General features: G+C 41.9%; 1 protein-coding gene across 6 annotated transcripts; it reads right to left on the minus strand.

Annotated features, from left to right (window-relative positions):
* Window positions 1-11,533: 11,533 nt before the first annotated feature.
* Window positions 11,534-137,957, minus strand: khdrbs3 (KH domain containing, RNA binding, signal transduction associated 3). Of its 6 annotated transcripts, none has more exons than XR_013547170.1 (12): window positions 137,834-137,957; window positions 137,468-137,559; window positions 107,261-107,379; window positions 94,168-94,284; window positions 85,854-86,000; window positions 77,195-77,331; window positions 75,862-76,045; window positions 52,781-52,863; window positions 34,370-34,428; window positions 15,577-15,731; window positions 14,073-14,136; window positions 11,534-11,812 (listed from the first exon to the last, which is right to left on the minus strand). XR_013547170.1 is itself a non-coding variant. In XM_078397575.1 (11 exons), exons 2-11 carry the CDS (start codon window positions 137,556-137,558, stop codon window positions 21,132-21,134), a joined length of 963 nt encoding a protein of 320 aa, XP_078253701.1. In that variant the 5' UTR covers window position 137,559; window positions 137,834-137,957; the 3' UTR covers window positions 21,098-21,131. The 6 variants fall into 6 exon arrangements, 4 of the variants coding, with proteins under 4 accessions (XP_078253697.1, XP_078253699.1, XP_078253701.1 ...); XR_013547169.1 differs by having other exon boundaries at window positions 15,563-15,731; XM_078397575.1 differs by lacking the exons at window positions 11,534-11,812; window positions 14,073-14,136; window positions 15,577-15,731 and adding exons at window positions 21,098-21,136; window positions 26,270-26,290.
* Between the last annotated feature and the right edge of the window lie 150,401 nt (window positions 137,958-288,358).

Here is a 288,358-nt window from a genome sequence, read left to right on the forward strand (position 1 = left end):
TTACTGTCAACTGCTAATGAATTTCAAGAAATGTCTGGATTTGCACATTATCAATTATACTCACCAGTGAGTTAAATGCAGTGTCAAGATTTGTTTCCATGCTGCTGTTCCATTTCAGAATTCCAGGAAAGGATTAATAGAAACTTTGAAGATTCATTCCTGCAGTGGATTTGTTCTTCAGATATTTTTAAAATGTATAAGAAAATAACTGCAGATGCTGGTACAAATCGATTTATTCACAAAATGCTGGAGTAACTCAGCAGGTCAGGCAGCATCTCGGGAGAGAAGGAATGGGTGACGTTTCGGGTCGAGACCCTTCTTCAGACTGATGTCGGGGGTGGGACAAAGGAAGGATATAGGTGGAGACAGGAAGATAGAGGGAGATCTGGGAAGGAGGAGGGGAAGGGAGGGACAGAGGAGCTATCTGAAGTTGGAGAAGTCGACGTTCATACCACCGGGCCGCAAACTGCCCAGGCGAAATATGAGGTGCTGCTCCTCCAATTTCCGGCGGGCCTCACTATGGCACTGGAGGAGGCCCATGACAGAGAGGTCAGACTGGGAATGGGAGGGGGAGTTGAAGTGCTGGGCCACCGGGAGATCAGTGGCGTTAATGCGGACCGAGCGCAGGTGTTCAGCGAAACGATCGCCGAGCCTGCGCTTGGTTTCGCCGATATAGATGAGTTGACATCTAGAGCAGCGGATGCAATAGATGAGGTTGGAGGAGGTGCAGGTGAACCTCTGTCTCACCTGGAAAGAATGTTTGGGTCCTTTGATGGAGTTGAGGGGGGAGGCAAAGGGACAGGTGTTGCATCTCGTGCGGTTGCAAGGGAAAGTGCCCGGGGTTAGGGTGGTTTGGGTAGGAAGGGACGAGTGGACCAGGGAGTTGCGGAGGGAACGGTCTCTGCGGAATGCAGAGAGGGGAGGGGATGGGAAGATATGGCCAGTGGTGGGGTCCTGTTGTAGGTGACGGAAATGTTGGTGGATGATATGTTGGATCCGCTGGCTGGTGGGGTGGAAGGTGAGAACGAGGGGGATCCTGTCCTTGTTGCGAGTGGGGGGATGGGGAGCAAGAGCGGAGCTGCGGGATGTAGAAGAGACCCTAGTGAGAGCCTCATCTATAATGGAGGAGGGGAAGCCCCGTTTTCTGAAAAACGAGGACATCTCGGAAGCCCTAGTCTACATTTTTAAAATGTAATTTGATTTCTTAAAATTTTACTCTTAGTTTAACATTTTATAAATTATAAATGCTTTGTGCCCTGTCTTTGGAATTCTCTGTCCCAGAGGGTTGGGATAGATACATCATAAGTGGCATTTTAAGTGAAGGTTTTTGAAAGACCAGGGATTTGAGAGCGTTGGAGAACCGGCACAAAAGAGGAGGCCTGAGGCAGATCAGTCATGATTGTAAAGAACTAGACCAAGTGGACCCGTTGGGCCCAAACCTCTCCTGCATTGGTGCAGCTCCCTCTCCTCTGCTCTCCTCCCCTCCCCCCTACACCATCCCCCTCAACGCCCCTTATCCTCAGTTTCAGGGTCTCAACCTGAACCCGTCACCTCTTCCTTTTCTCCAGAGACGCTGGTTGACCCACTGAGTTACTCTAGTAATTTGTGTCTATGTTCAGTGTACCAGCATCTGCATTTCCTTCCTACATACTCTATATCTATCTTCGGTATATACCAGCATCTGCAGTTCCTTTCTACACAAAGCGCACCAACACCTCTACTTCCTCAGAAGCTGAAGGAAATTTGGCATATCTCCAATGATTCTTATCAATTTTTACAAATGCACCGTAGAGAGCATTCTGTTGGGATGCAACTGCTCTGCCTAAGAATGCGAGAAATTATGTTCTGGATGCAGCCTAGTCCATCACGCAAACCAGCTTCCCTACTATCAACCATCTACACTTCACACTGCCTCGGGAAAGTAGCCAACGTATTCAAGGACCACTTACATCCCGGTCATTCCATCTTCTTCCCTCCTCTATCAGACAGAAGATACAAAAGCTTGAAAGCACATACCATATTCGGGAACAGCTTCTTCCATGTTCTCCAGGGATTCTGCCTGAACCATTGAGTTACTCTAGCACTTTGTGTCTTTTTATTTGCAAACCAACATCTGTGTAGTTCCTTGTTTCTCCAGCTTCTTCCCTGCTGCTTTCAGCTAAGGGTGTAATCCTGATTACCCAATCCTACCTCATTGTGGCCCTTGCACATTCTTTTTAATCAGCACATTCTCTGCAATATCGTGCATTCTAGTTATTTTTCTCTTCGCACTGCCTATTGTACTTGTATATGGTTTGATTGTGCTCATGTATGGTAGGATTTGATTGGATAGCGTGCAAACAGTTTTTCAATAAATGTGACAAAATAAACCAATACTAATTTCTATAAGGTTTGATCATCTAACCATTTTTCGAAAGTTCCAACCCATATCTTTAATGCGTTATCCCCACCCAGTTTGATTGATCTCATGAATTTTCAGCTTTTTCATCAATCAAAATAAGCAGAAGCACACTAGTCTGAAGGGTGCCGATCTGAAAACATCATCTGTCCATTTCCTCCACAGATGCTGCCTGACTAAGAGTTCCTCCAACATTTTGTTTTTGCTCAAGGTTCCAATATCTGCAACTTCTTGTGCCTTCATACCAATCTAATGACTAACTAAACAAAACAGGGATCTGACAGCATAATTGTGAATTTAGTGAATGATCATGAGGTTAGCTATAGATTTATTCCCATCACAACACCCCTAATGTGTGAAATGTGAGGTAGTCACATCAAGTTCCAGTTGAGATTAAATACATTTTCCAACAGTTTAAGATCTCTTGTAAAATCATGTTGATAGGAATCAATTAAGTATTGTTAATAGGAAATGAGATGTTAGGCTAGATAAGCAAAGACGAAATGGGTACATTTTAATAGATGAATCTGGATTAGGTATATCAAGGCCCAAGGACGGCTTGGGTCGAGAGGCCTGTTTCCTTACTGTCTGGTGCTATTTAAAGAGCACACACAAAATATATTCTTTGTCTCACTGAGATCTATGACAACCTCAAATACAACCAATCATCCATGTCCTGATTGCTTTGCCCATGGATCTCAGGGTTGTGGTAATTCTCCATCTCAGTTGCTTAGTCCAAGGATCATTCTAGGTTTCAACTGCTAACCTTTGCCGCATCTGAGTTTGTAGCTCAGTTTCATTTTGAGGTCACCCATACCCAAAGGGGAGATTTACTTGGTCCACAAGAACAGACAGTTCAGGCATGGGTACAAGCATTCAAAATCAGTCTCCTGATAAAGATCTAGAAACAAGGAATTGCAGATGCTGGTTTAAAAAAAACTTAAGAAGAGACCCGACCTGAAACATCACCTATCCATGTTCTCCAAGTATGCTGCCTGACCCATTGAGTTACTCCAGCACTTTGTGTCTTTTATTCCTGGTGACTTCCAGTTAGTTGCACCTGCTGTATCCCTGGAGTACTTCAATGGGTCTGTTGCACATGATGCCCACATGCATCATTCCTCACCAGTTCATCCAAGTCCACTCAACCCCTTCAATGTATGCTCTCATCCATCTTCCCTTTTTTTTTGCAGCTAGCATTTGTTAGCAACAATCTCTTGAAGCTGACAGGGTGGTGCTAAAGAACAAATAAGTGGATGGAGAGAGCACAGGAGGTTCAGAAACTCACTGACAGCTGTAACATGTATGGGCTCTTCAGTGCTATAAAAGCCTTCTCAGTCCTTCTGCACCATGCGAGCCATAAACACAAGTGAAGTCATCTGGGACAGAAAATAAATCAATACCTTTTGGAATACTTAGAAGTCCTCCTCAACTGCAGCTCTGTCCTTGCGTGCCCTGGAATTCATTCTACATCCAATCTGGCAGCCCTCCCTGACAGGAGTTCGACTGCCATATCCTAACTCAAAAAAAGAATAAGTCCTTGAGAACAGGTGGCATTCCCACAGAGGGTGCCGAAGAGCTTCAGTCACAAATTCACAATCTCTGTCCACATTTGTGAACAGGATTTAGCTTTCACTTTTCTCTGACCCTACTTCTCTCCCTAGTCACATCCTCTCACATGTTCACACCATCTCTTCTGATCTTCCACTCTCTGATCAGGCCTCAGCTTTATTCCATCCTCTTTTAATGGATTTCATGACGTTGAACACTTCTTTCTTGTCTCTGCCTTCCTGGAGTTTTCTTTACCTGGAGTTTTCCCCCTATTTGTGGATCCTTTCTACCATCTCCAGAATTCCTGATCCAACTGGATGTCTCCCTCTGGTCTTTTACTATCTCTTGATCGATTTGTTGTTAATAAATCAAATTTCCTCAAACTCAATTGCAACAAATCTGAAATCATCATCATTGGTCCAAAAACACTCACCAAATCCACCCAAAACTTCATCCTCAACATTGATGGTCTCCCAGTATCCACCTCCCCTCACATCCGGAATCTTGGAATCATCTTTGATCAAACCCTCTCCTTCGACAAACACATCACAAAGACAGCCTTCTTCCGCCTCAAAAACATTGCCCGTCTCCGTCCATCCCTCTCCTCCACAGCTGCAGAAACCCTCATCCACGCCTTCATCACCTCCCGTCTGGACTACTGCAACAGCCTCCTCTATGGCGCACCCTCAAAAATCATCAGTAAACTTCAATACATTCAAAACTCCGCTGCCCGTCTACTCACCCACACCCCGATCCGTGACCATATCACCCCCGTCCTTTACAAACTCCACTGGCTCCCCATCCCCCAGAGAATCCAGTACAAAATCCTCCTCATAACCTACAAAGCCCTCCATAACCTGGCCCCATCCTACCTGACCGACCTCCTCCACAGGCACACTCCCACCTGCACCCTCCGCTCTGCTGCTGCCAATCTCCTATCCCCCCACATCCGGACCAAACTCAGATCCTGGGGGGACAGGGCTTTCTCCATCGCTGCTCCCACCCTATGGAACTCACTACCCCAAACCGTTAGACTCCTCCACACTCACCACATTCAAAACATCGCTGAAGTCTCACCTGTTCAGTACTGCCTTCAACCACTGAAGGTCACCTCACCTTCTGTCTCCTTTCTCTGTTCGTTTACTTATTTATCTATTTATTCATTTCCCTATGTTCTCTAAATCTCTGTAAAGCGTCTTTGAGTATATGAAAAGCGCTATATAAATAAAATGCATTATTATTATTAATAACCATCATAGTGTGATCACCTTGCCTTTGCCTCTTCCCTCACTCACTCTGACCTACATTCTTCTCAATTTGCAGCACCCTGATCACCAAAAACCAAGTGAGGGAACAAGTGTGATACTATTAGTGACTACTGTACTGGTTCTACCCTGCAAAGTCTAGCATCAGTTCCCAGACACATCCTTGCACATCTGGATCATGACCCCGCCACTGAATGTCAGCCCAAGATCCCCCAGTCAATGAGGTAATTTCCTTGATAGATCTTCACTACACCGCTTCCAGTCTTGTGGTTTTCCAGTCCCAAACAGTCAGAGATCCCCAACAAAATCAGAACTGTTTTGAAAGATTCATTGTTCCAATCAATTTAACAGAATTTATTGCTTCCTACCTGGATCCCATTTTTTCCCTTTTGCTCCTTCAAGGGCTTATATCTATCACACCCCTGCTGTCTTTTCTTTCCAATTCCCTGCTCCAACTGGTTCATCTTTACCATGGACTATCAATCGTTTGCACCCCTGTTCCACATCAAGGTGGACTGAGAGCCATGTGCTTCTTCCTTGAACAATGGCCCAACCAGTTGCCTTCCATGAGCACACTTATTTGCCTGGCTGTAATAGTTTTCACATTGAACTTCTCCTTCAATTCCATTTTCTTCAGATCAAAGGTATACCTATGAAATCTCATGTGGGCCCTATCTACAGCTGGCTTTTTGTGAAATACACAAAACAATTTTTTCTTTCAGACCTATTCAGGCCCCTTTGCTCAACCCCTTTACATGTACATCAACAATGGCATTGTGGCAATCTGTATTTCTGCAGAACCCAAGAATGTCATCACTTTTGCCTCCAATTTTCACCTATTCTCACCTGGATATGACCAATCTGAATCTTCCCTTCCTTTTCTAGATCTCTCCATTTGCCTAGTTGCTGGTACTTAAATAACGAAAGCAGGAAATAAAAAATGATGTAAACAATAATGTTTATTCAAAGAATGGCAGGCAAACACTAATAAAATGATTGGTTACTGGCATTGGTCGACCAATAAAAATGTTTAAAAAGGATTTGTCAGATGTTGCAGTTACAGGCACCTCATACTCTGTCAGAACTCACTCTGCAGTAATATCTGCAAGGTTAAGTTAAACACCCTTTACTTAACTACATATAGCCCTTGGTATTGCTGGGAACAGAACTCTTATCATAACCTGGGGGAGGACCTGCATTCAATGCCCTTACTTACAAAGAACATTAGTATTCCATGCACCTACTTATACATGATATCTATCTTTAAGGAAGTATAGAACTATTAATGCCCATTTTATAGCATTATCAAAGTTAATATTTTAAAAATATTGAAGTATGATGATGAAGTTGCAAGGCTCCAAATTGCTGAAAGTCAGTATCTAGTCAAGGAAATAATTCACCAAAGTAAAATAGAACAGTACAGTTGCTAGAGGTCATTATTCGCACTTCTGGTTAACTGAAAGGCGGCTAAACACCGGATAGCTTCATTTCTGAAGGAAATTGCGATATATTTAAAGATATAAATAAATTAAAAATAGAAATATCCCCAGGTGGGCTGATTTTTCATTAAACCCACAGTGAAACATGAATCCAAGAAATCACTAAATAGTAGAAGTGGTTGGGTTAACTAAAACATACATTGAAGTAAAAAATGGAAAACTTTGGGATTATGTTCTGGCTAGGAAACTTGCGGGGTTAGTCATACAAGTGCTTGTTCAGAACAAGCTTGATATTTTGCCCTGTGGACAACCAACGAATCAGAAAATGTTGCCATCTCTTACTCTTCATGTCAGGATTCAGTCTAAATGTGGGTATTCTAGATTTGTATTAAGGGCCTGAACCTTGAAAAGTAAACCATCTGTATTTTCTATTTAGATATTAATCTCTTGAATTATAATTAAATTGTTTATCTTTAGATGAATAGTTATTTCTAAATGCAACTGCATTGTTTTCCACTGATCTCAAATATTATTCAGTAGTTCCGTGTTCAGGATAAGGTATGGAGGGAAACAGCAGTATTGTAACTTTGAATTATTTATACCAAGATGTCTCCTTCTCCAACCATTCTTTTGATTATATGCGTGGTTTATCTCTCAGAAAAAGTTACAAACCAATCTTATTTAAAGAGATCTCATCAACAGTTAATTACTTAATTCCAGTTTTCATAAATCTCATGTGTAAGAAAGAACTGCAGATGGGTGGTTTAAACCGAAGACAGACACAAAAAGATGGAGTAACTCAGGGGGACAGGCAGCATCTCTGGAGAGAAGGAATAGGTGACGTTTCGGGTTTGGGTGACGTTTCAGACTGATTAGGGGTAAGGGAAACGAGAGATATAGACGAAGATGTGGAGAGATAAAGAACAATGAATGAAAGATATGCAAAAAGTAACAATGATAAAGGAAACAGGCCATTGTTAACTGTTTGTAGGGTGAAAATGAGAAGCCAGTGCGACTTGGGTGGGGGAGGGATAGAGAGGGAATGCCGGGGCTACCTGAAGTGAGAGGAATCAATATTCATACCACTGGGCTGTAAGCTGCCCAAGCAAAATATGAGATGCTGTTCCTCCAATTTGCGTTTAGCCTCACTCTGACAATGGAGGAGACCGAGGACAGAAAGGTCTGTGTAGGTATTTATTCACAAAGTGCTGGAGTAACTCAGCAGGTCGGGCAGCATCTCAGGGTGACGTTTCGGGTCGAGACCCTTCTTCAGACTGATGTCAGGAGGGGGCGGGACGGGACCCCTTTGTCCCACCCCCCCTGACATCAGTCTGAAGGGTCTCGACCCGAAACGTCACCCATTCCTTCTCTCCCGAGATGCTGCCTTTGTCCCGCCCCCCCTGACATCAGTCTGAAGAAGGGTCTCGACCCGAAACGTCACCCATTCCTTCTCTCCCGAGATGCTGCCCAACCTGCTGAGTTACTCCAGCACTTTGTGAATAAATACCTTCGATTTGTACCAGCATCTGCAGTTATTTTCTTATATATAAGGGCTGTGTAGGAATGGGATGGCGAATTGAAATGTCCAGCAACCAGATTAGGTTGGTTCACGCAAGCTGAGTGAAGGTGTTCCACAAAATGACATCCAGTCTGCATTTGGTCTCGCCGATGTATAAGAGTCCACATCTTGAACAACGGATACAGTAGATGAGGTTGGAGATGCCAGAAGTGAATCTCTGCCTAACCTGAACGGACTGTTGTGGGCCCTGGACAGAGTCGAGGGAGGAGGTATAGCGACAGGTGTTGCATCTTCTGCGGTTGCAAGGGAGGGTCCCTGGGGAAGGGGTAGTTTGGGGTGAGTTAACCAGGCAGTTGCGGAGGGAATGATCTCTGTGGAAGGCGGAAAGGGGTGGAGATGGAAAAATATAGCTAGCGATGGGATTCCGTTGGAGGTGGCGGAAAGTTTGGATTATGAGTTGTATGCGACGGCTGATGGGGTGGAAGGTAAGGACTAGGGGGACTCTGTCTCTGTTGCAACTCGGGGGAGGTGGAGCAAAGGCGAAGATGCGGTGTACCAAGGCGATACGAGTGAGGGCCTCATCTATGATGGGAGAGGGGAAACCCCGTTCCCTAAAGAATGAGGACATCTTGGATGTCCTGGTATGGAACACCTCATTTTGGGCGCAGATGCGGCGTAGATGGAAGAATTGGGAGTAGGGAATAGAGTCTTTGCAGGAAGCCGGGGGGGAAGAAGTGTAATCAAAATAGTTGTGGGAGTCTATAGGTTTGTAATAGACGTCAGTCAAGTCTATTTCTTGTCTTGGAGATTGGGAGATCAAGAAAGGGGAGGGAGGTGTCGGAGATGCTCCAAGTAAATTTGAGTGCAGGATGAAAATTGGTGAAGTAGATGAAGTCCATGAGTTCTGCATGGGTGCACTAGGTAGCACCGATGCAGTCATCAATGTAACGGCGATAGTTAGAAAAACGAATGCAATTTTTAGTTAAAAGCATACCTATCATAGAAGAGTGAAGTAAGGTCACTATTATTTAACTTAGTATAACAATTTATTTGAAATATGTTGGCAGTTTATGTCTAAAAAATGAAAAACTGAAACCTGCGAGATTCTCAAGTTTGTTCACTTATTAGAGTCATAGACATTGATCACAAGCAATATCTGATGAAAACACAACAGAAATCGATTGAAATACTCAGCAGATCCAGAAGTATTTGAAATGAACTGCTACCTGCTTTTGGAATAGCTAATATAAAGTTATTTTAGCTTTTTGTGTCTGGGGTGTTGGGAGGTTAAATGGGCATTCGTAGAAGTGTAAAGTGGAAATAGATTTGGATTGTTATTATTCATTAATTAAGTTTGACATTGATTGTGAGGGATTAAACAAAATTGTCATAAGACGATGCTGCAAAAAGAAAAACAATTATCATCCATTGGGCTACAAACAATTAAAACAAGAGATATTAGAATATGTGGAAAAAATTACTTTTTTTCAATCTTGATTTTGTGATTATCTTTGAATTTCTCTTCCACTAAATCATAGAAGTAAATGGTATGGGGACTCAATTATTAAGCACTCAACATTTATATTTAGGCAAGGTATATAATGGCAATAGCTACATTAAAGAGACAACAGTCTGCTTCTGATGGCTTTATCATGGATTCAGAGAGAAACTTAAGAGCTTTTTAAATCCAGGACAATATTAAAACAGGCAATATTTAGAAAGAAAGTTTATCCCAATTTAAGCATAATTTGTCAGATGTTTACATCAATTCTAAAAATCCTATTAAAGCTTTTGTGATTTTGTAAAATGGACTGCACAAATCACTGGCTGAAAATGAAGAGGAGGTTCCTACCTACACAGGGTTGCATTGGGAAATGGTACAAGAGGTTAAGTTATCTTTTGGAGAAGGGAAGAATATCGGAAGTAACTTCAGTACGCCCACATACAAATGATTATCGTTATTATGGCCTGATTCTCTTCAACTGTAGTAAGCAAGTGGCTGGATTGTGAAACTGGGTTAAGGCAGAATATACAAAACCAAAATTATTCTACCCTTCATCCGTCATCGACTCACATGATTAATAGTCTTCAGCAAACTATTATTATGGTGTTGGTTAATGCCAGACAATCCAATTTTGAACTGTACATACATCATGAAAGAACATGCACCACCATTAGTCAGATGTTGAAACATGAGAGACTTAACAAATTGTGGGGAACGGGTCAGCTCCATTCAATTTCCAAAATTAGAAAGACTAAAAAATAAACCTGCAGCCTCTCAATCAAAGCCATTTTTTTTGCAGCATTAGGCAAGAGATAGTAAAGAACAACAAATATTCTAAGCTATGTTTAATCATCTTTGTTCTTGAAAGCAACATCATTACACTATCCCATACACTTCCTTATGTGCAGCTGAATTTATAATCTATTCAGTATGCATTCTCAATGGACTGTTTTAGTACATCAGAGAATCTCAAGATATTGACAGAATAGAAATGAGAAAAACATCATGAAGGGAACAAGAAGGTGTTAAGAAAAGGCCAGGAAGCAAAGTGGCAGAGTGAGAAGAACACATGCTGGAAGCTGAAACAAAAGATTGCAGGGTTAGGATGAAATGCCACCTAGGTATTTTCATAATGAGGGTGGAAAAGAAACCAGTCATATAAAAATGAAAAAAATAGCAAGTTTAATTCAGCAAATTGAGATTGTAAATGAGTAAACTTCACAAAATGTGCAGATAGAAAGTATTGTCACTGGACAAAAGTGAGAAAATATGGTTGGGCTTCAAATAACCTATAAAATTTATAATCTAATCTTGGTGTTATCTAACAAATATCCAATGAATAGTATATATTTTTCCCACTCTACAATCTGTATTAACACCCTGCATCATGACATAAGTTTTTCAATTGCGCTCTGGAATTCAAAGAAGGAAAAAAAAATCTGCATATATAACATTCTCAGATTATGATGAAAGGTTAATGACTTGAAATGTTAACCATTTCCTTCTCCACAGATGCCTTACCTATTGAATATATCTTGCATTTCTTGTTTTTATATCACATTTCCAGCATCTCCAGCTTTGTGCTTAGATTATAAAATTGGTTATAGGAGAAAATGTGCAAAATTTTGTTTTGTCATGAAGATTGGCTAAACAATGCCTATGAACTTAAGTAAATTGATGGTCACTTCTTAATGTTAGAATAGCACATTCACTATTTTGCTTTCAACAGCATATTAACGACACAGTATAATTTTGCTTTAGTTTTAATTATTAAAGATAAACACTGGTACATAATTAAAATACTAAACATGATTTTTTTGTTTTGTTTCAAAAAAGGCAAAAGAAACCAAGTTCTATTCCATCAAGTTATATTTTAAAGTTCATTATAACATCTAAAAATATTTTATAAATTTAAAAATAGAAGAGCTAGAATGTAGTGACAGGTGTTATTCGAGTAAATAAGTCAAAACACAACTACTTTAATAAAAAATAAATTTACAGATATTTACAATTTTACAATCAGTTTATAAATGGAAGCACCAGTTGTTGGACTTTAATTCTGCATGATTGCCATTCTGTTGATTGCTGTGTTGCTCAGCTTCATTTTAATCAGTGACAAGTCAAAAGTACTGTCTCCTATTAAAGGACAAATAAAGAATTTAATTACAAGTATGCTTTTAGTTGTACTTTTAGGTAAATGTATATCATATTTTTACCTAGGAAAAAAGACTGCAGATCTGAAGAAGGGTCTCGACCCGAAACGTCACCCATTCCTTCTCTCCAGAGATGCTGCCTGACCCGCTGAGTTACTCCAGCATTTTGTGTCTACATTCATATTTTTACCTGGTGCTATCAGACCTGATTCAATACCTGAATTTTATTTGCTTGTCATTATGAACCTCTTGACATTATGACAAAAAGTAAAATATTTATTCATGTAACACAATAATGTAACACATCAAATGTACTACAGGGTGAATTAATAAAAATATCTCAATAATCCAGTTGTTGGCATTGACCAGTGATAGAATTGCACAAGATGGCTTGCTATGCTATTTCAGCAGAAAGTTAAGAGTCAATTACATTACTGAAGCCACATATGGACATCAAGTAAAGATAGTCTATCCAAAAGACATTAGTGAAGGTTCAGTTAATCTGACAATTCCAATTCAAGCACAAACTAAAAATCTAACCAATTGGACTAAAAGTCCAACCAATTTCCAATGGTTTGCAGAGAAATTATTATCCAGTAGCACACCGATTATATGACATAATTACACATACCTTAGTTCACTGACAATTGGCTTAGAAATAAAACAGTAAAAAAATCTGTTTTGTGGAACAGAAAATATTTTACGTTTTCTAATTGGATGTTCAAATGTTACCAACACATTCAACAATTAATGAGTCATACATACCCTATTTTCTTAATACATTTTCATTTCTACCATTAAAACACTCAAAGTTTCAAGATGCAGATGCTGCTGGTGATGCCTTCTTTTTGTGCCTATTCTTAATTTCCCATGAGAAGGGAATGGTGAAGCATCTCATTTCTAATCTTAGTCCTGTTGATAAATTTCAGGATTTAGATCCATAAACATTTGCTTTAAATGACTGTGCCCAGGATTGCAAGTATTTATATGAAAAAGTAAATAAAACTGATACAAAGTCCTCCTCTATTAAATATAATTATATTTTCAGAACATGAGGATACAAGAAAATCACAATCAGTATTTGAAAATGTAAAAAATAAATAAAATTATATCATATTTCACACATCCAGCCTAAAGGGAGTGATCATCCCAAAACACCCATTGAACTCCCTACTTTCCTTCTTTTCATCTAAATAGGCAGACACATAAGATTTTAAATTGCAACTTTGAATGAAAGGGTCCTGGAAAAAAAATAATTATTTCAGTGCAGCAAAGAAATATCATTCCAGGTAAGTGCTCACATCCTGAAACCTTCTGGTATGGCACCATTGTATGTTATTACTTAACCTAGCTGCAAATTATTATGTTTCAGATGCATTATGCAAAACATTTCTTTGTAGTTTGTCTCTTTATGGAACTCTTCTAGTTGAAAAGGTTGGAATAATAATAATATTATAGAAGAGACATGAAGTCCGTGCTCATGAAGGAATGATGCACATAGATCTGAAAATACTGTTAATCCCCGCCACAACCCTTACAGGGATAAGCCCTTAATTATCATTAGCCTTATAACCACCAAACATTATCAAAAATGGCACTTCATATCTGTGAATCCAAGTTAGCTGAAAACTGACAAATGCAAGGGAGCAACTTTCTATATTTATCTATTTATTGGTACATTACCACAATTTTACAAGTGAAAACTGTTCAATAACTGAAATATGTGATCCAGGTATTTATATAATTCTAATATTCAGCAATCAGACATTTAAAGATAAATCATTCATTCACTTTATGAGCGACATACTAGAATGGTAATGAGATGCATGGAACAGAAAATTCTTAAATTCCACTTCTATTTTGTGTTGGGAAATTACATTACAATCATCCTTAATATTCAAATGACTTATGTTGGAGATATATTCACCTTTAAATTGTCACTATGTAGTGATATGATTGAAATCAACTAGGATGTCTCTTTCCTGAGAAAGTGATACTGTGGAATCGAGGATTCATTTAGGTAATTCTTTCAAGAATTCCAAAAGTGTCCTATTGATGCTACTCACCAACTCGATTTGAAAAAAAACTCTTTGCAAAGAGATACAGGTTATCTTGTTACATCTATGAAAATGTAAAATGTACAACCTAAGAGTAGAGATGCAGAATGCTGAAATATTTTGCACTTAAAATGGAACTGCTAATTATATAAGTCTCCGGAAAACTAAACTATTGTAAACACCTACCATAGTGTCCAATTCGAGGACCATGGTTTAATTCCCATTTGGCCAGACATGTGAGAAAAAGATCCTGTAAGTGGAGGGAAAAAATTGTGAACATAAAATATATCACAGGTTCAATTAAAACCAGAATGAAATCATTTCAAAAAAATTGGCAAGCCTTAATTTAAAAAAAAACATTATCATGCACTGCTACAAAAAAAATAAGATATTGTTTAGAGTGAATTTATTCTGATTCAAAACAAAATCAAACATTAAGCAGTTGAGGCTAACTATGACAATTATAGACAAAGGTTATGTGGTTTTTACACTATGTTTAACAGGATAGAATTTAAGAGATCAGCTACTGCTTAGTTTGCAGTTATAAAGTTTAGTCTCTACACAATTACAAGATCGATTTATAATTGTTAGGAGTTTAGAAGTACTTGAACCTTTTCTATAGTATTTTTTTACTCTAACAACTTTACAACCTTGCTTTCTTTTAGCGTTTACTCGTTTTAAATGTTAAAGGTAAATTAAGTGATATTAAAATCTACTTGATTCATTTACCTTTGGAACTGAAGACCTTTTAAGGGTTACACATCCACTGCCTCTGACGAATGGCACATTAGTCAAGTCTGTTTGCCTCTAAAAAGCTTTAATTGCTTCCAGCGGAGGATTCATTTAGGTAATTCTCATAAAAATTCCAAAGTGCACTAGTGAAAAAATGCTTAGACAAGATGAAATGCTGATCACATTCTTCATATAAATTCATTGTTCAGTAGTGTATTTTCAAAGGGCAACAATATGGACTTTTTATGTTTTAAGACATCATTCAGGTATATTTCTGTATACACCTCTCAAGACAAACTTTTTTTTTTAAAGAAGATTTTATAAAGACAAAAGTATGCTTTCCCTGTTTAAAAGATTTTTGTGGATTTATTATTTGGCGTTATAAGAAAATATATCAATGTTACTGATATGTCACACACAGCAAAGTTTGTTTTTTCTCTCAAAACTTTATTTGTATCCAGCAAGAATAGTCAATGTCTTTGATCTTAACACTACAGAATATCTGGAGACTTCAGTTACAAAAGAATACAACTTTACTTGGCATTTGGAGTTTACTGTTGTTTAAGTAAAAGTTTACAAGGGATAACGTTCTAACACAAGCTAAAACTTAAATTCAAACCAAACTTAAATCTAAGTTTTTACAATAACTAAATGCAAAATGGATAAACATTACTGTTAACTGAATCTGTCTACATTTTAAGTGATCTACATTATCAAACCTAGTTTGGTAATAGATTTTTAAAGTCTAGTTAAACTTAAAAACGTGTTAGTCCTGTTTACTCGTTTCCAACAGAGCACGTAACAAGATCAAAAGCTTTCCCACCCACCTCCTTCCCAAAATCAAAGAATTTCTCCATCCAAAGGACTTCATACAAGAATTCAGAACTGATTAAACAGATCTGTTATATTTAAGAAAAAAACTTTTATATAAAATAACCAATTACTTTTAACAGCGTACATCACTGCAGAAACAGCTAACTGATGATTGTATTTCACAGAGTAGATGGTGAGATCAGTATCGTGGTGCATAGGGGTGCTCCCTGTACGCTCCTTTCGGTGCTCTTGTTGGAAGAGCTTTCATCCGAGAGTTGGAATTCGTCCACTCTTCCTGACCTATTATAATTATCATACACACACAAAAAAAATCTGAATTAGAGCAATCAGATTACCTAGAATAACAATGGAAGTTCACATGGTAACATTTTAAATCATACTCTTTTTTGAGAGACTATTTTTGTATATCAAATGTTTAAAGATATTTAATTGTCCTTCGTTAACTGCATCAAACCAAATTCCATTATCGATTTTAAAGTTCTACAAAAGTATGTATATTTCTGTATTTCAAATTAACATGTTCATCGCAAAGGGTAAACCATTGGGAATTGTCCCCAATATTTATTATTAAAATTGTAAAGGTAAGCAGGTGCCAGGTTAAAGTGCATGCATTATTTATTAAATTTGTGTTCATAAAATCTCAGCTTGATGGAAGATTGTGAACTATCTTAGGTGATGTTAAGATGTTTTATCAAGATAGAAATTTTAAATCAAAGACAGCCCATTAAAAATAAACAACTGTATTCAATCTTGACCCGTTCTGCTGCTTGAAAAATGTCACCACAATCCGGTGGCATTTTATTTTGACGATGACAATTAAACACTCAACTCATTTGGCCCACCTTATCTGTGCCAGGTAAAATAACTATCTGGGTTTCAGCTCAGTCCTTTGGCTTGTAAAATATAGCTCTTCAAATGTCTACTCAGAAACATATTTAAATGTGATGAAGGCTTTCAGGCAGTCAGTTCCAGTTCGTCAGTACACTTCAGTTGGAAAAGAACCTCTCAATTCCACTCTAATCATTTCACCGATTAATTAGTCATCAAATCACACTTCTGTGAAGGGAAATAGGTTCTTCCTGCTTACCCTGTATAAACTTCATAATTTTATACAAGAGCAAACCATCACAGTTACTCATGTCCCTAAAATAGCTTAATCCTAGTCAACATCATTACCAGATAACACAAATTTTCACTGCATCCTCTCTTGGGCTAACACATATTTTCTTTAGTGTAACAATCTATATTTTATGTGGGGCCATTTTTTTGAACAGTTCCAGCTCTATCTTTCTACTCTTGCATTCTGTGCAGGTATGATTAAAGCAAACCTTCTTAATCTTCCTCTCTCCATTTTGAGATACCTTCAAGGATCTGTAGATATGTACCCCGGTTTCTTCCGCTTTGCTTCACTCCTGTCATTTATCATTCTTTTGTCTGTTTGCCCTCGCTAATCGTACATTATCTCACAGGTCTCTGGCTTGTAACCTATTCATCATTTTAGTGCCTAGTTAGCCAATTCAAAGCTACTTTGGTGCAGTCTAAAACTTTCTTCCTATCAGAAACATTCTATATTTTAACATAATTGACAAACATAATCACAGTTACATGTTTGTTTGCCCTGAAAAGCACAAATACCTGTTGAATGTTAGCTACGGTACCAAGGGCAGACTATTCTTGAGAAATTTATATCCTCAAAGAGTGAAAGTCAAGGTCAAAAAGACCTTCTGCCTAATGCATTATTTTATGACTTCAGGCAGACACTCATCTTTGATTTGTTGTGACATTAATTTGAAGATCATGAACCTACATAAAAGGGTTTCAGCATCTACCTTTCTTTAAATGTCTAATTTGTTTCCTATTTTATTGGTGTACTTTGTTGTAGTAGAATGTTGCTGATTCACTGTGTTTACAACTTCAATTGTAAATCCACTTGCTAAATCTCAAGATCAGAACAACCTCGTTCTACCTGTTTAAGCCATCAACAATGAACAGTATCGTCTTAGTACACCACCTAAGAGTGAAATGTTGGCCATGATTTCAAAAATCTATGGTGAACTTTAAGAATTAGATTGAGTTTACAATAAATTGCAAAGTGTATTACTGAGAATATCATGTCAATAATTTTTAAACAAAATCCCTCTAATATCATAAAATGTAAAAACACATGATCAAGATTCACCCCCCTCTTCAAATAATAAAATGCTTCATTGATTTAAAATTAAATATTAGATTAAAACTAGTATTTTCTTTGTCAAAAACCACAACTTGTGTTTCTTAAGAATATTTGAAAAACACTGAATGTAAGATTGATCTGATTGAAAAGTATTTTCTACATTCGGTAGAAACTCTGGAAAAGTTTTCAAGACACTTACACAGAAAATGGCAGACCATCATAATTAAAAACCTTATTTCTCCCCAAACTGTAAAAACTTGGCATTTACTATAAATGTTATTTTCTAAATGGAAATACATCATCACTAGGAAAAAATAAAATTGTCATTGCTAAATTCAATATCCTCCGATTTCAATCCAGATATTTGACCTGCTGGCAACTTGTTTACACTATCGCAAGTGACATTTAAGTACAGGTTTCAGTTAAGTAAACTGTATTTGGATCAAGGCTGGTAACCAAGTGATGAAATTTGGGAATTTTGAACACCTCCCTGTTCCTGCAGAATGAGACTTCAACATTTTAGAGATAAAAATTGCAAGAGCATATTTACAATGATGTCACTCTAAGTTAAAGTAGAATGCATAGTCCTTCCGCTTTTCAGTTTCCTGTAATAAACAGATTTAATCTGAAATATGTTCCATTTGCAGCTATTTACAGATTAAATTATGCCAAATTATTTCTCGAGGTACTTTGAGTCATCCTTGTGTCTCAAGAATGATTTCCATGTCAGCACCACACAGAATTACATCATTCCACATGCAAAGTATTTGAACTATTATAGTGAAATTGAGACTGTTGGATTGCAGTGGTTTGCATCACGTGCTGCAGGCTTTCCCCAGAATAACATTGTCTTACTCATACAATACTGACGTGGGAGAACAGTAGATGATCAAATAACTTGCCAAAATCCTTAGGCCACCATCAATTCCCCATGTCCCTCCCCTGAAATGCCCAAACTCCATCTTAATATTGGCATCCATGCCATCACTTCCCACTGCAAACATGATCCCGGCCCTAATCCAAATCTACCTCTCGCACACAGCGATGCTGTTGGTTGGCTTAAACCACCATCCATGACAGGTTTTCAGTGCATAATCACTGCTTCTGCTGCCACTCTTTCCAAATCCTCTCCTTGACAATCTCCAGCTACAGCTCAAACCAGGCCTATGGTCGATTTTCTGAGACCAATATTGGGAGAAGAATTTCACGCAGCACATTTGAGAATTGAAAAAGAAGCAATGTATTTTTTTTGCAACAGAGGCCCCAGTGGGAACTTAAATGTGGTGGGACAATAACCATGATCATCTTTGTTCTGCCACCCTCTTTAAGGTCTGCTGAGAATTTCAAGCCATATTTTAATGTGGACCTTCTTTTCTTTTAAACCCCAGAGATTTATATTGGTTAATTTGGATACAGCCCCTTCGACCCACCAAGTCATCAACAATTCACACTAGTTCTTTGTTATCCCGCTTCTGCAACATTTACTTAACATTTTCTCACAAGCCAATCCCTTCATTCGAGGAAGCCAGCATGCACCATATCTGAAATAAAATAAACTTTTAAAAAATGATCGCAAAAGTTTTTATTTTTTCCTGATCAATCTGCCGTGCGTTTTTGCCATTAGTCACGTTAAAAATCCATGCACATTAATTTGCTCACCAATCCTCTATTTTATCATCTCAAAATCGATTAAGACATATACTTAAGTTAGATATTTTTAACAAATCCATACCCCTTGTTTAAAGTGCTCTTCCCCAAATCATTAATTATGCTCTTAAAATTAGTGAATTAATTATGGTTTTTGAACAAGGTTCCGTTCCAGAGAATGTTTGTAACCCAAACAGCTTGTAAGTTGGAAATGCGGCACTGGGCAATATATTTAAACAAAAACAACGGGCAATGAGTAGTTAAGATTTTCTCTATTTTCTTAGAGGTTTAAAGAGATTTGGCATGTCACTCTAACAAATTTCTAGAGATTTACTGTAGAAAGTATCCTTAATTATTGTATCGTGGCCCGGTAGGTACGGCAATTCCAATGCACATGAATGCAAGAGGCTGCAGAACAGTCCAGTCAGTCATGGGCACAACCCTCCCCACCACTGAAAGTCTACTTGAGGCATCTCCTCAAGAAGGCAGTATTTATCATCAATGATCGACATCATCCAGGCCAAGCCTTATGCTTCTACCTTCTGGCAAGAGGTACAGAATCCTGATGACTCATACCACCGATATCAGGAACAATTACTTTCCTACAACTAACCACTTCTTGAAACAATCTGCACAGCCCTAATCCTACCTTGGCAATAGTCACTACGGATCACCTTTTGCACTATCATGGACTTGTTTTCTAATTGCCTAATATTTGCACTAATGTTTTGCTTTTTTAGTAGTCTTCTTTACTGTCCTAGTGCACCAGAACTAGTGTAATTTATTTATAATTTATATTTTTGTGTGTTATCTATGTGCCTATGATGCCGTCACAAACAAAAATGTAATTATAACTGCACCTCACTGCACTTGTACACAAGACAATAAACTTGACTTGATTTGACTTATAGGACTGCCAGGCTGATTTAACTTGTGCTTACTTGGTCAGCACTGCACAGGATCTTAAAATATTCATTTATTATAGAATAATCACATTTTAATTAGATGATTCTTCACTTTAAGTTGCTGTCCATGAGATAACCTCTCAATTGTACAACTCTTCTAAATGAATATACCAGAGAGAACTGAGAAACAGCAATGACCACTAGAAATTACTTTACATTTGGACTTTACATTTGGACTCGTAATTTCTTGTAATATCAGGAAAAGTTGCACAATCATGCTTCCACTTCATAGAGAAAGCTCCAGTAGACCTCAATTGTAAAAAGTTTAGGAATCTATATTAAATAGATGTGCAAACTCTCGAGACTGCAGATGCTGGAACCTTGAGCAAAAACAAACTGCCGGCAAATTCCTATTGAAGTGAAGGGCAAGGCAGGTACGAATAAGAAACCCTGGATGATGAAAGAAATTAAAATCCTCGTCAGGGAAAAGGAGTAATGCATGAGGTATAGCCAATTAAATTCAAGTGCATCTCTGGAGGAGGAAAGAAGAGCATGCTTAAGAAGGAAATCAGAAGGAGGGCAAATAGAGAGCATGAGATAGCCCGAGCAGAAAAGCTGAAGGAGAATCCAGAAAGGGTAACAGGTAGGTAAATAGAGCCCCAAAGAAACCAAAGATGGTGAGATTAGGTTTGCACACGATAATTTAATATTTGCACCACCAGCTGAAGCTCCCCGTCTAAAAGTGAGATTAAATTCCCCTATGGGTGGGTGCTGAAGTCTTCAGGTCCCAGGTAATTTTAATGAAAACATCTGACGAGTTAAACAAGAAATAGCACCCTCTTTACTTTTCACCAAAATGAATCCTGTTAGCTTCCAGCCAGGTGGATTAATTTAAAATTACGGTCCCAATTAAACAGATACTTACTAAATATATGTGGGATGCTGTACCTCTGTTCATTCTTTTCAATATGACAGGTCAATATTCAGAGTGATATCAAGAAGCAGAAGGAAAAAGAAAAACTTGCTGAATGGTAATCAAACACAAGCTTTAAGTTAATTCTGATTCACTTGTTCCTCTACCTCCAGATCCTTTTTATATCTTCCACCACTGCCCATGTTTTGCATTAGGAACATTCAAACCATCGAGAAAAAATCTGTACCAATAACAAACTGACAAATGCAAACTCTGCACTGGGGAATGTAGCAGAATAAAGTATCAAATTTGATGAAACAGACCAACCTACTGTGAAACAGCAATTTCCTTCCAATTGTTCTTAACTAAAGGTTAACAATCTCGAGTATTCTCTTTAAAGCAATTTTATGAACTCTATCTTTCCTATAGGGTGCCCCTTTTTAGATCTCTACAAAGTTGTTAGGATTCTGTTAATTAGGTCGAAGTGCCTAAGGGTTCAGTGCTCTTCACCCCGTTGGTCCTCAAATGTGAATGACTGTACCCTTTCTCCTGTTGATGCTGGCTGGCCCAACTGATCCGCTGCCATAATGGGGATGATCAATTCTGAAGACGGTAAGGGAGCATGTGGCTTATGCTCACATCTCAAGAGAAGGCAACAAATGGTTGTTTCTTGAGCTAAATATTGCTCAAAGTGAGCAAAAACCATAATCTGTTTCAACTGTTTATCCTAGGTAGACTCTGAGGCCTTTGCTACAACCTCTGGAAACTTTCACTAAAGCTGCACAGCTGCGGCACTGGCTCCCTCATGAGAGGATGACTACACCATTTACATTTAGCAAGATAGACTGCAGACTGATGCTAAATGAGGTGACATTAAAACGGCTCTTCAAATTTTCAGTCATTTATTATAGTCAGACTGATACAATGTGGAAACAGGCCCTTCGGCCCAACTTGCCCACACCGGCCAACATGTCCCAGTTACACTCGTCCCATCTGCCTGCGCTTGGTCCATATTCCTCCAAACCTGTTCTATCCATGTACCTGACTAACTGTTTCTTAAACGTTGGGATAGTCCCAGCCTCAACTACCTCCTCTGGCAGCTTGTTCCATACACCCAACACCCTTTGTGTGAAAAAGTTGCCCCTCAAATTCCTATTAAATCTTTTCCCCTTCACCTAGAACCTATGTACTCTGGGCAAGAGACTTTGTGCATCTACCCGATCTATTCCTCTCATGATTTTATACACCTCCATAAGATCACCCCTCATCCTCCTGCGCTCCAAGGAATAGAGACCCAGCCTACTCAACCTCTCCCGTTACCTCACACCCTCTACACCTGGCAACATCCTCGTAAATCTTTTCTGAAACCTTTCAAGCTTGACAATATCTTTCCTATAACATGGTGCCCAGAACGGAATACAATATTCTAAATGTGGTCTTACTAATATCTTATCCAACTGCAACATGACCTCCCAACTTCTATACTCAATACACAAGACTGATGAAGGCCAATGTGCCAAAAGCCTTTTTGACTACCTTATCTACCTGCAACTCGACCTGCTCTGCAACACTCCCCAGAGGCCTACCATTCACTGTGTAGGTCCTGCCCTTGTTAGACGTCCCAAAATGCAACACCTTACACTTCTCTGTATTAAATTCCATCAACCATTCTTCAGCCCACCTGGCCAATAGATCCAGATCCTCCTGCAATCTTTCACAACCATCTTCACTATCTGCAAAATCACCCACTTTTGTATCATCAGCAAACTAGCTAATCTAGCCCTGTTTGTTCTCATCCAAATCATTGATGTAGATAACAAACAGTAACGAGCCCAGCACTGAACTCTGAGGCACACCACTAGTCACAGGCCTCCAGTCCGAGAAGCAACCTTCCACCATCCATTGATGACTGCACCGGTGCTACCTCCTGCACCCATGCAGAACTCATGGACTTCAACTTTACCACCAATTTTCATCTTGCGCTCATATTTACTTGGACCATCTCCGACACCTCCCTCCCCTTTCTTAATCTTACAGTCTCCATCACAGGAAATAAACTATTGACTGATGTCAATTACAAACCCACTGCCTCCCACATCTATCTCGACTACACTTCTTTGTCAATAGACAATAGGTGCAGGAGTAGGCCATTCCTGCAAAGACTATCCCCAACTCCCAATTCCTCCGTCTTCGCCGCATCTGTGCCCAAGATGAGGTGCTCCATACTACAACATCCGAGATGTCCTCACTCGTGTCTCCTCGGTACCCTGCATCTCCGCCCTTGCTCCCCCTAGTCGCAACAGAGACAGAGTCCCACTAGTCAATAGACAATAGGTGCAGGAGTAGGCCATTCAGCCCTTTGAGCTAGCACCACCATTCAGTGTGATCATGGCCGATCATTCTCAATCAATACCCTGTTCCTGCCTTCTCCCCATACCCCCCTGACTCCGCTATTCTTAAGAGCCCTATCTAGCTCTCTCTTGAATGCATTCAGAGAATTGGCCCCCACTGCTTTCTGAGGCAGAGAATTCCACAGATTTACAACTCTGACTGAAAAAGTTTTTCCTCATCTCAGTTCTAAATGGCCTACCCCTTATTCTTAAACTGTGGTCCCTGGTTCTGGACTCCCCCAACATTGGGAACATGTTTCATGCCTCGAACGTGTCCAACCCCTTAATAATCTTATATGTTTCGATAAGATCCCCTCTCATCCTTCTAAATTCCAGTGTATACAAGCCTAGTCGTTCCAGTCTTTCAACGTATGACAGTCCCGCCATTCCGGGAATTAACCTAGTAAACCTATGCTGCATGCCCTCAATAGCAAGAATATCCTTCCTCAAAGTCCTTACCTTCCACCTCATCAGCCATCGCATATAACACATAACCCTCCAAAATTTCCACCACTTCCAATGGGATCCCACCACTAGCCATATTTTCCCATCTCCACCCCTTTCCGCCTTCCACAGAGACCATTTCCTCCGCAACTCCCTGGTTAACTCATCTCGTCCCACCCAAACCACCCCCTTCCCAGGTACCTTCCCCTGCAACTGCAGAAGATACACGTCGCTATACCTCCTCCCTCGATTTTGTCCAGGGACCATGACAGTCCTTTCAGATTCGGCAGAGGTTCACTTGCACCTCCTCCAACCTCATCTACTGTATCCGTTGTTCAAGATGTGGACTCTTATACATCGGCAAAACTAAACGCAGACTGGGCGATCGTTTCGTGGAACACTTTCGCTCAGCCCGCATGAACCAACCTGATCTCCCGGTTGCTGGACACTTTAGTTCTTCCCATTCCTATGCAGGCCTTTCTGTCCTCGGCCTCCTCCATTGTCAGAGTGAGGCTAAACGCAGATTGGAGGAACAGCATCTCATATTTCGCTTGGGGCAGCTTTCAGCCCACTGGTATGAATATTGATTTCTCTCACTTCAGGTAGCCCCGGCATTCCTTCTCTCTCTCTATCCTTCCCCCACTCAATTTGCACTAGCTTCTCATTTTCACCCTACAAACAGCTAACAATGGCCTGTTTCCTTTATCATTGTTACTTTTTTGCATATCTTTCATTCATTGTTCTTTATCTTTCCACTTCACCATCTATATCTCTTATTTCCCTTATCCCTAACCAGTCTGAAGAAGGTTCTCGACCCGAAACGTCACCCATTCCTTCTCTCCAGAGATGCTACATGTCCCGCTGAGTTACTCCAGCTTTTTGTGTCTATCTTCCACCATCACTCTCTGCTTCCTTCCATAGAGCCAATTTGCTAACTATTGAGCTATCTCCCCTTGGTTCCCATGCGATCCAACCTTCAGTGCAGCCTACTATGCGGAATCTTGTCGAATACCTTACTGAAATCCACATACACAACATCTACAGCTCCTCCCTCATCTTTTTAGTCACGTCTTCAAAAAAAATCAGAATTGTGAGACAAAATTCATTATTATGAAATTCATTATTCATCTTCCAATTTTAGCAATTTTTTTCCACTGGTTGTGTTTCAGTGTTATCTCTGCTGTACTCAGAAAAGCTTGAAGAGGATTACACCCTCTTGCGATCTCTCCTGGACTGTCCCACGGCACATTCCAATGGTGCTCACTCTCAATTCATGTGTAGTTCCTGGAATAGTTAATTAATTATCAAGAGTGACAATCAATGCAAGTTGGTGCCTGCAAAGTATATAATGCACAATAAAATGCATCTCCAGGACATAGTGCTCTTCCAATGTTGCTTCATCAAGAGTCTAGCTTTGACCTATCAAAAAAATATTCATTAGTTAGGATGCTTCAAAGAAACTATACTAAAGGTAACAAATTCAGAATGCATTTTGTAGCATTTTCTCTGAAGCAAATGTAATGAAAATACTCTGCTTGGGCAAGTTCCGCCCTTTGATTAGATTGCCCGTCTCACCTGCCAGACAGGGGACCCACCCGGAGAGACCTGGCAGGCCACGCAGCCAGATGCGGGAAGAAGCCGTGGAGCTCAACCCATGCTCGCCGTCGGAAGAGGAGGGAGTCGACGACAGCGTTTGAGCGGAGCAAGGCCGATCACCCCTTCACGGCAGAAGGTCGCTCCCACCGTGCCGCCGCCATACCCGACAGCAGGACTGGCTCGTCCGCCCAGAGAGGAGGAAGTCTGACAGAGAGCTGGTAAGCAGACCTGCTGCGGGAGGCATTGCACTGCCTCAACAGTGGAGTGGGCCGCTAGAGGCCCTGAAACAGCATGGGGCTTAACTGGACCGAGAGCCATTCCAAGAGTCTGTACGCATGTACTGGTGGTGGAGCAGCAGTGGAGGACACCAACAGCCACGCTTAGCCAGGCCAACCCTGCAATGCCGCCAGGACAACGGCCCAGGTTGGTTAATGACAACGGTTGGTCAGGCTAAGAACCCGGCATTTAAAATAACTAGGCCTTGAAAATGGTGCTAAAAACTGGTAACTCTGTATACTGATGCAGTGTCTGAGATGCTTATCTAAGTGCTTATGTATAGTGATACCTATACCTAGCTGTATACTAAAATGAATTTCATTGTACCTCAGTAAATGTGATAATAAAGTACCATTGAACTATTGTGGATGCTCACTGCTCCCATAGCATCCTGCTTTGTCTGGGTGAATGCTATAATGTTGAGTATTCATTTATCCTACCCCTGTACTTCTCCAATATTTTGGTGCTCTCACCGACGCATAGTTTGTGATCTCCTGCAGAAAGAGAGGGGAAGAGAAAGTTTTTGAAAAGGTTATTGGAAATATGTAGGCTTGCAATATAATTAATGTCTATTAACGAAGCACGATAGAATGAAAATAGGAAGGTGATGAATTTAAAGCCCATAGTCATGAGATGGAGATGTTTGCAAAGGAGTTAGGATACAAAGAGAACATGATGGCCATGTCATTTGTGAAGAGAGAAAAGGAAGAAACCAGGATACCTTAACTAACAAAAGGATCTGCTGCAATGTTTCCTTATCACTGCATTATAGAAAAATATGATACAGCATTTACACTAGCCAGAGAAGACGTGTGCAGCCTAATCCCACAGTCATCCTGCTACTCCTTCTAGCTTTTAATCACCTTAGGTTCACTTCCAAATACTTTGCAGATAGCAGAAGGAATCTTTTCTCAAACATCCTTTCAGGCAATAAGGGCCATGCTCTCTTCACTTTGTCCAAGAAACACAATTTTCTGCGACCAACTACATTGCGTTTATAAACCCTTGATCAGTGAACTCTCTGCTCGAGAAGTAAAATATCACATCCAGGCACTTATAATTTAATGTACACTGATTTTCCGACACCCTTGGTTCCAGAGTGGACAGAGGCCAACTGGAGAGAGTGACGGGAGAAGCAGGCGACGGCGGTCGAGTGGATAAAGCCAATGCTGACAGCAAGAAACAGCAGCAAGTGAGAGGGGCTCACTGGTGCACCTTGCGAGTCGGGAATGAGGTTGGAAGTCGGGGCTCTAAATGTCCGGGGAGACGAAGGGAGCAGGGAAGGGTCGGCAGGTCATTACATTCAAATCAATTTAGCAAATGAGGGAAATACATGAGGTCTCCTCTATATTGGAGAAACCAAACACAGATTGTAAGACTGAATTGCCATTCACCTCAGTTCAGTCTGCAAAGGCAATCCTGAGCTTTTAGTGCATGTCATTCACATTCTGACTTTTCGGTTTACATTGTCCCATGTAAACTCGTGGATCAGCAGCTAATTTTCTCAGCTAAACATGTTATTGTTAAATTCAACATTTTCTGGTAAACCCCATTTTTTCCACCCACAAAGATGTGGTTGAACCTTTGTTTCAATTTGTTATGTTACAATGTGTTTCTGGATCGTTTCGTAAAGCTGACAGTTTTTAAAGTAACAGTTATCTTGTCAGTTTTAGACATTTTCTCTGTTCTCTCCAACACTTTCTCTCCAAAGCTTAAAATATGCCTTCACACTTTTCCAGTTCTAATTAAGATCATTTTGTTTCTCTCCCCGCTTCCAGCAATCTCTATTTTAGTTGGCGTTGCACAGTTCTACTTTTATTCTGCTGTTCAAGTAATAATGTAAAATATCTTGGATAGCCACAAAATGCTGGAGTAACTCAACGGGTCAGACCCGGACCCTGAGGAAGGGCCTCGATGTCATCTATTCTTTTATCCAGAGATGCTGCCTGACCCACAGATTTACTCGAGCATTTTATGTCTATCTTCGGTGTACCGAAGATGCTATACCAGCATCTGTAGTTCCTTCCTACACATGTAAAATATCTTGTTGAACTTTGAATCATCTCTATCCACCAGTTCTAATATCTTCAAAGATCTTTTTTGTAATATCTAATATCTAATGATCTTCCATTATAAACGAGGCTCTCACTAGGGCATCTTCTACATCCCGCAGCTCCGCTCTTGTTCCCCCTCCCCCCATTCGTAACAAGGACAGAATCCCCCTCGTTCTCACCTTCCACCCCATCAGCCAGTGTATCCAACAAATCATCCTCCAACATTTCCGTCACCTACAACGGGACCCCACTACTGGCCACATCTTCCCATCCCCTCCCCTTTCTGCGTTCCGCAGAGACCGTTCCCTCCGTAACCCCCTGGTCCACTCGTCCCTTCCTACCCAAACCACCCCATCCCCGGGCACATTCCCCTGCAACCGCAGGAGATGCAACACCTGTCCCTGTACCTCCCCCCTCAACTCCATCCAAGGACCCAGTCTTTCCAGGTGAGACAGAGGTGCACCTGCACCTCCTCCAACCTCATCTATTGTATCCGCTGCTCTAGATGTCAACTTCTTTACATCGGTGATACCAAACGCAGGCTCGGCGATTGTTTCGCTCAACACCTTCGCTCACTCCGCCTTAACCAACCTGATCTCCCTGTGGCTGAGTACTTCAACTCCCCCTTCCACTCCCAGTCTGACCTTTCTGTCATGGGCCTCCTCCAGTACCATAGTGAGGCCCACCGGAAATTGGAGGAACAGCACCTCATATTTTGCTTGGGCAGCTTGCAGCCCAGGGGTATGAACATTGACCTCCATCTTTAGGTAGTTCCTCTGTCCCTCTCTTCCCCTCCCCCTTCCCAGTTCTCCCTCTATCTTCCTGCATCCACCTATATCCTTCCTTTGCCCCGCCCCCCTGACATCAGTCTGAAGAAGGGTCTCGGCCCAAAACGTCACCCATTCCTTCTCTCCTGAGATGCTGCCTGACCTGCTGAGTTACTCCAGCATTTTGTGAAATAAATACCTTCGATTTGTACCAGCATCTGCAGTTATTTTCTTACTCTTCAAAGATCTGTATACATGCACCTTAACATTTCATCTCTTGCCTTATTGGCCCTGACCACACACTCACCCACAAAACATTAACAATTTATTTCCTAAATTGAGTATTATTTACCATTTTTCCATTTGGCCTGACCAGCCCATAGATGTTTGCCAGCAGTACACATGAATAGATGTACAAGCAATTTTGGCATCATAGACTAATGTTTTGACATTTATGCCTAGATTACAGATAAATAATATAACAAAGTAAGCAAGCCCTCAAGAACTCCAAATGCAAAAATGATTTTTGGGTCCTTTTATAATCCCAATGTATCCTATGCTTGTTTTGGACAGTAAATCAGTGGAGTAATATCACACACCCCAACAGCTTTGGGTGCACATGTACCCAAGGTCACTGTCACAGATGTCAGAACGGCTTTCCTGAGAGGGAACCCACAGAATGCAAATGGCCCAGATGGGAGTCTATGGCCATATTCTCTTTGCCTGTGCAGATGAGCTGGCAGGAGTATTCGTGAACATCTTTAACTTCTCCCTATTCTATTCTGAGGTTCCCACCTGCTTTATTTTGGTGTCAAAGTAGACTAATATAGCTATCTATCTGGTGGGTCTAACATCCATCCATGAAGTGTGCCAAGAGGCTGCTCATAGTGCACATCCAATCCAGCTTCTCAGAATGCTTTGATCCACTGCAATTCGACTCTCACTGCAACAGGTCCACAGCACACACCATCATCCTGGCTCTACACTCATCGCTGGAAAACATCTAGAGAACAAGATGTAAGATGGTGACTAATGCAAGCAATGAAAGAATTTAGCAAGAGTTTTGAAATTTTCCACTGCCAGAATTTAGCAAGAGTTTTGAAATTTTCCACTTTACCAGTCCACTTTGCAGATTGATTATAAAAAAAGGCCAACGGGAAAGGGGCAATAGATCGTAAATTGGTATTGGTTTATTATTGTCATGTGTACTAAGATGCAGTGAAAAAATATTTTGTGTGCTGACCAGACAAATAAAATCATACACGAGTACAATCAAACCAAAAAAGTGCAAAGGTAATGCAAAAAGTGAAATGAAACAGTATTTACAATATTGTGTTACAAATACAGAGAAAGTGCAGATTAAAAAAAAGGTGCAAGGGTCACAACAAAGCAAATTGGGAGATCAGACCTAACCCGTAAGCCTATGAGAGGTCAATGATGAGGAAGGAACTGTTGGTATTTAGGCCAAGTAACTTGAAGTTCTTGTTCATCCCCACTTCAGCACCCTCGATACAGACTGGGGCGTGTCCTCCGTCTCAGATCTTGAAATCTATGGCCAGTTCATTTGTGTGGGTGACATTGAGGGAGCGATTGTTGTCAACACGCCATGTTACTGAGCTCCCTATCTGCATTCTGTATTCCATCTCGTCATTATTCGAGATCCGGCCCACAATGGTTGTGTCATCTGGGGAGTTAAAGCAGAATTTGGCCACACAGTTGTGAGTGTATAGGGAGTATAGTAAGGTGGCTGAGAAAGCATATTGTGGAGGATGCCGAGTGTGGTCTATAGGTTAGGAAGTTGAGGATCCAGTTTCAGTGGGGGGGGGGGGCGCCTACGTCTAGGAATTTGGGGATGAGTTCAGTGGAATTATGCTGCTAAAGACAGAGCTACAGAAAATAAATAGGAATCTGATGTAAATAGAAGAACATTACAGCTGTGATATATTAAAGCAAAGAGGTCTCAGTTTTGCACATTGTTTTGTTGCTCCTAGTTTGGAATACAGGTCAAATGTAGCACTGATTTAGTCCACTAGAAATAGATGAAATCTGAATTCTGAACACATACCATTTTCAGAATGACATAATATTCTTTTTGCTCAAAAATAATGAATATCCCATCATTTCATAATGCATCAGACTGCAATTATGGAAAGAGAAATAGTTAATAATTCAGTCAAAGAGCCTTTGTCACAATTTTCACAGGAAGATCTTAACATTCCAAGTTCACGATTCAGATGAAGACTTTGATAAAGAATATTTGACCTTCAATGTAAACTCTCTCTTTCCATTGATTTTGCCTGACTTGGTGAATGTTTCTAACACATTCAATTTTATTTTACCTATCCTGTCGCTAATTTTTAAAAATATTATTTTATCCCAAAGATCGTAAATTTAAAAATAAATGATGACAGCATTAAAGCAATGATAACAGGAAATATAAATATTGAAAAATTGTGAAAATATCACACAATGCATGTTTGTACCAAGTACAAAACTGAACTATAAATATGCACACTTTTTGACACACTTTTTCTCTTCTACCTCCTTCCTCACAGAGCTATAATGGACAATCCTTATTCTCAATTACCATATCTCAAGCCTTTATATTCAACAGATCATTCCTTGAAACTACAGCTACCTCCAGTTTAACTGACCAGTAAAAGTTTTTTTTAATTCTCTCTCAGTATTCCAATAATTTGACTTCTTTATCAACCCAACAACGATGCTCAGTGTTCTGGTAGCTTCTTTTTGACGCACACGAGATGTAACATCCATTCTTCCATCCCATCTTCAAGGACACCAAATGTAATCTCTGGCTGGATTTTACCAGCAGTTTTTCCCAAATAGCTACTTTATTCTCATGTTCAGAATATTATTACTTTATAGTCATAGAGCCATAGAGCATGGAAATAGGTCCTTTGGGCCAACTTGCCCACGCCGATCAACATGCTCCATCTACACTGGTCCCACCTGCCTACATTTGGCCCATATTCCTCTCAAGCTATCCTATCCATGTACCTGTTCAAATATTTTTTAAACATTGTGACAGTACATGCCTCAACTACCTCCTCTGGCAGCTCGTTCCAAATATATACCACCCTTTGTGGTAGGTATAAAAACATTGCCCCTTAGGTTCCTTTTAAATCTTTCTCTCCTCACCTTAAACCTATGTCCTCTGGTTCTTGATTCCTCTACTCTGGATAAAAGACTGTGCATTCACCCCATCTATTCCTCTCATGATGCTGTACACCTCTATAAGATCACCCCTCATCCCCTTCAACTCCATGGAATAAAGTCCTAGCCTGCTCAACCTACCCTATAGCCCTCCACATTATTTTGTCTGCAAGTATAACTTGTTCCCTAATCCATTTGTCATTTTAATTCTTCATCTTAGTCGCAAACTGATTTCTCCAAGTTCAGCCACCTGTATTATTATAATCTTTTTTTTAAGGGTTCTTAAGGGGAAGGATCTTATCTTTAAACTGCGTATCTCACTCTTCCAGGCTGAGCCCTTAATCTCCATTTCACATTAGTGTCCACAATGGAGATTGGCTTCACTAGAATGGCTGCACATAAGTAGAGGACTCAGAAGTGTGGCTGTTAATTTCCATTGACACAGCCCCAAACCCCTTCAAATTGCTATATTTCATGCTTTTCTCTTGCTCTCTTGGAACCACTTACATGTCTCCCGAACTCGCCTTTGATTTATCTCTTTGCCTATTAGATATTAGAATGTGTTTAAGAGACTGATCCATTTAAAGCTACAAATTGCAGGCATTCAAAATGTGAAGTTTTGATATTGCTGTGAGAAAATAGCCATTCTCTGTCAAGTGGGGCACAAGGCATTCATACATTAGCATTTTTTTAGAAAAGTAAAAAGAGGATGAAAAATTTGAATACAAAAGCAGGGCTGTGGAAATAACCATGACTACTTTCCAAGGGCCCAAAGACTCCTACTATTTATCCTGTCTATGGCCCTCATTATTTTTGTATGACTGTCAGGTTCCCCTCAGTCTCCACCTCTCCAAGGAAAACAATTCTAGTCTCTCCAGAATCTCCTTAGAAATGAAATGTCTATTCCAGGCTACATCCTGGTAAACCTCCTTTGTATCTTTACCAATGCAATCACATCCATTATCGGTGTGGTGACTTTGCAGTTGCACACACAACTGCGAAGTTTTATAAAACTGTACTTGTCCTTCACACTCTTACGATTTTATTGCCCAGCTAATGAAGTCAAGAATCCCATATGCTGTCTTTGCTACTTTATCTACCTGTGCTGCCTCTTTTAGGGATCGGTAGACTTGTGCACCAAGATCCCTTCGTTCTTCAATATTCCCAAGGGTTCTGCCATTTGCTATTTATGTCTTACCCTTATTAGAACAGCCAAAACAGAACAAGAATGAAGACAAGTAGAAAATACCAATTTGGATAGACAGAAAAAGAAAGCAAGTTAGATAAAGTTGGAGAATTCATCAAATCCAGAAAGCATCTGAGCAACATGGAAACAATCTCTTTGGCCCAACTCATCGATGCCGATCAGGTTGCCTAACTGAATAGTGGGTAAAAACATCCTTGAAATCAGCCTTCCTCTAATTCTGAACCTTAACTTCCTTGCCTTGCTCCATAATAATCATAATTCACAAAGCTATGCCCAATACTTCTAAAATGCTCTCACACTGACACTCATAGAAACAGAAAATAGGTGCAGGAGTAGGCCATTCGGCCCTTCAAGCCAGCACCGCCATTCAATATGATCATAGCTGATTATCCAAAATCAGTACCCCGTTCCTGCTATTTCCCATATCCCAAGATTCCATTAGCCCTAAGAGCTAAATCTAACTCTCTCTTGAAAACATCAGGGTGGTGGTGCCTAGATCGTACCTTTCCTATCCGCATCCCTGTCCGTGTGCCTTTCAGATGTCAAAAATATTGAGTCTGGAAAGCTGCCACCTACCCATATGGAAGATGAGGCATTGCTCCTGAAGCTTGAGTAGTAACAGTGCAGGAAACCATAGAAAGATGGGTCAGTGAGAAGAGAATGGGTAATAAAGCGGTAGGTAGCCATAACCTCTGAGTCACTCTTGTGCGTTGAACATTCAGCCTTTTACTAACAACGTTTCTCTCTTTCCTAGTTTTGACATAGGATCTCGAACCTTAAATGTTAAGCATTTGTCTTCCTGCAGACAATGCCTGATCTGTGTTTCCAGCATTTCCTCTTTTTATTTCAGATTTCTGCAGTTTCTTTGATTTTCAATTCTAATCAATGACCAGTTTCCAAGGCAGTTAACTGGTTTCAATTTCTCCTTTGCTAGGAACAACCAATTTTAGGATGGTATACTTTGTAAATTCGCAAATGCATAGCTTTGCACAAAGTGCTTGAGTGACCCAATGGGTCAAGCAGCATCTGTGAATAACATGGATAGGTGTTGTTTTTGGTCGGGACCCTTCCTCGGACTTTGTATATAAAAAGGGAATGGGTGGGATGAGGGGTTACAGGGAAAATTAGTCAGCGAATGGGACTGGAGCTGACATACACTCAATGGGCCAAATTAGCTGCCATCTACATCATAGGAAAATATGAAATATAAACCAGCTAGATCCAATGAACAGTTCCTGTTGTAAACTTCCATGTGATATCCTTCTAATGTTTTATTTAAATATTTCTCACTTCATCCAGCAGGAATCTAAATATTAACAGCCCACTATAAAACACATGCAAAATAATTTTGCATACAATATGATTACTTACCATATGATTCATATGATTCCTGACCAGTTCCATGACCATAATCATAATAATCCGATGCGCTGTAAACAGAGAAAGTTACAAAAAAGTTTGACTAAATTACTTAATCGGTTTAAATGCAAACTCAAGAAACAACATGGTAATTAGAGACTCAGCATCAATTATTTCAAATCAATCCTCAAGTGATAAACATATTTGGTAATCAAACAAATTGTCACCTCCCCCCACCACCACCTTCTTAGCAGTTCAGTGTTGTTTTGTTCAAAACAATTGCAGTGAAACACTCTAAAAATAGATTATACTTCTGGAGATTATGGGCAGGCATCAAGCATCAATTCCAGGTCTATTTTCGGGCACCCTTGGTTTCAGAGACTTGCCATATTATGTTTTGCCAGAGCAACGGTCACGGTCTTGGGGACCGAAATACCGGCCCGTAAAGTCGGCTGCAGAAGTCAGGTATGAGAATGGATCTGCCGGCTCTAGCGTTCCAGAGCCCCGGCCACAAGAGGCAAATTCAACTGCCTGATCGGCTGCAGACACAACAATTACGCACAAGAAATGCAGATTGTATCTTTACCCCCTGCCCCCCCCCCTTTGCTCAGCCACCTGTAGCCTGAAGAACCAGGGCTTCAGGTATACCCTCCACGCAGAACTTCACCTCCACACATCCTCTCCCTAGCACAGCTGATCCCAAAAGGCTGCTCCGCTACATCTTGCCTTCTTGTTACTGGCTGCTCAATGAGTCAATTTAGATCACAAAACCAATCTACCAGCTGCATTTTGAGATCTCCCGCTGCTGCTCTGAAATGGTACTGAAATACATTGACTCAACTTATACAACAGCTGCCTTTTGGAATCTCCCACTGCCACTCCGATACTGAAATGTACACCATTTTGTTTTTTACACCTGTGTTCCTTGGAAATAGTTACCACAAAGCCATCCACAAGCGACCCATCTACCGATCAGATCAGATCCAAGCACTTATTGCTGAACATCCCAACCCACCCACACTCCTCCCCAACTCCAAGCAATGCTTCACCCCCTCGATAACTGGCAACTGCACTCCCAAGGCCTTGATCTCACTGTCCCTTATCCCAGATCCTAAGTGGGCCACCAAATGCAGATCATTTTCCCAACTACCTCAACCTCCTGCCCTTTCCTTTGAGCACCAATATGCACAGATTAAATAAAAATCAAGAGGTCAGCACTGAATAACAGATGATATGATGTTGTGAAGTTAGGGATATTCAATGACCTAAAGGAGATCACTGGCAGAGCCCTTTATTTATTCTGCTATCTAATTTCCCGGTACCCTATAAGCAGACTGTATTAGTAAAATTTGATCACTCCTCCTGCAGTTGCATGAGTTGCTAACAAGTTTAGATTGTCCTCAGCAGCCTTCAAAACCACCAACCGTTGGTAATGTAGAATTCTTCACTGCTACAATCTTGAGATAGCAAGTGACGGCATTTAAACATTTTGATAGGTATCAATCAAGTTGAGATATCATTATTGAAACTTAGTTGGAATTTACTATCAGCATATTGATGTTTAAAATTACAGATTCAATTTAGAACATTTTAAATCAAAGTTGATATTTTTGAATTTCCACACAAAAGTTACAATGCCCCATTGAAATGGATATAAAAAATGGATCGCATACTCACTGTTTATCAACCGTTAAGATGATTGATTACAGGTTAGTTTCCCTTTATCTTTTTTGTCTCTTGTACCCATTAAGACTAAATTGCATTCCAAGAATCTTCGCTATGAACAAATAATACTCTATTCTACTCACTGCCAGTTGTACAGAGCAATGCATATTTATTCTTACAACCTCCATTCTTGTATCATGCTCAAAAGAATTACAAAAAAAAACATTATATTTGCCAAAATGTGCGTAAATGCCAGGAAGTAATGGTGCAGTAATCTGATAATCTATTATCTGACTATTTGGAAATCCTGATGGTCTGGCCATCTGGCTCACCAGGTAATGTCTGCCATGTCATTATCTTTCTTGTCCATGGCATTCATTAAGACAGACTTGCATTCTAAGAATCTTCACCATGAATAAATACACTATTCTATTCACTGCCAGTTGGAGAGGACAATAAATATTTACGGTTACAAACTCCATTCTTCTTGTATCATGCTCAAAAGATTTACTAAAAAAAAACCATCATATCTGCCAAAAAGTATTTTATATGCCTGGAAGTAATGGTGCATTAATCTGATAATCTATTATTTGACCGTTTGGAAATCCTGATGGTCTGGCCATCTGGCTCACCAAGTAATGTCTGCCAAGCTCCCTTTCAACCTATTGCGAGCCTCAATCCCGTGTTTCTTTCAGACTCATTGGGGCACTTCCCACAATCTCCCTTTAAACATGCTGGCTATGCTGGTAAATTTACTATAATATTGCTTCGATCCACACATACACCCCTTTGGACCTGAAAAGACACTCTTTTTCTGGCTACTCTCTCGTTCCTAATATTTATAGAATGTCTTGGGATTCTCCTTAATCTTACTTGCCAAAGGTACTTTGTGGTCCCCTTTTGCCCTCCTAATGTCTTTCATAAATTCTTTCCGACATACTCTCCATTCCTCAGTAGACTTCCTCAATCTAGTTGCCTATTCCTGTGGCGTGCTTCTTTTTTTGCTGGTCAAACCTTTAATTTCCTTTGTTATCTAAGGTTTCCTAATGTTGCCATGTTTGCTTTCACCCTTACCAGAATATGCAGATCATGAACTCTTACTTTTAAAAGATTTCCTCTTATCATTTTACTCCAAGCATCTGTTCCCATTCTAATTTTGCCAGGTTCTCTCCCACACTAATGAAGTCAGCCCTTTTCCAATTCATGACCATAACCTGAGGATCAATATTATCCCTTTCCATAACTACCTTGAAACTTACAGTTTTATGGCCCCCCGCTGACACTTTAACTGTCTGCACAGTTTTGTTTTCTAAGTTCGAGTACTGCCCAGTCCCTAATACAACCCTCTACACATTATCTTAAAACCCCCCTTTGATGCATTTAACAAATTTCCCCCATCTAAACCCCTGGCACGAAGGCAATCCAAGAAGGGTCTCGGCCTGAAACGTCACCCATTCCTTCTCTCCAGAGATGCTGCCTGTCAAGCTGGGTTACTCCAGCTTTTTGTCTATCAATATTGGGAAAGTTGTAGTTAAAACCCTCCACTACTATAATCTTATTGCTTTTGCAACTTTCTATGATTATATTCCTGTTCATCTAAATCTTAATGATTATTGGGACGCTTATAGCATATCCTCAGGAAAGTGATTGCCCCTCTCTTATTCTTGGCCTCATGGGATGAACCCTCCAGGCTTTCCTCTCCAAGTACTGCCGTTATGTTCACCTAATTAATTGAGCAACTCGTCTTCCTCTTACACTTCTTCTGAAACGTCCAAAACTTTTATACATAGCAACATTAAGCTGCCAGTCTTGCACTTCCCTCAACCACATTTTCGTGGGTGCGAAAACATTATAATTCCAAATTGAGTTCGGTGTATCAACTGATGTACTTGTGAGGTACCTTGCATTAAACTAGATGCAGTTGAACCTACCACCCCTCCCCATGTTTCCTAACCTGCCTGAGCATTGAACTTGCTCGATTTATCTTCCACAATTTTCTGTGCACCTGCTCCACTGCTTTTGCAGTGCTATACATGCTGCGTTAACACAAAAAAAACAATTAAAAACGTGTTAAATCGAATGGGAATAACTTTCAATCGTATTGAAAATCTGTTGGTCCAGCAAAGTTCCGTGTGTCCTGGAATTTCAGAGTTTTACTGACACAGCAACCTTAATTCCCAAAGCAAATGCTCTCAGATTATATCAAAACAAGGAGCTGCAGGTGCTGGTTTATAAAAGAAAGACACAACGTGCTGAAGTCATACAGCAAGTGAGGCAGCATCTCTAGGAAACATGGATAGGTAATGCTTTGGGCCAGGACCCTTTGGGAAGAGTTGATGAGTTACTCTAACACTTTAAGTCTTTCTTTGATCTAAGATTATATTAGAGTAAAAAAGCCAACACTGCGTTTCACTGCAGGTTTGTTGTGCCTTCTGGAATTCCTCTCTGGAAGGATCACGTAAGGCAAACTTTGATTAATTGAAATCACTGCAGAATCCTGGGTTCTTGTGTTTGTTCTGTTTCTACTTGGGATAAGTAGGTTTGATTCTCAAAGGATAAGGACTTAGGTCAGAAAAATTACATTGAAAAATGGGTGTGTGCCTTCCCCAATATCCCGAGGTTGTCTACAATATTAGATGGGCAACCCATTTAATTTGTTTATTCTTCTTTCATGTCTGCATTAACAGTTAAATATCAATCTGTGGAAGGAAACATAGCCATCTTTCACTAAACTGCTGGATGCAACTGCAAGGTTGCTCTGGTAGAGCTTTTTATATCATGGGTAGGGCTTATGCCTTGCCCTGCAGATTTTTCAAGTGATTTTCCGATGGCTCAATTGAAGGGGCTATTCAAAACAAAATCTATTTATTTTTGCAATAAGTGGGGATCTGCAGGTTCTCTCAGTTGGCTGTAAAATCCTGGCCAATGTCAGGTTATGAACTACATGGGTCAGGTGCCCAACTTGGTAAAATCGGAAGCCACATGGAGCATTCTGTATCAATATCATTCAGAACAGCTAGATTATATTTAAAGAAAATTGCAAGTTCAGTTGGAAATCAACTGAACCTGTCAACTTTATTTTAAGGAAAGTAAAACAGGCGAGAGATGCCAATTTGCTCCTGGACTGCATGTTATCCATTTAGAACTTATAATAATGTCGCTTTTATTTTAAGTCACCTTTACAAAAAATATATTGGCATTGTGGTGAAATAGCTATGGTGCTGCACTATTTCAGCAACTCAGATATGATTCTGACCTTTGGTGCTATCTGGGCAGATTTTGCATTTCCCTCTATGACTATGACAAAGATGTGCTACTGGAATGGCTGGCTATAGTAATTTACTCGGTGTAAAGTTGAAGTAAAGACAATCAGGGTGGAGTAGATGGGCATGTGCAAAGAAGAGCATGTAACCAAGGCACAGTAACAGGAATATTAGGAGGGGGTATTGAGGCTGATGGGATTACTCCCATGGGAGCTGGCACAGGCTCAATTAGTCAAATGTAGTTCATGGTATATTCTATCACTATCCAGATGACTGAGACTAAATTGATTGGATAGTATTTGACCAAATTAGATTGCTAATTTCTACGTGGATAAGACTTATGTGGGCGATTTTTTCATGCTGTTCAGAAGAGGAAAGTCTAAAATTTGTACTGAAGCAATCGGGTTAGGCATATCTTTGAAGCTGTGCAGACAAAATGTTGTCAGGCATAGAATAGTTGCTGCAGCTTGTGCTCAACTATTTCTAGATTTCACATGGAGAGAAATGAACCGGCTGAAGCTTGGCTTCAGTGATAGTGGGATCCTCAGGGGCAAGTTTCACCAGCCCTCAACAACGATTATAAAACATATGCTTTCCCATCAACCTTCACCAACTATTCCATTACTATCAAACTGCACATTAACCTCTGAAAGGCAACTATAATGACCCCATCATTCCTTTCCAATCATCGGAACATGCTCAACATGCTTTTTTCCCTCATACCATCCTATACGTCATTGATATGAACCTTCTATCACTCCTCCTTATCCCATGTTCAATCTCACTACCCCAACACACCAACCACCATTCATAAATGGCTTTCTCAAGGTGATTTCCTTTCTAAATTACTTCAGATTGTCAATCATGTCACAAGCAAGTAGGAAACCTGTTTGAAGAGCCTGACTGTTAAATTATTCCAGGTTTGTCAGAGCACACAGCAGAAACCCTTCATAAAGCATGCATAGAGTTATATTTGGGCTTGATATGAACACAGCAGTGTGGATAATTTTAGAACTTTGACTGGTAACAGCCATCATTCTGTACAGCATCTAATAATTTAGTGGAAGTGTATCATCAAACCTAAAGGCTTGGTGCAGCTGAGCCCACGCCAGCTTCTGTCAATCTTGTCAGTAATGTTTTTCAGTGTTTCATTTATGTCAGATTCCATTAAAAAAAGAAACAAAGGGAAAACTTCCTTCTTTCTCACCACCAACTGCCAAAGTGATAGATAATTGGACTTTTTTAAATAAATACCAGTGGGAGACAAAAATAAAGTTTTTCTGAATTTTTATTGTCACTGGATGTAACTGAATCCTTTTCAAACCTCTCCACCCCCATATATTTAACTAATCAGAAATTGTAGGAAAGCAATTTGAAGTTTAATTTTAGAACCAATGTTTCAGTTGCATAATTAAAAGTGTGCAAATTAATATATTGATTTGCAGTTTAGAATCCAAAAAAACTCTGGCATCAACACGCTTTCCCATAAATTATAGACATTTGAAATGTAGAAGGAGGGCTTTTAGCGCAGAGTCCTTACAGGCAGAAAAAGAGCTAGTCTGAGTAAACCATTAAGCAAGAGGCGACACACTGGCAAATGAGAAACGACTGGTCAAGGGAAGAAAGATGTTAGTGTTATCTCAGCTACTTGAAAAAATCAAATGCAAATTGGGTGGCCATTTTACAGAGATAAAGCCAATTTTGAGCTTCCAGCAGACTGTAACTTCTTCAACCCACTCTGACATTGGCCCTTAGTATTCCAACAAAGCTGAATGCAAGCATGAGAAACAACATTTCATCTTCTGACTATGTATGTTACAGGCATCAACAATTTAACTTAACCAGCTCATCTGAGAACTAGCCAGCTTTGATGAAAAATCATCACTAGTAACTCGAAAAGAATGAAGGAGGCTGCAGAAAGTGGGGGTCATTGCTCAGTCCATCATGTGATTGACCTCCCCACCAAGGGATCTCAGGAAGCCCTGCCTCAAGGTGGCAACTAATATCAAAAATCCACACCAACCTGGCCATGCTCACATTTTGCTGATACCATTGGGAAGGTGCTACATGCGCCTGAGAACCATTATCTCCAGGTTCAAGCACAGCTTCTTCCCATTAACTACGTGGCCCTTGAACCATTGAACCACCCTAACCACAACCCCACCTCCCGAACAATTATGTATGTTCTATAAGGTTACACCACATACTTCACCTTGCACTATTATGGTCTGGTTATCTTATATAACTGATAATTTATTGTATGAATGTGTTGTTGCATTAGTGTGCTGATAAATCTGTGACTAATAAGAATTTTGTTGTCCCAGTTCCAATGCAGATGACAATTAAACACTCTCAACTCTTGAACCTGTAATATTAACTCAATTTTTCTCTCACTACTTTGTATACAGTCCCCCTTGAAATAAAGGCCAACATTCAATTTCATTCATTTAGTAATTTAAGAATAATAGAGTTGCTTCTTGTAGCTGCATGTTATTTTCTGGATTTTGTATATCATTATCATCCTCACCAGCAATATTTAAATTAAAATACAGGTCAACCAAAGACAATAAATAGCTAAGCCAGGGTGTTTAACTCAACCATTCACATACTGCTGCAAACTAAGTTCCCCTGCAACAAAAAATGTCTACAGACTCACAACATCTGGAAAGTCCATCCCACTGGTTTCCAAACGAGATCTGCCCCAGCAGATAGATGCTTTAAGTTTTGTTTAGTTTAGTTTAGAGATACAGTGCAGAAACAGGCCCTTCGGCTCACTGGATCCACGTCGACCGCACTCTATCACTATTCTACACACACTAGGGACAATTTACAATTTTACCAAGCCAATTTACCTACAAACCTGTACGTCTTTGGAGTGTGGGAGGAAACCGGAGATACTTGACAAGGGCCATGCAGGTCACGGGATACAGGATGCCTATAGTTCAAGTCATGCACAATTCAATTTTTTTTTGGAATTAATCTATCTGTTTGCTATAAAAGTAAAATCCAATATGCTTATTACACTTAACATGCCACCACTTCTCTTATTCTTTTAACAGATTTTAAAAAAAGCTCTAACAGAATATTAAATGGAAGTGAACGGCTAAGGGAAATAATTCTGAACTGTTATATGTTGCTGGTCAATTCATAATGTTAGATAATGTTACATAATGTTAGGTACATCCATAACCCAGCATTGTCTCAAACATACTGTGGAGATAGCAGCTGGTAAGAGGCAAGAGAATGACTTGCATATCAACTTCCCAATTCACCATCTGAATATGCCATCCACAAGATGCAATGCAGGTGCTTTAAGACTTCTTTTACAGTCCCTCCGAAACTCATGGCTTTCACCAGACCTGAACAGCAGCAGCTGGTAGCACCATAACACACCATCAGTTCCTTCAATTACACCTATCTTAGCAAGGAAATATATTGACATTCCTTTCTTGCCAGCGATAAACTGCTGAAAAACAACCTGTCCGCATCAAGGTCAGAATCATTCTCATGGAAATAGGCCATTAGGCTCACGAGGTTTATGCCGACCAGTGGGTGCCCATTCATATTAATCCTATCTTCCAGCATTTGGCTCATAGCCTTCTCCATATTAATCCTATCTTCCAGCATTTGGCTCATAGCCTTCTCCACCAAGGCAATTTAGGTGCTTGTTTAAGACATTTTTAAATGCTCTCAGCAACACTGCTATCTATTCCCTGTGAATCTTTGGTCACATCTGTCAGTATACTTTTTATTCAAGTCATCATTTCAGTTCTTAAAAGTCACACGTTTTCATACTTGGTTAAAATGTCTCATTGGGCTGTTGATAAATCTTCATTACATTTGACTGAAGCTGTTGTACAATATTGTTTACACAATCTCCCTCAGTCATTTCATCTACAATCCTTAAAAGGTTGTTTAATAGAATAACAATCTAACTTGCTCAAATTATTCAATGAAACCATTAAAATAAGCAGCTTTTCCCAGTTGTACTCCCATGTATTTCTATTTGAGAGTCAAATATACAAATGAACCAAAAATGTTTTAAACCTTTTATTAATTTTACTTCACGTGATGAAAAAGATCGGAAAATACAAGTCAACTGCACGAATCTTCATTTACCGCCAAGAATTATCATCTACTTTCATTTGTAAATGAGCCATCAAATCTAATTCACAAAGTAGTCTTCCAATTTCAATAAAATAATAAATTGGGTGTGGGTTTGAACTAGCGTCTGCCCTCTAGTTATCTATTGCTTGTTTGTGGAATAGTTTGAATGGAATTGAAAAGCTATTAGGAATGCAACATTATTTTAAAGTTTTTGAGAAGAATTAATTGAATTACACTGTAAAATTGCTGGCCATGCACCAGTGAAAATAAGAGCTCAGATATCTCACTATTTTCTGTCACCATATTTAAAATACAAATTAAACCTCCCGTCCTTAGTCTGCTAAATCTTTACAGCATCTGTTAATTGCATGAATAGGTGATTATAAATAGAAACATAGAAACATAGGTGCAGGAAGGGGCCATTCGAGCCAGCACCACCATTCATTGTGATCATGGCTGATCGTCCCCAATCAATAACCCGTGCCTGCCTTCTCCCCATATCCCTTCTCAGAATTCAGCACAATGCTATTAAGCAGATGGCACTGGTAAATTCAATTTATGTTGTATATATCCCAAGTGCATTGTATTTTCATACAATATGTACAATCCTCAATTCCACCTTTGCCCTGCAGAACATTTAGGAAAGTTCCATGCTAGTTACTTCTTAGTGATATTATCAACAACATTATCAGCACATAAAAAGATGAAAACAAAGCAATAATCTATAACATTTTGTTAATGTATTCAGGTAACATTATTCAAAATTGAAATTGTGACTTGAACTTCTTTAATGCATCATGCATTCATAAATGAATACGTTTAATTGCCAATAGAACTTTGCCCCTGACTTAAATGGATCTTTTGTTATCCCAGCATGCAAATCCTAAATTTATACACAAATGTCTGCTTTTTTTCTGAACGCTGCAATTCATTCACACAGCACTGAAGATGATACTGAATGGGATCTCATAGTCTATTAACAGCAATTTGGAACAGAAATGCCAGCATTTATTTGCTTAAATAGCAATAAGTTCCACGCTTCGGCATGAGCTGTCAAATGAGGTGGTCCAAGAATTACTGACAATAAAGGTCATATTTGTCAGTTTGCTCCACCTGACACATGATCTGAGACTGCAATTTTAATGGAGATTGCAGGGGTTAAACAATCAGAATCCAAAAGAGGGTGATATATATATCTTTTATTATTTTAATTATCAATAAGCACCATTAGGTTTACCATAACAATTAAAATTGCATTTCAATTATTTATTATAATTTTAATAAATTTTAATTAGTCTCTAAATGGCAAAGACATTGACAATCTATTGAAAACACTTACGACTTTTATAGCCAAGAAAGCTTAGAGCAGTGTTTTGCTATATGTCAAATGCTGCGAGAAATTTTGTGTGGGGGCTCCTTTATTTTGTTTCTTGTAGTTGTGTTAGCTTTCAGACCTTGCTGTTGGACTTTGGGATGCAGAGAGTCATTGAGATTGGCTCTTTGCATCAGGCCCAGTTTAAGTGCCCGCATGGAGTTTTGGGGACATGAATTCTAGTCAGGAGAACAGGTCCGTGAAACCTAGCATTAAGAAATCAAAATGATAGAATATCACACCTTGTACTCAACAAGACACAAAGTGCTAGAGTAACTCAGCAGTTCAGGCAGCGTTTCTGGAGAAAATGGATAGGTGATGTTTTAGAATAAGGGACCCAACCCAAAACATCACCTATCCATGTTCTCCAGAGATGCTGCCTGACCCACTGAGATATTCCAACACTTTGTGTCTTTTTTAATAACCCATCATCTGAAGTTTCTTGTTTTTACATTTTACACGTTTACTTAAGAGTTACATACTAAACTTTGATTAGTGACGGAAATTCCTATCAACATTTATTATCGCAACGGACAGATTTAATTAAACAACTTCAAAAATGCTTTCTGATCCCAATATGAAAAGCTTTACAATTCAAATTATCAGCCACAAAAACAAAGTGCATGCCTTGAAGTACCTCTGAATTAACCACTCAACTTTCAGGAGCAGGCTTTTAAAAGAGGCCAATTTGAAGTAGGTTTGTTACCAACAATTAAAACAAAAGGGTGCAGCCCAAAAAATAATCATTTTGGCTCAATATTTTAACGTTCATTTTACAAATAGCATTTGATGTGAGGTGGAGAAGACAGATATTCAAAAACACAGTTGCTTCGAGAAAGAATTGCCCATGAGTCATGACTTTATCTTATTTCAAAAGATATAAATATTCAGCATCAACAATATTGTTTTTTAAAAAATAACTGGGTTTCTGTTGGTTGGATAAATAAACACCAGTCATTATTAGTTCTCCCAACTTCATTCCCTGTATACAGGCAATCCCCGGTTTGCTAAAGGTTGCCTTCCTGAGAACCGTCCCCAAGTCCATTTTGCTGTTAGTCAGAAATCCCCATATTGTATCACTTCCTACAAATCCATAACTTCGTTGAATTATCACCCAAATGCCCATAATTAAACTAAAGGAACATGTATTGTATCGAGTCATTCAAGAATACCATGAAATATTATTCGTACTAGCTTGAAAAATGCTTTAAAAATGCGTGGGAGGACTTGCCTAAAATCGGGTTTCCCAAGTCATTGATCTGCAATCCAGGAAGCCCCTGTATCGTTAATTCTCTGAGCCTCAACACTTTTCCCGACATCGTAGCTGCTTCTTCACTTCCAGCTATTTGGATTAAGTAATAGCATTTTACATCATTGAACAATCTTGATGTAATTAACCAATTCCATTCAATTTCTGAGCAGCAGAAATTCACAGCTACAAAAATACAAACTATGATTAAAGAAAACAAGAATGAAATTGCTAAATTCTTGGAAATTAACAAGTGATTTCTCTAAGGTATTGTACCTTTGTTGGTTTGCCAGAACCAGACAGGTCGGTTCTATATGGAGTCATAGAGTGATACAGTGTGGAAACAGGCTCTTTGGCCCAACTTGCCCACACTGGCCAAAATGTCCCAGGTACACGAGTCCCACCTGCCTGCACTTGGTCCATATCCCTCCAAACCAGTCCTATCCATGTACATGTCTAACTGTTTCCTAAACGTTGGGATAGTCCCAGCCTCAACTACCTCCTCTGGCAGCTTGTTCCATACATCCACCCACCCTTTGTGTGAAAATGTTATCCCTCAGATTCTTATTAAATGTTTTCCCCATCACCTTGAACCTATGTCCTCTGGTCCTCAATTCCCCTACTATGGGCAAGAGAATGTGCATCTACCTGATCTAGTCCTCTCATGATTTAATACACCTCTATATGATCACCTCTCATCTTCCTGCGCTCCAAGGAATAGAGACCCAGCCTACTCAACCTCTCCCGAGAGCTCACACCCTCTAGTCCTGGCAACATTCTCATAAATCTTTTCTGAACCCTTTCAAGCTTGACAATATCTTTCCTATAACATGGTGGCTAGAGCTGAACACAATATTCTAAATACGGTCTCGCCAACATCTTTTCCAACTGCAACATGACCTCCCAACTTCTAAATGCAATACTCTGACTGATGAAGGCCAATGTGCCAAAAGCCTTTTTGACCACCTTATCTCCTGCGCCTCGACCTTCAAGGAACCAGGCACCTGCACTCCTAGATCCCTCTACTCTACAACACTCCCCAGAGGCTTACCATTCACTGTGTAGGTCCTGCCCTTGATAGACATCTCAAAATACAACACCTCACAATTCTCTGTATTAAATTCCATCAACATTCGTCAGCCCACCTGGCCAATTGATCCAGATCATGCTGCAATCTTTCACAACCATCTTCACTACCTGCAAAACCACCCACTATTGTATCATCAGCAAACTTGCTAATCTTGCCCTGTATGTTCTCATCCAAATCATTGATGTAGATGACAAACAGTAACAGGCCCAGCACTGAACTCTGAGGCATACCACTAGTCACAGGCCTCCAGTCCGAGAAGCAATCTTCCACCATCATCCTCTGCTTCCTTCCATGGAGCCAATTTGCTATCCATTCAGCTATCTCTCCTTGGATCCCATGCGATCTAACCTTCCAGAGCAGCCAAGCATGCGGAACCTTGTCAAATACCGTACTGATATCCATGTATACATAGCTACTGCTCTGCCCTCATCGACCTTTTTGGTCACGTCTTCAAAAAAATCAATCAGATTTGCGAGACATGATCTCCCATGTACAAAACCATGCTGACTATCCCTAATCAGTCCTTGTCCGTCCAAGTGCTCCTCAACTTACGATGGGGTTACCTTCCGAGAAACCAATCGGAAACCGAAAATATCATAAGTCAAAATGCATTTAATACACCTGATCACGTGGCTGGAAGCGAGCTGCGGCTCTCTACGGGTCGCTGCCATTTGCTCCATCGCAAAGTCGAGATATCGTAAGTCGAAGCATCGTTAGTCGGGGAGCATCCCTCAGAATACTCTCTAGTAATTGTCCAACTACAGATTCCAACTATAGTTCCCAGCATTTTTCCTGCAGCCCTTCTTGAAAAGGGCACCACATTTGCCACCACATCTTTCGGCACCTCATGTATTTAAGGACGACTCCTAAATTTTAACCAGGGCTCCTGCAATTTCCTCTCTAGTTTCCCACAATGTGGTTCACAATGAGTCATATAAACTGAAAATGGTACATTCCTTTCTTTTGTCATTTCCTTGCCTTAACATCATTATTAAATATCTGTGATTTCCTTGATTTTACTGGGCCATATTTGTTTCCAAACATTCTCCTGTACATCGTCATTTTGTTTTAACTTTTATCCTTGCACTTTTTATATTTGTTCAACCTTTCAGTATTTGACAAACCTGTTTAGAATGTCGAACAGTACAATGCAGGAACAGGCACTTCGGCCCACAATGTGCCAAACATGATGCCAAGACTTACTCTTATCTGTCTGCGTATTATCCATATCCCTCCATTCCCTGCATATCCTTATGCCTGCCCAAAAGTCTCTTAAATGCCACAATTGTACCTGCCTCCACCACCACCCCTGGCAGCACGTTCTGAGCGCACACCACCCTGTGTAAAATCCTACCAGTTTCTTCCTTGTCCTGTAAAGCCCTAGATTTTTGGAGTCCAAACCCTCATACACATGGGGATATACTTGCTCTGAATTCCTACTAACTCTCTCTTGCTTCAACCCCATTTCTCTGACAGTAAATTTCCATCAGGTTGATATGTGTATTAGATTTTGAGGAACAAGATTATTATTCAGGTTTTTACACCAATACACTGTTCTTAACAAAAATCTACCCATCATGTGAAACCTTATAAATAACAGATATAAATTAGATAACTTCAAGACCGAAAGTCAAAAACTTTTTTCACGACAGTCAAATTTTCATCGTTTTACCACCATTTTGGACACCAAAAATGTGACATAAAAACTCTGCTACATTAAGTCATGAATATTTAATTCATAAATAAACTTTAAATGACCCCTCATGCATATACGTTTTGATAATGACCTAGGGAAATATCTTCATCAATACCAGGAGAAAAATCCAGAACATGTCTGGTATTCCGCCTAGTAAAGATCCGGTAACGGTCGTTGTGCTTGGTGTCCATTGTCACAACAACCGTTATCGGGGCCCGCTGACGCACTCCAGCACTCTGTGAAACATCACCTACCCACACTCTCCAGAGATGCTGCCCGACCCGCCGAACCACTCCAGCACTCTGCGAAACGCCACCCATCTATGCTCTCCAGAGACGTTGCCCGACCTGCTGAGCCACACCAGCACTCCGCGAAACGCCACCCATCCATGCTCTCCAGAGATGCTGCCCGACCCGCCGAGCCACCCCTGTACTCTATGAAACGCCACCCATCCACGACCCCTAGAGACGCTGCCCAGCCCGCCGAGCCACTCCAGCACTGTGACACATCACCTACCCACACTTTCCAGAGACGCTGCCCGGCCCGCCGAGCCACTCCAGCACCCCGCGAAACGTCACCTATCCATGTCCTCCAGAGATGCTGCCCGAGCTGCCGAGCTACTCCAGCACTCTGTGAAACATCACCTATCCATGTTCTCTATAGATGCTGCCTGACCCACTGAGTTACTCCAGCACTCTGTGAAACATCACATATTCATGTCATCCAGAGATGCTGCCTGACCCACTGGGTTACTCCAGCACTCTGTGAAACGTCACATATCCATGTTCTCTAGAAATGATGCCTGACCCACTGAGTTACTCCAGCACTGTGAAAAATCACCTATCCATGTTTATACATGGTCCGCCCATTTCAGGGCACCATAATGTTTGGAACAAATGGCTTCACAGGCGTTTGTAATTGCTCAGGTGTGTTTAATTGCCTCCTTAATGCAGGTATAAGAGAGCGCTCAGCACCTAGTCTTTCCTCCAGTCTTCCATCACCTTTGGAAACTTTTATTGCTGTTTATCAACATGAGGACCAAAGTTGTGCCAATGAAATTTGCCTTTACTTACAAATGAAGCCAAAGATACAATGTATTGTAACGTATGATTTTCTTACGTAATGTGCGTCGCGGTGTCCAATCAGATGGATGCAGTATTCAGGTGAATGAAGTGGAAACGGTGTTTGCAATTTTATTGTTCTATGTGGTATTCATAAATATAGAAAGGAATAACTTACTGTGCCAACCAGGTCACTGGTGGACACCACGCGACAATCGTTACGCAAAATGTATTTGTGTATTCTGATGCCATTTTCGGAAACTTGCCATCAATATGCTATCTTTTCTTATATTTTTTTGTTGATACTATGTTAGTCATGAACCCAATAAAAGGCTTGTCAACTTTTTCGAAGGAATTTGAAATTTGACCCCCTATGTCACATTATTGTGTGCCAGTATTGTAAAAATACATATACTCACTCTACTCATCTACCTACCTATCTCAGTCTGGTAAAATGTGTTTTTGCCATAATTTGTCATTTTTTACTTCTGTTTCATCTCTGCACCTTTCCATAACTTTGCCAAGAGTAACCGAATTAAGATTATGCAAACTAATACAGGTCAAATCCAAACTAGCTAATTACCATTTAATTACTACCAAAGTGAGAAATGGGATAACTGACATTGTTATTAATTTGTATTTACAATAAGTAACTCTACAAATCTGAGTTTGACTTTTACCAGGATGCATCTTCAAACCTCTTTACATGCCTGGTTCAAAAATGGACAAAAATTCCAGAATTGGAATTGAGGTGATTGGTTTTGATATAAAAGCAGCAATGTGTGCTCTGGTAAAAACAGAAGTCAAAGGGAATCCTCTCCTTTACCTAAAGTCAAACCTTGCAGAAAGGTGTAGTCATTGGAGGTCAATCATCCCAACCCCAAGATCACAATGCAAGAGATCCTCATTTCATGTGCTGGAACCATCCACCTTCAGTTGTTTCAGCAACTTGACATCAAGAGATAAGGAAATAGGGCAGGAAAATTATTGGCAAATTTGAAGACCTTGCAGAATGGTAGTGCAGGGTTGAGAGACTGAGCACTCTACTTCTTCGATTTTGTATATTCTTTTGTATATTCTTATATTGCAATCAATGACGATTACTCCATCTTAAGATCAGGAGTGGGCATGCTCAATGATGATGACCCTATATTCCACTCCTTTTATAATCTTTTAAAACATAAAATAAAATAGCCAATGTTTGCAAGCAGCAAGACCATAACATCATTCAGGCATAGTCAGTTAAATGGAAGTTAACAGGTGCCCACGCAAATGCCAAGGAATAATCATGTCCAACATTACAGAAGGCGGCACTGTGGCACAGTGGTAGAGTTGCTGCCTTACAGCGCTTGCAGTGCCAGAGACATGGGTTTGATCCCGACTACGGATGCTGTCTGTACGGAGTTTGTACATTCTCCCCGTTACCGTGTGGGTTTTTCCTGAGATCTTATTTCCTCCCACACTCCAAAAACATACAGGTAGCATAACACTAAGTAGGATAATGGTAGTGTGTGGGGATCGCTCGTCGGCACAGACCCGGTGGGCCGAAGGGCCTGTTTCCACACTGTATCTCTAAACTAAAGAATCTAACCAATGGGACCATAGAAACATAGAAAATAGGTGCAGGAGTAGGCCATTCAGCCCTTCGGGGCAGCACCACCATTCAATATGATCATGGCTGATCATCCAAAATCGGTACCCCGTCATGGCTTTTTCCCCTTATCATTTGATTGCCTTAGCCCTAAGAGCTAAATCTAACTGTCTCTTGAAAACATACAGTGAATTGGCCTCCACTGTGGTAGAGAATTCCACAGATTCACAACTCTCTGGGTAAAAACACATTAATTTCTCTAAGCCCAATCTGCCCAGAAACTCAACTTTTGTACGAACAGCATTGCTACCACAGCAATCAGAAGCTAGATCGTCTGTATTATCTTTCATCTCTCCAAAACCCAACTCAGGGAACAAGTTACAAATTTGGTGGAATAATTTCCACCTAGCTAAAAGTGCAACTTTTGGAAATTTGAATTAAAAATCACCCAGGATAAAAGATGGCCGACTGGCCAATACCTTATCCACCAGCATAAATGACCAGTCTCTGCATCACCAACACAGTATTGGTGTTGTATGCACACTCTTCCAATTGCACTGCCAAAGTCAATGCCAACATGAATGCCACCAGGAAGTTAGTCAAAGATAGTGAGTACCTACGAATATCACCTCAGAGTTGTCCCCACTCCCCCCCCCCCCCCCCCCCTCCCCCTATGCCACAAAATAATCTAACTTGTAAATGGTTTAACAGTTCTTCATCATCACTGGATCTTAGAATTCCCCTCCTGGGAATATCATCACCAGATACACTGCAGATTTTAAAGCAGATCATTTCCACCTATCAAGAACAATTCATGATGGGCATAAGTGCAATGGCTATGAATACATGATTTTTTTTTTAAATCTTAAAATTTTTCACTTCACACTGCAAATCAATTCCAATTTTTAACCTTTCATTCATCAGTTCCTCAAACTGACATCACGATGCAGCACCACACAAAAACAAAACCTGCATCTTTTATGATCCCATGGTATCCTACAACTCTTCGGAGCCAATTCAGTACTTCATGAAGCAATTATTACTGGAAATGTAATGGTGAATTTGCATAACACAACTTCCTACAAACATGCAGATATTGTTTTATTGACAGCAAGGTAAATATTGACCCAGACATCTTGATAAATTCCCCCAACTTTTCTTCAAAAGAATGCCATGGGATCTTTTGCATCCACTGAAAGGCAGATGGGGCTTCAAACTCAAGTACTGCATCACTATCATAAATGACACCTCATACAATTTGACTTAAACGTTTACTTCATAAAGAAACACGAAGAATCAATGAATGAGGTTAAGAAGAATCAAATTTACCTTTGGCCTTGACTGCTGTAGTTGTTATCATACGAGTCGTAACCTTGGTCTTCATATGTTGCTCCATAGCCATCACCATATGCCTAAAGTTTCAAGAAGGAACAGTGACTACAGGTATTCTCAAACACATAGTCAAATATAGAACTGGCTTTGTGTTGAAAGTTCAAACATCCCAGTGGAATTCAGACCAAAAAGGATTTTTTAAACAATGATAGTAACACAGGAAAATGTTGCCCAACTTTGCCTTTGTATCAAGATAGTTGGTCCCACGGACAATGGCAGTCCTTCAGTAAATATTCTTTGTAAATGAAGGACAAACATATCCTTTGTATCAGCACGCATGCACAGTGATCAGAGTACTAAGTCTCCGCCTCCTACCCAGCTCCAACGTCTGGAGAATTCCGATGCAAATTGTGGAGTTCCTATTGTCGCCCCAGCTCAGATCAGCTAACTGAACATAGGCAGAAAATTCAAACGTGTATATCCTGATTTACATATCTCAGTGATACCATAAGCCAAAAAATGCTGCCAGCAGCAAGATATCCGTAATTCCTACGGAAAAAAAGTAGAGACTTTTTTGCTGATCTCCATTGTTGTCCTCGATATTCAGAATGCAGCTAACATCGAAGGTACTTCCAGAGACACAACTCTTCATTGAGTTATTGTGGTATAATGTAAATAGGCAGGCTTTCTTTTGTCCATTCTTAATGGAAAAACTCTGTACTGCAGTTTGATCCAGCAAAATTTATTGCTGTCCAGTGGGCAGGACAGCACAAATTCTGCCCAGGAACAAATGAAGAAACGTGATAACTGGCAAGGCTATTACCTTAGCATTGCTAGTTGTCAAGGACTTCAATAATGAACTTAACAAATGGTCAACAACTATAAATTAGTTACTACTTAACTAATCAATTTAAATCACATCTAAACTTCAATTAAATTTATGCAGTACTCTCAATTTATCACAACAATGTTTACTGGCATCAGCAATCTCAAAATAGCTTCTTGTTCAATTAGAACTGTTCAGTTAGCTCATGTAATACAAACAGAACCGAAAGCAGTTAAACAAAGGTACATGGACCAATTAATTTTTGTGTTTGGATAAAGGGAAAGTTAGTGCTAACAAAAATGGAAAGCAGAAACACAATATTTTAAAAAAATCATCAGGCCTCATGTCCTCAAACTTTTCTACTTTCTAATGTAAAATTAATAGATATTCAAAATAGATCCTCATAATATTTGCATAAATATCTATATATGGGTCAGACTGGTCTTGGCTTTCAGAAGTTTCTAAGATTTTTGGTAATTGATATATTTACCATTTTGCTGTTCCCTTCCATATATCACTTCTATTAAACTGGCAGGATTTTCATCATGTTGTGAAAGTTGGTTGACCAGACAGAAGACAGGCGGTTATCCAGACAGACGACAACTCATGGCCCACACAGTTTCGCAAAAACACATTTTATGTCATGTACTCTTTTGCATGTAAGGAGCAGGCAAGAGGAATAATGCATCAATAGATCACAAGACTATAACTATCCCATCATTGATCAAACACATTGCTGGAAATACCTCAGACAAATAGATCCATCCTGAATGCCAAGTAAAAATCATATGGTATACTTTATATTGGTTAAACACATCAGGTCCCTGCTGATACTGTGCCTGATCACCAATAGCTTTGATTTAGTTCTTTACTCCCATTTTTTCACGTTGCATCATTTTCCATTTTCCCAGATTGTTCATGCATTTGATTTACCTTTACTTATTATTTGCAGCCAACATATATTTATATTGATCTCAGAAACTATGCAAATGAAGCAGGCAACCGACCACTACATTTTTTTCATTATTTACTCAGTTACCTGGTCAGCCTCGAAAATCAGCCTCGCTCTCATAGCATTTGAACTGAAAACCTTCATTCAGTTTCACTTGATAAGACTTGATAGAAATGAAGAACTGCAGATGCTGGTTAATACACAAAGGGACACAAAGTGCTGGAGTAACTCAGCAGGTTACACAGCATCTCAGGAGAACATGAATAGGTGACATTTCGGATCGATATTACCATAATCAAAAGTTTTTGGGGGGGGAACATGGTGCTTGGGCATAGTAGTCTTTCATACTATGAAGCGAGAGATTAGGATAAAGAAAATGCAGACAACGAAAGAGAATAAAAGATGTAAACCAGCAGCCGGTTACTTTGTTTTGCATGGTTATTTATTTCCTGAAAATGGAAAAGGAGCATTCATGAAGGAATTTGTAATCCAGCATGCTGGTTGCTCCATAAAAATCTGCAGGACCAATGGCTATCTATGCAAAATATTACTTGCTACATTGAAGGTGACCAACATGTGTGGCCTAATTTCCTCAGCTATTCAAAACAGTCTTTCCAACCATAAAAAACTTTCTGTTTCATCTTAAGCCACAGTAAAAAAGTGGTTGTTGTGCACGGTGCAGCATCTGCTGGTTTCAATGCTAACTATTCAATGCCAATAGAGATTTTTAGATTCCAATGACTTTAAACATAGAACAAAAAACAGTACAGCACAAGCCCTTCGGCCCACAATGTTTGTGCCAAACATGATACCAAAATTATCTCTTATCTACCTGCACATGACCTATACCCCTCTATTCTCTGCATGCATATCCATACGCCTATCTAAAACTCTTAAATGCCACTATCATATCTGCTTCAACCACCACCTCCGGCAGCATTTTCCAGGCACTCACCATCCTCTGTGTAAAAAAACTTGCCCCGCTCATCTTTAAAACTTTGCCCCTCTCACCTTTAACCTATGCCCTCTCGTATTTGATGTTTCCATCCTGGGTTAAAGATTCTGACTGTCTGCCCTATTAAAGTCTCTCATAATTTTAGAAACTTTCAGGTCTCCGCACAACCTCCGGGCATCCCATAAAACACAATCCAAGTCTGTCAAATCTCCCCCTGTACCTAATACGCTCTAATCTAAGCATCATTCTGGTACATCTCCTCTGCACTCTTTCCAAAACCTCCACATCATTCCTCCAATTGCAACCTAACCAAAGTCCAATGAAGCTCCATAACCTCCTGGCGCTTATACATAATGCCTTGAACTATGAAAGCAAGCATACTTCCTCGATGAAATATGAAGAATGTGACATTTCATTATTACCAGTCTACATAACAGAAAACAAAGGTTATGTGCCATATGGGTGACAACAATACAAATATCCAAACAGGAAATGGCTGTGAATTCCTGCAAACTTGTGCATAAATAAGTGGCTTTTCCACTCAGCAAGTAAATGTCAGGAGCGATCTGTATCATCTTACAAACCACGAGTATTTAGCGTGTTGTGCATCTACTCAAGGTACTTATTAGGTACCTTATAAAGAATCACTACAATTTTTAAATCATTATGGCACTGTACTTCTCTCACCATTCTTTAGTTTCATACTGTGTGCATTTTGCTTGAGATTTATTTATAGTAGGATGGCAAATGATGAAGCTGTTAAATTGCTAGGCAAGTTTAGATGCAAATTAACTTATTCTTTTCTTCTGCAAACATAGTTAAGTCAATGTGAGCAAATAAGCTATATTTTTATATATTCATTGCATTACCACTGCATACTATTTTGCCACCACTCAACATCTGCTGCTACTTTTCAGTACTATACAAATCTTGCTCTTGCCAATTTTTATTCTGGTTATTATTCATTTATTGACCAGTCTTAGGTTGTAATGGAATGGAAGTCATGTCATGGAAGGTTTTCTTAGAGATAAATTTTTTATTGGAGATAGGTACATCTTTACAGTCATACATTTTTAAATTGATAATATTGTCAATTATTATTATATTGTCTCCAATACCTTTTGCCCCCTTTTTTTAAAAAAACTAGATAGAACTAAAGAAATAGATGAAGTAAAGAAAGAAAAGAGAGAGAAGCAAAATAAAAACAAAAACAAAAACAAATTATAAAGATAAGGAAAAAGTTAGTTAAAGAAGAATGGAAAAATTTATTAAAATAACAAAAACTTCATTCGAGATATATACGTACATTTCAAAGTATAGCATTTCATCCATTCTTTAGTCCGAGTGCTAGTCAGGTTCCTGTGCTGAACCATTCTGACCCTTTAAGTAATCAATAAAAGGAGACCATATTCCAATGAATAATTCCTGTTTGTCCAACAGGGAAAATCTGATTCTTTCCACGTTTAAGGTCTCCGTCATTTCTATAATCCACATTTTGATTGTGGGGACCGTAGGGCCTTTCCAAAATTTTAGAATTAATTTTTTTCCCGTTATTAAACTATAATCCATAAAGTTTCTTTGTATTGTTCTAAATTTTTGATTTAATTCTAATATTCCGAGTATAATTAATTTTGGATCTGGGTCCAATTGTGTGCTGGTTACTTTAGATATTATGCTAAAAATATTTACCCAGAATTTTTTAATTTTTATACAGTTTGCGAACATATGAAATAATGTAGCTTCTAAATGTTGACATTTATCACATTTAGGTGAGATATGTTGGAAAATTTTATGTAGTTTTGTTTTTGAATAGTGTAACCTATGTATTACTTTAAATTGTATTAGAGAATGTCTGGCGTTTAGTGAACACTGATGTATTTGTTGCAAACTTTCTTCCCAAGTATCTTTCGTAATTACTTGGTTTAATTCTTTTTCCCATTTTTGTCTGTATAAGTCCGTGGAGGGAATGTCACTGTCTAATAAGATATTATATATATATATATATATATATAAGGTTTTTAAGCAATGTGGCAACTGAACTTGCCCAGACATGTGATCAGACCTGTGAGGATGTTTGTGTAAATTTTATTTGCAAATTACTCTGGTTATCACTGCATCCATTACTGTTTGCTTATTTCCATGTGTGCCTATTCCTCTCTTTGGGACTGAAACTCACAATAAAAACATCTTTGCCATAGAAACAGATCTTGTAATAATCGATAATGTGCAATTTTCTGTTAATCTAAACCTTTATTCAATTCTATAATACTCAACACAGCACAATTACCAATTATTCAATTTATTCTGCTTTGAAAGCTGGAGATATAGAACATAAAACAGTACAACGTAGGAATGGGCCCTTCGATCAACGTTTGTGCAGAACATGCCAAATTAAAATGATCTAATTTGCCTGTACATGATCCATATCCCTCTTTTCCCCGCACTTCCATGTGCCTATCTAAACGCCTCCTATATGCCACTTTTGTATCTGTCTCCAGCACCACCCCTGGCAGTGTGTTTCAGGGCCCCACTATTCTCTGTGTAAAAAACCTTGCCCCGCACATCTCCATCAAACTTTCCCCCTCTCATCTTATAGCTATGCCCTCTAGTGTTGGATATTTCCAATATGTTAACTTAAAAGAAACGAGAAATAAATGCAGTTATTCTTTAAAACAGGAGTTTATAGACAATTTTTTACACATGCTTGACGCTCTGAAATCTGAAAATTAAAAGTACACCTTATAGTAGTTAGATCTGGAATTCCAGGGTTGTGAATCAGTGAACAAGGAGGAATTGTGAAATATAATCAAAATTGGCATCCTGCTGATCATACATGTTCCTTACTTGGGCGGAATGGGATTGTATGACTAAGATAGTGTACACAGTGCTGAGCAAACAAATTAGTGTCCTGGGATTCTTCAGCTGATAGCACTCTGGCTGCTGGAGTCAGGTTCTGGGTTAAGTCTCACTCCAGCTGCTGAAACATAACAGTTTAAGTTGATTGGGCAGTATTGAAGGAGCTCTGCACTTCAGAAAAGCTATCTTTCAGGTCAGACATTAAAACAAGGCTTTACCTCTCCTCTCAAGTGTGGTACAAACCATAACATTGAGGCAGAATGGGAGTGATATCCCTGCTTACCTGTGTATCCCTCAGTCAACATCAGTAAACTGTACATCATTAATACAATGCAGTTTGATGGAGTATGCTATTTACAATATGGCTGCATCTATTTTATCATACTGGCAATCATACTTCAATAATATCACAGTGGTTCTAAAGATTAGGATTTCCTGAAACTTTCTATATGCAATGTACGTCTGTAATTTTCTAGCGTAGTTGAAACTAAAAATGTTTAAGTACATGGAGATTATTGTATCACAACACTGATGCATCTATGAGGATTTGAAGCGCTGAAGCCAAGCCACATATTATCGCAGTCAATTTTCTTTGGCTAAGAGACCAAATAAATAGGGAAGTGCTGAAAATGCTTTTACCCAAAAGGTTCTGGGGTGTGCAATGCAATCTTGAAAGGGTGGTTAAGGTAGAAGCCTTCTGGAGGACAACCTAAAGAACCATAACCTATAACCAAGATCTGAAAATGGGAATAACTCAAGTAGTTTCTTTTTCGGATAGCAGGACATAATTAATTGAATAGCCTCCTTTTATGCTGCAATTTCTAACGTACAAGCTTGGCATGTGCATGACAGATCAAACTGAGTCTTGCTCAAAGATGACAGTATGTGAAAATTGAGGAATTTCAGTCATGGGATTGCCAATGACTATTAAAAAGGAAGTTTCTCTTTAATATTAACGGAGTTTCACTCAGAGATAGAGATCTGTCCAAACCCCATAGATATAAATATTACCTTCACTATCAGTCCAGGTATGGATATTGTTCAGGTTTTAATGCTGGATTATCCTCACATAATGAAACAATGAAAGGAAATAATTCTGCTTTTACCAGTGTTTATTTTACTTACTAACTTACTTTAGGATGGAGGAAGCTTATTGTTAATACAGTTGAAACAGTTGAACACAAAATGCTGTCTGGAACTGATAAGACCATCAGAAATAAAGCAGGAATAGGCCACGTTTTTTGAGGATGCTTTTCCACCCATCAAGCATTCATTGATCTTCCACCTCAGTGACAATTTCCTGCACTATTCTCCCAATTCCTTTAACATCAAGAAATATATAAATCTGCTTTGAATTAATCCAATAACAGGGTCACACAGCTATTCAGGCCAGACAATTACAAGGACTCACTCACCATTTTGGTGGAATATATTTCTCCTTATTTTAGTCTTAAATAGCCTTTCCTTTATTCGGAAACTATTGATCTCTGGTTCTAGACTTGTCAGCAGGGGAAACATTCCCCCTGAATCCAACTTGCTGCACCCTGCAAAATTCCTGAAAAATAACCTGAGGCTGTTATAATGGATATTCAGCAACCACATGTTGTACATGTGTAGGAAAATAACCGCAGATGCTGGTTCAAATTGAAGGTAGAAACAAAATGCTGGAATAACTCAGCGGGTCAGGCAGCATCTCTGGAGAGAAGGAATGGGTGACGTTTCGGGTCTCGACCCTTCTCCAGTCTGAAGAAGGGTCTCGACCTGAAACGTCACCCATTCCTTCTCTCCTGAGATGCTGCCTGACCCGCTGAGTTAGTCCAGCATTTTGTGTCTACATGTTGTACATGTGCACATCCACTGTGAAAAATTTCACCCGCTCCTCTTCAACGTCAGTTATATTTGTCAAAGGCATTTTAGCTTCAAGATTCAGCAGGCACTGTTTTAATTGAGGCTGGAATGTGGACTTTCACCAGAGGGATCCTGCATTAGTAAGTTGATTATTGGTGTATAAAATTTGGATGGCATAAAAAACTCCCAATCATGAATGGTGTTAAATTGTGAGGTTAAATTACTTTGCGTGGATATGTAGGACAAATTTCTACTTTGTTGGTTAGTGTTACAACAATTTGCATGGAGGCAATGTTAATCCTGGAGCATAGGTTTGCAGTTTTAAGTTTTTTAATTAGACCAAACATCTTAAAAGCTTTACCAAATATCTGTGGCAGCAGCAATTTTTAAAAGATAAATATACAAAAAAACACCTCACCACAATCTGCAATTTTATCTTAGACTTTGGAATGAATATTAATTGCTTGGAAACCGGCTATCTGTCAGACATTATGCAAAATATTGTTACTTTGAAGAAATCTGCCAAGTTGAAAATCACCATTGAACATGTGAATGCACATTTCCAGCAACAAAATCAAACAATTAATCTAAAACCTTTGAATTGTGACTGAACTGGATAAATGTCAATCAAACCTGTTCAAATTCTGTTTGCAATGGACATAAAACCACAATTGCAATACAAAATGTTAGTGGATTATTCTCATGTACCAGAATACATAATGACCATGTATTTACTGCCATGCAATTTCACTGAACCGTCCAAAATTATATGCAAAAGTGAGTTTAAAAACATTTTAGTACTGAAAAAAACGACTCAAATCAACCACCCCCAATTTCCTAAATACCAATCAATTGCTCATTAAGCTTACATGATACAATGTCTGTAGTAACAAATTTAATGCCCATTCCAAAAGGGAGATGGCAGAGAGGTTCGCTGTTCAAAGACAACAAAGAAATAAAGACAAATGGACAGAACTCAAAAGTATACTGCAACACAATTGTATGCCCTGAAGAGAGAGCTTTGTGATCCTTTGGGATTAGACTCAAACAATCCTGCCACATCTCTTCATGAATGGTGGCAGACAATTAAACAGTTGATGAAAGAAGGATTCAAAAAAGACACCATCTTCAGTTATGTTAGGGTTTAATATGTGAGTGCTAAATATAGGGCTGAAGCAACCATGTTCAGCCATGGACGCTCCATCAAGATTGCCTCGTGAGATTCCCCGCATCATAGAAGTTTTCAGTTAATTTCACATAATATCAAGTACTCCTCAGAGTGCTGAATAAGACAAAGCTAAGGGACTAGACAACCACATAGCTCTATGACTGAAGACATGCTCCAAAACTAGTTGCATCTCTCACCAAGCTGTTCCAATACCATTACTACAAAGGCATCTAACTCAATGCTGAAAATTACCCGGGTACATCCAGTTCACTATAAGGACAATATGAATCCAGCTAACGCCTGCTCCACAAATATACTCCTTAAAAAAAACAAAGTGCCAAAGCGATGCAAAATGTAGAAAGTGCTGTGAAATGTAGACAGTGCTATCAAGGGTCACACGAGGAACCCTGCTAAAACTGAAATCAAAAGGCATCAAGGAAAAACTTTCTAATGGTTGGAATCATACATTGCACAATGGAAGATGGTTCCGATTTTGATGCTGGCTCCACGACATTGTTAGAAGAGTTCGTTAGTGCAAAAGTCCAAGCCCAAATATCTTCAAATGCTTTAGCAATTATCCTTTTATCATCATAGAGTCTAAAGAAGGGACGCTTGGTGATGCTTACAGAATGCCAGGCACAACTCTTCTGAAAACAATGCAGTACCTGATGTATGTGCCAAAACCTAATAGCATTTAGGCATGGGTTGATAAATGGCAAGTCAAGATTAATGTCACAAAAGTGCAGGGAAATGATTACCTCCAAACTATCTATGCATAATATTCAATAGCAGTCCAATCACCAAGAACTCCATATCAACATCCTGGGGAGTCACTATTAATAGAATCTCAACTTGGCTTGCCTCATAAATAATATGGCTACACAATCAAGTCAGTGGTTATACACCCAACTTACACATCTTCCTGTTTTGGAAGTGTATCCCTATTCCTGCATTATCATTGGTGGTAAATTAAGAACCTCCTACCTAATGGCACTATTCACCAAAACATCTTCAGTTGTAAAGGAAGAGAGCGCATTATCTTTTCTAGGGGAGTTAGAAAAGGGTAATAAATGGTGACATTACCAACAACACCACTTCCTGACAAATGAAAAAATAACTGGGGAAAAAGAAACACCTAGGTAGACACTGCTATTGAGTTTGGGACAAATTGAGTGAACAGTCTGTCTGTCCTTTCTTCGTTTTAATTATTTTTAGTATGCGTTAAAGAGTATGGTTTAGTGTTGCTTGGTTTGTTTATGTAGGGGGTGTGGGGGAAACTTTTTTTTCCAATCTCTTACCTCGACAGAGATGCGATTTTGTTCGGTATCGTATCCCCGTTCCCACTGCGGCCCAACATCGTGGAGTGGCACGGGCTTTCCTGGAGACCGACCCCGTGTTTCAACCGCGGGCGTGACGCGGACTTACCATCGCGGAGCTTGCGATCCCTTTGCCGGGGATCGAGGCTCCAACCGCGGGGCCTGTGGACTTTAACATTGTGAAGCCCGTGGTCTCTGGTTAGAAGAGGCCGACTCGGGAGCTCCAAGCCGCGGAGAGAGTTTTAACTGCCCCAACGCGAGGGATTCGGATCGCCGGTTGCGGGGGGTTTGATCGCCCCAATTGCGGATAGTTCGACTGCCCCGACTGTGGGAGAACAAAGAGGAAGAAGATGTAACTTTATTACCTTCCATCACAGTGAGGAATGTGGGGACCCGCTGTGGTGGATGGTTATGTTAAGTTTTATTTTATGTGGCTGTGCTTTGTTGCTTTTCACTTAGTATGGCTGTATGTAACTCAAATTACACTGTACCTTAATTGGTACATGTGACAATAAACTGACCTTGAAACCTTGAACAGGTTGTTACACTTTTGAAGTTCTCTTTTGCCTTCCAGGCCTTCGCTTACATGGGCCAATATACTAGGGTCAACCTCATTTAACAAATTAGTGTCGTACAGCATCGAAACAGGCTCTTCAGCCCAACTCATCCATGCCAAACAAGATGCCCCATCTAAGCTAGACCCATTTGCCTGCATTTGGCCCATATCCTTCTAAACTTTTCCTATCCATGGACTTGTCTCAACTATCTCCTCTGACAGCTCATTCCATATACCTACCATCCTCTGAGTGAAAACATCCTTCAGGTTCCTATTAAATGTTTTCCCCTCTCACCTTAAACCTATGCCCTCCAGTTCTTAATTTCCCTACCTTGGCTAAAAGTCTCTTCACATTCACCCTATCAATTCCCCTCATGATCTTATACACCTCTATAAGATCATCCCTTAACATCCTGCACATCAAGGAATAAAGTCCCAACTTGTCAAATCACTCAGGCGCTCGAGTTCTGTCAATATCTTTGTAAACCTACTATGTGCTCTTTCCAGCTAATTGACATCCTTCCTATATCAGGGTGACCAGAACTGGACACAATAGTCCTAATCTGGCCTCACCAATGTCTTGCCTAATTGAACGGCCTAACTTCTATATTCTAGATAGACACAAAATGCTGGAGTAACTCAACGGGACAGGCAGCATCTCTGGAGAGAAGGAATGGGTGATGTTTCGGGCCAAGACCCTTCTTCATACTGATATATTCGATATTCTATATTCTAGACCTTGACCGATGAAGGCTAATGTACCAAAATCCTTCTTTACCACCCTATCTATTTCTGACACTATCTTCAGCGAACTGTGTGCATATGCCCTATCCCTCTTCTCTACAACAGGGCCCTATCTTTCACTGCAAAGCTCCTGCCATGGTCTGATTTGCTATAGTGTAACACCTCATACTTATCTTCATTAAACTCCGTTCTTCGGCCGACTTGCCCTACTGATCAAGAACCTGCTGTAATTTTTGACAATCAACTTTCCTGTTTACAACACCACCTGCTTGAGTGCCATCTGCAAACTTACTAATCGTGCCTTGTACATGCTAACCTCAATTGCTGATAACGGATATATTGTTACTCCTTTACACCCAAGGGATTCGGACTTGAACAATCATGGCTTTTAAACTGGTTTAAATCTAGATCAACCACAATACTTCAAAATCTAGATCAACCACAAATCCCTATGGGGCCCTGCTCTTATCTGCAAGGATTGATTACTATTCAGGATCATTATACAATGCAAATTTAACCCACAGAGTATTTATCTCATTGCAAACAAACATTTTTTTTTGTAAACACGTTACCCTCACCAACCATATGGGCAAAGAAAGCAAGAGAACGTTCTGAAAACACTCAGTACATGAGATACATCTGTGAAGGAAGAACGTGTTAGTTTCAGGTTGATGAACTTTCATCTGAAGCCTGCTGGTTACTCACAAACAACCATGTTTCTTTACTCCAACATTACTGGAACATGATATGTTGGAAGGAACTGCAGATGCTGGTTTAAATCGAAGATAGACACAAAAAGCTGGAGTAACTCAGCGGGTCAGATAGCATCTCTGGAGAAAAGGAATATGTGATGTTTTGGGTCCAGACCCATCTTCAGTCTGATGTCATGGGAGTGGGCGGTATAGAGATGAAATGTAGTCAGAGACAGAAAGACTGGTTGGAGAACTGGGAAGGGAAGGGGGAGGGGATGGAGAGAGGGGGAAAGCAAGGGCTACCTGAAGTTAGAGAAGTCAATGTTCATACCACTGGTGTAAGCTACCCAAGCGAAATATGAGGTGCTGTTCCTCCAGTTTGCACTGGGCCTTACTCCGACAATGGAGGAGGCCCAGGACAAAAAGGTCAGTGTGGGAATGGGAGGGAGAGTTACAAGTGCTGAGCAACCGGTAGATCAGGTAGGTTTTGGCGGACTGAGCGGAGGTGTTCAGCAAAACAATCGCTGAGCCTGCCATTGGTCTCACCGATATACAGGAGTCCACAACTGGAATAGCGGATACAGTAGATGAGGTTTGACGAGGTGCAAGTGAACCTCTGCCTCACCTGAAAAGACTGTTGGGGTCCTTGGACGGAATCGAGAGGGGAGGTATAGGGACAGGTGTTGCATCTCCTGGGGTTGCAGGGGAAAGTACCTGGGGAGGGGTGGTTTGGGTGAGAAGGGACTGGATAGCACCAAACATTGTTCCCTGAAAGCAGTATCATAGGTAGATAGGGTGTTCAAGAAAGCTTTTGATATATTGGCCTTCGTCAGTCACAGTATTAAGTTGGGACGTTATGTTACAGCTGTAGAAGATGTTGCTGAAGCCACATTTAGAGTACCTTGTTCAGTTTTGGTGACCCTGCTTCAGGAAGGATGTCGTTAAGCTGGAAAGAGTGCAGAGAAGGTTTACAAGGATGTTGCCAGGACCTGAGGGGCTGGGCAGTAGGGAGAGGTTGGGCAGGTTAGGACTTTAATCCTTGGAGCGCAGAAGGCTGAGCGGTGATCTTATAGAGGTATATAAAATCACCAGGGGAATACATATGGAGAATGCACAGAGTTTTTTCACCCAGGGTAGGGAAATCAAGAACCAGAGGACATATGTTTAAGGAGAGAGAAGCAAGAATAAATAGGATCCCATGGAACAACGTTTTTCATCAGAAGGTGGTGGGTATATGGAATGAGCTGCCAGAGATAGTTAGTTGAGACAGGTACTATAACAGCATTTAAAAGACACCAAGACAAGTATATGGATAGGAAGGTTCAGAGGGATATGGGGCAAACGGGGGAAAATGTGACTAGTTTAGATAGGACATCTTGGGCAGTACAGACAAGTTGAAACGAAGGGCCTGTTTCCGTGCTGTATGACTCCAAATAAACATCATCCACTTATTGCATCATGTCACCACAGGAGTCCTTTTGGAGCACATTTTGTTATGTCATTAAACATTATATCATTAAACATCTCTGCACATTGAAGATGCCAAATTTTGGAGGTGAAGATTAATCTGAGGAGTGCTCCCCAATAACATCCAATGTTTTTCAGCCAACATCAAAAATGATATGGTATTATTAGTTTCATTTGCCAACTAGATTAGATTGTGTAAAATGGTGTGCCTTTACCTACACTTTACATATTGCACTTTAAAAGTAATCCAATGGTTGTAAAGTGCATTTGGATAGCCTGAGGGCACATTAGCGCATAACATGAATCTTTCTTTCTAAGCTTAACACTATTATTAGAATATTCATCTCTTAAAATATGTACTAGAGTCCAGCTTGAAATTCTTGCTGCTTCAGGCTACTGGTGATGCCCAATTCCAAATATGTTGAAATTTATTAAATTTTAAATGAGAAGTAGAATTCTCATATGCTGGGTATGAAGGATACATAATGCAATTTCAATAAAAAGCTTAATATTAATGAAACATGCAATTTGAAAAAGGAAAATGCACTATTTTCTGAATTAGCTCAATTCATGTCCCTTTCTGATATCAGCAAATGTTCTAACTATCAACGCAGTTGCTTGAGGCATCTATGATCCAGATTTACATGTATGTTTAAAAAGCAATTTTAAAAAGGTTCAAAATTCTACTGGGTCTATAAATTTTAAACTGTAAAATGCTTGCCATACTTTGAAAATAGCAGAAAACTTTTTTTAAAAATCTGTTAATATATATAAAATTCTTTGGAAAAATTAACAAGACCAATATCTTAAGTGCTCTTGTCATGTGTACCGAGATTCAGTGAAAAGCTTTTGTTTCGTGCTATCCAGTCAGCGGAAAGACAATACATGATTAGCATGAAATTATACATGAAATGTAAACCCCAAAGACTGGAATTTCAGAACTAAAGCACTGCCAAATGTCCACAGAAAAATTAAAAATCCGAAAGAGATTTAAAGGAATCTGAGGGAATTTTTCTGCAACTGATGGTGGTGGTTATCTGGAACAAGTTTCCAGAGAAGATGATATAAGGAATAGAATTACGATGTTTAAAAGACATTTGGACAGGTGCTTAAGAAAGATATGGAGGGATACAGCTCTACTGCAGGCCAATGGGATTAACATAGATAGGCATCATCGTTGGCATGGACATGGTGGACTTAATAGGCCTATTCCCGTGCTATGCAGGTTCTGCAGATCAGGATCAGTGTCCATGTGGATAATTTTTCTGGTGCATTCAGGGAAGGTTTAAAGCAAATTAGTAGTAATAGCAAGTAGACCGTGGAACCAGAAGGAAGTCTGAAGAAGGGTCCCAACCCTATCCATTTTCTCCAGGGATGTTATCTGACCTGCTGAGCTACTCCAGTGTTTTGTGTCTTTTTTGGTAAACCTACATCCGCAGTTCCTTGTTTCCAGAAAGGAGCAATGATGTTTTCAAATCATATTCTGTACACTCAGCTACATCCTGATATCATATGAAGCAAATAAAATTGGTTGAAGTCTGGTTTATATGACAGGCTGGTCATGCATTTCAGGTTAGGAGGGTTACAAACATATTAACCTTGTCTTTTGACAGATTTAGAAAGGCAGGACAGGAAAAAGACTAAATCATTCGTTGCATTCATTGTTTTTGTCAAATGTTTACTCTTTAAGAGTGACTTATCAAAAATAGACTTGCAGTTTCGAACTGTGCCCATTGATGCTCCTTGATTATGTAGTTAGCATCGATTGTCAGATATGGTAAAACATACAAGAGCAGCAGAATGAAAGAGAACTTCATTGAAGGGATTAAATACGATTACACGGTCATTATGATAGACAACCCCAAACAATGATGGGAGATGCAAGAGATTTCAATGCTGGAATCTGGATTCTTTGTGCCAAAGACCTGCTCACAAGGGTAAACTAAACTAGACACAGAAGATGAAGTACCAATGTTCAAATAATCTTTAAAGTGGACATTATTTAGTCACAGATTTTTTAATTATACTGACTTCATTATGAAGGCATACTGCATTTTTGCCACATTTTAGAGAAACCATAAACACCTGTAATTAGAGGGGTACTACAGAGTTCCACGCTGAAACCTCAACTATTTACAATTTATGTTGATGGCTTAGATGAAGCAGTCATGTACACTGTAGCCAAATTTGCTGATAGACAAATAGACGACTGCAAATTCTGAGAAGTACACAGAGAGCCTGTAGAGGACCAGTTGTTAAATAAGAGAATGTTGGGTATGTGGGCAAGAAGTTGTCAAATGGAATATAATGTGGGGAAATATGAGGTTATCCACTTAAAAAATGGAAAAGCAAATTTAAATTAAATGAGACTACATAATGTAGCGATACAAAGGTATCTTGGGGTCCAAATGCATGAAATACTAAGTTAGCATGTAGTACACCAAGTTATTAGGAACTCAACAAACTGAATTTAAAACGGGAAACCTTTGAAACAATTTTATGGGGTGTTGGGAAGAATGTACCTGGATAACTGCAAACAGATTTGGTCTCCATATTTAAGGAAATATGTGCTTGCATTGAAGGTCCTTCAAAGGAAATTCATTTGGTTGATTCCTGGGATGAAGTAGTTAAATGTATGCAGAGAAACTAAGCCAAAGCTCCTCGGAGCGTAGTACAATAAGAGATTAACTTATTTGAACAGGTAAGATTGATGCGGATTGACAGAATGGATACCATGACAATTTTCCCCTTGTTGGGGTTCAACAAACCAGGATGCATAGCTTAAGAATAAGCCATCCTCCATTTCAGATGGAAAGGAGAAATTTCTTTTCAGAGGGTCTGATGAATCTTTAAATTTCGCTGGCCCCAGGAGGTATGGAGTTAGAGTATTTGAATATATTCAAGGTGGAGGTTGACAGACGTTTGAACTACAAGCAGGTCGAAAGGGAATTAGGGAGAGTGAGAAAGTGATGTTGAAGCCCAAAACTGAAACTGTACAGTCCTATTGAGCATTGCAGCCTCCGACTGCTTCTTATGTTCTTATTATAATGAAATACATGACAAACTTTATTGTCACTGCCACTAAGTTACCCATTAACAAATAAAGAATAGTATTTTGCAAAATGGTATAGTTTAAAAAAAAATGTGTAGTGTCCCCCCCCTCCCCCCCTCCAATCACGGGAGACCAGCCATCCTCAGTCCTGTTGCTTCAATAGCCCAATCAAACCAACAGTTTATGCACTGTGCCAACATCTAGCAACTGCAGGTATTGATGTCGATGCCTACCTCATACTTGGTTGTGCTCTGCTGCGCCCTTGGGAAAGTGTAGGGAAAAGAGGTTTTCTAATATTTCAGAGCACCCATTGCCAGGAATCATTATATATGGGCTTCTGGTAATCTTAATATGCAGCAATGGAGTCGACCAAATTCAAATTCTCTCCTTGGTCATAGCACTCTTACCACAGAATGAAAAAGTAGAAAGTTCACATTCCACTCCAGAGAAATTAGACATGCAGATGCTGAAACTCCAAATCAAAAACAGAAAATGCCGAAAGAACTCAACAGGTCTGGCAGCACCCATGGAGAGAAAGAAAAAAAAGAGTTAAAGTTGCAGGTCAATGATTGTTCATCAGCAATATTACTGATGTGGTATTGCTCCCTATGAATGCTGCTAGACCCACTGAAATCTTCCATCATTTTGTTTTCGTTCCACTCCAGAGAAATTTAGGCCTGTATACATCCCGGTTTTGAGGGAGCATTGGACTATCATAGGTGCTCTCTTTAACCAAAGTTCCAATCTCCACATACAAGGCACATGTAAAATATTCAAAGATCTTATTTGAGGAGTACCACTGAATTCTCCTCAGTATCTTGACTAATATTTATGCATTAACCACTCACTGTCTGGTACATAATTATCAATATTACATTGTTATTCATGCATGTTTTATTATTATGATTATCTGATTTTAGTTCACCTTGGGTTCTTTTGCAAATTTCAAGCACTGAAATGAGGTAGTATAGGAACACAGTTTGCAAAGCTGTGCTATTAGTCATTTCTCTGTCCTTTTTAAATGAGTACATAACCTAAATCTCAATAGTGTTTAATCTATAATTATATGAGCTACAAGCCGGATCTCCAACAACGATGAGAAGGCCTACCGGGAGGAGGTGGCTGATCTGGCACTCTGGTGTCAGGACAATAGCCTCCTCTTGAATGTCACTAAAACAAAGGAGCTGATTGTGGACTTCAGAAGGGCTAAACATCCAAGGACGTACATGCCACTGGAGATAAATGGGTCTATTGTGGATAGGGTGAGCAGTTTTAAATACTTGGGAGTCCGCATCGCAGAGGATCTGACGTGGGCAACGCACATTGCCGCACTGGTGGGTAAGGCTAAGCAGCGCCTTTACCACCTTAGACAACTGAGGAAATTCAGAGTGTCTCTGAGGATCCTTCATTGCTTCTACTCTGGGGCTGTAGAGAGCATCCTGTCCGGCAACATTACAGTCTGGTTTGGGAACAGCTCTGCCCAGGACAGGATGGCCCTGCAGAGAGTAGTGCGTTCGGCAGAACGCACCATGGGAACTACACTCGTCCCCCTGCAGGACCTATACATCAGGAGGTGCAGATCCAGAGCAAGCAAGATCATGAGGGACCCCTGCCACCCCAGTAACGGACTGTTCCAGATGCTACGATCAGGCAAACGCCTCCGCTGTCACGCTGTGAAAACGGAGAGGATGAGACGGAGCTTCTTCCCACAGACCGTCAGGACTGTCAACTTTTATAACCCCAGAGACTAAATTTTAGTCGACGCTAATAGTAACTTATTAACTTTATTTATATGCTGTAACTGTAATTCTTTTTGTGCACAACCCGCAGGCATTGCCACTTTCATTTCACTGCACATCGTGTATGTGTATGTGACAAATAAATTTGACTCGAATTTGACTTGACTTGAAGAGGAAACCCCCCCCGCTCCTTGGATAATTGTCAGCTGACCAACGACCTGAACGAGTTCTACTGCAGGTTCGATAGACAGAAACTCACAGGCTGACTGCAGTCTGCAAAGACTGGACCCTTCTTCACCCACACCTTCCCAATCACCACTTCACACCTACTTACAGCCTGACTCCAGTCTGCAAAGACTGGGCCCTCGTCAACTACCCACCCCTTCCTTGCTGCCCAACATCAGTCTGGCCACATATCACTAACAATAGAAATTGAGGAGGTAGAGAAGCTGTTCAGGAGACAGAAAAGCCAGAAATCTCCAGGACCGAAAAATATTTCCCCCTCGACTCTCGAGCTCTGTGCCGAACAACTGGCACTAGTCTACACAGACATTTTCAACCAGTTCCTGCAAACCTGCACTGTCCCTGCCTGTTTGAAAGTCTCCACTATTATTCCTGTACCCAAAAACCCAAGGATTACTGGTCTTAATGACTATAGGCCTGTTGCACTTGTAAGGGCTAACATTACGAATGCAGCTATGTGGGTTTTATTGCAGGGGTGTAAAAGCTCCAGCTCGAATTATTCCTGGGGCATCCTGTTGTTAGCATGGAAGCGTGGTTTATGGCTGATCGTATCCTCTGATATCAGCAACTGGCCTCAAAGCTTTGAAGTGTTGAGAAGAACATCTTGCCATATGGACTGCCCTTTGTTTTCAAGAAAGAAGAGGTCACGATGGACACGACGGACATGGCGGTCCCGAAAGACACATAAAGATTTATAGGGCATTGTAAACTTGCCATATAAGGCAGCGATGGAAAAATACTGCCACATGTATTTAGGGTATAAAAGGTGTGTAAATTTAAGCTTTCGGAGAGGCTACATTAGCTTCCTGAGCATTTCTAAACGCTCCGGTATCTAAGCTCTCTCCCACCTGGGTGAGTAGAATAAAGAGGTAAAATGATTTTGGTTGTCTGACTATTCTGTTAATAGGTCACGAACTACAACACACTGACCTCTGTAATTATGAAGACCCTTGAAAGACGTGCTGGGCCAGCTGAAAAATATCACAAACCCCCTGCTGGACCCCCTGCAGTTTGCATACCAGGCCAATAGATCAGTGGATGACGTAGTCAACCTAGGCCTGCACTTCATCCTCCAGCACCTAGACCGCCAGGGGACTTATGCAAGGATTTTGTTTGTGGGTTTTAGTTCTGCATTCAACACCATTGTGCCAGAGCTACTACACTCCAAACTCTCCCAGTTGGCTGTGCCTGAACCCCTCTGTCAGTGGATCACCTACTTCCTGACAGACAGGAAGCAGCATGTGAGGCTGGGAAAGCACATCTCAGACCTGCTGACATGCAACATAGGTGCATCGCAAGGCTGCGTACTCTCCCCTCTCCTATACTCTCTCTACACCAATGACTGCACCTCCATAGACTCCTCTGTCAAGCTTCTCACGTTTGCAGATGACACAACCCTGATTGGACTGATCCAGGATGGTGCGGAATCTGCCTACAGACAGGAAGTGACAGAGCTGGCGTCCTGGTACCATCACAACAACCTGGAGCTCAATGCCCTTAAGATAGTGGAATTGATTGTAGACTTTAGGAGAGCTCCCCCTCCCCTCCCCACACTCACACCTGTGGAGTCATTTAAGTTCCTTGGAACCATCTCCAAGAACCTTAAATGGGAGGCCACCATCGACTCCACAGTCAAAAAGGCCCAACAGAGGATGTACTTCCTGCAGCACCCGAGAAAACACAATCTGCCACAGGCAATGATGGTTTCGTTTTATACTGCCATCATAGAGTCTGTCCTCAGCTTCTCCACCATGTTTTGGTTTGGCCCAGCCATCAAGCATGACATTCGGAGGCTGCAGCACATCGTTCGATCAACCTTCCCCCCCCATTGATAGTATAAGAAGGTAACTGCAGATGCTGGTACAAATCGAAGGTATTTTTTCACAAAACGCTGGAGTAACTCAGCAGGTCAGGCAGCATCTCAGGAGAGAAGGAATGGGTGACATTTCGGGTCTCGACCCGAAACGTCTGAAGATGGGTCTCGACCCGAAACGTCACTCATTCCTTCTCTACTGAGATGCTACCTGACCTGCTGAGTTACTCTAGCATTTTGTGAATAAATTCCCCCCATTGATGAACTGTACACTGCAAGGACCAGGAAGTGAGCGGGTAAGATCATCTCTGTCCCCTCTCACCCTGGCCACAAACTCTTTGAAGCATTTCCCTCTGGAAGTCGACTCCGGACTCTCAAAGCCGCCACAGCCAGACATAAAAACAGCTTTTTTTCCATGAGCAGGAGCTCTACTCAACAACCAAAAGTCTGTAGCCTCCTTTTGCTTTGGTATTTTATTTCATTCTTCATATGTTTAAATTATAATGTTTTATTCTTTATTGTTTACTGTATGTCGTGTTGTTACTTGCGAGCAAAGCACCAAGGCAAATTCCTTGTATGTATACATTAATTCAATTCAATTTATTCAATGAAGTATTAATTCAATTCAATTTATTCAATGAAGTATTCCTTATTATAAACCACAAACAACTCCCTGTGGCAGTGGTTATAGTTTCCATTTTTACCAAAATCTTACTTCAGGATGCTCAACTATCACTGAATCATCCAAAGGAACAGATTTGTATTTAAAAAGATGTCAAATACTTTCTCAATTAAATTTATTATAACCTGATTTTTATTCATCCAAACGAGTAGCCCCCTCATCAATTACTTTTTTAAAAGGTGAGGTCAATTTACAGCATGAGCTTCCAAAAATAGAAAATGAATAAACAAATTTTTTAAAAGTTAATTTCTGTCAGCAGATGAAATTGGTCACAATGGAGATGTTCCACATTTATAATCAGATCAAGCATTCGAGATTAGAGTAATCTGAAGCACACTCAGCAATAATACAATGCTGCTTGATATTCTCCTTACTCCTGCTCATATTAAGTTAAAGTTTAAGGAGTGAGAACTAAAAATGTGGTCAATAGTGCTGATTCACTGTAAAAATAAACTTATTACAGATGACAAAAAATTCCAAAAGAGAATTGTATGATTTTGAGAGAAGTTATTTCAATAAAAACAACACACTGGGTAAAACAGTAAAATATCTCAGGTTGAGGCTGTGTTGAGTTTCATAGGTCGATCATTCACAAGTGGAGCATTAGGAAGTGTGAAATCATGAGGAAATTTGAATTATTGAACCAAATCAAAATTATTAAGTTTTATAAATGGGCAAAACACAACCATCTCAGTGCAATCAACCAGACCAAAAGGTATTCTCTGTGTGGTGTTTATGTGTGGTGTAGCGCCCTCAACCCCCTACTCAATCCCCCTTATCTCCCCCTCCCTACCTCCCACTCTCCCATCTTCCCTGACCCCCACTGTCCCCCTTGCCCCCCACCCCCACTCTCTCATCCCCCCACCACCATACCCCCTCCCCCCATCCCTGCTGTCCCCTTCCCCCCACCCCTCCTCCTCCTCCTCCTCCCCACCCCCACTCTTCCCTCCTCCCCACCCCACCCCCACTCTCTGCTCCTCCCAACCTCCCCCTCACTCTACCCTCTTCCCTGACACCCACTGTCCCCCTTCCCCCCACCCCCACTCTCTCTTCCTCCCACCACCACCCCCCCTCGAATACTCGAGGCGGCGGATCTGGGAGAGTGGGGAGGGGAGAGAAGCGAGGGGAGAGAGGCGCGGCGGGAGGAGCGCACAACATGGCGGAGCGTGAGGAGGAGGAGAGCGTCCGCCATCTTTCTGAAGTCTAGACGGGGCCGTCGGTGGCAGCGGCCCATGTCGACGCCGCCATCGGTAGAAGCCGCCGCTGAAGGAGAAGCTGCCCGCTGCGCTGCGGCCTGTGTGCGGTGACGGTGCGGGGCGCTGGGCCCGGGCGAGAGGGGGGACTCGACAACGCCGTGGCATGGATGGAAGGGATGATGAGTGGACCATCAGTCCGACCATCTCCCTCCTGCTCGGGAGTGTCCCCCGGGTGTGGGAGAGTGGGGAAAGTGAGGGGAGAGGGGAGAGAAGAGCCCCTGATTGCGGGCGGGCGGCTCCGCTAACGGCGTCCATCTTGTTTGTGCGAGTGAGGAGAGGCCGTGCGTGCCTCTGTGGTGACGTCAGACGCACAGCACTTTGAAAAAATGTGTTTAGAAATGAAAGTTTTAAAGTGTAAAATCTCTCTAACTTAAATATATACGACCAATTTAAATAAAACTTGTTATAAACAGTCGCCAGGACAGTGGAGATTAAGGTGGCGCTAAAATTATGGCGCTATAGTTTACCGTTTTGGCTGCAGGTCTACATGTTATATATATATCTGCATGAATTGTACCGGGGGGGGGGGGGGGGAGCGAGCTCATTTCACAGGCGCACGGGTCCGATTGTGACGTCACACGCTGAAGACCTTCAATAAATCGGTTAGAAATGAAATGTTTTAACTTTAAAACCTCTCTAACTTAAAAAATATATGACCAATTTAAATAAAAATATTATAGGCACTGGCGGGGAGAGTGGTGATTAAGGTGGTGCAAAAATTGCAGCTCAACGGTTCACCGTTTTGGCAAAATCATAGATAGATAGCAGACAGACAGACAGACACGGATATATATATATATTTTATACGATTTCGGATTCCCGATTACATTTTCACAATTTATTTCAAAATTTAAAATTGACCCCACTTTTTTTACACCCATCATCCCATCAGTAAAGGAAGTGGTTTACTTACATATTCACCATATGTAGAATCTTGTACTGGTGGCGGTGGAGGTCTATAACCCAGAGCTCCTCTTGCTCTTGGCGCTGGAGCTCCTCGTCCTCTAGTTCCAGGACCTCGACCAGGAGGTGCTCCTCTGGGAACTGGCCCTGCTCGTGGGACTGCTGATGCGGGTGGAGGAACTCCACCACGGCCTCTGATGGGCAAAAGGGAAATGTCTTCAACCCATTCCATTTATGCCAACTATCATGCACATCTACACTAATCCCACTTGCCTATATTAATTCTATATCCCTCCATGCCTTGCTCAGTTAAATACCTATCCAGATGCTTCTCAAATGGTGTTACTACTCCCACCTCTACCTCTTCCTCTGGCAGTTCATTCCATACAACTACCACCTTGTCATGAAATATTTCCCCTTCAGCTCCACCTTAAACCTTCTCCTTCTCACCTTAAAGCTGTGCCTTCATTTTAGAAACCCGTGCCTCATAATTTTATATACCTCTGTTACTTGAAAGCTCAGCCTACTTCACACCAGGGAAAACAGACCCAGCTATCCAATTTCTCCTGTTAACTCGAGCATTTCAATCCAGGAAACATCCTTGTGAATCTTTTCTGCATTCTCCTAAATTTAACCATATCCTTCCTTTTGTGTTGTGACCAGAATTGGACACAATATCCCTGCACGGTAGCGCAGCGGTAGAGTTGCTGCTTTACAGCGAATGCAGCGCCGGAGACTCAGGTTCGATCCTGACTACGGGTGCTGCACTGTAAGGAGTTTGTACGTTCTCCCCGTGACCTGCGTGGGTTTTCTCCGAGATCTTCGGTTTCCTCCCACACTCCAAAGACGTACAGGTATGTAGGTTAATTGGCTGGGTAAATGTAAAAATTGTCCCTAGTGGGTGTAGGATAGTGTTAATGTAAGGGGATCACTGGGCGGCACGGACTTGGAGGGCCGAAAAGGCCTGTTTCCGGCTGTATATATATGATGATATGATGATGAAGTGATATATAACTTCTAAATTAATTAAAAATGCTAAGATTTTGATCTTTTGGTTCTTCCATTCTGAACCCTTAATCTGGGTTTGCTAAATATACACTAATTCTTCATTTTTCTTGCTTTCGGTTCTAGGTAGTTAACTAATGCACATTTTGGTTTTCATCTTTCAGGTTGTTTACTCTTTAAATATATGCAAACAATGTAAAATCACAAATATTTTACCAGAGATAATATATTTCAAAATTTAATATTGGCAAAGAGTGTCATCAAAACTGATTCTGAAATCAAGTAGTAATTTAGCCTGCAACAAACTGTAGTACTCGACTTCACACAGATACTCTCACCTGGTTAGAGTTGGTGCAATTGCTCCTCGGCTCCTTACTGGTTTTCCCCGGACTGCTGGAGTTTCTGGACTTTCTGGTGTGCCATTCAGGTATGATAATTCCTGAAGCTGTTGTTGTCTAATTTCATCATTATAATCCTAAAAATATATATGCAAACATTATGAACATTATTATTTTGGAGGGGGTAAATAATCCGAGTTGGTAATAAGCTCTTTTACCAGTTCCAGTCCCAACATCAATCAGCAAGACCTCTTATTTCCACCTTCATGATGCCACAAGCTCACCTCTTCTGCTGCATGTGCTTGTTAGGACCTTTGTTACCTTTAGGCAAGACTATTCCACACTAGGTCTGCGCCCCTTGTTCTATTGCCCATCCACTCAAGAATATCCAAACCTCTAAACATTTCCTAATTTGCACCAAGGCCTGTTCATCCTCATGAATATTAAGGATATCACGAGTAAAAGTAACTCATTGATAAGAGCACACCGACTGGTTGCATCACAGCTTGATTAAGTAGCCGAGATGCTCAAGGAGAGGAGGCTGCAGACAGTGGTGCACACTGCCCGATCCATCGTGGGTATTGATCTCTCCACCACTGAAGGAATCTACTGGAAGCTCTGCTTCAAGAAGGCAGTTAACATCAAAGACCCACGCCATCCTCCCAATGGTGTTATCTCATTGCTTCCATCACGAAAAAGGTGCAGGAACCTAATAACCGTTACCTCCAGATTGAAGATCAGCTTCCAATCAACCATCAGGCTCTTGAACCACACTGCACAACCATAACCACATCGCTAATTCAGTAACAAGCTACTATGGACTTTGTATAGGTTGTATTACAAACTTCGGCTTGCACTATTACAATATAGTACCTGGCAATAACTGATAATTTATTGTATTAACATTTATTGTATATTTATATGTTGTGTTACTATGGCATAAAGCTGCAGCGAGAATTTTATTGTTCTGCACCTGTTGCATATGACAATTAAACATTCTTGACTATTGCAAGCAAATGTAGCTCAGTTTAAAAAACAATCGTAATTTTATCAATTGGCAGTTCAGATACACCTATCCAAAGAGTCAAGTCAAGGGTCAAGAGTGTTTTATTGTCAGATATATAGGTCCCAGATAGAACAATGAAATTCTTACTTGCTGCAGCAACAGAATATGTAAACATAGTACACTGCAAATAACACAACAGAATATGTAAACAGTACACTGTAAATAATAATAATAATAATAATAATAGTCTATTGTAGTTCAGAGCTTATTTGAGGTTGTAGTGTTTAATAGCCTGATGGCTGTGGGGAAGAAGCTGTTCCGGAACCTGGACGTTACAGTTTTCAGGCTCCTGTACCTTCTTCCTGATGGCAGGGGTCTGATGATGCTGGCTGCCTTTTTGAGGCAGCGACTCCGGTAAATCCCTTCGATGGTGGGGAGCCTACTCTTTTTACCATTTATTTTGCTTGTCCTGTTGAACTTGGTAATCTGGATTGTCTTCGAGTTAAGCAGTGCTGGAACTTCAAAAATTCTCACCAATATTTTCAAATCCATGATCTCACTCCTTCATATCTTTAATTTCCTCCAGTCCCATAACCTTTTAATGTGTGTGCATTAGCTGCCAAGGCCTCTCATGATGGTGTGTGTATATGAAGGGTAACCTGCATGTGCCTACTTCCCTCTGTCTTTTTTTGGTATTGGTTGAGGGTTTGGAAAGTTCTGTTGCAGTTACCAAAGTAACTGCAGGGAACATAGAACAGGTATGTACAGGTATGTAGGTTAATTGGCTGGGTAAATGTAAAAATAAAATAAAAAAATTGTCCCTAGTGGGTGTAGGATAGTGTTAATGTACGGGGATCGCTGGGCGGCACGGACTTGGAGGGCCGAAAAGGCCTGTTTCCGGCTGTATATATATGATATGATATGATATGATAACACTTAAGAGTACAGCACAAGATCAGGTACATCAGCCCACAATGTCTGTGTCGAACATGATGGCATATTAAACTAATCCCTTCTGCCTGCATATGATGCAAACCATGTGACTATCAAAGATCTTCTTTAATGCCTCTATCGTATCTGCCTCTACCACCACTCCTGACAACATGTTCCAAGCACCCACTGCTCTTGTGTAAAAGAAAACTTGCCCTGCACAACCTTGAACTTTGCCCCTCCCACCTTAATGCTATATCCTCTCTTTGACAATTCCACCCTGAGAAAAAAATGGTTCTATCTGCCCTATCTATGTCTCTCAGAATTTTATACATTTCTATCAGGTTTCTCCTCAACCTCTGACATTCCACAGAAATCAAACCAAGGATGTCCAGCCCCTCTTTATAATGAATACCCTCTAATCCAGGCAGCATCCCAATAAACCTCTTTTGCACCCTCTTCTAAGGCTCCACATCCTTCCTGTAATGGGGTCACCAGTACTGCACACAATACTCCAAATGCAGCCTCATCTGAGTTTTCCAAAGCTGCAAGTTTGTAAGACATGGCCTGTCGCAAAACTATGAGCTATAATTAGCCCATTCTTTCCTACATGCAAGTAAACCCTATCCCGACAAATCCTCTCCATAGCTCCCCTACCACTGATGTGAAGCTCACATCCTACAAATTCCTGAATTATCTCCAGTTCTCTTAAATAAAAGAACAACATTCTGGGACCTCAACTGTGGCTGGAGAAAATGCAGGCCCCTGCAAATTCATCTCTTTTCTCTCTCAATAACCGGGGATAGCTCCCATCAGTCTCTGTAGATTCATCTACATTAATGGTCTTCAAGAGCTCCACCACCACCTTCTTCTCGATCACAAACTCTCAGCATATTAGTCTTCCCCACACTGATCTCAACTGTCTTCCTGTCCTTGGTGAGTACAGATGCAAAGTACTAATTTAGTATCTCGCCCACATCATCTGACTTTGAGCATGAATTCCCTCCTTTATCCTTGAGGGGTCTACTTTCTCCCTGGTTATCATCTACTTAATGTATGTTTTTGTAGGTGGCAAACAATGCAACTGTAACGTGCCAGTGATGGAGGTAGCACATGTTTAAGGTGGTGGATGGGATGCCAATCAAATGATTAAGCTGCTCTGTCCTGGCTCAGAGCAACTCTTCAGTTCTACAAACAGGATGATGTCTGATCCAATAAAATTTGCTTGTTCAATGCTCTCCAGTTTTTTGATAACATGCAGGAAACCAAATTGAATCATCCATGTGGCACTTCTAGGTGAAGATGTGTGCAAGTACTTATGTCTCATTATTCACATCTACATTAGACAGCAGCATGATCAGATCCTGCACGCAATGTCAAACAATAGACCTTGTTCGCTCATTGTAAAATAAAAGTATCCCCCAGTACAAAACCACCTCCATCAATCAGCGTTATTTTTAAAACTGTACCAGTCTTTCATTATAACTTCAGAACTGCAATAATTAAACATACTTGAGCAAATTGCTCCAGATTTACTTTTATCCATATATCCCAGTGAGATATATAAATTATAGAATACACTAAAGTCTACCGCCTACAGAAAGCTGCAAAAGATACTGAAGTAGATATTATGAACCAAGAAGAATTTAACCTTATTCCCAAGCATTTTAGATCAAATAGTTGGCAATTTTTGTATCCAGTTCAACTCAGAACTTAAGTTCCTCAATGCCACTAAGACAGGTGATGTACACCTTACATATGTCACAAGTGGAATATTTATTTAAACATTGTAATAAGGTTGAATATATCGGAGTTGACTTTTAATAAAGTTTTCATTATAGAGTCTCCAGGACAGCATGAAGAACTATCAGGAAGAAATAGATGTGCTGGTTCTGCCAAAAGCAGTAGGAATGCTTTATTTAGTCGTTTTTCCCTGCAGGAACCTAAACCAATCAATTAAACAAGAATTAAGGCAAGAGCCTGTTAAAAACAAACTTAAAAACTGATTGTGTAATTAGTTAAAAACTAATTGCCTTTGTTTCATCTACTACCCTCCCCCACCTTCTCTGCTAGTTAGACTAAATCATTTCCTCTCTTTCTGAAGGGTCTCTGGGACACTATTGCTAACAACAACCCTTCCCTCAATGAGCTGAATGGATTCCATGCTTGCTTTAAACAGTAGGTCAATGGAATGATGTTATCTACCCCAAGAACTTTGGCTGAACCTGTGCCCATGGTCACCATCTCAGATGTCAGATCAATATTCCTGAGAGCAAACCCACAGAAAGCAATTGGCCCAGATGGAGTCACTGGACACTTTCTCAGAGCCACACGGATCAGCTGGCAAGAATATTAAAAGGACATCTTTAACCTCTCCCCTTCTCCATCTTGAGGTTTGACCTGCTTTAAAAAAGCAACTATCATCCTTGTGACAAAAGAAAGCAAGTTAGCTTGCCTTAATGACTACTGTCCAACATCTGACACCCACCATCATGAAATGCTTCGAGAGGCATTCACAATACACATTAACTTCAGCCTCCCAGACAGCTGCAGCAATTCACCCACCATCACAACAGGTCCATGACAGAACCCATCTCTAGTCCTACTCTCACCTCTGGAACATCTAGATAACAAGGACATATATTAAGAATAAGGGGTAGGGCATTTAGAACTGAGACGAGGAAATACTTTTTCACCCAAAGAGTTGTGAATTTGTGGAATTCTCTGCCTCAGACAGCAGCGGAGGACAATTCACTGGATGCATTCAAAAGAGTTAGATAGAGCTCTTAGGGCTAGCAGAATCAAGGGATATGGGGAGAAGGCAGGAACGGGGTTGTGGATGATCAGCCATGATCACATTGAATGGCGGTGCTGGCTCGAAGGCCCGAATGGCCCACTCCTGCACCTATTGTCTATGTCAGAATCCTATTAATTGACCATAGCTCCACATTCAACACGTAAAATCCAGCTACATTATCTCCATACACCTGGACTTAGGAGTCAGCATCCCTCTCTGCCACTGGGCTCTCAACTTTGTGACTCATAGAGCACAATTAATGAGGATAGGCAACAAAATATCCTGTTCGAGAATTCTCAACAAAAGTGCCCGCAAAGATGCGTTCTCGGTACGCTCTCTGTACACTCACGACTGTGCGACCAAATTCTGTTATAACTGTGTCTACAAGTTTCCAGATGACACAACAGTGGTGTGCCAGATCTCAAACAATAATGAGAGATAGTAACATAGTGTCAAGACAACAATCTCTCCCTCAATGTTAGCAAGATGAAGGAGCCAGTTAGTGACATCAGGAAACAAGGTGGGGGTGTACAGAGCCCAGTTAGCATCAATGGAGCCAAGGCGGTCAAGTCCGAAAGGGTCCCTGGACCAACCACATTGAAACCACAGACAAGAAACCACACCATTCAGAAGACTAAGGAAGTTCAGCATTTCTCCAAGGATACTTACCAACTTCTACTGGTGCACCGTAGAAAACATTCTATCACAACTCTGTTTGGCCACAGATCTGCCTAAGACTGCCAGAAATTGTAGAAAGTTGTGGATGTATTCCAGACTATCTCACAAATCATCTCCCCCCAACAAATCAACTCCATCTACACTTCATACCGCCTCTGGACAGTATTTGTGTTCTGTAACTGTAATGCTACAATGCTGTAACACTACATTTGGCACTCTGATACTGAAAGATTGAAAAGACTAGACCTGGAGTTTAGAAGGAGAGGGGATCTTATAGAAACATATAAAATTATAAAAGGACTGGACAAGCTAGATGCAGGAAAAAATGTTCCCAATGTTGGGCGAGTCCAGAACCAGGGGCCACAGTCTTAGAATAAAGGGAAGGCCATTTAAAACTGAGGTGAGAAAAAACTTTTTCACCCAGAGAGTTGTGAATTTGTGGAATTCTCTGCCACAGAGGGCAGTGGAAGCCAAATCACTGGATGGATTTAAGAGAGAATTAGATAGAGCTCTAGGGGCTAGTGGAATCAAGGGATATGTGGAGAAGGCAGGCATGGGTTATTGATTGGGGACGATCAGCCATGATCACAATGAATGGCGGTGCTGGCTCGAAGGGCCGAATGGCCTCCTACTGCACCTATTTTCTATGTTTCTATGTTTCTACCTGTTATACTTATGTATGACTTGATGTTACTCATGCATTGTATGATTTGACTGGATAGCACCAAACAATGTTTTTCACTACATCTCAGTCAGTACACATGAAAATAATAAATCAATACCTGAAAATTATATTTTCTTTCCATAGATGTTAGCTTGAATATTCACCCACCCATTGAACATAGGCCAGTGCAGCCCCAAGAACAGGCCCTTCACTTCAATGTCTGTGCTGAACATGCAAAGTTAAACTAATCGCCTCTGCCCACTTGTGATCCATATTGCTCCAATCCCTGCATATCCAAGTGAAATCTAAAGGTACTTAAATGCCACTATCATATCTGCTTCCTCCACCATAACACCTGGCAGCTTGTTCCAGGCACGATTCTGTGCAAAAAAAATTGCTTCACATATCTTCTTTAAACTTTCTCCCTCTGACCATAAAATTACCACCTTGGGAAAAAGGTTCTGACCATCTACTCTATCTATGCCTCTCATAATTTTTTATACTTCTTTCAAGTAACTACTGATGAGCTAACCAGGTCAGCACCTTGTTTTAAGCCACACATAAATATTACATGCTCTGGGTTTCCTCTCCAAACCCATGTCTGTCTATGTTCCTTTTCTCTCGGACTGGAATTTTTGTCCTAATATCCGCAGTGTTCACTTCTTATGTGAAGGTCCTTGGGGTTTTTCCCCCTACATCTAAGGGGGAGGGAGTGTCTGTCTGTGCGTGTGTGTGCGTGTGTCTGTCTGTGCGTGTGTGTGCGTGTGTCTGTCTGTGCGTGTGCGTGTGTCTGTCTGTGCCTGCGCGTGTCTGGCTGTGCGTGCGTGCGTGTGTGCGCGCAGACAGACTGACGCGCGCGCAGACAGACGGACAAGCGCGCGCAGACAGACGAACACGGCGCGCAGACGGACACGCACGCGCAGACGGACGCGCACGCAGACGTCTCTGTGTCTGTGCGCATGCGTGTCCATCTGTGTGTTTGACGCGGGAGCAAACACGCACACGTGTCCGCCTGTCTACACGCGCGCACGTCCGCCTGTGCGCGCATGTCTGTCTGTCTGCGCGCGTGCCTGTCTGCGCGCATCCAGGTCCATCCGTGTCTGTGTCCATATCCCCCTGTCCGTCTGTGTGTGTCCATCCTTGTGTGTGTGTGTGTGTGTGTGTCCGTCTGTGTGTGTGTGTGTCCGTCCGTGTGTGTGTGTCCGTGTCTCTTTGTGTGTACCATGCCCACTACGCAGCCAAAACGGTACCCGACAGCACTACAATTTTAGGCCCACCCTACTCACCATTCCCCCGTGGTCTGAATAAACCCACTTTTGTTACTTTAAATTTTTTTTTTACCTAATAACCTTTAATAAATGTGCTCCTCTCTCCTCCCCCCCCTCCTCCCCCCCCCTCCTCCCCGGGAGGACCGACGCCCGCCCCGACCTTCCTCCCGTGGTGCAGATTGCGACAGAGGATCCACAAGATGGCTGTCACGCCGCTCGCAGCAGGAGAGGCTTCAGCTCCACGCCCGGCCCGCAGGAGAAATGGGGCCGAGGTCAGTGCCTACTCCCTTTCTACTCTCGTCCACGTACGGCCCTGGGACACTCCCTGCCGGCAACGGGTCCATGACGTCGACGCCGCTCACCGTAGATTGCAGCCTAGCTGCAGGAGACGCTTCGGCTCCACGCCCGGCCCGCAAGGGGGCACTCCCCGCCCAGCAACGGGTCCACAGTTGGGCCGAGGGGGAAGAGGGGAGGGATGGGATAGGGGTGAAGAGGATGGGGGCGGAGGGTGTTGCACCAATGCAGGAGAGGTTTGGACCCAACGGGTCCACTTGGTCTAGTCCCTTATAAAGATGAAACACGCTTTTGCTGAGATAAATGCAAATGACCGTAGCCCAATTTGAGAAACTGAAATAAATGATTCTATTTTCTTAACCAACAAATTGCTCCTCAACCCATTATCACCATCACAATTTTTCTTATACAGTCCGAAGCAAGCCCTTTTGTAAAGTCCTTTCAAGCGCAACAAGAACCTTTTCATAAGGTAACAATAATTTTATTTCATACTTATAAATATAAAAATAAGGTATGAAACAATAAGTAATATGAAATGTTTGACCAGAAAAAACAATCGTCTTCCTGCTTTATATCATATTGTTCATACACCCTTACTGATAATCAATTCATACATTTTGTTTTCTCAATATATTAGACTTGGTAGAAGTAATATTTTCTCAAAAGAAACAATCAGTATTATTAATCACTGGCATTGTACATTTTTATGAATCTTTAATGCAGGGAACATTACTAAAGTTAATGAAAAGTCTGACCAGGGTTTAGGTATGTGGAAAGAAATTACCAATGGCAATCAATGAGTTAATCTTTGAGAAGGTTTTTAAAAGAGCAAGATGCAGTAAGCTGAAGAAAATGTTTCAGAGCAAGTCCACACAATAAAGCACAATTTAACAATAAATAAACAGAAGAAAAATAATAACCAGGACTAGATGTCTGCTTTCTCTCCTTGAGAGAGAGCATACTGCAGGACCATCTTTGAACCAAATGAACCAAGAGATGAGAATATGAATTTGAATACCAACCGGTATGAGGAATTTCTTCACTTCGTCTAAAGCATGACCCATTCTAGCATAGGCCTCCGATGGTGGCGCAAACACTTCGATCAGTACATGCAAATCCTCGTTAAGATGTGCATATTTAGATTCACCACTCTTCCGTAATTCCTCTTCCTGTTGAGTGGGAGGATATGAAAAAAAAATCAACTTTCAAATGTCAGATGAGGGTTGGCCCGCAAAGATGTGTTCACAGCTCCTTACTAGTTCCTGTAAACTTACGGCTGTGCGCCTAAATTCTGCCCTGACTCCATGTATAAGTTTGCAGATGACCGCCCTAGTGGGCCGAATATCAATGACAAGATGGAGTACAGGAAGAAGATAGAGAGCTTAGTAATATGTTATCAAGAGTATCACCTCACCCTCAATGTCAACAAGACGAAGGATCCAGTCATTGACTTCAGGAATTGGGGTAGTGCACAATTGGAGATGGCTGGGAGATTCAGGTTGCAAGGTATAAATATCACCAATAATTTGTCATGGTCAAAACACATTGATGCTGCAGCCAATAAAGCACACCAATACTCTGCTTCCTTAGAACACTCATGAAATTTGCCATGTTCCCAACAGCTCTTACTAATTTCTATAGACGCGTCATTGAAGGCATCTTATCGGGATGAATCACAACTTGGTTTGGCAAAAGATCGGCACAAGACCGCAAGAAATTAGTGTTGCGGATGCAGCCCAATCCATCACATAAACCAGCCCCCTCAACCTCACCATACCCCAAACCAATTCCCATCTACACTTCACGCTGCCGCGGGAAAGTAACTGACAGAATCAAGGACTACGTACAGCCCAGTCAATCCCTCTCCCCATTAGGCAGAAGATATAAAAGCTTGAAAGCAAATATCACCAGATTGAAAAACACCAAAACAGTATCTTCCTTGCTATTATCAGACTATTGAAAGGACCACTGATATATTAAGGGAATAATCCTGATCTCCTATCCTACCTCACTGCAACCATCACACTTTTTAAAAAATTTGCTGCAACACTTTAGCACCATATTCTGTACTCTGGTATGTTTCCCTTTGCATTACCTGTTGCACTTGTGCATGACTTGATTGTATTCATGTATGGTATTAATTTATGTGACTGCTCAGCACTCAAAACAAACCCTTTCACTGTGTCTTGGTACACGTGATAATAAACCAAACCCATGTCACATAAATCTTCAGAATAACTAGTCATGGATTCCATATCACTTCTCATATACACACCAATTAGCCAAAACATTATGACCACTGACAGGTGAAGTGAATAACAATGGTTATCTTGTTAAAATGGCACCTGTCAAGGGGTAGAATATATTAGGCAGCAAGTGAACAGTCAATTCTTGAAGTTGATGTGTGCATGGAGGAGAAATGGGCAGGAGTAAAGACCTGAGCGACTTTGACAAGGGCCAAATTGTTATGGCCAGACGACTGGGTCAGAGCATCTCTGAAACAGCAAGGCTTGTGGGGTGCTCCCAGTCAGCAGTGGTGAGTACCTACTGACAGTGGTTAGAGGAGGGACAAACCACAAACCACGATAGGGTGTTGGGCGCCCAAGGCTCATTGATGCGTGAGGGCAACGAAGGCTATCTTGTTTGGTCCGAACCGACTGTGGGAGGACGATAAGCCGGTGCAAGGAATGTGATGCTCTGGGCAATGCTCTGCTGGGAAACCCTGGGTCCAGCCATTCATGTGGACATCAATTTGACACATGTCACCTACCTAAACATTGTTGCAGACCAGGTACACCCCTTCATGGCAATGGTACTCCCAATGGCAGTGGCCTCTTTCAGCAGGATACTGCGCCCTGCCATACTGCACACATTGTTCGGGAATGGTTTGAGGAACATGAAGTGTTCACGGTGTTGCCCTGGCCTCCAAATTCTCCAGATCTCAATCCGATTGAGCATCTGCGGGATGTGCTGGATTAACAAGTCCGATCCACGGTGACTCCACCTCGCAACTTACAGGACTTGAAGGATCTGCTGCTAACATTTTGGTGCCAGATACCACAGGATACCTTCAGGGGTCTTGTAGAGTGCATGCCTCAGCGGGTCGGCGCTGTTTTGGCGGCACACGGAGGACCAACAGCATGTTAGGCAGGTGATCATAACATTTTGGCTGATTAGTTGTCTTTTAGTTACTGAATTTGGCATACGTATATTGTACCTGTCACTCTACACTCTCCATACTGCAAAAGCTTTTCAACAAAAACAGGAACCTGACCAAACCTCGAGGATGCTTGTATCATTGAATGTAACCCTTCTACAATCCAAATAAACAATGGAAAAACAAATAAATGTACAAAACAGTTTAGAAATAATGAGACAATATCATGCACAAAGTGGCCATGTGGCTACAGTGTCTAAATTTGAAATGCACGTGATAGATAATTCGAGGAGAAAAGATAGATTTCCGTGTCTCAAAGCAATCTCTATATTTTCTAATAGAATTGCGATTGGATCGTAAAGCGCAACACTGACTCATGTGAGTGGTGTCCTGGAAAATAATGAATATTTCTTCACAGTATGTTTAATGGCAGAAAATATAGACTCAGCCAGGCAGTCGCTGTTCCACTCATATCATGGCACCATTTTTGTCACTGAAACATACAGCACAGAAATACGCCCTTCAGACAACCATGTCCATGCCAACCATCAAGTTATTCATATATCCAATTATCAATTTGGTGCTTAAAGTTAAAACAAAATTCTTTTAGGTCCAAGATTTTGACAATTAGATTATCAAAAATAAGCAGTGTACACCCCAGCAAAAAAAGTGCGAGAGGCTCAGTTTAGATGGAATCTGCAGAAACACATTTGTTTAAGTAATATATTTATTAAACTCCTGAAGCAGATGTCAACTTATTCTTTCATCAAAACAAACCACAATGTTCAAATCCACAGCCTATTATCTTGCATGTCACATTAAGTCAAATTGATTGTCAAATTCACAAGTACAGTGAGGTACAGGTACAAAGAAAATCTTGTAACTATCTTTAATATGGAATCTGGATAACACATACCCACTGGATATTTACCTTGGAGGGTTTATCAATAAATCTCAGTTATTTCTTTACTTGACTGATATAGACTTGTGATGATTGAATGTTTTTCTGAAGAGAATTAGGCTAACCTAGTGTATTGGAGCTTTTAGCACAATTTTTTAAAACGCCAAAAATCATGCAAATACACTCTTCAGAAGTCGTTGTAACAATTACAAATAAGGCAGTGGCATAATTTGCCACTCCAGTGATATTCGGGTGCAAAGAACATGTTGGTGGCCTGGCATTTACAGATAGAAACTGTTTTAACAGTGCAAATTATTGATAAAAGATTGGAGAAACAAGGATGTGAAGATGCCGATTTACAAAAATAAATCACCATGTGCTAATAGTTGTTTACACGAGGTCCTTTTGCTGCTCAGCAACATTGTATTATATCGTGCATGAGAAGTTTTGCAGAATCCATCACAAAATGCAAAATACGGGTAAATGGATAAGGTCAGAGCACCCATTATCAACATCTAAAGTGGACAGACCTTGAGATGGAACAATGAGTAATTATACTTTTGAGGACAAATTTATATTTTTCAGATATTCCACGGCCTAACCACACACTGCCAAGAAATTAATTAGCTGGAAATTCCTCTAGATCAATGATATCCTTCATTTTGGCAGCTAAAAAATGTGAAGATCTCTCACACTCTCTACCTTTTCTCCAAATGAACTCTGCACCTAATCTCCATAGCAACCCCGATTTCACCCTAACAAGAGATATTCATTTTGTCCTATCCATCTCTGCCCCATATCTCTGCAACTTAAAACTAGCCATTCTCCTATCCTATCAGGTTCTTATTAAGGATCCTTAATCTGAAATGTTTGCTGTCATTCCACAAATGAATCTTAACATGCAAAGTCTTTCCAGCATTTGTTATTATAGCTTATTGTCTTTATCCAACAGTTAAATAAACAAAAAGACCCAAAGTGTTGGAGTAACTCAGCAAATCAGTCAGAAGAAGGGCCCAAATATCACCTATCCATGTTCTCCAGAGATGCAGCTTGAATCGCTGAGTTACTCCAGCACCTTGTTTTTTTTTTGTAAACATCATCTACAGTTCCTTGTGTCTCCAGTTAAATAAATCTGACCAGAGTTGTGATCAATTGATCAATGGGTTCGATGTACAAAATAGTGGAAAAAGGTCATGAAGTGCCAATAAGCGAGTTCGATATCTCGACCGCGCATGCACAGGTCACAAGAGCTAAACATTCTAAACACAACTCTGGTCAGATTTCTTTAACTGGAGACACAAGGAACTGCATTTCTGGAGAACATGAATAGGTGATATTTGGGCCCTTCTTCCGTCTGACTTGCTGAGTTACTCCAGCACTTTGTGTCTTTTTGTTTATTTAACGGTTGGATAACAGCGGTGAAGAAACGGCTCTTGAATCTGGTGATAAGTGATTGCAAGCTTTTATATCTTGCGCCCAAATAGGAAAAAAGATGATGAGGAACGAGTTTGACTATTGCACTTGTTTCCCAGGCATCGCGGCAGGGAAGTGGGAGTCCGCTGGAGTTTTAGTCCGGCCTGTCCCAGGCAATAGGGAAAAAGCCACACGGTTGTGGGCTGTGCGATTGGACTTTCGTCCAGCTACCGGGCCACCTGCGCATGCATACGGTCGAGTTGTTGTTCAGATGCGAGGTGTGCAGAAAGGGCTTCGGGTACTCCCCGAATTTGGCGAGGCACCGACACAGGCACACTGGTGAGTTCTTTGCCGTGCGGCCGCAGTTTGCGCAACACAGTTGCATCCACCGGCGGCTCGGGGCTGTCGCGGCATAGGTGCGCGGCCCGGAGCGGGTGGCTCCCATTCAGCTCCAACGTGGGAAGGATTTCCGCAGCGCCGGCTACCTGGCTCTTGCACAGCGGCGAAACCCCGTTCGCCTGCAAGGTCGCTAGGCAGAGCTTTCGGCAGCCAGTTGCAGCTGAGAGCCCAGCCACGGGCAGGTGCGGCCTTTCGGCTGCGAGGTTTGCGGCAAAGTCTTCTGCAACCCGTCTTACCTGCGGACGCACCGGCCCTTCAGGTCCGAAGAGTGCAGCAGGGATTATTGTAGCACCTCGTAACTGCTGATCCATCAGCGCTTCCACAGCGGCAAGTGGCCCTTCGGCTACAAGACCTGCAACAAGAGCTTCCTCAGCTTTTCCTCCTTGAACTTCCTCCTTCCTCCGATCTGCCGTAGCACTAGCGGCTTTCGGTGTGAGTGGCGCGCACCTTGAGTGTGGTGTGCATACAATACTCCACGTGCGGTCTCACCAAGGCCCTGTACAGCTCCAGTAGGACCTCCTTGCCTTCTCCCTCATGCGAGTCCCATTGTGGATCTCCAGAGAGGAGTAGATGAAACGGCAGTGGCAGAAGTCACACCGAAAGCGCCTGTCAGTCGGCTAGTGATGCGGCAGATCGGAGGAAGATCAAGGAGGAAGAGCTGAGGAAGCTCTTGTTGCAGGCCTCGCACCCGATGGGCCATTCGCCGCTGTGGAAGCGCTGATGGATCAACAGTTACGAGGCGCTGCAGTAATCCCCGTTGCACGCTTCGCACCTGAAGGGCCGCTTGGCCGGTGCATCCGCAGGTAAGACAGGTTGCAGAACGCTTTGCCGCAAACCTCACAGCCAAATGGCCGCTCCCGCCCGTGGCTGCGCCAGCGGTGGGCTCTCAGCTGCAACTGGCTGCCAAAAGCTTGGCCGCGAGACCATGCAGGCGAACAGGGTCTCGCCGCTGTGCAAGAGCCAGGTAGCCAGCGCTGCGGAAATCCATTGGAGCAGAACGGGCCCGCTCCAGGCCGCGAACCTGTGCCACGACAGCCCCGAGTGGGTTGCGAATACCCGGCCGCAGGTGGATGCGACGGTGGTACGCCAACTGCGGCCGCACGGGGTAGAACTCGCCGTAGAGCCTGTAGCAGAATTCTTGCTCGCCGGTGTACAAACGCCAGTGTTGCAGCAGCGCCGAGGCTGCATGCCTTGCATTGGAAGGGCTGGTCGCCAATGTGCCTGTGTCGGTGCCTCGCCAAATTGGAGGAGTGCCCGAAGCCCTTTCCGCACACCTCGCAAATGAACAACAGCTCGACCATATGCATGCGCAGGTGGCCTGGTAGCTGGGCAAAAGTCCAACCACACAGCCCGCAACCATGTGGCTTTTTCCCCATTGCCCGGGACGGCGGACAGGCCAGGCTAAATTTCCAGCAGACTCCCTCTTCCCCGCCGCGACGCCTGGAAAACAGAGGCAACAATCACACTCCTTCCTCATCATCTCTTTTCCTATTTGGGCACAAGATGTAAAAACTTGCAATCACTTATCACCAGATTCAAGAGCCGTTTCATCCCCACTGTTATCAGCCGGTGAGAATGTTTAGCTCGTGACCTATGACCTGCGCAGTCGAGATACCAAACTCGCTTATTGCCTTTACACACAGAGAAGTGCAAAGAGGATTGAGCACTTCAGCATCATTTCCATGCCAGGTACAGTTTAAACTCTTAGGTTATGAAAAAATCAAATAGCCTTTGAACTACTTTGTCAGCATTCCAACCAATCAGAAGCCAACAAATCATTAAGTTGTCATCGTGGGTTGCAAGTCTTTGGTGATTGCCCAAAGTATCATCACTGCTGTAATAAAAAAAGCACCATCTCTAATCTGATTAGTATATATGGTATGTGCCCATTACAATCTGAAAACCTGCATCGAGGTTGAGTTCCCTTCATCCTTGCATTTCACCCAACCAGCCCTTACATCCTTCAACTATCACCATTTCCACCAACTACAAGGGATCTCACCACCCCATTCCTTCAGCTTTCTGCAGGGACCATTCTCGTCATGATTCCCTGGTTTGTTCATCCCTCCCCATCCTCTGGTACTTTCCCCTGCAGCCATAGGAATTGCCGCAATTGTCCTCACACCTCTTTCCTCACAGCCATTCAAGGATGTATACAGCTCTTCCAGCTGAGATAAGGATTCACTTACACCTCTGCCAACTTTGTTACTGCATTTGGTGCTCTCCTCTGTATCGACAAAACCAAACATCCACTGAACAAATGTTTTGTGGAACACCTGCACTCTGTCTGCACCAATAATCCTGAGCTCATGATTTCATACCAGTTCAATTCCCTATCTTATTACCTTACCGACATGTTTGTTCTTGGTCTTCTTCATTGCCAGAGGCATGCAAAACACACACTCGAACAACACTTCATATTCCTCAGTTACTCCAACTTTTTGTGTCTGTCTTCAGTTTAAACTAGCATCTGCAGTTCCTTCCTAAAAACATCATATTCCACCTAGGTGGTCTACCACCCAATGGTATGAATATTGAACTTTCCGATTTCTGGTAACTTGCAATCTTGTGCTTCTTTCTCTCTTCCACTGTTCCACCCAGGTTATTCTCTCCTCCTCTTAGTTCCATCTGCCTATCAACCATACACTGCACCTGCTGAGTGTCCTATCCCATCCGCAATTAACTCTATCTGCCCATCCTCCCATCCTTATCTGGTTTCCCATCACTTCCTTATTTCGCAGATCCCAGCATTTCCTTCATTTTTGTCTCCATTTACTCCTTTGGCACTACCTATCCCTCTTTCTCCTGTATATATATCTGCCTCTGTGTATCACTCACTTGCTGACTCACAACTCTACCCAAACCCTCCCCCCCATCTGGGTTTTCTCTCTTCAGTAAAGAAGCTTACTGTTTTTAAGATGACCTCTTGAGTCATCTTTTCCAATGGCAAACCACTGCCAAATTTGCTTCCAAGTAGCTACGTGCATAAATAGCATGACTTTTAACCAGTGCTGGTCCTGAATAATCAAATTTAATTGAGGCAAACGTATCAGAAACAGAAAACTTAAAAAAATATTACTCATGATATTAAGTCGCCAAACAAGCGATGATCCTTTCACACAGTACTTTATTATCATTTGGGCAAGTATACAGATAATTGATCATGTTTTGCTCAAGGATTTGCTAATGTTATTATGCCTAATTCCTGGCAACAGATTGATTTTTAAATTAGATTCTTATGGTGATCCTCAATTTTCAAATTTTGTGGCTGCCATTTTCAAATCAAAGACAGGGGGTTCTAATCTCCAGACAGCTGTAAGAAATTACTGCATTGTACAAATGAATCTTTCACGCTATAAACATACACATATCCATAATAAACCAAGAGCATCTACTGGGAGGGGAACAAGAGCAAAGCAGAAAAGGTTGCACCAATGTTGTCTTTCTGTGCTATATTGAATCTTACCTTTGCTTTGTCCCGCATGGATCCTTTACCCAAAATGGACATCTTTGTCAGTGTTTCTTCCTGTAATCTCTTCAAAGAGTTACCACGTGGTCCCAGTAGTTTACCGACAAAGTTGAACTACAAGAAATGAGGCAAAGAAAAGTTATTTCTAAGACTGAAGAATTTCTCGGGTTTCATTGATGAACTATAGTTAACACAAGTTATATCAAGCTATAGAAAGTATCAAAGTACCAAACTTCCCATATTCAAGTTACCATTGTCTATCATCTTTGATTCTCTGCTTCAATGCAGCTCCTCCAAACATCAGTTTTGTCAAAGAATTGCATGGGCAAGGAAAGTTCTAAACATCATTTATTTTTAATTGACTGACATTTTTATCAGTTCTCTATTTATTCCAATATACTGTACTTAATTGCAACCTTTTGTTCTCAATATGCAACTCTAAAGCTTTAACCCTGGTTTAAACATAATTGCATATGAGCTTTAAAGACTGAATAACCATTTCTCACTCTTAAATCTTTTATCTTATACATAACTTTAAATTGCATACCTCATCAGGACTAGTGTCAGTACTATATGAAATTACTATTTCACACAAATTGTCATAACATTTAAAGGCTGTTGTTATATACATTCCAAGAACAAAAATGTTTAAAATTCATTGCTAGTTCCTCTTCCACCAGTACCCTGTCCATGTAGATGGCTTACTATTGTACCAATGCCCAGCTCACTTCTATACATTACTCAGCATACAATCAACATCTACACTTAACGCAGCCTTGGGAAAGTAGCTGATAAAATCAAGGACCACTGACAGACAAAGGAGGAAAGAAGGTATTAGTTATTTGCCTTCAATCACAGTGGGAATGTGAGATCGCCAAAAATCAAGATGGATGTGCTGTCTGCACTGGTGAGGACTCAGAGAGAATGCCGTGAGTGCAGTGATCCCAGTGTTTGTAGGGACTTTGCTCCATGAGGACATCCTGGAGTCTACTGTGAGTGTGGACGGCTTTCTGACTGTTCGAGCGGACAGGGACTGCAGAGAGAGTGCCAGCAGTCGGTTCAACTCTAGTCACATCACGATGAAGGAGCATGTGTGTGGCCCGGACATTGAACTGATGGCTGTGGGTCTCCGCTTATGCTGTGTGCCCTGGGGATTCTCACACGCCGCTGTGGTAGCCGTTTAAGTCTATGTTTAATCTTGATGTAGTTATGTATCTTGTTGCTTTTTATGTATGACTGTATGTCAAGTCAAATTTCACTGTACCTCGGTAGACATGACAATAAAGTACCATTGAACCAATGAACACTGGTCATGCTCTCTTCTCCCCTCACTCTTTGGGCAGAAGACATAAAACCATGCCAGCACATACCATCAGATTCATGGTTCAGACTAACTTCCGCCCACTCTTAGACTATTGAATAGGCCTCTCATAAGTTAAGGGTATAGTCCTGAAAACCTAACCTACCTCATGACAGCACTTGGTCTTTTTAAAATCTCTACTTTGTCTCTCTGCGCTACCTGCTGTACTTGTGCATGGCTTGATTGTACAACAATATTGTACGATTTGATTGGATAGCATGCAAAACAATGTTTTTTACTGAACAACTATGCGATGCTACTTAAGAGAATTTCACTATTATAATACCATAAGTGATATCACATAGAACATAGGTGCAGGAGTAGGCCATTCGGCCCTTCGATCCAGCAATGCCATTCAATATGATCATGGCTGATCATCCTAAATCGGAACCCCATTTTTGCTTTCTCCCCATATCCCTTGATTCCGTTAGCCCTAAGAGCTATATATAACTCTCTCTTGGAAACATCCAGTGAATTGGCCTCCACTGCCTTCTGTGGCAGAAATTCCAGATTCACAACTCCCTGGGGTGAAAACGTTTTTCCTCATTTCAATCCTAAATGGCCTACCTCTTATTCTTAAACTGTGACCCCTGGTTCTGGACTCCCCCAACATCGGGAACATTTTTTCCTGCATCCAGCCTGCCCAAACCCTTAAGAATTTTATATATTTCAAAAAGATCCCCTCTCATCCTTCTAAATTCCAGTGAATATAAGCCCAGTCAATCCATTCTTTACTGTAAAGAATATTATTGTAAAGTGTAAGTGTAATGCAGAAGTGAATTTGAAGCAATGGTGTCTCTACTTAAATTTCTTAATTATCCTGCATTTATGTATCAAGAAATTTCATGCAACTTGCAAAAATTTAAGAATATTAAGCAACTGTAAGAGCTTGTATTTCATTTGAAGTGCAAAAATATGTTGAGTTTATTTATCGTTATAGCTAAAAACACTACATTTGCCAGCTCATTGGATGATTCCTTTGAAGAGTTAGCATGTAATAGTGAATGCAGTAATTTTTGCAGTATTTTACAGGTGGAGACCTAATTAAGATATAAAATTGCAGTGTTGTTTTTTAAAAAAATTGTTATTTAAAAAGGACAAGGAGATGGTATGATTCTGCGTTTATTTTAAAAACTGGGTTGTTCGTTAATAATTCGGATTAGAATGTAGGTGGTATAATCAGCAGGTTTGCAGATAACCCCCAAATTGGAGGGAAAGCAAACAGCAACGTTTTTTTGCATTGAATACTAGCCTGTGATGTTTCCAATGAGCATTTCTTATGCAACCAGTACATTTGCACAACCAGGAACGCCAACCCCACACTACCACCCCCCCCCCCCCCCCCCCACCCTCCTCTCCCCTTTATGTGTATGCCTAAGAGCAGACTGTATTACAGTCCTTTGTATTTGGAAAGGCAAAGATTAATTAGGTCCAGTCAGCATTATATTGTGTGTCAGAAACCAAATCTCACAAATTTGAGTGAGTTCTTTCAAAATGTGACCAAGGGGATTGATGAAGAGCAGCAGATACTGTCTACACGAACTTGAGCAGGACCTTCAACAACATCTCTCATGGTGGGCTGGTCCGGAAGATTAAAACACATGATCCAGGGTGAGCAAGCCAATTGAATACAAAATTATCTTAGCAGCAGAAGGTGGCGTGCAGGGCTTTTTTTTAAAACAGTTTGGAGGCTTATGGTGTGCCACGGGGATCAGTGCTGGTGCCCCTACCGTGTGTCATATATAACGATTCGATGAGAATGCAGCTGCTTCCTTACAACGCCAGAGACCCAGGTTCGATCCTGACTGGGGTACCATCTGTATGGAGTTTGGATGTTCTCCCTGTGACCGTGTGAGTTTTCTCCAGGTGCTCCGGTTTCCTCCCACCCTCAAAAGACATACAGGCTTTTAGGTTAATTGTCTTCTGTAAGATTGTAAATCGTCCTTTGTGTGTAGGGTAGTAGTGGTATACCAGGTGATCGCTGGTCAGCGTTGACATGGTGGGCCAAAAGGCATGTTTCCACACTCTAAAATCTAATACACGTGGCATGATTAGCAAGTTTGCAGATGAAAGCAAAAGTGGTGGCAAACTGGACAGTAAAGGAGATTGTGAAAGGTTGCAGCCAGATACAGATCTACTGGGCAAATGAATGACAGAGGTAATTTAATCCAGAGAAATGAAAAGTAATGCATTTTGACGAGTTACACACTGTATACACAGTGAAAGGCAGGGCTGCAGGCAATGTTGTTGAATAGAGTCAAGTCAAGTCAAGTCAATTTTATTTGTATAGCACATTTAAAAACAACCCACGTTGACCAAAGTGCTGTACATCTGATTAGGTACTAAGGAAAAAAATGAAACATACAGTAGCACGCAAACAGTTCACAGCACCTCCTCAATGAGCCTCAAACGCTAGGGAGTAGAAATAGGTTTTGAGCCTGGACTTAAAGGAGTCGATGGAGGGGGCAGTTCTGATGGGGAGAGGGATGCTGTTCCACAGTCTAGGAGCTGCAACCGCAAAAGCGCGGTCACCCCTGAGCTTAAGCCTAGACCGCGGGATAGTGAGTAGCCCCAAGTCGGCCGACCTGAGGGACCTGGAGTTAGAGAGGGGGGTTAGAAGATTTTTGATGTAGGGGGCGAATGTCCATTTAGGGCTTTATACGTGAATAGGAGGAGCTTGAAGTTGATTCTGTACCGTACAGGGAGCCAGTGGAGAGAGGCCAGAATCAGGGTGATGTGGCCCCTTTTACGGGTACCCGTCAGGAGTCTCGCTGCGGCGTTTTGGACCAGTTGCAGGCGGGACAGGGAAGATTGGCTGATCCCAGTGTATAGGGAGTTGCAGTAGTCTAGGCGGGAGGAAATGAAAGCGTGAATAATTTTTTCTGTGTCGTCGAATTGGAGGAAAGGTTTGATTTTAGCTATGGTTCGAAGTTGGAAGAAGCTGGCTTTTACCACAGCGTTGACTTGCTTATCAAATTTTAATGCAGAGTCAAATATCATGCCGAGGTTTTTGACATGCGATTTGACTAGGCAGGATAGACTTCCAAGACTGCCTGTTATCGATTTGATGGAGTCGGGGGGGGGGGGCCCGAATAGGATGACCTCAGACTTGCTCTCATTTAATCGGAGGAAGTTCTGTGCCATCCAACATTTTATGTCCTCAAGGCAGTGTAAGAGGCTGTTTAAATTTGACTGGTTGTTGGGTTTCAGGGGGAGGTAAAGCTGAGTGTCATCGGCATAGCAGTGGAAAGAAATGCCGTGCCTTTGAATGATTTGGCCAAGGGGGAGCATGTATAGAGAGAAGAGAATGGGGCCTAGGATGGAGCCTTGTGGAACTCCGCAGGAGAGGCTAGCTGGAGCAGAGGAATAACTGCCTATGTTGATGGCGAAACTCCTATCTTTGAGGTACGAAGCGAACCAGCTCAGGGCAGTGCCATCAATGCCAACCGCGTACCGGAGACGGTCAATAAGGATGGTGTGGTCCACTGTATCGAACGCTGCGCTGAGGTCGAGAAGGAGCAGGATTGCACAGTCGCCGGAGTCGATGGCGAGAAGCAGGTCGTTGTGTACCTTCAACAAGGCAGACTCTGTGCTGTGGTGGGCTCTGAAACCTGACTGGAAACTTTCCAGGATGGTGTATTGGTGCAGGTAGGGCACTAATTGGTTTAGAATTGCCTTTTCAAGGACTTTTGACAGGAATGGCAGTTTGGAAATGGGTCTGTAGTTGCTAGGCAAGGTGGGGTCTAGGTTAGGTTTTTTCAGTAGGGGCTGGACCACCGCGTGCTTGAAACTGGTTGGAACAGTGCCAGTTGCCAGAGAACTGTTGATAATAGAGAGGATGCTGGGACCGGCTATTGCAATGACATCCTTCAGAAGGGCAGTGGGGGCAGGATCAAGGGGGCAGGTTGCAGGTTTCATAGCGGAGACAAGCTTTGCAAGGGAGGATAGAGTGACGGGTTGGAAGCAGTCCAATTTAGATGAACAGAATAGTGAGACAGCTAGGTCACGGGTGGGAGGGGAAATGTTCATTCTAATGTTCTCAACTTTGTTGGTGAAAAATTTAGCGAATTCTTCGCACTTAGCAGGGGACCCAACTAAGCTGGTACTGGGGGCGGGACATATGACAGAGGTAATTGTTCTAAATAGGACCTTGGAGTTATGAGAGTTTTTGGAAATAAGGTCGGAGAAGTATTGTGCTCTAGCAGACTTTACTGCTTCCTGGTATTTGAGAAGATTGCTTCTCAGAATTTCGAAGGAAATTTGAAGCTTGTCACATTTCCACCTCCTTTCTGATTTTCTGCACTCCCTTCTTAGGGCTTTGGTGGTGTCATTGAGCCACAGCCGACCTTTGGGCTTAGGCTTTTTCATTTTAAGGGGAGCGATAGAATCCAGGATGGAAGAGCAAGTGATATTAAATAAAGAGGCGAGATCTTCAGTGCTGAGATGGGGGGGGAGAGGCCTCAATAGTGCAGATGTTGGGGGCAGCTGTGAGAGCCTCGGAGAATTTACTGGCCGTCAATGAATTTATGTCGCGGGAGTAGCGAACAGGGAGATGAGATTTTGCGGGAGATAAAGGCAGAGATGCGTCAAAAATGATAGCGCTGTGGTCCGATAGACAGGCTTCAGTAGTTTCAGTGTTGTTGATTGGGAATCCGGACGATAACACTAGGTCGAGAGTATGGCCTAACTTGTGAGTGGGTCCCGTGGTGTGAAGAGTCAGATTGAAGGACTCAACCAGGTGCATAAATTCACTCACAAGAGGCTTAGTGGGACAGCAAACATGAATATTAAAGTCACCAAGAATCATGATCCGGTCAAATTTGGGCAAAATGCTAGAAATCAGATCAGCAAATTGGGTGATGAAGTCCTTATGCATTTTTGGTGGGCGATACACAAGAACAATTAAGAGGGGATAGGCTAGGCCTACTTTAATTAGTTGCACCTCGAAACTGGAGAAATGATCAGCGTTCAGGAGGCGGCAGTTGAAATGTTTCTTAAACACAGTGGCTAAGCCCCCACCGCGTCCGGAGAGCCTAGGCGAGGTGAAGAAGTTAGTCATCAGGACAGAGTTCCACGAGTGGAGCAAGCTCACCAGGGTTAAGCCAGGATTCTGTGAGCAGTAAGAAGTCCAATCCACGGGTGGTGAAGAAGTCGTTGAGGATGAAGGTCTTGTTCTGTAGGGATCTTGCGTTGATCAGGGCCACTTTAGCAGGGACAGCAGGTGAGCTTCGGTCTGGTAGCGGCTCCCACGCCAGCGGGCGGAGGTTCAGGGAGACCACGCCGCTGCGCTTCACAGATGGCCTTGCTGGGAGCCCACGGGCCGGCAGTCCAGGGACCGGGATGATCGGTCGAAGAGCGGCATACCTGAGCTCGAGGGAGCGCCGGTGGATGGAGCAGTAAGGTCGACCAGGTCCGACTTCGCAGCGCTGGGCGAGGTAGGCCGCTGTTGGATGAGCGCGGGCGAGGTTTTTTTAATTTTCGAATGTTCCCGCGCGTTTACCCCGCCTCCTAGCGCGGTGCGTGCGGCGGTGGATGTAAGGCTGGGCCCGCACATCTACCGGGAGTTGATCGAGGAGCGATCGCTGGAAGAAACTTTGTCCGGGACCTGGACTGAAGAAGTCGACGGAGGGTCGGATCAACAGGAGGGTTCGGCGGTCGTAAACCAAAGTGGCTCGAAGAACACTACGATCTCCAGGTGAGCGACGACAGGCAGCCAAACACAACGGCGCGGCCATCTTGAAGTTGGTTCTTGAAGAGAGATCTGAAGCACTGAAGAGAGATCTGAAGATCTGAAGAGAGATCTGAAGCACAAGTACATAGATCCCTGCAGGTGACAGAATATTGAGGAAGCCAGATGACAAGCGTGCTTTAAGCAGCTGAGGCTTTGGAGGCTATATTGGAGACAAGAAACTACAGATGCTGGAATCTGGAGTAAAACAAAGTGTCAGGCAGCATCTCTGGAGATGATGGCTATGCAACATTTTGGATCAAGAAGGCTCTCTAAACCCAAAACCTTTCAGAATGGCAGTGACTAGTGGGGCACTGCAAGGCTCGGTCTTGGGACCGCAGCTATTTACAATATACATTAATGACTTGGATGAAGGGATTAAAAGTACCATTAGCAAATTTGCAGATGATACAAAGCTGGGTGGCAGTGTGAACTGTGAGGAAGATGCTATGAGGTTGCAGGGTGCCTTGGACAGGTTGTGTGAGTGGGCGGATGCTTGGCAGATGCAGTTTATTGTGGATAAGTGTGAGTTTATCCACTTTGGTGGTAAGAATAGGAAGGCAGATTATTATCTGAATGGTGTCAAGTTAGGAAAAGGGGACGTACAACGTGATCTGGGTGTCCTAGTGCATCAGTCACTGAAAGGAAGCATGCAGGTACAGCAGGCAGTGAAGAAAGCCAATGGAATGTTGGCCTTCATAACAAGAGGAGTTGAGTATAGGAGCAAAGAGGTCGTTCTGCAGTTGTACAGGGCCCTAGTGAGACCGCACCTGGAGTACTGTGTGCAGTTTTGGTCTCCAAATTTGAGGAAGGATATTCTTGCTATTGAGGGCGTGCAGCGTAGGTTTACTAGGTTAATTCCCGGAATGGCGGGACTGTCATATGTTGAAAGACTGGAGCGACTAGGCTTGTATACACTGGAATTTAGAAGGATGAGGGGATCTTATCGAAACGTATAAGATTATTAAGGGGTTGGACACATTAGAGGCAGGAAACATGTTCCCAATATTGGGGGAGTCCAGAACCAGGGGCCACAGTTTAAGAATAAGGGGTAGGCCATTTAGAACAGAGATAAGGAAAAACTTTTTCAGTCAGAGAGTTGTGAATCTGTGGAATTCTCTGCCTCAGAGGGCAGTGGAGGCCAATTCTCTGAATACATTCAAGAGAGAGCTAGATAGAGCTCTTAAGGATAGCGGAGTCAGGGGGTATGGGGAGAAAGCAGGAACGGGGTACTGATTGAGAATGATCAGCCATGATCGCATTGAATGGCGGTGCTGGCTCGAAGGGCCGAATGGCCTACTCCTGCACCTATTGTCTATTATCACCTATCCATGTCCTCCATAGATAAATGTTGCCAAGCCTGATGACTCACTCCAGAACTTTGTGGTTTACATGAAGATTTGGGACATCATATTACTGTCATACAAACTGTTTGTCAGGCTGCAGATGAAGTAATGTGTACATTTGTGGTTGCAAAACTATAGGTTGGATGTGTTTAGGGTGCAGAAACAATTCACAAGGATGACACAATTTTTCAAAAGCAAGATGGAGTTTTATTGTGAATGGACCCAAAACATTGCCTGTAAGACCTCCAGGCAATTAACCTGCAGCCACATTTATCCATTGCAAAGTGCAATTCTAACCATTAATCTTTTCTTCTTGATGCCACCAACTTCGATGCAACTAGAAATCCTGATGCCCTAACTAGGTCTGGGACAGTCACTGGTAAGTTCATCTCTGGATTCCAGCTTTGATACATGCTTGGATCAAGGTTGACCAAGTCTAAACTAGCAATCAGTAAGCAGGGTATTGTGAAATGGTACTCAATAGTTAAGATTTATCATCACTTTGTTGATAACAGAGTAGACCGATGGGGTTGTAGATAGCCAGATTAATTTTTCCACATCAAGTAGATACCTAGGCTACTGTCATGGAACAACATTACTAACCTACACATTTAACACTACAGCTGGTATGTTCTGTTCAAGGCTTTGCTGTATCTGGTGCTCTCAACCATTCTTAATTTCACTTGCAGTGAATCAATATGCTGAAGACTGGATTCCGTGATGGTGGCATACTCAGGAGGAAGCAGAGATGGATCATCTATTATTTTCTCCTCACTGTGAATTCACTGTCTTTACCAATTAAGCAGGGCTCGTCCATGGCTAAGGATGAGTATGTTCTTAGACCCTCCTCCTTCCATCAACTAATTGCCTAGCAAGGCGAGATAGGAGTTGGAGCTTTGATGAGATCCATTAGCAGCACATTCACTTGGCACTATTTATTGAATGTGGTTTTTGATGATTTTAAATATACAGCTTTACTAATCATTTTTAATGGAAATCTGTTGTTCCCTGCTTATCTTCTTCAATCCTCAATGAACCATGGTGAATCCAAATCTTTAAAGTAATTATATAGTGGGGGGCATATTGTTACAAATGATCACTTGCCAAGGTTGCAAATAATGGAAGATAGACACAAAAAGCTGGAGTAACTCAGCAGGACAGCCAGCATTTCTGAAGAGAAGGAATGGGTGACGTTGAGTCAAGACCCTTCTTCAAATACAAATAATGGAGGTTTGCAATTCTGCTCTGTGCCTCAAAAATACTAAGATCTGTTTAGAGTTCTTCCTGTATTGCATAATTGAAGTACCACAAAACACACTAAAAGATAGATTAATGCAAGGGTAATTTCTCTTCTGTGGTAATTATATGTTAAGGACAGACTCAAGATTGGTTTAAGTGAATGATTGGGGAAGAGATGGGAGGGTAGGTTGGGTAGCTTGGTTGCATCTTCCTTTGAGCAATCAGCAGCTTGTCCAGATAATTCAGATTAGGAAGTAGAACGAGAAAAAACAGGGGTTGAAGAGGTTTGGTATGGGGATGAAATTGGACACAGGCCGGAAACAGGCCTTTTCGGCCCTCCAAATCCGTGCCGCCCAGCGATCCCCGTACATTAACACTATCCTACACCCACTAGAGACAATTTTTACATTTACCCAGCCAATTAACCTACATACCTGTACGTCTTTGGAGTGTGGGAGGAAACCGAAGATCTCGGAGAAAACCCACGCAGGTCACGGGGAGAACGTACAAACTCCTTACAGTGTAGCACCCGTAGTCAGGATCGAACCCGAGTCTCCAGCGCTGCATTCGCTGTAAAGCAGCAACTCTACCGCTGCGCTACCGTGCCGCCCAGAGTATGGGAGGAGTAAACTGAGGTTCAGGAGGAGAGCTCTACATGAGAAAGATTTGCCAATGGAGGCAAGGAATAGGCATTGCTGCACTGAAAATAAATGGGCCTTAGATGCTGCATGACTCAGAATACCATTAGGAAGCTTCAGGACAACTAATCCTAATTCGCCCACAACAAGGAGCACTGCACAGGAAGCGACATCCTGTAAACCTAACATGGAGAACAACAAGGTTGTAACAGTGACGAGATGACTCATGAAACAGAAACGCAGGAAATTTTGTAAGAACATTTCTGGAATCCATGATGAACAAATGTGATAACAGAATACCTTGAAAAGAATAACTGGATTGAGCAGACTCAGCATCAAATTATAAAAGGAAAATAATGTTTGATTAAACTACTGGAGTTTGAGAATATGAAGAGTAGAACAGACAAAAGGGGGCAAATGGGCTCAATGCAAGTAGATTTTTGGAAAGATTTTGATAAGGTCACACAATAGTGATCCATCAAAAGTCAGAGTACCAGGAATTGAGGATATTATGGTTACTTGGATTTAGGATAGTTCATGGAGAGAAAACAAAGAGGAATAAACAAATCCTGCATACATACTGTGATTAGTGGGGTTTAGTGCCAGTGTAAGAAGGAACTGCAGATGCTGCTTTAAACCGAAGATACACAAAAAGCTGGAGTAATTCAGCAGGACAGGCAGCATCTCTGGAGAGAATAAATGGGTGACGTTTCGGGTCAAGACCCTACTTCAGACTAATAGTAATCTATAGCCATGATCTGGCCGAGGAGTAAATGCTACATTTCCTACTTTATACATTATACAAAGCTAGGAAGGATTGCCAGTGCGGAACTGGGTGTAAACAGGCTTCAGAGAAATCTGGACATGGTGAACATGAGGAAGAGAACATGACAGATAGAAAATAACATGCAAAAATTACAAGGGTATCCACTTTATTTACAAAACAGAATTTTTTTAAACAGCAAGTAACTGTTGATGGTTATCTAGACCTAGATGAGCTGATAAACAAGTCATTGAAAGTCAACCTACAGGTGCAAACTCAATTAGGAACAAAAATTGTATGTTTGCTGTCATTACAATACAAATTGAATGCCAGTGCAAATAATACCACAACTGTAAAGGATCTTAATGAAACTTGGCTGGGATAAGATCAAGGATGCAGTTGTCATAGATGGAACACAGTGAAGTAATCAGCAAAGTAGACTTGATGGGCTGAATGCCCCAATTCTGCTCATATGACTTATGTATCACTGTATGGTGTATAGTACTCTGGTATAGGAGTGCAGTGAACTCCTCCATCGACTCCTTTAAGTCCAGGCTCAAAACCTATTTTTACTCCCTAGCGTTTGAGGCCCTCTGAGGGGGTGCTGTGAACTGTTTATGTATGTGCTGTTATGTTTGTGTGCCATTGTATGTTCGTTCTTAGTACCTGAACTGATGTACAGCACTTTGGTCACATTTATTTTTTAAATGTGCTATACAAATAAAATTGACTTGACTCGACTAAAAGTTTACCATGGGAACAGATTAGATTTAATCTGTTATATTTAAGCAATTTGGGAGAATAGGAATCTCTGAAACTCAACATTTTACTGGGCTTGCAGGCTAAGAAATCTATAACTAGAATTCACCTTCTCAGAACAAAGGATAGGCATTTTAGAACAGAAATGGAGAAATTTCCTCATTCAAACAGTGGTAAATCTTTAGAATTCATTACCTTAGAACAGTAGAAACGTAATATTAATAGGAACTAAAGACTATGGGATAGTGCAGGAAAGTGACAGTGAGATGGCAGACAAGCCATGATCTCAAATAATGGAGCAGGATTCAATCACAGCTGGGCAACTCCTGCTCATGTGTTCATAGGCAACTGGTTAAAATTTAACTTTATCATGATCTGTCAGAGAAATGGTCACAACTGCATATCTTCAATTGTACACAACTAAAAAATACTGGCAATTCAACTGAGGCTAATGGTTTTAAATGTACGCAAAGGCTTCAGTGCACTTAAAATTATGAGGACGTGTTTAACATTTTGCCAATCAGGATTGGTAATGTTTAACCTCAACATCAAAAGCAACAATTACTGGCTTTTATTATTTAAATGATAAATACAATAAAATAAAACAATAATTGTTTTTTTCCAAGATAAAGTGCAACACTGTTCTAACATAGTATATCCTATCCAACTAATTGTTTTCACTGAGTATAATTACAACAATTTCTGCTTGAGGTATTACAACTAGGCCCGATGTTTGCAAATTTACCAAACAGATTGGAATTTGCATGTTGCGTTGACTTGCTGTGAAAATATTGGATTTAAATAATCAATGCAAATCAAAAGTTAGTAGAATAAACTGATGTTTTTAAGATCCTTAAGATATTTGCCAAACAATACTGATGTACAAGGAAAGGTTTTAACTGTTGACAAGTAGCATTACTCCTTTGACACCATTTAGCTTGTGAGATTTATTTTAAACGATAAAATTTTGCTGAAACAATTAGTGCTAAATAATGTGCAATTATTCACCCCTACCCAAATACTGGGAAAGAGCTATGCGAAAAAAAAATTAAAGCCCCAAAGAATCTCTATTAGTTAGAACTTTCTGACAAGTAATTTAAGAAAGATAAGTGTGCAGAATCAAAAATGAAAAACAATTTGCTTGGTCCCATGTTATAGGCACCGATGAAATTATTATTTTAGGTTATTTATGGTCCTTAGATATTTAGGCTAATTCAAATTTAAACTTTTCTTTGAAAAAACAATCTAGTTCCTTACCTTTGGAAATTGTTTAACAGGAATTAACACTTTTTGAGCCAGCTTCATGTTTTTGTTACTGACCACATCCACAAACTTGTCTTCATCACTTCCCTCTCCTGCCTCTATTTTGGTTATCTCTGTAATGTAAATATATCAATGATTATGGACATATTCAAACTTTTGATAAACAAAATCTGTTCAATATCCATGCATTCAAGTAAACAAATTAAATACCCCAAATTAGCCTGAACATCTGAACCTGAATAAAAATTAATTCAAATATTTACATAAATCCTCTTGATTGACTGCAACATTTATAAAATAAGTGTAACTGTAAAACAACTTCTAAAGTAATTTGCTCTGTGGCAACTGTTACAAATGTATCAGCATATTGGCATTCCAAATCCATGGTGTGAATTTACACACCAATGTACTGACCATTTGCGTTGTATCTATGAAGAATATGGTTTATAAATCATTTTCCAATTATCTCCAAGTATAGTTATAACTTCAGATGATTAAAACATCTACTAACATTAACTGACAAAGAGAAGAAAAAAAGTGATCAGGTTAAACAGTTTAAAAAAAGAACCTTCCTGAAGCACATGAGGCTGAGGTGACTTTGAAGTATATAATACGAGGGGAGTAGATAAGGTGGGTGGTCATAGCCTTCTCTCTCCCACACCCCGCCCCCTCCCCAAAGAATTAGAAACTAGAGCATAGATTTAAGGAGGGGAAAAATTGGTGAAAGGGGACCCAAAGGTGGCGAGTATATGGAAAAAACTTCTAGGAGCCATACAGTTATAGCAGTTAAAAGGACATTCAGACAAGTACACAGATGGAAGGGATTTGGAGGGAGGTGGACTAAACCCAGGCAATGGGACATTTCAGATGGACAGATAGACATTTGTCAGCATGGATAAGTTGAGTCAACGGTCTGTTCTGTATGACTCTATAGAAGCATTAAAAAAAATGTCTGCTTTAACAGAGAAAAAAAGGTCTATTGCCTGCAAAGACTGTGTGGCTTCATTAGCAGAAACTACTATAGCCTATCTGTGACCAAATTATAACTTGCAAAGTCCTGGACCACAATCAAAACTTAACAAATCAGACCCAAGAGGCTTTCAACTAGCAACTCCTTCCCAGAAAGGATTCAAGTGTGCACAGGACAGCTGGTCATTTGAATTACAAGTGCAGGTGGCGAATCACGCTCAAAATTCAAGCCATAAAGATCTATCAAAATCTGTGCCATTGCACAACAGCATTATCAAATTTACTAACAATTCTGCTGAAGGAAGCATTACCCTTTGTAATAAGATTTAGTAACCGATGGCTAACCAATAACAAAAGTTTAGAATGTTATAATCTTGTTTATTCAAATGCATTAATGTTTCATCATGTAGTTGAAATCAGTATTTCCCATGAATTACCTTGCAAAATTCATATAATTAAAACACCACATATAAACTGAACCTTTGGTTAGCAGTTTATTAATTTCTCAAACCATTACACTACAACTGTTGGGTATTACCTCAGCCTAAGTTTAAAATACCATCTATAATTCTGTGCTTTCACAGTGAATGTACCTTATTTTGCATTGACTCATTTGATGCTCTTCATTTATTATGAGAAACCCTGCTTTTCTTTACACTGCAGTTGTGCTATGTTTTTTCCTCTTTTGCAATACCTGATGTATATTTTTATGTATAGTATCATCTGACTGAATGAAACACAAAACAAAACTTTTCACTGTATCCCAGTACATGGGATAATAATTATTCCATTAGAAAAGTATTAAATGTTATTAACCTGAAATAAGGTGTCAAATGCAACTACTTGTGAAAACATCTAGCCATGTTTTTACCCTTGCAAATCAATATACAATATAACATCTACAATCACTATGTGAACTGATGAGATTATGCTGAATATTTGCGTTACACAAAATACATAATTAAGTCATGACTTTCATTCAGAGTTGTGAATCCTTGGAATTCTCTGCCACAGAAGGCAGTGGAGGCCAATTCATTGGATGTTTCAAGATAGTTAGATTTATCTTAGGGCTAACGGAATCAAGGGATATGGGGAAAAACAGGAACGGGTTACTGATTTTAGATGATCAGCCAAGATTGATTGGCGGTGCTGCCTCAAAGGGCCGAATGGCCTATTCCTGCACCTATGACTCCTTGAATGTTGATTGAAATGCTCTACATCATACTAGCTTAAATCTATTTGAAACGTCCAATGTTCAAAAGATATGAATCTTTTGAAATTACAATGTCAAATACCCATCAGATAACAGGTGCAATGCAACAAATAATTGAAATAGCTTTCACCTGGGACACCAGCTTGATTAACATGGCCTGGAAAGTAATCTTTCTCAAGCACACATTAACAGTAGTAGAAAAATATCCAGTATATCTGAATAACATAACTGACAGCAACTATCAAAACAGTACTTAATTCTCAAAATAAATAATCTCATGCGGCACGGTGGCGCAGCGGTAGAGTTGCTGCCTTACAGCGAATGCAGCGCCTGAGACTCAGGTTCGATCCTGACTACGGGCGCCGTCTGTACGGAGTTTGTACGTTCTCCCCGTGACCTGCGTGGGTTTTCTCCGAGATCTTCGGTTTCCTCCCACACTCCAAAGACGTACAGGTATGTAGGTTAATTGACTGGGTAAAATGTAAAAATTGTCGCTAGTGTGTGTAGGATAGTGTTAATGTGCGGGGATCGCTGGGCGGCGCGGACTCGGTGGGCCAAAGGGCCTGTTTCCGCGCTGTATCTCGAAATCTATAAAAAAAATCTAAAAATCTTCAATCCAGTTTCAATACGACAAACTGTATATTTATCTCATTAATAATCAAAAGCTATAATTCCACAAAGCGGAGCTCTGTTAACATGACTGCAAGAATTTAAATTTAAACTAATACCCTCATTCATTGGGCATTACCTCACGAATCCAAGCATTTGTGAAGCAAGTAAGCTAGACGTGCATAAGATCGAGGGAAATAGATAGGGTGAATGCAGAGTGTTTTGCTCAGAATAGGCGAATCAAGAATCAGAGGTCATAAGGTTACAGTGAAAGTGGAAAGATTTAATTGGAACCAGAGGGACAACTTTTTCCAGACAGAGGGCGGTGTTTTATGGAATGAGCTGCCAGAGGTAGTCGAGGCCGGTACCATAACATTTAAAAGACATTTGGATATGTACATGGATGGGAACGGATAAGAGGGATTTGGCGCAAAGACAGATAGATGGGACTAGTGTAAATGGGGCATCTTGTTCAGCATGGGCAAGTTGGGTCGAAGCGTTTGTATCTGAACTGCAAGACTCTACAACTCGTAGCTCAAGCTGTACAGTTCGAAAAGTGTAAAAAGTGAATACGTCGTGAGAAGCCATTATGTCATGTCATATGAATAAAAATGCCTTCAACATAAAACAATGTCTAACATTCTGTCATACTGAAGATAGACACAAAATGCTGGAGTAACTCAGCAAGACAGGCAGCATCTCTGGAGAGAAGGAATTAGTGACATTTCGGGTACTGCTCAGCTAATTGCATACTCTTTCATCTACAGGTAATTCTGCTACAATGTGTGAAATCATAACATGAACTGGATATCACACGGGTGATGAATCGGGGAACACCATCTGCATTGCAAGACAAAGTGCTGAAGCAACTCAGGTTAGGCAGCATCTGCATTACGCACGACAAATTGGTTGTGATGAAATTTCGATCAGGAACTAGACAAACACTCAAGTTACTTTAGAAATTGACACGGATACAGGGAATGATTCACTGAGAAGTAGTATGGGTAGTTCTGCTACAATCCAATTGTTATGTTCCTCAGAAACCAAGTGCTATAGAAAGCTGCATTTTGATAGTATCATGTGGATTAGAGTTTCAGACAAGCAATTTTAAACAAATTGACAAACAGAAAAAGTCTTGATTTAAACAGTACAGGGAAAACTGTCTTCCCCACCTACACTCAGTAATCAGGCACCATGGCGTCTTAACACATCTGCTACTTTCACCACGAGGTCATTGAAACTGTCATCTATAGATGTAACATGCAGCATTTAGTATGTTAGCTTGCAGTAATAAAACCTTTATTTTTAAAATCCTGGGGAAAACATTGAATTTGAAACTCTGGCCCCTAACTTAGGTACAATTGTCTTTAAAATGCAATTTTCCATAGCACAATCTTTAAAGTGCAGTTATTTTCTAGCACGAGGATTCTTGGACAAAAATGATCACATTATAGCAGAACTATATTTCTTCTTGCTGAATCATTCCCTTTATCCTCACTCAATTTTGTAAAGGCTGATTTTTTACTTGGTCATGAAAGCCCTTTCTTTTTACCACTCTTATCGTTTTGCACTAACATTTCTGATCTTTCATTTTGGCGGCACGGTAGCGCAGCGGTAGAGTTGCTGCCTTACAGCGAATGTAGCGCCAGAGACTCAGGTTCGATCCCGACTACGGGCGCCGTCTGTACGGAGTTTGTACATTCTCCCCGTGACCTGCGTAGGTTTTCTCCGAGATCTTCGGTTTCCTCCCACACTCCAAAGACGTACAGGTATGTAGGTTAATTGGCTGGGCAAATGTAAAAATTGTTCCTAGTGGGTGTAGGATAGTGTTAGTGTGCGGGGATCGTTGGGCGGCGCAGACCCAGTGGGCCGAAGGGCCTATTTCTGCACGGTATCTCTAAATCTAAAAATCTATGGCATTCAAAGTAATCAGGTATGAACAACACTAAACATTCAGCTCCTTTGTCTTAAATAGAGTAAAATTGCTATGCAGGAGCTTAAACCTGTCTTGCTCCTGACATTTAATGATGTGAGAAATCTCTGAAAACAAAATTTTAATAACCTGACTGATACTGCTAGCACCATAAGAAAATAAGCTTAGACTAACAAACTGAAAGAAATGGAGCCTCCAATAGTATATATAATAAACATATTCCAAAGCATTAACTACAAATCTTGATGGATAATCAGCTAAGTAGCACATATTTCCAATTTAAACACAGGAAAACACTGCTTGAAGACGTTAATGATAAACTTTAAATGTTTTGGCAACATGGTTCTCATTTTGTCTCCACAATGGGTAATTTAAAATTCTAATCTGACAGTAAGTAAATTATCAGCTTTTGAAATCATAGGGTTTGTTCCATTAGAGTTATGGAATTCAGACATCCAGTTGACTGAGCGCACGCAGTATGTGTAACATCTGAGCGGTTTAGGAAGATTCTTCATGTGACTGGACAGGAAACATGAATACAATGTCCACATCATTTTGTATAAGAAAATAACTGCAGATGCTGGTACAAATCGATTTATTCACAAAATGCTGGAGTAACTCAGCAGGTCAGGCAGCATCTCGGGAGAGAAGGAATGGGTGACGTTTCGGGTCGAGACCCATCATTTTGATACTTAATTGGGATTATTCTTATTTTATTGCACAGCAATCAATCGAGAGGTTTATGCAGAGATGTCAGAAATAACAAGGTGATTTTTCCTTCAAGAAATGAAAAATGCACAATGTTAAAAATTAGAATGATTTTAACTTACAGAAAATAATTCAGTAAAACTACTGAGACTAGAGAATTGCAAATTTATGCAAAGCGAGTGAAACCATGTCAAACATTTGCAAATGTAAGGCATGCAGCACATGGATACCAAAAATATTTTACCTACATTTCTTCATTTCAAAATCTTATACTGAATTTGACCCTCAAAGAACAGAATATCTGCAAAATTTGACAAATCCAGTTCCACAAATTTAGCAACCTTATCAATATAAATTAAAGCTTCAGCTTATTCTCATCATACACATGCCTCAAGATTCTGTCTGCCCAAAAGGTTATGGTGAGCCAGTTTATTGAAGTTTATTGAAGTGGCAGACATTATGTAGTAAAATATTTTTTGGCAGCAAAATATGATTTACTGAGCATTTGGGATGCACAGAGTATTGGTAAATAGAATTTAAAAACTGGCTTGCTCATAGAAGACAGGATAGTAGTGGAGGGGCGTTATGCTGACTGGTGATGCTCTGCAGAGACTTTTGCTGGGACCAGATAGTTGTGGATAGTGAAGGGACTTGTCAAAGGATACAGCAGGATATCGATCAGTTAGAAATACGGGCAGAGAAATGGCAAGTGGATTTTAATCTGAAATGGTACGAGGAGTTGCATTTTGAGAGGCAAATACAAGAGAAAAGCATAAAGTAATTCTCATAATTCCCCAAACGTGGCAACACAGGCTGGTAAACGCATATAGCATGCTTGCCTTCATTGGTCAGGGATGGCGGAAAAGACCATGTGTAGACAGATGGGATAAGATTAAACTGGCATCATGGCTGGCACAAATAATGTGGGGAGAAGGAGCTGCTCCTATGCTATACTGTTCTATGTTCTATTGCACTGGATATTTGCAAATTTGCTGCTGCAGGACTGGGTTGATAAACTGGATACAAGTGGCAAGGAGAAAACATACTTTTATAATCAGGAGCAGTTCTTGGCTCTTAATTATTTTGTTTGTATTAATTGCCTGGAGGTGGGACCAGAGAGCAAACCATTCAAATTTGCTGAATGACATGAAAATTGTGAACGATGAATACTGTACACTATTGGAAAAGAGAAACATAGAAAATAGGTGCAGGAGTAGACCATTCAGCCATTCGAGCCATCACCGCCATTCAATATGATCACTTCAAGGGGCCACAGTTTAAGAATAAGGGGTAGGCCATTAGAACTGAGATGAGGAAAAACTTTTTCAGTCAGAGAGTTGAGAATCTGTGGAATTCTCGGCCTCAGAAGGCAGTGGAGGCCAATTCTCTGAATGCATTCAAGAGAGAGCTGGATAGAGCTCTTAAGGATAGCAGAGTCAGGGGGTATGGGGAGAAGGCAGGAACGGGGTACTGATTGAGAATGATCAGCCATGATCACATTGAATGGCGGTGCTGGCTCAAAGGGCCGAGTGGCGGCCTCCTGCGCCTATTGTCTATTTTCTATCATGGCTGATCATCCAAAATCAGTACCCGTTCCAACTTTTTCCCCATATCCCTTGATTCCCTTACCCCCAAGATCTAAATCTAGCTCTCTTGAATACATAAAGTGAATTGGCCTGCACTGCCTTCTGTGGCAGAGAATTCCAGATTCACAACTCAGAGTGAAGAAGTTTTTTCTCATCTCAGTCCCTTATTCTTAAACTGTGACTCCTGGTTCTGGCCTTCCCCAACATCAGGAACATTTTTCCTGCATCTAGACTGCCCAATCCTTTAAGAATTTTATATGTTTCCATAAGATCCCATCTCATCCTTCTAAATTCCAGTGAATACAACCCCAGTTGACCCATTCTTTCATCATAGGTCAGTACCACCATCCAGGGAATTAGCCTGGTGAACCGACCCTGCACTCCCTCAATAGCAATAATGTCCTTCCTCAAATTAGGAGACAAAAATTGCACACAATACTCCAGGTGCGTTCTCACCGGGTCCCTGCACAATTGCAGTAGGAACTCCAGGCTCCCAAACTCAAATCCTCTCGCAATGAAGGCCAACATGCAAATTTGCTTTCTTCACTGCCTGCTGTACCTTCATGCTTACTTTCAGTGATTGATGTACAAGCACACCCAGGTCTCGTCGCATCTCCCCTTCTTATCTGACATCATTCAGATAATAATCTGTCTTCCTGTACTTGCCACCAATGTGGATAACCTCACATTTATCCACATTGTACTGCATCTGCCATGCTCATGCCCACTCGCCCAGCCTATCCAAGTCGTCCTGTATCCTCATAGTATCCTCCTTACAGCTCAGCCACCCAGCTTTGTGTCATCCGCAAACTTAGAGATGTTACATTTAATTCCCTCGTCCAAATCGTTAATATATATTGTAAACAACTGGGATCCCAGCACAGAGCCTTGCGGCACCCATCTAGTCACTGCCGACATTCAGATAAGCAACGGTTGCAGGTGAATTCCTGTGTTAGTTAGGACTATTTAGACAGTGGAAAGAGAAGACACAAAAGAACAGATATGATATTTTTTGCTATCAAAGCGCAGAGGTTGGTTGGGGCAGAAAAGCCGACCAGAGAGTTGAAGAGAACAGCATATTCAAATGGGTAGGGAAAGAGAAATTGTTAAATTGCTTGGTAAATTTCTCATCTAAGCCTTTTATCATTTTAAAAAGGTCATTCCTCAGTCTTTTCTAAGGAAGGTAACCTACTTTTTCCTATCCTTTCCTAATATAAATGCAATCACATCTGTTATCATACTAGTAAATTGTCTTTGCATTATCTTCTACTCGTCACACCTCATGAAAGATATTAATACTCTGGAGTGATGCAGAGGAGATTCACCAGGATGTTGGCCGAGCTAGAACATTAGTTACTAGCAGAGACTGTATAGGCGGAGGTAGTTCAAGCAGTGGAAGCTGAGGGAGAATTAATGAGATATAGAACAGTTAGATCATGCAAGATTAATGAAGGATATAGAAAGGGTAGATCATGCAAGTTTTCCTCATGGCAAAGATGTCTCAAAATGGAGGTTGAAAGTAAAAGATTTTTTCTCATTTAGAGGACAGGCAAGGTTTACTTGTAAAAGTGGTGGAGCTAGGCATGTTCACTATAGTTAACAGCGTTTGGGACAGCACGTGAATGGCCTATACAAAGACCAAGTGTTGGTTAATGGGTACTTGATTGTCAGCATGACCTGGTGGGTCAAAAGGCCCATTTTCTGTGCTCTAGGTTCTATGACCATCTTGTTAATTATTCCAGTCTTCCTAATTATTAACCAATTCTACCATCTCACCCAGCCCCTCAATTTGATATTATTTCTAAATTTATAGCCAAAAATGTTTCTACAATCCAAATCTAGAATGCAAAATTATGAAACGCAGCAAAGGCCCGAAAACACACTCTTTATGATATCTGAAATGTAACTCTTGAATGAAGGCACACATTGAGGAATGGAATTTAGAATTTAACTAACAAATGTGTGAGGAGTTATGGTCAGGGCAGGGCTCACACAGTAAATGGTAAAGCCCTGGATAGTGAAGATCTGAAAGTACAAGTGCATGGCTCACAATGTTTGTGTCAAACCTTATGCCAGCTGCTTTACATGATCCAAATCCCCTATTCCCTGCATTTTTATCTGCCTATCTAAAAGTCTCTTAACACCACTATGCCTCTACCACCATCCCTGGCAAAGCTTTCCAGCCTCCAACATTCCATGTAAAAAAACAAACAAAGCACATTCAAAACGGAATGAGATACCTAATGCCATCCATTAATCAGGAACACCCTGTGATTGAACATAAGCAGAAGGAAGGCAGACCTCAAACTACCCACCAGCCTGTCATGTTAGCCACCCCACCTATTCCATTGGTGATGGTGTGCGCAGGTCCACCATTGGCCGCAGTGGTCATAAAACTAGAGCGCAAATTTATCATTGTTTATCCCCAAAGACTTCATGCATCTATGTGTGCGCATGTTGAATAACCATCTAAATCTGGCAGCCAGTTGAATATTGTAACTCTGTAAAGAAACTACTCTCAAAATCTAATAGTTAGCCATCTTAATTATTTTATATTCTTTTGTAGGGACATGGACATTTTAACCAATATTAATTTAGAGAATAATCCAAGGTAATTAGCAATAAACTCATTCAATCTGCTTTGCTGATTCAGTCATGCTATGCTGCTCAACTGCAGAAATAACAAATGTCATGAATAAAATAATCTATAAAAATTTAACTCTAACACTATTTTAAAAAATTGACTGAATTTATTTAATTAAGTGCAAGACATTTGGGACCAGTGACCACAGTTCGATTAGGTTTAAGAAAGTTATAGATAGGGATGGAGAAGGTCCACACGTTAAAATGCTCAACGAGGGTAAGGCCAACTTTAAGGGTACGAGAGAAGGTCTCACTCAAGTTGACTGGAGCAGGTTTGAGGGGAAAGGAACATCAGCCATGGGATGTTTAAGAAGTGTGCTGACAAAAGCTCAGGATATGTACGTCCCCGTTAGAGTGAAGGGCAAAGCAGGCAAATACAAGGAAGCTTGGCTAATGAGGGAAATTGAGGCGTTGTTCAAAAACAAGGATGCATGGGACAGGTATAGGTAGCTGGGATCAAGTGCATCCCTGGAGGAGTTTCGAGAACCAAGGAGTAAACTGAAAAAGATCAGAAGGGCAAAAAGGGGCCAGGAGATAGCTCTGATGAGTAGCATTAAAGACAATCCCAAAAGATTTTATAAATAGACAAGGGGGAAAAGGGTAACTAGAGAATGGGACCTCTCAGGAATCAAAGCGGTCACCACAGAAGATGGGCAAGGTCCTCAATGAGTATTTCGCCTCTGTATTTGACGTCGGCCTCATCACGGGCGACGAGGACAGGGAGTACAGAGAACTGATCAAGGAGTTCGTGGACTGGTGCCAGCAGAACTGCCTCCGGATCAACGCGGGGAAAACCAGGGAGATGGTGGTAGATTTCCGCAGGCGCAGCCAGGTTCCCCCGACACCGGTGAACATCCAGGGAATGGACATCGAGAGGGTGGATTCTTATAAGTACCTGGGTGTCTACCTCAACAATAAACCAGACTGAAAATACCGATGCGCTATACAGAAAAGGCCAGAGCAGACTTCATCTGCTAAGGAGACTCAGGTCCTTTGGAGTGCAGGGGGCACTCCTAAGGACCTTCTACAACACAGTGGTTGCATCGGCCATTTTCTATGGAGTGGTCTGCTGGAGCAGCAGCATCTCAGCGGCGTAAGGGAATACAGAATACAGAGCTTTATTTGTCATTCGGCACCGAGGTACCGAACGAAATTACGTTACCAGCAGTCACCAAAAAAAAAAAAAGAACACAAGACACATAACCCCAACACAAACATCCATCACAGTGACTCCATCAAGAGACTCGACAAGCTGGTCAGGAAGGCCAGCTCTGTCCTGGGTTGCCCCCTCGACTCAGTGCAAGTGGTGGGAGAGAGGAGGATGATGGCAAAGCTAACATTGCTGCTGGTCAACGACTCCCACCCCATGCAGGACACTGTCACTGCACTGAGTAGCTCCTTCAGTGACAGACTCCTTCACCGCAAGTGCGTGGAGGGATAGGAGGTCCTTCCTTCCCACTGCTGTGAGACTGCACAACCAGCACTGCTCCCAGCAGACAAGTCAACAATAACAGCAAAGAACACACAGGAAACTGATGACAATTTATGTATCTTTTATTTATAATGAATGATCTCTTGCTATCCACTTTGCTGCTGTAACAATGTAAATTTCCCCGGTGTGGGACGAATAAAGGAATATTATTATTATATTTACAGAGGAAAAATACAGTAGGACAGAACTTGGGGCAATCAATGGAAATGTCTTGAGAACAGTCAGTGCTACCGAAGGAATATTGAAGGTACTGTCATGTACGAAGGTAGACAAATCTCTAAGGCCTGATCAGATATATCAGAGGACATTGCGTGAGCCCTGGTTGAAATTTACAAGTCGTCCTTAAATACAGGGGAGGTGCCGGAAGACTGGCAAATGTTGTGCCTCTTTAAGGGCTGCAGGGAAAATGCTTGGAACTATAGGCCGGTGAGCTTAACATCCGTAGTTGCAAAGTTACTAGAGAGTATTTGGAGGGATAGGTTATAGAGGCATTTGGATGGGCAAGGGATAGATGATTGGGGATAATTAGCATGGTTTTGTACATGGGAGGTGTTGTCTTACAAATCTGATTGACCTTTTTGGTCACTTCTTCAAAAAAATCAATGAGGGCCGAGCTGTAGATGTTGTGTACATGGATTTCAGTCAAGCGTTCGACAAGGTTCCGCATGGTAGGCTGCTCTGGAAGGTTAGATCGCATGGGACCCAAGGAGATTAGCTGAATGGATAGCAAATTGGCTCCATGGAAGGAAACACAGGGCGATGCGGGAAGGTTGCTTCTCAGACTGGAGGCTTGTTACTAGCGGTGTGCCTCAGGGTTCGGTGCTGGGCCTGTTACTGTTTGTCATCTACATTAATGATTTGGATGAGAACATACAGGGTAACATTAGCAAGTTTGCTGATGATACAAAAGTTAGTGGTTTTGCAGATAGTGAAGATGGTTGTGAAAGATTGTAGGAGGATCTTGATCGATTGGCCAGGTGGGCAGAGGAATGGTTGATGGAATTTAATACAGAGAAGCGCGAGTGTTGCATTTTGAGACATCGAACAAGGGTAGGACCTACACAGTAAATGTTAGGCCTCTGGGTAGTGTTGTAGAGCAGAGGGATCTAGGAGTACAGGTACATGGTTCCTTGAAGGTCGAGTCACAGTTAGAGAAGGTGGTCAAAAAGGCTTTTAGCACTTTGGCCTTCATCAGTCAGAGTATTGAGTATAGAAGTTGAGAGGTCATGTTGCATTTGTACAAGACATCGGTGAGACTGCATCTAGAATATTGTGTTCAATTCTAGGCACCATGTTATAGGAAAGATATTGTCAAGCTCGCAAGGGCTCAAAAGATTTATGAGGATGATGCCAGGCCTAGAGAGGGTGTGAGCTGTAGGATTGCACGGCAGGCGAGGTCACGACCCCTGACCTGCAGTGTTGCCACGTAGAGCCTACTGGGGGGAACGCAGTGTACTGCAGGCAAGCACTTAGTGCAGCAGGCCCTCTTTGCTTAGTCTTTCTTCTAGTTTATGTTTGGAACGACGTCTGTTTTGGAACAAATCGCCAGTCCTAATGGGGGGGTGTTGCAGTTGAATGCTGCAGCTGCTCTTTGCTGCAGCTCAGCTTCCCCGTCTTCACCCATCAGCGCATCTCCGGCTCCCTCCCGGTGCTCCAAATGTCCCGACACCTCTCCCCGTTCCTGCTCTCCTTGCTCCTCCAGGCTCGGTGCCCCTGCTCCGCGCCTCGCATCCTGCAGCTCTTCGGTCCCTCGCCGCTCCTGCAGGCCTTACACCCGTGCTCCGCTTCAACTTGACCGGCGCTCAACACCTTGTAGCTGGGGCCGCCGAACAGAGCCGTGACCTGGTCCTTTGCCTATTGCCTCGATTCCCAGTGCCCAGCCCAGCTCTCGCTGCTGCTTGGCCTCCGCTGACGATCGGCCTCTCTGGGCTAGACTCTCATTAAAAAGATTAAAGTACTAATTAAAACTCCTACACTTTTTACGCTAGTGGCTAAACTATTAAAACTACAACATTTGGAACGATTACAACTGATTTATGACAAAGCTGGATAATTGGCCTGGAAAGACCAAGATTGCACTACAAGCTATTTTGGAAATAGCATCTAGCTGTATGCAGCAGCCCACCCGTATTCAAATTATCAATTAACAAATAAAAATCTGTGCACAAATGTATACAAAACACACACATGGGGATACAAATACATGAGGAACAGAAGTTTAAAGAACAATGAAAACTGCTAAATATTAAATCCCAAGTGAATGAGAACTAGAAATGGGAAGCCATTGGACAAACAATTGTTTGTACAATTGTTCTAGATGAGCATCAGGTATCAGATTGGAAATGTGTATTTTTTTTAATTATCCCAAGGGATAAATTGTACGTGTTTAGAAAAACAGAGATTCATTAGGGGTAGTCAGCACTGCATGTGTGAAATCCTGTCTCACACAAATTTGATTGCATGTTTTGAAGAAATTACCAGGGACATTGATGATGCAGGTTCATAGACAGTCTTTATGGACTCAGCAAGGCCTTTGACAAGTTTCCTCATGGTAGGCTGGTCTCAATTTAGATTGCATGGGAACCAGGAATGGCCAAATGGATACAGAATTGGCTTCATGGTAGGAAGGTGATTTCTCAGACTGGAGGACTCGGGGATCCGTGCCGGGTTTTTTTGCTGTTTGTTATCTATTATCAATGATTAGGATAAGAAAGTGCAAAGCATCAAGAAGTTTGCGGATGACATTAAAGGAGCTGGCATCGTAGACAGTGAAGAGGATTATCAAAAATTACAACAGGATCTTGCTCAGCTCTGCAATTGGGTTGAAGAATGGCTAATGAAGTTCAATAGACATGTTGGGAAGTGAAATCAGGGCAGGACATTTACAATGAATGGTAGGGCCCTCGAACGTGTTGTCGAGTAGAGGGATCCACGAGTACAAGTGCACAGTTCCTTAAGTGGGGTCACAGGTAGATAGGGTGGTAAAAGCGGCTTTTGGTACATTGGCTTTCATCAGTCGGGATATCAGGTATAAAAGTTGGGACATTCTAGTACAAGACATTGGTGAAGCAGCATTTGGAGTATTGTGCTCAGTTTCAACCGCTATAGGAAGGATGTCATTAAGCTAGAAAGAGTTCAGTGGAAATTTAAGGATGGTACCAGGCTTCGAGGGTCTGAGCTTTTGGGAGAGATTGGACTTTATTCCTTGGAGTGTACGAGTCTAAGAGGTGATCTTAGATGTGTGTATATATCATGAAGGGAATTGATAGGGTGAATGGTCATAGTCTTTTACCCAGAGTAGGGGAATCAAGAACCAGAGGACATTGGTTCCTATTAAATCTTGCCTTAAACTAAGGGGCAACTTTTTCCACTCAGAGGGTGTTAGAATGAGCTGCCAGAGCCCAGGCAAATACAATAACTTTTGAAACACATTGGTACAGGTGTCTAAGAAAGATATTGACCAAATGGCACTAGCATAGATGGGGAATCTTCATTGGCATGGAAGAGTTGGGCTAAAAGGCCCTTTTTCAAGCTGTATAACTCAACAAGCGATGTTAGCTAAACATAAACTGTCTAAATCACAGAGCCCAGATAGAATGCATCCTGGATTTGAGAAAACTGCGGAAACTCATACCATAACCATTCAAACATTCATAAATTCAAAGATGGTGTTTGACAACTGGAAAATTGCAAATGTTTACATCTTTGTTCGGAGGGTTGTAGGGATAAACCTAGAGACCAGTTAATTTTAGAAATTAAAAATTCTAGAACAGTAAATCAGGGACAAAAATCTAGTCACTTGGAAAGTGTGGATTGATTAGCAAACTGTGACAAGGGTAATTACATCAAGCTGACTTGCTTAAAAAAAGTAAAAAGGTCAATAAGTGGAAAGTGTTGATAGACTTCAAAAAGGCACGTGATTAGATCTCCTTAATACCTACATTACTAGCGACTTGAATAGTGTACATAGCGATTAGCAAATTTACAGGTAACAGAAGAGTTGTATCAGTGCCCAACACGATGCGAGGTTAAACTTCTGTCTGCATGTGATCCTTCCATTCCTTGCATATTCATATACCTAAATGCCTTTTAAAAGCAATACATCTGTTTCCACGACCACCCCGACAGGACACTCCAGGCACCCATCACTGCATAAAACCAAAACTTGCCCAGCTCAGAAGGTAAAACTATGCCTTCTTGTCTTTAACATTTCCACGGAAAAAGGAATTTACTGTCCACTCTCTTTATGCTTCCCACATTTTCATATACTTCTATTAAATCACCCCTCAGTCGCAAACACTCCAGAGAAAACAATCCAAGTTTGGCCAACTCTCCTTATGGCGTATACCCTATAACCAAGGAAGCATTTCGGTAAATCTCTTTGGCATTCTCTAAAGTCTTCACAATGGGGCATTCAAAATACAATAACAATATTACTAAATATATATATATCTATATATCTATATATATTATATATATATCTATCTATATCATCTATCTTATTAAAAGTCAGATCTTGTGTATATGTATATATATATTTTTTGGGAATGACCTGAATATATCGTGTGTATATAGGTAACAGCGATTGCGGCAAAACGGTGAACCTTAGCGCCACGGTTTTTGCACCGCCTTAATCGCCAACCTCCCGGACGACCGGCCGTGATATTTTCATTTGATTTGGTCGCGTGTTTTTTAAGTTACAGAGGTTTAAAAGCGCTGCCCCCCCTGATTTATTGAAGGTTTTCAGGGTGGCGCTGTGGTGCGGCTGTGCTCAGCACGCATGCGCGGCATCTCCTCACTCTGCTCAGCACGCATATATATCTGTGATTTCGGCTGATTACGGCAAAACGGTAAACCGTAGCGCCACAATTTTTGCACCACCTTAATCACACCGCTGGACGCTTGCCGAAAATGATGTTTTTATTTAATTCGGTCGTTTATTTTTTAAGTTAGAGGTTTAAAACTCAAAACTTTTTTTCTCAGTTATTTCGGCTGATTTCGGCAAAAACGGTGAACCATAGCGCCACGGTTTTTGCACCGCCTTAATCACCACGCTGACGGAAAATTATTTTTTTATTTGATTCGGTCGTGTATTTTTTAAGTTAGAGGTTTTAGTAAAATAAAAAAAATCTGCTGATGTCAAAATAATAAGAGCTCGCGCAACCCCCCTCCTACTGATTTATTGAAGGCTTTCAGCATGGCGCTGCTGTGCGTATGGGCTCCCCTCTCCCCTTGCTTCTCTCCTCTCTCCCACGCCCGGGAGACCCGGGTGGGGAAAGGGGGGGTGGGGGAGTGTAAGAGTGTGTCTGGGGGAGAGAGAATGGTGGCGGGGTCTGAGAATGGGGACGGGGACAACAGGGATCGTCCGGAGGGGGCTTGGTGGTGGGGGAAATAGGGGTACTGGGAAAAGGGGAGGTCGTGGGGAAAGGGGGGGTGTGGCGAGAGTAAGATTGGGGTTGGGGGAGGAGAGAATGGGGGTGTGGGAATGGGCCCAACGGGCCCTCTTCGCTAGTATACTACTAAAACAGATCTTGTATATATAAATATCCGTATCTATGCATCTGTGATTTCGGCAAAACGGTCAACCGTATCGCCACAATTTTTTGCACCACCTTAATCACCACTCTCCACGCCAGTGCATATAACAATTTCATTTCAACCGCTCTTATATATTTTTTAATTACAAATGTTTTAAACTTCAACAATCTCATTTCTAAAGACCTTTTTCCAAGCGCTGCGGTGCGTATGACGTCACAACGCACGCACAGCGGGGGTGGTGGTGTGGGAATGGCCCCACTTTGACCACTCTCCCGCCAACTATTTATAACATGTTTTATTGGAATTGGTCTTATATTTTTTAAGTTAGAGATTTTAATGTTTCAAAATTTAATTTCTAATTTCATTTCAAACCCAATCCTTCGGTGCTCTGCATATGACGTCAGCATAGGGCTCGCACGACCTCTCTCCTCACTCGCCCGAACAAGATGGACGCCGTTAACGAGGGGGCCACCCGCCTCTGTCCCCACTCTCCCACACCCGGGGGACACTCCGAGGAGGAGGGAGATGGTTGGACTGATGGTCCACTCATCCTTCCCTACAACCCATGGCATCGAGTCAACGCTGCCACCCGGGCCCAGCACCATTACCGCACACAAGCACCAGCGAGCAGCTTCTCCTCAGGAGCTCCCTCCTCCTCCTCCCTCCACGCACGGATAGCTGCAAGTGTCTTTCGTCGCCAACGGGTCCGCGGAGTGGAGTGTGCGTGATTGTCAGTTGAGGGAGGGTTACCGGGCCCGCAGGAGAGTTTTGGACCCAACAGTTCCACGCCCAGCTAGTACAATACTACAAATGCAACCTAATCAAATTTTATGTCCAACACACATCTCAATCTATTTCATCAGGAAATCCATGTCACATCTCCTCCCTCCACAAAATTAAAAAAATCAAAACCTTGAGCACAAGTGCCTCTGCACAGCTTTAAAAAACATCTTCTCCTTATCCAATGACTTATGTTTATCCATATTGTATTTTAGTACACTTCATCTGCATCTGGACCCCTCCAAGACTACCCTAATTGTAAAAGTCCACCAAATTGATCACCTCAGACATTCCCTCGTTGTGCATCTGTCTCTGAATAAATGAAATTTTACCTCGAGGATTGAATAAACCACGCTGACATTACAGCAAGAAAGCACACACTTCTACTTCTTGAGGTCAGTTTAAAAATAAGGGGTATGCCATTTACGCTGAGATGAGGAAAAACTTCTTCATCCAGATTGTTGTGAATCTGTGGAATTCCCTGCCACAGAAGGCAGTGGAGGCCAATTCACTGGATGTGCAAGAGAGAGTTAGATGTAGCTCTTGGGGCTAAAGGAATCAAGGGATATGGAGGGGGAAAAAACAGGAACAGGGTACTGATTTTAGATGATCAGCCATGATCATACTGAATGCCAGTGCTGGCTCGAAAGGCTGAATGGCCTACTCCTTCACCTATTTTTCTATGTTTCTATGACTCCAATTGGCAGACAGTTTTTTTGCCCATTGTTGAAATTACTTTGCAAACAGATAAAAGTCATCAACTGTTTATAATGGAAAAGAGCATTTGGGACTGCACCAAAAACTTCAAGCTCTTGAGCAAGGAAGACACAGAACATAAACACAAATAATATGGCTCACACTTCACCTCTCAAACCCACAAGCAACCTGTGGCAACCAGTGGTCTGGTGCCACCTTTAATCCGGATAAAACCACAAGAGCGTATTTGAAATCCACCCCATAAGTCCCCCTGAAAATGTGGTGCCTATGCCGTGTAAGGTCCCATGAACCACCTCAAGACCATTGATTGTGAGTGAAAGCAACTCAACTTTAATTTGAAGCAACTGTTTGAACAGAAAAACATTTTGGTTTCATTTCAATCTCATTAATGCATTCACTTTGCATTGTTTATAAATAGCTCCCCACCTCCAAATGTATATACAAGTCTACCACAGACTTTTCCAGCACCCTTAGTTCCAGAGCCTTTCTAGATTATCCGTGTTGCCAGACCAAGGTCATGGCCTCAAAGAAGAATCCAACGGTACCCAAACAGAATTCTAGTCACCCTTTAAATTATACTATAGGACAAACAGCACTTTAAAAATCGTTGCCCAGTGACAAAGTTGCTTCGGAGCAAATATGATTATCTTCCTCCTAATCATACAACAAATGGACTTTGCATGGCCAATGACAACATGGAAAACACACTGCCAACATAGAAAAATGCAAGCACAATTCATGCCAATGGTGTCCAGATGAATTTTATTAATGGCACAATTTGACATGAAAACCAACCCAACACATTTCACTCTGGAGAAACTTTGATTTTAACAGTGTTTGGCCAAGTCCCAACACCAGTTATGTTACTTCTGTTCTGCCATTTTAAAACATACTAACTTTGAATACTGGTTACAAAAATAGAGATTGAAACATCACTATTGATGATATTACGCAAAATAAATGCCTCATTGTGAAAAAGAATCATGCTTTGAAATTTTGACAGATCTTTATATGCGATATGCAAATGCCAAAAAAACATCAGTACACATCAACATACACAAAACCTTAAACCACTGGAATTCAAGTCTTGTATTGAATTTGAATGATTTAAAAGTAGATTCCATGATGCATTTGCTATAAACCTGCAAATCCCTTCCCTTCACCCTCAAATTTATACTTCTCCACTCATAAGCACATTACTTCCTTTCATGTTGGAAGCATCTAACTCTCAAGTTAGAAATTTCAATGCAGACACCTTTCCCAAACAATAAATGTTTTTGATTTACTTCATTTGTCACATCTGGCAGCAGTGAATCAGTACTAATAAAAGGTTAGTCACATGGCAGCCTCTTGCTCCTGAAGCAGCCAAATGCTTGTATGAAAAAAAGATAATCTAATTAGCCTTCCTCCATTGTTATCAGATCAGATTAAGGTCAGCACTGAACAAATTACTGCCCAGGAAATATGAATAGATTCAATAAGAATGGTGCAATTGAGGGCAACGATAAATATAAGAGTTCAAGATTATCAGATAATGATAAGAGTGATCAGAGAGTGGTGAAGGTGTGGAATTCTCTGCCTCAGAAGGCAGTGGAGGCCAGTTCGTTGGATGCTTTCAAGAGAGAGCTGGATAGAGCTCTTAAGGATAGCGGAGTGAGGGGGTATGGGGAGAAGGCAGGAACGGGGTACTGATTGAGAGGGATCAGCCATGATCGCATTGAATGGCGGTGCTGGCTCGAAGGGCTGAATGGCCTACTCCTGCACCTATTGTCTATTGTCTAAAAGTTAGTCAAACTTTTTTTTTTTTTTTAAGTGGTAATGTATTATTAATCAAATAAAAATGGGATAAGCACAATGGGATAAGCAAATGGGATCAAAATCTCCCAGATTCCAAAATGTTTAAAAACACTCAGATGTTAATACTGAAGGGTCTCAACTTGAAAAGTCACCCATTCCTCCTCTCCAGAGATGCTGCCTGACCCGATGTGTTACTCCAGTATCGTGTCCACAGTGCATTCAGAAAGTATTCAGACGCCTTCACTTGTTCCATATTTTGCTACGTTACAGCCCTATTTTAAAAAGGATTCAATTCTTTTTTTTTTAAATTATCAATCAACACACAATACCCATAATTAAAAAGCAAAAATAGGTGTTTAGAATTTTTTTGCAAAGTAATTAAAAAGAAATAACTGACATATCACATTTACATAAGTATTCAGACCCTTTACTCAGAACTTTGTTGAGGCCGCTTTGGCAGCGATTACAGCCTCAAGTCTTCTTGGGTACGACGCTACAAGCTTGGCACACCTGTATTTGGGTAATTTCTCCCATTCCTCTGCAGATCCTCTCAAGCTGTGTCAGGTTGGATGTGGAGTCAATGCACAGCTATTTTCAGGTCCCTCCAGAGATGTTTGATCGGGTTCAAGTCCAGGCGCTGGCTGGGCCACTCAAGGACATTCACAGACATGTCACAAAGCCACTCTTGCATTGTCTTGGATGTGTGCTAAGGGTCGTTGCATGTTGGAAGGTGAACCTCCGAGGTCCAGAACACTCTGGAGCAGGTTTTCACCAAGGATCTCTCTGTACTTTGCTCATCTTTCCCTCGATCCTGACTAGTCTCCCAGTTCCTACCGCTGAAAAACATCCCAACAGCATGATGCTGCCACCACCATGCTTCACCGCATGTATGGTATTGGCCAGGTGATGAGCGATGTTGCTTGGCATTCAGGCCAGAGTTCAATCGTGGTTTCATCGGACCAGAGAATCTTGCTTCTCATGGTTTGAGTCCTTTAGGTGCCTTTTGGCAAACTCCAAGCGGGCTGTCATGTGCCTTTTACTGAGGAGTGGCTTCCGTCTGGCCACTACCATAAAGGCCTGATTGGTGGAGTGCTGCAGATATAGTTGTCCTTCTGGGAGGTTCTCCCATCTTCACAGAGGAACTCTGGAGCTCTGTCAAAGTGACCATCAGGTTCTTGGTCACCTCCCTGACCAGGGCCCTTCTCCCCCGATTGCTCAGTTTGGCCGGGTGGCCAGCTCCATGAAGAGTTCTGGTGGTTCCAAAGTTCTTCCATTTAAGATGACTGAGGCCACTGTGCTTTTCGGGACCTGCAATGCTGCAGAAATTGTTTTATACCCTTCCCCAGATCTGTGTCTCGACACAATCCTGTCTCAGAAGACGACGGACAATTCCTTCGTCTTCATGGCATGGTTTTTGCTCTGACATGCACTGTCAACTGTGGGACCATCATAGACAGGTATGCACCTTTCCAAATCATGTCCAATCAATTTAGTTTACCACTGGAGGACTCCAATCAAGTTGTAGAAACATCAAAGATAATCAATGGAAACAGTGGATAATCAATTGAGCGTCATAGCAAAGGGTCTGAATACTTATGTAAATATGTTATGTTATTTCTTTTTAATTACTTTGCAAAAGTTTCTAAACACCTGTTTTCACTTTTTTTATTGTGGGGTATTGTGTGTAGATTGATAAATAAATGAATTTAATTAATTTTAAAATAAGGCTGTAACATAGCAAAATGTTGACAGTGAAGGGGTCCGAATACTCTGAATGCACTGTACCAGCATCTATAGTTTTCTTTCCTATAGATGTTACTGTTTTATGCAAGTCAAGGTCTCCATATGTACAAGCAGTTCTCCAGAATAAAATGTGTACAAGAATGGGTGCAGAACTGAACTTGCCACTTAGAAAATTCAAATTAAAAAGCATCATCATTAAACAGCCAAGTCTAGGAAAGTACCCATGCTATCTATAGTAAAACTTTGATAACACCAGACTCAATTTTCTATACTATAGCTTGTTACTTGTATAACTATCCCAAAAATACATTTTAGTTAGCAAAATGGTTTTTGTTAAAGTAGAGATCGAGGAACAGTTTCAGCTTATAAACATAGCACAAAAAGTAAGGAAATTTGTGCTTGGTAGATTATTTCTTTGTTGTAACAATGCTTCTTGGCAATAAATCTTATACCGTTGGAAAGCCTGTTTATTGCCCTTTAAAATGGTGCCACATTTGTAAAGAACATGCATTTGTGGGATGAGCAGCAGAGCTGAGTATATGGGTTGCGCACATGAAAAATTTGCCAAATCTTCTCTGCCAATGCCAAACAGCTTATTCTGCTGTTGCTATTGACTCTTGTTTTGAGCTTCTGGTACCCTCAGGTGCTGACAATCAGGTGCCTGATTGGCACCTGATTGGCAGCATCTGTGAGCATGGGCCCTGCTAGTGGTCAGTGGGTGTCTGCTCCAAGAATCGGCATGCCACGTTTGACTGATCTGGATAGGGCCCGTGCGATAGGGCAACTTCAAGCTGGTGTTCCGCAAAACCAAGTTGCGGCATTATTTGGAGTGGGCCCTAGTACCATCTCCAAAGTGAAGGCCAAGTTCCATATAACGGGGGATGTCGGAGACAGGCCGCGAAGTGGGCGTCCCAAGATGACACCCGAAGAAGACCGTTTCCTCACCCTGTCAGCACATAGGAACCGCAGGCTGTCTTCTACAGATTTGCAGTCAAGGTTTGCAGGACAATATGGCCGACGGCTCTCTGCCCAGACAATTCGGAACAGACTGCACGCAGCCGATCTCCGGTCTCATAGGGCAGCCAGGAGGCCTGCCATGACTGCCCTTCACCGTCAGGCCCGTTTGCGCTGGTGTCGGCAACACGTGCACTGGAACCTGAACATGTGGAGGAACATTATGTTCAGCGATGAGTCCAGATTCTGCCTACGGCAGTTGGATCATAGGGTCAAAGTGTGGAGAAGACGCGGAGAACGCTATGCTGATTGCTGCACCGATAGAGTAACATCTTTTGGTGGAGGCAGTGTGATGGTGTGGGGCGGCATCTCCCTCACTGGAAAAACGAGGCTCGTCATCATTGGAGGCAATCTCAATGCAGAGATATCGAGATGAGATTCTGCAACCAGTGGCAATCCCATATCTCCACAGTCTGGGACCGAACTCTATCCTCCAAGATGACAATGCTCGCCCCCACAGAGCAGGGTTTCTCAGACTACCTCCAGAATTTGGGAGTGGAGAGGATGGAATGGCCAGCCAGCAGTCCTGACCTCAACCCCATTGAACACTTGTGGGATCAGCTTGGGCGTGCTGTTCGTGCCAGAGTGACCAACACAACCACGTTGGCTGACTTGCGACAAATGCTGGTTGAAAAATGGGATGCCATCCCACAACAGTGTGACCAGGCTGGTGACCAGCATGAGGAGGAGGTGCCAGGCTGTTGTGGCTGTGTATGGTTCGTCCACACGCTACTGAGGCTCCTGTTTATTAAATGAATAAATTGTTAAATTGCCAATATGTCTTGTTTCTTCAGACTTCAATTATCCAATCCACCAAACACCGAACAAGAGTCAATGGCAGAATAAGCTGTTTGGCATTGGCAGAGAAGATTTGACAGATTTTTCATGGGCGCAACCCACATACTCAGCTCTGCTGCTCATCCCACAAATGCATGTTCCTTACAAATGTGGCACCATTTAAAAGGGAAATAAACAGGCTTTCCAATGGTACAAGATTCATTGCCAAGAAGCATTGTTACAACAAAGAAATAATCTACGAAACACAACTTTCCTTACTTTTTGTGCTATGTTTATATTTCAGCTCATTTTGACATTTTCCCCCACTTCGAACTACAAACTTACATTCCCGACCCCCAGTATTTGCAAGAACAGCTGCACATCCAACCTTTGCCACATGCCCTGATCACTCTCCAAACCCCTGGATGAATGTAGAGGAATAGGAGTCAGATTTTGAACCCTTAGATTAAAGGACTATCAAGACAAGGTTGCTGTTGTTTTAAAGTTGAGGTTAAGCTATAAATATTTCATCCAAGTACTGAGATTGTTGGAGAAAAGTGCATCTTTTTCAGTTATTTCAAACGGTCAAAATAAAAAACACGAATCCCAAATTAAAATTTCAACATAAGACAGCTTTATATAAATACAAACAAATTTACAAGTGCAACATAATCAAATAGTCAAGATACTGCTTTAGTTCATCATAATCTCACAGGGCTGCCAATCAGGTGATAGAATCCCAACTTCTTTTGGAAACTAACGAGTGTGGAAATGTATTGTACTTTTATTTAACATAATGTATTTGTGTGTGTGGGGGAAACGAAGAAAGCTTAAGATGCTGGAAATACGAAACAAAAATAAAAATGCTTGAAACACTCAACAGGTCAGAAAACACCCATGTAAAGAGAAACAATTAATATTTTGAGCCGTCGCCCAGCTTTGACGAGTGGTCTGCAGTCCAGAACGTTTCTCTATCCATGCATGTTGCCCGACCTGATGAATTTTTGCAGCATTTTGTCTGCATGCAGGTTATGTACTTGCCTTAATTTATCTTCTAAAAGCATCCATGTAGTGATTTTTTTGTATTGCCAAGAGAGATATAATCAGAAAAACATAGTGCACCCTTGGTATAAAGCAATAAAAACTGCAAATAGTCAGGATAAAGTAAAACACTATTCCACCCCTTCAAAGCCTCCAGAATAGTCATGCAGAAAAATAGCAATTAAGCACAGCCAGTTACATAAAACCAAAATTGAAAGAATGAATGTATGAACAACAGATGCATGGTCTGGTATAAAATTAAGACCTAGCCTTTCACAATTAGATACAACCCAGCAAACAAAAAATTGGCATGCTACATTCAACCCATACTTGAATGATTTATGAGCATATACATCCCATCTTAATCGAGTATACTTAACATAGCCTGATGTCGATCGAGAATGCTATGGTTGAGTAGTCCAATTCTACCTTATTGATCACCACATGATCAATGCAACACAGAAATGTTATTTTTCTTAAAGTGTACTTTAGCACAAGTACCCATCAAATTGCAATGGCTAATTTATGTGCTCTTGAGAATATAAATCCTATTCTCCCCTTTAGAAAAATATTTGAATCATCTTTATAACCATTTTAAAGCACAAAGACAAAACATGCATTTAAACCAGATGCAATTCTAAACTACACCAAAGTAGAAAAGCAAAGATAAGCTCGAATTCTTTCTTCCAAATACATATATACAAAACTTAAAAAAGCAGTGCAAAGTTACAACTGAAATTGAATGAACATTTGTGAAAAGTGAAGAGAAAAAGCAATCACCATTCTGATATGCCTACTGATACCAAAATACAATTTTATGCTTAAATGAACTTACAGCAAAAAAAAACACAAGGCAATTTCAAGGATCTCATCCTAATGAATTTCACAGCTGCAACATCTCTCCTCATTGGCCCTAAAAACCAAACTTCAAAAGTACACACCAAACAATTTCAGCGTTCAATTTTGGTGAAAGTATATTGTTAACCCAATACTGGATTGTTGCTTTTCTGTAGCAAATGATATTCATCATTTTCCAAACAGCAAACAAGTTCAAAAGTCAGCTTTTAAAACCCCAAATGTATCAATTTTTTAAAAATCAATTAAAACTTGCATGCCTTCACCAATAAATCTGTAATTTACTGTACCTATTCTAATCAGTTTTTCTTAATCTTGTAGTGTGATTCTAATAATGACATTTTAACAGAATGGAAATAGTTGCAATATAATTTTTTGGGGAAGCAAGGCCACATTTTCTGTAGCATTATTAAATTAATTGAATTGCACACCACATTTGGCACACAGTTGGCTGCAACATGCATTTATTTACCAGCAGAGCAGGAATTAAACCATCTCAAATTTGACACATAAAAGTAATCAAATGGCCTTTAAAACCAACAATACCAAAAAGGCAAGCAAAAATATTAAAATCCTATTTTACATTGAGGGCCTCAAAGAAAATATACATCAACACAAACTAAAAGGTCCAATTGACAAGGACAATGGCATGTCTCCGAATGCAAAAAGCAATTACTTCCATAATTAGTTGCAAAGTTGTAGCATTCCAGCTACTTCTATTCTTTACAGCAAAGCTGTTATGACTGTCAGAACCATTAAGTATACCTTTTTCATTGGGTATTGTGACAAATGACAAAATTAGTTTGCACACTTGCACAACTGTATGGAATATTCCATTACCTTAATGTTGGAATAGGAAACAAGGAATATGTCGCTCATGTCACAGTTCAATATGAAATATTATTAGGCAACTGGTAATGATTCAAATCTATTATGAAATTTCTGTCAAAAATTATCATTTCTTTGTGAAGGATTAGTTGCATTCCCATTCCATAATCCCCTAAACAAGGGAATAAATATCCCTTGTTTCAGAGATAATGGAATGCATTTTAATTGGGAATAAAGCTCATGAAAAGAATTGTAGGTTTGCAGGGACTGGGTGAAAATGTCTGTGTAGACTGGTGCCAGTTGTTCGGCACAGAGCTTGAGGGTAGAGGGAGAAACATTGTCCGGTCCTGGAGATTTGTCTCCTAAATAGGTTCTCCACCACCTCAATTTTTATTGTTAGTGATGGGGGAGGTGACCAGACTGATGTTGGGCAGCAAGGAGGGGGTGGGTAGTGGACGAGGGCCCAGTCTTTGCAGAATTGTGTCAGGCTGTAAATAGGTGTGAAGTGGTGATTGGGGAAGAGTGGCTGGGGAAGGGTCCAGTCTTTGCAGACTGGAATCAGGCTGTAAGTAGGTGTGAAGTGGTGATTAGGGAGGAGTGGGTGGGGGAGGGAGGGGTTTCAGTCTATTGAACATGCAGTAGAACCCTTCAGATCGTTGGTCAGCTGACAATTGTCCAAGGGGGGGGGGGGGGGGGGTTCCTCTTGCAGCTGGTGATTTCCTGCAAGCCCTGCAATGCTTGCTGCAATGTTCTTTTTTCACGACAGATCTCCATAAACCGAATCATTTATCAAGGTTGAAAGAGCTCTTTGCAACATTCCACTGGATTTTTAAATTTAAGTCTTTTTGCTGAGTCACATGTCATGCTGTTAGCAATGTGTTTCTTGTATGAAATATGCTGGTTCTAACACACCTAAATTTAAACCATCTACTGTTCTTTAAAACATGCACAAGTAAACTTGAACAGATTTGTTGAAAAGCAAAACAAAAAATGGTATGTATTTTAAGAAATAATTTCAAGATAACATGTTTGCCACATTAATGTAGAAACGACATCCATATGATTGATAACCTATGTAAATTAGGATAAATGGCTTTTAGATAGGTATATAAATATGTTGATTATGGAGGGATATGGATCACGTGAAGGCAGACTAGATTTTTTCATTTGGCATATTGTTTGGCACAGACTTCATGGGCCAAAGGGTACATTCCTGTGCTGTATTGTTCCATGTTGAATGAAGTCACATTTCACAAAAATTGAGAATAGTGAAAAATTAATCCACCTCAATTGTTAAACATTTCACACGACAGAGATAAAACTGTTTGGATCTTTAAGATAAACTAAAAATCGTCATTAAAAGCGCACAATATTCCCTCATAACACTGAAGCCAGTTCTTTGAAAAAGCATTATAACCCACTCAATTGGAGGATTATTTTATATTTGCATAATCTGGGTTAAGCACGATCTACCTCAAATTGTTATCACTTAAACAGTGCTAAATCAATGCAGACCATATTCAAAGCGAAATTCCCATTATAAATATAATTGTAGACTGAAAAATCTAGTTGTCAACATCCATCTACGCCATGTCATTCAATATCAGATTCCCATTCTAAACAATTTTGTATCTCCATAATTACACAATACAATTGCCAGAAGCATGTATCTTAGTGTAAATTTTGATTTAACAACCACCTGCATAACAAGTCCACAAAACAAACTTTGTGGATCCATTGTAGCATAAAACATACCATTGTAACACATGCTTAGAAAATATCATCTATTGCTAGTGAACGCATACATGTCTTGAAAATACCAGTTATCAATTTCAAGTCAGCTCTATAAATAATAGATTAAGTAATTTTCATGCTGAAAAAGTCAGGATTGTATCCAATTTCCTTTCCACAAAATTTGGATTAAGGCAAGTACATTTGACATGGTTGAGTCAGCAGGTAGAGAAGTTAAAATATAATCATAACTATGAAAAGTTAATTTTATTACCTCTGCCAAACCTGCAAAAAATGAGGCTGATGGCAGGTGCAGCTTCATCGCCTCATTTCCCTACAATTTCCAAGTCTATTTCCCAACTATCTTATATTTACATTCAACTATTTACATTCACTGCAAAAAAATCAATTCAAGGCACAAGAGGCAAAAGAGTGGAATGCAAAGTCATCACTCAAAATGCATCACCACTTCACACAAGTAATGAACTTTCAAACCAACTACATCAAATTTAATATTAGTTCAAGCATAAAAGCTTCACAGTACATGTTAATGGACATGCTGCCAAACAGCAGTTTTTATCCTGATACATGCCCCAAATGTATTGAAAAAGATGCAGCAAATACCATAAGATTTAATAGAAAATTCCAGTCGTTTTTTCTAAAAATAAACTATTGTTTATTCTTTACACACCATATAAAAATGCATCCAAGAATAAGTGTCATTTATACGTTTCTTGTCTGGTTTAGAGACAGATGAAAATTTAAAAGTTCAGAACTTTTAAATAATTCAGTTGATCAGTTAGTTCACTGATGCTACTTCTTCTGAAAATTGCCTCACAATATAGATGGCATAAAGCTTGGCATGACAATGTGAAACAATGGACAAATAAATATACTTCAATTAAAAAGATTGAGAAACGTCAACTTTCTTTCCTGAAAAAAACCCCCAAACTGTGTAACCCAAAACAAACCATGCCTGCAAATTTAAAATAGACCCTTTGCATGCTATCATGCAAGAATTTAAATTAGTTTTTCACAGCACTAAGTATAATACTGTATATTTTTAATAAGTACTCTTGAAGCTGATAGAACAGCCTGCACCGAAGAACCTAAACAGTGCTTGATTTATATGTATTGATCAGGAACTTTCCATCACTAGACTTCACATATCCATTCAAGTTTTATGAAACAGCAAAACATTAAGAATTTGGTGACATACACAAATTAAAAATGATCAGAGGTACTGCACAAGAAAGAAGTGTTTAACTGTGGCCACCAAATAATTAAAGTCTAATTTCATTATTATCCACATTACAAATATTTTCATTATTTCCATCAATTGATAATCAAATTTGCTTCAGGTTAACAGCCAACACATGCCATTTGCTTTACCCATCTTTCAGGATGCCTTAATCGGCAAGTGCCAAAGAATTAATCAATTTGTTCTTAAACTCGCTTCCCTGACCAGTGGCTGAAGCAATGTTTCAAAATATATTTTTTTTACAAATGAAGAAATTATACATTTCTTCAGATTACATGCGAAATTTAACCAGGAATGCATGTTTTAAGCATAAGCAGAACTCCTCACAATAACAGCAGTCATTTTCTTTAAACCGAATTTATGTTTAGTTAAGTACCATGAAACTTTAGGGCAAATTATAGAAAAGCCGTATACGGGATGTAAACGAGCAGCAAAATTGTGTGTGGCTGTAGAATGATTCAATAGCTCATTTAATCCTCCAACATGTCCAAAAACATAACAGTGATGTCAAAAAAACTTCCCAATACAAGCGCCCTTCGCATCATCTTAAACCTACATTCAACGAATCTCAAATCATGCGAGCTGTTGGAATAAAACGGTCTCCAAAGAAATAAAAACCCGAACATTGTAAGTACTTATAATCCATGTACAGGTTATGAGGAATGACCACAAGTCAATGGGAACAATCGAACTGATAGGAAATGCAAACAAGGAAAAAGGACTCGGGGTTTGCAACAAAAAAAAAAGAATTAAAAATCCTCCTAGCTTGCCAACTTTAAAAAAAAAACAAATGTGCAATTGAATTGACTATAAAAATCTGTTATAGAGAAAACAAGTACCTGGATTTGAGTCAAGCAATGCTTTTTTTTGCATGATGAGACACCAGTGGAGAGTTCAGTTGCTGCTGAGAGAAGAATAATTACAAAGTTTTACCCGGGTCTATAAATACACGGAGCATCTATCTACCTGCTGTAACCAGCCTGCTGGCGTGGACGAATGAAGGGTCCAGGCTGTCCTTTTCGGCCATCAGCTCGGGTAAATACTTCTCATCCTCCATCCTGCAGCAAAGGGCGACCCGGGTCAGTTTTGTATTAAGTACAGCAACGAATAATGATTTAATTACTCCCCCTCCCCTCAAAGGAAAGCCCTCACGCACGCAAAAATGATCAGCCGAAAGGTCTGACTCCAGCGTTGAAAAGACGCGGCTGTGGTATTTAATTTACAACAAATTTGAGAAAGCACAAAACAGAAGAACAATTGTGAAGGCGCGCCTGCGAGGTGGCGGCTGTCCCGTGCCCCTCTCGGGCTGTATATTCTCTCTCTCACTCGCACCTTTGCTTTCTCTCCGCTTTCCCCCCTTCTCCTTGTTTGCCCCCTTTTCTCCGCTTCGGGCGACAACGCAGATTATAAAGAGGAGAGGAAATCAAAAATAACCGTCCGCTGCCTCCCGCAGAGCCCGCCCCCCTGCCCCGCGCCCATTGGCCGCTCCCGCCCCCCGCTCGCCATCGCCTCTGCTGCTGTTGGTCGCTGCAGCCGTCAATCGATGGCCACCCGGCCAATGGCCGCGCCGGCTTCAGTGGCGGCAGCCGCCGGAGCCGCGGCACCTGTCAGTCACCCGGAAAGCCCCGCCCTCCCTTCACCCTGCCTTCCTCCGTGAGTGGGCACCCGGCCCCTCAATCAAGGCTGCAGCACCGTTGACTGAATGCAGTCACACCATCTATCTCCGCGGGGGCGAAATAATTCTCAGACGGCAAAGGAATTGTGCTTCTTTTGTTTTGGATATAGTTTCAAAATATTTATCACATCTTAGACCCTTTGTATTTTCATCCAGTTAAACAAATTCCTATTGCATATTTGCTTATCGTCGGAACGCACAGGAATCTATTTCAATAAATTTCATTGAATAATTTTAATTGCCATTTTATTATTTTTGCCAAAAGGACAGGGGTGTGAGGTGATAATGAATCCGACCAAAAATGAACTCGAGCTGATAAAATATCATGATTTGGGGTTGGATGGATATTATTTGCTGCAGTTTGACTGGGAGAAGTAATACAGCACTTGAATAAAGTTTTTTACTAAGAAGAAGCAATACTGCCTCCCTGTGGTTTGATTGTTCTCTACATATTTCATAATCAACTATTACATTTATTGATGTGTAAGTAATATTTTAATGATTATCGACAATGTCTCCTAATTTTACGTCAAGATTATCTGATCTTTGTACAAGTATAATTATAGTGGTATGAATTAAACGAAGCTTTAAGGTATTCCTTTATTCGATTATTTTAATATTGTGAAACACCAATTTCTAGAGATTTTCTCCCTTTCTCTCCTGAGAATGCTAAAATGTTGCATCAGCCGCACCATTGCAATGCTTATGTTGCCTTTTCCACAATGTTAACTAGATAATGAACTACAGGAGCATCACAGAAATAGGAAAATCAAACAGAGCTTATTGCATAATTCAATGAGATAATGGCTGCTCTCCATCCATAAGGTGCCTTCATCTCATGTCCCATTAACAAACTATCAGTCGCAGATTTGATCTTCATAATTGACCTAACTACTATTGGAGTTTACACACGGGAGTGTATGTAGCAGAACTTTATCATTTCATTTATGATAGACCTGGCACCTGTTTTCAGGCAATGAACCCATGGCCCTGGAATAGATAAGTTACAGATTTTTTATCTCAATTATACTTTAATGTCTTGATGTCTATATAACAAACCATTACATAATGTTAAATTCCAGCAAATACTAACTTAGTTTACCTAATATGTTTTTGTAATTTAACTACATAACTTATAAAAAATTATGCTACTCTACACAAGGAACTACAGATGCTGGAATCTTGCATAAAACTCAAAATGTTGGAGTAACTCATGGGGTCGGGCAGCATCTCTGAATGACATGAATAGATGACATTTCGGTTTGGGACTCTTCTTCAGACTGATTGTAGAGAAAAGATGTGGGGGTGGGACAAAGCCAGGCTAGAGATAGTTGGATACAGATGAGGCGAGGTGGGGGTTTGATAGGGCTGGAAAGGCAGGGATAGTGGAAGAATGGATGCACGCCAAAGTCAGGAATGGGGGGGGGGGTTGGGGTGTTAACTAAAATGGGAGATTTCAATTTTCATATTGTGGTTTGTAAGCTATCCAATCAGAATATAAAATGCTGTTCCTCCAGCCTCACTCTGGTAATGGAGGTGGCCCAGCACAGAAAGATCAGTCTGGGTATGGGAGGATAAGTCAAAAAGTTTAGCAACTGGGAGATTCAGCAGGCCTAGGTGGACCAAACACAAGTTGATGGTATGCTTGCCTTCATTGGTTGGGGCACTGAGTATAAGAGTACCTGTATTGCAGTTCTGGTCTGTCCCTCACAGGAATGATGTAGAGACTTTGAAAGGATGCAGAGGAAGTTTACTAAAATGATTATGGGGTATTAGCTACAGTGAGAGGTTGGACTGACATGGATTGTTATCTGTGGAATGCTAGAGATTGCAGGGACACCTGATAGAAGTATATAAAATTATGAGAAGCACAGATAGGGTAGACAATCAGAACTTTTTTTCCAGGATTGAAATATCAAATACTAGGGCATAGCTTTAAGATGAGAGCAGCAAATTTTAAAAGAGGTGTGCGGAGCAATCTTTTTTACACAGAGGGTGGTGAGTGCCTGGAATGTGCTGCCGGGGGTGGTGGTGGAGGCAGATATAATAGTGGCATTTTAGAGATTTTCGGATAAGCACATGGATATGCAGGGAATGGAGGAATATAGATTATGTACAGACAGATAAGAGTTGGTCTTGGCATCATGTTCGCCACAGACATTGTGGACTGAAGGACTTGTGCCTGTGCTGCAGTGTGCTATATTCTATGTTAACTCTTCAGGTTCCAAGCACCATTCTGGTAAGCATATGCATTCCATGGCGAATGGTGGTCTACAAAATTGCTTACACTGTGCAGTGTAACTTGATTTTGATTTGCCATATGATAACACGTGCTCCAGAATTTATAGCACAACATTATGTTAGCCCCTTTGATTATTTTCAGTACTTTTTCTATGTTATTTGCATAATCTTAGCAAACAAAACCCCATTAATCTTCTGCAGCTTCTGGCTTTTCAGCAGGTAGAAAATGGCCTATCTTTCAAATGGGTGATTTCACATTTGCCTATGTTAAAATCTGTTTGATATATTTGGTGCCCATTAGCTGAAACTATTAATGTGTCTTTCTAATTTCCTGCTACCATCTACATTGTTGACTTATGCTTGCCTGCAGTCCGTCTGTCTTTTGTGTTTTTTGTTGTTTTTGTCTCAATTGTAGTGTTAATATGATGTAGTGTTGTATGTTATGTTTTGGGGGGGGGGGGGGGTGGGAGGGAACGGGAACTGTAACTGTAACATTCTCTCTCCAGAACGGAGACGCGACCTTTGTTCTGTATCGTGTCTCCGTTCCCGTTGCGGCCTACCACCGGCCATGCACTTGGGACCACCTGGGTCTCTGGTTCGCAGAGCCCGCGGTCCGGACTCACCACCTGCGGCGCTGGCTGCCTGCGAATGCTGCGGGAACGGCTGTGACTCGTCTCCAGAGGCTCCGGCGCGGGCCGCGTGGACGTCGGAAGCCCGCAGGCCCCTGGATGGGGGCCGACATCGGGAGCTCCGGCAGCGGCAGAGGCAACGTGTCCGCCCGCCCCGAATCGCGGGGCTTGGGTCGGCCCGCCACGGACCTTTCACCATCCGGCGCGGCCTGAATTAGGCCGCGGGATTTTTTTTTTCACCGCCCAGCGGGGGCTTCAATATCGGGAGCCCCGACCGCCCCGACGTGGCAACTCCAACAGCCTGTCCGCGGGACAAGACGGCAGGGAAGAGAAAAAGACATTCTGGCCTTCCATCACAGTGAGGAGGGACTGGAGGAGACTCACTGTGATGGATGTTTCTTTTTGTTTGGTGTTAGTTGTGATTGTATGTGTTATTGCATTTTTATTGATTAATCTTATTGGTCTTATTGTTCAACTGCGGGTAATGTTTCATTTTACTACACATTTATGTGTATGTAACAAATAAACGACTATTGACTATTGACTATTGACTAATGACATTGGGAAACGTAAATAAGGGACTTTCTATCATATGGGTCTAAGTAGTTCATAAAAATAGTCAACAGTTGCAATTCCATTTTCAGAACATTGTACTGTAGGTCATCACAAGCTACATACTGCTAATTTGAATACATGCCCACCATTTCTCATGTTGCAAAACCAATGAACGCATGGAATTTTGATGAAGCAAGAAAACAATGATAATGGTATGAGGAAGAAATAAAAGTCCACTTGCCATAAGCAAAAAGGAGTATATGTTTGGATGCACTTCTGCATTTCACTCATGAAAGCCTTTGCCCTCGTTTTTAATAATGAGCAATTATTAAACGATTCAATACGATACGATAGAACTTTATTTATCCCAGGAGGGCAATTAATTTACCAACAGTCATAAAAAGCACAAAATACATGAAACATAAAAATAAAATGCCGAGTGGTAAGGCTTTGGGGATGTGCAAAGATTGGGGAGGTGGGGGGGGGGGGGTCAGTCTCAGTCTACCCCATGACAGAAGGGGGAGGAGTTGTAAAGTTTGTTAGCCACAGGGAAGAAGGATCTCCTGTGGCGTTCAGTCCTGCATCTCGGTGGAACCAGTCTGTTATAGACAATAGACAATAGGTGCAGGAGGAGGCCATTCGGCCCTTCGAGCCAGCACCGCCATTCAATGTGATCATGGCTGATAATTCTCAATCAGTACCCCATTCCTGCCTTGTCCCCATACCCCCTGACTCCGCTATCCTTAAGAGCTCTATCTTGCTCTCTCTTGAATGCATTCAGAGAATTGGCCTCCACTGCCTTCTGAGGCAGAGAATTCCACAGATTCACAACTCTGACTGAAAAGGTTTTTCCTCATCTCTGTTCTAAATGGCCTACCCCTTATTCTTAAACTGTGACCCCTTGTTCTGGACTCCCCCAACATTGGGAACATGTTTCCTGCCTCTAACATGTCCAACCCCTTAATAATCTTATACGTTTCGATAAGATCCCCTCTCATCCTTCTAAATTCCAGTGTATACAAGCCTAGTCACTCCAGTCTTTCAACATATGACAGTCCCGCCATTCCGGGAATTAACGTAGTAAATCTACGCTGCACGCCCTCAATAGCAAGAATATCCTTCCTCAAATTTGGAGACCAAAACTGCACACAGTACTCCAGGTGCGGTCACACTAGGGCCCTGTACAACTGCAGAAGGACCTCTTTGCTCCTATACTCAACTCCTCTTGTTATGAAGGCCAACATTCCATTTACTTTCTTCACTGCCTGCTGTACCTGCATGCTTCCTTTCAGTGACTGATGCACTAGGACACCCAGATCTCGTTGTACGTCCCCTTTTCCTAACTTGATACCACATCAAAACAATAAGGATACAAGATTATGGTCTAAACATGTGGGTGAAAATAACCCAGAGCAAAAAGGAGATTACAGACTTTGGTTATTGAGTAGAACTATCACTCGTGGAAAAAAGCTGTTTTTATGTCTGGCTGTGGCTGCATTGACAGTCTGGAGTCGCCTTCCAGAGGGAAGTGCTTCAAAGATTTTGTGGCCAGGGTGAGAGGGGTCAGAGATGATCTTGCCCGCTCGCTTCCTGGCCCTTGCAGTGTACAGTTCGTCAATGGGGGGGAAGGTTCCAGCCAACAACCTTCTCAGCTGATCGAACAATCCGTTGCAGCCTCCGGATGTCGTGCTTGGTGGCTGAACCAAACCAGACTATGATGGAGAAGGTGAGGATGGACTCAATGATAGAATTGGACCATCATTGCCTGTGGCAGATTGTGTTTCTTCAGTTGCCGCAGGAAGTATATCCTCTGTTGGGCCTTTTTGACTGTGGAGTCGATGGTGGCCCCCCATTTAAGGTCCCTGGAGATGATGGTTCCAAGGAACTTAAATGACTCCACAGATGTGACTGTGGTGTTGTTGATGGTGAGTTGGGGAAGGAGAGAGGAGTTCTTCGAAAGTCTACAATTAATTCCATATTTTCCATCTGTTTTCGATCTCTTCACTGCACAGTGACACTTATTCCTTGTTTATCTGCATTAATATAGTGACAATGTAGAGGTTTGCCTTCTTTCACCTGCCCCGAATTTGGATTGAATTGTCATATTTTTAATTGAATGCTCATTGAAAAGCAGAGTCATGGTTCGATTATTGCATCAGTGGTTCAGTGCAGCACCAAGGAAGTGCAATATTGCCAGGGCTGCTATCATTCAACTACAATAATAAATGTTCAAATGTAGTTTGGATATTTGATATTTCTTTTGTAAACATGATCATAGTTTGTGAATCACAGTGTAGCATTGAATCATTTGGGGTGAGATGTTTCTGGCTGTTAATGTTGATCTTTTATTATCAGACCTTTACTAAAGTTGAAATGGAGGTACCACATAAGATTTGGCAGAAAACATTCACTGAATCCTCCTTCCAACACCCCAATATCCCATCTTGCAAAATCTATATAAATAATCAAGTGTTAGATCTAACTTAGGTGTGGTCTCTGCATGAAGAATGATCCGCTCTAACAAGCTGTCTTAAATTGGTTACTATACATGGTTTTATACGCCAGCAAGACCCCATCTCTTCAGGTAAAAAAATGATATTATTTGAATTTGATGAAGTTATTAAAAAATGCAGAACAAAATCGTTGTCTTAAAGTATGTTTGTTAAAATTATTATCACGTATAATAATAAATAATGTTATTATTTGCAGTTATGTATACTGTAATTGATTATTATATGGCTGGTGCACTTTCTAAAATGGAATGAAAACCAGTGAATATTAAATCAAAACATATCCCTTTCAGAACATTTCCCATTTTAAGGATTTAGTAGGAAGTACATTCAGACTGTTCTCCGATAGACTAAACTATCCAGACTCTTTGCAACACTGACAAAGATTTAACAGTAATGACTGGGTAAGCCAAAGTTCTCAGACAGTGCTCAGCATTCAATAAAAAAGTATGGGTCAGGGACCAAGGGAAAGAAAGAAAAAAGTTAAAATAGTGAGAAGTTTATTGAAAACTACATTACCTGATCAATGGCAGACACACTGGCCCCACCAAATGAGGTAATTTGTTTATTCTACAAACTACTCAGAAACATGATGTATTTTAAGTTTTATTGCATTGAATAATTCTCCATTTATTTAAGTTATATATTTAAAGATTAAGGCAAGCTCATTCATCAGGGAGCCAAATCATACATAACACGAAGGGCCTGGGGCTACATCTTCCATTAGCATTCAGTTAAATAGTCTCATACCTAGGATAGGTCAGATGATTGAGAGTAGGTTGACTGGTGACAGTCACATGCAGACTGTAATTAGCTTTGTCAGTTTGACTTAAAGAGAGGAAAATCTATAAGGGTTATTATTTATTTTCATAACAGAGAGACCTAGGGGTACAAGTACATAGTTGCATGTACAGGCAGCATTGGTGGATGGGTGGTAAAGAAAGCATTTGGCACACTTGCCTTCATCGGTCATGGTATTAAGTACAGGTTCTAGGACGCTCTGATACAGTGTACAAGACATTGGTAAGGCCATATTTCGAGTATTGTGTACAGTCATGGTGGCTCTGCTATTGGAAGAATGCCATTAAACTGGAACTGTCACAATAAAAACAAGGATATTCCTCGGTCTGGAGGGTTTCAGTTATTCAGATAGGCTGGATAGGCTGTTTTACTTTTCCCGAGAACATAGGAGGCTAAGGGATGACTTATAAAGGTATAAAAAATCACTTTCCTAGGCCAGCGGACGCTAAAACTAGAGGACATAGGTTTAGGGTGAGAGGTGAAATATTTAAAAGGGACCCAAGGAGCAACATTTTCACACATGGTGTGTTACATATATGGAACAAGCTGCCGGAGGAAGTGGTAGTGATATGGGCCAGGCACCGGCAAGTGGGACTCGTTTGCTTAGGTAATTTGGACAGCATGGAAAGTTGGGCTGAAAGGCCTGTTTTCATGCTGTATAATTCCATGCCTCTATGTTTGTGAACGATAGGTGCACATGAGGTCAGCCAGAGCTGTGAACAATTGCACTGTTATCTAACAACCTTCATTCAAGTTCCTAATTAAGTTGTGTAGGAAGGAACTGCAGATGCTGGTTTAAACTGAAGATAGACACAAAAAGCTGGAGTAACTCAGCGGGTCAGTCAGGGGCAGATCAGAGGCTACATATCTTTCGATGAATAGCTCATCCGGTGACAACTCAAGGTTGTTTCACCATCTTTACAGTACTTAAGGAGCATCATGGAATACCTCCCACTTACCTGATGAGTGCAGTGCCGACAACTCCTTAAAACCCCAATGCTATCCAGGACAAAGCAGCCCGCCTGCCAACACTCCGACAACAGCTACCAAACCTGCAACAAACATCAAGGACATGAGCAAAAGACCCATGCGAATACCACAGCCATTTCCCATCAAGTTGCACACATCCTCATTTAGAAATGTGTCACCGATGCTCCATCGTCAATGCTTCTGAATCCTGGAACTCCCACTCAATGGCACTGCTGGTGCCCCTTGAACAGAATGACTGCAATGGCTCAAGAAGGTAGCTTACCATCACTTTTCCAAGGGCCATTAGGGATAAGCAATGCATTTTGGCTTGCAAAAGATGCCATCTATTCCATCTCTGAGATGTTGACTCTCTCTATTCCATTTCCATTACCAATGAAACGAACGTTTTGATTTTGAAGCTTCCGTATTTGGCTTTTTCATTGTTCTGCTCATTAATATCTCTCTCTAAACCAACTCAACCAGAGCTCTGCTGTTGATGAGTTCAATTTATCTTTCACCTCTCTTTGTTGAGCTTCATTGACTTATTATCAAGGCATGAGTTTCATTTTGATAAAAAGCAAATTTACACTGGTTTCTGCATTACAGATGGAATTGGGCTGCTTTTGTGTGAGCAAATTGGTTTGGAATACAGGATTGCAGGATATTATAGTTATGTCTCAGATTGCTATGGTTGTTAACAAATAGTTTACAAAATTCTAGGTTCATTTACAAGAAATATATATTAATGTAAAAGTCAAGTGGTAATGATTGCCTTGAAATCCTTTGCGCGTTTTTGGTCACATAAATCCCTTCCGAGCGTTGCCCTAGAATGTGAATACGTTTAAAGGAGTTTAAGATCAACATCATTAGAATGCCATCAAAAGGCAATGGCAGATCATGGACGAACATAAGCAATGGATGGTTTTGATAGGCAGATGGTTGGACAATGGCTAGAGATTAACACACACAAGGTATGAGCTAAAAAGGATTAGGGAGTTGTGAATTTGGAGCTAGAGGATTGATGGGGTGCAGATTGTTGAGGGATGTAGGCGGAGGGGGAGGGGAGGGAAGAGATAGATGCAAGGTCAGCCAGGGCACAGGGGAAAGGAGGGTGGAGGGAAAAGAAAGGTGGAGGTTATGGAGGAGAAAGGGGACTGGGATGGTTGGATTGCAGAGGTTACCTAAAATTGGAGAATTCAATCTTCATACCTTTTGGTTGCGGAATATGAGGTGCTATTCCTCTCATTTATGTATGGCCTCACTCTGGCAATGGAGGCCCAGGACAGAAAGGTCAATGTGGGAATAGGAAAGGGAGTTAAAATGGTTAGCAACCAAAAGTTCCCACAGGACCTGGTGGACCAAGCGCGTTTTCGGCAAAACGGTCATATGCTTGATCTCACAACATATGCTTGATCGCGTTGATGTATAGGAGGCAATATCAGGGAACACCAGATGCATTAAATGAGGTTGGAGGAGGGCACAAGAATCTCTGTTTTGCCTGGAAGGACTGCCATGGTCACTGGATGGAGACGAGGGAGGAGGTATAGGGACAAGGGGTTTATCTCTTGCAGTTGCAGGGGAAAGTACCCGGGGAAGGGATGGTTTGGGTTGGAAAGGATGAGTGAACCAAGGATTTGGGGAGGGAGCTATCTTAGCAGAAGGTAGAAAGGGTGGGGATGGGAAGATGTGACAGATGGTGGGATCACGTTGGAGGCGTAGGAAATATCGGAGGATATTTCCTCTGATCTTCCTGGTTTGGTTGATCTGGCTGGTTGGGTGAAAGCTAAGAACCATGGGAACTCTGCTTTGTTGTGCCTGGTGGAAGGGGTGCAAGAGCAGACCTATGGTACACAGAGGAGACACAGGTAAGGATTCCATCTATGACAGAAGGGGGAAAACCATGTTTACCAAAGAACGAGGACATCCTAGATGTCCCTGTATGGAAAGCCTCATCTTGGGAGCAGATGCAGAGGAGCAGGAGGAATTGAGAATAGTGGGTAGCATATTTGCAAGAGGCAGCGTGGGAGGAAATGTACTCCAGATAACTGTGGGTTGGTAAGTTTGTAGTAGATGCCAGTCGATAGTCTGTCCCCTGTGATGGTGATGGAGAGATCAAGTAAAGGGAGAGAGGTATCCAGATAGTCCAGGTGAATTGGAGGGCAGGGTGAAAGTTAGTAGTGAGGTTAATGAATTTAACAAGTTCTGCACGGGTGCTAGTGGCAGCTCCAATGCAGTTGTCAATGCAGCAGAGAAAGAGTTGGGGGACTGTGCCCGTGCATGTTTGAGACATGGACTGTTCGACGTGACCAACAAAAAGACAGGTGTAGCTGGGGCCCATGCGAATGCCCATGGTTACCCCTTAACTCGGAGAAAGAGGGAGGAATCGTAAGAGAAGTTTTTGAGGGTGAGGACAAGTTCTGCCAGGCAGAGGAGAGTATTAGTAGAATTGAATTGAATTGAATACGTTTTATTAGCCAAGTATGTATACATACATGAATTTTGCCTTGGTGCTTTACTCACGTAACAAAATGACATACAGTAAACAATTAAGAATAAAGTATTACAATTTACACATGTGAAGAGTGAAATAAAAATACCAGAGCAAAAGGAGGCTACAGACTTTTAGTTATTGAGTAGAGCTACTGCTCGTGGAAAAAAAGCTGTTTTTATGTCTGGATCTGGCGGCTTTGACAGTCCGGAGTCGCCTTCCAAAGGGAAATGCTTCAGAGTTTGTGGCCAGGGTGAGAGGGGTCAGAGATGATCTTACCCACTTGCTTCCTGGCCCTTGCAGTGTACGGTTCGTCAATGGGGGGAAGGTTGCAGCCAACAACCTTCTCGGCTGATCGAACGATACGCTGCAGCCTTCGGATGTCATGCTTGGTGGCTGAGCCAAACCAGACCATGATGGAGAAGGTGAGGACAAACTTTATGATGGCAGTATAAAACTGGACCATCATTGCCTATGGCAGATTGTGTTTTCTCAGCAGCCACCAGAAGTACATCCTCTGTTGGGATATTTTGACTGTGGAGTCGATGGAGCCTCCCATTTAAGGTCCCTGGAGATGATGGTTCCAAGGAACTTAAATGACTCCACAGATGTGACTGTGGTGTTGTTGATGGTGAGTGGGGGGAGGGAAGGGGGAGCTCTCCTAAAGTCCACAATCAATTCCACTGCCTTAAGAGCATTGAGCTCCAGGTTGTTGCGATGGCATCAGGATGCCAGCTGTGTCACTTCCCATCTGTAGGCAGATTCCTCCCCATCCTGGATCAGTCCAATCAGGGTTGTGTCATCTGTAAACTTGAGAAGCTTAACAGAAGAGTCTGTGGAAGTGCAGTCGTTGGTGTAGAGAAAGTAAAGGAGAGGGGAGAGTACGCAGCCTTGCGGAGCTCCTATGCTGAGGGTCAGTGGGCCTCGGTTGACTGCGTCATCCACTGATCTATTGGCCTGGTATGCAAACTGCAAGGGGTCAAGCAGGGGGTTTGTGTTATTTTTCATCTGGGCCAGCACGTCTTTCAAGGGTCTTCATGATTACAGAGGTCAGTGCGACAGGCCTGTGGTCATTAAGACCTGTAATCCTTGGCTTTTTGGGGACAGGAACAATAGTAGAGACTTTGAAGAAGGCAGGGACAGTGCAGGTTTGCAGGGACTGGTTGAAAATGTCTGTGTAGACTGGTGCCAGTTGTTCGGCACAGAGCTTGAGGGTAGAGGGGGAAACATTGCCCGGTCCTGGAGATTTACGGCTTTTCTTTTCCCTTGAATAACTTCTCCACCTCCTCAATTTCTATTTTTAGTGATGGGGAGCTGGCTAGACTGATGTTGAGCAGCAAGGAGGGGGTTGGTAGTGGATGAGGGCCCAGTCTTTGCAGACTGGAGTCAGGCTGTAAGTGGGTGTGAAGTAATGATTGGGGTGGGGAGGGTGGGGAAGGGCCCAGTCTTTGCAGACTGGAGTCGGGCTGTAAGTAGGTGTGAACTGGTGATTGGGGAGGAGTGGGTTGGGGAAGGTGAACGGGGGTACCGGGGTTATGTTTTTGTCTATCGAACCTGCAGTAGAACTCGTTCAGGTCGTTGGTCAGCTGACGATTGTGCAAGGAGCTTGTAGCTGCTTGTCGCAATCATCCTCTTGTAGCTTGCTCCTCAACTTTTCAGAGTACCTTTCCTTGGCAGCTCAGGTTCCTCTTCTCAGCTTGTACTTGGCCCACCTGTAGAGGTCTGCATCCCTGCTCCTGTAGGCCTCATCTTTAAACTGGTGGAGCTGTATGAGTTCTGCTGTAAACCAGGACATCGTTGTTGAACCAGATCCGGGTCCTAGTGCGAATGCAACTGGCCTCACAAAAGCTGACATCTGATGTCACAGTGTCTGTATACTCATCAAGGCTTGTGGTTGTTTCCCTGAACACATTCCAATCAGTGCAGTCAATGCAGGTTTTCAGTGCCCTCCCTTGTCCACTTTTTCATTGCTCTGACCACAGGCTTTGCAGATTTTATATGCGTTCTTGATTGTAGTGTAGCAATGATCGAGTGTTCTCTCCCCTCCGGTGGGGCAGGAAACATGATGTCTGTATCTTGGAAGATCTCGGCTGAGGTTAGCCTTGAGGTCAGCCAAGGTAATTGATTGGGTCTCTCTCTGTTCAAGTGTGTTTATCTGTATCTGTCATCATCAGTAGATGGTGACCAGAAACTAGATTCAAATACTTGGGGTCAGTTTTCTGCTTAACCTCGATCCACCCAAAACATGGTTCCTGATTGATACCAGACAGTGAAATACAAGGCAATTCAACATTGAGATTTTCACTGTCTTTAGTTAATGCTGTAACAAACTCTGTACTGAGTTATTGAAATAGCAGACGTGGGGGCCATCCAAAACTCCAAGATCTTTCAATACATATCTTGTTTTTTGATATTCTCAATGTAAAATGTTTCCTGGGAATGAGGAATCACTTGCAGTGTGTAGCATGAGGTAGTGAACTGTAGCCCAAAACAAAGCTGATCCATTAGGCACAAACTTCCACGCACCAATAACTCATCAATGACCCCCTGTCCAAGCCAGCAGGCACATATATTTTCATGGGACATTGAGTTTTCACTGCCATTCCCCTTGATAATAGCTTATTTTAGGATTATTTAAGAAATTTGTTTTCTAAGCACACAATATCTAAAGTAATGTTGAATAATATCACATTGTCATTCTCCTTGGTGTCTCCCATGGAGATAGGTTTCAGAAAATCTCATTGCTAAAAATCAGTTGTCTCGAAATTTGATTCTGCAGTAATGTTGTTTCAATACCATGTTATTCTCAAGTGAAAACGATAATGACTATTTCTGGATCATTTCTTGTCACTCTGGAAATTTGCCCAGACATTTCCCAATGTGAGTCTCACTTATGAGTCTGACGTAATTTCTGCATCAGACTTCTAAAGTGACCATTGTTGGGTATTCTAGGATATTCAGACTTGGAATACCCCAAAGATAACTTACTCTAGGATTTCTGCACAAAGTCTAGGCCGACATCCTGTTGTAGAAATAATCGAGTCATCGTGGTAATGTGAATTTTTTTGTTCTATTTGGGGGGAAAAATGGTATTAAAAATGTTGCCAAAGGAACAGCCAAGCTGTTGAGTTGGTGGAGGATTCAGGCTCTGCAAGATTAAACACCTGCCATCCTCACGTGGTCTGACCAGTCTTTGTTAATTTGGCACATTCTAGTTAAGTTTAGAGATACAGTGTGAGCCCGTGCCGACCAACGATCACTCATACATTAGTTCTATGCTATCCCAGTTTTGCATCCACCACACTGAGGGCAATTTTGCAGAAGCCAATTAATCTACAAACCTGCACATCTTTGGAATGTGGGAGGAAACCTGAGCACCCAGAGAAAACCCACGTAGTCCCAGGGAGAAAGTACAAACACCGTGTGGACAGCACCCGTGATCAGGATCAAACCCGGGAATCTGGCGCTGTAAGGCAGCATCTCTACTGCTGTGCTACTGTGCTGCCCTTGAATTTATAATAGATTTCTGATGATCTTGCCAGGACTTGGAAGGCCTAAACTATAGGAAGAAATTGGGCATACTACCAGAGTATTGAAATCAAGAACCAGAGGGGAAAAATTTAATAGGAATCTGAGGAAGCTCTGGGGGAGCATTCTGACGGGTACTCTGAAGAAGGGTCTCGACCCGAAACATCACCCATTCCTTCTCTCCAGAGATGCTGCCTGTCCTACTGAGTTACTCCAGCTTTTTGTGTCCATCTCGGGTAGCATTCTCACACAGGTGATGGGTATATGGAATGATTGCTGCATTTACTTACAGAACAGCAGTAATGAGATTTACCCGCAAATCATTATGTGCTGTAATATATTCCTTTATTCGTCCCACACCGGGGAAATTTACATTTGCTGTTTTCAATGGTTCATAGAAGCATGACTACTTTTTTCATTCAGTTTGTTTATGATCAAATAAATCTAAAATAGTTTTTGTGGTTTCTCGTTTGAGAGTAGTTGTAGACATTCAAGTCATTTTATGTAACTCAAGAAGCAACTTTTTACCAATTGTGGCCGCAGAATGCATTAGACGTTTACTTTGCTATGCTTGTGATCAGAATTTGTTGTAATTCGAAGAAACAAAAAAATATTTTTAACCATCTTTAAAACACCGCAAGTCTCCTCTCTGCAAAGTCAACTGATATTAACTTGACTTCAGTGATGAAAGAAATGAATTATGCATATTTAACCAGGTCATTTAAGGTTGACAGCATGGGACTAACATTAAATCTCAAATAGAAATTAGATTATTATCTTTTGTCCTTCAAGGAGAACAGTCACAGTAAAAGTCAACTGATATTTGAAGTTCAAGAGAGTCAAAGGGCATGTAAAAAGGTGATTGTAGGATCAGTCATGATCCCATTCACTGATAAAGCAGATGGAATGGGCTGATTTGGTTTCTTATATTTTTATGTAAGCAGTATACATTTACTAAGTTAACAATTTGCAATAAAATCTGGAAATTGATTTGATAAGAAATGAGAATAAACAGGGAGATTCAAGGGCTCAATGTAAACACAATACGTTTATGTCAATAATGGACACAAAGTGCTGGAGTAATTCAGTAGGTCAGGAAGCTTCTCTGAGTAACATAGATAGGTGATGTTTCGGGTTGGGACCCTTCTTCAAACTGTGGTGAGAGTCAATCTTCAGTTGTAACTCTTGACATTAGCAATATTGCCATAGCTTCAGAGCAGCATCAATTACATTGCTATCCTGATAATTGCAGGTTAGCAGGGACAGTTAAAACCTAAAGGGGGTGGAGGTTAAGAAACCTAGTCAAAGTAAGTATTTACTGTAGTGAGACCACACATTTAAAAAACACTGTCTTAGCTTTAGGTTCACATACACCTCTTTCAACCTCGTCTATTGCATTCAGTGCTCTTTACATGGTCTCCTTTACCTTGGCAAAACCAAGCATTGATGAGGCAACCATTTTGCTGACCACTTGCACTCTGTCCACCAAGGCCTGCTGGAGCTCCTGGTTGCTAACCATTTAAACTCCCCTTTCCACACTGACCTTTCTGTCCTTGGCCTCCTCCATTTCCAGAGTGAGACCGCACGGAAAAAGGAAGAATAGCACCTCATATTTCGCTTGGGTAGTTTACTCAACCCAATAGATGGAAATATTGAATATTCTACTTTCAAAAAATACCCACCTGCTCCCTCTCTTTTCCCTGCCCTCCCTCCCACCTCAGTGCACATATATTTCTCCCACCATCTCCTGTCAACCTGATACTTTCTCCTCCTCCGTACACTCATCTCCCATCTCTGGATCCTATTTCCATTTTTTCCCTCCCTGTTTGACCTGCCCTTGTCCCCTTCCACCCATATCCCTTCACCCAGCTTTAAATTTCATGCCTCCACGTCTTTCCTTATCAGGCGCCCTTTTGTCCCTTTTTCAGTTCTAAGCTTTGTTACTTATTCCATCCATCCGCCAATCACCCATCCACTCCCCATCTGTATCTACCTATCACTCACCAGATTTTGCTCCATCCCTACCTCTCTTTTGGAACAGATTCCCCCCACCGTTACTTCTGTCAAATGATGATCCCTGACAAGACACGTGGTCTGTCCATTTCCCTCCATAGATGTTGCCTGACCTACTGGGTTCTTCCACCATTTTGTTTTTTGCTCAGGACCTCTATCTTCTGTACTTGCAACCCCCTTTAATGATTACCTTGCCATTCATTGGGGCACCTAGATGTTGTGACTCATCAACCTGAAATGCTACAAAAAATGCTGACACTCTAGACCACAACTTCATTTGCAGGGGATGTTCATAGCTATCTTGTGCATCATGGAAAGCCTACTGTTCAATAGTTAGGACTAAACAATGCAACATATAGAGCAAAACACAAAGTTCTAGAGGATCTCAGCAGTTTAGACAATGTCTGTGGAAGAAATGGATAGACAACACTTTGGGTTGTGACTCTTCTTCCTCAGTTTGAAGTAGGGACCTAACCCAAACGTTCCTTAAGCACTTTGCTAAACAATCCAACATCTGCAGTTCATTGTGGCTCAACGCAAGATGTAGAATTCACTTCATTTTGATTTTAAATGTACAAGTTCATCTCATTCAGGAAATTTAGTATTTAGGAGGAGTTTCTTTGCCCAATGGCACCTGAACTATAGAGCAAGTCTAATAGAGTGAATGCGCATTTTCTTCTCAATAGTTTATCCATTTCCTTTTGTTTTAACATTTTTTCCTCTCCCTGAGAAGAATTGTTTACCTTTTTATTTTCTTACATGCTTTCAGCAAATGGCCCTCTCCCAGCCAAGGTATACAAAATGATATAATATGAATATGAAAAGTTACCCAACAATAGAAGCATCACACTTAAGTGGGAGGTCATCCACACTATTCCGTGTATACATGAAGGCTCATTTCTTGCAACCAACTCCCACCTTTGTTCCTTTTCCACTCCAATCAGCCCTTGTAATTTTTCTCTCATTTTATTCATCTTTTCTAACCCCACCCATCCCCCACTCCATTACCTAGATGTGTTACCCTTTTCCACTTAATTCCATCAGTCCATCATCCCTTCCCATCTGGTGCCACTTATCAACTTCTAGACTCTGTCCGCAATTGTGCCCTTCCCTCTCTCTGCCTGGTTCCATTTCCCCATTGTTTTCTTCCACCTATCACTCACCTCCACAGACTCTGCATGATCCACTTAGTATCTCCACCAGTTTTTTAGTGTTTCAGATTCCAGCATCTGCAGTCTTTTGTGTATCCAAAGTCAATGTTTTTTGGGATCTGAATGGGATTGCCAAAATTAGCTAAATTAAGGGCATTTACAAAAAAAGTTAGCATTTATCTAGATATGTAATGCTTCTCTACTCTTGATATGTGCTATGTTTCAATGAGTAATTCCACATATTACATTCTCCAAGTTGAACTTTCTCGTCTGAACTTGACGCCTTCCAGAGGTGTCGCTGAGAAGCCGAGGCCGGAGACTCACAGGCCCGAGCCTCGCGGGTCAACAAAGCACACGGCAAATGGACCCTGGGACTGCAGAATCTGCGGCTGGGGCCTGGGTCAGTGCACAGAGGTGTCTGAGTGGACCCAGTGCCGGTAGTGGTCGGTGTGGCGGTCAATGATGGCGGCGACTGACGGACAAAGCCAGACCACGTGGAAGTGAGGACACTGCTGCTGGGGAAGGAACAAAGGAGGACCCAGCGTGGGGAGACCTCCGTGAGGGAGGGGGAAGAACAATGGAGGACCCGGAGTGAAAGACCGCAGTGAGGAGGGGGAGGGAGGACCCGGCATGCAGGTACTTTATACTTCGTAAGCGCTCTTTATGGATGACTATTTGCATACCTTGGATAGGCAAGCAAAGAATTTCATTGTGACTTGTCATGTGTGACAATAAAGTATATATATAAATATATATTTATATACATATATAAAGTATTCAATTCAATTAGGATCTTTTCATTGAAATGCACTGAGAAAATCCTGAATCAGTTGAAGGCCTTTGTTACACGCGATGCAAAAGAACACAGTATAAAAATCAAGGATTATGCAGATATGGCAGCTTGTAGCATTTTCTCCACCTATAATGAAGTAAACCTTCATTGCATTCCCTTTACACTTTCTCGATCTTTCACTTTTTTATTTTTCCGAGAAAAAAGAGATCATATTTGCCATAATTCATATTGAATTCCACCTACTCTGTCCTTATCTATCTTATTAGACCATCTGCATCACCTTCACTGATCCTTCTCATAATCCATAGAATCATTTGCAAACTCAGGTATATTACATTTGATCTTTCCATCCAAATCATTAATATAGATTTTGAACAGTAGATTCCCCACATCCAATATCTGCAGCACGCCACTAGTCACAGCTTACCAATGTGAAAATGACCTATTCCCCTCCTCCATTTGCGATCCATTAACTAATCCTAAACTTTAAATCAGGCTAGTGGTTTGCATCTCCAATGCTAATGCTCTAATTTTATATAATAAACTTTTGTCTAGAATCTTATCAAAGTCCAAACCACACCATATCCACTGGTCTTTCTTTATCCATTCTGCTAGTTACAATCTCAAAGACTTGAAACAGTTTTGTAAAACATGACCTTACATTTATACCTGTTGAGAACTGGATCACAAGCCATGAGAGATAGATACTGAGATAAATTTTAAAGTTTTCTTTTAGTTGCATAGGTATAAGATTTTGCTGTTAAATCTGGAAGCAGTTCAATATCCCCAATTTACTAGGTGTGTCATCTGCAAAAATTGAAGCTTGGGACACACTTTGGGAAGGTAGGAAGCGGGAGTTTGAAGAAGGCTCCCCACCTGAAATGTCTCACCTATCCATATTCTCCTGAGATGCTGCCTGACCCACTGAGCTACTCCAGCACCATGTCTTCTCTCGAGTGGAAAGGCATGTCAGGTTATCAAAGGTGAATGGAATTGGATTCAATGAGCAAGGCATTTGTAGATTCAAGCTGCAATTGGCTTGTTTCTGGGCAAGTAAGATTAGCAATACAATAAAAAGGTGTGGTTGAGGTTTTGTAAGAGGGATGTACTTGTTTAGTTTTTAACCTTTTCCTACCTATCCCTCATGGAGATGGCTTTACTTTGATCCACACAGAGAACTAAATTTGCCTCTCTCTACCATAAAGCAATAATTTCAAGGCAGCCTGAGTTTCCAGACTAGAAAGCCATATTGAATCTTTTCCTAATAAAATATGAGATTCTTTAACATTATCAAATTCTTCAACTTTTTTATGGAGAAGATTCAGCATTAGGAAGCAACGATGTGTCCTGTTTTCTCACAGAAACACTGTTTTGATGCAATGTTATACCAGTTACCTTGTCAACCAAATACTAAAAGATTGTGATCTTGAAACAGCTGCATGTTTTGCATGACACTCTGTCAATTACATTTTTATAAGCATTGATTTTTGTTCCCTTGCATCTTCAAAGCTGGTTTGTTGTCAGGAAACATTTGTGACAGTGTAGCGCATCTCGTGTGAGGAAGTAGGAAGATTTCCTGATAAATTAAATTGGCCAGATGAAGCAGTGTGCTGGGGAAGCAACACTGAAGATGTTATCAGTGACAGTCGGACAAGTATGCTTAACTGTAAAATGCTTTCATAAAACTGATATATTTGTAAACTGATTTTGACTTGTACCTGGTGAAGTATACCCAGTTTCAAAGGCAATATTTCAAATGACACAATGAAAATTCCTCCCCAGTTGTGTATAGATACAAGCAATATAGCTGGGTGTCAATCAATAACATGACATAAAAGATGGCATTTTGTATGTAAGCAACTTACACAGGTATCTGCAGTTTTCCCAGGTACTTTAACTTGTTGTGAACTTCCATCAAACTACTCTCCACCTATAAATTGGCTGAGCTGCTGATTTTCAAGTAGAGGTTCCTCCAAATGTATTTTAATGTGGAGTTGATAACAGCCATTTTATTGTATTTTTCCATTAGCTTTCTTTGAGTTCCTTTTAATTTATAATCTCCATTCCTTGCCCAGTGCTAACCACATCTTAGAATTGATTTAAATGCCAAAAATGAGTCACATTAAAAATTGAAAGCCTTCTCGGATTACACGATTTGCACGATAAGCATAAATGGTGATTAAATTAGTTGAAAATGTGATTTTTAAGATTCAGAGAAGCATGTTGGTATGGATCTGTTGTTCCATTGGGACTTTGATCATTAACATAGTTGTATGCTTATCTATGTCCATTTTTACATTGATATGCTAAAAAAAATTTGGACAATGTTCCCCCTCTACCCTCAAGCTCTGTGCCGAACAACTGGCACCGATCTACATAGACATTTTCAACCAGTCCCTGCAAACCTGCACTGTCCCTGCCTGCTTCAATGTCTCCACTATTGTCCCTGTACCCAAAAAGACAAGGATCACTGGTCTTAATGACTACAGGCCTGTCGCACTGACCTCTGTAGTCATGAAGACCTTTGAAAGACTTGTGCTGGCCCAGCTGAAAAACATCACAACCCCCTGCTGGACCCCCTGCAGTTTGCATACAGGGTCAATTGATCGGTGGATGATGCAGTCAACCTAGGCTTGCACTTCATCCTCCAGCACCTAGACCACAAGGGGATCTATGCCAGGATTCTGTTTGTGGACTTTAGCTCTGCTTTTAATACCATTGTGCCAGAGCTACTACACTACAAACTCTCCCAGCTGACTGTGCCTGAACCCCTCTGTCAGTGAATCATCAACTTCCTGACGGACAGGAGGCAGCATGTGAGGCTGGGAAATCACATCTCGGATCCGCAGACCCTCAGCATAGGAGCACCGGAAGGCTGCATACTCTCCCCTCCCCTTTACACTCTCTACACCAATGACTGCACCTCCACAGACACCTCTGTCAAGCTCCTCAAGTTTGCGGATGACACTACCTTGATTGGACTGATCCAGGGTGGGGAGGAATCTGCCTACAAAGGGGAAGTGACACAGCTGGCATCCTGATGCCATCGCAACAACCTGGTGCTCAATGCTCTCAAGGCAGTGGAACTAATTGTAGACTTTCGAAGAGATCCCCCTCCCCTCCCCCCACTCACCATCAACAACACCATAGTCACATCTGTGGAGTCATTTAAGTTCCTTAGAACCATCATCTCCAGGGACCTTAAATGGGGAGGCCAACATCGACTCCACAGTCAAAAAGGCCCAACAGAGGATGTACTTCCTGCGGCAACTGAGGAAACACAATCTGCCACAGGCAATGATGGTCCAATTCTATACTGCTATCATTGAGTCGGTCCTCACCTTCTCCATCATGGTGTGGTTTGGCTCAGCCACCAAGAACGACATCCGGAGGCTGCAACGGATCGTTCGCACAGCTGAGAAGGTTGTTGGCTGCAACCTTTGCCCCATTGACAAACTGTACACTGCAAGGGCCAGGAAGCGAGCGGGCAAGATCATCTTTGACCCCTCTCACCCTGGCCACAAACCCTTTGAAGCACTTCCCTATGGGAGGTGACTCCGGACTGTCAAAGCAGCCACAGCCAGACATAAAAACAGCTTCTTTCCACGAGTGATAGTTCTACTCAATAACCAAATTCTGTAGTCTCTTTTTTTGCTCTGGTTTATTTTCACCCACGTTTAGACCGTAATGGTGTATCCTTATTGTTTTGATGTGTTTATGCTTTATTCTTAATTGTTAACTGTATGTTTGTGTTGTCATTTGTGAGCAGAGCACCAAGGTACATTCCTTGTATATGCATACTTGGCCAATAAACTTATTCATTCATTCATTAATGGAGATATTTTTTGTATGTAAGGTAAACTAATCCAATAAGGCTTTCAATTTTGAATGTGGCTCAATGTTGTCACTAGAATGAAGTTTATTTGATAAACCTCATCCATGTGAAATTGCTGGACATAAAACATTTTGGATGACCTGTCCTCAGCCCAATGCATCAATATAATCATGAAGGTGGCACACCAGCACCTCTACTTTCTTAGAAGTTTAAAGAGATTGAACATGTCACCAAATACTCTAACAAACGTCGACAGATGTACTGTGGAAAGTATCCTGACAGGTTGATTCATGGGCTGGCATGCCTATTCCAATGCACATGAGGCTAGAGAGTGGTGGCCTCTTGGGCATCACGGGCACAGACATCCCATCTATCAAAAGCATCTACATGACGCGCTACGTCAAGAAGACGGGCTACATAGCATCTGGGCCAAGCTCTCTTCTCACTACGACCATTGGGCATGAGGCTGAAAGTGCACACCACCAGATTCAGAAACAGCTATTTTCCTACACCTGTCAGGTCTTGAGCTAACCCTCACAACCTACCTCGACAATGGAGCACAATGAACCTCTTGCACTACAATGGACTTGTTCTTTTATTATTAACTGTGTATTGCAGTAATGGTTTTTTTTTTGCACCACCTTCTTTCTTTTAGAAATTTCATGTATAATTTATGAGGCTTTTTGTGTTTGTCTAAGATCAAGCAATATACTTTTTAAATTACTTTTGCTTATCCAAGATTGTTTTTTTAAATTTTCCAGTTAATGGTAGGTTTTGAGAGAGCAAGTAACTAGAATTTGAATTAAAATGAAAATTAGTAATAAAAAGACAGATTTAAAGATATTGTCTTTAAAATTAAGGGGAACATTAGATCTTTACACAGCATATTATTATGAACTGGAATTTGTTGCTTGAAAGATGGGTGACACATGATTCAATAGTAACTTTCAAAGGTATATATATTTCTGCAGATTATATATAATGAAGAAGTAAATATTTGGAGAGGAATCAGGAAATGCTAAGTAAGTGGGATGAATGTGATAGCTTTCAAAGAGCTGCTGTTGTTTCAATGTGCTGTAAGTTGCATTAAGGAGTGACAGAGATGAATAGAAACAGAAAAGGAAATAGTACAATTAAAGATAGGAACAGTTGAGGATAGATTACAAGAATTACAAATAGTAAATGCATTGAGATTGAAAATTAGAACACAGGAAAAATTAAAAGTTTCTTGATGATACTGAACTTGCGTTCTGACAAATAGTGAAGATAACAGTCAACTGCAACAGTTCATACAAGTGTAAGATGAATCATAATCTACACCGAAGAATTAGGTAATGCACTGTGATAGTTAGGTTGGTAAGTGGCATTAAGGCATATTGCAATTGATCTAAAAACTGTGCTGAAACAAAGAAAGCTAGGGCTCCAAATGCATCCATCTTTGAAGAAGGCAGGACTAGAATATTAGGATAGTCTATTGGATTTTAGGCCGCATTAAAGCAGAGTTTTGTAAACAACAGTAATGCCATGCTTAACGGTTTCAAAGCTCTCGTTTGACCATGACTTGTGTTTTGCATTCATTTCAGAAAGATGTGAACATCCTCGAGAGGTACAGGGAAGATTTGCCAGAGATGAAAGATTGTAACTACCAGGTTAGGTTAGGTTGTTATTCTCCTTAGAGCAAAGAAAGTTAAGGGTAGATTTGATAGAGGGGCACGTGTTTGTGACATACTTATGTGAGGAGATCAATAAAAAGCTTGCTACGTTGTCTATTGGTGTAAGGAGTCGAGGATGCTGGTTTACGTTTTGAGCAAGAGATTCGGAGGTAAAGCACATATTCGGCTCCTTTTGTTGGTTGCCTGACTTGTTAATGGTGTTACCCATTTTACAGACAATTCCTGACTACAATATTTGACATTTTGCAACTTCACTTTAAACACAAGGTCAAAGCATCACCAAATGTATTTAAAAGTTGACTGTCATGTCATGTATATCCTTTCTGGTTTTTCTATCCCTGATTTTCCAAATAGAAGGCTAACAATCCCAAGAGCATATTTCTAGCAGACACCTGAATATACTCAGTTCACTTAAATCAAATCATCCTCACCATAATGCATGACGATGTGGCGGTGCCCGGGGCTAAGCCACTCCCTTGGTCATTCCCCTCAGCACTGAGTGGACAGGGGGGATTAGGTCACTCCCTGGGTCATTCCCCCGGGGACTGGTGCTACGGGGTTTGCTGGAAGGGGTTATTGGTTTTGACTCGTGGGGATAACTGAGTGAGTGTATGTTCGTTACGGCATTAAAGTTATTGTTACTTCTTACCTGTGTCTGGCCTGATTCCTGTCGCGTCCAGACCCACTGCAACGACATATTTTTCTCTTGATTAATGTTCTTGGTCATTTTGGGGACCTTTCTGATTAAACCTTAAGCCCAATCTGACCCAGAAATCTCTTTCTCTTTTCCCATCATCTCAAAGGGTTTTTAAATTTGCACAATGGTAATTTATTTTAAATAGTTTGTTCTGAAACACTTTTCATGTAAAAGAAATGTCAGATCATGATTGGGCCCCATCATTTGAGCCTAATATCTAAAATGACCTTGAAAAATGGTAAACAGTAACCAAAACTCTAGTTTTATTTCATCCAGCCTTGGGTAATTGCTGTAATTTAATTGCTGTAATTTAATTGCTGAGATTGGTTACAATATTTGATAGGAACATCGGCAGTCCTGACTTGGACTTCACTTTGTCCGAGGGTAATAAAAGGAAACACAATAAACAATTTCAAAAACTCACTTGAGAGAAATAAACATTCAGCTACGAGGGCAGAGTGAGAGACTAGAACTAAAAAAAACTATTTCATATAGATGACATAGACTCACTTAGCCACTTGGTGTATTTTACATTAATCACTCCATGACTTGATATGTGCGTTTGATTATATAATTTAACAATTCTAAGGTAAAGTAGTGTAGGACTGCAAAGAAGTCTCAAGGTTAAAAAAAAGAGGAGATAAGTTAGGAGTACAAGTAAGTGAAGAAAACCATGAATTTCCTGTTCTTTGATTTTGGGGTGATTGTAGTGTCAGTTGTGTCTCTGTATTCTTTAAAGTTTCAGTGATAATAACAACTCTGGCCAAGGATCAGATTTCAACTTCAGGAGCGTGCTCTTACTCTCCAATATCTAATTACACCTCGTGGGTGTAACAGTAGAATCCCTTTATGATTTAAAATTGTTGTTTTATGGCTGCAAATACAATTCCACAATCTTGCAAAAGGCAAATAGAAATCTCTTCCAAGTTGAATCATTAAACTGCCTTATTTCACAGACAAGAGCCATAGCTGAAAGTGACTTGCCTCCATCAGTTACATTTACTTAGTTAGCAATACTGAAGGAATAAAATTAATAAAGGACATATTCGGCTCCTTTTGTTGGTTGCCTGACTTGTTAATGGTGTTACCCATTTTATAGACAATTCCTGACTACAATATTTGACATTTTGCAACTTCACTTTAAACACAAGGTCAAAGCATCACCAAATGTATTTAAAAGTTGACTGTCATGTCATGTATATCCTTTCTGGGTTTTTTCTATCCCTGATTTTCCAAATAGAAGGCTAACAATCCCAAGAGCATATTTCTAGCAGACACCTGAATATACACAGTTCACTTAAATCAAATCATCCTCACCATAATGCATGATGACATATTTTTCTCTTGATTAATTTTCTTGGTCATTTTGGGGACCTTTCCAATTAAACCTTAAGCCCAATCTGACCCAGAAATCTCTTTCTCTTTTCCCATCATCTCAAAGGGTTTTTAAATTTGCACAATGGTAATTTATTTAAAATAGTTTGTTCTGAAACACTTTTCATGTAAAAGAAATGTCAGATCATGATTGGGCCCCATCATTTGAGCCTAATATCTAAAAGTGACAATGACCTTGAAAAATGGTAAACAGTAACCAAAACTCTAGTTTTATTTCATCCAACCTTGGGTAATTGCTGTAATTTAATTGCTGAGATTGGTTACAATATTTGATAGGAATTATTTGGGATATCATCAGGAGGTACAAAATTATAGGGGGCACTTGATAATTCAAACAGGAACTTGTCTTAAAAAAAATGTAACCTCCCTGCAGTAATCAAATAGGCAATGTCCCTTTAAAATTGCAGGCTGCTAGATTACCATGGGAAGCCACTTAAGAGATTTGGTTTGGATAATGACAAGACAATTGCTTCCATTAACACTATTAGTGATATTGTATAATATAACTTCCATTAATACTTTAAGGGCATTGATGGCTATCGAGTGAAGTATGTTCTGATTCTGTATCATTGTAACTACACAGGGGAAGACAATAAGTAATTATTCGTTGACACAAGGAACTGCGGATGCTGAGACACACAAAGTGCTGGAGTAACTCACTAGGTCCGGCAGCAAGTCTGGAGGACATGGTGATAGGACCAATTTCAGATTGGGACCCTTCAGATTGAAAAAGAGTCCCAAACCAAATCGTTGCTTATCCATGTCATCAAGAAATGCTGCCTGACCTACTGAGTTACTCCAGCGTTTTGCAATCCAAGTAAATATTTGTGTTAATCAGCCCTCACTGAAACCCCCATGGTGAGATCAGAGAAGGCATTAAGTGGCCATCTTTGTATTAACACATTGTTAAAGACATTCATGCTATTGAGAGAGTGCAACGTAGGTTCACCAGGTTAATTCCCGGACTGACATATAATGAAAGAATGGATCAACTGGGCTTATATTCACTGGAATTTAGAAGGATGAGAGGGGATCTTATAGAAACATATAACATTCTTAAGGGATTGGATGGGCTAGATGCAGGATTTTTTTTTCTGATGTTGGGGGAGTCCAGAACCAGTGGTCACAGTTTAAGAATAAGGGGTTGGCCATTTAGGACTGAGATGAGGAAAACCTTTTTCACCCAGAGAGTTGTGAATCTGTAGAATTCTGTGCCACAGAAGGCAGTGGAGACCAAGTCGCTGGATGTATTCAAGAGAAAGTTAGATATGGCTCTTAGGGCTAACTGAATCAAGGGATATGGGGAGAAAGCAGGAATGGGGTACTGATTCTGGATGATCAGCCATGATCATATTGAATGGCAGTGCTGGCTCAAAGTGCCTACTCCTGCACCTATTTTCGATGTTTCTATATCCCTGCTACTTAGTACACAGTAGAAGGGATGTGTCTTTAACATTGTTTTTAATAATGTGCTATTTTGTCAATTAATATTCTGGCTGTTTGCATATTCTGATAGCCTTCTCACACACAGTAGCAAGAGAAGTTCTAATGTTTTGTGCTTCGATCCGCTTGAAGCGAACACTGGTATTTGAATATTCAAAGGGATTCAGTTGAAGGGGTTCCTACCTCAGCAATGGAACACTATGGCCCACCTCTTGCACTATCATAGATTTGTTTTCTAATTGTGTATTTTTGTACAAACGTCTTAGTTTCTGCACAGTCCTTTTCTTTTCACTGCTGTGTAAAATTTACATATAATTTATGTTTAATTTATATTTTTGTAGATTTATGTTATGTGCCTGTGATTGCAGATCTTACTGCAAGCAAGATTTTCACTGTACCTATACCTCACCAGACTTGTGCATTTGGCAATCAAAACTGTAGTTAATCGCTTATTATTATCATTGTCGTTAATAGTATAAAAAATCACTATACTGTTGAGTGTCAGGAGACGAGAAATAAATTCTCCAGAAGACTTGGTTGTGATAACTAAAGGTCTTTTACATCTTACCAGCTTCAGTCTAGTGTGACCTATTCACAGTCTCAACAGTATCACTAATGTTTACATTCATGGTTATTCTTCTTTACCTATAGGTCTGCACTCTTGAGTGCAAACGAGAGTGCACTTAATTTCATCTATAGTTCCCTGAATCAGCAAACTGTAGAGAAGGCCAGAACCAGGGGTCACAGTTTAAGAATAAGGGGTAGGCTATTTAGACTGAGATGAGGAAAAACGTTTTCATCTAGAGAGTTGTGAATCTGTAGAGTTTTCTGCCACAGAAGGCAGTGGAGGCCAATTCACTGGATGTTTCCAAGAGAGAGTTAGATTTAGCACATAAGGCTAACGGAATCAAGGGATCTGGGGAAAAAGCAGGATCGGGGTACTGATTTTGGATGATCAGCCATGATCATATTGAATGCCGGTGTTGGCTTGAAGGGCCGAATGACCCACTCCTGTTTTTTATGTTTCGATGTTTCTAAGGCAAACTTGAACATTTCTGGGAACCTCTCCTGCAGTTGGAAAGGAGCCATCAACTTGTAATAATGGTGGTTGTAAGGCTTAGCTCCATGTTGAGAGATACATTGCACCCCTGCTTTACAGCAGTTCAGGCAATGGAAATTCATTCTTAGAAATTCAGAGATGGTTAGGTCAGTGTCAAATTTGTATGAAGAATTAAAGTGGCAAATAACATAATGCTCAGAGTCATTCTTGTGGATTAAATGCAAGGTACTCCACTCTGCAAAATAGTCACCCAAGCTGCATGTGGTTTCTCTAATGTAAAGGAGACTACCTGTGAACATTGGTTCAGGTGGATGCAGGTTAGTTTGGGCCTGTCATCCTTTTGCATTGATGTGAATGTTCAAGAGTAACTCTGTACTGAGAATTTACACACCAGGATTCAGAGGCGACAAATTATCCCCTGGGAAGGTACTGAAAAAACAACTTGCCCATTCAAACTAAATCTTAGAGGTTGCCACCAGCCCTGCAAACTGTAGTATATTTAAAGATTCTGCCTGCAACTTCAATACCACCCAAACAAATAACTGTTATTATTGTATTCTAAAAGGACACTCAATGGAACTAAGTTTTTGACTTTTTCTTTGAAAATAAAGCCAGATTATGTCAAAGCCATCGAATACAAGTCATCTGCAGCTTACAAATGCTCGACATGTGCAGCTCCTAAATATGTTGGAACATTTGGGAGAGCAGCAGGATAGGTTTACCAGCTGCTGTAGTCATCTTCAGTTGAGCAGGAACCCAGTTCATGGCCATACTTCCATCTTGCGAACTATTCAGGTTACAAACAGTTCTCAGGAACGGAATTCTGCTGTAGCCTGGGAGGAATGTATTAAATATCTAACTGCATGATTAAAATGTTATACTTGCACTTATGAACTGCACTATGTGAACATTTTGTGATACTTCTTAAATTTCACCTTCAACTTCAACTTGCTTACTTATTCTGGAGTTTTGCCTCGGAAGTTCACAGATCCATCCATTCTGGCCATTAGATCTTTACAGTTATACTTTGTAACATTTTTCAGCTACTTTTTTTGGTATTTAACATGTGCATTATTCAAATTAAGGACTTAAATGAAATAAAGATTGTTTTGTAATATGATGATTAAAATTGTCCAGTGAATTGATGATTTTACATGAAGAAGTTAAACGTTCACAAAAGCCTTGGGTTCATTACATTGTTTTTCTAACAGCTGTCTTTATGAATTAAACTTATATGAACAGTCAGGGCAAATGAATGGCCTAATTTCTAAAGCTCCATCGGTATCATTCAGTTGTCTGTTTGATGGAGCATTTTTCTTAATCTCCAAGCATTATCTGCTTGGCAGCTTTTGCTCAAATAACTGTGATAACCAAAAGGACATATTTATTTCTAATCCTTTATTAATGTAAAATGTATTTTGAGAAACACCAAAAGGTCCAAATCACTGAAAAATAAAACTAGATAGGGTATAATATAGTCTCATTAATTTTCCACAGCATGGATCAGCTTAAATTCAACCTTGCAGGTTGCCTTAACATTTAAGATAAGTGGAAAGATATGGAGGTTGGTGAGTAAATTAGACTGTAATTGAGATGGAATAAGCTAGCGGACAGGAGTGATTCCAATATTTCAGTAGCTCAGTGAGAGATAAATCCAAAGAGTTCAGTCTGGCCACAAGAATGTTGGAGATAGAAGGGTATGGGGAATGGAATTTTAGATTTAGGAGACATATTCTAATTTTATGCCTATTAAATGTCGAAACAAAGAACTGCAGTTGCTGGTTCAGACCAAAGATAGACACAAAGTGCTGGAGTAATTCAACAGATCAGGCAGCATCTCTGGAGGAAAAATACAGGTAACGTTTTGGGCCGGGACCCTTCTTCAGATTGAAAGTGCAATTAAAACCTATTAAAGTACTGCCTTAAAGTCCACAGGAAATGCATTAGTTTTTTAGATGCAGGTATCCTAACTAACGCACAGCTCCACAGCATGGTTAAGGCCAAGATGATGTAATTTATCTGAAATTTAAATACTTCTGCTCATCTTATTGTCAACAGCCAGCAGCAGAATTAATTCTTGCAGTCTTAAAGGCCAAATGTCTGATTTACTATGCCATTATCAGATCTATTATAACCTTGCTGCCTGCATTGAGTGTCTGTGTCAGGACTCGAGGGTCTGAGTTACAAGGAGAGGTTGGATAAGCTAGGACTTTATACCTTGGAGCACAGGAGAATGATGGGTGATCGTATTGTATAAAATCTTGAGGGGAATAGATAGTGTGAATGCAGAGTCTTTTTCTCAGGGTTGCGGAATAAAAGAACTAGATGGCATAAGCTTAAGTTGAGAGGGGAAAGATTTATTAGAAATTTGAGGGGCAACTTTTTCAGACAATAGGGTGGTACATATCTGGAATGAACTGTCATAACAACTTTTAAAAGACATTAGGACAGATACATGAATAGGAAAGTTTAGAGGGATATGGGTCAAATGCAGGTCAATGGGACTACCTTAGATGGGCATCTTGGTCAGCATGGACAAACTGGGCCAAAGGGTCTGTTTCCAAGCTGTATGACTCCATGGCTGGTATCATTTTGTCAGGTTTTGTGATTCCTAGCAAGAGATGATTCGTTTCTCCTGACATAATTTAACCACTTTATTATTCCATGTGTGGAAATGCTTTATTTTAGCAGTTCTAAACTTTATTTGAAATTCTCCGTAAGAACCAATTATTTGTGCGAGAATACTTCCTAAAGTTTATGGTTAGTTTATGTTTACCATGCATTTCCCAATAGCGATTACTTTTGTTTTGATACATTTTGAGGAGGACACAACAGAAGAGGCTGGACTGACAAGGTTCTATTGCAAGAGTCCCTGACCTTTCTAGCAATATACAGCTAAGAGGGCCTGAATATTATACATCGGCATCTGTCTGGATTTACGGTGTACATTAAAAGACGCTCAGGAGCATTATTGTGTGTTGATTTTACGGACTTTAAGCTTGTCTCAAGGTCTCCATCAAGACTCCTTTTTTTGTGTGGGCTTTTTTCCTAAAGTGACTCCAAAATAGGCTGCAAAATATCAGTGTTTCACTAAATTCCCCTAGATTGGTTTATGTATGGTAGTTACAGACAGCTCTAGCAAAATCGGTCAGTTTGATGTCCAGTCTTGCATAATACAAGTGTTTAGAGTCGCATTTGCTAAGGCAATCTTGCTCATTACAACTGACACAGAAACAAAATAATTCAGTGAGCGAGCCAATAACTTCCATTAGAGTACCAGCTTTCTACGATCGCCTGGGCTCGGCATTGAATTCATCGGGCTGTACACAAATTAGCAACTATGTTTCCTACATCACTGCAGTGACAACATAGAGCAGGTACTTCATTGGTGGTAATCATTTTGGGATTGTGAAAAGCAGCAAGTCATTATTAGCTCATTATCATGTTTCTTTGCATCACTGGTTGTCCTTCATTTCAATATTTACTACCACTCTACTATTAATTACTCATTGTTTGCCAGAAGCCTGCCAGTGCATATTGTTCAGGGCATTAAGCTATGAAAGGATAAATGAATCATTATATCTCTCTATGCATTGAATTATAGAAATGTTATACAGTCCCACAGACAGCAATGTGATAATGACCACATAATTTATTTTTAGTGATAGCGGTTCGGGATAAATATTAGCTGAGATATCTTCCCTAACAAGTATCATGTCTACCTGCTAAAACAGATGAGACCTCAAGTTAATATTTCATCTGAAATGCATCTGTATTTGTCGCAGTGGAATATCAGCCTAGATTTTTAAACTCAAATCTCTGAAGTTGGGTTTGATTCCACAACAGCTGATTCAGAGGTGCGTGTGCTACCTACTGAGCCTTGACTGACAAATTAAAACTGTGCATGCCAGTGGTACGTTAAGGAGGACAGTTTCAGTTTTGAATAATTCCAGGAGGCCCCCTCCAGCAGAGCCCAATGTTGTATTCCAAAGAGTGGTGACTTCTGCACAATTTGTTCCTCCAAAACGCCTGGAAATTGAAGGTCCGGGCATGGAGAAACAATCAGCACCCTGGTCCCTTGATGCTAAGCCAGACAGGCAAGAGGCTACAACAGGAAACTGATCAGAGAGCCATGAACAAACTCTCAGTTATGTATGATTATAAGAACAAAACTTTTTCAATAACCACACTGTGCACATAATTTACAAGTGCAGTCCCTTAGAACACTTCATCATCATTAAAACCTAACATTTCTGAAGGGCACGCAAGTCCCCAAACATCTTTTTTTTAGGTTAGAGCAACTCTACGTCTTGAACTGAAAAATCCTGAATGCCAGAATACTATTTTTAACAGCATTCATGGAAAAGTTCAGGAGCTTTAGAAAACGTAAAAGTCCATTACAATTACACTTGTACTGCACACATTGCTTCCTGCTGTTCGCTAGACAAAGTAGTAACATTGCTGGAAGCGGTGACAATTTACATTGTGATTCCATTGGAAAGAATTTATAATAGATAATAAAAATATGGGCACACTGTGACTTTAAAATGGAGACTGAATTATGTCTGTGCACTCTGATCCAATTATTCACCATCTGGAAGACAACCATTTGCCTTATTTTGACATTAAAATGGATGAACTTGAGTTATTTATTAAATGGTGTTTTGAAATTAGTAGAATATAAGGGGCAGTTTTACAACTTGCACTGCTAATAGGTAACCTTGTCCAAACACAAGAATATGTATCATATATGTACCTTCAACGCAGTGTAGTTCAGCAATTTTATCACAATATGAGCAAATACATTTAAATGCACAGATTTCTGTAATGGAGTGTATGGTATGAAGAATGTTGCAATAATTCATTCAGCTTTTGGTAGCGTTGTGTCCCTGCACAGAGTGAAAGATGAGGTGTCGACTGGTTTCTTCGAAATATTTCCTTTTGAAAATTACAATTGAATCTGTTTGTCCATTTCCAGACAGTGCATGCCGCAGCACAACAACTAACAATCTAAAAATGGTTTCTCCTTCTGCGCTCACTGAGATGTATATTTTAAGCTTCTTGGATGGTTAAGTGGGGAAATGTTCCATGTTTATTGATTAGATTTGCAGACTCTCAAGTATAAAAGATGAAGTTGTGATATTCTCGAAGGGCTTAAGATGACCTATTCCTTTTCTCCAGAGATGCTGCCTGACCCACTGAGTTACTTCAGCTATTTGTGTCTATCTTCGGTGTAAACCAGCATCTGCAGTTCCTTCCCACATGCTTTAATGTTATAGTCAGGCTGCTTTGCATTTGGATGCAGGAGAAGTTTCCTTTATGTAGACAGTGGTGGAAATCTGGAACCCCTTACTCAAAAGAGATTGAAAAAATAATTACTGGGATTGCTAGATTTTTCTCAGGAATTATTTATTAGGGGCTACTGAGCCAAAGGGAGTTAAATAGAGAGTTAAATTCAGAGAAGGCATGATCTCATTGAATGGAAGAACATACTCTGATGACACAGTTGCTTGCTCCTGCTCCTCTGTTCCAATATTTATGTACTGCTTGGCATTTTACCCATGATTATTCTCTTGTGGATAATTAAATAAGTTAGTGGAAGTGCAAGCTGCTGACTATTTCATAAGTGATAATGGTTTCAGACATGTTGAGATAGAAATATCATTGACGCAACACAGAGTACCAACATAAACAGAAATGTAGATTATTATCTAAGAGATATACTCCATTATGAATAGAAACCAAAAAGAAATGTCTATTTCTAGAAATAAAGGTCTATATCCATCTGAAGAAAGGTCCCAAACCAAAAGGTCGTTAGTCCATTTCCTTCCCAGATGCTGCCTGACCTGATGAGTTTTTCCAGCACTTTGTGTTTTGCTCAAAATTCCAGCATCTGCAGTTTTTTGTGCCTATCTCTTTCCCTGTTTCATATTGTTTTGTGTAAATTTACCTCTTGGTGGAAATTAAGTTAAATAAATTCCACGCGTTGGGGAAGATATGAATGGAACCGATCATTGCCAGTTATTGTGGGGCCCAGAACTAGGGACACAGGCAAAAGATATAAGTGTATTAATAGACAAGAATATAAACCCATAATAAAAGGTGGGAAGAGACCACTTCAGAGTTTAAAATTCGGTTAGATCGGTGGCTAAAGATGCCGAAAGCAAATGGTTTGTTTCCTTTCTTTGCGAGGAAACTGATGAACAAAGGAAACATAGAAACATAGAAAATAGGTGCAGGAGTAGGCCATTCGGCCCTTCGAGCCTGCACCGCCATTCAATATGATCATGGCTGATCATCCAGCTCAGTAGCCTGTTCCTGCCTTCTCTCCATACCCCCTGATCCCTTCAGCAAAAAGGGCCACATCTAGCTCCCTCTTAAATATAGCCAATGAACTGGCCTCAACTACCTTCTGTGGCAGAGAATTCCACAGACTCACCACTCTCTGTGTGAAGAAATGTTTTCTCATCTCGGTCCTAAAAGACTTCCCCCTTATCCTTAAGCTGTGACCCCTGTGACCCATGAAGAATGTCATGCTCAGATTGGAAGACCTCATCTGGACTACTTGAAGACAGACACTCTTGCCCTGGATTCAGTACAATATGGATGCACTAAATTGATTTTGGGGATACAGGGTTACCCTAACAAAGGAACTTAAGTATGATTATAAGGTAGACACCATACTCTTTGGTGTATAGAGGAGTATGATGCACTTGTATTGTAGCATAGCAGGATTGATAGGCTGAGTTGAAGAATCCAAGACTGCAGGGCAAGGTTTTAGCTAGAGGGTTGGTCATTTAAGACTGAGATGAGGAGAAATTCTTTAGGCAACATTTCCCTACTTAAGGAAGCTGTGGATGTTCAGGTATTCAATCCATCCCACACTGAGATCAAAGGTGTTTTTGACATAAAGAAAATTTAGGTATACAGAATTGGATGGGAAAATAGATACAGCAAAAGATGAGATGCAATTTTATTGGATTTTAGAACAGGGGCCTGAGGGGCCTTGTGACTCAATCCTGTTTCTATTTCTTATGTTCTTACAGAAGGTTATATAAAGGGATAGAAACAGCAATTCAGTTAAATGGCTTTAGGTCTTGTATTCTGGGCAATTACAATTACTCTTTCCTGTTTCTTACCCTCCTTCTTTGAACAGGCCTACAACGGTGCTGACTTAGTGACAGATCTTCCACAAGTTGAGAATTAGTTAAATACCCTGGTCATGGACTAGTATTAAACTTTGATATAATGTAATTTTCTGGGTGAAAGACGCCTTTTTATTAGATACATTACAAACCACGGATGACATTGTATAGGTAGACATGAATTGCTGGAGTAACTCAGCGGGACAGGCAGCATCTCTGGAGAGAAGGGATGGGTGACGTTTCAGGTCGAGACCATGACATTGTATAGGTCCAGTCAAAGTTAAGATGGACTGCAGCACCGATTAATCATCTGCTTTGACTTTCTCAATGTCATTTATGTTTCTGAGGCAGAATCATCACTCAAAGAGTTAATCAAGAAGTGCACCAAACAGTTTTGAGGAGATTCACAAAAATTGTATCTCCAGTGAATCAAAGTAGCAATTACCTTGCATCATGACACTTAGGTATTGTTACCTCGAGGAATATTTTAATTCAAACCTTCCCAGTCAGGTCTTGGAGCAATGATGATGCAGGATCTTGGTCATAAAATTAACATCCGCAGATCTCAGATGCACGCAGATGAAGAAAGAATCTCCATTTTATTCACCTATGACAAATTTGAATCTCCATCCATGGCCAGCATGTGATGAATACTGAAACATATTATCATTTTCAGGAGCTAATCATGCTTGATTCATGCCTGGGAGGCTTTAAAGAATACTGAGAAAGCTCCCAAAATATTGCCTGAAAATAAATAATTTGAAAGGAAAAAATTGTTTCCAGTGGATATTCTGTGTAAAACACTTACCCTGCACATCTCCTTTAAACTTTGCCCCTCTTACTTTGAAGTTATGCCCGCTAGTCTTTGACATTTCCACTCTGGGAAAAAGGTTCTGACTGTCTTCCCTATCTATGTCTCTCATAATTTTATGAACTTCTATCAGGTCCTCTTTATTTCCATTTTATTGTACCTGCCATTGTTACAATTGGGAATATTATGATTGTACTTGAGATTACATTTCTCATCTTCCACCCTTTATAAACATATGACTATTGGACAAAAGACAGAATTTTGATGGTGAGGTCCTGTGCATGGATTAAATCAATCAAAGCCACTACTAACTAAATGTGTCAGAGGGAACTGCAGATGCTGGTTTACACCAAAAATAGACACAAAATGCTGGAGTAACAGCGGGACAGGCAGTATCTCTGGAGAGAAGGAATGGGTGACATTTCGGATCGAGACCCTTCTTCAGACTGAGAGTCAGGGGAGAGGGAAACTAGAGATATGGAAGAGTACAAAGAACATGAAAGGTGTGAAAAGGACAGATCAAAGCAGACGTTAAACAAGGAAATGTACAATGGTTCATTGTTGGCTGAGGGAAAGGTGACAATGACGCATACAAACAGTAAAATTAATCAGAAGGACAGTGAAACTAGTTAGAGAACTAGGGTGGGCGAGGGACAGAGAGAGAGGGAAAGCAAGAGTTACTTGAAGTTAGAGAAATCAATAGACAATAGGTGCAGGAGGAGGCCATTCGGCCCTTCGAGCCAGCACTGCCATTCAATGTGATCATGGCTGATCATTCTCAATCAGTATCCCGTTCCTGCCTTCTCCCCATACCCCCTGACTCCGCTATCCTTAAGAGGTCTATCTAGCCTCTTGAATGCATTTATGAATCAATATTCATAACCCGGAAAAACCATGCGGCCATGGGGAGAACATACAAACTCTGTACAGACAGCACCCATAGTCAGGATCGAATCTGGGTCGCTTGCAACTCTACTGCTGTGCAACCGTGCTGCCTGTTATCGCATTTCTCGAAAACATTGCGATTTAATCCAACATCTGGCAACGATGAATCTCAGCCATCAACATCTGGTATCTCCAGATCTCAGCCCACCGCTGCCTTAACCACTGGCTCACCCATACCCTCACCTCTACCTCGGCCTCCAATTTAATTAGCTGATGAAAGCTGAGGAGGGCCCCCACTCCCACACAAGATCCACACAAAGTGCTGGAGTAAGTCACCAGGTCAGGCAGCATCTCTGGACAAATAGGATAGGCAACGTTTCAGGTCGGGACCTTACTTCAGTCACTGAAGAAGGGTTCCGACCCAAAACATCACATGACCTTTTCCTCCAGACAGGTCGCGCGATCAACTGAGTTACTCCAGCACCATGTCTATCTTTGGTATAAACCAGCAACTGCAGTTCTTTGTTTCTTCATATTTATCTTGATCCCTTCATGAGATCTATGCCTTTTGGGTAAACCTTACTTTTTGCAAAATTCCTCCCTCTGCTTCTTAACTTCCCTGGCATAAAAATATATCAATCACATCTTTTACCTGTGAATGAAAAACTGGTGGATTCACTTCTCACAGCAACATCTCGACATGTAATCAGCAATGGTACTTCCATTGAAAACTGAGGGAGTATCAAATTGATAGGGATGCATTTAATTCCAATATGATTGCACAAGCAATAAATTGATATTGCCTTCCTGCTAGTTGTACTAAAAATAATGTTCTTTTGTCTACATTGGAGAATTAATTGATTTATTGAAACTTTTAACACATATTGCAGCTCTTGCTCTTTCTGGACACTGGTGGAAAATATACAAAATAGCCTGGTCTAGTATTCACGATTCAGTGCAACTCGGAGATGATGTGTATAGTACAAGCAGTCTGATTTTTGGTGTACACTCTGGTCCTTAAGAGGCGACTTTACTAACTCTTCATTTAAAGCATTTAAATCAATTAACTGGACTTTCCATTCAGAACTATCTAATTGATTTTCTTTGGCTATTTTCAACATTGTGACTTTGATTACACTTTTATCTGAAAGGAAGTGATTGATTAAGGTTAGAATTCAAAATGGGGCAATGACCGCTTGTAAAACTTCTGTCATATAGCTGGGAAGATGTGTTTAAAAATGTCAACCTTGGCTCAATACTAACAATCTTCCTTAACAAAAAGATTAGTGTGGCATTCTCAAAAGTTAGTGCTGCTGAGTCCCAGCTCCAGTGACCTGGTTTGATGCCGACTTTTGGCAACTTTAGGGTTCACCCAAGGTACTCCAGTTTACTTTGAAATATATGCTCGTAGGTGAATTAGTTACAGTATGTCATCCCTGGTGTAGGTAAGTGGTAAAAGAATCAAATTATGTGCTGTTGACTATGTGAGAGAGAATAAATTACTGGATTACATGAACATTAGAGGGGGAATGGGACTGAATGGGCTATTTCACTGAGAGCCAATATAACCCGATGACCAAAAGGCCTCCTTCTGCATCACAAGAAGTAGGTAAAGATGGTCAATCTCTGTTCCAGAGAGGGCAGCACAGTGATGTAGCAGTAGAACTGGTGCCTTGCAGAGACCTGGGTCCGATCCTGACTATAGATGCTGTCTGTACGGATTTTGCACATTCTCCCTGTGAACGCGTGAATTTTCTCCAGGTGATCTGGTTTTCCCCCACACACCAAAGACGTACAGGTTTGTAGGTTAATTGGTTTTGGTATAATTGTAAATTATCCCTAATGTGCAGGAAAGCGTTAATGTAAGGGGTGATCACTGTTTGGCGCAGATTCAGTGGGCTGAAGTATCTCTTAGTATCTCTGAAGTATACAGCGACATATCTCTAAACTAAACTATAGACAATAGACAATAGACAATAGACAATAGACAATAGACAATAGGTGCAGGAGTAGGCCATTCAGCCCTTTGAGCCAGCACCGCCATTCAATGCGATCATGGCTGATCACTCTCAATCAGTACCCCGTTCCTGCCTTCTCCCCATACCCCCTCACTCCACTATCCTTAAGAGCTCTATCCAGCTCTCTCTTGAAAGCATCCAACGAACTGGCCTCCACTGCCTTCTGAGGCAGCGAATTCCACACCTTCACCACTCTCTGACTGAAAAAGTTCTTCCTCATCTCCGTTCTAAATGGCCTACCCCTTATTCTTAAACTGTGGCCCCTTGTTCTGGACTCCCCCAACATTGGGAACATGTTTCCTGCCTCTAATGTGTCCAATCCCCTAATTATCTTATATGTTTCAATAAGATCCCCCCTCATCCTTCTAAATTCCAGTGTATACAAGCCCAATCGCTCCAGCCTTTCAACATACGACAGTCCCGCCATTCCGGGAATTAACCTAGTGAACCTACGCTGCACGCCCTCCATAGCAAGAATATCCTTCCTCAAATTTGGAGACCAAAACTGCACACAGTACTCCAGGTGCGGTCTCACCAGGGCCCGGTACAACTGTAGAAGGACCTCTTTGCTCCTATACTCAACTCCTCTTGTTATGAAGGCCAACATTCCATTGGCTTTCTTCACTGCCTGCTGTACCTGCATGCTTCCTTTCATTGACTGATGCACTAGGACACCCAGATCTCGTTGAACTCCCCCTCCTCGTAACTTGACACCATTCAGATAATAATCTGCCTTTCTATTCTTACTTCCAAAGTGAATAACCTCACACTTATCTACATTAAACTGCATCTGCCATGTATCCGCCCACTCACACAACCTGTCCAAGTCACCCTGCAGCCTTATTGCATCTTCCTCACAATTCACACTACCCCCCAGCTTACTATCATCTGCAAATTTGCTAATGGTACTCTTAATCCCTTCGTCTAAGTCATTAATGTATATCGTAAATAGCTGGGGTCCCAGCACCGAACCTTGCGGTACCCCACTGGTCACTGCCTGCCATTCCGAAAGGGACCCATTTATCCCCACTCTTTGCTTTCTGTCTGTCAACCAATTTTCTATCCATGTCAGTACCCTACCCCCAATACCATGTGCCCTAATTTTGCCCACTAATCTCCTATGTGGGACCTTGTCGAAGGCTTTCTGAAAGTCGAGGTACACCACATCCACTGACTCTCCCCTGTCAATTTTCCTAGTTACATCCTCAAAAAATTCCAGTAGATTTGTCAAGCATGATTTCCCCTTCGTAAATCCATGCTGACTCGGAATGATCCTGTTACTGCTATCCAAATGCTCAGCAATTTCGTCTTTTATAATTGACTCCAGCATCTTCCCCACCACTGATGTCAGACTAACTGGTCTATAATTACCCGTTTTCTCTCTCCCTCCTTTCTTAAAAAGTGGGATAACATTTGCTATCCTCCAATCCACAGGAACTGATCCTGAATCTATAGAACATTGAAAAATGATCTCCAATGCTTCCACTATTTCTAGAGCCACCTCCTTAAGTACCCTGGGATGCAGACCATCAGGCCCTGGGGATTTATCAGCCTTCAGTCCCATCAGTCTACCCAAAACCATTTCCTGCCTAATGTGGAATTCCTTCAGTTCCTCCATCACCCTAAGATCAGAACAGTCATCTTGAGATAATTTTTGAATGTCATTCTAAAATATTTCTGCGTTATCAGAGGTTATGCCTTTCAGATGAGATATTAGACTGAGGTTGGTAACTGTGAATAGTATTGATCAGATAGAAACATAGAAACATAGAAAATAGGTGCAGGAGGAGGCCATTTGGCCGTTCGAGCCAGCACCGCCATTCATTGTGATCATGGCTGATCATCTACAATCAGTAACCCGTGACTGCCTTCTCCCCATATCCCTTGATTCCACTAGCCCCAAGAGCTCTATCTAACTCCCTTTTAAATTCAAGATACTCTTTTTTGAGGAAGTAAAATTTGCCCGAGTCAACTTGTGTCTTTTAAGCAATCCTCCAAATCCCCCCCACCACCACCTGCCAGTATCCACCTATCACTTCCCAGACTTTGTCCTGCCCCCCACCCCTTCATCCAGCTTACGTAGCCTTTTAGATGATACAAATGCTCATCTGGCCACTTTAAAGCTGTGGCAATCTCTACCTCCACCATTATCTCCAGTAGTTTTTCACAGACTCCAACCATTCTTTGCATGAAAGGATTCTTCGCATCCCCTCAAAGCCTTCCAATCCATAACTTAGAACAATGATTCTGTTTTTGATACCTCTACAATAGGTAAAATGTCCTCACTATCCACAATATGCCTTTCATAAATATTTTTAAACCTCAACTAGGTCCCTCCTCAGCCCTCTCCACTCCTAAAAAAACAAATGTAGCCTATCCATTCACTCCCCACAATGCTTCATTCCAGACATTGTCCCGGTGAATCTCCTCTGCACCCTTTCTAATTCAATCACATCCCTCCAATAATGTGGTAAGCAGGAACGCATGCAGTACAACAACAGTGGTCTTACTGGTGTTTTATGTAATTACAGCATGACCTCTCTGCTCTTACATTCCTTCTCCTTCTAGTTTAGACAAAACAAAATCCTCTCTGCATCTTACCTACCTGTGCTTCTGCCCTCAAGCATCCTTGCATTTGTACCCTATTCCTCTATTCTCCCTAGGGTCCTATCATTCTTTTCTATACGTTCCCTGTCATTGATAAAAGACTTACTTCTGCTGCCCTTTTTGAATAAAAGTACCAGTCTGCTACTTTCGCTTGCATTGTAATAGAAGTTGTTCATTAGTTGGAAAGCAAGTTGGAATGTCTGGAGATCATGTAAGTGACACTCATACTATTCTTTATGTTCATGAAGTTTTATCTTTGGCTTTTTGCTCCTGGAGAGGGTGGTGCACCAATGCAGGAGAGGTTTGGGCCTAATGGGTCCACTTGGTCTAGTAAATGCTAAACCTTCATCTGTTTAAAAATCAATGGAATAAAGCAAGTCAGTTTTGGTGCTCTTTTGATTTTGAGTGGAACATTTCTCTCAGCTTCTTCCCTACAACAATCAGGCTATTGAATGCCACAAACACCAACTAACTACAAACTACAAGCAGCCTTGGTTGCACTAGGGTCAGCGGGCTTTTGTTTTGTTCTGCATTAGTATTGGTTTTTTTATTTATTGAACAATTTTTTGTTTTGTTTTATTATGTTATCTATTGAGTACAGTGTTTACAGATCTGTTATGCCGCTGCAAGTAAGAATTTCATTGTTCCTTTTTGGTACATATGACAATGGATCACTCTCGGCTCTTGAGGTTGAAGAAAAGCTGGGAAGTAGAGTTCAACCACGATCCATCTGAATGGTGCAGAACGGCCTCAAGAGGCAGGTTCTGCTGCTCCCATTTCTAATATCAAAATGTAAGTGTGTAGTCTATGACCTTCAGAGAGTCTTAAAAATCAAATGTGTTCTTTTTTTTATCATCTTGGCTCACTCTTGCCCCTGAGTCAATAGAATGAATTGCAACCTTATTTCCAAACCCACACTGGTATGAAGTATTGCAAGCGTGTTGCATTGATGGCAATCCCCTTTTGCTTTGAGACACAAAACTGAATATTATCTGTGTGTTCTGATACATAGTAGATTCCATGATGGTAGCCATGTGTACTGGACACCAAATATATGTATGTATGTATGTCATGCAGATTTAAATGCAGAATTACATCAACTGTTGTTGAAACTGACATTTATCCTTCACTCAATACCACCAAAACTACGCAAACATTAAGGGTTTGTGAGACTTTCCATTATGGTCCTTATGAACCTCTGTATTTCCTTGTAAAGCAGGGATGACTAACAAAATGTGACCACACCAAAATTGAAATATTGTTAAGGAAAGAGCCTGCATCTGAATCTTGAATGTCAAACAGATCACACCACAAATAGCACAAGTCCAAATTCATATTTTTTCTTTCAAAGGACTTTCTGATTATAATTTACCTTCAAGTGGTTTTCTCTGCTTCACTAAACATGGTGTAGGGTTAGGGAAAAGATGAAATTAATCTCCACTATTTTAAAATATGCAATAAGAACGAGACAACACAATTAATTTATAAAATGCTTCTGACGCTTGTTCAGTAAAGATAAACACAGATGAGGAACTTGAGATTTTCATCTTTTAAATGGAGGCACAGACATTGACACTGTTTTACTGAATCATTGCTTTAATTATTTAGACTTTGGTTCACCTTAGAGATACAGCGTGGACACAGGCCCTTCGGCCCACTGAATCTACATCGACCATCAATCACCCATTCACACTAGTTTTATGTTATCCCAGTTTCTCAACCGCTTCGTGCCTCAACCTGGGGCAATTTACAGAGGCCAATTAATCTACAAACCCGCATGTCTTTGGGATGTGGAACGAAACTGGAGCACCTGGAGAAAGCCCACGCAGTTACAGGGAGAACATACAAACACCACACAGGCAGCACCTGAGGTCTGGATCAAACCCGGGTCTCTGACACTGTGAGGCAGCAGCTCGACCAACTGCACCACTCTGCTGCCCACATTGTGTGTAATTATAAAAATAAACTAGGTGGTCCCAACCACTGATGTGAAGCTCACCAGCCTATAACATCCTTCATTATTTCTATTTCCCTTCATAAATAATGGAATAAAATTGGATACACCCCAGTCCTCCGGAACCTCACCTGTGGCTAGAAAGGATACAAATATATTCATGAAGATTCATGAAGAATCTTCACTCTTGCTTTTCTCAATAACCTGGCATAGATCCAAATAGGGACCTATCCAGCTTAATGAGACCCAATACAACTTCCTTCCAGATCACAAAATACCCTAACATATTAGTATACCCCACACTGATCCTACTATCCCCATTTGCTTCTCCTTGGTGGATACCAATGCAAATAACTCATTTGGTAGTAGAATTCAGTAACTCATCCTCTGACACCAAGCATAAATCCCCTCATTTATCCATGAGTGATTCTGCCCTCTTGTTTTTGATCTATGTGTAAAATGCATTGGATTCGCTTTAATCATACTTGCTGAGGACATTTCTATTTTGGCCCTCCTAATTCCCTGCACCATCCTGACACCAAGACATCTCGGCACCAGGGAGTCAACACACCATCCTGGAGTCTCACTTGTGGTTCACCCCTGACTCTAGAGTCCCCTTTCATTATTGCTCGCCTAGATCTAGTTCTACTCTGCTGTACAGCACAGTCAGACATGCTGCACTAATCTGCCTGCTACTGCTACTGAAAGACCACCCCCCCCCCCCTAAAAGAGTACAGAAGGGTGTTCTATTTAGAGATGGTAGTAGATACAGGAGATTCTTGCACCAACTGCCTGGCAGTCACCCTTCTATCTGCTGAATCTTTGAAGTGATCACCTTCCCAAAACTGCTGTCTATGAGCCTCTCTGCTTCCTATATGATCCTCAACTGCCTCTCCAATCAATCTATGCAGTTTAAGAGGGTTAAATGTGACTTCTCACATTTGTCACACTGGCCAGGAGAAGCAACCACTTCCATGACTGTCGTAACTGTCATAGAGTCATAGAGTGATACAGTGTTTGAAATAGGCCCTTCGACCCAACTTGCCCACACTGGCCAACATGTCCCAACTACACTGCCTACACTTGCTCCATATCCCTCCAGACCTGTCCTATCCATGTGCTTGTCTAACTGTTTCTTAAATGTTGGGATAGTCCCAGCCTCAACTACCTCCTCTGGCAGCTTGTTCCATGCACCCACCACCCTTTGTGTGAAAAAGTTACCCCTCAGATTCCTATTAAATCTTTTCCCCTTCACCTTAACCCTATGTCCTCTGGCCCTCGATTCCCCTAGTCTGGGCAAGAGATTCTGTGCATCTGCCCCTCTCATGATTTTGTCCACTTACTGCACAAGATCAAATAAAGATGTGGACCTATGGAAAAGTAAACATTAACCACCTTTCCTTGTTGCTACTCGCCCTCTTCACAGAAACCTGGTTTACTCTAAAGTCTCTCAGCAAGACCTTGACTTTAAAGCAGCCCCTCTCAAGTTGGCCACTCCAAGAAAAAAGTGTTTTATGGAATAAAATGGAGGAGCAAGCCTGCAAAAAAAGCTGATGAATCTTAATATTAAATATTTGATGGAGTAATGAATCTAAACATGTCTTTGTTGGCCTCAGTCAATAAACCATATCTACAAAGTGAATAAGTATTGACTTTCAGGAACCAAATCCATGTTATTGACCTACAATTAGTGTAGATACACCTACCACATCACTTAGCTATTGATTTAATTTTCTCCACCCCCTTGGGGTCTTAATATCTTTATTATAATAGAGTAATGGAAATCAAATATGCTGCTGCTATTTTCATTCATTCCCACCTCTCCCAGAGCACAATGCTCCACACTACACACTGATACTTGAGTCGTGTGAATACTCAAAACATTAAATTAGTTACATTGGTCAACCACTATCAAGGTAGGCCTTACATTAGTTTTCTACATTATCAGCTATTCAAGATCATTGTCAGTAATTGGGATATGGAGGTGGGGGGAGTGGTATCATGCACAGTGGTGCCATCCAGTGGGCCGTGCGGTCAGAAGGCACATTCGGTGGGACGTGATCTTTTGAGGGAGGCCACCAAGCTGGCCCCTGCTCATCCATCACTCATCCTCTGAGAACCGGGGAACAGAAGATGGGAATGGAGGGTGCGGGGATGGCGAAAGTAAGAGCAAAGCTTGGTAAGAGAGTGAACGGAATTTTACCTTCACCCCCTCAAGGTCGGCTGCAGGGCACAAAGACTGAAAGTGGCCGGGCAAGGAGAGGGACGATGGTTCTCTGGACAATCCAGACGGAGGCGATGGCCTTGTAGCAGCTTAGGGTTCACCTGGATTGGGCACCGCTCCAGAAGACCAAATGCGCGGTCTGAACTGGACTTTGGAAATGTGCCAAAACCTTGCAACTCTAGCATTCGTTCACAATGCACTTATTTTTAATCAGGGACTGTGCTTAGGTATAGCAATACTGAACTGTATGCAAAAAAAAGATTTCACTGTTCGTCTGTACATGTGATGATAAAGAACCATTGAAAATTGTTATAAATGAGAAGAATAAGACTCTAACTTGACAGTGAAGGATGTTTTGCACCTAAATCAATGGCCTGGCAGCTAAGGGGTGTGAGTACTCAAATATTCATAATAAGTAGTTCACCATTAATTTAGTGCATGAGTACCCCAATATGGTGCACCTTTTGATGTTTGCTGACTTACTGTTTCTGGAAGAACATCTGCCTAAATCTAATCAGGGTAACTGATTGCTAATTAATCTTCCACGAGCAGTGGTGGACTGCATGAACATTGGCTGGTTTTAATCAAAGGCTCACATTCTATCAGCTTGTATGGTCCACCAGTGAAGATAGACACAAAACACTGCAGTAACTCAGCGGGACTGACAGCATCTCTGGAGAGAAGGAATGGGTGATGTTTCGTGTCGAGACCTTTCTTTGGTCCACCAGTGAACGTGTTTTGGAGAAGGAGGCCAAATGACTTTAGGGATTGAGTATTCAATTATTTCAACTTCTTAAGCCCAGAGTATTAATACACTAAAATATTACATTTACAATCCCTGCCTTATTTATTGTGTGATATACCGATGTTACTGGGAAAGGATAGCATTTATTGTCCATTTCCTAATTGCCCATGAGAAGGTGATTCTGACCTACCATCCTGAACCATTGTACTCTACATTTTGAAGTTTAGTTTTGCACACTGATGGGGAAGGTAGATCCGGCAACAATGAAATGAGAGTGAAATCTATCAGGTGAGATGCTGTGCAACATGGAGAATTTTTTTCCATTGTGCAGATGCCATTATCCTTCAATTTGTGCCTGTGGGTTTAGCAGATTCTGCCCGGCAAGGATTGCTCTCATTCATTTTGGTAATGTTACATGCTGCAAACATGGTGAATCAGTGATGGAGTAGGTGAATACTTAAAGTGGTTGCTGGGTGCCTACCAAGCAAACTGCCTTGTCCTAGGTGGGTGAGACAAGGAACAGCATATGCTGGTTTACAATAAAATGCTAAGTACCGGAGTACCTCAGTGGGTTAGGCAGTACCTCGAGCGAAGACATATAGGTGAGGTTTCAGTCGGGACCCTTCTTCAGACTGAGTGTGGGTTGGGTGGAAGGGGGGGGGGGGGGAACGAAGCTGGAAGAGAGAAGCAGGACAAAACCAAGTAATAGCCGGATACAGGTGAGGGGTGTTTTCCCCTCTGCTATCATAGATGGATCCGTCACCTGTGTCTCCTCTGTGTCCCGTAGTTCTGCTCTTGCTCTGCTGATGGTCTGCATCCCAGAGTACTTAAGGAGGTGGCTCTAGAAATAGTGGAAGCATTGGAGATCATTTTTCAATGTTCTATAGATTCAGGATCAGTTCCTGTGGATTGGAGGATAGCAAATGTTATCCCACTTTTTAAGAAAGGAGGGAGAGAGAAAACGGGTAATTATAGACCAGTTAGTCTGACATCAGTGGTGGGGAAGATGCTGGAGTCAATTATAAAAGACGAAATTGCTGAGCATTTGGATAGCGGTAACAGGATCATTCCGAGTCAGCATGGATTTACGAAGGGGAAATCATGCTTGACAAATCTACTGGAATTTTTTGAGGATGTAACTAGGAAAATTGACAGGGGAGAGTCAGTGGATGTGGTGTACCTCGACTTTCAGAAAGCCTTCGACAAGGTCCCACATAGGAGATTAGTGGGCAAAATTAGAGCACATGGTATTGGGGGTAGGGTACTGACATGGATAGAAAATTGGTTGACAGACAGAAAGCAAAGAGTGGGGATAAATGGGTCCCTTTCGGAATGGCAGGCAGTGACCAGTGGGGTACCGCAAGGTTCGGTGCTGGGACCCCAGCTATTTACGATATACATTAATGACTTAGATGAAGGGATTAAAAGTACCATTAGCAAATTTGCAGATGATACTAAGCTGGGGGGTAGTGTGAATTGTGAGGAAGATGCAATAAGGCTGCGGGGTGACTTGGACAGGTTGTGTGAGTGGGCGGATACATGGCAGATGCAGTTTAATGTAGATAAGTGTGAGGTTATTCACTTTGGAAGTAAGAATAGAAAGGCAGATTATTATCTGAATGGTGTCAAGTTAGGAAGAGGGGATGTTCAACGAGATCTGGGTGTCCTAGTGCATCAGTCACTGAAAGGAAGCATGCAGGTACAGCAGGCAGTGAAGAAAGCCAATGGAATGTTGGCCTTCATAACAAGAGGAGTTAAGTATAGGAGCAAAGAGGTCCTTCTACAGTTGTACCGGGCCCTGGTGAGACCGCACCTGGAGTACTGTGTGCAGTTTTGGTCTCCAAATTTGAGGAAGGATATTCTTGCTATTGAGGGCGTGCAGCATAGGTTCACTAGGTTGATTCCCGGAATGGCGGGACTGTCGTATGTTGAAAGGCTGGAGCAATTAGGCTTATATACACTGGAATTTAGAAGAATGAGGGGGGATCTTATTGAAACATATAAGATAATTAGGGGATTGGACACATTAGAGGCAGGAAACATGTTCCCAATGTTGGGGGAGTCCAGAACAAGGGGCCACAGTTTAAGAATAAGGGGTAGGCCATTTAGAACGGAGATGAGGAAGAACTTTTTCAGTCAGAGAGTGGTGAAGGTGTGGAATTCTCTGCCTCAGAAGGCAGTGGAGGCCAGTTCGTTGGATGCTTTCAAGAGAGAGCTTGATAGAGCTCTTAAGGATAGCGGAGTGAGGGGGTATGGGGAGAAGGCAGGAACGGGGTAGTGATTGAGAGTGATCAGCCATGATCGCATTGAATGGCGGTGCTGGCTCGAAGGGCTGAATGGCCTACTCCTGCACCTATTGTCTATTGTCTATTGAAAGAGGGATAGAGTTCCCCTGGTCATCACCCTTCGCCTCATCAGCCGCCACATCCAACACATCATTCGCCAACATTTCCGTCACTCCAACGTGATCCCACCACCAATCACATCTTCCCATCCCCACCCCTTTAGTAGCTTTACAATTCGCAACTCTTCAGTTCTTCTGTCTTTTCATCACTCACCTTTGTCTAACCATCGGCCTATCAAAATCGCTCCTCACCTGTATCCACCTATTACTTGCCTGGCTTTGTCCTGCTCCTCCGCTCTTCCACCTTTCTCCCTCCCCTCGCCTCCGCCACATCAGACTGAAGTCCTGATCCGAAACACCACCTATTCATGTTCTCCAGAGATGCTGCCTGACTCGCTGAGTTACTCCAGCATTTTGTGTCTTTTTTTTGGTGTGCATGGTATTGAGCTTCTTGATTGTTTGGTGGCCCACCAAATTTGAATCTTGTAGAAAGTTATTAGAGCTTCAGTCACTCAGAGATGAATACCCAGCCTCTAATCTACTCTTGTCACCATAAATATGATGTAGTTGGTCCAGTTAAGCTCCTGGTAAGTGGTGATACCCAGGCTGCTGGTGATTTGACAACAGTAATGCTGTTGAATGTACCAGTTCAATTCAGTCTTATTGGGGATGATTATTGACTAATTCTTGAGCAATTAATAAGTTGCTTTTAACTCATTACCTCAACTAATCATTTTGTTGTTCATGCATTTCTGCATGCGACTGTGGACTGCCCCAATATTTTAACTAAAAATAGAATCAAATAGTTAGTTATAGTTTAGTTTAGAGATACAGCATGGAAACATGCCCTTCAGCCCACCGAGTCCGCACCGATCAGCGATCCCCACACATTAACACTATCCAACATATACTTGGGACAATTTACATTTTATTTCAAGCCAATTAACCTACCAACCTGTACATCTTTGGAGTGGTGTGGGAGGAAACTGAAGATCTCGACTAAACGCACACAAGTCACGAGGAGAAAATGCAAACTTCATAGAGACAAGCACCCAATGTCAGTCTGTGCTGCTGTAAGACAGTAGTTCTACCATTACGCCACCGTGCCGCCCCAGTGCAGACCGAATGATGTCAAATATTCTGACATATTCTGGCATAAAAGGAAGGTCATTGATGAAATAGGGGAAGGTTTTGAGACTGAAATGATACCCTGTGGAATTCCTGGGGCCTCCATCTTCACTTATTTTTGGTATAGTTTCTTGCTAGATTAAACATTCTTGTGGACTTCAATTTTCTAAGCACGCATTGACAGGATGGCAATTTGTTGGATTGATTTGTTCTCCCTTTTTGTGGCAGGACTATCTGGACAATTTCATACGCTGTCAACTTTGCCGAGTAGTTGCCATGTTTTGGAGCGCAAGCTTACAGCAGGACAGTTTGTATCTTGCCAGGATGCATGGCATGCAGTATTTATTGGTACCTTGATACCACTTGGCGTGAATCAAACTAGTTGAACACTGGCCTTTGGAGTGAAAGAGTTATCAAAAAGGCACTGAGATGGATTGTCCACCTGGCACATCCAGACAAGGGTATTTGCAAAGACACGTGCCTGATTTTTGCTTTCATGTGCTGCCTCCCCTGTTGTTGATGATGGAAATTTTAAGCAATTTTCCCCCACTAGCTAGTTAATGATTTCCCTTGAATGGCTATAACTGGACTTCAAAGCATTGACCCATCCATTAGCAGTGGGAGTGCTCACTTCTGGTGAATGTTAGAATGAAAAATCTGCTGGTTGTAACATGACAATTTGTGGTAGGAGACCATTTTATTTCTCAAATAATCCGCAACATCTTGTGAGTGCCCACTTTTGAATAACTGGGTCTGTTCTGAACCTTTCTCATTTAGCACAGAGCTAATGCCACACAATCTGATACAATGTCAGCACAAAACTTGACCTCCACACTGGTCACTCCCATTGATGATCTCATGAAACACAAGTCCCAGGACACAAAGTGCTGAAATAACTCAGTGGGTCAGGCAGCATCTCTGGAGAACATGAATAGGTGACGTTTCGGGTTGGGACCCTTCTTCAGACTGATTGTGTGGGGGGAAGAAATCTGGGAGTGAGGAGAGGCAGGACAAAGCGTGGCAGATAATACTGAATGTGAAGGAAATGTCGGAGGAAGATGTGTTGGATGCGGAGTCTGGTGAGGTACTCCAGGCCTTTCACTAATCAGTAAGTTTCAATACGTCCCCCTCATCCTTCTAAACTCTAGTGACTACAAGCCCAGTGCCATCAACTGCTCATTCTATGTTAACCCAGTCATTCCTGGGATCAATCTCATATACCTTCTCAGGACCCTCTCCAACGCCAGCACATCCCTCCTCAGATATGAGGCCCAAAACCGCTCACAATACTCCAAATGCGTTCTGGCCGGTGCCTTATAAAGCCTCAGCATTACATCCCTCTTTTTATATTCTCGTCCTCATGAAATAAATGCTAGCATTGCATTTCCCTTTGCTGCGCTGTATTCCATCTGCCACTTCTTTGTCCACTCTCCCAACCTGTCCAAGTCCTTCTGCAGAATCCCTGCTTTCTCTACACTACCTGCCCCTCCACCCATCTTCAGATCATCTGCAAACTTGGCCACAAAGCCATCAATTCCCTTATCCAATTCATTTATATACAACGTGAAGTGTAGCAGCCCCAGCACCGACCCCTGAGGTACTCTGCTACTCACTGACAACCAACCCGAAAACCCCCCTTTATTGCTACTCTTTGCCTTCTGCCATGCAGCCACCCTACTCTCCATGCTAGTATCTTCCCTCTGATACCATGGGCTCTCATCTTCTTTAGCAGCCCCTCGTGTGGCAGTTTATCAATTACTTTCTGAAAATCCAGGTAATCAACATCCATTAACTCCCCTTTGTCTATCCTACTATCTTATTCCAACACGTTTGTCAGGCAACATCTCCATTTCACAAAACCATGCTGCCTTCGGCCTTTTTTAATCATGTGCTTTTAAGTACTCAGAGACCTTATCCTTTTTAATGGACTCTAAAATCTTACCAACCACTGAAGTCAGGCTAACTGGCCTTTAGGATCCACTTTCTGCTTTGTTCCCTTCTTGAACAATTGATTAGTATTTGTAATTTTCGAATCATCTGGAACCACTCCTGGCTCTAGTGATTCTTGAAAGAATACTACCAATGCCGCCACAATCTCTAAAGCCACTTCTTTCAGAATCCAGGGGTGCTGTCCATCTGGTCCAGGTGATTTATCCACCTTCAGACTTTTCAGCTCCCAAGCACCTTCTGCTTAGTAGCAGCCACTCCACCAACCTCCATCCCCTGACTCTTGCATTTTCAGACACATTGCTGGTGTTTTCTACTGTGAAGACTGAAGCAAAAAACATATCCAATTTATCAGCCATTCCCTTATTCCCCATTATCATTTTTCCAGCAGCATTCTCCAGTGGTCCAACGTCCACTCTTGCCTCTTTCTTACTCTTTATATATCTGGAGAAACATTTGCGACTTTCATATTTCATCTTTTTTCCCCGTATTGCCTTTCTAGCCACCTTCTGTTGTTTTTTAAAAGCTTCCCAATTCTCTTGCTTCACACTAATCTTTGCAATGTTATATGCCTTCTCTTTTAGCTTTATGCTGTCTTTGACTTCCCTTGTCAACCACGGTCGCCTCGATCTCCCCTTAGAATCTTTCTTCCTCTTTGGAATGAAAAGATCCTGTGTCTTCCAAATTATTCCCCCAAATTCCTGCCATTGCTGTTCCACAGCCATTACTGAATTAATATCAGAATCTACAACCCAGAGTCCATACTGTGTCTTTTCTACCAACAGAAGTTCTTCCAAGTGACGCGCAAGATAGAGTAGTGATTCATCATCTGAGGGATGATACTTGGAGGTAACCAGCAGGAAATTATAAATGCCAGCAAACGCTCTGGATTTCAATAATTTAAGAAGAATTCCTACACTTTACATTTTTGAATATTCATCCATATTGTAAACACAGATCAGACAATATTAATTTCTGAACCATCTAACGGACAATGTAACTTTGCTAACTGGTTTGTGTCAGACACCAGGAAGAATTATTGTGCAACTTTTCACAAGTATTCCCCAGGGATACCCGATGCACGTACAGGTTAAATGAATACTCCAGCTTATGATTTATTGGATAAATGGTCATGGGCTGTGGGTGCAATTAGCTGATATCTACTTTCAATGTGTGTTGGGAGCTCCAACGTAGTAAATCCAGTTTGTAATGACAGATAAGAAAGAACTAGCATGTTCTCTTGAAGTCACAAATATCTAAGTACTTTTAAATTGTACTGACTGAAGGGTGAGCTAATTTGTCAGCCAATTTGCAGGCAGCAAGGACCACAAACACCATTGGGGATAAATGACTAGTTAATCTGTTTAGTGGTATTGATTGAAATATATTTTCCACAAGAGACATGAAGAGATTTTTTTGGCCCGGTGGTGACCTGAGGAAAAGCTTTTTTACATAACATATGGTTACAGTCTGGAATGCATTTCCAGCAGTAATAGTGGAGGCAGATTCATTCTCATTTTCATTCCTTGCAAAGAAAAATGGAGCCAATATCTGAAAGGAAATAATTTGCAGGATTATTGAGGGATTGCTTGTACATTGGGCTATCATGGACTCAGTAGGCCAAATAGCTTCCTTAGTTCTGTATCTACTCCATGATACTGTGACAAAGACTGGCATAAAAGTGGGGAGAATGGCTTCACTCATCTTAGAATGGGTCATGATGGGAAAGGTTTAGAGGAATATGGACCAAAAGTTAGCGGGACTAGCTTTCATGGGGCGTCTTTGTCGACATGGATGACTTAGGACGAAGGGCCTGTTTCTGTGCTGAATGCCTGTGTGAGATCATTTACTTCCTTCTGAAAGGGAGAATGGATTCTCTCAGTTTAACATCCCAGCCCGCCGCATGGCAGAAGCTTTCAGTCCGCCGAGCCCTGTGGGGGGGGGGGAAGCTGGCCCCTGCTTGTCCCCCATGGCTGAATGCAAGACCTGTTGGGCCATGGCCTGTTGGGGGGCAGGCCACTGAGCTGGCCCCTGCTCGTCCCCCCCAAACCCAGGGATGGGTAGATGGAGCCGGCGACGACGACAGACACGACAGAGGAGGAGAAAGGCCGGTAGGAGAGGAACCTACCGGATAGGTGTATAGGGTCAGGCATACTGCGCACTCAAGGTTGGCTGCGGTAGGTGCTCCTGGGGCCCAACAATGGACAGGCGAGGAGAGGGACGTCAGTTCCCAAGTCGAATCACACGTCCAAGTAAGGCACACACCAAACGGGTTCTTTTCTGGATTGGGCACCACACATAAAACCTAGAACGCAGACTGGACTTTGCAAATGGCACCAAAACATGGCGCCTCTTGCCTCAGTGACTATTTCTGTATGCTTTGCTAAAGAGGGTTTTGTGCTTAGGACAATACCTGACTGGAATGTATGTAAAAGAAAAGAATTTCACTGTGTGTTTACATGTGACAATAAAAGCACCATTAAACCATCTCATCCAAAATAAGGCTCTGTGGCGGTGCCCGGGGATTAGGCCACTCCCTGGGTCATCCCCCTCGGCACTGAGTGGACAGGGCTGGGGAGGGGTCTGGAGCTACGGGGTTTGCCTGAAGGGGCTAAGTTTACTTGTGCGGGAAACTGAAGAGAGTGGATGTTCTGATGCTACATTAAAGTTACCGTTAATCCTTACCTGGCGTCTTGCCTGATTCCAGCTGCTTCCAGACCCACTACACTGGTGACCCTCGACATTCCCTCGCAAGTCGCGATGGACCCGAACGCTCCTCAACCGGCACTACCCGGCCCTGCCTGTCAGCCGCTGGACCCTGCCGGACCCCACCCCGTGGACCATGCCGACCGCACCGCTCTCCACGCCGTGGTGTTGAAGCTGCCTCCCCTTTGGACCGACAACCCTGATTTCTGGTTTGACCAGGCCGAGGGGCAGTTTGCACTGCGGGGCGTGGCAGCCGATGCCACCAAGTACTTTTACGTTATCGGCGCCCTCGACCAGGCCACCTCGCGATGGGTCCGACCTTTCCTCCACCCCCCCCCCCCCCCCCCCGGCGGGTGATAAGTATGAGGCCCTCAAGGCCCTCAAGGCCTTTCTCCTCCGGAAGATCAGCGAGGCCGAGCGGGCGAGCCAGATCCTTCGGATGACCGGCCTGGGTGACCGCCGCCCGTCGATACTGCTGGGCGATTTGTTAGCGCTGATGGGCTACCACGAGCCCTGCTTTTTATTTAAACATTCTTACCTGCTGCAGCTGCCGTCTGATCTCCGCCAGCAGCTCATCAACAACCCGTTCACCGACATGCAGGCGGTGGGCAAGCGCGCCGAGAAACTTTGGATGACTCGTCAGCTGGCCCTCGACGCGCTGGAAGTCCCTCCGACGACCGACGACGATCCGCAGGTAGGGGCCTCGATCGCTCGCATCTCCACCGCTCCTCGACGTCCTTCGCAGCGAGACCCGGCAGCAACGGTACACCCGGCCGGCAGCACGTCTTTCCCGCGCAGCCTGCCGGCAGTTCCTCCGCACACCACCGGGGGTCGCTGGTGGTCGGATCGGCCCGCACAGCCTCCCGTTTCCACAGACACCAGCAGAGGAGGCTGGTCCTACTTTCTCCGGTGCTGGGGCCCTTCGGCCCGTCAATGTCGGCAGCCCTGTTCGTTCCCGGGAAACGGAGGGGCCGGCTATCAGTGATTGCTTTGGCGGCCGGCCAGATTCATCACGGGTTTGCGTGGGATCGCCGCTCTGGGGCTCGTTTCCTTGTGGACACAGGGGCTGAGGTGAGCGTTCTTCCCCCCTTCGAATGTTGACCTCCGCGGTGGTAAACGCGGCCCCCTTCTCGCCGCAGCAAACGGGACTCCAATCCGCTCATATGGGGTGCGCACGCTTTCCCTCAACTTCGGAGAGGGACGCTTCTCCGCCTTGTGGAGTCCCTGGGTATCGTGCGCCGCTCAGACAGCCCGTGGGCGTCCCCGCTCCATATGGTCCCCAAGGCAGACGGTGGCTGGCTTAACGATGCTACCATCGCTGACAGGTATCCGGACCCCCACATTCAGGACTTTAACGCACACCTGGCTGGGGCCATGCTGTTTTCCAAGGTCGATCTGGTGTGTGGCTACAATCAGATTCCCGTCCACGCAGACGACGTCCCCAAGACAGCCATCGTGACACCATTTGGCCTTTTTGAATTCCTCCGTATGCTGTTTGGACTTAAGAACGCTGCGCTGGCTTTTCAGCGGCTTATGGACTGTGTGTGCCGTGGCCTGGACTTTGTGTACGTGTACCTTGATGACAATTTGGTGGCAAGCCGCTTGAGACAGGAGCATGCTACCCATCTCCGCCAACTATGCCAGCGCCTCAGCGATCACGGGCTGGCCATCAACATCGCCAAATGCCGTTTCGGGGTGTCGTCCATCAATTTCCTGGGCCACCACGTGACTCCGCATGGGGCGCTGCCGCTCCCGGACAAGGTGGATGCGGTGCGCCAGTTTCCACGCCCGACCACCGTGAGGGGCCTCCAAGAGTTCGTTGGGATGGTGGCCTTTTACCACCGATTTGTGCCGTCTGTGGCCCGGATCATGCGCCCGCTGTTCCACCTCATGAAGGGCAAGCGCAAGGAGGTCGAGTGGACTGACGATGCGGTGGCGGCGTTCCAACACGCCAAGGACGCCCTGGCTACGGCCACGATGCTCGTACACCCACGGGCGGATGCACCAACCAGCCTGACGGTCGACGCTTCGGATGGCGGTTGGGGCGGTGCTAGAACAGCGGATTGATGGGTGTTGGAAACCCCTCGCTTTCTTCAGCAGGCACCTCAGCGGCGCACAGTGGAACTACAGTGCCTTTGACCGCGAGCTCCTTGCCCTTTACCTAGCAGTCCACCACTTCTGCTACTTCCTCGAGGGGCGAACCTTCACCGCGTACATGGACCACAAGCCCCTCACCTTAGCGTTCGCCAAGGTGTCCGACCCGTGGTCAGCTCGCCAGCAGCGGCAGTTGGCTTTCGTCTCGGAGTACACTACCTCCATCCGTTTCATCGGGGGCAAAGACAACAGAGTGGCCGACGCCTTGTCTCGACCCACGGTCCACGCCGTCCTGCAAGTGGCCGATGAAATCGACTACTCAGTCCTGGCGGCGGCCCAGCTGACGGACAATGAGATGCCCACCTATCGTACCGCTGTTTCGGGCCTGCGGTTGGAGGACGTTCCATGTGGCGCTGGGGGCGCAACGCTGCTGTGCGATGTCTCCACCAGGCAGCCGCGCCCCGTCTTTCTCGTTGCCTGGCGGCGCAGAGTGTTCGAGGTGCTCCACGGGCTGGCCCACCCTTCCATTCAGGCGACAACGACCCTCGTGGCTTCCTGTTTTGTGTGGCACGGGTTACTTAAACAGGTTAGGCATTGGGCGCACACCTGCATCCCGTGTCAAACTGCCAAAGTACAGTGGCATGTGCGAGCGCCGCTCCAGGAGTTTATCGTCCCTCGCCAGCGGTTCGACCACATCCACGTGGACATCGTGGGGCCGCTGCCGCCTTCTCGGGGCTTCACCCACCTCCTGACTGTGGTGGACCGTTTCACGTGGTGGCCAGAAGCAGTTCCACTGCCGGACACATCTGCCACTACTTGTGCCCGTGCTTTAGCGGCTCACTGGATTGCCAGATTTGGGGTGCCGTTCGACATCACGTCCGACCAGGGGCCGCAATTCACCTCCGAGCTGTGGTCGTCCATGGCTCAAGTACTGAGGGTTAACCTGCACCGCACCACAGCGTACCATCCGCAGGCGAACGGCCTGGTGGAGCGTTTCTACTACCAGCTCCAGGCCGCTCTGAAGGCCCGGCTCGTTGGCCCGGACTGGGTCGACGCGTTGCCGTGGGTGTTGCTGTGCGTCCGCACTGTACCCAAAGAGGACTTGGCCACCTCCTCGGCTGAATTGGTGTAAGGGGGCCCGCTGACAGTGCCCGGTGAGTTTATTCCATCAGCCCAGGGTCAGGCGGAGCAACCATCGGCCGCCCTGCAACGCCTTTGGGAGACGGTGGGCAAGCTGGCACCGGTGCCGACGTCTCGCCATGGTTTGGTTCAGTCGCATGTTCCTTCCGCCCGGCAGGACTGTCCGTTTGTTTTCCTGCGCCGGGATGCACACCGGACGCCCCTTCAGTGTCCGTATGAAGGACCATTCAAGGTGCTCGGGCATGGCTCTGCCACCTTCGTTTTGAACATGGGGGGTCGTCCTGAGACTGTCTCTATTTCGCGGCTGAAGCCGGCGCACGTGGACATTAACCTACTGGCACGGCCTCGCCCTTGGGGTCGTCCTGCGTCCCGGCCCTTACCCACAGCGTCCCCGCGGTTGTCTTCCCCTGGCGGGGTGGTTCCGGTTCCTGCGACCGCCGTGGTGCGCACACGGGCTGGTCGTCTCATACGTCCCCCTGTCCGTTTCGTGCCTCCGGTTCTTTTTTTTTTTTTAATTTTTTTTTATTTTATTTTTTTTATTTATCAAAAATATTTATTCAAATATTAAAATAATATATACAATACAATAAAACCAAAACAGAACCCACCACCAGAGTATTATACAAACAAATATACCTATTGAAACTATTATACAATTATATTGCAATCCCCATCCAGGATACATCCAATCCCCCGCGGTGCCCAGCGGTCCCGGAAATCCTCCAGGGTGCCCGTGGACAGCGCGTAGTCCCTTTCCAACACCACCCTGGCACGGACGTAACCCCGGAAAAGGGGCAGGCAGCTGGCTCGGGCAGAGCCCTCTTCCGCCTGGCGCCGTGAGTCGCGGATGGCCAGCTTGGCCTGGCCCAGGAGCAACCCAACAAGGACATCTTCGGCCCTACCCTCTCCCCTACGCACAGGGTGTCCAAAGATGAGGATGGTGGGTGAAAAATGCAGCCAAAAAGCAAGGAGCAGCCCCTTTAGATATTGGAACAGGGGCTGCAACCTCACACATTGCATGTACACGTGGTACACAGACTCTTCCAACCCGCAAAAGTGGCAGGCGGCTGGCGAGTCTGTGAACCGCGCGAGGAACAGGTTGCAGGGGACTCCTCGGTGCAATATCTTCCACCCCAGGTCCCCGATGGAGAGGGGCAGAATCCCTGCGTAGAGGGACCCCCACCGCGTGCCTCCGGTTCTTGGGGGGGGAGGTCCTGTGGCGGTGCCCGGGGATTAGGCCACTCCCTGGGTCATCCCCCTCGGCACTGAGTGGACAGGGCTGGGGAGGGGTCTGGAGCTATGGGGTTTGCCTGAAGGGGCTAGAGTTTACTTGTGTGGGAAACTGAAGAGTGGATGTTCTGATGCTACATTAAAGTTACTGTTAATCCTTACCTGGCATCTTGCCTGATTCCTGCTGCGTCCAGACCCACTACAGCTCCAATAATTCAGCAGTTCACCTGCACTGCACTGATATGTCAAACTAGATTTTGTGTTATAAGCCGTTGACTTTATAACTTGATTGTTGAAATTGCAATGATTGTACTAGCAACATTCTTGACTGTTCTGGGTCTGCAGTGACTTCTTGTACAGCTCAAATCCTCTCCTCTGTTGAGCGTTGCTGATTCCCCTTGGAGCCTACCCTGCAAAAGGGACAAACAGGTTCTAGTGAGAGAGCAACTGGTATTCTCCTCCCAGCCATAGTATTCCAGCTGCTCTATTACCAAAGACTGTTTGTCTCTTTTACAGAGAAATTACTTTTAAGAAGATAGATAAAGATATATGTTTTTCTTCAGTGTACGCAGTGTGGTACTAAATCCTTCAGTAGAACATATTGGGAAACTGAACATACTCACTCACTGATTTCTGTGCTGAATGTCTGTGTGAGATCGTTTACTTCCTCCTGAAAGGGAGGATGGACTCTGAATCCAGTGATAGGTTTCAAGTGCACAATTTTCTAATATCTGTTGTTGGTGTGCATGCATTCATTTTAGGAATGCCCAAGTGGAAAATCCATCATTTAACATAGCAAAGCCAATGTGAACTTTGGATGGAACTGAGCTAATAAACCAAATGTTATCATCTTGATTCCAAAATCTCTTATGTTCTTCATAATGGTGCCATTAACAGTTAATTTGCAATGCCAAAAAGAAGAACATCAAGCCAACTTCATCTGTGTTATGAATTTTGATACTTAAACTCTTACATAAAGAACAAACCTGGAATATTAGTTATTCCTTTATATGTTCCCTTTCTGGATAGGCTAAATCAGTTAGATAAAGGATTTTTTTAATTCAACTTTTCCATAAGGGGAGAAACATGAAATTATATGAGTACAAAGCCTGTTTATTTTATTCCTCTCTTTAACTGTGATTTGCTGTTTGTGGGGCTACAGTGATGTATTCTGGAAGCTAAACCCACATAAGAAGGATTTTGACCTGAAACGTCACCCGAGTTTGAAGAAGGGAAGAAGGGTCTCGACCTGAAACGTCACCCACTCCTTCTCTCCTGAGATGCTGCCTGACCCGCTGACTTACTCCAGCATTTTGTGTCTACCCACATAGGATGTTAGTGGCACTGTGAAAGAAAACAAAGGTTAGAAGAAGTCTAAAGAAGGGTCTCGACCCGAAACGTTACCCATTCCTTCTCTCCAGAGATGCTGGCTGACCCACTGAGTTACTCCAGCATTTTGTGTCTACCAAAGGTTAGAAGAGATGTCTTTCCAGAGAAGGTGATCAAAATACATCCGTTAAGTAAGATTTAGGGGTTTTGCAAGAGAGAGAGAAAAAAAAATCAAGAACTGTTCAAGTAAACATTTAAAAATCCATTTTTATCACAAGCCTGCTGTTACCAAGGTAACAGAGTTTAAGATTAAGAAGGTCATCTTTTTTATTCCTAGAAGAGCAAAGTTGGATAGTGATGGCAGCAGATCGATGTGGATGAACTAACTCACAAGCTGAGGAACCTGCAAAGGTCCAGTGACTTGAAGATATCCTCAGCAGAATTTTTCAGAGCTTTCTGGATGTAAAGTCAGGCATCGAGGGAGTTATCAGTTTCGCAACATCTGTCTCCTTTCTTGTATATCATTCCTGCTGAAACCCTCACGTTTTTATAAATATGCCTCACAAATCTGCGTTTTCCTTCGGCAAGTGATCAGAAGCGATTGAAAATGAAAGTCTGAGGAATAAAACCAAGTGATCGTAAGATTAGATTTATGACATAATTGTAACAAATGGAGCAATTTATTTATTTTGATCAGGTAAAAGTCCCAGAAAGCATTTACCCTACGTAAAATACTAATTAAAATTCCACACATCTGCTTCCTTTTGTGCTCTCCCAATGTTTCTATTCTTTCTCATTCAAGAGTCAAGAGACTTGGCTTTCTTCATCTTCCCAGGGCTCTCCTTTTTACTCCTCCAGGTTTAGGGTCAGTTTCTTCCCAGCTATTATCAGGCAACTGCATCACCCTACCACAACTAAAGAGCAGTCACGAACTACTATCTACCCCATTGTTAACCCTCAGACTATCTTTCAATGGATTTTACTGGCTTTACCTTGCACTAAATCTTATTCCCTTATCATGTATCGAAACACAGTAAATGGCTCGATTGTAATCATGTCTTGTCTTTCCGCTGACTGGTTAGTACGCAACAAAAGCTTTTCACTGTGCATATGACAATAAACGAAACTAAACTAAACATACTTATCAACTGTCTTTTACTCTTTTCCTCTTATTTTCACATATGGTAACCTTTTCCAAAATTTCATCAACAAATCATGCTTTGTGCATTGTGCATTGTGCATTTATTACTGGTGGACTGTTGTATGGCTTCTCATCCAGATACTGAAGTACTCTAACATCAGTTCAAACAAAACAGCTGGAATCATCCGGTAACAGTAAATGGCATGTAATTTAATTGAAAAAAACACACAAAATGCTAGAGTAACTCTGGGTCAGACAGCATCTTTGGAAGACATGGATAGATAATGCTTCAGGTCGGGACACTTCTTCAGACTAATTGTAGTAGGAGGAGAAAAAGCTGGAAAAGAGAAAAGAGGTGGAGGCAGGACAAAGTCAGACAAGTGATAGGTGGATGCAGGTGAGGGGGGTTTTGTCCTTGAGTTATAGAGTCACACAGTATGGAAACATCGGCCCAACTTGCCTTTGCCAACCAAGATGCCCCTCACACTAATCCCACCTGCCCGTGAATGGCACATATGCCTCTAAACCATTCCTATCGATGTACCTGTACTAATGTCTTTTAAATGACTTTATAGAATCTGCAGATTGGTAGAGGGTGGACAATGGCCAGTGATGACCTATAAATTAAAGAGAGAAGAGGTGTAAAATGTGAGGCTAGAGGAAAAGATATTGGTTGAAGGGAAAAAGTAATTGATTGTTATTTTTCCAGAAATCTACTGAAATGTTCTTAACTTTTGGTTGAGATTAGTTCACTCATACCTTCTTAAAACATGGAGTATCTCTGTTTAGTTTAGTTTAATTTAATTTAGAGATACACCGTGGAAACAGGCCTTTCGGCCCACCGACCAGTGACCCCTGCACCTTGAATTGAATTGAATTGAATAAATTTTATTAGCCAAGTATGTATACAAACAAGGAATTTGCCTTGGTGCTTTGCTCACAAGTAACAACATGACATACAGTAAACAATTAAGAATAAAACATTATAATTTACACATGTGAAGAATGAAATAAAATACCAGAGTAAAAGGAGGCTACAGACTTTTGGTTATTGAGTAGAGTTACTGCTCGTGGAAAAAAAAGCTGTTTTTATGTCTGGCTGTGGCAGCTTTGACAGTTCGGAGTCGCCTTCCAGAGGGAAGTGCTTCAAGGAGTTTGTGGCCAGGGTGAGAGGGGTCAGAGATTATCTTACCCACGCGCTTCCTGGCCCTTGCAGTGTACAGTTCATCAATGGGGGGATGTTTGCGGCCAACAACCTTCTCGGCTGATCGAACGATCTATTGCAGACTCCGGATGTCGTGCTTGGTGGCTGAGCCAACCCAGACTATGATGGAGAAGGTGAGGGCAGACTCTATGATGGCAGTATAAAACTGGACCATCATTGCCTGTGGCAGATTGTGTTTCCTCAGCAGCCACAGGAAGTACCTCCTCTGTTGGGCCTTTTTGACTGTGGAGTCGATGGTGGACCCCCATTTAAGGTCCCTGGAGATGATGGTGCCAAAGAACTTAGATGACGCCACATATGTGACTGTGGTGTTGTTGATGGTGAGTGGGGGGAAGGGAGCAGGAGCTCTCCTGAAGTCCACAATTAATTCCACTGTCTTACGAGCATTGAGCTCCAGGTTGTTGCGATGGCACCAGGATGCCAGCTGTGTCACTTCCTGTCTGTAGGCAGATTCCTCCCCATCCTGGATCAGTCCAATCAGGGTTGTGTCATCCACAAACTTGAGAAGCTTGACAGAGGAGTCTGTGGAGGTGCAGTCGTTGGTGTAGAGAGAGTATAGGGGAGGGGAGAGTATGCAGCCTTGCGGTGCTCCTATGCTGAGGGTCAGCGGGTCAGAGATGTGCTTTCCCAGCCTCGCATGCTGCTTCCTGTCTGTCAGGAAGCTGATGATCCACTAACAGAGGGGTTCAGGCACAGTCAGCTGGGAGAGTTTGTAGTGTGGTAGTTCTGGCACATTGGTGTTGAATGCAGAGCTAAAATCCACAAATAAAATCCTTGCATAGGTCCCCTGGCAGTCTAGGTGCTGGAGGATGAAGTGCAGGCCTAGGTTGACTGCGTCATCCACGGATCTATTGGCCCAGTATGCAAACTGCAGGGGGTTTGTGATATTTTTCAGGTGGGCCAGTACAAGTCTTTCAAGGGTCTTCATGATTACAGAGGTTTGTGCAACAGGCCTGTAGTCATTAGGACCAGTGATCCTTGGAGTTTTGGGTATAGGAACAATGGTGTGATTGCATGGCACGCGAGGTCACGGCCCCTGACCCGTACTGTTGCCAAGCAACGCCTACTGGAGGGCACGCCGTGTACTGCAGTTGAATGTTGCGGCCGCACTTTGCTGCAGCTCGGCTTTCCCCGGACCCTCCAGCTGGTCTTCTCCCATCAGCGCATCTCCGGCTCCCTCCCGGTGCTCCGAGCATCCCGGCACCTCTCCCCGTTCCCACGCTCCTCACTCCTTCAGGCTCGGCGCCCCTGCTCCGTGCCTCGCATCCTGCGGTTCTTCGGCCCCTCGCCGCTCCTGCTGGCCCTCCAGCCCTTCTTCCCGCTCGCCCTCTCCGTCAGCCGGGGTCCGCTTCCACTTGACTGGGGCCGCCGAGCAGAGCCGTGGCCTGGTCCTCCGCCTAATGCCTCGGCTCCCAGCACCCGGCTCAGCTCTCGCTACTGCTCGGCCTCCGCTGCCGATTGGCCTCTCCCCGGCTCCTCTTCGGGCTCGACACTCCGCTCCTCCTCCTCCAAGGCCGTCGAGCACAGCTCCCTGGGCCCTTCGCCCTCAGGTCCCAGCCTGTCACCTACCTCCAGCACTCGCTGCTTCTGCCCCTGCAGACCTCCAGGCCCCTCAGCTCGGGTTCTTCCCACTGCTCCTCTCCCAGCTCCCTGAACCCCGTCCTTTCCTGCTCCTCCTCCTCTTCTTCTCCCCCCGCCGGCTGGTCGGCCACCCTCTGCTTCTCGGCCTTGCTCTCCTGGCTCCCTTCCCGGCCGCGTTTCCCCTTCTCCCGCCGGCTGGCCAGATGTCTTCCCAGCTGCTTCTTGTGTCCGCGGGCTTGGCAGGCCTTATTCTGGTTCCTCTTCCTCCACCAGATCCTCCAGCTTCTTCCTCATTTTTTACAGCACAAAAATTGGCCTTTTGGCGGGTTTTTAAAGGTGAGAATGTCCGTATTGCATGTATTGGTAGTGTATGCCGTAAGCTGCCATGTCCTCCAAGCGTCACGCACTTTGACCTTACGACCTTACGTGCAATCCCCTAATAATGGAGACTTTGAAGCAGGCGGTGACTGTGTAGGTTTGCAGGGACTGGGTGAAAATGTCTGTGTAGACTGGTGCCAGTTGTTCGGCATGGAGCTTGAGAGTAGAAGGGGAAACATTGTCCGGTCCTGGAGATTTCTGGCTTTTCTGTCTCCTGTATAGATTTTCCACCTCCTCAATTTCTATTGGGAGTGATGGGGAGGTGGCCAGACTGATGTTGGGCAGCAAGGAGGGGGTGGGTACTGGACGAGGGCCCAGTCTTTGCAGACTGGAGTCAGGCTGTAAAGTAGGTGTAAAGTGGAGATTGGGGAGGAGTGGATGGGGAAGGGTCCAGTCTTTGCAGACTGAATTCAGGCTGTAAGTAGGTGTGAAGTGGTGATTGGGGAGGAGTGGGTGGGGGAGGGAAGAGGGGGTACCGGGGTTATGTTTTTGTCTATCGAACCTGCAGTAGAACTCGTTCAGGTCGTTGGTCAGCTGACAATTGTCCACGGAGCGGTGGGTTTTCCTCTTGTAGCTGGTGATTTCTTGCAAGCCCTTCCACACTGAAGATGAGTCATTAGCTGAGAACTTACTCCTCAACTTCTCAGAGCACCTTTCCTTGGCAGCTCTGGTTCCTCTTCTCAGCTTGTACTTGGCCTGCCTGTAGAGGTCTATATCCCCGCTCCTGTAGGCCCCATCTTTTGACTGACGGAGCTGTCTGAGTTCTGCTGTGAACCAGGGCTTGTCATTGTTGAACCTGATCTGGGTCCTGGTGGGACTGCAACGTCCTCACAAAAGGTGACATAGGATATCACAGTGTCTGTGTACTCATCGAGGCTTGTGGTTGCTTCCCTGAACACATTGCAATCAGTGCAGTCAAATCAGGACTGTAGGTTTTCAATGCCATCGCTTGTCCACATTTTCATTGTTCTGACCACAGGTTTAGCAGATTTTAGTTTCTGCCTGTAGGTCGGAATAAAATGAACTAAACAATGATCAGAGAGACACAGAACCGCACGAGGAACAGAGGGACACACACTAGGGACAATTTTTTTACATTTATAGCAACTCAATTAACCTCCAAACCTGTACGTCTTCGGAGTGTAGAAGGAAACCAAAGATCTCGGAGAAAACCCTCGCAGGTCACGGGGAGAATGTGCAAACTCCGTACAGATACCATCCATAATCAGGATCGTACCTGGGTCTCTGACGCTGTAAGGCAGCAACTCTACCGCTGCGCCACCATGCCACCCTCTGCAGGACACAGGGTCAATGGGCAGTGTTTTTACTGGTGAAGTTATTCAACTCCCGTGATACCCTTTAAATAACCAGTGCAACATTCTTTGAGAACAGGCTGACATTGTTCTCAGAGTTATTTGTCTTAAACCGGCTGTGCTCACTACCTGCCTTACAGAAAGTCAGCGTGAAGCACATCAATATTACAGACCCACATTCCAACACAGTAAGGATAACTTCCTTTCATGTTGGAAGCTGGGAATGGTATTTCGGTAAAGGCTATGCATGTTAAGACTCATCCGATTAAGGTGCATTTCCAATCAATGGTTTTTGATACACATTACAACATCAGCTCTGCTGATAGGACAAGGGTGCTGAATGCAGTTTTGTTCCAGTATGCTGATGTGAAATTGTTAGAAAATTGAGATTGGAATGCCATCTACAATGCCCAAGCCTGTAACAGATTATATGATTACAGCACCAAAGGAAAGTTAATTATTCTTACAAATAAAGGCTAAAGCATGTTATGAGGAAAAATGAAAGAAACTTTATTATTTAAACATTATTTCTTTAAACGTGCTGACAAATGATGGTTTACTTTGTCAAATTATTTCAGTTTGGGCAACAGCTACCGAGCCAATAATTTGTTTTCTTCTTAAGGATTCCCTTGGGATTGAGGATGCCATGTTCCACTAGTATAAAGCATTGGTTAGACTGTCCTTAGAGTATTATGCACTGTTTTGGTCACCACACTGCAGGAAGGGTGTGGTAGCATTAGAAAGCAGAAGACCCTCCTTTGATCGGAACAACTTGAAGCCACACTGGATAGCAACCCTGCCGCTAACTCCACAAACCAGGAATAGTTGGTGATTATAATTAAAATACAGCCCCAACATCTGCCTGACTTTAAAATTCAACTGGACCAAGTGGACCCGTTAGGCCCAAACCTCCTCTGCATTGGTGCAACACCCTCTCCTCCCCCTCTCCCCTCTCCCCTCTCCCCCCTCCCCTCCCCCCTCCCCCCTCCCCTCTCCCCCCTCCCCTCTCCCCCCTCCCTCCCTCCCTCCATCCCTCCTCCATCCCTCCCACCTCCCCCTCCTCCATCCCTCCCACCTCCCCCTTCCTCCTCCCCCTCCCCTTTCCCCTCCCCCTTCCTCCCTCCATCCCCCTCAATGCCCCCCTCCCTCCCCCCTCCCCCCCTCCCTCCCCCCTTCCCCCCTCCCTCCCTAGGAGATAGATTTAAACTTTAAAATGTGAATAACTTTAAATAAATAACACCGATTTCAAAGAAACTTCTTCCATTAGCACCAAAGGGACAACGGCGAGCAAGGTGGGCCTAAAATTGCCGCGCTATCTTGTACCGTTTTGGCTGTAGTTCAGGAACAAACAAACAAACACGAGTTTTAATATATAGATGTCACATTCTCAGAAGTAATACGTTTCAAGTAAGGTTGAGTCACAGTTTTGTGCAATGAAACACCAACAAAGAGCAACTAATACATTATTGATGAACTTTTAAATGTTTCATGTGGCACGGGATAAGGGTTTTACTTAAGGGGATCAAGCATGGGCAAATAAAGTTGAGCTCTCGATCAACCGTGATCTAATTGACTGCTGGAGCAAAGTTAAGAGATGAGTGGCCTACTCCTGTCTCCATGTTCCTATGTACTGTGCATTTGCTGCAGGAAGCAAACTTAGAAGAAACCTTGTTCAATAGATCCAAAGCCTGGAATCCCTGAGGTATGTCACAGCAATAGATTTGGCTCTTCAAATGATTTTACTTGAGTCATTCCAAATGCTTGGAAAGTAGATCAGAGAAGTTGTTAAGTTATTGGAGACAGTTTTCACATATGCCAACATCAATAGTCTAGGTCGCCTTCTTATTTTAGACTTTTCTTGAGGTTCGTGAACTTTTGCTGTAATGGCTTGGGATTCAACAGAAGTAGACTATTTGTTTATGGGAACACCCAACATGTGACTGCTTTAAATTTTTTTAGTGTGGGAGAGATATGTCTAATTGATGCAGCCACATTTATGAACCAGCAAAGTATCAGTAGAACTGTATTCATTATTAATTTCTCATTACACTAATGTGTTTTTGATTGATTAATTGAATTCATTTATTTATTAAAATATGCAGCATGGAAACAAGCCGATTGGCCCACCAAATCCAAGCTGATTATTGATCACACTAGTTCTATATTATCCCATTTTCGCATCAATTCCCTACGCACTAGGCGCAGTTTGCAGAGGCCAATTAACTTATAAACCCACATGTCTTTGGGATGTACGAGGAAACTGAAACAGAGAAAACCCACATGGTCACAAGAAGAGAGTGCAAAATCTACACAACAGATCGAACCCACCTGTGACCACCATTGAGGCACTCAACTGTGCCACCATTGAGGTGTTTCATCCTCTTTGATGATCCTGCAATGCTTCGAAATATTAATGCTCATACTGTTAATGAACAGTGACATGATGGAAATAATCATTAGTTAGTTAAATAATAATTTGAATCGTACTTGACCTGAAGAAGGAATCTGATTGCTACCCTTGCTCTTAGTAATATAGGTCAATGGAGAAGAGTAATTTTGGAGAGTTGCTGCAGTGCACCCTGTGGATACTGCAGCAATGATGTTCATGATTATTGAGTCCTGAAGCAGAGGTATTGATTAAACTAACCTTTCTGCTCTTGATGTTGTCTTTTGTGGATTTTCCAATATCAAGGCAAGTATTCCATCACACTTCTGGTTGAGAATAATAGATATAGAAAGGCCTTGAAGAGTCACGAGGTAATCCGCCCAATGCAGAATATCCAGCTTCTGACTTGGCCATAGATACATAGTCTTATCATGATTGAATGAATGAAATGAATGAATACTTTGGAATATGGAGGAAACCAGAGCACCAGGAGAAACCCACTCGGTCACAGGGAGAAAGTACAAGCTTTCCTTTGTAGACCATTGTAAAGTTCCTCCACAGGGGAACTTTAATACTTCTAGTTCTGTTTAAAATTATTTGCCAAGTGCCCGAAAATCAACTTTATCCCCTTTTTTAGTGTACTATGTGCATAGTACATAGTGTACTAGGGGTGGCATGGTGGCGTAGCTGTAGAGCTGCTGCCTTACAGTGCCAGAGACCCAACTTTGATCCCGACTATGGGTGCTGTATGTACGGAGTTTGTACGTTCACCCTGTGACCTGCGTGGGTTTTCTCCGGGATTTCCTGTCCTCTGAGAAGGAAGGGAAGCCAGTCGTTGCCCCCACTCTTGATTCCCTTGCAGTGGCCTGAGCTGCAAAGTATATACAAAGTGAAGGTACCACGAAATGTGGGCAGTCACACAGAGCGAAATGGGTGGCAAATCTTTTTACAAATACTCCACCCCCCCCCCCCCATCCGCCCCCATTTTCTTTGATAGCTCTGTTGACCAAGGGGACTGGAGCCAAACAAGGTATGAAGTGGTGGAAGAATGCATAAATGTAATTTCGAAGCTCTAAATTATTCAAAAGATTGTATTCCTGATTTCTAATTTCCAGCATTAACTTATTAGATTGGCAGATGCAGTGGTGATTGTATTTTTACCCAGAGGCTGTAATTAAATCCTGGAAATTGGAATGGCACACTCCCTTTATCAGCCAGTCAGCAGCAACACATTCTACAACTGTTGTTTAGGAGCGACACTAACAAAAAAACAGAGAGGGATCTATGTTTCTGAGTGATGTCAAAGTCCAGTGGAGGCCAGGAGACATTTGTGCCACTATTCAAATAGCATGGCATCTTTCCCACAAAGGTCAAACCTCCATTTAGATTACAAAAGTGAGGAAGTAAGAAGGGCTCACATGTGTAACCTATCGCCATACAGAAGAGGCAATCGTGCACCTTGGGTTGAAGAGTTATTGAACTCTGAAACATCTTTGGAACAAGTGTAATTTACAATCTGTCAATTGTGTTCACTAATAATGTTTCACTATGATCCCCACATCCCCTATGATTTGAATACCATTAGATATCTTAATCTTCATCCATCCTGGTACATTCCCATCAAACTATTCTTGCTATAGCTTACAAAATGCTTTTTTTGTGTGCAAAATGCAACATGACCTCTGTTTCTCTTTCTGCAGATGTTTACCCTACCATTGTCTCTCATCATTTTAGATACTTCTATCAAATCCCCCCTCAGCCTTTGAAACTCCAGAGAAAACAATTCAACTTTTATCTAGTACCTTATATCTGTCCTTATAGCTAGTACCCTCTAATCCAGGTAGAATTCAGGTGAACCACTTCTGCACCCTCTCCAAAAGCACCCACGCCCTTCCTGGAATGGGGCAGCCAGAGCTGCACACAACACTTCAAATGTACAAGCAATTTAAACATGAAAAATGATGTGAATCAACCCATTTTTTAGGCTACAAAGTGGTAACGATGCCTGATCTATGAGAGTATTAAAAGATCTGTTTTTCAGAAACACAGACAATATCGCTAAGCTCCAATTTTGATTTTCATTATATCCACCTTGATATTCCTCGGGATTCTCTATTTTATTCACGCTGTTAGTATGATTACTTCTGTATGTGTTTGATTTAGGACAGCCCATTGAGTTTGAAGAAAAGGGAGTGAGCCTCTCCCACAGCACATAGTTTGTCAAAACTACTATTGCGAAGAGTGTTACTACCAACTGCCATGTTAAGTCAGTGTAGGCTGTTACCAGTGGAGATCCACAGATCTCGGTTTAGTCCATTGCTACAGTAAGATAGTTAGACTGACTTAAGTGTAGGGATGCATAGAAACATAGAAAAAAGGTGCAGGAGTAGGCCATTTGGCCTTTTGAGCCAGCATCGCCATTTAATGTGATATAATATAATAATATATTCCTTTATTCGTCCCTCACCGGGGAAATTTACAGTGTTACAGCAGCAAATTTACAGTGTTATTTATAGCAGCATCATGGCTGATCATCCAAAATCAATTCCCCGTTCCTGCTTTTTCCCCATATCCCTTGATTCCTTTAGTCCTAGGAGCTAAATCTAACTCTCTCACGAAAACATCCAGTGAATTGGCCTCCACTGCGTTCTGTGACAGAGAATTCCACAGATTCACAACTCTCTGGGTGAAAATGTTTTTCCTCATCTCAGTCCTAAATGGTCTACCCCTTATTCTTAAACTGTCACCTCTGGCTCTGGACTCCCCCAACATCAGGAACATTTTTGTTGCATATAGCCTGTCCAATCCTTTAAGAATTGTATATGTTTCTCTGAGATCCATAAAGCATAATTATGCATAATGTATAATGAAAAAGGTTGTAGATGTAGCAAAGGTTGATTGTGTGATTGACTGTGAGGGAAAAAAGCTTTAGATTGCCGGGATATGAAGACAGTCTGAGCATGAAGCTGGCAAGTGGAATTTAATCTAGATAAGCATGTGACAATGCATTTGGGAAGCTACAGCCAGGCGAGAGAATATAAAGTAAATGGAAAGATATTGAGTAGTGTGGAGGATCAAAGGGACTTTGCAGTGTATGTCCACAGATCTTTAAATGTAGACGGCAGTTCAGTAAAGTGGTTAAAAAGATATGTGAGATCCTATGCTTTATTAACTGAGACATGGGATACAAGAGCAGGGAGTTTATATTGGAACTGCATACTGCACTGGCCAATTGTTTAAATACTGTGCACAGATCTGGGTTACTGCATTACTGTAGGTTTACATCTGGAGGGAACAGAAGAGAGTTATGATTATTATGCTGGGGCTGGAGTAGTGCAGGTGTGATGAAGGACGAGAATTATGTTCTTTGCAACAGAGGAGGCTGAGGGATGACTTAACTGAGGCGTGTAAAATTTGTAGGGGCAGAGATAAATAGGAGAGAGAACATGTTTAAAGTACTGTCTTTGGCGGAAAGATTAGAATGGATATGAGGAATTAACATTTTCATAAAGATGGTGGAAGAGATTATAGAGTCAAATGACACAGAAACAGGCTCTTCGGCCCATCTGTTCCATGCCCATCTAGCCAGTTCTATGTGCCTGCATACCCTCTAATCATTTCTTATCCATATGCGTGTCCAAATTACTTAAATGCTGTTATTGAACCAGCCTCAGGTACTTCCTCTTGCAGCTCAATCCAATACTGGCCACTTTCTGTGTGAAACAGTTGCCCTTTAGGTTCTTATTATGATCAAGATCAATGCTCTCTTGCTCCTGATTCTCCTACCCTAGAAAAAAGACTTCTCCTATCCTATCTACTGTATGTCCTTCAAGATTTTACACGCTTCCATATGACCACCCCTACTGCATGCCAAATAATGAAGTCTCAGTCTCTCGCTATAGCTCATGCTCTTGTATTCTAGCAACAGCTTTGTAAAGGGCCAGTCCCACTTAGGCGATTTTAAGGCGGCTGCCGGCGACTGGGCTGTCGCCGACAGTTCACCGGGGCGTCGCGGGCATGATCGTGAGGAGTCTTCCAAGAATCGTAGTGGATCTCAGCGTGTCGCTGAGAAATCATCCGGGCTGTCCCCAGGTTTGCTAGTTTCTCTTAGAAGTAAAGTCATTTCAGGATACCATAAAATACTTGTGTTTAACCAATATCTTTACCGTCAGGACATTTGACAGGCAGATTGGAGGCGACAGTTTGACGGTCAGGTAAGTGTGGGAATTTTTGCGATGTTTATGGCCATCAGCGATCACATTAAAAGTAGGCTCCCAACCCAGATATGCAACCCGGAAACCAGATATGCATCTCCCGTGCATTTTCAAAGAATGCCAACACACTTTTCACAAAAATCCATTTAACCACTTTTAAAATTAAATTTCTTAAAACTGCCATTAGTAAACTGGATGTAAATCCAGTTTATGCCTTGTTACGGTGAAGCTTGGTTTTTAAGTAACCCATACAAGATGTTATAGTTCAAAACTCTCAAGTATTTACCGACTTGTCAGTGATTTCAGTGAAAATTAGGACGCTGGAGAAGCATTGACAGTGTGGGGATTTTGTGATGTTTCTGAAGACGGTGTAATCTCAACCTGACTCGGCATTGTCATGGTCATTGTCGTCGGGTAAAAGAAAATTTTGGCGATCTGCTACGACTTTGACAGTCGCCGGCAGTCGCCTAAAAAATCGCCTAAGTGGGACAGGCCCTTAAATCTTCTCAGTGCTCTTTCCAGCTTATCGGCATCTTTTCTATAGCAAGGTGATCAAAACTGAACACAATATTCCAAGTGCAGCTTCACTAATGTGCAAAAGGACACAAAGTGCTGGTGTAATTCAGCAGGTCAGTGAGCATCTCTGGAGAACATAGATAGGTGACGTTTTAGGTCGAACCCCTTCTTCAGATTGAAGAAACCCCTTGCACCTCCTCAGCCATATAATCATCTGTCTTATCTTCCTATTCCTATACTCATTAGCATGTGGGACTCGGACTAATCCCATGGTTATTACCCTCGAGATCTTACATTTTAAACCTTTACAGGACTCTGTGGTTCTCACTCTGCAGGACCTCATCCTTTTTCCTATCTGTATAATTTGTGCCAATGCACACAATGACTTTTGGCTGCTCACCCTCCCCCTTGAGAATGTTCATCAGCTGTTCTGAGGCATCCTGGACCCGGGCACCAGGGAACCAAGATACCATTCTGGATCATCCTGTTTGAAGCCACCAAATCTCCTGTTTGTCCCCTAACTAATCGAGTCTCCCATCACCATAGCTCAGTTTGACTTCCTCTTCTCTGCTGTGCAAGAGCCAGACCTGATACCACAGAGCCGACCGCTACTGCTGCTTTCCATTCAACAGTCATTCCTCCCCACAGTATCCAAAAGGGTACAATGTTTTCAAGGGTAATGACAACAGGGGATTCCTGTGCTCGCTACCTACTCGCTTTCCCTTTTCTGATGGTCATCCATCTACTTTCTGCCTGCATCTTGGGTATGGCCACCTTTGAGTTTATTTAGTTTGGAGATACAGCGCGGAAACAGGCCAAGTCAGCACCAATCAGCGATCCCCACATTTTAACACTATCCTACACAGACAAGGGACAATTTACAATTATACTATGCCAATTAATGTACAAACCTGTACATCTTTGGAGTGTGGGAAGAAACCAGAGATCCCGGAGAAAACCCACACAGGTACGGGGAGAAGGTACAAACTCCGTACAGACAGCTCCCGTGGTCAGGATTGGACCAGTGTCTCTGGCGCTGTAAGGCTGCAACTCTACTGCTGCGCCCCATTTTGCCTTCACTAAAACCCTTATCTATAAAGCCCCCAACATCCTCAGTACATCCACTCCAGCTCCAGTTTCTTCATGTGATCTATCAGGAGTTGCCGCTGGGCACATTTCCCATTGATTTAGTGCTCAGCAATATTGGAAGTGGCCCTGACCTTCTCTGACCCCCTGATCATAGTTAGATCTGGAAATTATTGCCTAAAAGGATGGTAGTGGCTGCAAACCCTGGAGACATTAAAGTATACTTGGATGTGAACTTCAGGCCTGTGGACCAGGTTCTGGACATTGTGGTTAGAATAGCATGTGTACAACAGGCTGAGTGGCTTCCTCCTTGCGTAAAGTTTCATTGTTTCTACGATTCATCAAATCCCTCATTTTTTACCTTTTTGAGTGACACACCTAATAGCTATCATTGAAACAATAAAATAAAGGCAATTAATCAAGCCTAACTTTGCCCATCTCCAGGGAACCCAATGAAATATTTTCTCTGCAGATTCATTCCGCAATGCTTACATCCAATTAACTAATAATAAGCAAGTAAGCAAACAAGTGCATGATGGATAGTTGATGAAATTGGCTCTGGTACATTACTTTTATTTTTTGATTTTTTTTTAAACATACTTCAGAAAGAAAATAAACCTCACAAGCACAGTTCAGTACATGAGTTATGGAAGAATTTAGTCCCATGCTATAATATATAATAATAATAATAATGCATTACATTTATATAGCGCTTTTCATACACTCAAAGACGCTTTACAGGGATTTAAAGAACATAGGGAAGTGAATAAATAGATAAATAAGTAAACGAACAGAGAAAGGAGACAGAAGGTGAGGTGACCTTCAGTGGTTGAAGGCAGTACTGAACAGGTGAGACTTCAGTGATGTTTTGAATGTGGTGAGTGAGGAGGAGTCTCTGACGGTTTGGGGTAGTGAGTTCCATAGGGTGGGAGCAGCGATGGAGAAAGCCCTGTCCCCCCAGGATCTGAGTTTGGTCTGGAGGGGGGGGATAGGAGATTGGCAGCAGCAGAGCGGAGGGTGCAGGTGGGAGTGTGCCTGTGGAGGAGGTCAGTCAGGTAGGATGACAGAGATAATTTAGTAATAGCTGTGTTCATCAGGGATTCTGACTGTACGATTGAGATCTTCCAGAATTGGCTTGGTTCTTTTAGTGGAGCGTTATAAGTTTACTATTTGCTTCTGAAGAGGAGAGGGAAAATAAGGTGATGCAGTCTGCCAAAAGGTTTAATCTGGGACTGACTGCTATATTCCTGTAGATTGAAATTTCAAACTGCAGATGATGGAAATAGACCAGAAGACATTGGAGCAGAATTAGGCCTATTGGTCCATCAAGCCTACTCTGCCATTCGATCATGGGTGATCTATTTTTCACTCTCAACCCCATTCTCCTGTCTTCTCCCAGTAACCTTTGATATACTCTTACTTTGTATACTCTTACTTTGATACTCAATAAATGCTGGAAACACTCAAAAGGCAGCAAATGTAGAAAGAGAAACAGAGGTAATGTTGCAGGTTGAGGGAACATCGACTTGAAACATTAATTCAACGTTTAAGAAACATTTAGACAGGTACATGGGTAGGATAGGTTTAGAATGATAAGGGCCAAACGCAGGCAAGTGGGACTAGTTTAGATGAGACATGTTGGTCGGTGTGGCTAAGTTGGGCTGAAGGGCCTATTTCCGCACCGTATTACTCTATGAATCTAAAACTGAACTTATTTTTCAGCCTCTAATGTTGATTATGCTTCTCTGCCCGCACTGACTGATCTCCTGAATGTTTCAAGCATTTTCTGCATTGTTCCCAAAGATGTCTACCACCTTCCACAACACCCTGGGGAGCACTTTTCATTGCACAGGATTAAAGTTGCTGCAGGCTTCAGCAAGAGTTTGCAGCAAAGAAACGCCAACAGAAATAAGATGGGATTGAATAAATAGACCGCCTGCTGTTCATATTGGGAGAGAAAGATCAAAGGTAATAAATTAAGGAAATTTGAATGAAATGACAAGACTAGCTTCAGACTGTAAATGCTTACACTGGATGTTGCTGCCTAGATCCCAGCTCCCAGACCGTATGGATTATTTAAATTAATATGAGTTTTAAAAGAATTGTTTGACTTTTTAATTACATTTATGTTTCAAGGGATACTCTGGCAAACATATTTTCACCATCATGTTAACATATTCTTTCATTTTCCAACACTGGGAATCTTAATATGTTACCTACTTTTTTTTAGTTCAGACTTTAATCAAGATTAATTTCTACTCCGTTTGGATTCTTAGAGGAAGCCTTCCTATTAAATTTTCAAACTTAGATTTTTGAATTAATTACCAGGCAAGAATGATCAGCCTTGTTTCTCATTGTATTCCTTATGCTTCCCCCCTGACTGCACCAAAGGGTTATAGGTCGTATGTGCCTTATATGATAGAAGTAACATTATCAACAAGTACAAGAATTTACAAGAATTATTCCAGGAATGAATGGGGTAGCACATGATGAGCGTTTGACAGCACTGGGCCTCGACTCGCTGGAGTTTAGAAGGTTGAGGGGGACCTCATTAAACTTACAGAATAATGAAAGACATAGATAGAGTGGATGTGGAAAGGATGTTTCCACTGGTGGGAGAGTCTAGGACCAGAGGTCATTGCATCAGAATTAAAGAGCACTCTTTTAGAAAGGAGGAGGAACTTCTTTGTTCAAAAGGTATTTAATATGTGGAACCTATTGCCACGGCTATGGAGGTGAAGTCAGTGGATATTTTTAAGGCAGAGATAGACAAATTCTTGATTAAAACGGAAGTTAATGGGGTGAAGGCAGGAAAATGGGATTAGGAGGCAAAGATCAGCCATGATTGAATGGCAGAGTAAACTCGATGGGCTGAATGGCCTAATTCTACTCCTATAACTGTGAACTTGTGAACAAGTAGTGGCATATGAGCCTTTACTGGACTTAACAATGGTTCAAGCACAACCCTTTCTCTGAAGGAAGTGAGGATATGATCACTGAATTATTCATCATTCATGTAACAAGAGGCTTTTAGTGTGAGGATCGATTTGATGCTGCATTTGGTAGTTAGTCAAGTTCAAATATCAAAGGTCAGAATGGGATCGAGTTAACACAGTTCCCAATAAAGAGTTGCGCGTGTAAAACATGATTGCCTCAGAAGTTTCTGATGATGGTCAATTATGGGACAATTTGATTTAATTTCACCACATTTATCCATTGCACAACGTGCCATGCAAGTGAAACAAATAAAACTGTCAATGGTGGAAGCTGAAACAAAAACCGATGTAGCAAGAACTCAGGCAATCTGCAGTGGAAAGAGAAACCAATGAGAAACCAAGAGAAACCTTTCCTCAGAACAGACGGTTCCTCACTTCTGAGGACAGGTCCCTGATCTGAAACATGAACTGATTTCTCTTTCCGTGGATGCTGCCGACTGGCTGAGTTGTTTCAGCATTTCTGTTTTTGATTCACACCCCCATTCATGGCAGACAGGGGAATCACATAGTTGTGTCAAAGTGAATCACTCCAAGAAGTGCTTGTTTGAATTTTCAAAATGACATGACCCATAATCTCCGTTCTTGCAATTCCCTCCAGGTGAAGTCAATTTTCAATTGTACAATGCTGAACAATCATCAAGCAATTAACTTCACAAGCAAATATATTTGTAAAGAATTTGCCACTAGGGTAACTCATACTGAAGCCTTAAAAATATTTTTGAAATGCAAGTAATATTCAATTGTTATCAGTGAGGGGAAGCTGGGCTCTGTTAGAAAGTCCCAGAATTCATAGATTTACTTCAATTTCAATGCTGTATAGTCTTTACTTTCACTGTAACTTGCAAATTTCACATGGAGACTATCTGGGATCAGGATTGAAACCAGGTCTCTGGCGCTGTGAGGCAGCAGATCTATTAGTCGTGCTACTGTGCCGCTCTGTTCGAGGTCTCTCCAGGCACATTATAAATATCTGGGGAATTTTCTGCCTCGTTCATCCTTTTCCACACTGAGTTCCAGACAGTTTTTCTTTGAGAGAACCAAATTTTCTTCATCATCGCTCCTTAGATCTTGCCCCTCCACTTAGGGAAGTTGGTCCTTCCTGCTTATTCTGTCCATATCCCTCATAATTCTATGTCCCTCAATTAAATCTTCCTTCAGCTCCTCTGTTCCAAAGAAACCACCCTAGTTGATCCAACCTTCCTTTCTGGTTATAATATTATGATCTGAAAATATACTTGTAATACTCATCAATATAGTCAATCATACTTTTGCCTACTGTTAATCATACCCAGTGCAATCATACTTTTCTTAAATTGCAGGGCAATGGTGAAATAACGAAGGGGTAATGGAAGGGCCAATGGAATTGTTCTACTGGGATCAAGCCTGGTCATGATGGATTGAAGGTTCAGGTGTAGCTTTAGGTTTATCATTGTTACCTCTACAGTGAAAAGCTTTGTTTTGTGTGCTTTAGTTTAGTTTAGTTTAATTTACTATTGTCTCGTGTACCGAGGTACAGTGAAAAGCTTTTGTTTTGCATGCTATCCAGTCAAAGAAAATACTATACATGAACACCAGCAAGCCGTTCACAGAGCACAGATAGAGGATAAAGGGTATGACATATAGTGCAAGTCAGACAAATTCCAATGACCTATAGTTCAAAGCACTGCAACAAGGTAGATGGGGGTCATGACTGCACTCTAGCTGGTGAGAGGACCTTTCAGTTGCCTAATGACAGCTGGGAAGAAACTCTCCCTGAATCTGGAGATATACATTTTCAAACTTCTGTACCTCTTGCTTGAAGGGAGAGGGGAGTAGTGGGAGTGACTGAGTGAGACTGGTCCTTGATTTTGCTGAGGGCCTTGCCAAGACAGCGTGAAATGTATGGAGTCAATGCTATCCAATCAGACAATACATAAATACAATAAAGTCAAACTGATGCACGACACAAAAAGCTGGAGTAACTCAGCGGGTCAGGCAGCATCTGGAGAAAAGGAATAGGTGACTTTTCGGGTCGAGAAAATGTCACCTATTCCCTTTCTCCAGAGATGCTGCCTGACCCGCTGAGTTAGTCCAGCTTTTTGTGTCTATCTCGTTGTAAACCAGCATCTGCAGTTCTGCACTACACAAACTGACGTACAATAGGTACAGCAAATTGCAAGATACAGAGCGCAAAATATAGTTCTCAGCACTCCTGTGCAAAGATATTTATGGAATGGTAGAGTCTATTAGGATTCAACAATATAACCTGAACTTGGAGACAAGGATAGAAGATTAGAATCTTAAGCAATATCTGATTACTGCCTTCACCTAATAAGGGGGTGGTAAATAATGATGTGGTAAAGTAATGTTAAGTATTGATTGGACTGAAGATAATAATAGGTGAAGTAGTTAGAAGTTCAGCATCTTTGAAAGTGGATGTTACCAGGCCTGGATGAAGTATACTAATATGTTTAAAGGAAGTAGGGGAGGAATTAGTGGAGGCTTTAACTAATATTTCTTAATCCTCCCTAGTTCTAAGGGTGATATTGGAAGTTTGGAGGACTGCAGGTATTGCAGTAATGAGATGAGCTAAGTAATTACAGGCCAGTTAGTCTCACACTGGTCGTGGACAATTGTTTGGAAACTATTTTGAAGGCGAGTATAAATTTGCGCACGGAAAGGCAGATTAATCATTGCCCTTTGCTTCCTTCACTGAGCTAATTTTGGATCCAATTTGACACTCTCTCTTGGATCCCCTGGGCTTTTATACTTTCTTTGATCCACCTGCCAAATGGGCTCGTTTCAAAAGCTTTGCCACATAGACTAAATGAAATGAGCTCTTCTTATCTCCACTTATTGCTGCTGGAAATTTTCAATCATAAACATCTTTTCCTCAACAAATCCATGTTGGCTGTTCATGATTAATCTGCCTTTCTAACTGGCATATTATACTGGCCTCAAAAACTGATTCCAAAAATGTGTTCATCACCTTATTTAAGGAAGAAGCTTCATGTTTTAGAAACCATCCAGTGAAAGTATATGAGACGAATGCCTAAAGTGGGTGGATTATCTTATAAGGAAAGGTTGGAATGGCTGAATGTAGTAAAAAGGAACTACAGATGCTGGTTAATACACAAAAGGACACAAAGTGCTGGAGTAACTCAGCAGGTCAGGCAGCATCTCTAGAGAATAAAGACAGGTGATGTGAAGGAAGGAACTGCAGATGATGGTTTAAACCGAAGATAGACACAAAATGCTGGAGTAACTCGGCAGGACAGGCAGCATCTCTCAATAGAAGGAATGGGTGATGTTTCGGGTTGAGACCAAGTAGGGTCTCAACCCAAAACGTCACCCATTCCTTCTATCCAGAGATGCTGCCTGTTCAGCTGAATTACTCCAGCATTTTATATCATATCATATATCATATATATACAGCCGGAAACAGACCTTTTCGGCCCTCCAAGTCCGTGCCGCCCAGTGATCCCCATACATTAACACTATCCTACACCCACTAGGGACAATTTTTACATTTACCCAGCCAATTAACCTACATACCTGTACGTCTTTGGAGTGTGGGAGGAAACCGAAGATCTCGGAGAAAACCCACGCAGGTCACGGGGAGAACGTACAAACTCCTTACAGTGCAGCACCCGTAGTCAGGATCGAACCTGAGTCTCCGGCGCTGCATTCGCTGTAAAGCAGCAACTCTACCGCTGCGCTACCGTGCCGCGTTTTGGGTCAAGACCATTCCTCAGTCTGAAGAAGGCTGAGTTTGTGACTGCTCGGTTTTTGTAGAGAAAGCAGGGACTTGATTGAAACATATAAGTTCCTGAGGTATCTCGAGGGATCTTGTCAGTGCAGATAATGAGAGGATTTTATTTCAATGGTGAGTGATTGAAGACCTCTGCAAATCTAGAACTGTTTAAACATGAAGAACATTCTATTTAAAGCAGCAGTGAGTTAGGAGTGGGAGTAAAGTCTTTGAATACTTTGTAGCATGGATAGATCTTTGTTGTGCAAAAGGGTGAAATGTTACTACAGACATGCAAGAATGCAGAGTTCATTTTACAATCCGAACTATGATCTCATTAAATTGCAGAGCAGACATGCAAGGCTGAATGTCCTGCTTTTATTCCTAATTTGTAAGCTTTTATCTCACCTCATTCGGCCAAGTACGAATGTAAATGTCAACGCTGATATTTTTTGATGTTGATTAAAAATACATTTTGTAGATAATGTAGGGATAATATAGTAATGGGGAGAAGGCAGGCGAATGGGATTAGGAGGGAGAGATAGATCACCCATGTTTGAATGGCGGAGTAGACTTGATGGGCCGAATGGGCCAATTCTGCTCTATCACTTATGATCTTATGATCTTATAAGAAAAATGTGTGTAAGTTGATGCACTAGCTCATGTTCTCTTCAAAGAGAACAAATTTTAAAGAGGCAAAAGCAGCACAGTCACTAAGAAAGTTTTTGTGGGGGAGATTTTGGTTGAAAAATGAGAATCTTGGTTTGCAGGTTAAAATTGATACAGAAAGCTAAACACAAGTTTTAGAATAATATCTGTAAACCAGCAGTGCAATCACGTATGCATTAGTTTTGAGTGGACAGTGTTAAAATGGTACAAGCAGAGTTTGTTAACACAAAAGGGCGGCACGGTAGCGCAGCGGTAGAGTTGCTGCTTTACAGCGAATGCAGTGCCGGAGACTCAGGTTCGATCCTGACTACGGGTGCTGCACTGTAAGGAGTTTGTACGTTCTCCCCGTGACCTGCGTGGGTTTTCTCCGAGATCTTCGGTTTCCTCCCGCACTCCAAAGACGTACAGGTATGTAGGTTAATTGGCTGGGTAAATGTAAAAATTGTCCCTAAATTGTGCAGGATAGTGTTAATGTACGGGGATCGCTGGGCAGCACGGACTTGGAGGGCCGAAAAGGCCTGTTTCCGGCTGTATTATATATGATATGATAAATGCCTGATTTATGAATTAATCATAAATCATTACCAAATTAAAAATATATAACTATTCATCTGATTCTTGCTTTTCACAACATTGTAAAATCCGTCTAGCGTCACTCCTCAGCTTCCAATTCTCCAGGATAGAAATTTTCCAGCCCATTCAACCTGTCCATATAACTCAAGCCCTTGAATCCTATTAATATTGCGGTGAATCTTTTCTGCACGGTTTTCAGCTTAATGACATCCTTTCTCTACCAGAGCAAACAGGAATGTACATAATTCCCTAAATTTGGTCTCAACAATATTTTTCGTACAGCAATAATATCCAACTCCCAACTCCTGTACTCAATACCCTTACCAATGAAGACAAGCATGCCAAACGCTTACTTCACCACCCTGTTTATCTTTGTCACCATTTTCAGTGAACAATAAGGTTGCTGCTCTACAACACTCTCCAGGGACCTAACCTTTTTTTGTGCAAATCCTATCCTGGCTTACAAAATGTATCACCACACACTTGTCTGAGTTAAATTCCACCTGCCATTCTCTAGCCCATTTTCCTAGATGATCCAGATCCTTTTGAACACATAGAAAGCCCTCTGCACTGTCCTCCATACAACTACTTTTGGTGTCATCTACTGGCCACATTAACTACATTCTCATCCAAATAATAAATAACATTCAGCGCAGCACATATCCCTGTGGCCCATCACTGATCACAGCTCTCCATAGAGAAAAACAACCGTCTGCCACCACTCTGTGACTCCTTACACCAAACCATTTTTTAATCCAGTTAGCTGCTCACAATGTATCCCATGTATCTCACATTCTAGAACAGCCTACAATGCGGGACCTTGACATAAGCTTTGCAAAAGTTCAAACAGACGCCATCCACCGCCCTGCCCTCATCAGTCCTCTTGTGATGATTTTTAAAAAAATCTATCAAATTTGTGAGACATTATTTTCCACACACTAAGTAATGCTGACTATTCCTCATCTGTCCTTGCCCATCCAAACACTGGTAGATCTTGTCGCTCATAACCCCCTCCAGTAATTTACCCAATAATGAAATCACACACACCATAATTTCCTAGCTTGTCCTTGCAGCCCACCTTAAATATAGCACCCTACAACATTAACCACCTTGCAGTCTTCCAGTACCTCCGCATGGCAAGGGCCCCAACAATTTCTTCCTTAGCTCACCACAATCTTCAAGGACACACTCGGTCGGACTCTGGGGATTTATTCACCTTAATATTCTTTAAGACCATTAGCACCGCTTCCATTGTACTTTAGATATGGTTCAACACAGAACTACTCAATTATTTTACTTCCATCAACATTTCATCTATAAATACAGTATCTCATTTCACAATCACTTTGCCAACCATACAGTATCGTAATAATGTTTTAGAATAATCAAACGAAGCTTCAGAATATTCTCTTCATTCATATCCCTCAAGTTCACAGTCTTTTGTATTATCTCAAGTGTCCATTAATCCAACTGAAGTCTTGAATTAGATATCACCACACAAATCACTCCCCCGTTGCAATTATTCTACACACAGACTGCCTAATCCTAATAATGGATTCAAGCCCGTTATGTGCTCATTGCTACACCTTCTAATTAGACATTTATTTTTATTTGGCATAATTTAATCACTGTGGAGCTGGATTTGTCCATTGCACAGTTAATCATCTTCCATGTATTCTTAGCACCTCTGTGAGTGCGTGATTTCTCGAAAGAAAAAAACATTTGCTTGGAAACACGTAAATGGGTCAACTGCTCCAGGCTATAATCTGTAAAAGTTATTAATGCTGTATTCAATAGGATAAAGCAATAGGGGGTCCGTGGTATAGCAGGGCATATCTGGTCTTGTAAGTCTAATGGGTAAATTTATATCAAGCTTAGAGAGCAATGTGAAGAGAATAGTAAAACTCAGTACTGTGTTTATAATTGCAAAGATGTAACATTTTTAACCTCATTTTGGCTTTAATAATACCATTTTAGTTTAGTTTAGAGATACAGCATGGAAACAGACGCTTCAGCCTATAGAGTCTGCATCGACCAGCGATCCCCGTACAAAAACACTCTCCTACACACTAGGTATTTATTCACAAAATGCTGGAGTAACTCAGCAGGTCAGACAAGGAATGGGTGACGTTTCGGGTCGAGACCCTTCTTCAGACTGTACACACTCGGATCAATTTATAATTTTACTGAAGCCAATTAACCTACAAACCTTTACGTCTTTGGAATGTGGGAAGAAGCCAGAACACCCATAGAAAATCAATGTGGTCACGGGGAGAACGTAGAAAGTCCTTACAGACAGCACCCATAGAGTCAGGATTGAACCCGGGTTCCAGGCGCTGTAAGGCAACAACCCTTTCATTGCGCCACCTTATTTCCCAGATTGAATTGCCTTTCCACATGTTTGTATTTCCTATGTTACTTTCAAAATTATTGCTCTGCCAAAGCACTTTTGCTGACATCTTCATTTGAAGGGTCTTTAAGAACAAAATAACAGAAAAGCAGCAGTCTATTTGCACAAACCAACTCTCACAAGTAGCAAGATGATCACCTGTATATTTTAAATGATGCCCCTTTGACTTTGAGAAATCTCTGCTCTTTGAAATTATGCTATGGGATTTTTAGGACCAGTTTGACAAAGGAAATGCATTGGGAATAGTAGTTTATTTTTTCCCCCAGTATTTTGTAAAGCAAAGTGGTATGACTTGCCAAGTCCCTGATGTTGATGAATGCGAGCTGTACTACCAACTCGAATGGAGATAAAATTAATTTAAAACTAGATTAGCATAAAGAACTCTTCTTACTGCAACAGTTGACTGAATGGGGTCCAGCAAATCACTTCAACTTCCCTCCCAATCAAATTCCAGTTGGTCAAGTTGTGAACTAAATGGTGGCAAGTTCTGAGGAAAATTAATTGAAGTCAGATGTGGAACGTGGCAGGAAGATAACGCACATATAAAATAGAGTCAGATAAAGTTCGTGCTCCTGTAAGAGAATGATGACTCGTTATCCATCAGTTAATTGTTCTGTGGTGATATCCCAATGATTGATCAGATGTCAATGGATTATAAAGGGGGGGAGGGGGGGGGGGAGGGGGGGGGGGAGGGGGGGAGAGGGGGGGGAGGGGGGGATGTGGGGGGATGTGGGGGGATGTGGGGGGAGGGGGGAGGGGGATGTGGGGTGGACTGAAGCCTGTACGCTCTTGTTCAGAAGATTATAGACTTGCTAAACCTCACGTAAATCTTTGGATATTAAGGGAATCAAGGGATATGTGTTTAGTGTAAAAAGGAGAGGTATAATGATCAATCATGATCTTACTGAATGGCTTAGTAAACACAGGAGCCAATGGTCTAATCCTACAAATAATTTTTTCATTCTTATACTCTTGTGTTGGACCTCACAAAAAAAGTGAGACAATATGACAATATGTTGAGAGAATTGTGAATGATCAACACCATAGACTTTCGTAGAGCTCCCCTACCCTCCCTCCACTCACCATCAGCAACACCATAGTCACATCTGTGGAGTCATTTAAGTTCTTTGGAACCATCATCTCTAGGGACCTTAAATGGGGGGCCACCATCGACTCCACAGTCAAAAAGGCCCAACAGAGGATGTACTTCCTGCGGCAACTGAGGAAACACAATCTGCCACAGGCAATGATGGTCCAATTCTATACTGCTATCATTGAGTCCGTCCTCACTTTCTCCATCATGGTCTGGTTTGGCTCAGCCACCAAGAACGACATCCGGAGGCTGCAACGGATCGTTTGCCCCGCTGAGAAGGTTGTTGGCTGCAATCTTCCCCCCAATGACAAACTGTGCACTGCAAGGGCCAGGAAGCGAGCGGGCAAGATCATCTCTCACCCCTCTCACAAACCCTTTGAAGCACTTCCCTCTTGAAGATGACTCCGGACTGTCAAAGCAACCACAGCCAGACATAAAAATAGCTTTTTTTCCAGGAGTGGAATAACCAAAGTCTGTAGTTTCCTTTTTGCTCTGGTTTATTTTCACCCACATGCTTAGACCATAATGTTGTATCCTTATGTTTTGATGTGTTTATGCTTTATTTTTGATTGTTAACTGTATGTTTGTGTTGTAATTTGTGAGCGGAGTACCAAGGCACATTCCTTGTATATGCACATACTTGGCACATACTTATCCATTCATTCATTCATTCATTCATTCCATTTAGACAATAGACAATATAGACAATAGGTGCAGGAGTAGGCCATTCGGCCCTTCAAGCCAGCACCACCATTCAATGTGATCATGGCTGATCATTCTCAATCAGTACCCCGTTCCTGCCTTCTCCCCATACCCCCTTAAGAGCTCTATCTAGCTCTCTCTTGAAAGCATCCAGAGAATTGGCCTCCACTGCCTTCTGAGGGAGAGAATTCCACAGATTTACAACCCTTGACTGAAAAAGTCGTTCCTCATCTCCGTTCTAAATGGCCTACCCCTTATTCTTAAATTGTGGCCCCTGGTTCTGGACTCCCCCAGTATTGGGAACATGTTTCCTGCCTCTATCGTGTCCAATCCCTCAATAATTTTATATGTTTCAATAAGATCCCCTCTCATCCTTCTAAATTCCAGTGTATACAAGCCTAGTCGCTCCAGCCTTTCAACATACAACAGTTCAACATACGACAGATTAACTATCTTTAGATAGTTAAACTGCTAGAAATATTGAAATCTACTCTGAAACATACAAGCAGGCAGAGGCATCCTTCTAAGAATACTTTACTTTGGATAATGAATGGAAGACATTTAAGTGGTATTGGTGATATTGAGGTATATATTTTTAAAATATGATTTGTATTTGTATGGCACGTTTCCTCGCCTGAGGATGTTTCAAAAGCCTTGAAATTCAAAGCATGTGTGGGAAAGGATGAGGTCTCAGAAGGTAGATTAATTCTAGGTAATTGGAGAAATGGGGTGGTGCAGTGGCATAGCGGTAAAGCTGCTGCCTTACATCACCAGAGACCTGGGTTCGATCCTGACCTCGGATGCTGTTTGTACATTCTCCACATGACTGCATGGGTTTTCTCTGGGTGCTTCAGTTTCCTCCCACGTTCCAAAAGTGTTTACAGCCAATTAAATACTTGGCACACCCTGAATGCTTTAACATTTGCATGGTAGATTGTAAGAAGCAGACCATAGCTTCAAATATTTTCTCAAATTCATTTCTGGAAAATAAGCATTGGAGGCATGGCCAGCTTTTACTATCCACCACAAGATCCATCTGCAACTCACAAGATCCATCTGCAACTTGCTAGAACATTATCTATGCTAATGTTCCAGCCACGTTGTTAGGAAAAAAACTTCTGAATGGGTTTTAATAAAATGATAATGAAAATAAAGTAATGACATGTATATTACGATTATGAAGAGGAATTGAAGACAGTAATGTTCCTATGAATCAGATGCTCTTGCTTTTCTTGGTTCTGCAGGATGTAGGCTTGGAAGAGACCTGAAAAGATATCTCTGTGAATTGCTGCATTTTATTTCATAAATCACCCTACAGCTTCAGTAATGGAGGAAGGTTAGTGGAAGCAGTTTGAGGTCCAGAACCCTTCATCAAAAATGAAATCTCAGGTTTTTAGCATCTGCCAATTTTTTTTCAAATGTTCTTGTCCTTTATGAAGTGCTCTGCACTTGCTCTGACATCAACTTTATTAAATCACTGATGTGTGCTTTGTGAATGGTGGTGCTATTTGAAAGGCAAGAAGGTAACCACTCTCTGAAAATTATCTATACTTTAATTAACCCTATTGTGTTCAGTGTTGTGTTCATTTCTGGGCACCAGGTTATAGGAAAGATGTTGGCAAGCTGGAAGGGGTATAGAGAAGATTTACAAGGATGTTGCCAGGACTAGACCGTCTGAGCTGTGGGGAGAGGTTGATTAGGCTGGGTCCTTGGAGCGCAGGTGGATGATCTTATTGAGGTGTATAAAATCATGAGAGGAATAGCTCGGGTAGATGCACAGAGTCCCTTGCCCAAAGTAGGTAAATTGAAAACCAGAGGACATTGGTTTAAGGTGAAGGGGAAAAGATTTAATAGGAATCGGAAGGGTTACTTTTTCACACTAAGGGTGGTGGGTATATGAAACAAGCTGCCAGAGGAACTAGTTGAGGCAGGGACTATCCCAACATTTACAAAACAGTTAGACAGGGATATGGATTGGACAGGTTTGGAGGGACATGGACCAAACGCGGGCAGTTGGGACTAGTGTAGCTGGGACATGTCGGCTGGTGTGGGCGTTGGGCCGAAGGGCCTGTTTCCATACTGTATCACTCTTTACTCTATGACTCTATGACTCTAATAGCTTCATCTTAGAAAAAGCAGGAGAGAAAATACAGAGGAGCAAAGCCCATCTTCGCCCACGAAAGGGATCTTGGGGTCTAAGTCTCCCTGACATTGGCAGTACAGGGAAATAGAGTGGTAAAGAAAGCTTATGATACCCTTGTCTATATTGGTCAGGGCATGTAGTATAAGAATCAGAAAGTCATGTTGAAGTTTCATAAAACTTTTGTTAGACTGCATTTGGAGTATTATAGGCATTACCCAGTTTCCTTTTTCCTCCTCCACCCTCTCTTCATCCACTTCTCCCTATCCTATATTACCCTTTTTGCCTCCCCCCCCCCCCCACCCTTCCACTCCCCCACCCTCCTCGTTCCCTTCTGTGTACAGTTTTCATCGCCCCATTACAGGAAGGATGAAAGGGTGTAGAGGAGGTTTACCAGAATGCTGTCTGGATTTGAGAATATTAGCTATCTTGAGAGATTTGACAAACTTGGATTGTTTCCTCTGAAACATTGGATGTTGAGGGGAGACCTGATTGAAGTATTTAAAATTATAAGAGGCAAAGACAGGGGAGACAGTCAGAATCTTTCTCCCAGGGTGAAAATTATAAAGACATGAGGGCATAACTTGAAGGTCAGAGGGGCAAAGTTTAAAGGAGATGTGAGGGGCAAGTTTTTTTTTACACAGAAAGTGGTAGGCATCAGAAACGTACTGCCCAGGGTGGTGGTGGTGAAAGCAGATATGATAGTAGCATTTAAGAGGCTTTTGGATAGGCACATGGATATAAGGAGAGAGGAAGGATATGGATCACATTGAGGCAGAAGAAATTCTTTTAATTTGGCATTGTATTTGACACAGACATTCTGGGCTGTACTGTTCCATGTGCTATGATAAAGGGGAGAGATTTGAGAAAATGTCATTAGGACTCACTGGGAGATAGGGAGTTGTTCATGGTAATACTTTTATACTTCTTATTCATGTTGTGTCACAAGATAATGGCACGGTGGCGCAGCGGAAGAGTTGCTGCCTTACAGCACTTGCAGCACTGGAGACCCGGAGTCGATCTCGATTACGGGGGCTGTCTGTATGGAGTTTGTACGTTCTCCCCGTGACTGCGTGGGTTTTCTCCGAGATCTTCGGTTTCCTCCCACACTCCAAAGACCTACGGGAATGCAGGTAAATTGGCTTGGTAGAAGTGTAAATTGTCCCTAGTGTGTGTAGGATAGTGTTAATGTGCGGGAATAGCTGGTCGGTGCGGACTCGGTGGGCCGAAGGGCCTGTTTCCGTGCTATATCTCTAAACTAAACTAAACTAAAATAAGTTCTACCGTATGAGGAACTAAATTTAATCTATGGCTTCCAGAGTTTGGACAGATAGTGGTCCATTCTTTCTGTGAGTGGGTGGGAAAGAAAAAAAAAAGCACAGAGTGCAATTTTAAAATAAGCATACTTAAGAGCGCAGTTTAAGCAATGGCAGCCTAATCGAAACAGGAAAGATCTGAATAGTACCAAGGCAAAAATATAAAGAAGCTTTCAGAAATATACCTCATTCGCCTACATCAATAAAAATGATTCTGAGCAATTGAGGAAATGTTCTTTCGCTTCATCCTCTCGCTTTCAGCCAGGTTAATGAAGCCACTGGAAATCAATTATCAAACCATTTTTCTCAAATCTTTTACAAAATAAATGTCAAACATGCATTAGAACAAGGGACACCTGTGCAGTAGTAGACCAGAGACTCCCTAAAGCCTGATATGCCATTCAAGTAGGATCACAGCCAAACTTATCTTCGGCTTCAATCTCACTTTCCTGCCCTGTTCCCATAAACATTGATTCCCCTATCGCTAAAAAATCTATCTCAGCCTTGAATATACTGAACAACAGCATTCATCGCTCCCTCGAGTAGCTTATTCCAAAGATTCACAACCCTGTATAAAATGTACAGGGGGGTTCCTATTCCAAAAGCGTGCCGCGCTAGCAATGTAATGAATCACAGAGAGACATGAAGAACTCCTAAAATACAAGTCTCTTGTTTACTCTGCTTCTGTTAACTACTCCGTGCATGTACATAGAAGTTACATATGTACATCACTCAGTTGCATACACGACACTTGCTTTTCCCATTTTTGAAGGAGCAATTTAGAGATTCACATTATTTACATATTCAATCCCTCTGCAGGATTTATGAATCTTATGGTCTTCTGAAAGGAACGTGTCTTTGGTGTTCTATCTACTTCTTAACAGGAGGAAGGTCTCCTTCCTTAATTCATTAAAACCATTGGGTCAATTCTTTGCCCAACTCCACTGGATTGACTTCTGGAACACCCAATATTGCATAATTTTTCAATATTCCCTTGTTTGTCTTTCAGGAATTAAGTTATTAAAATGTACACTTCTACCTTCTATTTTTCAACAGTATCTCTTTTTACCATGTACTTCACCTATCAATCCAATATCCCTTCTCCAGGTGTCAGACCTATTAACTGGTGTTATCACAAAGTCTATTAAGTTGATTGAAACATTTTTGTCCATGGCTGGAGATATAATTGGTGAATGTGTGGGATAAGAGAGCTCCTGATGGTAACTATAGTTCTGGGATCACATAAAAAGAAGCTTAATATTCCTCTCATTAGCTTCTTTCCCAATCCCCCCCTCACGAACCAGCTGAATTAGCCTCAATTGTATTCTGAGTCTTCTGTGCATTTGTGACAGAATAGAACTGTGATAACTTGTGGAATCAAGAGACAAGAGCATTTAATTGTTAACTGTTGAAGAAACGCAGCAGGTGAGGAAGTATCTGTAGGGGGAAACGGACGACTTGGTGATTCAGTAGGCCAACCTGCTTTCTTTATCAGATTCTGCCATCTGCATCCTTTTTGCCTTCTCCACATCATCTCCAGCATTGGTTATCATCTCCTCCCTTCTCCCCCCCCCCCCCCCCCACCTGAGTCATCTACCATTCAACCTTTCCTCACCTGGGTCCACCATTCACTTGCTAGTTCTTGCCCCACCCCTTCCCCTCACCTCTTTCTACCCACTGTCTCCCCTCCATTCCATCAGACTGAAGAAGTCTGTGGTCACCTTCATTTCTTTTTGCCAGACTTTCTACACTCACCTGCAACTCTGCCACTCTGCTCTAACCATCTATTCGTTTCTTCCTCTGGACCCATTATTCATTTCTTTACCAAAATCCCTTTCATTTCCACCTCGATCACTTTTGTCATCAATAGTGGGCACACTACCATATTACAAGGTCTCCCTTTCATATTTTCTCCTACCACTGGTGTCATCGTTGCCAAATTACTGCATTAATAATCAAGGTTAACTGAAAATCTGAAGAAAAAAAACGAGTTTGAATTTAAACGGTGAAATCGGGTTAGAAAAAAGCATTGCTGTTATTTTAATGTGAATGGGGCATTTAAATTCATCTAGAATTTAAATATATAACTATTTAAAATAATTGAGACTGTGAAATTATTAGATAATATCGTTTATTTAATCTTTGTCTTTAATATCCTACAATGTAGACACAAAATGCTGGAGTAACTCAGCGGGACAGGCAGCATCCCTGGCAAGAAGGAATGGGTGATGTTTCGGGTCGAGACCCTTCTTCAGACTGATGTCAGGGAAGTTGGCGGGTCGGAGATAGAATGTAGTCGGAGATAGTAAGACTGGTGGGAGAACTGGGAAGGGGGAGGGGATAGAGAGAGGGAAAGCAAGGGCTACTTGAAGTAGAGAAGTCAATGTTCATACTGCTGGGGTGTAAGCTACCCAAGCAAAATATGAGGTGCTGTTCCTCCAATTTGCACTGGGCCTCATTCTGACAATGGAGGAGGCCCAGGACAGAAAGGTCAGATTGGGAGTGGGAGGGGGTGTTAAAGTGCTGAGCAACCGGGAGATCAGGTAGGTTAAGGTGGACTGGGCGGAGGTGTTCAGCAAAACGTTTGCCGAGCCTGCGCTTGGTCTCGCAGATACACAGGAATTGACACCTGGAACAGCGGATACATTAGATGAGATTCTTTCCCACACATCCCTCAATGTAGCCCTGGCAATTCTGTGACAAAGTGAAAAATGACTGTGATGTCCAGTACACTAAAACAAGGACAAATTCAATTTACCTGATTACTACCCCATCCGACTATTCTCAATCAATAGCAAAGTGATAGGTGTTGTTTTAAATTCAGTTTAGTTTATTGTCACATGTACTGAGGTACAGTGAAAAGTTTTTGTTGTAAGTGCTATCAAATAATATATCGATGCAAATGTTCAGTTTAAGTTGCAGACGATTCATATATTTAAAGAGAGTTAAATTCTAGAAGTGAGGCAACATTTGACTGAATTTGGCAACCAAGTGTTCTAGCAAAACTGCCATGGGGAATCTAAGGAAACTTCAGCGATTGACGGGAAACGATAGAAGTATATAAAATTAGGAGAGGCATAGATATGATAGACAGTCAGAACCTTTTTACCCAGAGTGGAAATGTCCAGCACCAGAGGGCATTTATTTTTCACAGCGTGTGGTAGGGGCATGGAATGCATTGCCTGGGGTGGTGGTGGAGGCAAATACGATAGTGTCATTTAAGATGCTTTTAGATAAACACATGGAAGTGTGGGGAATAGAGGGATGTGGATCATGTACAAGCAGATGAGATCAGTTAACTAGGCATCACGTTCAGGACAAACATTGTGGGCCAAAGGGCCTGTTTCTGTGCTGTACTGTCCTATGTTCTAAGTTCTATGAAATCTCTACATTAGCTGGAGTCACATTCCACTCAACAGAAGGTGCTATGGTTGGACAAAGTCAATTATTTGGTGCCCAGGATATCTCCGCAGGAGTTCCCCAGAACTTAGAGCCAATCATCTACAACTGCTTCTTCAATGTCCTTCTTCACATCATAAATTCAGAAGTGGGGAAGTTCTTCCATTCGTAGATCCTCACTGAACGAACCAGACCTTGTTTGCATGAAGCAAGACCTCGGTAACATTCAAGCAATAAAAAGTAGCAACTGACATTCACATTACACAACTAGTAGACAATGAGCATTCCCAACAGGAGAGATTCTAACAATCTAACATTTGAATCATTCCACTGTTTGCAGAATTCCTCCACCATCAATATCTTGCAGTCATCATTGACTAGAAATTCAAAAACCAAACATCTTGTTTTCTTTGCCTCTGCACAAAACAGTTTTATAAACTAGTTTTCTCCAAACTGTTGCCTGAAACATATTTAAAAAAGTATTTTATAAAGATTTTCCCAGCAAATATCTCAGAATTGCAAAGACACTGAATTAGTATGATAAAACCTAATATTCTTCAACTCCATTCCAGCATGAACATATTGCAGTATAATAAGGTATAACTTAATTGGTTTTCTTTTAATGTGTAATATAGTAACTACACTTGAGAGAATGACTTCATTCTAAGCTATGCCAGTGAAATAGTTTCTCCTACAGTTATTTTCGTTGACTTTGGTCCAAACCCATTTCGGTGGGAAAAATCACCATTAGATCTCAGAACTCTTTTAAACAGAACAAATGCCACAAGTAAAGTAACAAAAATACAAGCACTATATATAAAATATTGTAAAATATTGTACTCTATTTAACCTCTGTATGCTCTCCCCCCCCTCCGCCCCCTTCTCTCTCCCTCTCTCCCCCTCTCCCCTTCCTCTTTCTTCCTCTCTCCCTCTCCCTATAGGGGGTCAATGTTGTTTGCAGTTGCCTTACAAGCTACCAGATCAACTCTGAACATAATTTATTCTCTAACTATAAATGTCTGCAGATAGATTTCAGCACAATGACCATGAAGTAATTCTGCCCCTGACTTCCTGCAAAGTGTCCCTTACAACATTCTACCCCTTAACTGTAGCTGATTCTCACTCTCTCAGTACTCTTTATTTATAATCCAAAATCCACACCAGTGATAATTTGATTAACATAATCTTCCCTTTTGATTGTGCGACCTCCGTCCTATTTGTTCCATGTCAGAATGAATAGCGTGTTTAGTATAAATTTGCAACAACGCTTCCTCCTCGATACATCTAGCACAGGAGCATCTCAGCACTATGTGCGCAGTCCCTGGTCTACTCACTCTATAACCATGACCGTGTAGCCACAGACTGTTTCAATACCATCTTTACATTTTCCGACAACACCAACGAATAACACGCAATGATGAGTCACAATATAGGAAGGAGCTTGAAAATCTGATTGAATGGTGTCAGAACAACAATCATGCTTTCAACGTCAACAAGACCAAGGAGCAGATTGTTGACCCTAGAAGGGGAAAGCCGATGTTCCATGGATCTATCGTCATAGATGAGAGAGACAACTTCAAGTGCCAGAGTGCGCATAGCCTCTAATTCCTTAGAAGATTGAGGAGATTTGGTTTGTCAACAAACACTCTTTTGAACTTCTACAGGTGTATGGTAGAGAGCATATTGCTGGTTGTATCACAGCCTGGTTCAGCAACTCAAATACACTCAGGAACAAAGGAGATTACAGAGAGTGGTAAATCCACCATCAAAGGGATCGACAGGTGTCACTGTCTCAAAAAGGCAGACAATATCATCAAGGATGCACATCACCAAGCTCTCATTTCACCAGAGGAGATTGAAAACCATGTCCACCATGTTCAAGAATAGTTTCTTCCCAACAACTATCAGGCTCTTGAACACTACGCTAACCTCAACTATGAATGTCTTTGGTTGCACTGAGGGCTTAGGAGTTTTTTGCACTAGTAGTGGAGTTATTAATTTATTGCATTTCTGTTTACTATACTGTATATCAGGGGTGTCAAACTACCGGCCCATGGGCCGCATCTGGCCCGCGAAGGGGTCCAATCCAGCCCGTGGGATGATTTGTCACCTCCCCACTCCCCGGGGCGAGTGGAAGCTACGCCCATATCTGGCCATGCGGTGACACGGGTGGGAAGGGGCCGGCGCTGGGGAAGGTGGGGTGTCTCAGTGAGGTTGTGGACATTGGGAAGTGCCTGGGCTACTGCCACAGAGACTGCCACCATGTACCTGAGACCCAGGTGAGTGCATGGATAGAGGCTGGTGGGAAGTCACCGCACTGTGAATGGGGCCGCAGCCAGCGATCCGAAACCTGAGCTGCTCTCCAGGGTGGGGGCTCTGGGTTTGGGTTAAGGTTAGGTGGCATGTGAAGACGTGCTGGTAGTTAAGCAGGATTAGGGAAGAGAAGGGAAGGTGGTGGTAAAGGAAGGGGAGGGAGAGCAGATGAGGGAAGGGAGGGTTTTTAGGGTTGAGGAAGGGAAGAGAGGGTGTCGAGGGATGGGAGTGGGAAGTAGGTGTTAAAGAAAGGAAGTAGGGAGGGAGGGGGTGAGGAAGGGAGCAGATGAGAGAAGGAACGGTATTTGGGGATGAGGGAAGGGTGGGGATTTAGGGACGAGGTAAGGAAAGAGAGAGGGTAAAGTAAAGGAGGGGAGTGGGGGAGTATTTGGAAGGAAGGAAGTGGGGATGAGAGAAGGGCTAGGCTGCGGAAAGGGAGAGGGCAGGTGAGGGAGAAGGTGAGGGTAGAGAAAGACATGAGAGGTGAGGAAAGAGGATGTGAGGGGAAGGAAGAAAGACATAAGGAGAAGGATGGGGAGCGGGGCCTTCAGGTGAGATGTGGTTGAGATGTGGACAGACCATCCATCTTTCACCATGCCATGTAGCTGCTGTTTGGCTGTTCACCACCCAGTCAGCCCATTGTGGGCAAAACATAAACACTGTAGGAAGACTATGAGACAGGGGAACATAATTAGGCTATTTAGTCCATCAAGTCTACTTTGCCGTTCAACCATGGCTGGTCTATTTTCTCTCTCAACCACATTCTATTGTCTTCTTCCTCCCTGTAACCTAATCAAGACCTATCAATCTCTGCCTCAAAAATACCCAATCCCTTGGCCTCCACCGCTGTCTGTGGCAATGAATTCCACAGATTCACCACCCATTCCTCCTCATCTCCATTTTGAATGTATGACCTTTTATTCTGATGCTGTGACCTCTGGTCCTAGACTCTCCCATTACTGGAAACATTATTTCCACATCCACTCTATCTAGGGCCAAGGTACCAATCATAAAAGCAATGTTTGCTAGGCAAACTTCTTCATAAGAATCAAAATTCGTAAAGTGAAACACTTTGTAGTTATAGCAGAGACTGAGACACATGAGAGCAGGTTGAAAAAACGAAGGCAATGAATGTGGTTGGAGCATGCGCGTGTGCACAACTGATCCGGCCCGCATGAAGTCGCATTTTGCCCATTCCGGCCCGTGACCTAAAATAAGTTTGACACCCCTGCTGTATATGATCTATGTATATCGTGTTTACCAGCCTGTTATGCTGCTGCAAGTAAGAATTTCATTGTTCTGTGGCCAGTACATATAAGAATAAAACACTCTTGACTTTGACATTTGAATGTTTGATGTCCAAGCATTAGCACAACCAAAATGTTTGGTGTAAGAAGGAACTGCAGATGCTGGTTTACACCTGGTAACTCAGTTGGTCAGGCACCATCTCTGAGGAAAAGTAATCGGTGACGTGTCGAGTCGAGACCCTTCATCAGACAGAGTGTCAGGGAGAAAGAAACTAGAAGCATGAGAAGCTACAGAACCAACCAAGATGTTTTGATGGATAAAAGTTATTTTTTGAATTAATCTCCCATCTACAACTTGCTAACAAATGTTACCATTAATATTTACATCTGCAAATGGGTGAGGACAGAGATAAATGCACTAAACTCATCTTGTTATTTATGCAAAAACTTGCTATTTTGGTATCATTGTCATATAGCACAGTTCCAGGCAAAAAGTTTGTCTTTTAAATAAATATATCAGGATTTCCTGTCCAGCTAGTGGTCAGTTTGAAGGATTCAGCTCTGACATAGGGGCTTCACAGAGCCTTGAGGTGGAGTTTTGTTCGATCTTTTCGTCAATTTTTAGTTTACTGTCAGATTTGCCTTTTTGCTGCAGGCATATGTCTACATTATATTGAAATATAACCAAAGGATTTCTCACAAAGGATTAGAGTAATCAGTACTAAGAAAATTTGTTTGCCCCAGTTTTTTTGGTACATCATTTTCCAGGTGCAATTGGTTGGTGCAACTGGGATTTGAATCCACGGTTCTATTTTATCCTGAGACAGAGCCCGAGAAGATGGTGTGTCAAAAAGGAAAATATATTTTTGTATGTCAACTACATGCATGTCCCACTTTTGGCATCATGCTCCTGATGTGGAACACCTTCATTTCAGGTATCCCATTTACAACCAGTTATCTCAAGCATTCCTACTCAACTAAGTCTGTGATTTAAAATGGATTGTAACATATCCATTCTCTAAATTTATCATCTTTCTCAACAACTAACAACTAAACCTTCTTCGAAGATGCATCTTGGATTCTGATCCTTACGATAAATATCTGTGTTGGACTACCGGGAATAGATTTATATATTTTCTTTAACTGCATTTATCTTCTGATAAATTAGAATTAGTTGCAAGATTAAATATTCCGTTTTAATATCTTCTTTTCAGATCATTTACACATTTACTTAAATCTTCTTAAATATTTTTGGAAGGCACAAAATCGACTACCAGCATTCTCCACAAGCTCCAATCACCAATACGGTGCAGCAATTGATTACAACCTTCCTTGTTATCTCAGCGATTTATTATCCTATTTATCTCTTTCTATTTTATCCCCAAGAGCTCTCACTTTAGCCACATAGCTCCGGAGAAGCATGGTTTCAAATATCTTCTGAAAGTTTTAGATATGTGATATCCCTCGCATTATACAAAACCACCAATTTTGATACATCCTCAAAGCATTCGATTAACCTGTTTGGTGAAATTACCTTTTGTAAGCTTATGTTTGTTCAAAAATACTGTCCTTTCACTCTCCTTAAATGGAACTTGAGTTACTTTGTAATACAGTCCTATATTGTTTCCTACTTTAGCTGAAAGAATTGACCTAAGTTTGACCTTAAAATAAATCCCAGTAGGACACAAGGATATTTGCTTTTGTCATCATTTTAAGATATTAAGTGAATCAGAGGAAATAGTATTATTACAGCAAAGTGGTACTGAGGTAAAGGTTCATCTATGACCTGACTGACTGGAGTAGCAAGCATAAAGGGCTGATTGGCCCACTGCTATTTCTATAGCTAATGTTCTCATATCTTTTAATTATGCCTTCTAAAAGGCATTTGGACAGATATATTGATAGGAAGAGTTTCAAGCTATATGGGCCAAATGCAGGCAAATGAGACTACTGTAATCCAGAATGCCAACTTGGTTGGCATGGACAATTTGGGCTGAAGAGCGAAAATGTGCTCTCAATATTTTCAGCCAAGGTGCTCCTTCTGCTTTATGACCTTGTGAAATGGTTTTGCAAATGTTCCATTGGGGTTTGTTGTCTTATGGCATTGTACCATACAACTCACTTTGCAATATTCTAATAAATTGAATTTATTTATTGAATTATTGCTAGGTTCAATTTAACCATGTAACAATAAGGCAAATTCCTTGTATGTATATAACATTTATTCAATTCAATAAACACTTCATTTTGTACTGCGAGTCATTACTCTCATCCTTTATCTTCAAATTCCCTCCCATTCCCTTCCTTCCTCGCTTGACAGTGTTAATCTATTGCTGCTCCGTGGTTTCATATTGTTTGCTCTACGTTTCTTTCAGCCGACTGATTGTTTTCAGCGAGAGTCTTGTCAAGGAGGTTTGGATGTCTATTCATTTGTTTGGGCACCACTTTCAACCTAAATTTGCAAAACATATTAATTGGAAGTGAAAGGTTTATATTGTTTTCCTCACCCTGACCAGGAATGGTAGGAAGGAACTGCAGATGCTGGTTTAAACTGAAGAGAGACACAAAATGCTGGAGTAACTCAGCGGGACAGGCAGCATCTCTGGAAAGAAGGAACGGGTGACGTTTCGGGTCGAGACTCTTCTTGAGACTGGAATGGTAATTCCTTGTCCGAGTGAAGAAAATGGTCAGTGTAGCTGAATTGGTCAACACAGACCCGTGACCAGCCTTTCCCTGGGCCTGTTCAACAACTCAGTCATTGTGTGAGCCTCCGGAATTACAATACCAAATATTAGATACCAAATTTGTTATGTGCTTGTCATTAAGGCACTCTGGGTTGATAGTTATTTACAGCAATGAACGATGCTAGCAATGAACAACATTCTCAGTGAATACTAATCAAGGAATCAAAGGGCTTAGGCCTCGGCTTTCAATCAGATCACTTCAATAGACAAAACTTAAGATTTGAAGGTCCTTATTCAATCTCTGGGACTCTATTCCTCATGCCTATACTTTCTTAATTAATGTTATATTTTTCCAATGATTCTCTGATCCAGGACAGACTAGCTTCAGATTTTATTATCTCCATAATCTTCACTTTAGGATGGAGTGCTCATTGTTACAAAGCATTTTTTTTTCATTAAAACAACAGATGAAACCGGTGTCCTCATTAAAAACAGAAGCAGGAGTAGAACAGCCAGTCGCTCGTGCCTGCTCTGTCATTCAATGTCTTGACTAATCTTGTTTCCAATCCACTTTCTTGCTGATCCTCCAATTCCCTAAGTGACCGACTGATCTCAGTTTAGACACTAGCGACGGAATATCCATTCCAAAGATTTCAACTTTCTGTGTCAAAACATTCACCTTTCTGAGTTCTGAGTAACTGGTCCCTTAATCCGGAAACTGTGTTCCTCTCCTGCAGCAAGCAGTCTCTTGACTCTTCTGCAACAGCTTTTCTGGACAGTCACACCATCCACCCAACCAGTTCCTCAGATCTATACTCAAAACATTCCAGAGAGTAAGCACACACAGGTGCTGTGCAGAGGATGACATTCACCGTGGTGTATCCAAACATGTGTCCACCACTCAGACGGATGCCACAATGTATCGTGCCCCTTCTGTGACCTGAACCTCTTTCGTGTTTTTCTTACTGCTTCCTTTATTTATTTTCAGTCCGTTGAAAATAGCAAGGTTTCATAAGAGCACAGTTGGGGAGGCAGCAGTTCAAGGTTCAGTGTCACACAAAGCACAGGCAAATGGAAGTTTATACAACAGTTAAATTAAGGTTTACACTGCACAGGTTTCAATTCAAAATTGCAATTTTCAACAAGACTCAAAAGGCCAATGTCTATCCAACAGGGAATATATTTTAATTTGTATCTCTGCCAATCAATATCTTTGTTATGTTCAGCCCAGTTTTAATTTATGTCCATTCTGTCATCTCTTTATTGAAACATATCTTTCAAGTAACACACAAAGGTGAAATTAACAATTCTCTAAATAACAATTCTCTAAAACCCTATTTACTCATGTGACTCTTTGTCATCTTGTCTTTTGCGAACAAATATTGTTTCCTAATTGATATCAGGTATTTAAGGCAAGCAAGGTATTCATTGTACCTGTACCTCACCATACTTGTGCATATGATAATAAATTTGACTTAACTTGAGTGAATTATGTTGGCTCATTGCTGCACAACAAAAGTAGTCTCTCGTGCTTTACCATCGAGCCTATCAATAAATGTTGGCAGACATGAGGAACTGCAGAGGCTGGTTTACCAAAAGCAACACAAAACGCTGGACATAGCATCATTTGATCATGAAACCCACAGTGAACAGAATTATTGAATCATGAATAAAACAGCACAGAAGCAACTATATTATTCCATGTGTTGATACTTGTTGTTCAACTGGAGTTGCCAACTTTAATCTAATTCCTACCGTTTCCTTAGCAACCATCATGCGCCCAACTCCCACACCCCACCCAACTATTTGTTCCTTGTGCATGCATTAGCTTTTGATGGAATTGCACTTGTTTATTTATTTTCCCTGATGCTCCATATATTATCACCGGAGGGTGTGAAATTAGATAAGCTTCACGCGGTGAAGGGAAAGAGGCCGGTGACTTGCCTGAGATTTACCGGGCACTTCTCTTCTCCGTCCTACCTATAGCCTGAGTCTGCAATGATAATGCAGACATTGTTGGTGAAAACTCCTTTTAAAATCAATAAATCTCCTTTTGGCATCACCATAAGATGTGGATTCCAGTCTTATATTGGAGGATTCGTCAGAGACACTTCATCATTGCATGTCACTATTTGACCATACTTCCTATTTCTGCAAACGCTGGCAAAATTAACTGAGAATCGTAGTCAAAACCTGCAAGCTAGTGGCATTTTTAGAAGGTGCATCAACAATTACCGAGAGTCATATGGTCTGGATATCAAGAAGCAAAATGCAATTGAGGTGTGTGACAAGCTGCTCCTTCCACCTGCAGGCTCCAGTTGTGTTGGAATGCCTGATGGTGGGAGCATGCTGTGTTTTTACACAGCAAAAACGCCAACCAATGCATCCACTATTTCTCGGGCTACTTCCATAAGAAGTCTGAGAAGCATGTTATTAGCTGCTGGAATTCAATCCCACCAGTTCCCTAATACAACTTCACCATTAATGCTGATTTCCTTCAGATCCTCACTCCAACCACACTCCGAGTTCTCTCACATTTCTAGGAGAACACATATCTTTGTGAAAACAAAACCAAACAACTTGTTCAATTAAACTGTCATTGGTCCGTCATCACTTCGTCCCATTTCTGACTTGTGTCTATATTTGTCTTTATTAATATTCTCTTCATGTATCTGAAGCTTTTACAGTCAGTTCCCAGCAAGCTTCATATCATACAATATCTTCTTTCTCTTAATAAATCTATTAGTCTTCCTTTGCTGAGTTCTAAGCTGCTGCCTTTACTCAGGCTTGCCAATTTACATGTCCCTTCTCTGGATCTAATACCTCTCTAATTTCCCTTGTTAACCAAGGTTGAACCACCCTTTTATTTTTGTGCCAGATGGAATGAAAAAATGTTGTTATTCATCTATGAGATCCGTAAATGTTTGTCACTGTCATTCATGCTTGTGACGTTCCACGATCTATTTAGCCAACACTTGCTCCATACCATTGTTGTTTCCTTTATTAGATTTAGGAATCTCAGAACCAACTATGGCCTTCTCCATCACAATTGAAGAATTCCTCAAACATTTTGCAATGGTGTATTTTTAGATGCCCTAGAAGAGGGACCACCTTGTATCAGTTGGAGACTTTGTATTCAAACCACTGATAAGACTTGGCAGCAAACGCCTTTTGATGGAAGAGAAGTGCCATCACCATGCCATTGCAAAGATCTCTTGTATAAATGTTCCTTATTTATAGCAGGTGGGAACAAGGGAGAGAGACGTTAAACACAAGTACATAAATACACCTCATGCAGCAGCATGTAACAGGAGTATTGTATTAGTCTGGTTGTTATAGGCACTGCATCATATTTAACTCCATCCCTGTCAGTGGGATTAAATATCAGTTGATTTGCTGAATGGGCAACCAAGCTAATACCGAGTCCACTTTGTACCATTGTCTCTGATGACATCCTTGCACTTTATAACATTAAGAGCCTTTCTAGACACATAGCACGCCAACAATAGTGATAAATATTCTACAGTGAAAAGGGAAGAGAGAAAACAACTCAGAACTCTTTTGGCCCAGGTGCCAATGGTAACCACGTAACTGATCCACTGCAAGGAGCCTCTGCAACTCACTTCATTCGGACACAATCACTTAGCCGTGTCAGAGGCATCGATTTTTTCTCATGAATCGCCACTCACAGCACAGATGTAGCTTGATCCAATTGCAGGCTGGCAATGTCATTTACCTGGAAGCCGATGATGAAGAACAAGAAGACGGGAAGGGAAAGATAAGGAAAGGGGGCATCTTTAATTGCCGCCTGTTTCCTGGTAGCTGTAGATCTTGACATGAGAATTAGGGGGCACTTCTTAACCTTGACGGGATCATACTTCTTCAGAAGCTAGACAGAGTATTATGTTTGCTCAATACTGACTCCAGTGAGTAATGCCTCAAAGAGACTCTGTAGCTGAAAAAGGCATTGGTGACAGGACAATGATTTGACTACAGGCATGCCTGAGAATTAATAACTCAGCCAGCCAGAATTATGACATGGTTTGCCAATGGTTTGCCAATGGTTTGCCATGGTTTGCCAATGCACAGTCAAAAATTGTGCTTTACAATTCCTAGGAACAGAAGCAAGCATGATTTAGTTTCCCAGTTTTCAAATAAATACCCTAGCATAAATAGAAAATGTTAAAAATATGCTCTCTCCAAAGACTGACAAACATATATCATTTGTCATTCCAGCTGTATTCTTCACATACTGTTCCATAATGTTGGATATTACAAAACCTCCCAGTTCCGCGTAGTTCCGCTCTCCCGACTATAGGAAGGCTGTTATTAAGTTGGAAAGGCTTCAGAAAAGATTCACCAGGGTGTACCTGGACTGCAGGCTTGAGTTATAGGGAGAAACTGAATAGGCAGGGACATTTCTCTTTGGAGCCCAGGAGTCTGAGGGGTAACCTTATTGATGTATATAAAATGAGGGACATGAAAAAAAAGAATGCTCTTAGCATTTTTTCCAGGTTAGAGGATTTTCAAACCAGATGTGGGCCAAATGCAGGCAAATGGAACTAGCCTGAATGCCAGCTCGGTTGGCATAAACAAGATAGGCTTTTTTCCTTGCTCTATAGCTCTGTGACGATGACTACAGTATGTGGAGAGATGTAAAACTTAACCTTGCTTTTTTTAGTGCAGGGAAGTTTATGGAGAGATTAAAATGGTATTTTAAAAATTCTGATGGGCTTTGATAAAGTGAGGAGTAACTGTTTTCTGTGGCATGACTGATAACTGAGGGATGTTGTTTTAAAGTAATGGCCAAGAGAACAGAATAGACTGTCGAGGGTTGGTGGGAGAGGTTTCAATAGTTATTGTCAAAAGAGCATTCAATTTATATTTGTAATTGCAAAAATAAAGGCTTGTGGGATAAAAGAAGCAAGTAATCTCATCTCATTTCAAAGCAGTACTGCTACTCATAGCAGTAATGGGCTGAATAGCCTTTCATATGTTCATAAGTGATAGGAGCAGAATTAGGCCATTCGGCCCATCGTCTTCTCTGCTGTTCAATCATGGCTGATCTATCTTTCCCTCTCAACCCCATTCTCTTGCCTTCTCGCGACAATGCCTAATACCCATACTAATCAAGAATCTATCTATCTCTGCCTTAAAAATATCCACTGACTTGGCTTTCACAGCCTTCTGTGGCAATGAATTCCACAGATTCACCATCCTCTGACTAAAGAAATTCCTCCTCGACTCCTTTCTAAAGGAATGTTCTTTTATTCTGAGGCTGCCTATGGTCCTAGACTCTCCCACTTGTGGAAACATCCTCTCCACATCCACTCTATCCTGGCCTTTCACTATTCGGTAAGTTTCAATGAGGTCCCCCCCCATCCTTCTAAACTCCAGCGAGTACAGGCCCAGTGCCATCACATGCTCATCACATATTAACCCAATCATTCCTGGGATCATTCTCACAAACCTCTTCTGGACCCTCTCCAGCACCAGCACGTCTTTCCTCAGATATGGGACCCAGAATTGCTCACAATACTCCAAATGCGGCCTGAACAGTGCCTTATAAACGCTCAGCATTACATCCCTGTTCTCTGCACCGAAGAGCTCATACCAAAAGTTATCTCCAACAATCTCCAATTGAAACTGCCTTTCAGTGTGAAAATATGAAGGGGCAGAGTTTCCCCTTAAACACTTGAGACAAGGGATTTTATAAATTGGAGCGCATCGAGGAAAATACAGCAACCGACACAAACCAGCGATGGAGCACATTCATTTTCCCATACATTAATTTACCTTCAAACCTTGTGAGGGCTGTCTCCTTTTCTCTTTTTTTGCTTTTAATATTTTCCACACGTCCTACTTTCTGTTGTGATTTGAGTTATGATTCATCTAATGTATTTTATATTTACAAATCTCTTGCCATTTTCAGTAGAAATTGCAATGAATTTTGGAGGCAGTGCACAACATGTCACTGTCACTATGTTGTGCATTTAGCAATACCAATTGGACATAGATTTCCCGGCCAACAGAGCAACTTTATGTAATCCTTTTGGTCATCAAATTCAATGCTTCTATTATGTATTGTTGTAGGTATGGTGCACCATTCTGTCAATCCCTTTGGTTTAGTTCAATTAATTTAAAGATACAGCGCGAAAACAGGCCCTTCGGCCCACTGAGTCCGCACCGACCAGCAATCATGGAAACATAGAAACATAGAATACAGGTGCAGGAGTAGGCCATTCAGCCCTTCGAGCCAGCACTGCCATTCAATATGATCATGGCTGATGATCCAAAATCAGTACCCCGTTCCTGCTTTTTCCCTATATTCCTTGCTTCCTTTAGCCCTAAGAGCTAAATATAACTCTCTCTAAAAAACATCCAGTGAGTTGGCCTCCACTGCCTTCTGTGGCAGAGAATTCCATAGATTCACAACTCTCTGGCTGAAAAGGTTTTTCCTCATCTCAATCCTAAATGGCCAACCCCTTATTCCTAAACTGTGACCCCTGATTCTGGACTCACCCAACATCGGGAACATTTTTCCTGCAACTAGCCTGTCCAATCCTTTAAGAATTTTATATGTTTCTATAAGATCCCCTCTCATCCTTCTAAATTCCAGTGAGTACAAGCCCAGTTGACCCATTCTTTCATCATATATCAGTCCCGCCATCCCGGGAATGAACCTGGTGAACCTATGCTGCACTCCCTCATTAGCAATAATGTCCTTCCTCAAATTAGTAGGCCAAAACTGCACACAACACTCCAGATGGGATCTCACGAGGGCCCTGTACAACTGCAGTAGGACCTCCTTGCTCCTAAACTCAAGTCCTCTCACAATGAAGGCCAACATGCCATTATCTTTCTTCACTGCCTGCCATATCTGCATGTTTACAATCCACGCACATTAGCACTATCCTACACACACTAAAGACAATTTACATTTATACCAAGCCAATTAACCTACAAACCTGTACGTCTTTGGAGTGTGGGAGGAAACCGATGATCTCGGAGAAAACCCACGCAGGTCACGGGGAGAACATATAAACTCCATACAGACAGCACCCCGAGTCAGGATTGAACCCGGGGCTCTGATGCTGTAAGGCAGCAACTCAATCACTGTGCCACTGTGCCACCCTATGGTATCCATGGTAGCAGCTAGATGATGTGGGTGGAGGTGAGGAGGGGGGAGGGGAGGAGTGTTGCAGAAAGCACTTGATACCTCACAGTTTCAGTGACTCAGGTTTAATGCTGACCTTTGGTGCTGTCTGTGCAGAGTTTGCATGTTGTCCAGCTGTTTCGGTTTTCTCTTGTTTCACAATAATATGCAGGTTAGAAGGGTAAAGGGCTGCTGTCAGCTCTCACTGTAGATAAGTGTTAGGAGAATCAGGGTGATGTCAGGGTGATGGCCAAGTGAGGGAGAATATGTTGAAGGAAATTAAGTGAGGGAAAATAATAGAATTGCTCTGAGAGATACCATAGACTCAATGGGCCAAACAGCTTCCTTCTGAAAATATATATCTGAGGAATGTGAATTCTGGATTGTTGGGTGCCTGGCTGCAATGGAAATCAAAGCATGAGTCACAGTGTGGATCCTCATGAGACTGTCCAACAACCGTGGAGTTGTGGCTCACTCATTGTAATTAATTTATAAGCTAAGTATGTAAAAACATACAAGGAATTTGATTTGCCATACAGTCATACCAAAAAAGCAACAAGACACACAACTACATAAAAATTAAGATAAACATCCACCACAGCGCACTGTGATGGAAGGCAATAAAGTCTTATCTTCTTCCCTCCTTTTCTCCCGTGGTCGAGGCAGTCAAACCATCTGCAGTCGGGACGATCGAAGCTCCCGCAATCGGGGTGGTTGAAGCTCCTGCGGCTTGGAGCTCCTGAAGTTTGTCCCAAACCAAGGGACCGCGAGCTCCACGATGTTGTCCGCACGCTCCCACGGTTGGAGCTCCTGAAGTCGATCCCCAGCAAGAGGCCGCCAGCTCCGTGATGTTAGGCCGCAGTTTGGACACAGATACGATGCGGAAAAAAAATCGCATCTCTGTTGAGGAAAGAGATTAAGAAAAGTTTCCCCCAACCCCCACCCCCCACATAATACAAAACTAAAGATACACTAAAACATACAGACTAAAAACAAGAAAAGAAGAAAAGGACAAGGCAGACCGTTGGCGAGGCTGCCATCGTATGGCGCCACCTTCATGAAGAAGGAGGTCAAAACAAGAGAGATAACATCTGGTTCAGCCCATTCTAAAGGGTATGGGCTTGGCATGATTCACAATGTGAATCTTCCTGCAAGTGGGTCCACTTTAACTTTTCTACTTAACACTTGCAGCTGCACAGCACCCCCTACTCAATGCAGGTATCCTCACAATCCATAACACCATACCCAGCCACTTCATCTGCAAGATCTTTGGGTTTAGTTTAGTTTAGTTTATTGTCATGTGTACTGAGGTACAGTGAAAAGCTTTTTGTTGCATGCTAACCAGTCAGCAGAAAGACTATACCTGATTACAGATCGAGCCGTCTATAGGGTACAGATACACAATAAAGAGAGTAACGTTTAGGTAAAGATATAGTCTAGTAAAGTCTGATTAAAAATAGCCCTAGGGTCTCCAATGCGGAGTAGTAGCGCTGAACCAGTCTCCAGTTGTTGATCGAATGTTTCAGTTGCCTGATAACAGCTGGGAAGAAATTGTCCCTGAATCTGGAAGTGTGCGTTTTCACACTTCTGTACGTCTTGCCTGTTGGGAGAGGGGCGCATAGGGGGTGGCCGGGGTGTGCGACTCCTACTTGATTATGCTGACAGCATTGCCAAGGCAGCGTGAAGTGTAGATGGAGTTAATGGAAGGGAGGTTGCTTTGCATGATGGTCTGAGCTGCATCCACAATTCTCTGTAATTTCTTGTGGTCTGGATGGAGCTGTTCTCAAACCTTGCTGTGATGCATCCCGATAAAATGCTTTCTACGGCGCATCTGTGGAAGTTGGTGACAGTTGTTCGGGACATGCCGAACTTCCTAAGCCTTCTAAGGAAGTAGAGGCATTGGTGTGCTTTCTTGGTGATTGCTTCGATGTGGCTAGTCCCAGACAATTTGCTGGTGATATTGCTATGTGTACCTCTTCATTTCCTGAAGTCGATCACTGTCTCCTTTGGCTTGTTGACATTGAGTGAAAGGTTGTTGTCGTGACTCCAGGTTCACAATCTCCTTCCTGTACTCCGTCTTGTCATTATTTGATATCCAGCCCACCATGGTGGTGTGGACTGTGAATTTGTAACTTGAATTGTATTTGTACTTGGCTGCATCGTTGTGGGTGTATAAGGAGTAAAGAAGGGGGCTGAGGACTCATCCTTGCAGTGCACCAGTGTTGAGGATTAGCGTAGAGAATGGTTTGTCCCCTATCCTCATAGTACTCAATTAGTGCTGGCCTGATCAAGTTACATGCACAATAATGTTAACCCACTGTGCATTATTGCCTTTATATAGCATTTAATTCAGAGAGAAATTCATGGCCTTCTTCTTCCCCATCCTGCACCAAGTCTTGCAGGGAAGTGTTGAATCTCCATTTCCCCAGGCAAAGTCCTCACTAACAGAATCACTGCCTAAGTTGACTCATATCATCTCTTGCAACCAGAATACAGCTTTCTTTTAAAGAGTGCAGTCCAGATTTTATTATTGCAGATATTCCAAATAGAAATTGCTGGAAATACTCAGCAGGCCAGGCAGCATTTATTAAAAAAAGAAGAGCATTAATATTTTAAGTTAATGATCTTTCATCAAAAATTTTTGTAGGCTTGTTTTAAGAATTGGTGGCCCCTCATGCGATTAACCCACAATCAAATATGTGATCGTAGAAGACTGGATCAAGCAGTGGTTGTATATAGTGCTAATGCATTACAAGTATCACAGCCCCTGTGATAGATGTAAAAGATCGTACAGGATTATTTAAAGAAGTGGAGAGAATTTCTCTCAGAGTCCTGGCCATTAAATAACTTTCAAAAAAACAAATAATGAGTGTAACAGAGATAAGCTATGAGATGGGGAGGAAAGGGAGGAACCTCAGTAAGGAAAAAGTAGGGCTTTGTCAATTCAGTCAGTGGGTGGAGGAGTCGCCATCAGTTGATGGAGGTTACTGTGGATACGGTTGAGAAGAATCCCAGTCAACCAACGCCTCAAGAAGGCAACATCGATCTCAAGGATCCCCACCATCTGAGCCAAACCCACTTCTTAGGAGGAAGCACAGAAGCCTGAAGTCCCACATCACTAAGGTTACGGAACAGTTGCATTTGTATAACCATCATGTTCCTGAACCAAACTGCACAACCTTAATCCATACCTTGGGAATGGACAATACAGACCGTCTACCATGGACTTGTTTTGGATCAAAGTCTTGTTTTTTGCACAATCTTTCTTTTCACTTGTAGAATTTATGTATCAGGTATGTTTTTTTGGGCATTGTCTGAGACAATATGTCTGTGATATTGCTACGAGCACGATTTCTATGGTACTTGTACCTCACTCTACCTGTGCATATGACAACAACCTTGACTTGACTTGAATGTATCTCTGGGGGCTGTAGAAATTAACTCAGCAGTTTCCATTCTGCACTCTCATGGTTCATGCAATAATTGGGAAATCTAGCATGGGAACAAAACTCTTGAGTCCATGATGGCTATCAAACACGCATTTTTAAACAGATCCTACCATGACGCAGTTTGTTCTCCCCACATTTGTATTAACAATCCCTGGATTCTATCAAACACCTCCAATGATTTAATGCTTTTTTATTATCACATGCACCAAGGTAAAATGAAATTATTTTTTTGCTTTTTTGCATACAGATCAGTAAGGCAATTGTCATACTTAAGTACAATCCCCGATTAATTACGCAATGCATAGAAACACCCCACTGAGTCGATATGCATGAGTCGCCAGGTCTTTCCGCCAAGTCCCAGCTGCCTCCATCCTATTCATCTCATGAACCAACATCTCTTTCCTCGCCCAACCACCTTTGTGCCCCGGGGGGCACCTCCCGAAGCCGACATGGAGGGTAAGACCCGGGTTCCTCTTCCGGCCCTGTGTCTGGCATCCGCTGCCATTGCCGACTGCCTCCACCTCCCCATTGGTTCCCAGTCTTCAGGTTGAGCAGAGGACGAGCTCGGGCTCCAGACAGGTTCCCGGTTGGGTGAGTCAGACCTGTTGCCAGAATTCCCATGGCCCGTTTGGAATTCCTGTCATGCACGATCTGTCAGGAGTTCATCTACGGGCAATTTGCATGGGTCAATTAACTCTGCACAAAATTATGCTTAATTTTGCACACAACTAACAAACATCTGCAAATTTTATTGTTCCCATTCTACCTCACCCCCAACCCTTGACATTCGTTACTTCCATTGGTAGAAGCCACCCCACATCAGGCTATCTTAAACAATTTTCCCTCACAAGAAACTCTGCATGTAATTTATTGCAGCCATTGAAAGGTTAACACATGCTACAATCAAATGGAAGAAGTTTTATGTGTTTTTAGAATATATCCTGCAGGGCAAACTGTAAATCCTCTTGGATTTATGTTCAGGAGAATGCCAAACAAACTTAATCCTGGGCAGTTTTTGATATACTTGTTGTTATAGGATCTCACAGATCAAATTGCAAAACTGTTGGTCTGCATGCAGGATTACAAAGGATGAAATTGAGTTTATGTATAAATCGGGATTTTTTTTTCTTTTATTTGCTGAACGGTTTGCACATTTCAGGGGATTTTAAATGGAACTGCTGTCTTATCAAGGTCAAAGAAAAAATAAATTACACATAAGCATACAACACTTTTTAAGAGTGAGAAGCAGTCATGTGAAGAAATGAAGAAATGGCAGGCAACACCTGGAGAAAGAGAAACAAAATTAATGTTTCAAGTCAGAGAAAACATTTGTTTTAGGATCCCAAAGCACTTTTACAGCCATGAAAGGCTTTGGAAATGAAGCCACTGCTCTATTGAAATAAAAACATTGAAATGAATTGGGAAAATAGAAACATAGAAACTAGGTGCAGGAGTAGGCCATTCGGCCCTTCGAGCCAGCACCGTCATTCAATATGATCATGGCTGATTCGGTACCCTAATCCTGCTTATTCCCAATATCCCTTGATTCTGTTAGCCCTAAGAGCTATATCTAACTCTCTCTTGAATACAACAATTACTTGTTTTAATGGTCTGTTGCGAGATATTTATTGACCAGGACTCATAGAACTTCCTTTACTACAATTCTTTATGGCATGAAAATGGTCATTTCAACCCATTAAGACTATGTTTTCCGGGCACAAATTCTCCCCACATTGCCATCAGCACATATCTTGTTGTCTACATCGGCTTAACCAAGGAGTTTGACAATGTTTCACATGGTGGATTGCTCTTGGAGGTGGGATCACATGATATCCAGGGTGAGCTTGCTATTTGGATACAAAATTGGCTTGTTCGGAGTTAGAGAGTGGTAGTGCAGGGTTGTTTTTCATATTGGAGGCCTATGATGAGAGGCGCGCCACAGAGATCAGTGCAGTGTCCCATTTTCATTGCCAGATGTAACAATGATTTCATTGAGAATGTAAGTTGCTTGATTAAGGTTTGCCGATAACACCAAAATTGGTGCTATGGTGGACAGTGAAGAAAGCTGTCTAAGGTTACAACAGGGTCTAGATCGACTGGGAAAGTGGAAAAGGAATGGTAGATTGAATTTAACTAAGATAAGTGCAAAGTGATGTGTTTTGAACAGTTAAACCAGTCCTGGACAGACACAGTAAACGGCAGGGCCCTGGGGAGTGTTGCTGAATAGGCAGATACAAGTACATCGTTTCCTGAAAGTGGTAGCAGAGGGAGACAGAGTAGTGAAGAAGTCATGTGGCACACTTGCCTTCATCAGACAGGGTACTGAGTAAAAGAGTCATGTTACAACTGTGCGCAGCTCTGGTTACCATATTATTGTGAGTAAAGTGGAGCGGGTGCAGAAAAAAATCATAAGGATGTTGCTGGGACCAGAGAGCTTAAGGTATAAGGAGAGACTGGATTGGCTGGGACTGTTTTCTCTGGAGCGAAGGAGGCTGAGGGGGTAACCTGATAGTAGTTTAAAAGGTGCATGGACACAGTCTTTTTCCCAGGGTAGGAGCGTCTAAAGCTAGGGGCACTGGTGTAAGGTGAAAGGGGAAAGATTTAAAGGGGACCACAGGGGCAAGTTTTTCACGCAGAAGGCAGAGGATACATGGAATGAGATGTCAGTGGAAGAGTAGAGGTGAGTACAATTAAAATATTTCAAAGACATTAGGATTATGAATCAAAACATCTGAGTGCGATATTGACCATTGCAGACAAAAAGACGAACTCAGGGTGGAAATATCAAATGCGAGAAGGCATAGTTTTAAGGATGGAGTGGGAAATTTTTACACAGAGAGTGGTAGGTGTCTGGAAGGTGCTGCCTTGGGTGGTATCTATGACAGTGAGGTTCAAGGGACTTTGAGATAGGCACATGAATATGCAGGGAATGGAAGGATAGGGAGATTTGTTTAATTTGGCATCGTGTCCAGCATAATCGTCATTGGCTAAGGCACCTATTCCTGTGCTGTATTGTACCATGTTTTATGTTCTGTACAGGATGGAGCATGTCATAATGGAAAAGGAATGGATAGCTTATTAAGGAAACTCTAATCAGATCTGAACCACCTGTACTGACAGGAACCACTTCAGGGCTGTGTCCAAAATTGGAGTTGGAGGTGGTTCTATTGGATACATGAGAGTGGAAGTTATGAGTTAGAATCTATGGACAAACGTTGGAGTACAAAAGCTGCAGCAATGCATGGTACTTTATTATAGCTTGTAACATTTCTGTACATCTAATCTCATGCCAGATAGTTTGTGTAGCTTTTTGTAATAATTTTATGTGATTGTTGTAATTTACATAATAGTCAAGTCAAGTCAAGTCAATTTTATTTGTATAGCACATTTAAAAACAACCCACGTTGACCAAAGTGCTGTACATCTGATTAGGTTCCAATGGAAAAAAAAATGAAACATACAGTAGCACGCAAACAGTTCACAGCGCCTCCTCAATGAGCCTCAAACGCTAGGGAGTAGAAATAGGTTTTGAGCCTGGACTTAAAGGAGTCGATGGATGGGGCAGTTCTGATGGGGAGAGGGATGCTGTTCCACAGTCTAGGAGCTGCAACCGCAAAAGCGCGGTCACCCCTGAGTTTAAGCCTAGACCGCGGGATAGTGAGTAGCCCCAAGTCGGCCGACCTGAGGGACCTGGAGTTAGAGAGGGGGGTTAGAAGATTTTTGATGTAGGGGGGGGAGTGTCCATTTAGGGCTTTATACGTGAATAGGAGGAGCTTGAAGTTGATTCTGTACCGTACAGGGAGCCAGTGGAGAGAGGCCAGAATCGGGGTGATGTGGTCCCTTTTACGGGTACCCGTCAGGAATCTCGCTGCGGCGTTTTGGACCAGTTGCAGGCGGGACAGGGAAGATTGGCTGATCCCAGTGTATAGGGAGTTGCAGTAGTCTAGGCGGGAGGAAATGAAAGCGTGAATGATTTTTTCTGTGTCGTCGAATTGGAGGAAAGGTTTGATTTTAGCTATGGTTCGAAGTTGGAAGAAGCTGGCTTTTACCACAGCGTTGACTTGCTTATCAAATTTTAATGCAGAGTCAAATATCATGCCGAGGTTTTTGACATGCGGTTTGACTAGGCAGGATAGACTTCCAAGACTGCCTGTTATCAATTTGATGGAGTCGGGGGGGCCGAATAGGATGACCTCAGACTTGCTCTCATTTAATTGGAGGAAGTTTTGTGCCATCCAACATTTTATGTCCTCAAGGCAGTGTAAGAGGCTGTTTAAATTTGACTGGTTGTTGGGTTTCAGGGGGAGGTAAAGCTGAGTGTCATCGGCATAGCAGTGGAAAGAAATGCCGTGCCTTTGAATGATTTGGCCATGGGGGAGCATGTATAGAGAGAAGAGAATGGGGCCTAGGATGGAGCCTTGTGGAACTCCGCAGGAGAGGCTAGCTGGAGCAGAGGAATAACTGCCTATGTTGATGGCGAAACTACCTATCTTTGAGGTAGTGGTACTATTACCAACTTTCAGATATCTTTTGTAGCTTGTAATATCTTGGATGATATTAGTTCCAACATTTTACATATTAGTAATAGCATTACTAATTTTCTATATGTTTTTAACACAAGTTCTGAGTTGTGGTGGCAGGATGGTGATGGAAACAGATACAATAGTGACGTTTATTTTCGCATCTTGAACAGCACAGACATTGTGGCCTGAAGGACCTGTTCCTGTGCTGTAGTGCTCTGTCATCTATGTTTAATATTAAGATACAAGCATTTAGAGGCACAGAATTGGGGGATAAGGAACTTGTTCTGTCATGTGGTATTAATATAGATGGGCATCATGGTCAGTGCAGATATAATGGGCTGAGACAACTGTTCCTGAGCTGCACTATTTATCTTTTACATATACTTACTGGAATTTAATTCCTGGAAAATGTGAGGTGTTACATTTTGGGAAGACTAACATGAACAGGATCTACACAGTGAATGGTAGGTCTCTGGGGAGCATTGTAGAGCAGAGGGAACCAGGAGTACAGGTACATAGTTCCTTGAAAGTGACACCACAGGTAGGGTGGTCAAAAAGACTTTTGGCACATTGGCCTCCATCAGTCAGAGTACTGAGTACAGATGTTGGGAGGTCACGTTGCATTTATATAAGACTTTGGTGAGGCCGCATTTAGAGCATCGTGTTCAGTTCTGGACACCATGTTAGGAATGATATTGTCAAGCTGAAAAGGGTGCAGAGAAAATTTACGAGGATGAAGCCAGGACTCGAGGGCATGAGCTCTAGGGAGAGGTTGAGAAGGCTAGCACTCTATTCCTTGGAGCGCAGGAGGATGAGGGATGATCTTATAGAGGTGTACAAAATCATGAGAGGAATAGATCGAGTAGACGGACAGTCTCTTGCCCTGACTAGGGGAATCGAGAACCAGAAGATATAGGTTTAAGGTGAGGAGGGGAAAAGATTTAATATGAAACTGAGGGCTAACTTTTTCACACAGAGGGTGGTGGGTGTATGGAACGAGATGCCGGAGGATGTAGTCGAGGCATGGATTATGCCAACATTTAAGAAACATTGAGACAGGTGCAGGGATATGGGCCAAACGCAGATAGGTGGGACTAGTATAGATGGGACATGTTGGTTGGTGTGGGAAAGTTGGGCCGAAGGACCTGTTCCCATGCTGTATGACTCTGTGACTCTATATAAATGAGAGTTCAGCTCAAACTCATTAAAATAGTGCCTGGCTTGTATAGGACTATTGTAACAGAATGTTGAGAAAAACTATGGTCGATCTTGTTTGGTTTTTACTATCCTGGTAGTCACACTGTACAAATAATAATGGAATTGTTGATTAATCATACGTTGTAGCTTCAATAGTTTCAATCAAATAATCTACATCAGACCCTGCAAAGGAACAAGAAAACCCTAGTGGGAACCATAGAACGAAAGTCACCGTTTTCACCCAAGCATGTTATATTTATCAGAAGTCAAATTTCAAATTATTCATATACTGTATCCCAAAATGTTACTTTCTGAGAGAATCTATCTAATTTACATTTGAATGAATCAATACTGCTTCCACCATCTCCCATGAGAGTCTGTGTCATTTTCAGTATTCTTCGACTGTGAAGGGGAAGGTCAGCCAGAGAACCTGCTGCTATTTCCCAGCAAATGAGCTCTGCTAGAAATAACACTTTGTCGTGAAATTATTGCCAGTATTAGAAACTGCACTTGTGTGCAGACATCGTACCCAGCTTTTACAGGAGACATTATTTTGATTCTCTCATCCTGTCAACTTATGGATTCTTAGCCTGACCATTAAGACAGATAAGCAAATTTTGCAAATATGCCTTTTCCTAATCATCGCTTGAAATAATTCTACTGCTAAAAATTACATTGTGAATTATTATCACCCAAAAGGGAGATAGTTTCATTCCAATGTTTATTAACCGTTGAGAGAGAAAGCACTGCAAAATTGATCATTTACATTTTAAAATGCCTCCCATCCAATATATATACTCCAAACACCATTTTCCAGATGCCACACTTTGCCTTAATAGAAATCTCAACTCTTCTGTGAGTACTATTCTGCCTGTATTATGAGCTGGATTTTTTTAATTACTTGGCAAAATTAGGGAATCAAGGCAAGTGAACACATATTTCTAAGAGGTGTTGAAGATTTATCACCTTTTCAGATTGGCTTGAATGCGATGGAAATAGATGAACAAATTTGGATCACCGAATGTTGCTGTTGGATCACCACGGTAAATGTATGTAAAGGCAACAGCATGGAATGAATAGAATAGAATGTGTGGGAGAGGTAAAAAAAAAGATTGTAAAAAGGTTAGTTGTGAAAAATGGTTTCAAATGGTTGTGAAAAATTGCAGCAGGATCTTGAATGACTGGCCAGGTGGTCTGAGGAATGGTTGAGAGAATTTAATACACAGACATGTGAGGAGTTGCATTTTGGGAAGTCTAGCATGAGCAGACCTACACAGTGAATGATAGGCCTCTGGGGAGTGCAGAGGGATCTAGGAGTGCAGGTGCATGGTTCCTTGAAGGTGGAGTCGCAGGTGGATTGGGTGGTCAAAAAGGCTTTTGGCACATTGGCCTTCATCAGTCAGAGTATTGAGTATAGAAGTTGTGAGGTCATGTTGCAGTTGTGCAAGACATTGGTGAGGCCGCCTTTCGAGTATTGTGTACAGTTCTGGGTACCATGTTATAGGAAAGATATTGTCAAGCTGGAAAGGACACAGAGAAGATTTACAAGGATATTGCCATGACTAGAGGGTCTGAGCTATAGGGAGAGGTTGAGAAGGCTGGGACTCTATTCCTTGGAGGGCAGGAAGATGAGAGGTGAACTAAAAGAGGTGTACAAAATGATGAGATGAGTAGGTCGGGTAAATGCACAGGTCTTTTGCCCAGAGCAGGTGAATCGAGGACCAGAGGACATAGGTTTAAGGTGAAGGGGAAAAGATTTAGTAGGAATCTAATAGGAATCTGAGGAGTAACTTTTTCACACAAAGTGTGATGAGTGTATGCAACAAGCTGCCAGAGGAGGTAGTTGAAGCTGGGACTATCCCAGCATTTAAGAAACAGTTAGACAAGTACATGGATCAGACAGGTTTGGAGGGATATGGGCAGGTGGGACCAATATAGTTGGGACATGTTGGCCGGTGTGGGCAAGTTGGGCCAAAGGGTCTGTTTCCACACTGTATCACTCTATGACTCGATGACTCTATGACTCTAGGAAACGATAATTGAGCGTGCAAACAAAATGGTACGTTTTAAAACTAGAGGAGACACATCAATAAACATACAGGTAAACAAATGTATGTAAAGAAGAAAATATTAAGAGTCAAGAGTGTTTCATGGTCATATGCAGTTTAATGTAGATAAGTGTGAGGTTATTCACTTTGGAAGTAAGAATAGAAAGGCAGATTATTATCTGAATGGTGTCAAGTTAGGAAGAGGGGATGTTCAACAAGATCTGGGTGTCCTAGTGCATCAGTCACTGAAAGGAAGCATGCAGGTACAGCAGGCAGTGAAGAAAGCCAATGGAATGTTGGCCTTCGTAACAAGAGGAGTTGAGTATAGGAGCAAAGAGGTCCTTCTACAGTTGTACCGGGTCCTGGTGAGACCGCACCTGGAGTACTGTGTGCAGTTTTGGTCTCCAAATTTGAGGAAGGATATTCTTGCTATTGAGGGCGTGCAGCGTAGGTTCACTAGGTTGATTCCCGGAATGGCGGGACTGTCGTATGTTGAAAGGCTGGAGCAATTAGGCTTGTATACACTGGATTTAGAAGGATGAGGGGGGATCTTATTGAAACATATAAGATAATTAGGGGATTGGACACATTAGAGGCAGGAAACATGTTCCCAATGTTGGGGGAGTCCAGAACAAGGGGCCACAGTTTAAGAATAAGGGGTAGGCCATTTAGAACGGAGATGAGGAAGAACTTTTTCAGTCAGAGAGTGGTGAAGGTGTGGAATTCTCTGCCTCAGAAGGCAGTGGAGGCCAGTTCGTTGGATGCTTTCAAGAGAGAGCTGGATAGAGCTCTTAAGGATAGCGGAGTGAGGGGGTATGGGGAGAAGGCAGGAACGGGGTACTGATTGAGAGTGATCAGCCATGATCGCATTGAATGGCGGTGCTGGCTCGAAGGGCTGAATGGCCTACTCCTGCACCTATTGTCTATTGTCTATTGTCTATGCACAAGGAATAGATCTTTGATATTCTTACTTGCTTTGGCTTTTACCGGCACAATAATTCAACAATGCAACAAATATATATGCAATAAACATCTAAACAATAAATTATTAGTTATTAAGGGTTACCAGACTGCAATAGTTCAAGCTGAAGTATGAGAAGAATTAAATATGCAGTTCAGAGCTGTTTTTGCAATGCCAACTGAGATTTTGCTGGAAATGCAATGGAAAACCTTGCATAGAAGGTGGGTTGCAGGTAATCTACCGGTCAGAGAGGAGGTCAGTGTTGGGTTTTGAAAGCAAATACTGCACCACTCAGCAAACAGTGAATATCCAGCGCTGTAATGAGACCAGTGCTTAGTTAATGATGCTGAATTCCTCTGGTGCTGGTGATCTAGCTGGATGGAGGCCTTTTGGAAGGCAATCAGAAATCTGGGATCTGGGTTTAGTTTTCCTTTGTGAGCTTGGGTTCCAGACCTTAAATATCTCTCTCCGTAACTTCCTCAAGCTTATAAATTCTTGAGAAACCTACATCCCTTCAACTCTAACATCTTTCAGTTGAGTTTAGAGATACAGCATAGAAACAGGTCCTCCAGCCCACCGAGTCCACGCCAAACTATTGATCACCCTTGTACACTAGTTCTATGTTATCCCGCTTTCTCATCCTCTCTTTATATTCTAGATGCAATTTACAGAGGCCAATTAACCAAACAATCCTCGCGTGGGTAGAATCTGGAGCACTCAGAGGACACCCACGCAGTCACAGGGAGAATCTGCAAACTCCACACAGACAGCATCCCACACCATTTTCGAACCCGGGTCTTTGTTACTGCGAGATAGCAACTCCATGTGCCATTCTCATCATATGTGGACAATTTCTTCAAACATTCACCTCAAATTCTGTATGTGGCCAAGCTAGTTCTCCACGTTAAATCTCTCCTTCATTAGATCAATATATGCCTGACTATATTTCTGTAAAGCATCTTGGGATGATTTAAAAAGAGCTCAATAAATGCAAACAATTGTAAACAGTCCGTACCCAAAGTTTTGTAATCAACTCTGCAAATCGGGAGGTAGGGAACAAGGGAGCGTGGCAGGAAAAAGCACCCAACTGCGAGTGTAAAGTTGGAAAATCACCCCATCACTAATATTTTACTCAATCTCAATGCACATTGATGTAACAAATTGAATTTTGTTCCATTCATAAGAAACAGCTTAAGTTGACCAAAAATGGATGTGTTCAATTTTAATGTAGAAATATGTTTCTATTATCTTTCAGGAAAAAAATGGCTTTTGATGCAGTCTCTTCCTAAGGGTAAGGGGAACTCTTACCATGCATAAGTAAGAGATGCCAGTATCAAAAAAATATCCATATGGGAAAATCAGTCACATTTTGTCTTTCTCTGACTTCATTAATAAAACTGGGCGGCACGGTAGCGCGGCAGTAGAGTTGCTGCTTTACAGCGAATGCAGCGCCGGAGACTCAGGTTCGATCCTGACTACGGGTGCTGCACTGTAAGGAGTTTGTACGTTCTTCCCGTGACCTGCGTGGGTTTTCTCCGAGATCTTCGGTTTCCTCCCACACTCCAAAGACGTACAGGTATGTAGGTTAATTGGCTGGGTAAATGTAAAAATTGTCCCTAGTGGGTGTAGGATAGTGTTAATATACGGGGATCGCTGGGCGGCACGGACTTGGAGGGCCGAAAGGGCCTGTTTCCGGCTGTATATATATGATATGATATGATGACTGAAGAAGCTGCATATAACTGGTGAAAGCTAATGAGGAAACTAAGAAACATTTCCCAGCCTTTTTTTTTTACTGACATGCCCTAACAGTGCTAAAAACATTTTTTTAAATACTGACACACACCAAAAATGAGCTAGAGCTAGAACAAGATCCTTCATAAACAGAACAGGGCCAAGGGAACTCAAGTTTCTGCAATATTTAGTAGATGAAGATTAATAAATGAGCAATGCTGCTAAATTATTCTGAGTACCAGGTGTTTGTCATCTACTGGAGAATTGGTTGGCAGAGAGGAAGCAAAGAGTAGGAATAAACGGGTCCTTTTCAGAATGGTGGGCAGCAGCAAGTGGAGTGCCACATGGCTCGGTGCTGGGGCCGCAACTATTGACAATACATATTAATGATTTGGATGATGGAATTAGAAGTAACACTAACGAGATTGCAGATGACACAAAGCTGTGTGAACTGCAAAGAGAATGTTAGGAGGTTGCAGGGTGACTTCGACAGGTTGAGTGAGTGGGCAGATGCATGGCAGATGCAGTATAATGTAGATAAATGTGAGGTTATCCATTTTGGCGGCAAAAACAAGGAGGCATATTGTTATCTCAATGGTGTCAGATTAGATAAAGGGGAAGTGCAACGAGACCTTGGTGTCCTTGTACACCAGTCACTGAAAGTAAACGTGCAGGTACAGCAGGCAGTGAAGAAAGCTAATGGCATGTTGGCCTTCATAACGAGAGGATTTGAGTATAGGAGTAAAGAGGTCCTTCTGTAGTTGTATAGGGCCCTGGTGAGACCACATCTGGAGTACTGTGTGCAGTTTTGGTCTCCTAATTTGAGGAAGGACATCCTTGCTATTGAGGCAGTGCAGCATAGGTTCACAAGGTTAATCCCCGGGATGGCAGAACTGTCATATGAGAAAAGGTTGGAAAGACTGGGCTTGTATTCACTGGAGTTTAGAAGAATGAGAGGGGATCTTATAGAGACTTATAAAATTATAAAAGGACTGGACAAGCTAGTTGCAGGAAAAATGTTCCCAATGTTGGGGAAGTCCAGAACCAGGGGGCACAGTCTAAGAATAAAGGGGAGGCCAATTAAACCGGAGGTGAGAAAAAAACTTTTTCACCCAGAGAGTTGTGAATTTTTGGAATTCTCTGCCACAGAAGGCAGTGGAGGCCGATTCACTGGATGAATTTAAAAGAGAGTTAGATAGAGCTCCAGGCACTAGTGGAATCAAGGGATATGGGGAGAAGGCAGGCACAGGTTATTAATTGTGGAGGATCAGCCATGATCACAATGAATGGCGGTGCTGGCTCGAAGGGCCAAATGGCCCCCTCCTGCACCACCCTCTGAGTGAAAAAGATGTCCTTCAGGTTCCTATTAAATCTTTCTCCTCTCATCTTAAACCTCTGAGCCTGGGTAAAAGACTCTGTGTATTCGCCCTATGATGTGATGGGGTTAGCATGCTGCCAATTAAATCATCAGCACATATAATTTTTTTGTCATCGCACAGGAAAGTAATGATTCATGAAGGCACAATTTCCTTCATTGGGTATGTCCTAACTAATTTCTATACACATAGATGTCACAAATTGGATATTATTACATTCGTAGGAAATAGCTTTCTGTAAGTAGGCCAAAAATGGATGTGTACAATTTTAATGCTAAAATGTATGTTTCTATCTCCTAAATTTGGAATGTAGAGCAAAGAATAAACTACTGGAGGACCTCAGCAGGTCAGCACTCCATTTAAGGATGTCCACCAGAACACTGCTTGGTTCAGAGCGTTTCAACTACAGTAAGAGGTTGTATCGATTTGGATTGTTTTCTCTGGAACGTTGGAGGTTGAGGGGAGGCTTGATAGAAGTATGTAACATTACAAGAGGTAGAGACTCTGAACCATTTTCCCACGGTGGAAATGTCCAAAACTAAAGGGCTGAGGTGAGAGGGAGAAAGTTGAATGGAGATGTGCAGGGCACGTGTTTGTACACAAAGAATGGTAGGGGCCCGGAAAACACTGCCAGGGATGTTGGTGAAAGCAGATATGGTAGTGCCGTTTAAGAGGCTTTTAGATAGGCATAGGAAGTGTATGGAATAGAGGGATATGGATCATGTACAGGCAGAAGAGATCAGTTTAACGGCATCATAGTTGGCACAAACATTATGGGCTGAAGTGCCCATTCCCATACAGTACTGTTCTATATGCTCTGTTAATCACCCAGAACATTTCATTCAGGAAGATTCTCATAAATTTCTTTGATCAGTGATGAACAATAATATTCTTATAATGCAGGCACGGTAGCGCAGCGGTAGAGTTGCTGCTTTACAGCGAATGCAGCGCCGGAGACTCAGGTTCGATCCTGACTACAGGTGCTGCACTGTAAGGAGTTTGTACGTTCTCCCCGTGACCTGCGTGGGTTTTCTCCGAGATCTTCGGTTTCCTCCCACACTCCAAAGACATACAGGTATGTAGGTTAATTGGCTGGGTAAATGTAAAAATTGTCCCTAGTGGGTGTAGGATAGTGTTAATGTACGGGGATCGCTGGGCGGCACGGACTTGGTGGGCCGAAAGGGCCTGTTTCCGGCTGTATATATATGATATGATATGATATGATATGATATGATATGATATGATATGATATGATATGATATGATATGATATGATATGATATGATATGATATGATATGATATGATATGATATGATATGATATAAGAATAGTGGAAAAAATGTTCTCTTAATAAGATCTCTAGATTTTTGTGTGCCATCTGATGCATCTTTATACAAGCAAACATTTGATGCTTATATATTTTTCAGGAATTGAATGATGGCAGGGAAAATCACCTGTTTAAAAAAATATATAACTGTGATCCTTACCAATGAAGAACTTTGTGGGGCTTTAGAGGGAAATGAACAGGTAAATAATGTTTTCAACATGCAAAGTGCTGGAGGAATTCAACGGGTTAGACAGCACCTATGGATGGAAAGGGCAGACATCATTTTGGGTCGGGACCTTTCTTCAGAGCCTTCTTTGTATAATTATTTTCATTTGAAGTGTCATTTTACATTAAATAAAAGCATTGCTTTCTCGTCTCCTCTTTTCACCCAGAGAGTTGTGAATCTGTGGAATTCTCTGCCACAGAAGGCAGTGGAGGCCAGTTCACCGGATGTATTCAAGAGAGAGTTAGATATAGCTCTTAGGGCTAATGGAATCAAGGGATGTGGGGAGAAAGCAGGAACGGGGAACTGATTTTGGATGATCAGCCATGATCACATTGAATGGCGGTGCTGGCTCGAAGGGCCGAATGGCCTACTCCTGCAACTATTTTCTATGTTTCTATGTTTCTCTGATGGTTGGCTATTGCCATTCCATGTTCTCTCACAGCTGTTCAACCTTCTCAAATGAACGGATTCATTGTCCTGTGTTCATCTTTATCCTCTTCAGCTATGGAAAGCTGCTAGACATTCCCCCACAAGAAATGTACAGCCAGCAACAACGGTTTTGGTGACTCTCCCAGGTTTGCATTGTGGTGCTGCATCAGATTTCTCTAGACATTTGAAACAAGCCTTAGCTTATTGTCGGCTCTGTGACATTTCTTGTGTAGCAAGCCTCTTGATGTTGTTGCCTTGCTTCACACTGTAAATCCTTGCTGCTATTGTGAAACCTGTTTGCAGGAGATAATCTTCATTGTACAATTAACCATTCTAATAAACGTCCGCCGTGGTAGACCATTGCGAAAAACAAATATCAGTATACCGTGCACACATTCAGTTAAACAAGGTTATACACAAGCTGAATATAAGTAGACTGAAAACATTCATAAAATTAAAGAGGTTGTCATATGGGGCTTTGAGTTCCACAATCATTATAACAATTGTTCGTTGTACCCGTGAGAACCCTGCCTGCCTGCAGAACTCAATCACTTACATTCTCTGTTTGCACGGTTCTTCAGGGAAGGGTTTGAAATGTATTGCCTTCCTGTATAAATCATCACTTTACCTCGCCACAGTGGAGAGGACTACAGTGACCATTATTCTTCAACATGTTTAATGTTGGCAACCAAAAACATTCCCCCGATGAATTTTAAAACCATACGCCTACATAGTGTGGCAATTTTAATCAATGGCAAGTATTTGGATGCTACTTCTTCTTTCTTCATCGGTTTATTCCTGTTAATAAAATATGGGAAATTCTGAAAAAGTACATATGGTGCCCATGCAACGTTATCCTGAAAAGCTGAGAGAGGTTTGGATTCAACTTCTCAAATAACAAATTATTCAAACAAATTGAGTACATTTCCTGGCCATAGAGTCATAGAGCATGGAAACAGGCCCTTCAGCCCATCATGCCCCATCTACACTAGTCCGTGCCAGCGTTTGGCACATGTCCCTCTAAACCCATCCTATCCAAGTATCTGTCTAAATGTTTCTTAAACATTGCAATAGTACCTGCCTCACGTACCTCTTCTGGCAGCTCGTTCCATACTCCCACCACCCTTTGTGTAAAAAGGTCTCTTGGAATGGTGATATGTATTGTAGATCTTACATCCAAATTCAACAGACTGCCTTCTCTGGAGAATATTTATGAATCTCCCAACATGACCTTGCTCTGCAGGACTGCCAGTGACACCAAAAAAAGAATTCCAGAACAAAACAGAGACTAAATTTAATCAAGTGAATGGTAGTCAACTGTGGCAGGACCTGTGTATCTGTCAGAATGCCCACTGATTCCTCTGCTGACCATTGAGGGTAGCACAGACTGTCTTTTATTCAATTATTTTTAAATATTTTCAACTGTGTGTCAAGTTGCCTCTTGAGTTCCCTATTAAAGTGCTGATGTTTGTCTCTGTCTTTGCTCAGTCTGGGATTTTCTCATGCTGAGCCTTGTATTCTTGTTTATCAGGATTCTAGTAAAAGGCTTTATTAAGTTTAACTTACTCCCGACTCCTGCGTCTTCTCTGCACCTGCGTCTGCACATCTCTTGATATTAGCACAATACCATCACAAGTTACAAGCCAAAGTTGACGGTAATTTCTTGCAATGACAAATCTCTACAGTATGAACTCAAGATCTTTTTAAACCCATTATGAAAAGTCAAAAAAGCTGCACCAAACCCTTCCCTCCACAACCCATACATCTTGGTAGCACGAGTCAGATCAGCTTTCAGGAGGGTAAACTCTCGGAAAGTGACCGGCCTGGATGGAGTCGATGGACAGGTTCTGAAATCGTGCACTATTCACTTGGCCACAGTCTTTGCCGACATCTGCAACCTCTCACTTCAACAGTCTTCTGTCCCATTTACTTCGAAGAAACCTCTATCATTCTAATCCCCGAGAAACATTAAATGATCTTTCTCAACGACTAACGCCCAGTAGACCAAACGTCATAATTAACTGCTTTGAAAGATCAGTATTTGCCTACATTTGCAGCATTCTGCTGGACAATCTAGATGCCTTGTAATCCCTGTACAGGAAAAATAAGTATATGGAGGATGCCATTTCTCTTGTACTACACTTAGCTTTGGATCATCTTGACAATAAGAACACCCATATTATGATGCTATTTGTTGATTAAAGTTCAGCCTATAACACCGTAATGCAAAATAAGTTCATCCCTAAACCTCTGGACTTCAGCCTTGGGGCGTCCATCTGCAATTGGCTTCTGGATGTCCTTACTGGCAATCGGTTAAAATTATTATAACATTTCCTCCACCCTGACCATCAACACTGGTGTAACTTAGTGTTGTGTGCTCAATCCCTTCCTCTACTCCCTGTACATCCATAACTATGTGGCCAAGTACATCACCAATCCTGATGATATCACTATTGTTGGTTGGATCAACAGTAATGATCAGACACAGTACAGGAGCCTTGTGTTGTGGTGTCAGAACAACAACCTAACCCTTAACGTCAGCAAGATCAAAAAGTTAGCGATTGACTTAAGAATGTAGGAAGTGAAGACAAACCTGCCCTCATCAATGGAGCTGTTGTAGAAATAGTCGACAACTTTAAATTTCCAGGCACCCGCGGCACCACCAACCTAATCTGAACTGTTCATATTATTGCAGTGACCAAGAAAGCAAATCAGCATATGTACTTTCTGAGAACATTGGGCATGTTTACAAGGATTCTTTCAAACTTTGGTGCTATGGAAAATTTTCAGATGGGATGCCTCTCAGCCTAGTATGCCAACTGCTCTGTCATTGACCGCCTGAACCTGCAGAGAATGGTGAACATGGCCCAGATCATCACGGACTTCCTTCCATCCAGTCCATCTTCACATATTTTTGCAACAGGATGGCTGGAAGTATCATCAATGAGGCCTGTCTCCGTGGCCATTCCCTTTTCTCACTTCTATCTTGTGGGAGAAAATACAGGAGTTTGAAAACCTGGATGTCCAGTCTTAAAAACAACTTTCTGCTGCTACCTAACGCCAGAACCCTTCACCTTTCTTCATACCCCATTTCCAGAGGTTCTACTACATTACCTAACTCTATTTTCAATTATTCTGTTATAGCTTTTTAATGTTCTTTTGCACCTCTCGGATTTTGCACCACAACCTCACAACATGCTGTTGTTTTGCAGGCATTGTTGAATTTATCATTACAATATGTATATTTGTAACTATGTGCTTCATGTGTAAATGACAATTTAGGCTAATCGCATTTGCCTGCATATCGTGTACATGCTTCCATTACCTGCCTGTTCATGAACCGGTCCAAATACCTCTTAAATGTTGAGGTCGGGTCTGTTTCCAACACCTTCCTGACAGCTGTTCATTTCTTATTGATCTGTTGATTTAGTCTTTTTTTTTCCAACAGTGGAAGAAGCACTTTGAACAATTCCAAGGTTATTGCCGTGAGTGAAGGAGGGGCTGTGAATCATTCTATAGCTTCTGGTTTACCTTAGCTTTGAAGTTCTGGTCATTTTATTCAGAGGCTGTTTTGTGTGTTTGTGTAACTCTTGTGTCAGCATATATCATTTGGCTGGAGTTCAACTTCTCCTTTACTGTTACATTAATTCAGCTCCAGAGTCACGATTTGGTAGGTTTGCTTGTTTCAGTGGTTCCTTTAATTTTTATTTTATTTATCTCCTTTTGTTCATGCTGGAGCAATGGTTGACTTTAATGTTACATTATAAGTGTCTTTGCTGCTGTTACTTTCTTTGTGATTTTCTCTGGGTCTAAGGAACAGACCGGCCGGCCAAAAGGAACTCAACGCATGTTTAATGCAGTACGATAATTTAAAGCAGTACTGACATTGCTTGCCTTGCCAAATGAAAAAAAGGAACAATCATATTATCTGGGAAGAATGTGTCCCAGTCCTGAGAGACCCTGCGCACTTTGTGGAAATATAGAGCTAATGATGCAAGTGACAGACACAGGGGTGAGAAATCAGAGTAGATAGATGGGGTAATACTGGTGAAACCAGGATCGTTTGGGATAAAATTGCCCAAACTTAATGAGAAATAACAAATACAATGTTTAGGTTACACTTTGCCCTATTCCTTTTTTCTTAATTTGTTCTCTCGGGTAGATGCCACATAAATTAGTTTAGTTAATTATAATTTAATTTAGTTTAGGTTTTAAATTTGAAATCCTGAAAACTGACATTTTAAATCCAAATGCCCTGGTTCTTATTTAATCTGCTAATGGGACCAGCTTTGTTAGTTTAGTTTGGAGATACGGCATGGAAACAGGCTCTTCGTCCCACCGAGTCCACAACAGCTATTGATCCCCCATCCACACAAGTTCTGTAACGGACCGCAGGTAGACCCAAATACAGCACACGGAACCAAGGAAGTAGGGCTTTATTTCTACCTGCTCGTGGTCGGGGACAGAAGACTGAGGCGTTCACCAGGGCTACGACGAGGCATGAAGGTCGGGAGTCGGGAGCAGGCAGGCAGGGTCGGCAACGGGAAGTCAGTCCAAGAGGGAATGCTGGAGAGTCTTGCATGAGGGCTAAGAACAATCTGGCAAAGAGTGTGTGTGCAGGAAGGGTTTATATGCTGGCTTGATTGGTGATCTGGAGCAGGTGAGTGAACAGGTGAGGGGAGTTGGCTTAACGTGGTGGGCGTGGCTGGCAGGTGAGTGAACAGGACAGACTGTGACAAGTTCTATGTTATCACTTTCTTATCCACTCCCTACACATCAGAGGCAATTTTACAGAGCCCAATTAATCTACAAACCCACATGTCTTTGGGATGTGAGAGGAAAAAAGGGGCATCCAGAGAAAATCCACATGATCGCAGAGAGAACATGCAAACTCCACACAGACAGTACCTGAGGTCAGGATCAAACCTGGGTCTCTGGTGCTGGGAGGTAGTAGCTCTACCAAATGGGCCACTGTGATGTCCCTTGTTATTGCCGATTTTGTGTTCTCGCATAAGGCCGATTCTTCTCCACGCTATTTTGCTCAATGTGAAGTTTTAGCAATGTAGTAAGAGCAAAGCTATCAACATACATGATGATACTGTACACAAAAAATTAAGAGAAAAGAAAAAGAGTGTAGTGCTTCGCTAAAAGCTGGTTAATCCCTCTTGCCATCCACCCTGTTCGACTTTCTGCCCACCCTCCCCATCCGCAAAACTTTCTCCCACTAACCGGGTCATCCTGTTCCTTTCACTTCCTCCTTCCGCTTATCACCCATCCCACCATTTTGTTTTTATTCTCCCCCTTCCTCCCTCCTTGCCCTCCACCCAGTATTCCTCCCTCTGGCTTTACATTACACTCCTCTTCTCCTTTCCTTATCTGACACCCTTTTGTCTCTATTTCATCTCCAGTCTTTATTACTATCTCCATCTACCTGCCACTTAACCCCCCTCCTCACCTGTGTCCGCTGATCATGTCAGATTTGACCCTCCCCTTCCCTCATATTTCTCCCCTCTACTCCATCAGTCTGAAGAAGGGCTCCAACCTGGAACATGATTTGTCCATTTCCTCCACGGATGCTGTCTGACCCATCAAGTTCCAACGTTTTGTTTTTTGCTCAAGATTCCAGCTTCTGCAACCTCTTGTCCTAAACCTGTTAAACGTGTTCAGGCCAGGTGGAGTAGAACTATCCAAGACACATAGAGCAACACAACTCAGAACATCTATTAAAGGTATATCGAAAGTTGGTACTAGCAGCACTAACATGAACTGCAATTTACAGCAACTAATATAATATAAAGATTTTACAAGAAGCTACAAAAGATATCTGGCATGAGATAATATGTTCAGAAATGTTACAAGCTATAATAAAGTACCATGCATTGCTGCAGCATTTGTACTTCAACGATCCTCCATGAATAACACTCAACAAAAACTTTTCACTGTACCTCGGTACACGTGGCAATAAACTAAACTAAACTAAAAACTAAATTAACTCATAAATATTAATTCAGCTCTCTTGTATCCAATAGAACCAGCTCCAACTCTGAGTTTGTCCCCTGCCAGGACAGATTGATCTGATCTGGGTACATGGTCTTTGTGAAATTCCCTTCTTTTTCCATAATGGCTTGCTCCATCCTGAGCTCTTTTTGCTAATACTACATCCTCACATTGTGCCTTCCCTCCAATCACACACATCTTCCCTTGATCCTCCAACCTTGTTCGTCACTATTCATCGTTTTGGAGCCATCACAAAGCTATTTGCCTCCATGCACTTTAAGTGGACCTTTATCCAGTGGTGCTTTATTGTCATGTGTGCCGAGGTACAGTGAAATTCCTTTCTTAATATTCCTCCCTCATGCTAATTCATCAATATGCATATCCATTTTGTTTCAAGAGGCTCACTTGTATCCAGAGGTTTTGATGTTGCACCAAACGGCATATTTCCTGTAAACCTTCTCAAGCACACACGATCAGAGAGAAGGGGCTGCAGGAGGAAGGAAAGGAATGACAAAGGAAATTAAACATCAGGTATCCCCAAAATGCAACAATTAAACAGAGTCAGGCTTTATACTGTAGCTATATGGCTTTATATGTCTCCACTCTGCACTGGATCACTTGGACAGGCTGATGTTCATCAACTAAAGCAAAGCATTCACCACCATATTCCCCTCCAAACCTATCATCGAAATCAAAGAATCAAGTCTGTGCATATCCCCATGTAACTGGACCCTTGACTTCTTCATCGGCAGACCACAATCAGTACAAATCAGAAACAACACTTCCTCCTTTATAACCATCAACGCAGGAGCACATCCAGGGCATGTGCTCAGCCCCTGGACTACTCTATCTTTACCCATGACTATGTAGCCAGACACAGTTCCATCTATAATTAGCCGACTATACCACCATTCTTGAATGAATAATGTGAATAATGATTCAGAGCACAGGAGAGGGACTGAAAATCTGACTGAATGGTGCCAGAACCAGAATCTTGCCCTCAATGTCAGCAAGACCAAAGAGCCAAACATTCTATTGAACCTCTACAAGTATACGGTAGAGAGCCACTAACTGGTTGCATCACAGCCTGGTTCGACAACTCGAACAGAGAGTAGTGAGGGCCTAGAATGGATTGCCAGGGGCTGTGGTGGAGGCAGTTGTGATAGTGGCATTTAAGAGACTTTTAGAAAGGCACAAAGAAGTGCAGGCAACGGAGGAATATGGATCATGCACAGGCAGATGAGATCAATTTAACTTGGCATCATGTCCAGAACAAACATTGTGGGCCAAAGGGGCTATTCCTGTGCTGTACCATTCTAAGTTCTATATTCTAGGACAGGCATATTTAATCTATTCTTGTAACCAGCCAGAATTGCCTCATCCAAACTAAACAACAGACACTGAGAGGTGAGTAAGCATTTCCACAAATAAGTATGGGATGTTGTGGAACCACAGTTAGAGTTAATGATTGGTTCTGAGGCCATGTCAATATTTAAGATTAGATTCAATGAACGGTTGAAGTACAAATGACCGCATAGGTCAAGGTAACTGCCCACAAGGAGAATAAGCACCATGATGAACAGATGTTTAATCTCAATGCTATTTTTTGTTTCAGTTTTTGCTTGAATTATTGCTACCAATGTTGTAATTCCTGCACCTTCAAAAAATGCCATGGGAATTTTAACATCAATCAGATGCGAGAAGGTTGCAGGGTGACTTGGACAGGTTGAGTGAGCGGGCAGATGCATGGCAGATGCAGTATAATGTAGTTAATGTGAGTTTATCCACTTTGGCAGCAAGAACAAGGAGCCAAATTATTATCTAAATGGTGTCAGGTTACGAAAAAGGGAAGTGTAACGAGACCTGGGTGTTCGTGTACACCAGTCACTGAAAATTGGCGTGCAGGTACAGCAGGCAGTGAAGAAAGCTAATGGCATGTTGGCCTTCATAACGAGAGGATTTCAGTATAGGAGTAAAGAGGTTCTGCAGTTGTATAGGGCCCTGGTAAGACCACATCTGGAGTATTGTGTACAGTTTTGGTCTCCTAATTTGCGGAAGGACATCCTTGCTATTGAGGCAGTGCAGCGTAGGTTCACAAAGTTAATTGCCGGGGTGGCGGGACTGTCATATGAGGAAAGATTGGAAAGACTGGGCTTATATTCATTGGAAGTTAGAAGGATGAGAGGGGATCTTATAGAAACATATAAAATTATAAAAGGACTGGTGAAAGGACTGGACAAGCTAGATGCAGGAAAAATGTTCCCAATGTTGGGGGAGTCCAGAACCAGGGGCCACAGTCTAAGAATAAAGAGGAAGCTATTTAAAACTGAGATGCGAAAAAAAACGTTTTCACCCAGAGAGTTGTGAATTTGTGGAATTCTCTGCCACAGAAGACAGTAGAGGCCAATTCACTTGATGAATTTAAAATAGAGTTAAATAGAGCTCTAGGGCCTAGCGGAATCAAGGGATATGTGGAGAAGGCAGGCACGGGTTACTGACTGTGGTGATCAGCCATGATCACAATGAATGGCGGTGCTGGCTCGAAGGGCCAAATGGCCTCTTACTGCACCTATTTTCTATGTTTCTATGTTTCTAATAGGAAAATTCCTCCCAAGGTAAGGTGGCAGAGTTGCGTAACTGATAAAACTGCTGCCTCGCAGCACCATAGACCTAGGTTCTATCTTAACCTCGAGTGCTATCTGTGTGGAGTTTTCATGTGACTGCTTGGGTTTTCGCTGGGTGCTCCGGTTTTCTTCCACATCCCAAGGATATCTGGGTTTGCAAGTTAATTGTCCCTACTGCATGGGGAAATGGAAGTAAAAGTGGGAATAACATAAAACTAGTGGTCAGCATGGAGTTGGTGGGCCAAAGTGCCTGATGTATCTTCCAATCAATCAATCAATTTTAATTACTTTTCCAGTTCATGTATGTCACACTTCATCAGTCTAGATTATGAGCTCAGTATTAGGGAAAAGAACATCCCCTTATATGAAGAATTGGTGGGATATTCAGGCTAAATTTAAGATTTAAAAATTCTCTACTTCTATCATCTTATATTGGAAATCTGTGTGAATAATACATTTATTTTGATACATTTAGCAAGTTGTAGATATTTGCTAAAAGTATCAAGCGGAGAGAATTTTAAAACATAATTATAAAAATAGGTTGTTCAATGCTCTAATTACACTAGGGAGCATTGGCCCTTGGTCATTTTCACATTATCAAATCTGGCCCTCTTTGAAAAAAGTTTGGACACCACTGCTTTAGACCAATTAGTCAGTGCTGACCAAGGCATCTATCTAAGCTAGTCCCATTGGCTTGCATTTTGGCCAATACCCCTCTCAATGTTTCCCATCCATGAACCTATCCAAATGTCTTTTAAGAGTTGTGATTGTACCCATCTTAACCACTGCTTCTGGCAGCTCATTCCATATACCCACCAAGACTTGAAAGAATGTTTCCTTTCAGGTACCCTTTAAATTGTTTCCTCTCCATCTTAAACCTATGCCTTTTAGTTTTAGATTCCCCTATCCTTGGAAAAAGACTGATTGCCCACTCAATGTCATCAATACCATCACCCTACTGACGAGAGTGATTGGTAACAATGAACTCAAGAAAATTCTCACACATGACCCAAAATTTGTTACAGAGAAGTCAATTTTTACTTTGGAAGATCATGTAAAGTGGCAATATTTATTCCAGCCATGACACAGTCTTTCCAGATCAGGAGAAACATAAAATATGCAACTGAATTGATATGGAGGTACAAGAAACTGCAGATGCTGGATTCTTGACCAAAACACAACTCGCTGGAGGAACTCAACCAGGCACAACTAGGGAGAGAATGAGCAGGCAAAGTTTTGGGTCAGGATCCTTCTTCAGGCTGATTGGGATGGGGTAAGAAAGCTGGAAAAGCGAGGTTGGGATGAGACAAATCCTGGCAGGTGATATGTGTAGGATGGAACTGCAGATGCTGGTTTAAACCAAAGATAAACACAAAAAGCTGTAGTAACTCAGCGGGACAGGCAGCATCTCGGAGTGAAGGAATGGGTGCCGTTTCGGGTCGAGACCCTTCTTCACCCATTACTTCTCTCCAGAGATGCTGCCTGTCCCGCTGAGTTACTCCAGCTTTTTGTGTCTATCCTGGCAGGTGATATTTGGATACAGATGAAGGGGGTTAGATGGTCAGATGGATGCAGTTAGCAACAAAGGTTAAAAGTGAAAAGGAGACAAAAGGATGTCTGATACAGAGAGGAGAGGAGTGAATTGTAAAGCTGGAGGACAGATATTGGTGGAAAGGGACAAAGGGGAGAAGAAAAATGGGGAGATATAACGGAAACGTGGGATTCGGAAATGGACTGGAGTGTGCAAGGAAGGGGAAAGGAGCAGGATGACTGTGGGTTGGGAGATGATGGGAGAAATGGGAACTGAATTTATATCATTCACAAACCACATAACTTACCCTCGTCCTTTAACAGAAATGGCAAATACCATGTAACCTATTTTCAGCTCAAGCAATTAAAGAATTTTTTTCCAGTTGCCAGATGCAATAAACTCATTAATGTTACTGAGTATTTTTTTAAATATCTTATCAAGAAACATCTTCCATATGTCAACCACCCTCGATGTGAAGAATTTCCCAATCGTTATTTGAATGTTTACATTTTGCTATTGGTGGACTGTTGCCTGAATTTTCATGCCCACAAAAAGATTGCTTTCTGTCATTGTCTTTCAAGAATTAATACTTAAACTTCCCTCATACTTTTCCATCGTCAAATCTCCCGTGGATTCAGTGAGCAGCTCCTTTGGATATACTCTGCATGGTATCCATGTGGCTGATGGGGCATAAGCCTGACCAGAGCTCTAAACATCATTGTACTGATGTTTTGAATATGTCCACCAGCATTGTGTTCCTTTTCACATCAACTTAACTGAACTGATCTTCCATCTGTTAAAATGGAAATTTTGATGTTCACGCAATCAATTTATATATTCCCAGCAGCTAACGCTCCATATTGGTAGACACTCAGACTTCACTAACGCACCAATTATATGTTGCTTTGATCTCCTTTATTGAAAACTACTATGCAGCGATCAGAAATATCAAGCAGCAAGCCTGCTAATCACTTCAATCGTAAATATTGGTAACTTTATTAGCAGGCAAATAAATTGATTTTATGAAAGTCCCATGTTTGCTATTCTACTGACATATAAACATTCAATAAAACAGCAAAGAGATATTGTGCAAAGATCCCAAATGTATAATTGCAGGCACCACTGGCAGCCATTCCTATATTTAAAGATCTGTTCTGAATAGCTGGTTCAATACCATTCACAGTGTACAGTACAAAATCAGAATCGGAAAGAAATTTAAATTGAAACCATGACCTTAGGACATCCCAAGTGCTTTACTTAGATTGGAGTACTCCTGAAGTGTGGTGTAACGCAGGAAATGCAGCGGCCAAATCGTACAAAGTAACTCCCACAATATTCAAAATGATCATTTCCAGGTATTCTGGACATTTTTGCTGATGCTGAGTGAGAGAGACGAATACTTGCTAGAACATCAAGTATAACTCCCCTGCACTTCTTCAAAGTGGGATGTTTTTACATTCACCTGAAGAGAAGGCAGAGACTTGGTTTACTGCACCTCCTGGAAGATGACTCCTCCAATCCCTCAGTGGCACCACAGTGTCAGTCCATGTGTTTGTTTAAATTTATGGTGTAGTACTTGAACCACAATCTTCTGACTCTGTGGTTGCCAAAGATATAAAACAATCATTCTGCCCATCGTACCAGTGCTAGGTCTTGGATTGACCTAGTTAATTCAGTCTATTTCCCTGCTCTTTCTTACAATATCTTCCCCTTCAAGAGTTAGAGAAAGATACAGCGTGATTCCAACCCCAACCAATTCACATTATCAGCCAGAGGTGATTTACCACAATATTGCCTGGAATGGAAGACTTAGTTATGGTGAGAGATTTGATAAAGAGGCTGAGGAGTGACTTAAAGGAAGTATATAAAAGATGCCTTCTGGAGGTGCCGCTGAGAAGCTGAGGCCAGAGGTCTCGAGGGCCGGAGCCTCGCGGGCCGAAAGTGGAGTCTCGCGAGTCGATGAAATAGGGGCCAACATCTGCTTAGCCTGTGGCTGGGGCCTGGGTCGGTGCCACGGAGGCATCCAGAGAGGTCCCAGTGGCGATAGTGGAGAGTTTGGTGCAGCGGTCGATGATGTAGCCGATCGACGGACGAGGACAGACCTGTGGATGTGAGGACGCCCTGCCTGGGGAAGGAACAAAGGAGGACCCGGCGTGGGGGGACCGCCGTGAGGGAGGGGGAAGAGCAAAGGACAATGGAGGACCTGGCGTGGGGGACCGCCGTGAGGGAGAGGGAAGAGCAAAGGACAATGGAGGACCTGGCTTGGGGGACCGCCGTGAGGAGGGGGAGGGGCGGAGAACAAAGGGGGACCTGGCGCAGGAGAACTTTGAAACTTTGTAAGCTCTCTTTATTGGCGACTATTTGCATACCTTGGGGATGTAAGCAAAGAATTTCACTGTGCCTTGTCATATGTGACAATAAAGTATTCAATTCAATTCAATTCAGTTAAAAATTATGAGAGGCTTAGACAGGGTAGATAGGCGGCGTCTTTATCTTATCCCATGGTAGGACATAGGCTTCAGGTGAGAGGGAGGAGTTTTGAAAGTGATCTGAGGAGTGGTTAACTCGATTAAGATGGCATCAGAGTGTGGTAACATTTTATGTCAAACAGTTACAGCTGCTTATGCACATTTCTCCTCATCCTTCATCCATTCCAGCATCGAGAAAGTCATCAGTCCCAGCGCTGGAAGTCTCCTGTTAATCACTGCTGTTTCAAAGGAACAGCAAAAGCTTCTCACTGTAGCTGTGTACACATGACAGTAGACTAAACTGAACCGAGACTACCACTCTTTAATAGACCCGCCGCTACTGGCACAACCATGACTACTAACAAAACAAGGAAATGTGGCAGTCAGGGGGTAGGGGTGGGGGTTGCAGTGGTCTGAGAAGGCCAAGGGTCAACTTTAGGACTGCCTTGAGTTGGTGCACTGAAACATGTCCAAAACCATTCCATCCAGCCTGAATTAGTACACCTCAGTCATCAATGGTTTTGTTAAGAAATGTATTAACTACTACATTCCAACAAAGACAATTAGGATTGATGTATGAGAAACCTTGGATGAACAGGAAGATTCACTCCCTGCTATCTTACAGATCCAAGGCTTTCAAGAAGTAAGATCCGGCACTGTACAAGAAAGTCAAGTACGAACTCCATGAAAGGACACGAAGTGCTGGAATAACTCAGCAGGTGGGCAACATCTCTGGAGAACCTGGATAGGTGATGTTTCGGGTCAAGCCCCTTCTTAAGACTGCACAAAACTGTCAGGGATGCCAAGAGAGGATTCCAAAGTTAGAAGCTCAATTCACTCAAATGAATGCTAGGCAACTGTAGCAGGGTCTCAATGCCATCGGGGCCAATCTCTATCAGATGTGCTTAATATTGTTTATGCCCATTTTGAATAGGCAAAAAAAAATCCAACTAGGCATGTTCCCCCATTTCCCACTGGCTCTGTTCCATCCACCAATCGATGGTAGCCAGTGCCAGCTTCTTCACTGTCATGTGCTGGGGCAGCAGGGCCAAGGCCGCGGATGCTAACAGGATTAACAAGCTTATCAGGAAGGTTGGCTCCGTCCTGGAGGCAGAGTTGGATTCATGGGAGGTGGTCTTAGAGGGGAGGATGCTCCTCAAACTGTGGAGCATCTTGGACAATACAGTTCACCCCCTCCATAACACACTGGTCAACCTGAGGAGTACCTTCAGCAGCAGACTGGTTCCACTAAGAAGCAGTACAGAACACTGCAGGAGATTCTTTTTCCCTGTGGCTATCAAACTGTACAACTCCTGCCTCTGCTGTCGTGGTGTAGACTGACTCCCCTCCCCCCCCCCCCCCCCCCCCCACCACCTCCAATCTTTGCACATCCCCAATCCTTCCCACTCGTCACTTTAATTTGATGTTTCACGTGTTTTATGACTGTTGGCAGATCAATTTCCCTCCTGGGATAAATAAAGTTCTATCATTTCGTATCGTATAAGCTGAGTGGCAGAAGTCAGATATGCCTTCACGAGAGTAAACAGCCTGGATGGAGTCCCTGAACAGACTTTGAAGTTATGCCCCTATCACAGTCTCTGCCAACATCTTCAACCTCTCAGTTTACTGTTCCCATCGGCTTCAAAGAAATCTCTATTATTCCAGTCCCCAAGAAAAGAAAAGTGACTTATCTCAAGAACAACATCCCAGTACCTCTAACATCAACCACAATGAAGTGCTCTGAAAGATAGATAATTGCCTATATCTGCACCAGTTCCTCAATTTGTGCCAATTGCGGGTTTTGTTTTAGGCAACAATTGCTTTCACCTTATTAGCAACCATTCACAAAAAAACATAATGAAATCCTTAGTGGATAAGTAACTTGAAGTGACTTACAAAAACAGGAGGATAAAATAAACTTCATGAATAAAGATCATTTTGGTAATGTGAGGAAAAGTATCTAAAAATGGCTTGCTGTGACCTATTTTTGTACTCTTTTTTTAATAAAGGCCCTTTTTAAAAAAACACATTTTTAAAGATTCCAAAACTGTCAAAATTCCTGAGGTGCGAGGTGATAAGCGTATTCCCACTGAGTAAAAGCAGAGGAATAAACAATGAAATATATCTCACAAGCAACTTGGCGCTGTCCTTTCAGCAAATGGTTGCCTACAGCCCAACTAGGGTTATCCTCTTTCAATATTAATTGCATGTGTCCTGCTCCACGATGGCGTCTCACAAACGCAACTCGCTCATTAAAAGTAAGCTTCCTCCTTGGAGGAAATGCTGCCTTGTTAGATTCTGTCATACCCAGTGGTGTATTCCAGAGATAGGGAATGGACTTGTTTGGTGTGTCAGTCACCAAATGTGGGAAGAGTGAGTCCATGCCAAAAAAATATTGGCAATGCACTCAAGATCACAGTGTGCCTAGTTTGCCAGGCTTGGGAAATAAAGACAGTATATCTGAATTTAATTTCAGCATTGCACCAAACTACACCAATATGAATTTCTTTAATTTCAAGTAACCCTTGCATTCCCCCTCTCTCCGTCCTATCCCCACCCTAGTCGACCTACAAGTTCCACTGCCGCCCCGCTTAGTTTCATTGTTTGTATCCACTGGTTATCAGCTTTTCCACAGTCAACAATGGACTATTGTGGGCTCCACGTTTCCTTGATCATCGTTGCTGACTTTGATTTGTTCTTTTCATACCTTCCATTAATTTGTTTGTTGTACCTTTTCATACCTCTAGTTTCCCTCTCCCCTGATTCTCAGTCTGAGGAAGGGTCTCGACCTGATATGTCTCTGCTTGCCGAAGATAATAGAACTGCAAATTACTGAAACTCTGCTACAAGGTTAAAGTGCAGAAGAAGAACTTGAATGCGCTCATCCAAGACCTGACACGAATGCTATTGAGGTGTTCTGAAGGCTGTTAAGGCAATGTCATTGATCCTAGGTACACTGCAGTCCAAGCCACAGATCCTATACCATTTCCCCTGGGGAGAGTGATTTGGGCATCAACAGTAGCCTGTCAGTGCTCACAAGATTCCATCAGTTCATCCCAATCTGCTCAGCAAAGCAAGCAGTGTCTTGCTAGGTTGTCTGATATGCCTCCAAGATCCAATGAAGCTAAAGCATTATCTAAACAGTGTTCTATTCCCTGTGGAGCTATTCTGTCACAAGAGAGGACACTAATTCTCTCCGGGACCAATTGTATTGTGGTGACAGCCTTCGGAACAGCTCAGTGGGATTCACATCAGGTCCCAGCTAAGTGCAAACAAGTTTCTCGGACATGTGAAGAGTACATTAGGCGGCTCCAAAGAGATATAGAAAATTGCAGGAGTGAGCAAAGATTTGGCAAATGGCATATCATGTGGAAAACTACAAAATTGTACACTCTGGCAGGAAAATTAAGTAGTAAACGTATTATCTAAAAGATAAGGTTACTGAGCTCCAAGATTAATGAACTGGGCAATGATCACCATTTTTGCAGCCTCATTTTGGCTTGAGCGTTCGAATGACTGAACCTGACCGTGGTGAACCAGTAAGTCCCTTATTTGAAGCAATACAGGGAAAATCTCCAAGGCTGGAATGGGCAAGTAGTTTTATTAGGAAAGGGTGGACAGGCTTGGCCTGTATCTGCTGGAGTTAAAAAGAGTGAAAAACATCGAACATAGAATTGTACAGCACAGGAATGGACCTTTCCACTCGTAATGTTTGTGCAGAACATGATACCAAGTTAAACAGCTCTCATCTGCCTGCACATGATCTGTATCCTTCTATTCCATGAACTTCCATGTGCCTATCTAAAAGTATCTTAAACATCATTTAAGATGGTGATTATTGAAACATAAAATTCTCAGGAGTATCCACCTGGTTGGTGTGGAGGGAATATTTCCTCTTGTGAAAGAATCTGGCACCAGGGGTGCCTATTTAAAAAATTGAGATTATGTCAATTTACATTAGATTTATTTTTCTTTTGGAAGGTCACGAGCCTTTGGAATCGTCTTCGTGGAAGGTTAGTAGGAGCAGATTCCTTAAATAATTTCAAGATAGAATTAGGCAACATCTTGATTAGGTTACATTGCTAACAGATCAGCCATGATCTTATTTGATGGTAGAGCAGACTTGAGAAGACGAAAGGCTTGTAATTTGTGTGTTCATATATTCTTCTACTGCTGAAAAGGTGGGGAGTGGGGAGAGAAAGACTAGTCATTTTTAGTCTAATCTAAATTCAAAGGTCAGATATGAACAGGGCAACTCATCAGTTTGAGTTTGTTTTCAAGATAGGACCATGAGGTAAAAAGGCCAATTTTGTTGGCTTCTGTTTGTAATTCAATAAGCTCTTGCCTTGTTAGTACAGATTATGAAGAATGTTGTTCATTAGGCAGAACAAAACTAACAATGAGATTTGAAGATCATAAAGAGCCGACAGGAAATTCAAACTATGAAATACTTTAATCAATATCATACAGGAATCAAAAATGAATCCAGTATTTGCCTAACATCAGACAAGTTTTCAATGCATCACTGACCTGTCAAAATAATGCTTGGAGCAAACCTTGCTGGTAATCGCTTTCCTGACATCTGATTATCTTGAGCTTGTTTCGTAAGAGCACAGAAGTGATGCTGGTTCAAGTCCATTGCACTCCATCTCTTCCACCCTTATTCCTCTAAAGTGCAAAATCCTAGTTTCTTGTGGCGCCCTAATTGCTTATTTCAAAAGAAAAGATTAAGAAATCATTTTCATGACTTCTATTTGTTGATCCTGGAGAATAAAATAAAATGCTGTTTATAAGGAAATCCATGAAAGGATATTTTTGTTTGAAAGAATCAATGTTGAGGTTTTCAGTTCTTCGGGAAAACAAAGTTAAATTTTGATGAAATTATCATTTTAATTTTTGTTATTCTAATTAAAGCTCCACCCATTGTTAAGAAAAAAAAGTTACCATCGGAACATGCGCAATAGAGCCAGGAGAACTAGGAGAATGGAATGTAGTTCTTATGAGAAGCAAAGTGGGAAGCTTAATTTGTGACCCATCCACCCCTTAAATGTTCATTCCCACCATAGTGGGTATCATTTACAAAACACACTGCAGTTACTTGCCTGAGCCACAATACTACCCAAATCCTTGAGTGCCACCATCAGAAATGACAAGCATTACAGATGCACAGGGACACCACCACATGCAGGTTCTCGAACAAGTTGTGCATCAACCAGAACAACGGATTTGCTGCAATTCCAGCAGCATTCTTCAGGCTCTGCAAGCAGGGGGTGTTGCCATTGGAAGATGCGCTAAATTGCATGGTACCAGCAGCCTGCTCCATGCTAATATGTTGGTGCTCCCCTGTCACACATTAAAATACTCAGAGAAAGCAGCTTTTTTTCTGCAGCAGCAGATCCTTGGTAATCCAACCCAGAACAAATTGCTCAACTCAGAACAAATTAGATTTCAAGACTGGGACTTCAAATGGATGATTGACCACTTATTAAGATATTTGTGAAGCTAATTCTTGAATGCTGGTATAAGTCTTTGCATGGGCGATCTTGTCTCACAAATTTGATTGGGTTTTTCGAAAGGTGTTGCCAAGAAGGTCAATCAGGGCATGGCAATAGAAAGGTTCATATGGATTTCAGCAAGGCCTTTGGTAAGGTTCTGCATGGTAGGATGCTCTGGAAGGTTAGATTGTATTGGATCTAGGGAGGGCGAGCCAATTGGTTACATAATTGGCTTGATGGTAGAAAGCAGAAGGTGATGGTGGGAGCTTGTTTTTGGAGTGGAGGCCCATGATAAGTGGTGTGCCACAAGGATCAGAGTTGGGCCCATTGTTACGTGTCATCTATATCAAAGATGTAGACATAGTTGGTAAGTTTGCAGATGACACTAAAATAGATGGTAGCCTAAGACAGTGAAGAATATTATCAAGAATTACAGCAGGATCTTGATCAGTTAGGTAAATAGATCAAAGAATGGCTAATGGGGTTTAATTCAGGTAAGCATGAGAAGTTGCACCTGGAAGCTGAAGTCAAATCAGGTTTTAGTTTAGCTTAGTTTAGTTTAGTTTATTGGCACATGTACTGAGGTGCAGGAATAGCTTTTGTTGCATGCTAACCAATCAGCGGAAAGACAATACATGAATACAATCGAGCCATTTACAGTGTACAGATAAACGATTAGGCAATAATGTTTAGTGCAAGGTAAAGCCAGCAAAGTCTGATCAAGGATAGTCCGAGGGTCATCAAAGAGGTAGATATTAGTTCAGCACTGCTCTTTGGTTGTGGTAGGATGATTCAGTTGCCTGATAACATGGGTTTAGAGGCCCATGTCCCTCTCAGCCTGTCCTATCCATGTACCTGTACAAAAGTTTCTTAAACGTTGCGATAGTACCTGCCTCAAGTACCCCGGCAGCTCATTCCATACATCCACCACCCTTTGTGTGAAAACGTCATCCCTCAGGTTACTTTTAAACCTTAAATAGGGTGAATGGACTTTTTTCTGCCGAGAAACAAGAACTCGAAGGCATAGGTTTAAGGTAAGAGGGAGAAGATTTAATTAGAACCTGAGGGACAACGTTTTTTCGCACAGAGAGTGAGATGTATATGGAAAGAGCTGCCAGAGGAAGTGGTTGAAGCAGGTACAATAAAACGTTTAAGGGGCATTCGGACAGGTTGATGGATAGGGACCGTTTTGGATGGATATGAGTGAAATGCAGGTTAATGTGAGGAGCTTAGGTAATCCTCTTGTGCGGCATGGGCGTGTTGGGCCAAAGTGGCTGTTTCTGTGACATATGACCCTATGACACTTAGTCCAATTTTGCCAAATTTGATGAAATGCCGTTTGAAAGCAATGTAAGATAGATACAGCAAGCTAATCTAACTTCAATGAACTGTGCCCATGACCCAATTTTCATAAGAATAGAGAGCATCTTAAATCTCTGGAGAATTTTACAAACAGAAAATGTTGCTGACAAAAGACTTTGATATTGATTTTATGTGACAACCGTTTATTGAGCTACCACTCTACATTTCTCCGAAAGGTTTTGAGAAATCGAAGACTATAGTACATACTGAAATTATTCGGTTATTCTTCCTTCAAAAATTAAATGATTTCTTCTCAATAGTCAGCAGCCACAACACAAACTCGTTTTATGATTTTCAAAGATGGCATAGAAATGGCTTAAACAGTCATTCACAAGGTCCAATAATCTATTTTTAGCTCATGAAAGCAATTGGAAATCATAATTCTGCCCATTTTCTCGAGTTGAAATTCACATATAAAATAATCCTTGCCTTCAGAGTACCTGAAATCTGATTAATTTGCAAGCAGAACTTTTTATTTTTTGTCATAATCCCTTCACAAATCACTTGGTAAATCTTCTAATTCTTTGGTTGGAGGAAGTTAAAGTCAGGCATTTCTGAATGGCAACTTAACTGCTGACATCCTGGTTTACTTTATCTTTTCATTTATTTGAGATCAAGTTCAGGTATATACTGGGTTGAACTTTGTTCGTGATCACAGCAACTGCACAGAGCTGTTTTGTGTTGTGCTCCATTTCTGAAATCTGGCTCTGTTGCCTTCAATGTGCTACGTACTATTATATTGCAGTTGGCTTACTGCAGACAAGATCTTGAGCTTTCAAGTCTGGTCATATGGGGTCATACTTTTCATCTCAACTGCAGGATCAGACAGATGTTCAAAAGCTGTGGCAGGGCATGCACACCATGACTCTTAATAATACTTAATAAACTAGTCGCACAGGTGACAATGATGAATCATAGAAACAGAAAATAGGTGCAGGAGGAGGCCATTCGGCCCTTTGAGGCCATTGATCACTGCCATTCAATGTGATCATGGCTGATCACCCACAATCAATACCCTGCTCCTGCCTTCTCCCCATATCCCTTGATTCCACTAGCCCTACGAGCTCGATCTAACTCTCTTTTGAATATCCAGTGAATCGGCCTCCACTGCCTTCTGAGGCAGAGAATTCCACAAATTCACAACTCTCTGGGTGAAAACGTTTTTCCTCATCTCAGTTCTAAATGGCCTACCCCTTATTCTTAAACTATGGCCCCTGGTTCTGGTCTCCCCCAACATCAGGAACATGTTTCCTGCATCTAACTTGTCCAATCCCTTAATAATTTTATATGTTTCTATAGGATCCCCTCTCATCCTTCTTAATTCCAGTGAATACAAGCCCAGTCGTTCCATTCTTTGGAAACACCAAGGAAGGATAGTGCCCACCTGATGACCCCAATGAAGTCTTACCCCTACCCCCGCTCAAGATATTAAGAAGGTGCCAATTATAGTAGGGATTGTAATATCAAGTCCTATAAGCTCAACTGATAAGCTGGAGAAATCCAGTGACTGCTGTGAAAGTGCAGCTGACAACTAGGGTAAGACCATGTGATGGCGTGGAAAGACAGCTGACAGGAGGAAAAGATCCCAACGGGGCTGTCATGGGCTAGCTATCCATGACGGCAGGCTCTGTCACTGTGATTTGTGAATAGGAGTCACCCCTCATAGCTACGAAAAATCCAGAGGAAAATACCCCCTGAGTCTGCGAGAGCGGGAGCAGAAGATGACTCATCGGATGACAACCCGGTAACCGACCCTGGCATGAACACGACGACGAAGAAGATAATCGGCACGGCAGTTACAACATCAGCTGCAGGACAAGAACTCCAAGTGAGTAGCTGCGGCTGGTCCAAGGTGACATCCATCAGAGGCCTGAAAATACATCAAGGGCGGATGAAGTCCTTGAAGGAGGTGAGGCCGGGACCTCGCATTGATCAGTATCTCCTGAGAGAACGATCAAATCAGTCGAGTGAAGCTCAGCGGCAGGATATAACCCACAGACCAACGAGCATCAATACCCTAGTGGCCAAGGAGAGTAATTCAAGCATAACATCTGAGAACCCGGAACCCAGCCAGACGCAGCCTGCCTTGGAGAAGAACAGGCTGAAGGGGAAGGACTCCAACTGGGCTGCAAAATGATCAGCAAGAGGGGTAAAAATGGAGGGGAGCGCACCTGGGACGCCAGGTGTCGCTGTTGAGCCCTCTGGAGGTGTCGTGGGCCTATCAACGAAACACCAAGGAAGGAGAGTGCCCACCTGATGACCCCAATGAAGTCTTTACCCCTACCCCCACTCAAGATATTAAGGTACCAATTATAGTAGGAATTGTAATATTAAGTCCTATAAGCTCAACTCATATATCAGTCCCGCCATCCCAGGAATTAACCTCGTGAACCTACGCTGCACTCCCTCAATAGCAAGAATGTCCTTCCTCAAATTAGGAGACCAAAACTGCACACAGTACTCCAGGTGTGGTCTCACCAGCACCCTGTACAACTGCAGGAGGACCTCTTTGCTCCTATACACAAATCCTCTCGTTATGAAGGTTAACATGCCATTAGCTTTCTTCACTGCCTGCTGTACCTGCACGCTTACTTTCACTCCCGGATAAGCTCAATGCTTATAAACTCACTTCAAAATGGAGAACATCAATCTTCCATCTCAGGCCCCCACAGTCCCCGATGACATTGAGACTAATGTCCGAAGATCCTTCACGAGGGTGAACACTTGGAAAGCTTCCGTCCCAATGGTACCTGGCCACATACTAAAAACCTGCACGTACTAACATTTTCACAAGGTGGAAATGTCAATGACTAGAAAGCAAAGCTTTAAGATCAGAGATGGAAAGATATAAGGAGATGTGTCGGGCAAGATTTTTATTTTGCAGAGGGGTGGGTGCCTGAAATGCATTGCCAGAGGGTGGTGGAAGCAGATGCAAGAGTGGCATTTTAGAGAGGTTTAGATAAGCACATGGACATACAGGGAATGGAAGAATATGGATCACGTACAGGCAGAGGAGGTTAGTTTTCCTTGGTATCATGTTTGGCACAGACTTTGTGGGCCATAGGGACTGTCCCTCTGCTGCAATGTTCTATGTTTTACTCACCACCCCTACCTTTGGTTCTACCTTTCACTCATCACCTTCCTTTCTTATCCACCATTGGCACCCTTTTGTCCTCTCCACTCATCAACAGCCTTCGTTAATATCTCTATCCTTACTCTCTCCCACCTGACATATCTGACAATCAACCCCTTCCTAATTGGATCCACCTGCCACTTAGCTTAGTTTAGTTTAGTTAAGTTAAGTTTAGAGATACAATGTGGAAACAGGCCCTTCGGCCCACCGAGTCTGCACCGACCAACGATCCCCGCACATTAACACTACCCTACACTAGGGACAATTTTTAAAACATTTATAGCAAGCCAATTAACCTACGATACTTGCCAGCTCTTGTTCCACCCTTTCCTCTGGTCTCTTTCTACTAGCTATCTCTCCTCTACTCATCAGTGTGAAGAAAGGTGCTAACCTCAAAACGTTGTCTGTCCATTTCCCTCTGTAGAAGCTGCCTGACCCACTGAGTTACACCAGCAGTTTGTTTTTGGGTCAAGATTCCCGTCTCTTTTGTCTCATATAATACCCCATCTGATACCGCCAAAGGGCAATAATTTTACAAGGCTATCGCAGGCGTGAAGGTAATCCATCATCAACAGGGATAAGTAATAGAGATGACAAATAATGGTCTCCATCAAACCTATGTACAGGAGCTATGTTCATTTACAATTAATCTAAAGGAAAATATGGATTGCTGGTGAAAATGCTCTTATGCATTTTACCGAGTGTACGAATAAACTATGTTAATACTTGGGTACCATAAGCATGGTACTATTTGCTTACTGTAGGATATATAAAAACGAGCTTGCAAGCCAGAATAGTGCAGAAAGTAATTGCAGATGAAGGATGTGCAACAATATTGCAGCATGTCGCCACCATGTCTCCATTTTGAAATTGGTATTGGACACCTTGTACAGTCAAAAGATCAATAGTTCATTTCATCAGTAGATAGAATCGTATTTGCTGAATCTAATCGAAACCAGCATTGATCTTCCAAACATTCTTCACATGGTCTACGTCTTAGCATCGGAAAAAAAGGACATACAAGTTGACTTTATTTTTATCTGGCACTAAACCTAGTTTCCAAATGGAAGAAAATAAACATTTTTAACATCTTTTTTTTCTTATAAAGTTTCCAATTCTGAAAGAAATGGTAAACCAATAAAACCAAATAAAAAAGGAAATCATATCTAATGTTCTCTAGTTAACGATAGGCACACAAAAAAAGAAACGTTAGTCTCGGTATCAGACTCCGAAAGTAATCTGCACTCAGCAGTGTCAGAGGGATTTATTTTAGCGTGTGAATATCAAATGCTCCAAATTAGAATTAAATGTATCTGTAATGCACAAACAGAAAGACAATGCGAAACCAAAGGCAAATAGCATGAATAAATATCTACATACTTGCTGGACTTATCCCACCATCTTACTGATGAGACCCAAAAAATGCCTGCATTAAAGCTTCTGGAAAAGACTTCAACATTTAAAAATTAAGCTGGCAAATGCTACTCCAGTAGAAACAGCAAACTGAATACTTATGAATTCAAGGTCATCATGTCAAAACATGAATGGTGAGGTCCACTCAGTTCCTTGCTCGTCCTTCAAGCCATGAACTATTTTAAATTTATCATTACGAGACTCTTTTTACAGAATCAGCAAATACCTCATGTAAATCAATGCATTTGCCACCCAGACCTCAGTTAGTTAATTTGCAGAAGATCCAACAAACCATCTCAATATTCGAATGCATTCTTTGACATGCATAAATGCGAAAAAGTAGTCAAATGCCAGATTTTCCAATTTAACAATGCCTACCTTTATTGCCTTTGCGCTGATTTTCACATTTGAAATGTCTTCCACAGCAATTGTCAGTGTCTCTAAATTTGTTCCATTTCTCTTCAGCTTCCTTAAAATGTTACTCGTCCTAATAATAATAATAAAATTATATTCCTTTATTCGTCCCACACCGGGCAAATCCTGACCTGTCTTTTAGAAGGTTTCCTCCAAAGCTTACTTTTTGACATCTAAGTAATGTTGAAATTTCTTTTGACTTTGTTAAAAAAAAGGATTCATTGGCTTGAAATTGTGCTTTATGGACCAAGGTATTTTTAGAATCTTCACAATGGAACTGTTCCTCCTGGCTGAAGAAACTGCCAACTAGCTTTATCTTTATATGGAGTGGTTGGGGGATTGTGAAATTAGGAAAGAAGTGCCAAGATCCAAGCAAAAAGTAGAAATTGCCCAGTGATTAGAAGGTATTAAATTCTGTTCAAAAGCTACTTCAGCAACAAGTAGTAAATGTTAACTATTGTTAGAGCCTGATGGTACAGGTACACCACCGATTTTCCAATGATGGACTGGCACCTCCTTTAATCCGAACAAAATGACGAGAGTGCATTTGAAATTCCCATGGCCACCTGCGTAGTTCACTAGGCAAGCACAGATGGCATTGCATGTAGCTGCGCCCTTTCAGGTCGTGTACCACTAAGATTTGCCACTTTGTTCACAGTACTACTGCAACATTCTTTGCAAGTACAGGAATGAATAACCCTTTTTAATTTACACAGTACTTATAAACCTGTATCAATGTACTTCATCAATCATTTAATTCACATTTAATTTACATTTAATATTTGGTTTATTTAAGTTTCTAGTATGCCACGGTGCTTTGGAGACACTAGAGGAGTAGAATTCGTGGGTCAGAGGCATATTGTTGAATTGTTATTAAGTAACCTCTGTTGTCCTGGCAAAACAGATAATCAGGCAACTCTGTTTAGTTTAGTTTAGAGATTATAGTGTGGAAACAAGCCCTTCGGCCCACCGAGTCCATGCCGACCAGGGATCCCCACACACTTACACTATCCTATACACACAAGGGACAATTTACAATTAGACCAAGCCAATTAACCTACAAACCTAAACGTCTTTGGAGTTTGGAAAGAAACCGGATATCACGGAGATTGTACAGACAAGCACCCACAGTCAGGATCGAACCCGGGTCTCTGGCTCAGTAAGACAGCAACTCTACCGCTACGCCACAGTACTTCCTCTGGTACCAAGAGTGCCGGAAAATCAGTGGTGTACCTGTATATTTTTATCTAGTGAACCCTGGATAAGGAGCAAAAGCGAAGCACTCATGTTTTGAAAATTTTCATGAGACGTTGAGGGAAATCAAAGTGTCATGGCATGCTTGAAAGGCACATTCAAGGCACTCATATTCCAAGCTACAGATTTTCCTCCCTAACTCATTCTACTTCACTTTCTCCTATTTATGACGCTCCTTAAAACTTAACTCTTTCGAAAAAAGTTTGGATACTCTGTCTAATATCTTTTCCCTTGCCTCTTTATCCATCTCCTGTTTTTATTTTTGAGTGAAGGAAAGGTGAAAACAAACAGTAAACATACTTGTTTTATGTCAAATCCAGGGTTGGAATAGCTGAAGGTTATTAGAACAACAAAGGTCTGAATTTCATTGTTCTGAGAATGAAGATTAGCATACACAAGCCCATAGGCACAAATTTCCTGCTCCACCATTGAAATTACAAAAGCAGTGGAGTAGGAATTCTTCATATCATATCATCATATATATACAGCCGGAAACAGGCCTTTTCGGCCCTCCAAGTCCGTGCCGCCCAGCGATCCCCGTACATTAACACTATCCTACACCCACTAGGGACAATTTTTACATTTACCCAGCCAATTAACCTACATACCTGTACGTCTTTGGAGTGTGGGAGGAAACCGAAGATCTCGGAGAAAACCCACGCAGGTCACGGGGAGAACGTACAAACTCCTTACAGTGCAGCACCCATAGTCAGGATCGAACCTGAGTCTCCGGCGCTGCATTCGCTGTAAAGCAGCAACTCTACCGCTGCGCTACCGTGCCGCCCACTTGTTAAATATCTTGTTAGATATTTCCAGCAAATTAATAGAAGAACTGTCCAGCCTTGATTTTTCCTAGGTGAGGTTAG

The sequence above is a fragment of the Rhinoraja longicauda genome, chromosome 4, assembly GCF_053455715.1.
Source record: "Rhinoraja longicauda isolate Sanriku21f chromosome 4, sRhiLon1.1, whole genome shotgun sequence".
Lineage (NCBI taxonomy): Eukaryota > Metazoa > Chordata > Chondrichthyes > Rajiformes > Arhynchobatidae > Rhinoraja > Rhinoraja longicauda.

What these genes read in the sequence shown, in the direction of transcription:
- khdrbs3 (XM_078397571.1), bottom strand. Translation starts at nt 137,558, where the DNA reads ATGGAGGATGAGAAGTATTTACCCGAGCTGATGGCCGAAAAGGACAGC. An exon ending in TACAGCAGTCAAGGCCAAAG is followed by an intron (nt 34,429 to 52,780) that starts GTAAATTTGATT and finishes CTCTGTTTACAG; the next exon opens with CGCATCGGATTATTATGATT. An exon ending in GGAATCATATGAATCATATG is followed by an intron (nt 15,732 to 34,369) that starts GTAAGTAATCAT and finishes TAATTATAATAG; the next exon opens with GTCAGGAAGAGTGGACGAAT.